The following is a 288,358-nucleotide window of genomic DNA, read 5'->3' as shown; positions in this document are numbered from 1 at the left end:
GACAAATCCGAAATACTATTCTTCGGATGCCCATCAGAACCAGATTGGCAGGGTTGGTGGCCTGCTGACATGTTCCCTCCCACTCAGTCCTCTAAGTGGGCTAAGAACCTGGGGGTTAAAATTGACAACGAGCTCTCGCTCAAATCCCAGGTTTCCACTCTTACGGGAACATGCTTTGGGATACTCAGAATGTTGCGCAAGTTCTTTCCCCTTCTCTCGGAGGAACATCGGAGGATCACTGTTCAGGCACTCATAGGGTCCAGATTGGACTATGCAAATGTCCTATATCTGGGTCTGCCTGAATACCTCCTCCAGCGTTTGCAGGTTACTCAGAACGCTGCTGCTCGTGCAATTTTTGGCCTGCACCGCCGCACCAGTGCCTCCAATCTCCTCGTATCCCTTCACTGGCTTCCGGTGCGGAAGAGGATACTTTTCAAGGCCATGACTCTCGCCCATAAGGCCTTGCATGGCAATGGTGCCAAATATCTTCAGAGGAGGCTGGACTTCTATCGACCTGTACGATCCCTTAGGTCAGAAGCTTTGGCTTTGGCTCGGGTGCCACGCATCAAAAGGGCTCGGCTAGGCGGCCGGTCCTTTAGCTTTCTTGCTCCGCAGCTATGGAATTCCTTACCGGTGTCCTTGCGAAACACCGCTAACCTGCTTGCCTTCAGAAAAGACTTAAAAACCTGGCTGTTCACTGGATAATCTGCCCCCTCTTTAGGCCCCTGCTCTTTCTACTGTTATGTTTTCCAGCTCTTTCTTTGGTCTGGAGCACAAAAGCGCCGGGACACTCCTTTGGAGTAGCCGTTGCGCTATAAAAGTCCCATTTAACATAACATAACATAAAAATTACTGCATCAACCCTGAATGCGCTGATTTTACCTTTTACATTGTGATGTTTTTTGGTTGCGCCTTTTTATACAAAGGTGAAATATTGCTTTGCGATTTGTAATTTCAAAAAAGGGCAGAAATGGTGCTGTTGTATTAATAGAAAAGTGTACTCCGCGCCAATGGTTGGAAATTGAATTTCATGCACCTAAAAGTGGAAAGACTATATGTTCTATTAGTGAACGCCCCATGACCTGGATACTGCTGCCCAATGATGAGTAATGTTATTCTTACAAGCCAGCATTGCAATCACTGTATTTTTGTGAAACTGAAACTTTTAAAAGAAACGCACTGCAACCGGACAAGCAAGGAACTATATCGAGGTCCATTGTTAGTACTGACAAGCTAGTAACATGAGTCTCTAGTTTTCACTGTGCCTTATGGGTGAAGGAAAACATTAAAGGACACAGGAATTGAAAAAATATTAAACAGTCTGTTTTACAGGGAGAAACAATAGGGGTAAGGAAGCGGCGCTGGGACTCGAACCCGGGACCTTGCAATTAAAAGAGCAGTTCTTCCCGTTCGGCCAATTAGCCCTGTCAATTACACTCTTAGAAATGGCCTAAATGTTTTATTTTCCAAATTCCCACTCTTTGCTGCCCACTCACCTTTAAACAGGTACCTAAATAAATCATAAGTGGATCTCACAAATGCCCTATGTACATCCGGTAGCGCAGGAATTGACGCCATTGCACTGCAGCACCAATGGAATACCGTGAGGGTTAAATGAGAGCTCCTGGGGGTGGCATTCGCAGACTGCTTCAGGCAGGTAGCACAGTCCAGGACGGTTGGCAGTCCTGATTGGCTGTTGCAGGTTGCGCAAGCAATTAGGGCAAGAAATAACCGTTGCGCACTTACGGCGGAGTGCAGTGAGGTAGGGTTGGAATTTTGGTCGTTGCTTTGAAAGTTTTATTAAATTCGAGTTTAGAGCTTGTTTTAAGAATGGAAGCGGGGGCTTCCGCCAGGGAGGCATTGCGCGTCTTATGTGACGCTGGTAGGGAAGATTTAATCGTCCCTGGTGGGCTATCAGAGGATTGGGTGGGCCTCGAAAAACAAAGGAGAAAGGCAGCAAGCGGCGTTTCAGATGCTGTAATTGCCTGTAAATCAGGCTCTCCGGTTCCTTCACTCGAGGAAAACTAAGGCGCATTGAAAATTAAGGCAGTAATGAGCCGGCATGCGCCACAAACCTTAGCTGCCAGAAAGGTCCTCGGTGCTTCGAAGGGAGGGAGGGAGGGGCAGGCCAGTGGCGTCACTAGGGGGGTGCGGACCGCACCGGGTGACACCATCACATGGGGTGACACCGTGACACCAAAATGCAAAATATTACTGTCTGTCTATGATTCTATGTCACTCTATGAAATTATTCTTATGCATTGTTTCAGCCCAGCGACAGAAATTTACAAAAATATCTCTGTTCTGAATATAAACACAAAAACGTGTTATAGTTTTGCTTTGCGTCAACCCTACGCCGCATGCTTTGCCTCTGCTTTAGATTAGGAGGAACCCTTCCCCGGCCGCCGGCCAAGATTATTGTCCAATTAGCTATACGACGTCGGCGTCCAAGTCTCCAAGTTTTATTATGTTTTTGGCTCTCAAATGAGGGCCACATAAAATAAACACACAATTATACAACATTAATTACAATAAAATCACAAAAAAGACAGAAAAAAGGTAACACTTCATATTCACTGGTCGAACAGTCGTCTAACATTTCTCTATGTATCATTAATAAATATCTAAAAACCCTTTAAAAAAGTAAAAAATTCTGAAACAGAACATTTCATTTGGCGGACAATAAAGTGCATGGAAAAAAGTTTTTACATTTAAAATTCCTAATTGCAGACAAATAGGTTTTAACCATTTATAGCGCAATGAGCGTAGTGTGGGACAAATAAACAAGACATGATTACGATCCTGTACAGTATTATAACAAAGATTACATATTGGAGATACACCATACCATTTTGCAAAAAGGAGATTTAGTGGGAGCAAATCTTGTCTTAAAAGGTACCATAACCAACGGACTCTGTGGGGGATATTCCAGGTAAGGTATTGTTGTGCCAGCTTTTCGGCGTCCAGACATCGACGACGTTCGAAACGTCACTCACGTGGCACCCGGACCCGCCGTTTTCAACTCGTTACGCGCGTGAAGGGTGTTGTCGAAAGGAGCGCGTTTGATTTCCCTTTACATAAGATGCCCGGAGATCGCCCTGTTCTTTGAAAGAGGAGCTTTGCATGTTGGATACAGTGCGCGCAGACAGGTAACGTGTTTCTGTTTGTCGACTTCTGGACAGAGCCGCAGAGGGCAACCGTGAAGTTCACTCCTCAGAAAGATTACTATGGCAGGAACAGTCGGTACCACTCAAGGCGTCTGTTTAAGCACTGCTGTTTTCTCCATGCAGCCAGTAACTGGTTCTGTAGTAAGGTTCAAAGTATGACTGCCTGTCAGTGGCACAATTTGAGTCGGTGTGTTTTTGCTCCAAAAGTGTGCACTTCTATCTTTGTATTACATTCAGGTTCCCTGTGTTGACCTTGCGTGATTGCCCGTGGGTAACATTTAAATAAAAACAAAGAGAGAAATGCCGGTGGAGCCCATCTTAGATTTCAATCCTTGTGTGCACCATAAGAGTCTTTCGAGAACAGATCATTCTTGAACCTCACATAATAAGTTGCGAGTTATCCGAGTTTATGTAGCATGTAATGCAAATCTAATCTGTGCTGGACTCATTAATGCAAGAAAGCCTAAAAACACCAGGGCACTGTATATAACGGGCCAGGAGATCCGTATATGTCATCTGCATCAGCATACCTGGGTTGGCAAGTACAGAAGGTCAACGGGGTGGAACTGTTAGTTGCAGTGCCATGAGTTTACTGGTATCATATGTGTTCTTCTCCTTTTCTCTCATTTATTTAGACTCTCTGTAGGCTAATTTTTAGTCATTCATTCGGATTCATTGAGGGTTATTTTATTTTATTTTTTTACATTTCTTTATTGACATTTAATCAAGAATCTCCACAAGTTGTATGTACAGAATACAAAGGTAAGTATTTTCATAAAGTGGACAATAGATTATATTGTTACAACCTTATCTCCTGTAACAGTAAAATTTAAAATTTAATGTTAAAATAAAAATAAAAAAGTAACATATTTTCTATCTAGTTCTTACTTCTTAGTTCTTAACTTCTTACAATCTTTTACCTCCGACCTTGATTTCAATTTTTTTTCAATGGCCCTTGTAAATATAGGACCTAAATTTACAAACGTTACTAAGGATTCTGTATGGTCCCGTTATTTGGCACTGGCGGACTCGGAGGAGGTCCATCATGGGGTAAGTCGTGAGGGGGTGACACCATGGGTTACCGCACTGGGTGACACCAACCCTAGTGACGCCGCTGGGGCAGGCAGCACAGACGCGCTGTGTCAAGCTCTTCTATCAATAAGAAGACAAGTTTTAAAGGAGCCATGCCCCTATTTCCTAGTACATCAGATTTAAAAAATAGCTCAACTTCCCCACCTGGTGGACAATTTGAACAGAGTGTAAATAAGGTGATTGAAAAGAAGAGTTGGGGAAAGTGAATAAAGGCATATTTATTTTTGGTAAAAAACAATTTAAATCGACAACCGTATATTCTGAGCCTGCTGCTGAAATGTGTTTATCACCAATAGTTTCCAGTGAGTCTGGTGACAGAATTTTACAGGCTAAGCATACACCATTGCAAAATAACATGGCAAATAAGGTGTGTGCACAGAAAGCTGATGTGTGCCTCAATAAGCCATGGTGTGTGGAGTTAGATATTGAAGAAGAAGTCACAGTTAGGGTACCCACCCATAAGAATACAGATACAGGGAATACTATTAATGAATCGGAAACAGAAGGACAATGGGTATGGATACCTAAGGAAAAAACTAATGAATTTAGATTAGTTAATTTAAGAAACAGACGAGTTCCAGAGGTCACAAAGTCTAGCACTTTGCAGCCCAACGAGGGAGAGATGCTGCCAAACACAATAAAGGGCAGTTGCGAACAGGTCTTTGGCGTCTTGCAACGTAGAAAGACAAGACGGGGAACATTTTCAAGCAAAATTTCACGCTCCGTTGGATTAAAAAAGAGCAACATATTATGCTAAAGCTATTAATTGGAATGTTTATGATGGGGGAATAGGTGATGGGGAGAGTCCGAGTGGTAGCTCGAGGGTAGGAAGAGAGCAAAGTACAGGTGTGGTAGGTGAAAGTTGGGCTGAAGAAGGGTTTGAATCTTTGGAGGAAGGGGAAATAGATAAGGAGGGGGAGCAAACTAAACTGGAGAGGGGGGGATTACTAACAAGAGTCTCCAGAGAATATTTTTCACAGGAAAAAGAAAACACAGGTTTTTATGGCGGACTAATGGCGAAACCTCGAAAGTCGATGAAGAAAAGTACGGCACTCGAGGGGGACACTGCTGAAAGCATAGGTGAGGTTCACAAAGGCTTTTTGAATAAACGTTTACGTGTTGACAAAAATGTAGTAACTGAAGGTGAACATACCTTGGTCAAATCACAGGATACGGATATGAAGGGGGTTAAATAAGGTGAGAATGGTATTGACAAAGTCAAAAGTACAATAAATATTGACAAGGTTAACAAAATAGAGAGTGACGTAGCAAGTGTAGTGAGTTTGAAGTGTTTACCGTATATGGGATTGTCAATGCCCCTAGGTGCTCACTTATACAAGGCCACTAAAGAAAAAATTTGGAAGGGAGAGTTTATAGACGTTTTAAAACTCCTGCATAGAGAAGTACAGTCTAAAGAGGGTTCAAAAGAGGAAGCGTGGAAATTGGCAAGACGGCCCAGAATACCAACAAATATAGATACATGGACTTCGGCTTTCCTTATTTTCACCAGTGTGTATTGCGAAAAGTTCCCCGATAGATCAGTGGCAATATTCAAATACTTAGACACTCTATGAAAAGCTTCTATAGAGTTTGGTGGCTACGCTTGGCTCCATTACGATGAGGAGATTAGAGCGAGATTAGTTTTAATTCCAGATAATCCATCGGGGAAGTAGATAATGAACTTTGGGTTCAATGGATGTACCCTCAACGGCCTACACCCTCCATGCATACAGCAAGTGGTTTGGCGGTTCCCAATCGGACTTTTCAGACCAGACCCACCCTGGGGGGGAGTGGGTAGTTGGAATAGATCACAAACATTTATCTCCGGAACCTGCTGGAACTTTAATAAAGGATATTGTCCAAAAAACCTGTGCAAATACAAACACGAGTGCTCTAGGTGCGGTGGGAAACATGCCATCTTACAATGCTTCGGAGAACAGACCAATTGGGGGGGTTTTACACAAAATAGAGGAAGAGGGTATCCATTTCACTCTGGGAACAAGGGCTTTTACACCAATTAAGGTGGATATCTTATACCATTGGTTAAACTTCTATCACAACAATCATGAAGCAACATTATTGGAATGGGGGTTCAGAGAGGGGTTTAGGCTCGGCTATCAGGGGCCAAGGTGTCGCAGAAATCCCTCAAGTTGTTAGAAATAAGCTGTTTACGGAGATAAGTGAAGGGAGGATGGCTGGTCCTTTTGATTCATGGCCCTTACAAGACCTCATCTTGTCCCTGTTAGGAGTCATTCCCAAGAAAGCAGAAGGGGAATTCAGAATGATTCAACATTTATCATGGCCTCATGGTTTCTCTGTTAATGATTTTATTGCAAAAGAAGATTCCATGGTACAATTTTCCTCAGTAGATAAGGCCTTAAGCATGATAAGACACATGGATGTGGACAACGAAATGGCAAAATGTGATATCAAGTCGGCCTTCCGGCGATTACCAGTTCACCCATGTGATTTCTCATTGCTGGGCATTTAATTTTTCATGGACAAAGCACTCCCAATAGGTTGCGCAATCTCTTGTAGGCTATTCAAATCTTTCAGCACTTTTTGACAGTGGTGCTTTTCTTTTCAAACTGGACATGCAGAAGTGACACACTATCTAGATGACTATTTATTTATGGGAGCTGCGGGTTCCCAGCAGTGTGAAAAAGCAGTGAGAGAATTTGAAATAGTTGCGCGAGACTTGGGGGTACCATTAGCTCCAGAAAAACCTGAAGGTCCTACTCGTTCCTTAACATATATGGGCATTGAGATAGACACACACAAAATGGAAGCTAGACTCCCTCAATAGAAAATTTCGGATTTGAAAAAATTATTAGAGCACGCACAAAAAGCTACAAAATTAACCTTGTCTGAGGTTCAATGTTTACTAGGCCATTTAAATTTCGCTTGCAGAGTGGTAAGAGCAGGCCGATCCTTTTGTAGGCGGCTGGGTTTTTTTATGTCTGGAGTTCACTACCACATCACAGGATCAGGATATCTGCCAGCATGAGAGCTGATTTTGAGGTGTGGTTAATGTTTCTCAAAGAGTTTAATGGTGTCACAATCTGGTCATTAGACGAGGACTTTGCTTGGCAGATGCAACTCTTCTCAGATGCGTCTGGTGCAACTGGATTTGGCTTATTTTGGGAAGGGAAATGGTGTGCAGAACGATGGCCAACGCATTGGATTTCTGATAAAAAAGCATTGCATTCTTGGAATTTTTTCCTCTGATAGTTGCTTTAGCTGTTTGGGGAAAAAAGTTGGCAAACAAAACAGTGGTGTTTCGTGTAGATAATAGAACAGTAGTAGATTTAGTAAACGGTCCGAGAGCCAAGGATAAACAGTTACTGAAGTTGTTACAGAGATCCATGATAGGCTGCTTAATGTTGAACATAGTTTTCAAAGTCAGGCATATATCAGGAGTGGTCAATAACATCGCAGATGCCCTATCTCGTTTTCAGTGGCGGAGATTCTGTGGTATGGCGTCCGGAGCGGATCAGCAGAAGACTCAGGTGCCCAATGAGGTATGGGATTTAGCCAACTGAAAGCTCATCAACTTATCGAGAACTCGCTGGCAGAAAGTACTAAAATAGCATACAGAAGAGCATGGCTAGAGTTCTTAGATTCAGGTGCTGCCTATAGAATTCACAGTAAAGAACGGTTAAGACAACGTAAAGAAGACACAATTAGATTCATTATGTTTAACATAGATAGGAACATTTCTTCTACAACAATAGCAGGGAAATTAGCTGGATTGTCTTTTTATGGTAAATTCTCCTGGGGATATGAACCATCAGCTGGGGAAATGGACAGGAGAATTTTTCAAGGATGGGCAAAAACAAAAAAGAGAAGGCAATTTCTCTGAAGTTATTATATAACATAATGAAATGTTTGCAAAAGATCTGTTTCTCTAATTTTGAATATCATTTATTCAAACTATGTATGATCTGGCTCTTTTTTGGTGCGTTTCGAATTTCTGAATTGTTAGGCACTGCACACAACGATGCCCTAAAGGTTAAAAATGTTTCCATTGTTAAAAATGCGATCTGTATTTTTCTTGAACGTTCCAAAACGGATCAATTAGGTAAGGGTTCCAAAGTAATGCTGCATGGCAATGAAGGAATATTATGTCCCTTGAAAGCTTGGTTGGACTTTCAGAAAGCGGGAGGCGCTACTTCACATTTCGTTTTCAGACATCAGGATGGTTCCCACCTCAAAGCTTCACAATTGTTAATAATCTTGAGAAAGTCGCTAAACAGTCTAGGTGAAAATCCTTTCAATTTTGGTATGCACTCCTTTCGTATTGGGGCAGCTTCTGCAGCGGTCAGGTTGGGGGTTTCCATGAATGATGTAAAGAAACTAGGACGTTGGTCTACGGACTGTTGTTTACGATATATTAGAGATTTAAGTTCCGAAGTGATTGAACTAACATATTAATTGTTTTTCCTTTTTAGGTTTGGTGGTGGGTTTATCATTATCACAAAGCCAAGTTTGGATAATTGGACATTCATTCGTTAAGTGGGCAGCAAAACAAGCGGAGAAAAGACATTTCGGCTGAAATTTGGCTTTTAATTCGGATGAGGTTTCAGTGGTCTGGTTTGGTAAAAGTGGCATGAAGTGGGGTCAACTGATGCCGTTGATGAGTGAATAGTCTTGCAAAACTAAACCAGATGCTATATTGATTCATTTAGGGGAAAATGAACTAGTGCAGCTCTCAGGTTTAGGTTTAATTATAGAAATAAAAGCTGATTTGGAAATATTATCAAAAAGTTTGACCACAGCCAAATTAGTTTTGACAGCATTGATGCCACGCAGAGTCTGGAGGGGGGCGGAGAGATTCACTGCAGTAGAAAGAGCAAGGAGAAAAGTGAACAGAGATTTACATCATTTTTGTTCAATCAATAGATTTTATTGGTTAACACATGTTGAAATCACAAAAGAAGACTATCAATTCTTTCGGCACGATGGGTTGCATCTGTCCTTCCTTGGCAATGAGATTTATATTTTGAATATCAAAGAAATGATTGCAAAAATCCTGAAAGTAAAAGCATGGTGTTGATAATAAGCTGTTTAAAGGTCAGCTGTATTTATATGAATAGTCCCATTTCCGCCCTCCCCTCCCTTTCCTTGTTATCCTCCCTCTTCCCCCCCCCCTCTGCTCTTTTACGTATCTTCTGGTCAGTTAACAAGAGCGTTTATTGTGCAAGTTCATTAGTTTTGCTACCTACATGGTTTAATAATAAATATAGCTAAATGGTACATTGATACATCTGCTCACCTGTCTGCCGACAGTGTGTGTGTTTTCCTTTGAAGGGTTAAAATTCATGAAAAAATGTAAAAATCTTTTCACCTGGTTGGCGACACTGTCTTTTTGGTTATAATGATGGGTGTCAGAACAATAATATTTTCATCCCAGACCATTGGGGGGGGGGGGGGGGGGGGCAGGAAAAACTCCTGAGTCAGGGTTTTTCCAGGTGGCAGAGTTGGATGAGATCAAGACAGGCAGGAAGGGTTGAGGGCAGTAGGAATAGATTCGGACAGAGGGAAACAGGGGAGTCAGGTTGGAGGCAAGAGGTAGGCAGGAGATGTAGATAGGGGTTGGGGAGGCGGATTAGGCAGAACAAGGTTGGGGAAGTTGGTTGTGGGAAACTGTCTACGGGTGGGGGTGATAGTTTGTATTATGTATTAGTGAGGCCTGCATTTTGTACATGAAAATGTTTTGATGAAACTGCTTACCTGTCCAATAAAGCGGCCCTTTACCCCACTTTGGCCGAGGATGTGCTTATTTGCCCGATGGTGCATGGGGCACGAAGGTGCGGACTCGCACTCTTTTGATTGTTTTCCAGAGTTTTGCGCAGCAAAGGAAAACTGCATATGATTCCGGCATCTCAGGTAAACTTGGGCATGCAGGAGCGGTGGGAGGAAAATTGGGTCAGGGATTCATGTATGCTTATCCTCGCCTGGTTTGTTTGTGGCTAAACGTTCAAAAAGGCGAACCTGACCTTCTAAATGAGGGAAGTGGCGCAGATACACTTCGAGAAGCGTTGCTTTTAAACCCCAACTACCAATTTAACTGTACTGGCTTTCGTGGCAACTGGATGGTGTGCTGTCCTCCAATGGGCACACTACCCCCTTGCTGCTCCATGTGCCTGTTCGGGTGGCAGGCCTGCCCTGGCACTGCTACCTAGGCTTTGGGAGAACCACACAGACATCGCATCGAGGCCGGTAAACCCCATTCATGGGTCGGTTTAAATTCAGTGGCGGGCATGGCCTGTCCCTGGTAGGATGTTCTCCACCAGCGCAGGAAGCGGCAGCCCCGGTGCTGATCTTTGATGCTCTCATCTAGTTCTGCACAATGGAGGCCCTCACTCGACCTGCTTGACAAACAACGCCGAGGGGAGTGAACCTGACCCTGCCATTTGCAGAGTCTTGCCTATGACCATTATTTGCTAGGTACACTGTGTAGACCCAGGTCCCAAAGAGACGCCAAGCAGCTCACTCGCACCATCACTGGGGCCTAGAACTAATAAAGCTGCAGATTGCTGGTGCCCTTTGCTTCCTCAAACTGAGGCTGAGTGCTCTGCATCTCCTAAAGGGCCCACTACTATAGAATGGGCAGTGGTGGGCGCGACCCTGTTGTCTGCTCCCTGCTTGAGGAAAGATGGAGTGCCCACGCTCACTGCGATCCACTTCCCTGCATTAACCGTCCTTGGTACTGCATGTTGTTTGTGAGGGGCACATGCGGCAGCGGCATAATGGAAAATGTCACACACAACCAAGCATGTATTAAGGAGCCCCTCATTAATGCCCCATAAAAGAATTGTCATAGGCATCCTCCTTTTGGACCCACAACCCCAGCGTGGGCACAGGGATAGCTGAACCGATCTACATAACAGAACAAGATAGCTGAGAGAAGTGATGCACGAACTGGCCTGTAAGACGCGTCATGGGTTCGATAGCCCACACCTTGATTCTGTTGTGGTAAATTCTAGCTCACTGACCCCCAGTGGGTGCTGCGGAAGTAATTGGAAGGTGCCCCACTTTAGCCGGGTCTCATCCGGATTTCCATGCATTGAGCAGACTGTAAGCAAGGCCTGACATGCCTGGGAAGGTGTTTTTCTCCCTCGAGGGGTAATGCTAGGGCCTGCATTGATGGCAGGCAGTTCTGCTTGCCAATAGTGCTATCCTCTGGGAGAAGCGGTCACTGTGGGAGGAGTAGGCCTCCACTCTGGCAGGCATCCAGGTTTTTGTTTCTTGGCTATGACTTTCAGGTAGCAGAATACTTTAATGCAAGCCCTGGTGAATGCTGTTTTCTCATCCTGCCGGGCCGAACCAGCTGCCCATCCTTCAGAGGTGGATGCATCCACTTTGTTTCAACCGCAGTAGATATCATGAATTGGTGTCGGTTTCCAGATGAGAAGGGAACAACTGTGCAGTACAGCTCCTAAGAGGGGCCGGGGTGCAAATTAGTGCATGTCTTATTGCTCTATACGCTGCAATTCTTCGGCATTCAAATCAAATCAAATCAAGGGATATTTATTAAGCGCACATATCACTACAGAAGTCTCATGGCGCTGGTGGATAACTCTGAAATAAGATAAAATTTGTGCAGTTAGATGTCAAACAGCAATGCCTTAAACCTTCCTACGAAAGCAATTATGATCCATTATAGTACGTAACTGGAGAGGCAATTTATTCCAAAACAGAGAGGCCAGAAGAGAAAGATCTACCTCCGTTAATGGCGGTACAAATTCTGGGAGATAAAAGAAGGGCTGTGTTACTGGATCTCAAAATTCTACCTGGGAGATACCAGCTAAGCTTTTTAGTCCAGAAACCCGGACCTTTTACGTACATGTTCTTATGTGTCAAGCAAAGAATCTTAAATTGAATACGCTTCCTGACAGGCAACCAATGCAGAAGTTTCAGAGTGGGAGCCGATGAAGATCTGGGTGGAAGATTGAGTACCAGCCTAGCTGCAGTATTCTGCACGACCTGAAGCCTTGACAGTAGATTATCATTTATGGCTACAAGTAAGGCATTACCATAGTCCATTCTGCTAACAATTAGTCCCTGAACTAAGGGCCTTCTTGCCTCAATCGGAATCCATTTAAAAACTTTACGCAAATTGCGCATAACACCAAAACAGGTGCTCACTGTCTTGTTTACATGGTCTTTCATGGACAATTTATTGTCCATTTGAAAACCAAGATTGCGCACAGTTGCCGTTGGAGTAGGACAAGGGCCAAGGTTAGAAGGCCACCAATCATGGGACCAAAACTCTTGAGCTCTACCATAAAGCACTATCTCTGTCTTTCCTCCGTTTAGCTGCAGATGATTAGCACACATCCAATTTTCAATGTGAGACATACAGTTTTTAAAACGTAGCCTAGTTTCTGTTGGGTCAGGACCAATAGTGATCAGAATCTGAGTGTCGTCAGCATATGAGACGACGTCAAAACCAAAGGATCTAATCACTACGGCCAGAGGGGTCACATAAAGATTAAAAAGAGTAGGGCCCAAAATAGAACCTTGGGGCACTCCCATCTTTACTGATCTGCTAGAAGAAATGGCATCATCAATCTGGACAATTGTAGTACGATCAGAAAGATAATTTTTTAGCCATTGCAGGGCTTTTCCCCTGACACCAATCTCCCACAGTCGACGTTCAAGAATGCTGTGGGAGATGGTGTCAAATGCTGCAGACAGATCCAACAGAACGAGAATGGAAGACTGCCCTCTATCAGAGCACGTCTGATGTTGTCTGTCACTTCCAACAGGGCTATTTCCCTACTATGGGCTGCCCTGAAACCCGTCTGTGAAGGGTCAAGCAGCCCATAGCTATCAAGATGGTCGACAAGCTGTTTATTGACCAGAAACTCCAGCATCTTACCAAAGTGGGGGAGCAACGATATTGGGCGGTAGTTGGAAAGAAGATTAGGATCCGCAGTAGGTTTTTTTAATATAGGCCTAATTCTGGCAGCTTTCCATATTCTAGGAACTTCAGACCTAGACAATGACTCGTTAAATAAGTCAGTGAGACAAACCAATAGAGCAGGAGCCAGGATGGGAAGAATTCTAGCCGGTAGAGGATCAGTGGGAGAACCAGATTTAATTTTCATAATAGCCTTCAACACTTCATCGGAACTACAAGGAATAAATTCTTCCATAATATGAGGAGGATCAAAGGTAATCGGGGAAATAGGCCCCAAAACACCCACAGTCTGTTGGAAAGAAAAGGAATTGAGAATATCAGTAATCTTATCCTCACAAAATTTAGACAAGGAATCAATCCGCTCCTGGGAGATAGAAGAATGCAACTGGACAGCTGGAGTAGAGAATTCCTTTAAAATTTGGTAAAGCTCCTTTTTAGAATTGGCTGCCTTCTCAATGCGATTTAAGAGAAATGTGTTTTTTTGCCTGTCTAATTTTTCTCATATATTCATGGTGAGAATCTTTGTACATTTTACGGTCAATGGAGTCTTTAGTTTTCCTCCATTTCCGCTTTGCCGCCCTACAAGAGAGCTTTATTGACCTTAACTGAGCCGTAAACCATGGGGCTGCTCGGGTTTCAACTCTAACTTTAGAAAAAGGAGTATCCAACACCTTGGTTATTGTCTTTTCTAAAAGAACTGCTCTATGATCGATAGTTTCCCTAGGGCTAGGTTGAGGCACACTAAAATGGGAAGTAAAAAGAGGTAAAGTAACTTTGCTCCAAGATCTTCGCCAAAAAGATTTCTTCCTAGCCACGGGATTAACAGTGTGGTCAAGAATAACAAATTTTAATAGGCTATGATCCGACCAAAGTAATGGCTGTGGGAGCTCAACCTTATCCTTGTCGGAATTGGTAAATAACAGATCAAGCGTATGTCCGGCCGTATGTGTTGGCCCAGACACCAATTGCACCAATTCCAAAGTACTAGTACTAGAAATGAACTGCTCCGTATCAGATTCAAGTGCTAGTTCCGCATGATAATTAAAATCCCCCAACAGAAGAAAGTGATCTGAGGCAAGTACATGTGGAGCAATTGTCTCCAGCAATTTGTGAGTAAAATCAAATTTAGGGCCAGGGGGTCTATATACTAAAGCACCACGCCAAGTTCCACCTAACAGACCCTCAATTTTAAAAACGCACATTTCCATTAAATTAGTTCAGATAATTTCTAAAGAAATAACCCTCACATCCGAGGTAGCAGCTATGAGTAGGCCGCCACCCCTGTTTAATTCCCTGTCAACTCTAGTTATAGTATACTGTGGAGGAAAAGCAGTGACAACATCAGGGGAAACATACTTATGCAACCACGTTTCAGTAATAAAACAAATGTCGGGACGTTCCGAGTCAATCAGACTCCAGATTTCCACAGCATGTTTGGGAATAGAACGAGCATTAAAATAAAGAGCTTTTAATGATTTAGGGATTTTAGGAGAATTGGTGACACGCAATTCACAGGAGGGGACAAGTGTTTCAGTGCCTGAACTCTTGCAAACGCCATTTAAAATGTAGGATGTTTACATAATGGATAATTGAGGTCTCTCAACTCCTGACTTGAATATTTAATCATATTCATTATGGGAACTCACAGGTACCCAAGATCTCACAAAGTTAAAAGCTTGACAAGGTAAAAACCAAGAAAGAGGGAAAAAACAGCAAAACACAAACCAGAAAACATGGCAGCAGGCAGCGGACGGGCTTGCCTTTGGCGCGCCGCCGGCGCGTCGCTGCGCGCGTCCGCTGCCTGCCCCGCCCTATATGGAGAGCAGAAAAAACAACTAGAGCGCAACCGGCGATTCCATTCAGCAAGCCGGTAACAGGAAATGGAGACTGAACATTGACTGAACATTTCCCTTATTCAGTAGTGTAATTCTAAATTCCACTGCCCGCACTCTGGGGTAAATTGCACAGTGTTGTACCAAAGGATGCAACAGGGTCCGGGTTCAGAAGCCCAGTCAGCATTCCATTCGGAGCCCCAACGTCCCCTTGTCCCACAGTAGGGGCTGGAGGTTGAAAGGAGGGCATCGATGTTGGGCACGGTAGGATAGTTGGTCGTGCACATGACTGAAGAAGGCGTCTTGTTACCTCCAGTTGCTGTTGTGGCATGCACCTGAGTGCATCAGTTTAACACCGATGGGATGCGGCCTCAGACTGCATGCCACAGACCACGTGTGGTGCAAGTATAGAAGGGGGGCGATTTCGCCCTAATCACCCCACCAGCAGACTAGTGAAATTACAATTGAATAGCACAGGTAGTTAGGAAAGAACAGGAGCACTACCCTGGGTCCGACCCCCTGCGTCCCTCCGTTTGGTTGTAAAAAGATAAATTGTACAGATATAAAGGGATAGATGGAGAAAAGGAAACAATTTGCCTGACCAGTGTAAGGTGGGCGCCACAGAGCACATTAAGGCAGGGAAAGGAGGCCTGGGAGGGGCAGCCACCATACTGACCCTTAATATGAGAGCGCGCGGAGGCCAAGCACTTCAGGTGCATCTGCCGTATGGGTGTTAGGGGGCATGGATAACTCTCAGTACTCCTAACAAGACGTGGGAGGGTGTAGCCTTACAGCTAGAGCGGTCCACCTCGAAGCTGGGGAACCGGGTTTGAGTCTCGGCAGGGATGCTCAACTTTCTGTGGTTCTGGGCAAATCACTTAATCTCCCCGTGCCTAACAAAAATGAATGAGTCCATCTGTAACGAAACTGCTGCTCATGTAAAGCGCTCTGATACCCGATACCTACGGGTCGAGTTTGCGCTTTATAGAACTCCAAGAAAAGGGTAGGTTATTACTTAACCCCCTCATACTTCACAAGTGAGTCCTTCTTCACCCTACATTCTCAGTCTTTATGTCTCTTGTACCTTATTTCTCTTCACTGGGTACGTCTTCCTCATTCCTCTTGCTCCTTCACTTCCCCTCAGTTGTTTCTTGCCAGCATTCTTTGATCTTAGCCTCTCCACTCCTCTTCAGCCTTTCTTCTTCCCACCCCCTCCCAGCGCTTCTTTCCCCTTCTCCTCAGCTCCGACTCTTCTGCCTTTAGTACTTTTTATCACATACAGTCTTTTTCAGTCTCGCTGCTTCTCCGTTTCTAAGCTTCACATGCCCTCACCATTCATCTCCCCATTTTGCTTACTTCATCTCCTTAACTGCTTTGAGAAACCCCAGCAAAATCGACACAATGGTTATCTTAGAGGGTTTTCGGAAATCCTGCAATATATTTCTAAATAATGGAAATCATTTGTATCTGTTTATCTAAAGTGTTTGTTGTTTTTATTTTGTTTGGTTAATAAATATGCCTTTTTAGGTAGAGCTTTGGCAGCGCGGAAGCGTTGCTGCAAACAAGACCTGCTGTAATTGATAAAACCACTTTATTCCCGTCTCCTGCCTACAATTGGTTTATTCCAGTATCGATCTTCTTTGCCGTCTCCTGTCTTGTTCCCAGAGCCGATACCTCACTTCCTTTGAAGGCTCAGGAGCACTGGTAAAAAGTACAGTATACTTTGGTTCGCCTTCGTTATGGCCGGTGTGTGAGAACTTTTGTTTTAATCTTTATGGATTCTTTTCTCCAGTTGCTGCTTCTGCCCGTTTTGATTCTCCTGCTTCGAATTAAAAGCCCCCCCCCACCCTACGAGCGCACACAGCCCCTGCAGCAGTCGTCTTTTGCCTGTCACTGCTAAGGTACATGTTTGTTGCTTTCTGCCCTCTTCACGATGCTATGCTTCTTGTTTGGATGGCATTTGCCAATCAGTGTGTAAGCAAGTAATGCAGCTGTAGTGCAGACACCGCCTCCTTCTTTCTGAGCCCGTTCTTTCCTCTACAGCCAGGGGCGTAACACAGGCCCCCGCAGCCCCCACGCTCCAGGGGCCCCCTCACACTGGGTCTTCGGGAATCGCCGAATCGGAGATAAATGGTTAATTATGGTGCTTGGTGCTCAAAACTGTGCGCACACCGCACACACGGTCTGCCTCCTCGGGGCCCCCACCACGCTCCATTCAGGGGCCCCCTCACTCTCGGAGATGGGCAAAACTGAGCGCATGCCGCCACCTCGGGTCCCGCCGGCCCGCCCCCCACGCTCCAGGGGCCCCCGACCCCTCACTCTGGGCTGGCAGAGCCTGGCAGAGCAAGGCAAGCCTCAACAGTGTTGTTCTGAAAATAATAAATTAAATGGTGCTCAAAACTGCGCGCACGCCCACGCCGCCCGCACACACGGTCTGCCTGACTGCCTCCTCCCCACCCCAAGTCCCCATAAATTAAACGTTGGTTGCAATGCATGCCAATGTGACGCCCACTAACTAAGAGAGCCTCGCTCATCATTATGGTGCCATGTGCGTGCGCACGCCCTGCCGGCGCCGGCCTGCCTAAGAAGCGCCTTTTAAAATTTATTTAAAACAATAGTTGGTGAGCATTACGTACGCCCGGGCGGTGCCGGCTCTTCATGTTAATTCAAATGGTGCATGCATGGGCGTGGCGGCGTGCAGAAGTTGTTGTTAATAGTCTGCGCGGTACCGCGATCTTCAGGGTGGGGGCGGGGCTTGTGACTAAATCGTGCCATTGTCATGCGCATTGTAATTTTAAAATGCGCGTGACTTTGGGTGCGGCCGCCGACGTGCCAGGACAGAGGAATTAATTTATAGAAAGAAATAGAGTAAGAGTATAGTACTACTAGCCCCTGCCTGGTGGCTAGTCTCTCGCCAAGTCGCCCGGTCTTCTGCTGCCCGCTCGCCTCCCCCGGAAGCTGCAGGCCAGCCAGGCCTAAGGAGGTGAGAAATTGAATATGCGGGCACTGCAGGGGATAACCTGTCCTGTCCCCTAATACTCACAGGAATAGTGGAAGGGGGAGAGTGGGGGTGCATCTGCCTGGCTGCAGTTCCCTTAATTAATATCTCTTCCTGCAGCTGCAGCAGCAGCATGCACAGCCATGGCAGAGTAGGATAATACAGGTTGCACGCGCACGTACAGCCCGGCGGGCACAGGAAAAGCGCCTCTCCGCTAAAATCGCTCCTCCTTTCATCCTATCTTCCTCGTCGCCATGGCCAGGCCCAAAGCTCACTGGAAGGTGCTCGGCATCCTATTCATACCTGCTCCCGTCCGTAACGTTTCCACTGCCCTGGTGCCGCTCAGCCGAGGTCGGATTGAGTCAAGTGGAGCGCCTCTGCCTCAGAGAGGTGGGTGGTGGGGTCACTGGGGTGGTGGTTAATGGAATCCGGCCGCCGGCCGGGCATGGGGCTCTGCCACTCCATTGCAGATTTATTCTGTTTCACTTTATGTTAGTTATACATTTGCGCCAGGTTGCGCTTTCCCCCTATGCTCAATCTGTCAATCATGCTTAATTGAAGGTCGTACAGCAGGCCCAGTTCTAGAGGGTGGGCCGGGTGGGCCAGGCTCACCCAAAATGAGCCTGGCCCCACCGCCCACCCAAACATGAGCCTTGCCCCTCGCAGTGAATCTGCCAACGATGCACAACAACAATAAAACAAATTCAGATAACTTGTGATTTACGATCCTGCTGCAGAGCAACCATGTGTCTGTTGGTAGTTTTTAAATGCTGATAAACTGAATTTTATGAGAATAGCTCAGTGGGTTACTGTATTTGTCACAGAGATCCTCGTGTTACTTGCAGTTCAGAAGTTACAATCCTAACATAGGACAGTGACCAATGAACTGTCATCAAAGAGCTGCATACAAACTTCGCTTTTTTGTGTTGTGATATAGTTAGAACTTCTCCAGTCTTTCATCATTCTAATGTTACTAAAAGGAGTTTGTTTGGGCAGTTATACATTTTTATCAGTAAAGCCCACCCCCAACCACTGAAGTACTCTTTAGTTTGTGTTTGTGCTTCTCCAGACCAAACCCTCGTAAAATATATTGCCCACCAGTATGGATGACATGCGATTCCTACACCCTGTAATCCTCATTGGCTTATAAAACATTCCCCGTAGACTGATTTATTGTCTCTGTATAATGTGTGCTGTTATGTAAAGCACTGTGACACCCTACACTGATATGAGTAGCGCTATACAACAAATGAAATGGATATGAGAGAGGGGCAACAGAGAGATGAGGGGCACTGGTGGAGGGTGACAGTGAGGGAAGCAGAGGAGGATGTCATGGGGCATGGGGAAACTACAGAGAGATGAGGGCACTAGAGGAGGGTTGCAGTGAGGGAATCCGAGAAGGAGGTCATGGGGTGGGTGGTGGGAGCTATGGAGAGATGAGGGGTGCTGGTGGAAGGTGCCAGTGAGGGAATCTGGGAGGAGGGGGTGGGGGGACTACAGAGAGATGAGGGGCACTGGTGGAGAATGGCAGTGAGGGAAGCCGAGGAGGAGGCTATGAGGAGGAGGGGCTACGGAGAGATGAAGGGCAATGTTGGAGGGTGATAGTTAAGTTATCTACAGAGAAAGAGGTCATTGGTGGTGTGCCAAAAAAGAGCACTAAAGCCGGCCCTGTCATGGCCTTTCTGTTTTCGTTTATTTAATTAACAGTCAGGTGATTAGGACAACTTTGGAGCATACTTTAAAGTGCGTGCTAATTACATTCACTGCTGTATTCAATTTTTTAAGGTTGAAGGTGATTTTACTATTGTTTTCTACTGGGAATAATGAAAGTGGAACTGGATGGTGGCTGATATTGGGCTGGGGCCCACAGTCAGCTGTGAGATAAGGTGCAATGGAGAGGGGTGGTAGAAAAGTGGATAATCAAGCCTGTAAGGGAGCGCGCTGCAGAATCAGGGGTCAGGTGGAGATGAAGAGGGTTTCTGCCTGAAGGCTCGCACAGAGGGAGCCTGAGTAGTGTCACTTGCCTCATACTCCCACCTTAGAAACCTCCTCTTCCCATCAAACGGACATTACATCAAATCAAATCAAAATTTTCTTTATTCGGCCTTCCAGAGAAAGGTCATAAAAGATACAGATAAAATACAAAATATGATGTCACATAAAATCTCAACTTTTTAAAATTCATCACAGACAAGAATGATCACAGTGATTACATTCACAATTTTAAAGTGGCAGATGCATACAAAGTGTCTAAGTAAGGGGCATCGATTTAGTTTTTGGTGTTCAATTTGACAATAAAGTGCAGAAAGATAAAATCAGCCTAAGTTCGATCTATATCTAATAATATTCTGTAAGAAGTTAGAGACAATGTAAACCAGACCTTCCCCCTCCAGTAATTGTAAGAAGAGTAGAGCTGGACGACACGTACGAAAGCCCAAACGTTTTAGTAGGGGGATTAATGATTGTCTCCGCTGATCCATATAATATTTACAAAAAAGAATAGTATGGATTGTAGACTGGGGAGAACACCCGTCACAAGGGCAAGGTGGTAATGTTTTAGCCCAGTTGTTTTTCAGCGGAAAAACCACCAATCGATGGAAAAGGTTCAGCCTAAACCTAACCAAAAGAAACAGTTCATAAGAAGTAATATTATAGGTTAGGTAAGGCTGAATCCCAAATACCGTCTGGACTGTTAGACTATGCCTAACTGTTTGCTTCATAACCTCTGAGTTAAGTCGTAGGTCCTCGAGATGGTTTATACAAAGTTTGTGGAAAACCTTCCTTGTTAACTCCTGAATCAAAGTGGGGTCATGATAATATTTTGCCAACCCTAAGTCAGTCAGAAATTTTTTGACATAGCTTAACCACTTAGATCTATGTGAGTTGTCAAGGGCCTTACAGTCTAAAATAATTTTTAGAGTGAGGACTGTTCTTTCTGATGTCCAGATTCGATGCCACACTAACAAAGGCTGGATTTTCGCGAGGTCTGTCACATACGGGAGACCCAGTTCCAAATGACAGGAAAAGTTTGCGGCTGTAGTTGGTAATGCAAGAAGGTATCTCAAGAAACCATTCTCTACTGCCTGGATGGGGCCCACAGCTGCGTGGCCCCATACACCCGCTCCATATAAGGCCACTGAGATACATTTGGCTTTAAAGATTTTAACCATCTCCATGCTTTTCTCCCGAGTTTCCTAGAGAAATTTGCAAGTGCGGAAGTGGTTCTTACAAATTGAAGTTTTCTCACTTCAACTGCCGGTTTCCAACTTAATTTTTCGTCAATCATGATGCCTAAATATGGATATTTATCAGTAGTCGATAATCTTTCCTTATTCAGGTAGATGGACCTGGTTTTGTTTTTCTTGCCAAGACCCGCCTTCATAACAAATGTTTTCCCAATATTGACTTTAAGGTCCAAGCCAACCATGAAAGATGCATAGCTGCTCAGGGCCCTCTGAAGTTCGTTTGAAGTACGGGCCAATAACACCGCATCATCTGCATACAAAAGAGCTGGGATGCGACGATTGGCTACCGTAGGAAGGTCCTAAGCTCCTATCAGCATCGCCCTCTCTAAACCATTAGTATAAAGGGTAAACAGAAATGGGGCCAGAACACAGCCATGTATGACGCCTTTCTCCACCACGAACGGCGCAGTAAGTTCTCCACTGGTCCCGTATCTTACCCTGGCAGTCGCGTCGGCATAGAGTTCCCTCATAAAGGTGACTGCAGTTCGATCCATCCCTAGATCTAATAAGGGGATGGTGCCTTTGTGAACTGTGGTAGTCTGATTCAAATTTTCAACAAGAAGTCATCAAATCAAAAAAATCGTTTTAAGGTATTGGCCAATACTGAGTAATGAACCTGATTTTCAGCACATTTTTGATTCACCACCCAGATTCGCCTATCAAAGATCCCGCAATCTGAAACAACTTCTGTCTACATCTGTGAATCAGACTACCACAGTTCACAAAGGCACCATCCCCTGTTTGAATTGTGGAAATTGCAACTCCATCATTAAAGGCAACAAGATCTAACATCCTCACAAAGGTTTTCCTATCAACTTGCTGGTTACAGCCACATGTAATAGCCAAAATGTAATTTACTTACTCAAATGCCCTTGTGGGCTTGTGTACGTTGGCAAGACTGAGAGAAAAATACGAATTCGACTCAATGAACACAAGAGTAATATACGTACCCATCATGCTAAATCTCCCATCGCCAACCATTTTGATCTCCTACAACACAATATCTGCCAACTGCGTTTTTTGATTCTGGAACAAGTTCCCATCATAAAAGGACGAGACAACACACAATACCTATTACAACGTGAAGCTTTTTGGATCAACAAACTAGATTCCATCCATCCCAAAGGACTCAATGAACGCTATGATTTGGGTTGTTTTTTTGTAATGTTCTTTGATTCTCAAATGTTTTCCAGTGTTCTGAAAGACACCCATGTACTTCATGTTAAGGGCCCTAAGTCCATGTGACCTGTGATCCTATTACCTTCTGTTTCCTGATGTTTTACATGTACTATACAGTAAATACCATGAATATTGTTCAGTTTTCCTCGCCTCTCCATTACATCTGCCCTTTTTACACATATATGTCCTGTTTTTTTCACACACTACACCAGTGTAGACTGTTCGGTTCTTTCCGTTTTCGGTTTCCTGTTCCACTCTTTCTCTTTTTATCTTTCTTTTCCCCCTTACTCTCACCACTACTTTTGATTACCGTTTTGTTTTCTCAGTCATTCACTATTTTAATACGCGTGGACATTCTCACACGTTCTCTCCTGATGTTTATTTTCATCGCAATATCCATACTTCATTTAAATACACCCGTCTTGGTTTGTTATACACTTTTGTTCTTCAACCTCCAATTTACTCATTTGGTTTATTCATATATTCTTCTGCGTTACGTTTTCCGCTTGCACCTTTTTTTTTTGACCGTCCTCATACACATACGAGTCTTTTGATACTTTACACTAGGCTTCTACCCTCCTTCCTTGATTGGTCATTTATTTACTTCTGACGACACTACTCCAGATACACTCGTAACTTACTGACTCGTTGCTGTAGACTCGCATCAATTTGATTGGCCCTACCGTCTCTTGACGTATTTACCCGCTTCTCATACGGCTGCAGGTATACCAATTAATATACACTTTTTGATTGGCTGTTTTGGCTTTCTGTCACTTTGATTCGTGGCGGCAAGCACGTGACACTGTTTAAATACCACTCGCGTCACACAGCAGATTTACCCGCAAAAAAACGCTGACAGCCTATGAACACAGAGTTACGATTGAATTGGAAGCTCGCATCACGTAAGTGTTTAGTGCTACATTGTATTCCACCTCGAATCTGACACGGGCTTAGTTGTTCTTTTTCCGTTTTCTTGTTTATTAACGCATCTGTGACCTTTTTTACCCGATATTCTATCTTTTCCCCCACATTCACAATCCTGACAGTTCATGCACTCGTTCGTAGATTACCATCTCTCACGTTTCTTTAAACTCACAGTGCGCTGACGCGTAACGTTTTCATTTCTACCCCATTATGTTTAGTACTTGATCTCTTCTCTTATGTATTTTGGTCTTGTTTTCACCGCACTTTTGAGCACCTTTCTTTGTTGCACGTGATTATATCCTTATTTTTATTTAACGGGACTATTCAACACACACAACATACACAACTCTTCTCAAAAAACGGTACCTTCTCTTCATTGCCAGCACCTTTCATATACCATCTTTTTTCATGAACTACTAAACTTCATTTACTTTGAATATATTAACCAAGTTTCCTTTCACAGTTGTTTATTATTGATATATATTGCACTGATTAAAGCTTCTTCCTTGTATCCTCCAATTTTAGTGCTGCCCCTGACGAAGGGCCACACTGGCCCGAAATGCATTGGGCTACATCGAGTTATGACGTTGAATACACTCGTTGTGATGCTGAAATATTATGAATACCTCATCCTCTAAAGGATTTATTGAATGGATTCACCTGAATAAAATTTTCGAATTACAGAATTTACCCTCGCTTGATTAATTTCTCCGTTGGAGTGCAACCCAACTACCAATTATGTGCCATGCTGCTGTCCTACCAAATCTGTGCCGTGCTGCACTACTAAATCTGTGCCGTGCTGCCCTACCAAATCTGTGCCATGCTGCTGTCCTACCAGATCTGTGCCATGCTGCTGTCCTACCAGATCTGTGCCATGTCGCTGTCCAACCAAATCTGTGCCATGCTGCTGTCCTAACAAATCTGTGCCATGCTGCTGGCCTAGCCGAAACAGTCAATGCCGGGTAAGCCTCTTTCTTACCCTGAAATGTCATTTGTTACTAATAATGAAAGTGGGAGTTGTTCTGAGAGGAGATTCCAGAAGGCCAGGAGGATGCTAGAAAGAGCTGGGGTCTCGTCTCTGAGATCTATGAAACGTTTTGGGTGGCCTGGATGGAGCCGGGGTGAGGATGGAAGGGTGAGATGAGGCAAGCCGATTCGCTCGTGCGTTGTCAGGGCAGGAACCTACTAAGGCTTTGTCTCTCCCACTGTCATGTGCAGGGTACCAGTCTGGGTCGGATCTGAGCGACTAGCTGGCCAGGGCTCGGTCTCATTTGAGAGCCATGGAGGTGGTCTTGCGGCATGAGCCGCTGCTCAAATTTAGGATTACTTTGGCCTACCAAGAGTAGGTGAAATCTAGTTATTTTAAAGCTTATGCAGCTTCTGCCAAGCTCGCCTGCCTTGACTGCTTTCCACTTCTCTTCCTCCTTCATGGGGCATACTGGTCAGCAGTAATCGGTGTCCCCATGCAAGACGCTCTGGCTTGCTGAAGAAGTGACTGTTTACATTTTTTGTTGTTGTTTCAACTGTTGTCCTGCCTGGCATTAAATCCTCTTGTTCCAGCCTGAACAGCCGCCTCAGTTCACGTCACAGAGCGCTCAGAAATGGAGGTAGACGTGTATTTACAGTCACTCAGGGCAGCTTGTAAAATTCCGAGCCCAGTTTGCTGCTGCTAGGGCGTGCTTGATGGACTCTGGCATTTGTGTCTGTTCCTTCAGGCTCCCGAGATTTCAGCAAGAGTTTGGCTACTTTCCCTTCCTATACACATTCTGCATAAGTCTGACAGACCAGCCCTTGATGAATTGGGGCATTTAATGTGGTGAGAACAGGGGGCCTCTGCATGCAGACATTCAGGCCAGCGAGGAATCCAGAGTAAGATGGGGTAACACAGGCAAGGTGATACCATGATAGCAGAGAGAGAGGGGGGTGGCGAGAGAGAGAGAGATGGGGGGAGAGAGAGAGGAGGGGTGAGAGAGAGAGGGGGAGAGAGAGAGGAGGGGTGAGAGAGAGAGGGGGAAGAGAGAGAGAGAATAGACATGTTGATTTCTGGGACATATATAGGGTAATGGCATGGACGAACATGAAAGATACAGTATCTGTACAACCAGGATAGCCCCCAACAAGTGCAGGTAGGTGGGAATAGGACAGCATAGGCAAGGCATGACTAGAGAATGCAAGCAGCACAAACCATGGGCCTGAGGCATGATGACACCCGAAAGCCTAGGCATGCTGTGAACAAAAAAAGAGGGCCCCCACTCTGCCTATTCCTTACATTTGAAATTTACATTTAGTGCTGTAGAAGTGTGAAAATGCTTTTCATGAAAAGGAATATAATGTAGGGTTCCCAAAGAAAAATGCCAGCCATGTGTTGTTTAAAGACACTCAAAGACCTCGTCTTGACAGTAAATAGGTTTATCGATAAAAATGTATGTATTCATTTGAAATTGACTTTTCTGTATTTGTTCCCTTTAACCCCTTCCATGCTGCGCAGATTCCGCCGCTGTGCTGACGGAATCTTGCGCGGGCGTGGTCATGACGGAACGGTTCCGTCATGAGCACAGCTCAACCGTGGCTCATGACGGAACCGTTCCGTCATGAGCACCGAAGGGGTTAATTAGCAGTCATGGATCATTCAGGCAGCCCTAGAACACAATTAAAAGTGTTTTCTATTTTATATTTGCTGTTCGAAGTATGTCCAGATAAGTGCTGAAAATACAGCTTTAGGTGACTGCTTATTTTTGTCCTGTGTGGGGCATCAAAATAATGAACAGGCAACCCTAACCATAGGAGTAGACTGGAAGTTTGTTGCAGTATCAGCACATTATTTCCTTCACCCTCGATCCCTATCAGTGCCAGAATAACAATAGTTTAACTTGTACCTGAAACCTTACGCTGCCGTCAATAACATGCTGAGTTACTTCAAGTGTCCGGGAATGAACCCTGCATTCAGACAACTCACTCCTCATTTTCGCCCTTCATTTTTACGCTTACCCTGCACTCACAGCAATCACAATGCACTCACACTGGCCACCATGCACTCACACCATTCACCCGCTCACCCTGCACTCAGTCATTACTCTGCACTCGCAATGCATTTGCGCTGTTCACCCTGTACCTCACCCTGCAGTCACACAAGCACACTACTCACCCTGCACTCATGTCACACTTCACTCACCTGTCCCCCTCACTGCTCAATCTGTAATCTCACTCAAATAAGCCCATTACTAACAATGCATTCTTTCGTCCAAATCTGCACTTGCATATGGTCACCTCACTCACCCTGCAGTCACTCCTATTACCCTACTCTCACACTGTTGCATCACTTACCATGTACTCTTTAATCTATGCCTACTCAGGACCATTAACTTTAAACACTAGGCATAGTATTTTCAGAATGGACGACTCCGTGCAGTAATCACCAAGGTGGGATTATGAACAAAATATACATCATAAAGGGACCTGCAGAGATGAAAAACAAAATAGTGTGCATATCTCTCACCTCTTACGCCATTGCTAAGCGCTGCATCCTATTGCACAATAAGCTGCGTGCACCCCAGTCAGTGGTCCCCATGCACAACATGGAATGGGAACACTTCTAACATAGCATCAAATTCAAAACAAATACAACGCCCTTCCAACCACACACCCTACGCATATAGTAGCTTGCTACTCATGTAGGCAAGCGCTTCAGTGCTCCTCATGGGGGTAGTAAGCCCTCTATAAATATAACAATACAATACATTCAAGACTGCTCCATCCCCTGTCTTCTTGGCTCTGTCCTTTAGCTCCTGCCTCCTTGCAGCTGTCCATTCAGGTCATGCCTTCTTGCATCTGCCTTCAACTCCTGCATTCTTCGCTCTCACCATCCTCATCCAACTGTTGAGTGATTACCTCCTCAATCCCATCCCTTCTGCTATTTCCTTCTTGGTTTTTGTTCTGTTTTTTTTACGGAGTTTTATATAGCACAAACTTGTCCCAAAGGTATTGGGGATCAGAGCGCTCTACATAGCACCAGCTGCGTTACATGAGGACACATTCATTTTTGTTAGGCACGGGGACATTAAGCGATTTGCCCAGAATCACAGGATGTTCAGCGTCATTGCCGAGACACAAACCGATTTTTGAGGTCGACCACCCTAGCCGTTAGGCAAACTCCTCTCCTTTCCTCTCTTGTATCTCTCCCTTGAGTAATCACCTTCTTGCATCCATTCCTCCAGTGCCTGCCTTCAAGTATCCCTTACTCCAACTCTCTACATCAATAGTTGGTATGGTTAAGCTACCGTAGTGTTTAATAATAATGCTTTGTATTTTCCTTCCTTTTAGGCAGAATTGGTGGAACAAAACCCACAATTACAATCTTTGTGGTGTACACAAAATATTCTTACTGCTGCCTTCATATTCGTACACTCTACTACTACATTGACTTTCTACAATTACATTTTAATCAAAGAAATGAGCAAACAGCCAAGAAAGTAATTAAGCGGTGCTCAAAAGCGGCAAATTAAATCAAAACAAGAGCAGTTTAAAGGCAAATTTATGAAAATTGACTCTATGTTTAGGTGTCCAGGTGATCATGGGGCATCATCATCATCTCTTGCATCATTACCAGAAGGCGATGCCGCCGCATCATCAACAGGAGACAAAGCAGCATTGCCACAATCCCAATTGGTCCCACCACATGACAAAACATTACAGAGCTCTGATCAAACCACAGATGTACCTTTTAGCATTGAAGTACCAGTTGTGGCAGCACTGCAGGCAACAACAACTACTATAGGAAATAGAGAAAGTAAAACAGCTTTGTCAGCAGTGCCTCCATCTATTACAGGAGTCAGAGAGATTGCAGGTACAGCAGCTAGGCCTACACTGCTACCAGTGACTGAAGAAAGCTCAGAGACTGAGAATACACCATCAGCAGATGAATCTCTGAGTCTAATATTACAAACAAGCGAACGAAGTGCTGAAATTGTAAGTGCACCAGATGTTTCACTGCTGCTACCAGTAGCTAAAGAAAGTGAAGAACCTACACATGTGCTACTTGTGTCTGAAGTATTGCCAAACATTGAAGAAGAAACTCAAGACATTATGAGTAAGGATGTGGAATTACATTTAGAAGAACTAGAATCAAGCAATACCCAGTTTTGCCAGGATTTGTACCCGAGTGATAGAGGGAACTTTTTAGACAAACCTTGGCATGATACCAAGTTACGAAGGTTTGTCATTAGAAGTGGCCCATGCAAGCCTAGAGGACCCTTCCCACGAGATAATAAAAACAGGTGCTTTTCCACAAAGTACTATTACAAGGAAAATAGGACTGGAGATAAGACTCCAAGACTGTGGTTGTGCTACTCTTTAAAAATGGACAGTGCATACTGTGAACCTTGTTGGCTTTTTGGAGATAGAAAACTTTCATCCTATCAGCAAGCATGGGCTAATGGTATAAAAGATTGGCAAGGCATGTCTCGAAAAATTAAAGAACATGAAATGACGCGCTCACATTTAGCTGCTTGTGCTGTACATGGAAGATGGAGGCAAGACGAGACGATTGATACACAACTAGAATCAGACTACAAAGAGCAGGTGAACTATTACACTTCTGTTGTCAACTTGCAATTTACCTTTCAGAGGACATAGAGAAAAACTGAAAGAAAAAGATGGTGGGAACTTTCTGGCAGTCATTGAACTTTTGGCCAAATATGATCCTCTTTTAAACCATCTGATTACAACAGAGAGTAGAGTTAAATACTTGAGTCCTGCTATTCAAAATGAGCTAATTGAAATGCTTTCGAATAAAGTGCAAAATGAGATGGTAAGTGAAATAAAAAAAAGCACCATTTTACTCTGTTATAATGGACACAACACAGGACATTAAAAAAGAAGACCAATTAAGCCTGGTCATCCGATATGTAACACTGTGCCTTAATACTGATGAAATTCCAACTGAAATCAAAATTAATGAAAGCTTTGTTGGTTTCTATAAAATTACAGACCAAAGTGCTGAGGGGATAGCAACAGAACTTGTAAACCTTATAGAGGACAAAGGCCTAGTGCTTAATAAATGTAGAGGTCAGGGATAGGATGGTGCCAGCACAATGAGTGGTATATATAGTGGAGTGCAAACCAGAATACGACAGAAAGAACCCAATGCAGTCTATGTACACTGTGCTGCTCATAATCTAAATTTAGTGTTGAATGATGCCTGCATGCATTCCTGAAATTACAGAATTTTATGACATTATACAGAAATTATATTTATTTTTCAGCCAAAGCATCAAACGGTGGGAACTTCTTACCATTACAAAAGAGAGCACAACTCATTCAAAGCCAACACTGAAGAGACTCTGTCCAACACGTTGGGCATCCAGACATGATGCTCTCCATGCTCTACGCTATCGGTTTATAAACATCATGAAAGCACTCACTACCATTTTACTGCAGTCTAAAAAGGTTGAGGAGCGCGCAGAAGCTCAGGGTCTTAGGAAGTGCATGGAGACTTTTGAGTTTGTGGTAATGGTTGTAATCCAGTCCAAAGTGCTGGAGACAATAAATATTGTGTCCAAACTGCTTCAGTCTACAGATCTGGACCTTTTACAAGCATCAAATATGTTAAGTAGCGCAGCGAATATGTTTGCCAGTTTCAGAGAACAGTTTGAAGATGTTAAAAGCTCAGCGTCTTCACTTGCAGCCGCATGGGGAATTCAATTGCATTTTACACAAAAACGACCACGACGCAAAAAAAAAGCACTTCGATGAACTCTGTGAAGACCAAAGACTGTGCAATCCTGAAGACAATTTTAAGGTGTCTGTGTTTTATGCTAACATAGATATTGTTGTAAATCAGATACAAACTCGATTTGCGGGTATGAACACCATAATCCAATGCTTTAATTTCATGATGCCTTCAGAAATGCTCAGAGCTAGTGAAGAGGAGTTGTTTGAAGCAGCCATGACCCTGGCAGCTCATTACGAAAAAGACTTGTCCCTAGAGTTTCCACAACAACTCATCGCTTTCAAAGCAGTGTTGAAAGAACAAATACAACTTATCTCAGGTGGCACAATAAAGGATCTGGCTGACCTGTTATTTTTCAGAAACCATGCAATTCTGCCCAGTGTTTTGGATGTTGCAACAGCACTGAAACTTTTTCTAACAATTCCAGTTACTGTAGCCAGTGCAGAAAGGTCCTTTTCAAAGTTAAAATTAATCAAAAACTATCTCCGAAGCACAATGACGCAGGAAAGGCTGTCGGGGCTTGCAACCTTAAGCATTGAGAGTGATTGAGCAAAAAAAATAAATGTGAAAGCTTTAACAGAAGAGTTTGCACGAAGAAAGGCAAAGAGGCAAACATTCTTTCAGTCAAGTACATCTCTCCAATTCAGTGAACCAAGCAGTAGTAGCCTTCAGCCACCAGTCTAATTTGCCAGTCACTCTTCCTGGTGTAAGCAGTCTTCAGCCTTGTGTTCACTCTTTAAGTATTGTTTTCTGCTGTACCAGCCTTCAAACTCTGCAATACATTTCATCAGGCTCCTGCAAGTACTGATCCTACTTCAAGTCTGATTTTCTAAATATATCTGCTTTGAGTTCCATGAGGAAGCAGTAAGTAATATGGTATTCTGCCAGTATATCATACTTTAAATATTGTTTGCTTATATATAGGCTACCTCAATATTCTGAACATACGTTTATAGAGGCAAGAAGAAATGTATTCAGTTTAACCTGACAAATATACACCCCCTTGACACTTTCTTTTGCACAGACAAAAGGGCATTCTTTGAGTAAACAGCTTTGTTTATTTTGCTGCTGAGCTTGTTATTGTTTTGCGGGCCACTTAAATATTTGCGCCTTTATGCACAAACTAAAGGGGCATACTTTGTCGAAACTGGTTTAATGTTTATGCTCCTAAACTTATTGATTTTATCACTCACGTTGAAATATTTGCACCTTTATGCACAAATAAAAGGGGCATTGTTTGACTGGACGGGTTTGATATTTATGCTGCTAAATTGTTATTACTTTACCAGGCACTTTGAAATATTTATGCCTTCATGCACAAACAAAAGGGGAATTAGTCTGACTAAATAGGTTTAATTTATGTATGCTGCTATCTGCTGTACTTGTTACTGTTTTGCCAGTCACTTTGAAATATTTGAGCCTTCAAAAAGGGAATTGTTAGTTTAAACTGGTTTGATTATTGGATGGTGCTGTAGTTATCAGTCACTTTGAAATATGTGTGCCTTTATGCACACACCAAACAGGGAATTGTTTAATTAACCTGGCTTCATTTTTGCATATTGCTAGACTTGTTTTTACCAAGCACTTTGAACATATTTTCACCTTGATGCAAGAAGAAAGTTGGATTGTTTTACAAAACATGCTTGATTTTTGTATATTGCTGGACTGGTGATTGCTTTATTGTGCACTTTGAAAGTATTTGCACTTTTTCTTTTGCTTTACCAATTACAGTTTGTATATAGATTGTCATTAGGTACTTGCTGATAGGGTTTGTTTTTATTCTACATGCAGTGTTATTTATGGTGTTGCATGCACTTGTCTGTAATACGTCTACCTTAAATCTTGTATTTAGCATTGTTTACACTACAGAAATGATAAATCAAAACAGACAAACATCTGCATCAATGTTCTGAAGCATCCAGTTTTCTTCCTCAGCATTGTGTGCCTGCCTGTTTTGCAGTGCTTACTAATAAAGTTATTATGATTGAAATTGCTTCCTCAGTTCACGTTATTATCATTCACAACCCTTGACAGTTGCTAGTGTGTGGCATGCAGATAATTCACCAGTCTACTTCTCTTGACTTTCGCAGTATACTGAGTTATTGCTTGTGTACTTCTCATGTATATTGTCACTTGAGTTTTTATGGAATTGCAGGTTTGGGTTGGTCTTTCAAAGTTTCAAGGTATTGTCAATTCTATTTGAGACCCTTCATAGTTGTTCTTTGTTCTTCAGCCATATTCATTTGCTGAGATAATAGGATCGCTCCTTGGTATTGTTCTGATTACTGCCTCAGTTACATAATCTGCTTTTGACAGTATTGTTACAAATGGCGTAGCTTGTATGCAAAGAGTGTTTCCCACTTTCTCATTAGAACTTAGAGAAAGACAATATGGAGGCATTTCATTTAAATGTTGGAGGTTTCAAACCAAAAATGCCCGATTTCTGGTTGGTAGGGCAAAGTGGTAGATGGTGGGCCGCGCCGCCGGGGGAGGGGGGGGCCCTCCATGTGCTATGCAGGGGGGCCCCCTCAAGTTTCATTACGCCACTGTCTACAGCACTCAGCAAGCTGCAACGGATGGGTATAGTTGAGTCGCCATACAGCATGCCACGCCCACCCTGGCTTCTGGGAGAGGCCTTGTCCAGAGGCCATGCTATTCACATGCACACACAAGGTAAAGATAATCAGTGCAAACATTGAAACATGCATTTCAGCTGTTGCAGAGTTAAAACTGACATTTCCTGTGGCAGCACACAGTTAATTACGTTTATAAAGCGAAAGGAAAGAAATGTACCATTTATATTGCACGAGAGGAGAGGCTTGTCAGGCCAGTGGCCCGAATAATGACTTTTAAGTTGGAAGAAGTGTGAATTAAAGCAAAAATAAACGTTTGCATTGTGATGCTTTCTTGCTGTAACTCCACTAACCCCTACTCCTGGTATCAGGGCTGCTTCACTGACCGCAAACCAAAAAACGTGGCACTGTTTGTAGTTCTTTTGTCCCCCTAAACGTTACTATGCAACATAGTCCAGTTCTGAGGGTGAAGCCAGAGTATGAAGCACGGACCAGTGACCCCTATTAAATGTGAGCTCTTGTGTCTGACACAGATCAGTGCTCCACATCCAGTGTATGTAGCATGAATTAAATGTGTTCTATGCAGCTAAGCACTGGTATATGGTATGTGAGCCTATCTTATGCACCTTCGACCAGGGCCCTGCTTTTTCTTAGCCTGGTTATGCAGCATGGGTGCGAGCGCACATCTTTGTTTGCCTGGTTCTGCAGAATGGGCAGTTGCCCTGTTTTATGAGCTTAGTTATTCACCTTGCATCAAGTCGCTGTGAATGCGATTTTGCACCCTGGGTCACAAGACTGTCCTCTGTGATCCTGGCCACATCGGATTATTCTGCTTGTGCCTCTAAGTCTCACCTTATGTTTCCGCAGAAGCGAGATGGAAGACCTGATGCCGGATCCTAACTTCCGTCACCCACCAAGATCAGCCCAACACAGTCAAAGCCAACGAGGTCAAGGTGGGGAAAACAAAACAAGGAAAGGGAGAAGGAGATGAATCACAAGGACACGTCCTGCACAATGTCTGCATGGGGTTGATTGCATACACCTCCTATGTAAATAAACACACAGTAAGTTATCTTAATTACACATGTCTGGAGGAAGTGTCTTAAAAGGGCATGAAATACTATTTAGTGTTAACGCACCTGGTAAACATCCCTCTTCTAATTCAAATGAAGGGATAGTAAAGCAGGAAACAAATTAGGAATGAGGTGTCTAAGAATAGAAAACATACTAGGCATTAAACATTATGGTAAAAAAAGTTATATATATAATTGCAAAAAAACAATGAGAGGGACTAACCTTAACAAATGTCACTGTAGCACTCCATTAGATCCCAAAAATATACATCCTAGTTAAGACTAGCTAGATAGGATGTAATATGGAAAATTTCCACAAAAAGGTGCTGGGTCAGATAAGAATATAGCGTCTCCTTAAGAAATCAGGAAACAAACATATCTATTTTCTCTTCATAGCCAGCCTCTGTTAAATAAGAGAAACAAAAGAACTACCATTTCTCCATTCTCCGTGGATCAGATAAAACAGATAAGTAACTATGTCCTTCTAAATATGTATAATATCATCATCCTACCATATACCAGATAGACGAGGATTCTTTGGTTAAATGTATTTTTCTTTTCTCATTGTATTCTGTACAGGACGAGAGGCCGAAAAAACTCAGGCGCGAAGAAACAGCTACACAAGCAGGTACCTCTGGCGAGGGAACGTGGAGGCGGAAGGAACCCGGAAGAAGAGATCAACGACCTGGAAGAGGAAGACCCGCGCGTCGGAGGCGGAACATGTCAGAGATGTCCAATCAAGGATCCACAGATTCCCGACTGCAGGACAACAGGACCCGAGCAAGTAAGTCGATAACACAAAGGGAGTATGGGAAATGCTAGGCAGATCTGTGACTGAATGCGAAGCACGTTCTTGTCACAGACTGCCCAATTTATTCACACTTGACTCCACCACGCTCCCTGTCTGCAATAGTAGCGGGTGCGACTGACATTGCCCCTACCCTGCTTTGAAATGTTTTAATAGTTGCAGTAAGGTAAGTTATGGAACAGCTAGATCACTGGTATCCTGGAAAGCCATCACTCTACCCTGATAGTATTTCCAGAGTCATATTTGTTGGAATGAGTGTTTAAAGGGGCTTGGTGCCACAGTCATGCAACTGTAAAGGACAACATTGAATAAGTCAACTGTTAAATGCCAAACTTGTCACTTGCCCAAGCTGGAAAAGAACACACAGGGTATCTTTCGCCTGTCTCTGGATGTCTGAGACGTCTATTTGTGACCTGCACCATCACTTGGCCATGTGAAAGCCACTGCAACCGTGGCTGTGCATTGAGGATCAGTCTAACAAAAATGTTAGAACCCTTGCAGAGATGATATTACCTTTCTCATGCTACCTTGGCAAAAATATTAAAGTATGTCTATGTGCTTATATATAGTGAACCCCTGGTTTTTCCATTTTGTCTCAGCCAATAAGACGTAGCAAGTTACAACCTGAAAAAAAAGGTAGCAACTTGCGACCTGGCAGTATATCCATTTTCCATGGTCTGGAGCACAGTTGTGCCCTGTTCGTTATAATCATGAGTCCATTAAGTTATGTGGTCAGTGCCCCATTCCACATGGCGGTGATCAGTGGCGTGGGCAAACTTGCCTTGCTTTGCTCTTACTAAGCATGGCCTCATGGCTCTGTTTGCACTTGCCAACTGGTATTGGGTGAGTCTGTTGCCCAAGCAGATCCACACCCAGCCACTACTGGCACAATTTCTACTGATCTAGGACTATGAAAATACATGCATATACATACAGTGTTAAAATTTGTTTGCATATGTGGTTAATGATCATATTATTGTACAAGGGCTCCTTCACGCTTAACTAACAGCCGTCTGCAAAAGAGCAATAGGGGAGGGGTTGTAACTCAAATCGGAGTTTGCGCTACAAACGGCATGCAAATCTGGTGCAAAGCCTTGAATTTGGGTTTAATTTTGGAATGCGGAGGTCCAGGCGAGGAGCTCAAAAAGGATGAATGTGCGATAGCAAACTGCACTTACAAAACCCTGTGCTCACATCATTTATTTAGACCTGATCAGCTCTCCCAATAATTAGATCAGTTGCCCTGTTCCTAGCACTTGGTTGTAAGCTCCTATTTGGATTTCTGGTCAGTATGGTAATTTCCTAGACTGTTTTCTAAATAGGAATATTGTAAGTAGAGTTCAGGCTCTACATGGCTGCCTTCATGATGGTTTTGTAAGTGAAATCTGGTATTGATTGCTTTCTGTTTGCAAAGGAAGTGTGACAGTGTCTGGTGAACAGCGGCAGTTTCTTCACTTGTATAGGGCATCCCAGTCCTATTAAAAACCTAAAATAGTGGTGGTAACATGATACTGATGTGTGTTAATTTCTTTTTTCCCAGAGTTTATGAAGTCTATGTGCAGGGATGAGGGCTGACCATCACTGGACAACAGAACTATGAGAAGGAAGCTGGCTATAACGTTTTGCAATGCTGGAAGAGGACTAAAGAAAACTCTGAATCTAGAATCAAATATCGAAGTTGCTGGCTTTCATTAAGCCTTTTTGTTCTTTTTATAGTATTCTGGCATTTTTCTCCCTCTTGAACAGTGTCCTGGACTGTCTTTCTGTTCTCTTGTTCGGTATTCTGGCTTCCATGGGGCCAAATGTGTTTTAGATCAATAAAATTACACATTGAAACATCCCCTTTGATGTTTTTTCGTTTCACCATGATTTTATTTCAGTCTTTTGACACTGGTCACCACGTTAAACAGCTTCAGGTAATGCTCTGTACCTCAAAGTAAGGCAAGTCCCAGTGAGTCGGGAGCATGGGAGTAGCTGCACACGTTGTCAAGCTTATCTGAATGCAAAGTATAACATTCTTGCAGACCACCACTACTTTTGTGTGCATATGGTATTTCTACAGCACAAAGCTAGCCAAAAGGAATTTTTGTGAGATTTATTTCATACAGTGCCCGCATCTCACCGTAGAGTTTCAAAAGTAATCTTTCCAGAGCAGGAGAATATCGATCTGATAATTGGGACCAGATTTATGGATGTTTTGTTTTTGGTTTGCTTAAGTTTTATAATGCTGACGTGACGCAAAATCTTTTCAGGGTTTACAAACCAAAGCAAATTGGTATTTGGCACACCACTCATCCAAAATGGGAAAAGTTTTCACTTTTTTCTAGGCATAGTATTTATTTGTACTGGAAGCGGACCCTTCCTGTACAAAACCTAAGCTAGACTCTCGCAGACACCTTTGCACCATAGTGCAAACGTGTGTCCATGGTGCTCGACTGCCTAATGGGGAAGCGGTGCAAGGGAGAGGGGTAGACATGGAACTGTCCTGCTCTCACCCTGTTAGGCAATGCAGCAAATTTGTGACACTTTAGTAAATCTAGGCCTTACTTTGGAACTCATGGCATTGCAAATAATTCATGGCATTGAGGAGGTGATCCTCTAAATATTTCCCTGCCAGCAAATCCATATTCCTAAACTAATAGTGGGACCCTGCAAGGGAATACTGGCAGTTGGCTAAAGTGCTTGTAACATGGAATTGTCAAGGTGTAATCCAACCCATAATGATTTATTAGTGCTCCACGGCCACTCTAATTGATTCATTAAATCATCTGGGAGCGATCTACACTTGGCCTGCAGTTGGCATAGAATCCCGCAAGCGTATTTCATAATCATCTGAAAGACCTTATGTAGTCATTGTCTAGTAATCCACGCTCATTCTGTAGCTGTCCTAACATAATCCATGCTCATTTTTGAATTATCATTAAATCATCCTAGAGTAATCCACAATCATCCTGAAATTATCATGGGATCATTCCAGAGTAATCAACTTCCGCCCTAAAGCGGTAATGGGATCATCCAGGAATAATCCACAATCATCCTGAAATTGTTGTAGACTCATCCTAGTGTAATCCACAGTCATCCTTAAATTGTCTAGAGCCCATCCTGAAGTAATTCTCACTCATCCTGAAGTTGTCACTTAGTATTCATGGAGTTGTGAAAGGTAATCACTCCCTGCCAGGGGGAGTCATCAGAACACCGTCCTAGAGTAGTTTTTCTAATGACTCTATAGAGTCATCCCATTTAAATATTTTCCCCTATAGGCACACTTCAGGATGGTTTGGGATGACTTCCCCAGATAATGACAGAGTAATTTCTGGTTCCTTCTGATTAATAAAACACCAAAATGGTCACTCCTTCACCTTCGGGAGTTTCAATGTCTCACTCTTCGTTTCTCCTATCTCACTCATACTTTCCCTTACTGCTGCAGCGCTGCACTGGGTGTAAGGCCATCCCTGTGCCCTCATTCTTTTTTCTTAAAGGGGAGAAAAGAGCAGCTGCATTGCTCATGGCTCCCTCTGAACCCTGACTATTTAAAAACGCTCCTCCGAGGTGCAGACACCAACATGTGGAACAAAGACCTGCCTGCGTACCCTGATGCCACCAGTCGCACAACAACACCCACGCTGATTGGCCGAGGTGGCCGGGAGGTGGGTGGAGGTCAACAAGGTCTTGCACTTGATTCCAACAATCTTTATTGAAAACTCAGCATTAACACGAAGACAGGCATACAGCAGCTCAAAATAAGCTAGAAAATAAGTAAGAAGGTACCGATTATTTACAAGAATAGCAGTCAAATGTAAAGCCTTCAGGCTGGAGAAAGAATATTACCTGCTTTAGAGTGCGAGGGTTTTACTATAATAGTAAGGGAATGTGGCCTAAAGCTTTGAGTCTCTGCATCAGCTCAACATCCTGTGATTCTGAGCAAGTCACTTAATCTCCCTGTGCATTAAAAAATAAAATAAATGTGGCCTTGTGTGTTATAAACAGGTTCTCTTCAATGCCTTCGGGAAAGTTGGCACTATACAAACTTGTCTGATAATCAAAGCATGATACTGATTTTACACACTTGTGGCTCTCCTGTATTTTCTAGTAAGTTTGAATCTAAAGGGTTAAATACATTGTGGTGCTTTGTGCGGAGCTCGAGTCTGAACTGACTTTTACCTTAATCTTCAACACCAGGCGGATAAGGTCCTGCAGACAAGCAGTGAAGGCTTGCCTTGGAGGAGGAGATGTACAGCTGGCGCGCCGGTTCGTACAATTCATGGGGATGGTAGAGGAAAAAATGAAGAGATCCGGTGCAAAATAACCAGCTTTTGAACGCAGGCTCACCTACCTAGCCATAAAGCGAGAAAGACACCTTACCCCTACAGTGGATGACATCCTGGCTGAGGTCAGTGGTTCTAAATGGTTCTCGAATATGGATCTACATGCCGGATACCACCAGTTGATGCTGGATCCAGCATCCCGTTTGATCACCACTTTTTCCACTCACGTGGGATTAAGAAGGTACATGAGCCTAAGTTTTGGAATTTCGAGTGCTGCAGAGGTCTTCCAGGACACCATCAGGGAGGTACTTTCCAGCCTCAGCGTGGTGTTCAATGTCAGTGATGTCATTCTGGCAAGATGGCGGACTGACCTGCGGGAGGGCTGCTGTGGCTCCTCACTCCGAGCGCTCCTTTCCTGTCCGAGTGATGTCATGAAGTCTTGGTGATCACAATTCTGCTGAGAGGCTTCTAGCGACACAATATGACACAATATGAGGCTGATTGGTGCTCGTCCCTCGTATAGAGATCATCTGCTCCTTGCGGTCCACCGTTTATCCCTCTGCTGCTCCCGGTCCCGGTTTCATCCCAGCACGTCTCTGATGTCATTCTGGTGCACCCCCCACCCTGGAGGAGCATTCTGCCTGCCTAAAGGCTGTATTACAACGGTTGATGGAAAACGGGCTAACGCTCCACAAAGAAAAGTGTGGCTGTCTAAAAAAAGAGATATCGTTTTTTAGCAACCACTTATCCTAAGAATGGGTGTCACCAGACCCCCTCAAAGTCCAGGATATACAAACAGCCCCACCAATGTAACCAGAGTAAGAGGCTTTAAGGGAATGGTCAATTACTGCTCCGCTGAGGGAGTTGACCAAGTCCAACTTTGCCTGGAACTGGGGACCGGAACAGGAGAGCACTTTTCAGGCCACAAAGCAAGCCCTTTCAGTAGACACGACATTAGTCTATTTCGATCCAGCAAAGGAGTCAGAGTTGTCTGTGAATGCCAGTCCTACTGGATTTGGGGCGGTACTTTCTCAACGGCAGGGCAATGGAGAATGGGCCCCGGTGGCATATGCCAGTCGAGCGCTAACGGCGACGGAACAGAGGTATTCGCACATTGAAAAAGAGGCCATCGCCATCCACTGGGGCCGCCGCAATTGTCATTTATACCTTTATGGACAGCCTTTTACCGTACACATCGATCTCAAGCCTCTTATTCCATTGTTCATGGGGTGGTCAACAAAGCGCCCACCACAGATTGAAAAGGGATTCTTCAGTTACAAGACTATCACTTCACTGTGGTCTTCCGTCCTGGTACTCAAAACCCTGAGGACTATCTCTTGAGGCATGCCAGTCCAGCCACCCAGGTCGAGGAAATGAATGCAAAGGAAGTAGATGAATATGTTCACTGACAGTGGAAAGGTCCAGACCCCTTCCCATATTATTGAAGGTAATCCTGGAAGCCACAAAGAAGGATGCATACCTCTAGCTCTGTGTTTCCGCTGTGAGATCAGGAAAATGGAGTACCCTGCTAGAAAAAACTGTGTATCACACTGCGAAGGCGAGGTCAACACTGTTGTCTCTTCACAATGTGAGGGGTGGGTTGATAATATCCCCAGACAAGGGCCTGATGAGAGGTCCGAGACTGGTGATTCCAGGATGTCTGCAACAGACGGTGGTGGACTTGGCACACTTAGCTTATCAGGGGGTTGACAGAACGAAATCCAGACTAAGGTGCCAGGTGTGGTTTCCCGCTTTGTCAAGTGGCAGGGCCTGCTGACCCGCCGGCACCCATCATTACTGAAGTGATTCCACCTTTTCTCTGGTATCCAGAAAGCGCAGATTTAGGAAGCCACCCGATGGGCGTCATATGCTGGTGGTCATTGACAATTTCTCCAAGTATCCGGATGTTGAAATCCAGACTAAGGTGCCAGGTGTGGTTTCCCGCTTTGTCAAGTGGCAGGGCCTGCTGACCCGCCGGCACCCATCATTACTGAAGTGATTCCACCTTTTCTCTGGTATCCAGAAAGCGCAGATTTAGGAAGCCTCCTGATGGTCGTCATATGCTGGTGGTCATTGACAATTTCTCCAAGTATCCGGATGTTGAAATTATGGAGTCCACCACAGCCTGCCAGACCATTCCTTGTCTTGAGAAAATTATGGCAACCCATGGATTACTAAAAGAACTGCGTATTGATAATGGACCTCCTTTCTCAAGCCCAAAATGTTCTGAGTATTTAAGATCCAGGGGAATCCGTCACCAAAACGCTACACCCCTATGGCCTCAGGCCAACGGAGAGGCGGAGCACTTCATGCACACTCTTAACAAGGCCATCAAGATTGAGGTGGCGAAAAGACAGGAGCTGGATTGTGCTCTATATGGCTTCCTAAGTGAGTATCAGATGATCCCTCACTCTACCACCCAAGTGAGCCCCATGTCCTTGTGCATGAACCGGCCAGTGGGAGATGTGAATCCACACCCCGAAGTTGTGTCCACCAAACAAGGGCTGGTGTTGGAAAGGCTGCAGAAACGCAAGCTGAGAAATGAGGAGGTATCCCGGACGAGTGGAGGGGGATGGAGCTACCTAAAAGAAGGGGATGCTGTTATGGTGAGGAATTGATACCACAAAGGAAAGTTTAGTCTGCCTTTTTAACTTGCACCCTGGACAGTCCAGAAAGTGCAGGGGACCAAGATCACGGCGGTGAAGAATGGAGCGACCGTATCCAGGAATGTGTCCTTTTTCAAGGCCTACCGGAATTCTGGCAGCAGTCAAGCAGGGGGTCTGGCAGTCCCGAGTGAGCCAGAACTGGGGTCAGATGATGAGTTCGGAGCTGGTGGAGGATGTGACAGTCTAGAATCTCCTGGGCGGAAGCTGTCGCCATCTGGAATGGGAGATACCTGTCCGCCGGAGAAGTCGCCATGTGGGACACCTGATAGTGACCCGTCGCCGCACCCAGAAGAATCCCAGGGGCCCGAGGCTGGTGTTCCATGAAGGAGGTGCCAGCTCTGACCTTGTCCAGCCAGATCGTCTTGTTTGAAGAGCTTTGCAACATATTAAACAAACTTTATGAAGTGAACACTTATTTCTAGTTGCATGTTTTTTTTGCACAGCCTAGTGGTATTTAAATGTGTTTTTTTTTCTTGCTGGTTTAGGAGGAGTGTTACGTGGTCCCTGGTGGGCAGGCTAATGTGTTTACCCGCCCGAGGGGTGTTTGTTGTAAGTAGGTTAGGTAGGCAGCAGGACACGTCTTCAGGTTACAAGATAGATTTATTAAGATAGCACAGCAGAGCAATACACCTCGCCAGCTGACCAGACCATCAACTGCCAAGACTGGAACTTTCACATACCAGTTAGAACACTCATAGGTACTATGGGAGGTTGAGAATGTAGAAACACAACGGAGGGACTACTGTCACCAAGTAGCCATAATGAAGTAAGCACAAATATACAACATATCTTCTTCCTTTACAGAGAAAACAAAATCAAAGACTCGAACACATAATAAGAGCTTAAAGCATGGAAAACAACAGAAAGGAAACATAAAACATGTAGAAGGTCAGCGACCTCTTGGACTTCCAGATCACAAAGGCTAAGGGACAGGATATGATGAGGATCATGATGACCATCTTCTCCCCTTCGATTGACGAAAAAACAACAAGAGACAGTCTACTCTCTACAATCCGTCATTGTGGCCAGCAAAAACGGGAAGAGACAGTTTACTTTCTCCGATCAGTCTTTGTCCGCCACGGCTTACCGCTCATAGTTGAAGATAGAAGAGTTCAACAAGTGCCTCCAATGCTCAAAAAGTTCTGGAAGGATGTTCCCTAAGAAAAATTTGAGCCAGTTCTCATACAGTCCAAGATGAAGTTCTGGACCAGTTGTCTCTGTTCCTTTTCTTGGGTTATGGGCCTCTAGATGTGGTTCGGGCCTCTAAGTTACCTTTAAATTTAATTTCTTTGTTGACAAACTGTCTCAGTACTGTGGGCTATAAGACCCGGTTCTAGTCGCGGAACGTTTGTCCCGGTTCAAAGAACCCCCTTGTCACGATTTTCTGTCGTGGTACTGGAACTGTTGTTGTCAAGATTCTCGGTCGTGAACTCTCCCGGTCCTGGACACATTTTTTTCCTATCCCGGTGCTGATTCTGGGACATCCATTGTCCCCCTCTAGATAGGTTGGAACCTTTGTTCTCTCGTTTTTTTTCTTTCTTCTGGGACCTTTGTCCCCTTCCGGTCCTGGGACATCCTTTGTCCTCTCCCGGTTTCTGGTTCTGCCGGTCCTGGGACTAGCTTTGTCCTCTCCCGGTTCCTGGTTCTGCCGGTCCTGGGACTAGCTTTGTCCTCTCCCGGTCCTGGTCCAAGGCTCACTCCCTCAGCCCTTAGTTTTGCCTGGATTGGGGTTTGAGTCACAATAGTTTTCTCCAGGTCAATATTGAAATAGTGATTGCCACGTTCCAATTTTCCCATTTGCATTTCATCTCTTGAAATCTACAGTCTTTCAATACTTTTGAAAGGTGGCATCTCTTCTTATGACTTTTTTTTTTTTTTATATCTGCCTCACTTGCTTTTGAGCTGCTCTCTGTCAACGCTGGAAATAAATGAATTACTCTCTCCAGAAGTTGATGGTGGCTGCTTAACAAGCTTTCCCGATTTAATTTGCGATACAGAATCAATAAGATACTCCTTGGACATCACCATCAAAACAATTTACTGTTCCGGTTCTTAACTTTCATGGTTCTAGATCTGTGTCCTTGTTTTAGAACACTCTCACTTTTACCCCAAATCCTTAATTATTATTATTATTTTTTTTTTTGAGGTTTGTAAAAGAGATCCATATAGTGACCATCGTATTCTTGATTTTATAAAAATGAGCCATGCATAAAATATTTCAAAAGTCCACAATGTGGCACTGTTCTCACAGATTTTACACAGTTACTGTGAAATAAGACCTTACGAGAAAAAAAAAAAAATTTGACACACATCTGATGCGATGTAAATTGAGTGTTCCTTTCAACTACTGTCTCTCACAAAGATGTTAAAAACATTGGAGATGCGGTGAGTTCACAAATCATCTTCCTTTGAAGAAAAAGCACTAAGAACATGACGCATAGAAAACTCAACTACCAGATTGGTGCCTGCTTCACAGTAACGAGATCGGGGACAGACACGACAGCGTGTGAGGAAACCGTGTGGCAATGCTACTCTCACCTTATCACAGCGTGAGTGTGTCCGTTCCTTTCCAAGATATGGCACTCAGGGAAAGGTTAATACTTGTATCGGCCCATGGTGTGTTAGCGCAATTCTGTCCACCCCTTCAACTAAGCCGCTGGTACTCGGCACACGGGACAGATATCTTCCTCTCTTCACTCAATTGTGATCGGTGTTCCCGTAACCAAGGGAACGAGGTAACAAGATGGCTGCCTGACGTCGCGTCGTGACATTTAACCTTGCGTGATGACATGCTGAAAGCACGTCTCTAACCATGGGTGGTAGTCAGGACAACGCCAAGAACGCTGGACATTCAGAGAGTGTGACGATGAAGAGACAGTCATTCCGCTAGTACCCATGGAAATTCTACGACGTCATCAGTATGAGGATGGCAGCAATATGGGAAGGATCTCTCTGAACAACAACGGTAAGGGGGAGACTAGGACACGCCTCACTTTTCTCTTCACCAGTCTCGTTTTTTTCACCACATTGTCCACGCCTGTCACAAGATGTCTTTAAGATAGGTCTCACAGCTTGCCTCAGCCACGCATATCGATTACTGCAATATTCTGTTCCAAACATACGTTGGCTTAAATTAATCCAGTAAATTGCTTTGGGAAGACGCTTGGTTTAAAATATGTCCATTTCAATTATACATACACTTTTCACGCTTGCAACCGCTTTTCTGGCATGTCACGTAGTGTCAATAATCTTTTGACAAGATGAGCTCTTGGCTGCGCTTTAAACAGCAAGTGTCTTTCATACCTGGCAGGTCTTCTTGACTCCGGGTTGACAGCAAATGGAGTAGTTGTGACAGGTTTCTTGATAATTCTTGTTTCTTTTTCCCAGTTTTTCTCGCGTTACTCAGGTTACCAGTTTCTTTCAATGTTTTTTTTGTTGTTGCTGCTATTGGGTGACACGCAGTCTTGGGTTCTTGTGTGAAGTGTTGCTCATGCTGCGCTGTGCTTTCGCCTTGGTCTGGTCAGCCAAATCGTCGCCAAAATGTTGTAAGTAGGTTAGGTAGGCAGCAGGACACGTCTTCAGGTTACAAGATAGATTTATTAAGATAGCACAGCAGAGCAATAGACCTCGCCAGCTGACCAGACCATCAACTGCCAAGACTGGAACTTTCACATACCAGTTAGAAAACTCATAGGTACTATGGGAGGTTGAGAAGGTAGAAACACAACGGAGGGACTACTGACACCAAGTAGCCATAATGAAGTAAGCACAAATATACAACAGTGTTCTTGTAACTCCCCCTCTGTGCGTTCGTCACGATAGTCATGACTGTGATGTAGGGACAACGGTTAATTAAACGGGCTTGGGGGCATTGCCTGGCCGAGTGAAGCGGTACCCACCAAACTGTGTCTGTGTGGTTTAATAATTAGCGCAGGTTCAGGCCTACCTCTGCATAAGTTTTCCTCAGAAAAATATGCACCTCAGATTTGGACTAGACCTATTCTAGTGATGAGAAGGTAGTGACTAAGAGGAAGAGAAATGAAAGCAAGGATGAGCTGCAGAGAAAAGGGTAGTATTACAGAAATAGAACAAGTAATTGGCACATGCAGTTAGGGGCAGAAAGGAAGTCAGTAATAGGCAAGTAACAGCCATAAGTAAATTGCGGGTGATTGGGGCATGATGACAAAGGTATAGAGTAAGGGAGAGTAATGGCTAAATAGTTACAGAGTGAATTGGAGACCGAAAAGTAGATAGAGATGGAGAAAATGGAAGAATTTACTATAAACAGACAGAGAGAAGGGAAAAGTGATTGGTAACTGAATTATTGACAGATGAAGCAAAGGCCTTCTATTAATATACATTATTGTATATATTTTCCAGGAAGGAAAGTGAATGTATGATAAAACGCACTGTTCCTATTTACAAAACAGCAAAGGTAATTTATGATGTGTAAGTTCATTTACCCTACAACCTAACATATACTGAGAGGTACAGAAGGCATTAGTGTTTATATTAGAGAGTTTGCATCTGCTCCCTCTCAACAACTTTATGAAAAACAAATAGAGGATTAACTTGCGTTAGTATTTAACAACTACACCCAATGCCACACTCAGAAAAAAGATTTACAATTAAAAGTGCTTTGTTTTGACAGGGTTTCCTAATGTTGTAAATGTTGCTGTACAATATATAGGAAGCAATTTTACTCTACGTTTTTAGTATAAGACTGTCTATATTTGATGTAAGATATGACCTCACCATGAGTAAACATATTGTGTGTGTGCGTGTGTGCGTTAGAGAAAGAAAGAGATAGTGAGAGAGAGAGACGGAAAGTGCGGGTGTTGTAATAGGACTAAGTGCAAAGTGCAGCTAGTTTACATCTTTTTAGAGATGTATTGATGAACGGAACTAGCATACTAAGAATGGGAAAGGGGCTAGAGCTAACACTTCGAGTTCCGTAGCAGAGGTTGCTTCAACTCATATGTTGGGATGGGAAAGGCACCTGCACTTTATCTACTGATTTCTACATCCGATGTATCAATCCTTCTAGTTATCTTACTCAGTGAGGAATATGTTGTCTGCAAGTTATGCAGCAGACACGCAATCCACAGAGGTATTCTAATGGGGTTATGTGTGTCTATAACATACAAATATATTTCTGGAGTGAGTTTACTGACCCATTGATGGTGATTGGTACTTCTTATTTTCAGATAACACAAACATTTCTAAAGCAGCCCCTCACTCTGTTGGTGAGATTGGAGGGCGGCATGCAGGTTAAAAACAGATCTCTATAGCACAATATTTATTATTATTATTTATTATCTAATTAACCTTAGTACGACTGAAGCATGTGAATGCAGGATATGCACAGATTAATACAGCAGGCACTCAACACACTGAGCTATCTTGTTGACGTGAATGTATTCCCATTGTGCTAAATCACGTTGGAAATTGTAAGCTGAGCGATCACACAGATTTCAAAAGCACATTTTATTTAACATCATTTCAAAACAGCTCGGATACCGTGGCCTAGCCATGGTGTCATTGGCTCAGGTGCAAGGATGGAAATGCCATTGGCCTCCCCACCCAACCCCGGCTCGTTTGATTTGTGAAGTACAGCAATATTTAGTGTACAGATCGGTTATCCCACTGTGCCATGGAGTAGCTGTTAATCTGACTTTTTTGCAACATCCCTGTTTATAACTGTCAAAAAGGCGGAACACTGTTTTCTTTGCTTACATTTTTAATGGTTTTTAAGATCATTAGAACATTAATTTTTTATTGGGTAACATGATGCTTTATACTATGTATTTCGGTGTACTTTTATGGCTCTAACCAGCCAAATAAAGTTGATTTTGACTAGTGTACAATGATCAACTCTGGCACCAGTGCCACTGCACCTGTTGCACAAATGGAAGCAATGCTCCTGCTGTGATATCTAAATATTCTTATTTGCAAAGTATCTCCAGGCATTTCAAAAATAATTCGGCAGGAGTTTTATTTTGCTAACATAAAAAAAATGGTTCATGTGTTTGTGAAGTAATCAGCAAATCAGGCTTTAATGATCTAGAAACAGTTCAAGTGAAGACAATATTAATGCTGATGAAGTTATCAACTATTCATTGTAAATTATCCTAAAGTCATTGGGAACAATGTCCATATTACATCATCACGTGTTCATCCTCAAATCATTAGGAATAATGTCACCCTCAGACATAATTCGATAATCATTTTCAAGTCATTCATCAGTCATCAGACAGAGTTTCTATACTCTGCTGATTACATAAAGACCTTGATGATGTTGAATGATCTGAAAATGACTTCTAAGATTGTTGGATGATCATACAATATCTCTGGGATGACTTCTATAGCAATCCTGTTTGACCTGGATAATCAGCAAATCATACTCTAAACATCAGGAAATTTTGGATGTTTATTTTCAAATCATCAAGAACAATTTGATCTTATGAAGTAATCAATGCTCATTCTTAAATCCCCCTGAAGTCATCAGGAATAGTCACACCTAATGAAGTAATCAGATACTCATTTTTAAGTCATTCTCAAGTCATCAAGCTCAAGTTTCTAAACTCTGATGATGACTTCAAGAGCTTGATGATGTGAAAATGACTTCTAGAGTAGTTGGATGATCATACAATGACTCTGGGATGACTTCTAAAGTAAACCTGTTTAACCTGGGTGGCTGTCTCCACAAAGTGGCCGCCAGCCACATGGCCAGGCCACCACAACAAGAAGCAATAAGCCAAGAGGAACAAAGGGAAGACATGCAGGCCTATGGCAAAAGCACACTATCTGCCTCCACAAAATCGCCGCCAGTCACATGGTCACAACAAGGAGGAGGCCTGGAAAACAAAGAGCTCCAGCAGGCCTATATGAACACAGACTTTACAAAAAAGCCCCTGGCCACATGGGGAGGTTCAGCCAAGGAAAATTCTGGCCCACTATTACAAACGCACACACACACTGGCCAGACAAAGGAGGCATGCAAAATAACACATCTTTAATGCAACAATACCAAAAATGAAAATCCACAGGGCTAAAAGGTTTGCAAGCTACAACCACACACACATCCAACAAAGGCATTTAATTTAACACACATGAAATAAAAGATGAAATACCACAAAAAAAACAAATTTTGTACTTTTAATCCATTGCCATCCATGGCCAAAATGATGTTTACATTCAAACGACACCACAGAAACAGTGGTTTGATGAGTAGCTCTGGGCCTACTGGCTGAGAAATGCCTATTTTTGGCAGACTATCGGGCTACATAATGAACTAAATAAATATTGCAAATTCATTTCAAAACATGGAGAAAAATGTAGTTAACTGTGCAACCTGTTTCCTTTATATAAGAAGAAAAAATACTTACAAAGATACAACTTGGCCCCTACTGAAACTACAGGCCACCCACCACAGTAAATTTATAAAAAACAGTGAAAAGTCAAATAAATCTAGGAGCATGGCCCCAATCAAAGAAACACTAATTTTCCAACTTACTTGTGAAATCTCAAATGCAAAGTCCTCAAATCCAATTATATATATCATGCAGCAGTGATATATTTCCTGCAGCAGACACAAAGAGTGATCCCCTTCCAGCTCCAAATACAAATGAAAAGTGAACAAGAGATGGACAAAGCACTGGAAGTAGCCTGCTGGACAAGAACAGGAAGTTGGAGACACTGGGCCACTTCTAGCCAAAGGTTTTACTCCATACGATCATTTTGAGAAGGTTTCGATACTGCTCGGGGAGAGAACTTCCTCCAGATTGATCTGCATGTTTGGGATCGCGATCTTCCAAAAAACCCCACCGGAACTCCACAGGTGCGCTTGACTGGCGTGTTCGCAATCGCAAACTCTTGCGGGACCATGCGGCCGGCAAGCAAATCTCGTGGCACTCGCGAACGGCTTTGGAAATCTCGTCGGCGATTGCAGGCACTCGGTAAGTCACTCCCACGCGCGCAAAAATGCATTCCGGGCACACAAACACAGAAAAACTCCGCTCCGTTGCGGAGTGCAGAGTTGCCAAAACTCTGCAAACTCCCAGAGCGGAGCCGAGTTTTACGCCCAGGGTTAATACTCAATGGGATTCCTGCATCCCAACGTTGTGATGCGGATACCTTCCAGTGGGCTCCCTTCTTCCTGCTTTGCGTCAGCTGCCTGGGTTCCTCTGGCTCTGAAGTCAAGCAATCAGTTACCTGTGTTCTTGGTTGAGAAAGAAAAAATGAAGAAAATGAAAAATAAATCGTGACCAAAACTATTTAAAGACGCTGGTCTCGCGCAGCGCGAAGAAAAGCAAAAAAGGTAATTCTATTTCCCTAACTTTTAAATCTCTTCATTTGATGTTTATTTAAATATTTAAATAAAACGCTGCTCAATGAACACTTTAGGAACAAATTGAGCAAAAACTTTACGAACTACAACATACTTAACCTGAGTGCCCTCTTGTGGACATTGGACATAATTTTTCAAAGGAACTCATTTCCTAGAAACTCTTTACAATTAAGGAACAAAGGACAGCATCATTCTACAAGACATCTGTCTTAATAAGAGATGACAACGCAAACCGGTGTTATCAATAATTGTTCAGAGAATGTATCTGTATAATTTGATTATTTATATTTGATTTTATGTCTTATACAGTGTGACCAAAAAGGATAGAGAGTTTTAACAAAGCGTTCAAATACAATTTTCTAAAATTATCAAGACCAACAGTATGAATAATGAGACACGCATGCGAACATTATTTACTGTGAGAACAATAGTTAAATAATCTTTTGCAGTCCAGGTTATAATTACTTGTTTTTATTGTTACAGTATACGACAGCTAATTTCATAAACCAAAGATATAGATGAGGCTCTCATTGTATCCAGCGAGAGTGTGATGTCCTGAGAAGCACCACAGAATATTTTCTTTCTTTCTCTCTCCCAGTTCCCCCTTCCCCTTGACACCCATCTCAGCTCAATAGTTACAATAAAGCTTTGTAGCTGAGAGGAGCTTCGAGGGGAATAGGGTTCAATGGTCTCCCTAAAGGAAGGTCTGGATTTCAGGTGAGTGGCTCTAAGCAGTAGGCAAAGCCACAAAATGTATCTTCCTTTCGGAAGACATGGACCGAGAACAGACTGATGTTCATGACATGGTTCAGGCACTAGTAGCAACTATCACGAGTATTGCATTGACTGCTGTGGCGAGTCGGATCTCGCGCCCTTGGCGCTACGAGGCTCCATCTGGGAGCGGGGATGAGTGGTGAGCTTGCTTAAGTGCCCCGGGTACAGCGATCGATGCGGGTGTGCATCGCGCTGTTTGTCACGATCGAAGGATGAGTGTTAGACGTGGCGCTCGGCCGCCTTGTCAGTTTCACTTTCAGCGCGTTAGCGCTTATGCAGGTTCATTGTACACGGTACCGCCCCGCCTTCGACGGGTAAAATTTACATGTTGTGATAGCGCTAAGGCTCCCCTCATATGCCGGTGCGCTGGGAGCCTGTTACTTTTACTTTTTGTTTTAGGTTTCCACGTGCGTAGCCCAATTGGGCTATTTTGGTAGGATTTGGGCTACGCACGTCGTAAATGCCCGTTTTCTGTCGTTTTTGCCATTCGAGGCTGAGTTTCATTAAGAGAGCACTGCTTTACGCCTGGCTGGCTGCAAAAACGACCTGGGCCTGGAGGGAGCACACCTCCTTGGACTGTTTCGTGCTCCTTTGGCTCCACTACGCCCTGGGGGCTGTAATAATTGAGATACAACTTTGGCAGAGGAGCTAGGTAACTGTGCTGTTGTGCTGTGGGTTGCCCCCCCCCCTTTACTCCTCCTTACTGTTGCCTTATGAGCAAGTACGTCTATAAACTTGGCTCCACCATGGAAAATTGGGTGCACTGTGAGGAGGATGACACCTTATACGAGGAGGAAGTAGGTACACCTTCCATCGAAGAAAATATTGTTGAGGCCCTGGACGCTTCCGTGCAGAAGTCAGTCAACAAGGCCCTGGAGAAGGCAGTTCCGGGAACTGTGCAGCAGGCATTGTCGACTGCATTGAAGCCTATTACTAGGCAGTTGGAGAGGTTCGCGAAGCATCATGGCTTCACTACCCCAGCTGGAGTTCCGGCAGAAGGGCCACAGCCAAAGTCCTGGCCTCATTCTGCCTCTTACTCGTCACTTCCGCGTCCTGAGACGGAGAGAGAGAGGGGTCAGGATACCGACTCGGAACCTGGTTCCACCTCATCGGACACCCCAGATGATTCCCCTCCCAAGAAGAAATCTAGGAAGGCTAAGAATGTGGAGACTCCACAGACGGCTCCTACACCTTTCACCTTCAACCCCTCGGATATTGTTCATCCTAGGTCCTCCGATTGGTTGCCAGCCCCGGAGGTGGCAGCGTACCTGCATGAGAACTTGCGCAAAAGTTTTGACAAGGGAGTGCGCAATAGACTGCGGTCTGAATGTCCCCGACCGGATCTTTCGGACAAGGTGGCTGAAACGCCAGAAATATACTCCAGTCTGCTAACTTTCCTTAAAAAGTTTGCCAAAGACCCCAAGAAGGGTATAGATCGCGCCTGGCGAGGGTGCCAAGACAAGCTTCTTGATATGGTCGGTCCCTTGGCCAAGATATTGGAGATGGCTCTAGAGGCGCAGGAATCGGGCACCGCTGTTGATTCCCATGTATTGGCGGGCTGGACCCAGCGGGCAATCTGCCTATTAGGTAATGCCAACTGCGCAATCTCCACGGAGCGCAGGAAGTCCATTCTGATGCGCATGGACTCTAACCATACGGAGTTGGCGGCGGCGGAGCCTGGCCCATTGGCGGACGGAAACCTCTTCGGCGAGCGCTTCGTCAAAGATGTGGCAAAATACGTGGGCACTTTCACGACCCTGGACAAAGCTAAGGCAGGAATCAAACGTGTATTCCAGGCTATACACTGCTAAGGCAGGAATCAAATGTGTATTCCCAAGGTCCTCAGCGAGGAGACTTCGGACGCGGCAGGGGAGAGTGGGACTCTACCCGCGATGGCACCTTCTACCCCACCAGGCAACGCTTCAACAAGCGACGATTTAACAAGGGATCCTATCGGGGAGGATTCCAGAACAAGGAGTCTTCAGGTGAGCGCTCCAGACTTATTTCTTCTACCATTGGGGGGACGTATTCAGCAGTTTTATCACAATTGGGTTCAACTATCACAGGATGCTTGGGTTTTGCAGACAGTTGAGGGATTCCATCTAGAGTTCTTCCAGACTCCTTGTCAGGTTTATCGGCCCAGCCAGCTTTCTTTTTCCCAACTAGAGTGCGATTTCATAGATTCAGAAATAGAAGGATTGCTGCGGAAACACGCGATAGCTCCTTGCGACGAGGGCCCTCGCGGTTTCTGCAGCAATATTTTTCTGGTGCAGAAGAAAGGCGGTGGTTACAGGTTGGTACTCAATTTGAAGGATTTCAACCACTACATGACTTACAAGCACTTCAAGATGGAGGGCATCCATCTGTTGGCAGACCTACTGAAGCAGGGGGACTGGTTGGTCCGTCTAGACCTGAAGGACGCCTATCTGTCCGTTCCCATATGTCGTCCCCATCGCAGATTCCTACAATTTCAATGGCGGAACCGGTGGTACGAATATTTGGTCCTTCCTTTCAGACTTTCCTCAGCACCGTGGTGCTTCACCAAGGTTCTGAAACCTGTCGTAGCCTACCTCAGGGAACAAGGGATTTGCATGATTGTCTACTTAGACGACATTCTCATCATGGGGCAGTCTCAGGCATTGCCGGTTCAACATTTGCGCATGACCATTCGTATCCTGCAGAACCTGGGGTTTGTGATCAACGAACCAAAATCGGTTCTGTGTCCCACGCAGACGATAAATTTTCTGGGGTTCGTCATAAACTCTCAGACGGCCCAGCTCAGTCTTCCAAGTTCCAAACTTCGGGATATCAAGAAGGAACTTCGCTCCTTCCTGACCAAACAAATGGTTTCTCTCAGGGTGATTGCCCGGATAGTGGGACTTCTTGCGTCGTCCATTCAGGCAATATTTCCGGGACCCCTACACTACAGGGCCCTTCAGCGACTCAAAATTCAACACTTGCAGAAGGGTCTTTGATACACGGACGTAGTCCCTCTTTCCCAGGAAGTGAGGGAGGAGATGCAGTGGTGGTTGGCCCATGTAGAAGCGTGGAACGGCAGAGCGATTTTCGGTTCTCTACCAGAAGTGGTCATAGAATCCGACGCCAGCCTTTGGGGTTGGGGAGCGCGCTGCGGAAATATTTCCACAGGGGAACGTTGGTCCCTAGAAGAGTTAAATCTAAACATAAATTGTCTAGAACTCCTCGCAGGATCATTTGCGATCCGGACACTATCTCCCAGGCAGGTCTCATGTTGCATCCTTCTTCGGATGGACAACATATCAGCTGTACGGTACATCAACAAACTGGGGGGCACGAGGTCCTCAATGCTGGTAGAGATAGCGAAGGCCTTTTGGCATTATTGCCTGAGTCATCAGATTTCGGTCATAGCAGAATACATTCCGGGTCAGTCCAATGTAGTGGCGGATTGGAACTCACGCCACCTCAAGGACTACAGCGACTGGCAACTCCTCCCACGGGTAGTCCAGTGGTTGCAGGAGATATGGGGGTTGTGCGAGATCGACCTGTTTGCCTACATGCTGAACCGTCAAATGACGAAGTTTTTCAGCTGGAGGCCGGACCCATTGACGGATGCCTTTGCTCAGGAGTGGACTCAGAACTTGAATTATGCGTTTCCACCCTTCATTCTCATTCCTCGCGTGTTCACTCAGGTGATGCGCCAGAAAGCGGAAGTGATATTAGTGACCCCCTTGTGGAAGTCGCAGCCTTGGTTCCCGCTGTTGCTGGAGGCGAGTTGCGACTTCCCCAGGAGGATCCCATGGTCCTCGACAATGCTCCAGGGCCCTCATGGAGAGAAGCACCCAATGGTTCTATCGGGGCATCTGTCTCTGATGGCCTGGAGACTTTCAGGCAGCATTGGCAAATGCCAGGGTTTTCGGAGCAAGCTTCAGGCTCCATCAACCAAGCGTGGGCCCCCTCTACCAGGAAGCGATATTCTTCAGCCTGGGGATGCTGGGTTCGTTGGTGCATGGGACAGCATGTGGATCCCGTGGGGGCGGAATTACCCTTTATTGTAAACTTCCTGTCAGAAAAAGCGTCGGAAGGTTTAGCGTATCGCTCTGTTACTAACTTACGTTCCGCCATATCGGTGGGCCACTCTCGGATCGAGGGCAAACCTGTTGGAATGCATCCTTTAATATGTAAACTACTAAAGGGTATCAGAGTAGCTAATCCACCCAAACCAAAGTATTCTTCCTTGTGGGATGTCTCGCTGGTTCTGTCACTGTTTAACAGATGGCCCGACAACAATATGTTGTCCAGGAAACAATTATCGGCCAAACTGGCCATGTTGCTATGCCTAGCGGCTTGTAGACGTTCCTTGGATGTTAAGGCTCTTGATATTACAGGTAGAGTATTTACTCCGGAGGGAGTTTCGTTTAATATTACGTCTAGAACTAAAACCATATCACGCAGTGTAGATTATCATGCTTTCCCCGACAATGCTAAACTTTGTGTGGTCCAATGCCTTAAGGCTTATGAATAATGTACCAGGTCTACCAGGCCTGATGGTGTGGTACAATTGTTGATTGCACTGCAGAAACCGTACAAACCTGTTACTGCGGCTACTATAGCCAGATGGTTAAAAAATGTTATGCAGGAGGCGGGTGTAGATACTCAGGTCTTTGGTGCACATTCTGTTCGAGGCGCTATGGCCTCTAAGACCTTCATGTTGGGTTCTACTGTACAAGGTATCATGCATTCTGCAGATTGGTCATCTGCGTCAATATTTGAACAGTTTTATTATAAACCGGTGGGTGACATATCCTCTGTTGTTTTTAATCAGCGTTAAACTAGCATAATACGAAGCCTCCGGTCCTGTAATAGAATAAAAAATTAGCAAGAATACGCGCCAAGAATTCTCAATTCTTTTAAGGACACGTAGGCGAGGATTATCCCACCCGGTTAAAATTACAGTATTGTAATTATTGCCCACCCATTTTGCATATATATTCTGGATATACAGAAGTTACGGGTTGGTCAATCACTGTTTTTTCAGGATGCGAAAAGAAGATGGATTAGTCGTAATCCTGCTTGAAGTAGACGTTCTTCCCAGCTGGTCTGGTCCTTCCACGTTGGAAGCTGTTGTTGAACTTTGTTATAATTATTGGACTCTGTTGTTCGGAGCAAAGAAAGAGGACTGGTTCCGGTATTACTGGCTCTTATGGGGCTCTGCAGGAAGTGATGTGGTGCATGCATCATGGGTAATGTAGTTTGTTTTGCATAAGAAAAGTTTTCATTGGCTGCTGTGAGTAGCAATAAACAAGAAAGAAAAGCATAATCCTCGCCTCCGTGTCCTTAATAGAATTGAAAATTCTTGGCGCGAATGCTAGCTAATTTTTTATTCACATCTCTTTTTGTAATGAATGTCTGTGAAATTACACAAAGATGTGGGGATGAGTAATGTCACATGCCATTTTGGGTGTTGACTGTCTTGGAACATAAAAGGTAGTCTGTGTATACTCCTGAGGAAGTGTTGGCTATGGAATAACAATTCCCATTCTGTTGTGTGCAGTGGAATACACAGTACCTGGGCCTACAACGTGCTCCGACTCTTGCCTGTACAGCGAAGCTCAAATATCCAACACTGTTGGATGAGATGCATAAGGCGCTGGACGCCTGCTCAAAACTGAGCCTCACATGGTTTCGAGACATAGCGGGAGGGTAAATGTTGAGTCTTCCACGCATTTCCGAAGTATGCCAATTTGGACACATGGGGTCCAACCACCGTGCACTCACACAATTGCAAGCCATCATAACTAAGTCTGTCAGGGAGGGCAAGCGGACTTGCCTCCCACATGGGCAGCTTACACAGCCGAAAATTAAAGGCTGTCTGGGATTGCCCCTCATTGGTGGCTACTAACAAGCCACATGCCTCTGATATATAGTTGCATGGAATAGGCTGCTATGGGAGAAGCAATGGAACTTCATGGACCAGTCTGTGGCGGGCAAAAACATCTGGATCTAACTGTGGCTAGCCCATAAGCACTGGCCCTGGGGCTTGTACTCTTTGCCGGTTAGGGCGCCCACGCACAAGGTCTTGGACAGGGTGGCAGTATGGAAGGGGTGGCCCTTTACCCCTCACCGACAAACTACAGTGTGGATAACCCGGACTTGCCCCCGGATCAGGAATCAGCGATATTCCATCGCAGTCAAAAACAGGGCTGCAAAAGCATAGGGTCTATCTTTGATCCAGAAGGGCATGTGCCATATCTGTGGCCCATACAGGATTATGAATTTCCCGCTGCTGCTGTGTATTTATAATGCCAAATAACACACTGGGTCACTGGACTCTACGTTGGTTACGTCATATGCAAAGTGGTCAGTGCGTAAGGAGGACAAACATTCCCTCATATCTGAGCTGTACAAAATGCTCATCACCACTCTGAGTGGTCAGTGCACAAAAGTGCAGGTTTTGTTGGAAATGTAGCTGCGGAGGCCAATCTAAGCCAAGGAATGGGAACGTATCCTGTATTGCGCACACCACACTATGCACAGTGTAGCGGGGGCTGGAACCCCCTACAAGGTTTGCTCTCATTGTTGTCACACACCTGTGCAACTACATGTCTGGTATAACAGCAAGCCAGATTGCTGCTGTCGGGGATGCAGGATGACTGGTACCCTTGTGCACTTACTCTGGCATTGTCCAAAATTGTAGAGATATTGGTGTGAGTCCTTAGATAACATAGATACAGCGTGCGACATAGCAATGCCCGGCGCACCGGAGTACACTTTCCTTGGCCTCTCACATCCGAAAGCCTTCTCACTAACATCCCTCAGGGGTAGGCAAATAGTCCCAGTGTTGCTCGAGGACAGGCCGGTTATCCTAGCACAGTGGGGGACAGTGGCAGTTCCAGGGCTCCTGTTCTGGTTACAACGTCTAAGGAACCTATTAGCTCGGGAGCGCCTGTCTCGGGCTGCAGAGGGAAGGGTGAGAGAGTTTTGCCACTCCGTGTTTCCCCTTTGTGATTTCATTGTCGAGAGATATGAGGGAAGTCACATGCCCAAAGTACTTGCAGGTCTGACGCATACCAACGATGGGGCAATCATCCTCCACCGGTAACCCAGTGGAGTGACGAGGGGGCCCCCTTACACACATATTGTGTAGGCTTACTATCATCTAGGTAGGCTGCAACTATTGCGGAATGTGGGGTTGTGGGAGGGTTATTGGGGGAGGGGTGTCTTTTCGCCCTTTTTCATGATTGTTTCACTTCTCTGTTTTACATGGTTATTCTTTGGAAAATGGAAGACGCTCTTAGTGGCTTGTTTGCTCTTCCGGTATGCGTCCGGCCTCTGGGTAGCGGCTTAAACGCTGTGTAAATGCCCACAATGCTTGCACGTCCGACATCCAGATGTAGCCAGCAAGCTGGGTTGGCCACATTAGCCTGCCTTCCTATAAAAATATGTAACCCTCAAATGGAGTCGGCCGTCATTGTGCAAACCTATCTTCACATTGTATTTTTGTGCTGTGACCAGAGTATTGGCCTGAATGTCCATCATTGCCATATAAATTCCGGGATGTGAGATTTTCATCGCAAACACGATGATATATCCCCCGCGCATTTAAAAGGACATGGCTGGACACACTCCCCAATACGGTATCAGCATCAGGCCAGAAGCAGCCTCTTAGCGTGAAGAAACCCACTGAAAGCTATGAAACATGCCACATACACATTACAGTAAGCATATTGACATTAGCGGGTCCTTAGCGTACAGATTCTGGTCGCTTGTATGCTGCATGATTACATTAGCTGCCCCTTAACATGCAGATTCTGATCGCTTTTCATTAAACTGTATGCATACACATTACAGTAAGCATATTGGCATTAGCGGGTCCTTAGCGTGCTGATTCTGGTCGCATGTATGCTGCATGATTACATTAGCTGCCACTTAGCGTGCAGATTCTGATTGCTTTTAATTAAACTGTATGCATACACATTACAGTAAGCATATTGACATTAGCGGGTCCTTAGCGTGCAGATTCTGGTCGCATGTATGCTGCATGATTACATTAGCTGCCCCTTAGCGTGCAGATTGTGATCGCTTTTCATTAAACTGTATGCATACACATTACAGTAAGCATATTGACGTTAGCGGGCCCTTAGCGTGCAGATTCTGATCGCATGTATGCTGCATGATTACATCAGCGGCCCCATAGCGTTCAGATTGTGATCGCTTTTCATGAAAACGGGCCGCATACCCATTACAGTATCAGCCAGAGTACAGTAGCGGCCCCTTAGCGTGCAGTTTCTTGTCGCTTTGTACAAAAAATTGCCTCTAACACACAGGAAGTGATGTTTGCCTGCTTCCTGTCTCCATGTGTGTGGCATTCACATTCACTTTCTCTTTTGAGCACATTGTGTTGGATTTGGATGAGTGAGGAGGTGTTTTTGGGATTGTGCTGGTGGAGAGTGTAGTTTGGAGTGTTGCTGTGTCCTGTCTAACGTGTTTTTTTTATTATTTCACATTTAAATTTCTTTCTACTGTCTACTGTCCTCAGTCTTGTTGTGTTTTTTGTGTTTTTTTTTTTACTATTGTCATCCTTGGGTTTTCTGTTTTGTATTCTGGGGATGAGAACTGGGGTGTGTGGAGATGCCGGCAGTGGGCAGGTCAGGGCGGATGTCGGAGGAGGCATTGGGGTGCTTCCTGTGGCTGGTGCGGTGCTGCCTGCCTCTGATGCTGGAGAGGGGAGGGCGTATCCTTCAGGGGTATGGTGTGGCGGTGCGCAAGTTGCGGTGGGAGCGTGTGCGGGCGCAGATGCTGCGCTGCTTTAAGGTGACCCGGACCGTGCGGCAGTAGAAGCACTGCTGGCAGGATATCCTGGCGCGGGAGGCGGATCTGCTCGATTACACCGGAGTCCTGCCTGGCCTCCAGGGTGGTAAGTACCAATTCCCTTGTTGTACACAACTAATGTTACGTACATATATGAATGACGTGTGTGAGAAGAAGATAAGATGTCTTAATATTGTCCCAAGACCGTGACACTGTAACAACGTGGTTAATGCAATGCGACTTGCGATAAATACTTGCGCATGATGGCCTTGACCTTGGATTTGCACGACACACTCTTCCCACTACAGTGTGTGCAACAGTACGGAAGGTGTTGGGATAGTCAATCAAAATACACATCATTGATGTGCGCCATGCAGTGCAAGGTGGAGTGACAATTGGCGTTGCAATGACCGCGTAGAGTATCTTTGCCACTGGAAATACCACATAGGAATGGAGATCCCCGGTGTCAAACATCCCAAAACACACATGCTTAATGTGAGCGAATACTCAACAGGAAGGGTTGCAGGGGCATGGCGGTGTTTGCATGTTGAAGTATATCAAGGGGTGTGTCTGTCGAAGAACAATGTTCAGAGTTAGTGCTTGGAGATGGGGAGCAACGTTGCCTGTCAGAGGTGTAGCGGAAGTGTGCCACAGGCCATATCTGCAAGGTAAGAAAAGGAGCAGACTCACAATCAGGTCCCTCTGGGGCAGGGGAACATGGCATAGGCCAGCTGGTTGGATCGTCGGGTCCTTTGATGTGCAATGGAACTAGAGTTGGATGTTAAGGTATGTTTGCCCAGTGTTGTGGATGGCTGTGTGATCCTGGGTGCACATCTTGAATGTGACTCTAGCTTTGATGTGGAGACAGTGGAGTGTGCGCAGGTGGTGGGAGGTGTGACAGGGTCCTGGCAGTGTGATGATCAGTCCTGTGGTTGCATTTGAGATGTCCTGCAGCTTGCGGTTGTGGTTCATGTTAAATATGTCATGGACTGTGTTGCCGTAGTAGGGTGAGCTATTGCACAGGGCATGAGTGAGTGTCTATGTGTGTCTGAGTAGGAGTCATTTGAGTGTCTGACATAAGAGGCAGAGTGTGTAGAAGCACGATGATGAGACCGGATAGATCTTGCAATTATCTTGGACATCGGAGTCCATGATGGATTACATGTCGCGTGCTTTGGCCGTGTTGGGGTGTGGGTCCCCCATGCCATGCGAGGAGCCTGTGTAATTACATGCGTGGATGTTTTGGCGCATGATGGGTACTTTTCGTTTGTTTTTGCTCACTTGTATGCAGCTCTTTGACATTCATCTAGGAAGCTCTGCCATGGATTCACAATACTTTTGTTTGCTGTAGTTGTGTGGGCTGGATGTGTCGAGGAGGAGTTGGCAGTCGTATGCCTATGATACAATGTTGAGTCCATAGCTAATCACGATTGTGGCGTGCGGAGACATGTAGATGTGAAAGATTGTAGGTCTGAATGAGGATCTTTGGGGGACTCCACGGCTGGTTGTTGGAGGCTCCAAGACAACAGAGGGGTGTCTGACCCACACCTATGTACGTTGAGGAAGGAGCGGATCCAGTTGAGGGCCTTGTCTTGGATCCCTTTCTTGTGGAGTCTGCATATTGGTGGCCTTTGTGAGACAGTGCTGAATGCTGCAGCGATCGGTCAAGGATGATGAGTAAAAAGGTTTTTTTGCGCTCCGTGTGGATGAGGTGCCTTGATATTGGGTGAAACAACACATATGTGCAGCACGGCCAGCAGTGATGTTTTGGCTGTGCAGTGTGTGGATGCCATTCAAGGTAGGCCCAGTCATGTGGCCAACATGAAGTCAACACCACAGGGATGTAGCATTGTCTGTCACTGTAACAATTCACATAGTGAATATGCCACGTTTGCTGGGGTTTTATAAAAACACCTATTTGCATTTGTTCTCTCACAGATGGACGCCAACCGATCACCCAGGGGGACATTGACCGTTTACGGGACCCACACGCCACTGGTGAGTAGTGACAAGAAATATTGGCATGTTGCGTGGTCATGAGTGTCTGTGCCAATTGCAGCACGTTGTTGATTAGCAGTATGGGTGTGTATCGCATGTCAATTGCCTATGATGTGCAGAGGTATTCAGCCTTTCCGAACTGTGTGTAATATGGTAGTTTAAAGGAGAACAATGCATCACATTCAGAGTTGTGAGTTTGTCCATCAACAGTCATTGATACATGTGTCAATGTATGTGCCTATTTCAGAGCTAATAATGCATTTACACTGCAGTTGTGATGGCAATAGGCCACTAGCATTTACTCCCATGTTCCTTTGCGCAGCCTAAGCAAGATGTCATACTTACATGCGATAGACATCGTCCAAGGGGCGTGCAGTGGGTGTAGCATTGTGCACAATGAGGCAGTGCAATTATGTCTGTACAAGGTCAGACATCTTGGCACAGTGATACCTAAGGTATGCTGCATAGCACAGAAGCAGAAGTGGCAGGGTGTAGCTCAGATCCAATATTGTCAATGGTGTGTTACACAAACACATTCCATAGATGTGTACGTCAATTGAGAATTGATATTTGTGCACTGCAATTGTGTTGACAGGCTATGTCCGTGTGGACATACCAGGCTGGAATCAGGATCATGTGTACCAACTCATCTGACACAATTGGTGACATCACTTAACACACATTTCATACCCATGCATTAGCTCTGCATCATTTTATGTCACATAGATTAGCTAATCAGGACTGCGGCAACAAGTGCTGTGTGTACACATTAGCCATAACAATTACACAATCCTCATGACCCCAGGGTGCCATTACAATGTGTAATCTATTGTAACAGTTTGCGAAGTTGATGCATGCGTGCTCATCTCTACTATGGAGTGAGATTGGGGGTTACAACACATGCATGACTGGCAGTTGTGGGTCAATGATGTATCCCCCTCGCAGTGGATGACTATCACCAACTGCATAGTAATGGTGGAGTGAGTAAGTGCCGAAGTCCGCATTCATACCCTAAACATGTTTCCATGTGTGCGGCATGATGCAGCATGATTACAAGTGGGAGTAGGGCAGTCCCAGGCCTGTTATTGTGCATGTAGTGTGAGACTACAATAGGTAGTTATTCACACCTGCACACATACCCCCTTGCCTGTCTTGGCACTGACTTGATGTACTGCACACTGTTCCTGGGGGACACACATGGCTGCACATGTGCATTGTAATTCTGATGCAGCTGTCTGTCACAGGGTGGGAGAGGGTTGTGCTGTGCACGTAGGGGTTATGCCTCCCGAATGAAGTCAATTGTACAGGTCACCCACAGCGCGGTTGTCCAATGGTGCCATGTTTGTAGCGTATCCTTAGTTTTCAGTTGTGTCAGTGCATGTACCATGCCATGCACTGTCATGTCAGTCTCAACAGCATGTAGTTATTTAATCCTGCATAAACATTGTGTTTAACAGGTCAGTCCTTGACTTAACATGTTGTTTTTCACTTGTGATACAGATCTCATGTTGTACGGCTACGTATGAGGGGACAGAAAACTGACAGATTTTTTTTTTCTCTCAGACAACATGACACCTGAGGAACAGCACCGGTTCCAAGTCGCCAAGGACCGGTACCTCCATGTGCGGAAGGTACGCAAGGGTTACAGGTTGATGGCAAGGAGGTACCGGGCCGAGAGGAGGGCAGGGACTTGGCCGTCGCTGCCAGAATGCATCACCACTGGCAGCGGCTCTACACCATCCGCCTCAGGTGTCGTCGTGGAATCCCGAGATGTCAATCCCCCTGCTGCCAAAACCGCACCGGTGCCAGGCCAGCATGCGCCGCCACCTGCACCAGCCCCCGCACCAGCACCGACACCAGCACCAGCACCAACACCGGCCCCCATGGACCCTGGACTTGCACAGATCATGTGGATTGTCGAGGGCCACACTGCCCTCCTACAGAATATCCGCCGGGAGTTCCTCTACATGAACAGGCAGATCCACAAGATCAGGGCCCACCTCGGACTGCCCTGAACACTGCCCCTGCTCTCATCCCCCCTTCTCCCTTCCCACACTGTCCCCCTTTTATTATTATGTTGTGTGATGTCCTAGTTGTATGTGTTGTTTAGCATAGTTTTAGTGTAGGCTTAGTTAGGGTTAGTTTTAGACTGGTTTTACTTATTGTATGTTATAGGATTTGGGGATAGGTTTCATTTATCTTTGGGTGGGGGGTTGATGTATTTATTCTTTTTCTGTGTTTGTAAATAGTTAGTTAAGATAGTTTTAGGTAGAATTAATAATTGTACTTAGTTTAGGGCTAGAGTTAGGGACGTAGATTAGTGTAGGTTTTTATTTTATATATATATATCTTTGTATAATAAATCTTGTTAACCATAGATTCCTGCTTGCACTTATATCATGGCTGATGCGGGGGAGTGGGTCTTGTCCCATCGTGTGCAACTTATACCATCACTGGAGTAATCATTGTATGTGTAACTATGGTCGTGACCTGTCACTCAGCAGGATGGATTGAGCCCAGATACCTTAGATGTGAGCACAATGACCTTGCATGTCTGATAGATTAGCAATTATGGTTTACGGCCTACTCTGGTGACAGTTCATTGTGACCTCCAACATCTCACATGTTCCTGGCCATGGCCAATCGATCTCCATTCCATGCAAGCTGTTGGTCATTTGTGGGTCCATTACAGGAAGCGATATTCTTCAGCCTGGGGATGCTGGGTTCGTTGGTGCATGGGACAGCATGTGGATCCCGTGGGGGCGGAATTACCCTTTATTGTAAACTTCCTGTCAGAAAAAGCGTCGGAAGGTTCCGCCATATCGGTGGGCCACTCTCAGATCGAGGGCAAACCTGTCGGAATGCATCCTTTAATATGTAAACTACTAAAGGGTATCAGAGTAGCTAATCCACCCAAACCAAAGTATTCTTCTTTGGGGGATGTCTCGCTGGTTCTGTCACTGTTTAACAGATGGCCCGACAACAATATGTTGTCCAGGAAACAAATATCGGCCAAACTGGCCATGTTGCTATGCCTAGCGGCTTGTAGATGGTCCTCGGATGTTAAGGCTCTTGATATTACAGGTAGAGTATTTACTCCGGAGGGAGTTTCGTTTAATATTACGTCTAGAACTAAAACCATATCACGCAGTGTAGATTATCATGCTTTCCCCGACAATGCTAAACTTTGTGTGGTCCAATGCCTTAAGGCTTATGAAGAATGTACCAGGTCTACCAGGCCTGATGGTGTGGTACAATTGTTGCAGAAACCGTACAAACCTGTTACTGCGGCTGCTATAGCCAGATGGTTAAAAAATGTTATGCAGGAGGCGGGTGTAGATACTCAGGTCTTTGGTGCACATTCTGTTCGAGGCGCTATGGCCTCTAAGACCTTCATGTTGGGTTCTACTGTACAAGATATCATGCATTCTGCAGATTGGTCATCTGCGTCAACATTTAAACAGTTTTATTATAAACCGGTGGGTGACATATCCTCTGTTGTTTTCAATCAGCGTTAAACTAGCATAATACGAAGCCTCCGGTCCTGTAATAGAATAAAAAATTAGCTAGCATTCGCATCAAGAATTTTCATTTCTATTAAGGACACGGAGGCGAGGATTATCCCACCCGGTTAAAATTACAGTATTGTAATTATTGCCCACCCGTTTTGCATATATATTCTGGTTATACAGAAGTTACGGGTTGTTCTATCTCTGTTTTTTCAGGATGCGAAAAGAAGATGGATTAGTTGTAATCCTGCTTGAAGTTGACGTTCTTCCCAGCTAGTCTGGTCCTTCCACGTTGGAAGATGTTGTTGAACTTTGTTATAATTATTGGACTCTGTTGTTCGGAGCAAAGAAAGAGGACTGGTTCCGGTATTACTGGCTCTTATGGGGCTCTGCAGGAAGTGATGTGGTGCATGCATCATGGGAAATGTAGTTTGTTTTGCATAAGAAAAGTTTTCATTGGCTGCTGTGAGTAGCAATAAATAAGAAAGAAAAGCATAATCCTCGCCTCCGTGTCCTTAATAGAATTGAAAATTCTTGGCGCGAATGCTAGCTAATTTTTTATTCACATCTCTTTTTGTAATGAATGTCTGTGAAATTACACAAAGATGTGGGGATGAGTAATGTCACATGCCATTTTGGGTGTTGACTGTCTTGGAACATAAAAGGTAGTCTGTGTATACCCCTGAGGAAGTGTTGGCTATGGAATAACATATCCCATTCTGTTGTGTGCAGTGGAATACACAGTACCTAGGCCTACAACATGCTCCGACTTTTGCCTGTACAGCGAAGCTCAAATATCCAACACTGTTGGATGAGATGCATAAGGCGCTGGACGCCTGCTCAAAACTGAGCCTCACATGGTTTCGAGACATAGCGGGAGGGTAAATGTTGAGTCTTCCACGCATTTCCGAAGTATGCCAATTTGGACACATGGTGTCCCACCACCGTGTACTCACACAATTGCAAGCCATCATAACTAAGTCTGTCTGGGAGGGCAAGCGGACTTGCCTCCCACATGTGCAGCTTACACAGCCGAAAATTAAAGGCTGTCTGGGATTGCCCCTCATTGGTGGCTACTAACAAGCCACATGCCTCTGGTATATAGTTGAATGGAATAGGCTGCTATGGGAGAAGCAATGGAACTTCATGGACCAGTCTGTGGCGGGCAAAAACATCTGGATCTAACTGTGGCTAGCCCATAAGCACTGGCCCTGGGGCTTGTACTCTTTGCCGGTTAGGGCGCCCACCCACAAGGTCTTGGACAGGGTGGCAGTATGGAAGGGGTGGCCCTTTACCCCTCACCGACAAACTACAGCGTGGATAACCCGGACTTGCCCCCAGATCAGGAATCAGCGATATTCCATCGCTGTCAAAAACAGGGCTGCAAAAGCATAGGGTCTATCTTTGATCCAGAAGGGCATGTGCCATATCTGTGGCCCATACAGGATTATGAATTTCCCGCTGCTGCTGTGTATTCATAATGCCAAATAACACACTGGGTCGCTGGACTCTACGTTGGTTACGTCATATGCAAAGTGGTCAGCGCGTAAGGAGGACAAACATTCCCTCATATCTGAGCTGTACGAAATGCTCATCACCACTCTGAGTGGTCAGTGCACAAAAGTGCAGGTTTTGTTGGAAATGTAGCTGCGGAGGCCAATTTAAGCCAAGGAATGGGAACGTATCCTGTATTGCGCACACCACACTATGCACAGTGTAGCGGGGGCTGGAACCCCCTACAAGGTTTGCTCTCATTGTTGTCACACACCTGTGCAACTACATGTCTGGTATAACAGCAAGCCAGATTGCTGCTGTCAGGGATGCAGGATGACTGGTACCCTCGTGTACTTACTCTGGCATTGTCCAAAATTGTAGAGATGGATTGAGGCCAGATACCTTAGATGTGAGCACAATGACCTTGCATGTCTGATAGATTAGCAATTATGGTTTACGGCCTACTCTGGTGACAGTTCATTGTGACCTCCAACATCTCACATGTTCCTGGCCATGGCCAATCGATCTCCATTCCATGCAAGCTGTTGGACATTTGTGGGTCCATTGTTAATGTCACATGGCACAACAGTGTTAGTGAGTCACATGAGTTATATGAGACTGAGTAATGAGTTTGGAATAGAGGTCACTCACAGGTGTATAGGAGTATTAGCACTGTCCGGAATACAGACTTAACTTCGAGTTTCTTGCTTTTGTGACACACTTACTCATTACAGTAATGCCTTGGGACCTGATGATGTTGGTTTGCAGATACACAGCTGTGCTGCACACAAGTGGTGACATGCTGCATTGCTCCCTGTACCAACAGTGCCATAGTCACTCATCCCAGCTGTTACTTTCGCATTGTCTCATAGTGATGACACCCTTGTAATCTTGCCACTGATCCAGACTATATGCTGAGTGCAGTTCAAATGACATCCGTGGGCACATTGGCCAATATGTGTGCACTTCATGGCAGTGCTCAAAAGTTGCTTTGGCATTGTTTTTGCACAGGTAGGGGCTGACTGATGCAATGCACTTTGGCTTCAGTAAGTATTGTGGACTCAACTTCATTGTTGCTTAGTTTGTCGTTCCATGTATGTATGTTAGACCTGTGCCCTTGGGTCTCCTCAGCAATGTGAATCTGTTGTGAACACCTAGAGATGTGACATGCAATGTGCTACATCACAACAATCTTTGGCCAACACGTCCTATGTTTGGCTATATGCCAGGAGACCATGCTTTGCTATCATTCTTGCCAACACTACTTGTGTCCTGCAACAGACTTGTACATGTTGTCACACATGCATATTGTTAGAAAGTGGCTAGGTATATACTGTTCCCAAATAGGTACGGTGTGAACAGAGTCCACAGTCACCAGAGTTTGGGCAGAGGTTAAAGTTAGATATAACCTTACTCTATGAAGTGTTAGCTTGGTCAAGCAGTAAGGCAGTATCAGAGGACAGTGTAAAGCATTTGTTGTACACACTCAGTCAGCAGGTGGTCTCACACACTCAATAACTGAACTCAAGGCCAATGTTTTTGATATAAAAATATATGTTTGTTTTATTTTATAACCAACAATAGGTATCAAAAGATACTTACTCAGATTGCGAGGCCTTAGTTACATACTTTGGCAATGTGCCATTGACTTTGGTAGGTAATAGTTACAAGTTGTTGCAATAGGCAACTCATTTTCAAACACAATAATACATTGAGCTTAATGTGAGTTGGAAGTGATTTGTTAAAGATTACTTCCAGGATAACTTTTGTAAGTCATGGCCTGGATCCTATATTCAGTCCTGTGCGAGGTCTTGGAAACATGTGAGTATATCCATTGTAGTTGCTGTTGTGATTTTCCGGAAATAATTTGCAAGGACTAAACTTGACCCTAGGAAGAAATTTGACAGAGTCACTGGCAATGATTTCCTATGGAAGTAAATAGTGTGATTGGTAAGTACGGTTGTGAGTGCTTTTCAGGGTCAGTGCTGGGCAACAAGATCCAGCATTGGGATCTCTCCTAATAGCAGTTGAGTTTTTCCATTTCTGTTAGTTGGTTGATTTTAAGCAAAAATGTTAACTTTTAGAATCTCCACACTTACAAGGAATTTCTGATGAAACCAATCAATGTTACCCTATGGAATACATTTGGGCTATCGGCTTTTTGGTAAGTACTCGACTGGCAGAGTTAAGGTTCTGGGCACAGACTCAAAGTTCCCCCAGGCTCAGGTTTGTACAGTTGTTACACCCTCTGTGGGACTGTGGCGGACGGGGGCTGAGTGAGTTTGGCACGATGTTATCCTATGGGAGGAAGGGGGGCCTTGGTTGCTGGCTGCTGACTAGCAGGCCACACGGCTGTGGGAGCTGGGCTCCTGGTCACTTGATCAGGGCAAATGTGGGAAGTAGATAGGAGTAGAAGTTACACTGCCAGGGCCACTCAGGCAGGTGGGTGGAGGGTGCCTTTGATCCTTTGTGCGCTCAATGGCTTGCAATGGGAAAGCTTCTGGGCAAACAAAGGCTGCAAGCTCGGGGTCGCAGTTTCTTCATGTGCCCCCACCACTTTGTGAGTTAAATTGGATAGTTGGAGGGTGGGTATGTCCCCTGGAGTCGGGCACAGGGGGCCGCAGTGCGCTGGGTGCTGGGATGACTTTTGGTCTTGGTAAATCTTACCCTCTGTTGATTGTGGTCGGGGTGTCCCTGGTTCTGAGGCTGCAGGCGTCGTCATGAGCGTCGAGTTGAGAGCTTGTTGTCCAGATTCGGGGTCACAGATGCCGGGGGAGACGTCATCGGGGTCTTTGTCCACTCCGACACAGGCCAGGCTTGTCCAGTGCAGAGTGTGCAGGCTTTGCGGTTCCGTGATGATGCCAGGGGTTAGAAACTTGCTTTGAGCAGAGCTACTGCTCATGGGCCTCCCAGATGATCAGAGTCACAAGGTAGCCAGGTCCGCAGGGGTTTGTGAGGTTGCTGGCCACAAGTGGGTCTGGGCTGTGGCAGGAACAGGTTCAAGGGTCGACAGGCCGGTAGGGCTGGGGCCAAAGCAGTTGGTGTCTTCGTCTTCTTAGCAGCTGCACAGCAGTTTCTTTCTTCTTGCTCTTCCTTGCTTTTTCAAAATCTGGCAAAGGAAGCTTCAGGGTGCCTCTAAATACTATGTTTAGTTGCGTTACAGGTAGGTGAAGGGCAGGGACCAATGGGTCCCTGCCCTGGGGTGGATACACACACTATCCTGCCACTCACCTGTGGGAGTGGGCCAGTAGCCTAGTCCTGATTGTGCAGGGCTTCACATCTTCAAGATGGAGAGCGCACAGAGATGGGCTTCACCTCGCCTCCCCCACCTGAGGGTTGGTGTGGGCAGGCTGGAACATACCCTGTCCTTATTTTGTGTTTCCGGCCAGTCTTCCCGCAAGAGTGGGTGTCAGAACGGGTTGTTGGGGGCAGTTTTCTGGGTACAGCCCGTGGCCTGTAGAAGCACACTGAGTCTGCATGCCTTTGAAGGTTCCCCCTGGCCATCCTGGGGGAGGAGACCTAGCAACCCGCCCAGCATGTGCTTTATTGCAGGCCCAGGGGAGCGGGGGCTGTGCACCCTGGGGTCCAGCAACATGTCTGATGTGTGGCAGCCTAGGCAGCCTCCCAACCAGACGTGGATTGTAGGTTAGTTGTCCATGGTTTGACAATTTTGAATGTTAGTGTTTAGGGAAGGAACATAGGCCCTGGGCACCTGATTGGCAGGAGTCCAGGGCACACTCAGTCAAAGTCCATTCAGCAGTTCCTCAACAAGTGGGTGAATACCATGCATGAAAGATTGTACTTTCTCACACATATGTCATACATGTTGTGGGACCAGAATTGGGATTTGCTAGTTGTGCCATCGGATCAATGTTGTCAGTGCAATTTGGGCCGTGTAATCTTGTGGGGCACCCTGTGCCCCTTCTTCACTATCTGACTACGGTTGTCTCATCTTTGCCGTCATTGCAAGTGTTATTTAGTTTGCAACACTGTGCCCCCTTCTGATGGGTTTAGTTGTATTGCTCATTTACATTTCTTGCCCTGTATTTGGACACGTGTTTTTCAAACCGCCTCCGCTCTCCCTTCCCGCCACAGTTTCCCCTGCTGAGCCGCACAGCAACACGCACTTTCGTAACACCCACATGCCAGGCTGATCCGCATACCTCCCCTTCCACTTGCGTACATCCACGCCGGGTCCGCGCAAAGTGCAGGAACATCCTGGGTCCGCGAACGCAACTACACAAGTTGCCACTACGATGCTAGCACACTCAACGCCCTCAACATAGGACGATCACACACCTGCTTCCTGCCCAGAACAGAATGCACACAAGGACACATCTCCAGCCGGAACTGCATTGTCACCAGCATTGAATCTGCAAATCCATCCACTGTGTTGGAAGCCAACTACCTCAGATGCATTGTCCCCAACACCCGCCATAGACGCCAACACACAAGTGAACTCTGGGACCTACTCAACTCAACCTCCCCAGACATGGTCTCCATGACAGTGACCTAATTGTACCCCTCCTCGGAACACCACCACGCCATAGACATCCTGTGCAGCTACAAGATCAACCACAGGGACCACACCAACGGAGTAGGACTAGGAATTGCCATCTTCAAAAGGAACACTCGCAGAGTCTCAAACAACCACGACAACATCCTCATCAACGCCAGACACATGCACATCCAGATCCACAACAATCCAAAACCCACCCTCAGAGTAACCCGTTTCTACATAGCCTCCAGACCCCGAGCACAGTTCTGCATCTCTATCACCAACTTTGTCAGTACACACGCCCTCACATCCACAGACTACATCCTTCATGTAGAGCTGAACTTCCCCTCGTGTACATTGACGGCACCGTATCCACCACCCTGACCGACACCCTGGCCACCCTCAGGCTCATACAACTTGTCACAATACCCACCCACCACAACAGCCACACGCTTGACCACATATTATCCGCAAGCTCCCACGTCTACTCCAACCACCCACCCAACCTCCACTGGAACAACCATCAACGCAGCAAATTCCCATTCCATGAAGACACCACGAGCCACCACACCCAACAGATCCACTGGCACTGCTGGAGCACAGTCACAGAAGTACAGCTAACCAGCAACCTTGCCTGGAGCACAACCACCGACACTGACTCCAGCGCCCAGAACGTCAGACAAGGGATAGGCAACAGCGAAAAACCCACTCGCACAGATTAATACACACTCCAACAGACACACCAGCAAGTAAGCCAGCTGGTTCAATGCAGAACACCAGGCCTCAATGCCGCCCTGCCATGAGCTAGTGAAGAAATTGCTGCGTGAACAGACACTGGACAGCTACGCAACCCACAAAGACGCCACACGCAGACACCATCACCTCATCAGATACGCAATTGAGCCTCCTTCAAAGACCGCATTGCCAACAACGCACACACCAGCTAATTGCTCTTCAGCCTAGTGAAAGAACTCTCCAAAACCAGCTCCAACACCAACACCATCCCACCTTTGCAAGACCTGTGCAACTCCTTTGCTACTTTTGTCCATCGCAAGGGTGCAGCCATCCACGACAGCTACAACGCCACGACTGCCACGAATAGCACAGAAACCTCCATCACCACGGATCCCATACACGCCAAGCCCCTGCTCTCCTGGACCAACGTAAACAACACAAAGGCAATGCACATCTGGTACTACATCCAGTCCGGATCAACGTCAGGCACATGCCCACACCACATCTGGTCCCAAGCCAGCCCCACCATTGCACCCCATTTCCAGATGAGCATCAACATTTCCCTCGTAAAATCAACATTGACGTAGAGCTGGAAGCACTCCGATATCATCTCCTTACTCCACAAACAAAAGACTGACCCCAAGGATCGCCTGAACTTACGTCCCATCTCCCTGCTACCATTCCTGTGAGGTGTCATTGCGAAGACCATCAACAGACAACTGACCCACTAACTCTATGGGAACAGCATTCAGGATCCGTCCCATTTGCGCTTCAGCGGCAACTCCTGCAGCAAACTGGAGACATCTCCACCACCAATGACATAATGCCACGGATGGACAACAGTGGAAGAGCAGCACTCATTGACCAGTACCTGTGATTTGACTTCAACACTGTCTTGCACCCCACATTATGCACACGCATACACGGCAACGAGATCCCAGACAAGGCTCGTGACTGGACAAACTCCTTCCTCTACGGCAAAACCCAGTCCGCCCTCTTCCACCCTTCCTGCTCAGAGTCCACAGTAATCTTCTGCGGATTACCCCAGGGCTCATCCCTCACACAACATTGTTCTACATGTACATGTCACCACTTGCACACGTTACCCAACTGCCCAACCTCAACATCATCTCCTACGAGAACAACAGCTAGCTGATCTTCTCCTTCACCATGGCCACCCTCACTTACACAACCATACACCATGTAGGACTGTAAGACGTTGCTGAGTGGACGAAGGACTGCCAACAGGAAATGAACATCAGAACATCAGACTAGACAGAAATGCTCATCCTCGAATCCACCCCCTACGCATGAGACACCTCCTGGTGTGCGGCTGCCCTGGGAACAGATCCAGCAACAACCAACCACGCATGCACCATGGGGTTCAACATCAACTCTACTCTCTCCATGCCAAAGCCCGAAAATATGCCATCTCGTCCTCCTGCTTCATCACCCTCCAGATGCTTGTCAAGTTCAACAGGTGGATTACCACCAAGACATGGAGTACAGTCACACAGGCACACTGCAGCAGCAAGTTGGAATACGGTAACATCCTCGATGCAAGAGCCTCAACCAGACTCTAATAACAACTTAGACGCATTAAAAAACGCCTCTGCATGCCTGGTCATCAACATCCCTCACCAACAGCACATCACACCCCACCTGTGAGACCTGCACTGGCTCACCGCCAACAAGTGTCTCACCTCCACGCGCAAGAACCACGCACACAAGCCACTCCACAACACCGGACATACATACCTCAACAGACGACTCAGTTTCTGCACCCCAATCCAGCAGGTCCGCTACGCTGACATTGCAATTGCCACAGTCCCCCGCATCTGGACAGCTAACTCCTGCAGGAGATCATTATGCCACCTCAACGCAAAAACCTGGAACACTCTCCCCACCCTCCTGCGGCAGGCACAGCACATGCTGACATTAATGTGACTCCTCAAGAACAGGTTTTCCAAGCAGTGGCAGACTCCCACCCACCCCCGCTCCTTGAGACACTCAGGGGTTAGTGGTGCACTTTAAAGATGTTGTCATAGGAAAATTATCTAGATTGCTTTTGCACATACACGGCCATCTCACTGCCTATCCGTGTCAGGTGACACATGTACATTGATTGAATTAGCCTTGCTGGACCTTCTTGTGAATTCACAGCCCCTTACTTATTGCCTAAGTTAAATACTTGATTGTTCATGGAAACACGCACCTGTGTGATTTAAGTGCATCTATTTACAAAAAAAAGGTTGTGCATTGACCAGAACTTGACCATAGGACATGGGATTGGCAGTCCATTGCGAGCGACAGAGCCAGGGGAGGAAGCGGATTTAGCAGTGCCCGTGCCATTGTCAATGAACAAGAGGAGATTTGCTGTGGGTCAATGTGTGGGTTCACGCTGGGTGTTGATGGACGACGGCAGACAGTGGGAGAGGAAGGGCAGTGAAATGTTGTTGTGTACAAACCGACAGGCCTTTGTACATCACTGCTAGATGGACTTGCGCATCACCATGGTGGCAGTTTCATCCTCAGATTCGTCCGATGATGTGTCGTGTGTCTCATATGTGGGCGGTGGTATGGTGGGAGCAGCACTGTGAGGCACAGACACATCAGGGTGCGGAGCTGAGGATGTGGATGCACAAGCAGCAGATGTCACAAGACCGTGGGGAGGTAAAGCTGTCATGTGGAGAAGCATGGCCTGCCATGTCCGTTCCAGGTGTTGAGCCGTGGCAGTCATCTGTTTGAAGCTCCCTCCACTCCCTGGACTCCATTATCCCTGCCAGTCGGGATAATGCATCAGAGACACTGCTGGAGCTATCCTGCCGGGACAGTGTGTCCACTCTCCGGATCAGGACCCCAGCAATGTCACCCAGGGAGCGTTGGATGTGATTGAGGAAGGTGTGGATGTCTGGCAGCCTCGCAATGTTGTCATGGAGGCGATTCAGACACCCACTGAGCCCCTCAAACTTGGCTGCCAGGCTCTCCAAGCCCACCCGCACAAAGTCCCGTGTCTCCCGTTGGACCTCCAGCACCATGGTTTGAAAGGCCGCATATGTGTTGGCTGGGTCCTGGGAGGCAGCTGTGGTTGGAGGTGCTTGCTGCTGGGTGGTTTGTGCAGGGGATGGGCTGGGCGCAATGCTGGTGGGTAGCCCTGCTACTGGAGTTGGTGTTGCGAAGGAATCGAGGAGATGCTCAAACTCGTCCATTTTGATGGTTGGTGTTTGGGACGAGTCATTGTGGTGGAGTGGGTCGTCCCGCTGTCCAGGAGGTGTTGTCGCTCCCTCTGAAATGTTCATGGGAGATACAGTTTAACAGTGGTATCCATGTATGGGCATGCATTATTTGACTTAAAAATCAGACCTAGGGAGACTGTACATGATAGATATTTTGTACAATATGCATGCTAGTTACTGGATGGTGATTATTTCAGAGACATCACAGATGTGTGTGTGTACTTGTACGTTGTAATATCACAAGTTCCCTAGGTGAGAAATGTGTCTTGACAGTGTCTACACACAAATGCTACCTGTTGTGTCTTGGTTTGTGTTATGTGACTGATGCAGTCTGCAACACCTATTAGGCAATGTTGATTTACTCAGATTAGTATGTGTGTACACTGCATTGTGTGATGGTGGCAACTGCTGCCCTTGTTTAGCTGCCCCTTGTCCCTTTCATGAAATGGGCCTTTGACTTCTGTGTATGGACAATGCAGACATGTGGAAATCTGTGTGGATGGTGTATCCTTGTCAGAGTAGTGACACTTGTGCATAGTAGATCATCAAGTGTCTTGGTCACATCAGGGGTTGTGTGTACATAAGTTTGTGCCAGGGTGTGACATGCTCCCTTGAGGATGAGTTACACACTCCGCAACATCAGTGAGGTGTCCTGCACCATGTGAATCTCTTTGTCCTGCAGGCATGCTATCCATCATGCCCTATCACATGCCTTATCAGTGTGGCTCAAGGAGTTGCAGCTTTGCAGGGGCTTGCACGTGTGCATGTGTTTATTGTGCTATTGGTGATGTGTGATGAGTGCACACTTTTGGAACATTGGCAATGGGAGTCTACTTGGGGGCATGTTATCATGGACGTCCATGGTGTTATCTGCGCTTTAGCAGCAGGAGACTTCCGCTACAAGTGGCAAAGATGTCCTTGGAAATGTGCCGCATAGAATTCCAGGAGAAGCACATGTTCTGGTGTGAACATGGGCTTTGATTAGAATTATCTGCTGCATGTTATCAGGCACATTATCACCGCTTTGGTGTCTGTTTCATGCCGCTGAAGTGGCGATAATTTTAAGAACGTCCTTGATTATATACGCCGTGTTGTTTCTATAAAGCTGCACTGTGTAGGACACATATGCCTCTAAGTCGCTTTGGCTCCTTGCGATTTGTGTTGTGTGCATTGCGCCTGTCATGTTTAATCTTGCTTCCTGCACTTCTTTTGGATTACCCTTTCAGAGTATGGTGCAGCATGTATGGCAAATGTTACTGCTATCTGAGCAGAGAGTGTCCACACCCATTAACCACAGATTTGGTCCCACATGTGGAGTGTGTGTGGCAGTGGTGAGCCGTTTTGTGCATCATACCAGGCGCAAACCTTCTAGACTCTGCATGAGCGGTTTGATTTTCGAACGGGGGACTACATACTCCATGCAGCGATCACAGCGGATATTCGTGCGCATTGTAAAGGGGACCAAGCAGGACCTGAGCTTTCTTTAGGGTACCAATACATATTGACAGCAGCTGTAAAGTTTAAGGCAGTCACATGCCTGTACATGCGCATAGGTCTCGTGAAGCTGCCCCCTTTGGACAAACTGAATTGAAATGGGAGGTAGATGTAGTTCGAGAGATACCGGAAAGGGCTTGTGCTGAGATTGTAGAGTAAGCATGGAGGTGCAGCAGGCACACCCGCTTCCAATGGCTTCTTTTTAATGTTTTACATCGCCTTACCTCACACCGGCAAAAAGTCAATGCATGTTTCTACACTGACTCATAGGAATGCACAAGGGTTCAGGGGGAGGGGGCAAACTTCCCTCACCTGATTTGGGGATGACCACTTTGGGCTACTTATTGTATCGTAGTGATAACAGTATTGAAGGTGTTGACAGACAGGGAGGTAGATCTGTCGTAGGGGGCTTGTATCCTACATTGCTTCCCACACACGGCTCAACGTGTGCTTGCCGCAAGTTTATGGATAGGGGATTATTAGTGGCCATGAGGGGATATTACGATGCACTGGAAGGCAAGTGGGGACACAAGTTTAGATCAATGGGAGTGCAAGTTCACCAAATGGGCAGTGTGTGATGGGATAGTTAGGCTACTACTGGTCAAGGGTACAGTGGGCAAGGGATCACTTGATGCGGCTAGGGCATGGGAACATTTCTTTGGACCATTTGTGGACAAAGACAGCGAGAGCAATGTCAACACTGAGCCAGGTGAGCTGGTACCAGGCTAGTGCCTTTATAGCCCGTAGATGTGACCATTCCACACCATTGTAGACATGCATGATGGGGGAATCTAAAGTGGCAGCCTGTATATTGTGTTTTTAGTGTTTAGCTTCTGGATAACACAGATTACGCACTGCTAAGGCTATCAAGGAGTACAGAGCAACATGGGTAGTGACATGCCTTGAGGGAGTGTGAAATAGACTTTCGTATGGATTAGTGCTGGTGATGTTGGTTTATATGGCCTGTGTTGTAAATTGGTTGGTATGCCCCTTTTTACATGGTTCTTAATTTTCAAGGTAGTAGAGGAGACATGTCATAGTAACAAGCCAAGGATCCTATGCTCAGATAATTGACCACCATAGTGAGGGTAGGGGGACTAGGGGCCATATTATCAGGATCAGCGTTAAAATTATTGCGGCTTTAGCGGCAGGTAACTGCCACTATAGCGGCGGTGTTGGGCTTGATGATCGGCCCTTGTGAATTCCCATAGGAGTCCATGTTCTGGTGTGAACATGGCCTTCTCTGGGAATTCACAGGGGCATATTATCAAGCCTATTGCCGCCACTTTAGTGGCAGTTTCCTGCCGCTAAGGCAGCAATGATTTTAACACTGATCTTGGTAATATGTCCCTAGGTTTGCGCAATTGTTAGATCTGAAGATCTAGCTTTCGCAGACATGAAAATTTGTAAATTTTGCTAGTGAAAATAGTACAAGCCATGCGTTGACGTGGGGCGGGAGAGGGTGGTGGGTATTATGGACAGGGATATGTGTGCATGCAGGTGAGTTGCCTTTGGATGACTGAATGGCTTTCATGGTGCGCCCCGCATTGCATTTTGCAATGGAGAGCACACAACTAAGGGCCTAATTATCTGGGACGGCATTACAGATTATCGGCTCTTGAACGGCAGAGAACTGCCGCGTAAGCGGTGATCATGGCCTTGATAATATGCCCTAGAGAATTCCAATAGAAGTCCATGGTCTGGTGTGACCATGGGCTTGTATTGGAATTCTCCAGGGCATTTTTTAAGGGCCATTATCGCCACTTTAGTGGCAGTTTTCTGCCGCTCAAGCAGCTATTATTTTAACGCCGTCCTTGGTAATATGCCCCATAATCCGTCTTTTTGGTGTGACATTGCATGTGTTGTCGGTATGCAGAGTGACTCATTACTTTCTCATCTTGCTGTACACAGTGCTGCATAGCATGTACAGGCAAGGGGGCATTTTTGTAGTACAGGCATGAGTTTGTCACAATGTCCCCCTTGCCTCATCACCACACTTATCCAAATCTTCTTCAGAAATCCGCAACTCCCATGTGCCAAAATGAGTATGCAGCGCGAATGTGACCGGTCACGTGCACGAGTAAGCATGCCAACAACAGGCTCAGCACACCTGCAACATTGCACATGTGTCTGGCTCGTGTGCAAGGTTGTGTGTGGCCCTCAAAGTCACACTTGTTGGCCACGCACATCCTTGCACACAAGTCAGCCACATGTGCTATTTTGCAGGTGTGCTGTTCTTGCTGTTGGCATGCTTACACGTGCACGTGATCAGTCACATTCACACTGCATACTCATTTTGGCACCTGTGAGTTGCGGCCTTGTGGATATGATTTGGATATAGGTTGTGATGGTGCAAGGGGTGCATTTTATCAGCATTGTGCGTCTCTACTTGATGTGGCATTTTGGTATGTGATGTGGCACTTATTTTGTGGTCTGATGATGTAGCTAGACTGTGTTTTTCTGAGGTTTCAGTGCACATTTCGATGTCAGTGTATCCGTCAAAGTGTGTCTAACAATGTTTATGTGTGTCCATGCCACCATGCACAGGGCTATCCGGGACCTGAACCACAGCAATTGTGGCTATGCAATGCTATTTATTATACATGTGTGCAATTGTGGCCATCCACCCCCGTCCACCTACTCCATAGTTTGTACTCACCCTGTGGTTGTGTCTGTTGACCTGCAGCAGTGTCCCGACCATGCACTCCAACCACCGTCTCCTCAGTGATGACTTGCGCCACCATATCCTCCTGCTCATCCAGCTCCAGCTGCGGCACGGGGCTACCACCTCCGGTGGCCATGGCTGCCCTCCGGTTGGCGGCCATCTTCTCCTTGGTGTTCTTCTTGCTGTTGTTCCAGCGTTTTTTCACCTCCTCCACGGTCCTCCTCTTCCTCTCTCCCACAGCATTGACCTTTGCTGTGATCTCCTCCCAGATCTGTTTCTTCCTGGACAATGGCACTGTCCTCCGGATAAACAGCTCCTGCTGGTGTTCAGCCACCAGGCCATACAGGACCTGATTCTCCTGGAGGCTGAACCTGGGGTTCCTCCTCCTCTTTTCCTTCCCCTGGCTCTCTCCCTGCTCCTCCTGGCTGGCTGTGGGGTTCGCTGTGGTCTCTGCGCTTGGCCTTGCTTCCTCCATGTCTCTGGTCTGGTCTGGTCTCTGGTCAGTGCCTGCTTGGGGGCCTTTTATAGTGCATTTTCCCGCTTGCTGCGTGCAAAATGCAGGCCTGTTATCAATTGTCAGGCTGATTTTGGAGATAAATTGCTTATCTCTACTTTTTGCGGCTTAGTGTGCGTTATTTTATCGCCGGCGCTAAGATTTTATCGCCATCCCTAAGCGCCGGAACGGATTGTTATCGCTGGCTAGAGGTGCCTTGTTAATACTTTGCTACGGCGGTGATAAAAAAAGACTTCGCCGGCGATAATTATCGCTATTTCTTGTTGATATGCCCCTGTGTATATAAAATCCAACTTAAAACTAATGCGGTTCCAGTAGTACATAAAACAAGATCCATTCCTTTACTTATGCAGGAATCATTGAAAAGGGAGCTTGAGGAATTGGAGAGTTAAGGCATCATCAAAGCTTTAAAAAGATCAGAATGGTTGGCTCCAATTGTCATAACGTCAAAAAAGGAAGCAAAGGATATTCGCATGTGTCTGGATTTGAGGAATTCAAATGACAACATTTGGATGGACAGATATCCTCTTAATACAATTAATGAAATGCTGAGTATTGTACATGGTGCAATTTTTTTTTTTTTGGTGCCAGACCCTTCTTCAGCTTACTATCAGGTTGCCCTACATCCGGACTCACAGGTACTTACTGCTTTTACCACTCCTTTTGGCACATACAAGTTCATAAGAATGCCATTTGGTCTTGCTTCTGGTGCTGCAGCATTCCAGAGAATTATGCAGCATGTCCTAAAAGGAGTGGATAAAACCATATGTTTCCAAGATGATATTCCTGTTTATGGGTCCGATGAGGAAGAACACAACAGCAATTTGAAGAGAGTGTGTGGAAAAGTCAAGGAGGCAGGTCTTATCATCAAGAAAAATAAATGTAAAATAGGTTTAGCATCTGTAGACTTTGTAGGTCACACCATTTCCTGTGAAGGGATAAAACCTAAGACAGATTTAATTGAATTGGTTATTTAAGCCCGTTCCTAATAATAAAGAAGAATTCAATTTTTTTTAGGCTTAGTCAAATATATGTCAAAATTTATCAGGAATGTTTCTGATTTAGTACAACCTATTAGAGATCATTTAAAAAAAAAAAAAACACAGTTTGAATGGTTACCGGTTCATACCCTTCCCTTACATTTAATAAAATCAAGAAAGCCATTGCAGCAGCACCTTATTGGCAATTTCAATAGCACCAGAGATACATTTCTTACCACGGATGCAAGTAACAGAGGCCTAGGTGCCACGTTGTCCCAACTGGAAGGACGGAAAGAAAGGATTATAGCTTTTGCCTCTAGGACATTAAAGGAAGCGGAATTCAATTATTCCACTATCAAAAAGGGGGCCCTTTCTTGTTTTTGGGCTACCAATCATTTTAAATATTTTTTGCGGGGTTTACCTTTTGTGTTAAGAACAGGTCACAAACCACTGGTACCACTTTTTTCTACAAAAGACTTTGAGAAAACCACACCCAGATTAAGTAAATGGTTGATACATTTTTAAAGCTTTAATTTCAAGGTGGAGTATGTACCAGGCATCAAAAATCATGTGGCTGATTTTCTTTCTCGTCTTCTTATTGATAAACAGAAGGAAAACTTTGAACAAGATTTTGATGTTTTGCAAGTTGCTATTCCTGCTATTTTAAAAGGGGATTGGGAAAACCACATGTCAGATGGTGTTACCTTAAAGCTGGTCAATGAAAAGATTTACAATGGGTGGAACAGTGTGGAGATCTCCCGGCTGAGATACAACCATACTGGAATGTGAGAGTAGAGCTGTCCATAGATGGTAATAACATTCTTAAATCAGACAAAGTTATTCCCCATTACTTCATCATTGCACCCCTTTTTACTTTCTCACAGGATATCTCCCCAGATCATTACCAGTATCATTACCTCCTCTCTGACTTCCTGCAGCTAATGACAGACTCCAACAGTTAATTGACATTCAAACACAAGCCAAAATCTACTTAGCATTATATAGAAGTTCTATAAAAAGAATAGCTGATAAAAAGAGGAAACCATCCACCAACTTATAAACTAGGAGATCAAGTGTGGTTATCAACAAACAATCTTCAAATAGAAGGGTCTTGTAAGTTATCACAAAGAAACATAGGCCCGTTTACAATCACACAGATTATAAATCCAGTATCAATAAAACTAGATTTACCTGAGGATTATCCTATTCACCCTGTATTTCACGTTTCCCTCCTTGAGGCTTACCATTTAGATACTCAGCAAGAAACTCCACCACCGCCTATAAACCTCAATGGACATCTAGAATATGAGGTAAAACGTATTTTAGACTCAAAACGAATGCAAGGACCATTATACTATCTGATTTCATGGAAAGGATGCGATTTATCAGAAAATTCATGTTCATGCCCCTAGATTAGTACATCAGTTTCATTTGAGTCATCCTAATACACCACGACTGGTAAGGCGTTCTTTGAGAGGGGCGACTGCAATGATGTCACAAATTTCAGCACAAACTTGTACCCCTTCTAGTTTTGGGAAGTCAAAGGATGAATAGATTTTTTATGTTGGACAACTGTTATTTGTATGAGTTAAAATATTTTGGGTTTTTTAAGTTTTTTTCCTGACATTATTGTAACTATGCATTGGCAGAATCTTGCAGCTGAAGGTGTAGCAAGATCCATTTACATATTCTGAAAACGTGTTAGCACTCTCACACGCGCCAACTGCTAAACCTCCTCACCCATCCCATTCAAACTGTCAACTCATCCCTGTTCTCTGCGAGCCTATTGACACGTGTAAAACCCCTTTGAATACGCCGTTGCGGGAATTCAGGTAAGGCTCAGAATGATCTGAGGCCAAGCGTTGACTGTACTGCTTGGCTTGTATCATTAACTGGATTCCTGCATCCCAACGTTGTGATGCGGATACCTTCCGGTGGTCTCCCTTCTTCCTGCTTTGCGTCAGCTGCCTGTCTTTCTCTGGTCCTGAAGTCAAGCAGTCTGTTTCCTGTGCTCTCGGCTGAGACGCCCCTGGGTAGTAGTGCGCTATATAAATATATAAATAGAGAAACAAAAAATAAAGCATATGAAAAGAAAATAGTGAGTAAAACTATTTAGAGGTGCTGGTCTTTCGCAGCACGAAGAAAAGCAAAAAAGGTAATTCCATTTCCCTAACTTTTAAATCTCTTTGTTTGATGTTTGTTTAAATATTTAAATAAAACGATGCTCAATGAACACTTTAGGAACAAATTGAGCAAAAACTTTACGAACTACAAAATCCTTAACCTTGAGTGCCCTCTTGTGGACCGAACTTTTACAAAGGAACTCATATCCTAGAAATTGATTATTCATATTTGATTTTGTCTTGTACAGTGTGACCACAAAGGATAGCGTTTTAACAAAGCGTCCAAAGATGATTTTCTAGAATTATCAAGACATACAGTATGCATAAGGAGGCACGTATGCGAACATTGTTCACTGTGAGAATAATAGTGAAATAATCTTTCACAGTCCAGGTTATAATTACTTGTTTTTATTGTTACAGTATACGACAGCTAATTTCATAAACCAAAGACACAGATGAGGTTCTCAACAAGGTTCTCATTGTATCCTGCAAGAGCGTGATGTCTTGAGAAGCACCGCAGAATATTTTTTCTTTCTCTCTCCCAATTCCCCCTTCCTCTCAGCTCAATAGTTACAAAAAAGCTTTGTAGCTGAGAGGAGCTTCAGGGGGGAGAGGGTTCAATTGTCTCCCTAGAGGAAGGCTTGGATTTCAGGTGAGTGGCTGTGACACTGTGATACTAGTCCCTAGCAGCTCACATTTGTCATTGTGTCACTGAGGCCGCCGCAGTTCTCTCTCTATCCCGTCTTTCTGTCTCTATCTAGCTCCTCCTCACCTGCTGAAAACTGTGACTTTAGGAAACGGGCCTTACCCTCTTTTTCCTCCCCTTTCCGTCATTTGTTCCCCTGTGAAATGGGACCAAAAGAGCTGAAAAAAAAAAAAATATATATATATATATAACCCATTGCTGAAAATGTCCATTTCTGATTTTTTGCAGTCTAAAGTGCAGCCTCGGTACAGAGAAAAAAGTAAGACTTTTTATTTTCCAAATTCTGTCAAAACAAGACAAAGTGGCCAGATAGGATTTATTCACACTAAAATACATTAGTGACACATTACAGAGTTTGCCAGTGAAGTGTTACTTTCGTTTTCTCATCTTTCTTCCAACAGCATTGCTTTCGCCTTAGCTATGTGAGGCGTGTGCAGCTCTGGATCACATGCCAGAGAACGCAGAGAATGAAAGCTGTAAATGTGAGGTCCCAGCATTTTGCAACTGACAAAATAAATATTGCGGTCATCGCACTCCCCTGCTGATTTTGCAATAATTTTGCGGCTCGTGAAATGCTGGAGGGTCTGCATAATAAGTGCTCAGAGAAGCGCCGAGGACATGTAGGATTCTGTGCAGCGGAAGAGCAATTACACCAACCACTTGTGGATCAGGTGAACTAGGTGCACCTTGGGTATACCCTGAAATTAGTGGGGACAAGCAACATTACACGCCCACCAACTGCATCAAAGTGAGTGGTACGGATGGTGGGGAAGAGCTTCAGGCTGGACAATGGTGTTTCCCCGTAACTCGAGGGAGACCCCCATGGGGAGAGGGGCTGGTTGCCAGGGGACAGAGGTATCAGGGAAAGGTGACAATGGCACATCCCTGGCGATACACACAGAGACCATACTACAGGCAATAAAGGAAACCAATAGATCCTTAGAGACTCAAATAACGGCAGTAGTGAGTGAAGTGGGACTTCTGAGAGACAACCACAGGAAACAGACTGGCCAGGTAAAGGAATCGGAAGACCAACTGGGTGCCACCCTGCCGCAAGTGTAAGACTTTAACAAGAGGTGTGCTGCCTTGGAGAAGGAGATGAAACAAATGGGAGATAGATTGGAGGATGCTGAGGGCAGATCCCACCACCACAATGTAAAAATTGTAGGAGTACCGGAGAAATCAGAGGGGCTGAACATTGAATTATTTGAGGAGGAATGGTTGGATAAGACTGCCCTACAAGTGAAACCTTCTTGATTCTTTTCCAGGGAATGGGCACAAAGGATTCCGTCTTACCCACCACTGCCAGAGGCTAATCCTCGCCCAAACATAGCAAGACTGATGAACTTTACGGATAGGGATATCATCATCCAAGTGGCGAGAAAACATGGCCCCAGGTCTATGGAAGGCCACAAAGTACATTTATATTCAGACTATACGAACTTACTCCAGAGACAACGGGGAGCATCTGTACCTGTCAAAAAAGTACTATGCCAAATTGAACTCTGGTACTCACTTCTATCCCCAGTAAAGCTAGGACTGGAACACAAAGGAAGGGCTCAATTCTTCCTAACTGCTCAAGACACCTGGTTGAGGCTTGAAAAGCAAGGTCTATTGTTGGGCCCACCACTGGGGGTGGGGAGAGGCGATGGAGGTTGAAAACCAGCGTTGTCCAGGCAAAAGAACAACAGGAGGAAAACCAGCGTTTTCTACCCCACTAAGGCACAGATGAAAGCAGAGCAGGAACAAACAGTCAAGGAGCTGTAGCAAAGAATGGGAGTTTTCTGCAACAATAGGAAGTAACATACAAGTGTTTTATTTTAATCGTTTTCTCTAAAACCAATTTCAATAAGGATGCAATCTGTTGTTTGTTCCTGACCTCGGCTGGCCTTCACGTCACAATTGAATTTACAGTATTATGCTTTTAGAAAGTCTCAGTAACATGGCAATGTTTTGTTTTAACTGCTTTCTTTAAAAAGCTGATTCATTATTACTGACTTTCGTTACCGTGTGGGATCACAAAGAATTCCGGTGACTCAGTGACATAAGAAGGCTGAACAATTACATCCAGTGGCTTATCAGTCACGAAAACTTACTTTAGCTGAAGTGAATTATACCATCAGTGAAAAAGAACTGCTAGCAATCAAAGATGCTTTTAAGGAATGCAGGCATAACCTCATGGGAGCTCATCACATGGTTACAGTATGCACTGATCATCGAAATTTGAATTTCCTAAAATCTGCCAGAACACTAACACCCAGACAGTTTTGGTGGTCTCTGTATTTTGCAGCTTTTGACTTTGTCATTACCTATAGACCTGGAGTAAAAAACTGAAAGGCTGATGCCTTGTTCCGAACTGATCCTGAAACACCAAAACATGTTCTAGAGCATCAAACAAAATCTACCAAAAAGATAGTTGGGGCCACTCAAAAGGAAACCTTTGAAGAGCATATCAGCAAGTCTATGAAATTGAAAGAAATGGAAAAATGGATATCTGAGGATTCTAAGACGACAATTTGATGTAATATGCCCTATCAAGATGATGCCTTATATTTACCGACTCAAACAAAGCATTATTCGAGTGTCATCCATTCGCAGGCCATAAGGGAATCTCTAAAACTAAAGATCTAGTAAAACAAAAATTTTGGTGGCCAAACATGACTAAAGATATTCAGGAATATGTAACTTCTTGTGAAATATGTGCGCGGGGAAAAATCAGAGAGACAAGCCAAAAAGTTTTTTTTTTTAACAAACATTACCCACTTTTCCTCACCCATGGGATACTGTAAGCTTAAATCTCATTGTAGACCTACACAGCTGATTCAGGAGACCAGGAAGAGATGGGAGCACCTATGGAGGAACAGAGAGGCAGTGCTGGGCCAGGGCCACCTCGTTATGAGGGTGAGGGGCATTTCTGGGGGCAGGATCTGGGGGATGGGCTTAAGGGGCAGGCAATAGGAGGGGGTTGACTCTAGGTACCGGACGAAGGTCCGAGTCCTCAGGAGATAATGCAGCTCAAGAGCAAGGTGGTGCTGTGGGCTAGTCATGTGGGTGAAGGATCAGAGATGCCTGGAGGTGAGGCTGACAGGCGGCTGTTGATGCAAACGGGGCACACGATGGTCGCTAGACATTGGCCTGAAGAGGTGAGGGGTAAGCGCTGGCTTTCCCTACACTGAGGGCGCAGTCTTGCAACACCTACCAAGAGGGATATCCTGGGTTTGAAAGAGACTAATCTATGAGGAAGAGTGGTGACCTAGTGTCGCAGGCTACGTGTGATGTGTAAGGAGGTGAGGATGATGTTGAGTTTGACTATGAGGACACCATTGATGAGTGGGTGGAAGATGAACTGCAGGAAGAAGACAAGGAGGTGGTGGTGCTTGAGACATTAAAAGGCAGAGCGGGGGGGGCGGGGCGTCCACGCGAGCTTTTAGTGCTGCAAAGTATGGCTACAGGCACATAGGAGCCCTGTAAACGGAGCCTTCAGCGTCGGAAGGTGTGCGGCACCTATGGAGATCGCTTTGGCAGCTTGAACGCCGCGGGAAACCTTCTATCTAGGATTGCCGCCCCGGAGCGAGAACAGGCGACCTACAAAATGGCGGCGCGCAGTATGTGCGATCGAGAACGGGAACCTTTCCCGAGCGCTTGAAGACGGACGGCAGGAGAAGCTCCGGCGTGGATCACCGCAACATCTAAGGTAGCATCATACCTTATACCGCTGGTGGGATAGACGTGCTTCTCTGGCAGAATCTGAGCGCCGTTGCCTCTACCCTGCCTGACCCTAAGATGGCGGCTGTCTAGCTCGTAAATGGCGAAAAATTGTGTTTTCCTCGACTGGCGCCCCGATCTTACTAGCGCTCCTCATGTCAGAGGATTTATTTTTGAAGACCTGCCTGTCGTGCTTATACTTTCCCGCTCTGGCACCTACGACGGGCTTCATGAAGACCTGCCTGCACATTCGCTCTCACGCAAAATGGTGACAGTGACGACTGGTAAATCCTCCCTTTCCTAGGGGTGAAACTATTTGGCGCCCAACCTGCCATAAAGAGCAGGCTAATCGCTGCCTCTGCTGGACACACCTGCGCTCGAGTTCGCCCTTGCCGGGCCGGAGAACTTTCAGGGCTCTCTACACGCGTCTGGGCACCAGAGTTCGCCTGTCTCTGGGACCTTCCTTGGCAGGGGTACCCTGCGCTCGCCAGTTGCTGATTGATGTCTGATTTTGGGTGGAGAACTCTAGCATGCCTCTGAAGCGCTCTTCTCTCCAGCGCTGTGACTAGGACTGCGGACATTACCTCATGCCATTCCTCAGCCGCCAAGTTGCCCGTGCTCTCCCTGAGTTGCCTAGCTTGCTTTGAAGGTCTCAGCCTTATGCGGCCTAAGAAATCAAAGGGTAAGCCACCGAATACTCTCTCGGATTTCTTCTCCGCTGCAGAAGATCGGGCAAAGCTTCAAGGCGAAGCAGATACACCGGTGATGGCCCTCACGAAGGCTGATCTCTTGACTATGTTTAGAGACTTTAAATCTGAGCTGCGCAGTGACATTAGTCAGAATATCAAGTCCTCTATAGATCAACTGCGGTCCGACCTGACAGACCGCTTGTCATCCCTTCAACAAGATGTCGACTCCGTGCGCACCAGACTCCAAGACCTCGAAACGCATCACCAGGAGCAGGAACAACTCACTACGGAGCTTCGGGAAGATGTCCGCTCACTTAAAGACCAGCTTCACCAAGCGCAACTCAAGGCTGAGGACCTTGAGAGCAGGGCAAGGAGGGAGAACCTTTGCATAAGGGACCTGGAGGAGGGCACAGACGGACTAGACCTGGAGGCCTTCCTGGTGGGTCTGTTTTCGGAGATCCTCGCCCCCCAGACTCTAACAATAAAACTTGATAGGGCTCACCGAGTGGGAAAGCTACGGCACGGCGAGAAGAAACGAACATGTGATGTCCTAGCAAAGTTTCATTCCTTTAAGGTCAAAGAAGCAGTTCTCCAGGCTGCTGGGACATAAGACTCCGTCACATTTCAGAGCCATGTTGAGGGGTTGGAGCCGAAGATGACGATCTCTGTGGTTGCACATGGATCGTAGCGTGACGGGGAGGACGATCTGGGACTTGATATGGCGCCCTAGATCAGACAGTCCTAAAAATACATACATTAGCACTCCCACATGCACAACACTCAAGGTCTATGTGGCAATATCTGGAATGCTATGATGCTGTAGTGATGTAATAGAACTGCATCATAGCTGGGATTCTAAATGTAACCAGTATCAGACTGTATGCTGAAGGTTGTTGCAGCTATTCTTGTAATTCCAATAAAGTTACTTCAAGCTTATATTGGACTCATTTCACTTGATTACTACAAATTTTGGTGATGAGAAATCGCGCAGAGGGCATCTGAGAAGCACAACCTTCACCTCTGGAACGCCACTAAACCTAAATTAGCACTATTGAAGATACAAAGAAGTTTCTAGTTTCTTTCAATCCAACTCCCAACTGTAAGTGTTTACCTTCTATTATTTATATATGATAGCCATCTTATTTTGACCAATATTCAAATTAGTGCGCGGATAAATTACTTCTACTGTTGAGGCATTCTTTGAATGTGCTGCGTGCGCTAAGGGATGCTGGCTGCTACATCAAAGGCAAGCGTGAGGACAAGCGCTAAGAAAAGATAATTTTCCAAGCGTGTTAAAGAAAGCTTCCTACTACATCAAAGGCAAGCGCGAAAGCAAGTAAACTTGCTGCCATCTCAACAATATTATATTAGACACGCATGGAGTTAATGCGCGAAGACAAGATGATATTTTAATGGCAATCAAGAGTTAAATGAACCCTGCTAAGCGCGTTAAAAGGAAGACAGTGCTTTTTTTGCTGCCGCTTCGTAAATAAGCTGTACGTGCGAGGATTGCTGCCGCTTCGTAAATAAACAATGCGCGTGTGTATCTCAATTAGCAATCAAAGGAACTTTGCTGAGCGAGTGTGAATATTAGCTTTTGAACGCGTCTTAAGCGTTTCTGCCACCTCTAAAATAAATAATGCACGTGAGGATTGTTGCTGGTTCAAGTAAACAATGCGTGGTTAAACCAATTTATAATTGCACGATAAAGGAACCCTGCTGAGCGCATGTACATATTGCTTTTTGAACGCGTCTCAAGCACGAGGAATCCTGCTAGGTCATAAATAAACAATACACGCGCGAAGTCAAGCGTTTTATCTGAAGAATAAATAATTGGGAAAGCGCGTGTGTGTTTAAGCACGAGGAGCGCGAGGAATCCTGCTGGTTTATAAATACACGCGTGAAGTCAAGCAGTTTGTTTGAAAAATAAATAATATCTCCAGAGTCCTTCGTTTTAAACGCTGCAAATAATCAATGAGAGGAAGCAATAAACAAGTCGCTGAATGGGACTTTCACACAAATAAATATGACAGATCTTTCAAAGAGTAAACACAGTTTGGGAGTGTATTACTATTATTTACTGTTCTAAGAAAAGACAAGGCTTACTGACCTTTCATCTGGATTTCCCTCAAAGATACTCGCTGGGTGAATTGTCAACCTGACTGGTGAAAGAAAAAAAGAGATAGAGAAAGGACTATTAAAATATCCTCAAGCTTCCTAAGGAAACAGAGGAAGGACTATTAAAACAACATCAAGTTTCCTCTTAAGAAATAAAAAAGAGACTGTGAAAAACCATCTACTAAGAATCTGAAATTGATTATTTTAACTAATTATTTCAGTCTATTATATTAGTAAATTGTATTGACTAATTATTTTAAATTTTTATTTTAGTTTCTTATTTGAGTTTTAATTGCAGGTATGGGTGATAAATCTATGTCTGCTCCTCATTTTTACCTCTTCCAGGAGAACCTTCTATTCCATGGAAACGTTGGAAAAATATATTTTCTACATATTTATTAGCAATTGGAGGAGACAAATATGGTCCAGTAAGGAGACAAGCTATACTATTGCATCATCTCGGAGTGGAAGGAAGGAGGATATATGATGACTTGCCCGAAATATCTTTGGGAATGGGGGATGGTCAACCAGTGAATATTTATGAAATGTCTTTACAGATGTTAGAGAAACATTTCACTCCAAAAGTGAATATTGTTTTTGAAAGACATACATTTTTTTGCAGAGTACAGAAAAGTGATGAAAAAATTATGTCATATGTAGCGTCCTTACGTGGTTTAGCTGTTACTTGTGAATTTCATGGGTTATGCGATTCCTTAATAAGGGATCAAATTGTAAGATGCACCAACAACAAAAGGATTAGAGAAAAGTTATTATCTAAAAATCCAACGTTAGAACAAGCCATTCAAGTTGCTAGAAGCATGGAGAACAATGACCATTGGATTAAAGAGTTTGATAAAGGAAAGAATACAAGTGAAAGTCCAATGGTGTTTAGTAGGAAGTAAGTCCCTACGGAAGTCAAAGAAGTAAAGAAGGACATTTTCAAAAAAGTAACTAATAAAAGTAATGATAGTGTAGCCATAAAAGTTGGAGAAAGACGACCCGTTATTTGTTATAGGTGTGGTTGCCCTGGCCATGTGAGTTCAAGTTTTGCTTGTGGAGCGAGGAATGCTACGTGTAGAGCTTGTGGGAAAAAAGGTCACCTAGCAAAAGCATGTAGATCAAAAGGTAGTAATCAAATGACTAGTGTCAAGGAAGCAGAAAACAACGATGAAGAGGGTAATGAATTGTCTCTAACCGTAGATGGAGTGGACTTACATATGTCTCAAGGGGAGAAAACTCTAGAAAAGTGTGATTCTGTTTTGGTGGAGAATGTGGATAGCAATTGTATAAATTTAAAAAGAGAGTACAGAAAAGTTGGAGAAACCACATTGTGAGATAAGATTAGGAAAGGGAAAAGTAAGATTGTTGGCAGATTCTGGCAGTCTGTTTACTCTTGTTTCAAAGGAAACTTTCCAAGGAAATATGGGGGGAAAAATGAAGGAACTACTGGAAGCTGATGTAAGAGCAGTTGGGTATGGTGGATCTAAAATTAATATTTTAGGTATGCAATGGATGAATATTATCTTTAAGAATAACGGAGTTTATGGAAGAGTATATGTAACACAGGAGGGGTCAGATCTACTATGGTGGCGACACCAGAAAGATCTGAAAATTATACTCAATCCTAATGCTGTAGAAAAAGTTATGGTGGTTGAACCAAATGTAGAAAATGTGTCAGAAAATGTTGTACAGGACAAGGGATGGGGAAAGGCACTAATGGAGAAATATTCTCGATTTTTTTCTGATGATTTAGGGATGTTGAAAGGGTTTGCTCATCGCATTATTCTAAAGAAAAATGCTAAAGCCATAGTACATATAGTCAGAGCAATACCGCATATGATGAAAGAACTACTTCGTAAGGAATTAGAGAAATTGTTGGAAGCAAAGGCCATTGAGCCGATAGAATCATCGGAGTGGTTATCTCGTTGCTCCAAAGGATGATAATAAAATCCATCTATGCATCGACTTGAGAGATCTTAATAGAAACATCTGGGTGGATAGACAACCCTTACCGTACATTGGTGAAATGTTGTGTATGATGGGTGGGGGTGTGTTTTTAGTGTATTAGACATGTCCTCAGCCTATCATCAGATAAATTTACATCCGGAATCACGTCATTTAACCTCATTTGAGACGCCATTAGGTGCATTTAGGTATTGTAGAATGCCTTTTGGATTAGCATCGGCTTCTGATGTATTTCAGCGAGTCATGCAGGAGATGTTCAAAGGAATGGAAAGAGTATTGTGTTTTCAAGACGATATAATGATTGTAGGGAGGTGTTTTGATGAGCATGACAAACTTATAGAAGAGGTTCTAGAAAGGATTTCTAAATGTGGGTTGACAATCAAAAAAGAGACAATCAAAAAAGAAAAATGTCCTTTGAGGTTAAGTGAAGTTAACTATTTGGGCCATCGAATATCAGCAAATGGAATCAAACCAAAAAGTAGTATTGTGAAAGCTGTCAAAGACGCACCTTGTCCAACTAATAAAGACGAGTTGAAGTCCTTTTTAGGCCTCGCAGAGTACTGTTCAAAATTTGTTCCAAAGTTTGCAGATTTAGTAGAACCAATGAGACTTTTGTTAAAAAAAGGGGCTGTATTTGAGTGGGATTCTGAATGTGACAATGCATTTAAAAAAGTGAAAATGTGCCTTTCCAGTGCTCCGTCATTAGGTCACTTTGATACTAAAAAGAAATCCGTATTGGTCACAGATGCGAGCAATGTTGGGATAGGAGGTGTATTGTTACAAGTGTCTGATGGATACGAAAAAATTATTGGATTTGCCTCACGCAGATTACAAGGGGCAGAGAAAAGGTAGTCTACTATAGAAAAAGAAGCCCTGGCATGTTGTTGGGGGATGGCACATTTTAGGTACTACTTATGGGGGATACCTTTTGTGGTCAAGACTGATCATAAACCTTTGGTCCATATTTTCAAGGGTGGATGTGGACTAGACGGGAGTGTGACTCCTCGCATATCTAGATGGTTACTGTCTGTGTTGGATTATAACTTTGTAGTTGAGTATGTACGGGGAAAGAAAAATGTCATTGCTGACTGTCTTTCCAGGATGCCAATTGTGGATGACTCTTGTGTAGAAATTTTAGAGGATCAAGTTGTAAATATTGATAGTGAATTTGCTATCAGTCAGAAGGAATGGATGGAAGCAATAAACACAGATAATGAGTATAAGAAGCTGAAGGAGCTCATTATGAAGTGCTGGGATAGTTCTATTGTGGTGGAATCGCATAAGAACTATTTATCAGTAAAAGATGAGCTTAGTGTGCAAGGCGACAAAGTTTTGAGAAGGAACATGATAGTTCCTCCTGTGCTATTGAGGGGAAAGTTGCTGAGGATTGTACATGAGGGACACCTAGGTAGAAGTCTGACTAAGAGAAGATTGAGGGAATCTTTCTGGTGGCCAGAATTGGATAGGAATGTTGAGGAATTGGTGAAAGATTGCTATGCATGTAGCAATAGTGATAAAGTGAAAATTTTAAGAGAACCACCTTTGAAATGTGTAGATTTACCAATGAGACCATGGGAGAAATTGGCACTAGATGTGTTAGGTCCAATTGAAAAATTAGGTAGTAATATTAGATTTTTGATTGTACTTGCGGATTATCACAGCAAGTGGTTTACGGTTAAATCCATGGGACAGGTCTCAACTGCTAATGTGATAAAATTTCTCAAAGAAGTCTTCTTCGAAGAAGGTGTACCAAAAACACTGGTGACAGACAATGGAGTTCAGTTGATCTCTTCTGAAATGAGTAATTTTCTTGACAGTCTTGGAATCTCTCATGATAGAGTTGCTTATTTCCGTCCACAGGCAAATGGTCTTGTCGAGAGAGTTAATCGTATTGTCATGGAGTGTATCCAACTTTCACTTTCCAATGGTTTATCTCGGAAGGATGAGTTACGGAGAAGGATGTGGGCCCACAGGATTACGCCACATTCAGTGACAGGGATTTCTCCTTTTATTGCTTTAAAGGGTAGAGAACCAGGCACTAAGGAATCTCCCATGTGGTTGAAAGAAAAGAATCAGGTTTGGGTCGATTGAGATAAGATGAAGACAAGGGTTGTTGAGTGTCAGCAACGCAATAAAAGAGCTTTTGACATTAGAAAAGGTGTTAAGGAGTTAATATTTGTGGAAGGTGATTGGGTTGTGATAAAGAGATTTGGATTTGTGAAGAAGGGTGAGAGTAAGTTTTCTCAACCACATAAAGTAATATCTGTCAAAGGTTCTGTGGCCTAGTTGGATGATGGGAAGAGTTGGAGTTTTGGAAACTTATGTAAAGTCTCTCATTTATGAAAAATTGAGTAATGTGTGTAATGTATATCATTAATGAGATTTTTAGTTCTTTAAATTGTGATATACAAAATTGTTAATTGTTTTATTATTAATGTTTACATTACACAGTTTGACATGTTTATAAATTGTTCTTCTTTCTATTCTTTGTGTTCTGTAAGGGGGGAGATATGTGGCAATATCTGGAATGCTATGATGCTGTAGTGATGTAATAGAACTGCATCATAGCTGGGATTCTAAATGTAACCAGTATCAGACTGTATGCTGAAGGTTGTTGCAGCTATTCTTGTAATTCCAATAAAGTCACTTCAAGCTTATATTGGACTCATTTCACTTGATTACTACAGTCTGGGACTCTGTCTCCAATGACGACAGATGGACTTCATTCCCCTCCCCCTTCACGCTGATCCATTTCAACCCCGCGTTTCCCCCGGCTCTTCATGAGGGTCCCTTTGACGCGTGGAGGAAGGGTGGTTGCTTGGCGCTGACACACCTATTTCATAATTTTGATCCTCTTGCCTTTGATAGTTGCAAACGGGAATAGGAACTAGGGCCCACGGAAAGATACCACTACACTCAGCTGATGCATTGGGCCCTTACTCCGCCAGTGAGAGAGGCTGCTACCCGACCCCTTACACAGTTTGAAACCTTCCTCACCAAGACCTCCTCTATGAAAGGGGTTATTACATTTATACAATTTTCTGCTTAAAACAACTCTGACACCGCGCCCACGATACATGCACATGTGGGAGGATATGATACAGCGTCCCATTTCTGAGGAGGAGTGGACGCACGTATGGCCTGACATTACCCATTTTAATCACTCCACGGAACTTAGGGAGGCCCACTGGAAAACCATGATGGATTGGTATTTACACCCCACCAAGTTACACCGGATCTATCCCGCCTCTTCTGATAGGTGTTGGCGGGGTTGTGGGCTGCTAGGAGACTTCCAACACATATGGTGGGATTGCCCGTCCATTCGCCCCTTTTGGGAGGAAATTCTGGCACACATAAAAGACATGCTGGGATATCCCATCCCCACTACTATGGCCAACATCCTTTTGGGGCTACGTGATCCCTCCCTAGAACATCAGACCCGAGCCGAAAAAATGATCATGTGGCTATGTATTGGAGCAGCTAAGATTCCCCTGGCGGCTGCTTGGAAGAGAAAGGAGGCGCCGGCTGTTTCCCTTTGGCATTCCCGCCTTTGGAAATTGCTCAGTCTGGAGCATATGTCTGACATTTTTAGAGATAACTACAAGAACTTTAAGTTTAAATGTGGCCCCCTGGTCGCCTTCCTTTCATGGGGCCTTCCCTCCACTGTCTGTCCTGCCTCCATAAAAGCCCTACACCTCTTTCAATTTTGAGTATAATGCCGCTGTAGTGTGATTTTTTCCATGTATGAATGTTACCGCCACCACGGGGAGGGTGGGGGGTGAGACTAAGGGTGGGATGTTTTGGGTTTTCTTTTTCTCTCACGTTTTTTCCTTTTTTACATCTGAGGTACAGTGGTACTGACCTACTGCTCATTTAGTGTCTTATAGGCCCTATTAAACAGGTGATGAGCTGTTGTTGTAAAGGCAGCTACTATTCCCTGCCCACTGTTACGCTCGATTTCCCTCAGAAAGACCACCTTCAAGTTTCACAATATTTAGAATCTGTACTCTGGTTTTAGAGCACTTTGTAAAGAAGAAGCTTGATTTATATTGGTCACTGTATTTCTTTGGCCTTTACCTTGTTACTGCACTACTTGGCTCCCCTGAGCGGGATGCGACACTGCTACTATCTCAGATGTATGTTGTAAAACGTTAATAAAAACATTTTTGAAAAAAAAAGGCAGAGCGGGATGATGCAACAGAATGTTCAGTTGATGTTTTTCATAGGTGAAGAGCTGACAAAGGAGACACCACTGGAAAGCAGGGCAGTGCGAGCGGCGGACATCGGGGATGTTGGCAGATTTCCATCAGGTAATAAAGAGTGATGGTCTGTGTGGGATGCCAATGAAAGAGGAAGGGAGCAAAGAACTGTAAATCGGTGGGTGTTGGGGATGGGGTCATTAAGTTGTGGAAGTACAAGCAAAAGCAGCACTGAAGATGCCAGCTATACCTAAGGCGGCTGAGTGTACGGAGGCAAAGATGAGAAGGCTAAGGAAGGAACACGGTTCAGACAGAAGAGGCAAATGTGACAGACGTCATTGGGGGAGATGAGTGCAAGGAAGGTGGGGCAAATAGGAAAATGCTTCCCTACATTGGATTGGTGATGCCCCTGGGAACACACATATCGAATAAAACAAAGAACTGAATATGGAAACATGAGTATGCGGATGATTTTAAGTTACTACAACGACATTCAAGCTAAGGAAGAGGTCAAAGGAGAAGGAATGGAAACTGGCAAGGGGGCCCAGGGTGCCCATTAATATCGAGAACTGGACTTCAGCCTTTAATCTATGTCAGTATCTATTGTGAAAAACATGCAGGCATGGCTATTGCGCTATTGAAGTACATAGATATTACCCAGAAAGCACAAATGCATTTTGGGAGCTATGCGTGGCTCAGTTATGATGAGGAATTCACGACAGGAGTGAGTATTAACTCAGACAAGCCCTGGGGGGATGTGGATTCAGGACTGTGGATGCAATGGATGTCATCGACCCGCTCTCAGTCTCTACGCATACGGCAAGTGGTCTTCCAATCAAATAAGGGCCCTTTGAACCCCGTCCCACTCAACAGGGGGCGGGGTGTGTGCCAAAACCAGCTGGTACCAATGTTAGGGCATGTGGGAATTTGAATAAAGGTTTCTGCTTGAGACACTCATGCAAGTGCAAGAATAAAGTGTGGGTGAAGACACCCAATTAATCGGTGCTTCACGTTGACCAGCCTCGCGGAGCAGTGGAGGGCATCCAGAGGGAGGGGGCATCAGAATCCTCCTGAGGGATAGTTCTATGCCAGTTAAGGCTGGAGGTTTGCTCCCTTGGCTCGTTGTGTGGAATGGGTTTTCAGGGAAGGTCTTCAGGTTGGTTACCGGGGCCCTAGGGGTCATAGGTGAGCTAACAATTTGCGATCAGCCAAAGCAGTTTCGGAGGTAGTATCAGCAAAATTGCAGAAGGAAGTTGAGGAAGGGAGGATCATAGGTCCATTCTATGACTGGCCCCTAGAAGATTTGATCATATCCCGGATGGGGGTGGAGCCTAAGAAGGTAGAGGGGGAAATTCAGGATGATACACCACTTGTCATGGCTGGAGGGAACCTCTGTCAATGATTTTGTTGCCATGGAATTGGTGTATGCGTTGGTTGATGACACCATTCGGTCAGTGGGACAATGTGGACAAGGGGCGGAACTGACAAAGGGTAACATAAAATCAGATTTTCAGCTTTTAGGCATGCAATTTGGGTGTGCAATTTACGTGGACAGAGCATTGCCCCTGGGCTGTGCCAGTTCATGTGCTTTATTTGAGGCTTTTAGCACCAATTTGCAGCGTGTGTTTACTAAGAGCAATGGGCGTGGTGAAGTATCCCATTACGTGGATGATTTTTTGTTGTTGTTGGCAGAAGGGTGTCAAATGATTGTCATCAGGCTCCGAGACATTTCAAGATATTAGCTGGCTAACTGGGCCTTCCACTGGCTCTGGAGAAGACCCTGAAGCTAGTCTCTCAAAAATCAAGACTGGTCAAAGGTATTGTTCACATGAACGAAGGTGATGCTTCACACATGTTATGGACTTGTCCTCAGCCCAGAGAGAGAAGGAATTAGGGAATTAATTATCCAGTGGATATTAAGTTAGTGACTTTCGAGGTGTTGTTTCTTGTGGCAATAAGTTTTGCCCAAAGCATTTGTGAGTTGGCGGCCTTTTATTTGTATTTACTTTGTTTATCTTAAAAGTTTTATATAGCGTTAGCTTGAACCGTAGGTATCAGAGCGCTTTACATACATACTGTAAGGAAATAAAAACAGACGGAAATTGCATTACATAGTAGGCAGGCAGTAAGGAAGCCAACCAGGGATACAACAAATACAGCATGGAAGATAAGATGGCCTTGATGACTAGAGAACCGTTTTTGTCCTTTGCGGGGGGGGATCTGTTGTTCTTCGATTGGATTCCTCTTACATGCCTCAGGTGGCATCCCAGTTTCACATGCATCAGGAGGTCATACTCCCAGCTCTGTCTGCTATGCCAGGCTCTTCTGTGGATGACCAGTGGTCTTTGTTGGACGTATATAGGTCATTGTTTGTCTCTCTGGGCAAGACTAGGACTTTTAGAAAGACTGGCCCTTTGTTTGTTTCTTTTTCTGCTTCTTTCCAAGTGGAGAAGGCTTCTTCTTTCTCCATCCAGAAGGTGGCTCAAGCAGTTGATTTCCCTGGCTTACTCTTTTTCAGGGTCTCTGCCTCCTGCTGATGTCCATCCATTGGGTCGCTGCTACCTGGTCAGAGTGGAAAGGGGTGTCCATATCGGAGATTTGTAAGGCAGCTAAGTAGGCATCCTCCAATACCTTTTTGAAGCGTTACAGGTTTCAAAACGTCTTTTGTGATGATAAGAATTTGGTATGGGAGTTTTACGTGCCGTTGTTTCAAGAATGGCCCTAATACCGGTGTAAATAAATCATTGTGGGGTGCTGCAATTGTACTCTTGGTATCTTTGTGTTTTAATTTGTTTTTCTATAGGAATGCAGGGTTGATTAGCTTGGGTATTCTCACTTGTGATGAAGAGGACGAGGACAAGGGGGACCTGGGGGTAATGTCCTATTTCTGACCGGTAATCTTAATTACTCCTGGTCCTGTTTTCCTCGTCTCATTCATCATGCTCCTCCCTCCCTCCCGTCCTTTATATGGCGTGGGCTGGTAGTCAGGAGGAATGGTTGCTTAAGTATCCCCCAGTGGGAGGGGATAGGGCAGAATGTTCCTGTATTTCTGTTTTTTTTTTCTGAGTGGTGAGATTGTTATCTCACTGGTGATGAATGGGACGAGGACAACAGGACCTGGAGGTATGAAGGTTACCAGTAAGTAATAGGACATTTCCCAGTTATCTATAATGGAATTTATATTGCATCTCCTATCCGTGAAGAGGTATTGAGGGACTGATACATCAAAATCAAACCTGCACACACACATTGGTCTCCCTTGTCACTGAATCACTCCTTTTCAGTCACACTAAGGTCAGTTTTAGGCTACATCCTGATGAGCAATTTCATATACAAATTTGCCTAACTGACTAGAAGCCCTTAGGAAGGATGGGCCCCATTGATTATCTGCAAAAGCTGCTGCTTTTTTTTTAAACCCACCTGCAGCAGTACACCAGAAAGAATGTATGGGTGCAATATAGGCCTGCATAGTAAAGCCATGAGCTTGTTGGGCGTGTATTCTGCTTCCCCGGGCTAATCATGTCAGTATTGAGGGAGCATGATGCAGTGGTTTAAAATGTGCATACACACACACCCAGCTTAGCTTTGCTAAGGCCGTACTGATTGCTGCTAAACTTTGCTTTTAATCTCAATTCTCTTGGTGAAGTTATTGCTTGCCCGCCTGTCAGAGATGGGGGCTGTTCCCTTCCTTGTGTAGCATGGGTTCCATCTCTTTCTATCCTGATTGCCATGGTAATCTTTTGATTGGTCACTGAATGAGTAGATGTTGTTCTGTAGTAGGGGATCTCTGTGTATAGTCATAATCTTGTGGAAATGTGGATTTCCCTGATCAGTTATGTCCCCTATCTTGGACCCCAACGGTTCTATATGGTTCTATATGCATGTTACAAGTACATGTATGTTTCCTCCAGTTCCAGTTTCGAAGACGCAAACACATGTGCGTCCACCGTTAACATGTCCTCTGTCAGATCCGCCATGAATGGGCTGGATATTCGATTCCTAAGTATGAAAGGCCACCGACTTTATATGGCTAAGTTACTCCATTTTTACAGTTCAGGCAAGTAGGCCCGATTCTGTCCTCAAAGCCTTTCCCTGCTCTCTGCCTCTGACAGCTTCAGCTTGAGCTTGCATCTGTGACCATGAACTTTGTCTCATTCTCTGCGCGGCCCACGAAGCCTGACATCAGCCTATTCTCTGCCAAGAGCTGTATTTCACCTTCGAATTATCTGCTTCCCCCTCAGCCGATGCATTCCTGCCTAGTAGTTTAAGTAAACATTCCTCCAGTTACCAAGCAAAAGGCCCGGTTTCTCTGCCCTCATGCAAGTAATTCATAGCCCTGTCACCATGGAATATTCCCATCCCCTTGCATCTCATATAGACACTTAGACGCTTGTACACGCACACACAGTCAGTATAGAATAGATTCTGTCCGAGAGCCCTTCCCTTGTGGATAACACAGTTCTTTAAACATAGGATATTAGATATGATTTGGGATTAGGTTGACATAACCCCAGACTTTTGTCTCCACATGTAGAGCTAAATGTCAAGTCCCCTTCACCCTCTAGTTGCACGTCTATCACACGTCATGCTGCTGCGCGCGCATCTCTGCCAAGTATTTCTGCTGACATTGCGAAATCATCTCCAGGTATCCACCCACACATGACAATTTACCCCTTATCATCAAGTGGACGCCCACATGGACGCCCACCTTCACGCCTACTTACACGCCCACATGCTCTTATCTCATTCTCTCTTGCTCTCTTGCTTACGTACAATTGAGAAATGTATATATACTGTACTCTGTGAATAATGTTTTGAGAATATCGAGAATACTTTTCAGCCCCGTCCAGATCCTTTTTGGTGATGGAGATATTCTCCCTTTGACTCGAGTTATTGGAATAAAGCCCTTTATGAATCTGATACCACAGACTCAGCCTCTTGCTTTATGCATGATCTTATTGTTAATATTTAAAAGTCTGAGAGCGTGATATTTTATTTACCACAGAATGGCGCCCGAACAGTTTAATCTCTTTCCCCACACGCCGGAGATGAAGGTCCTGTTTTGCCCCCTTCCATAGCCGTGATGGACTTCAAGCGTGCACGTCGCGGGTTTTTCCCGCCAACTCCCTCAGGCCACCGAAGGGGACAGACTGCGACAAGGCATCCATACGAGGCGGTGAGGAACGCAGATTGTCTACCCAGAGCCCACCTGCGAGAGAGCTGCGTCTGAGGTATACAGAGGCCCACCAGGTTTTCAAAGTCCCGATGTCCAGAGGGTCCGATGTCCGCAGTCGTCGAGTCCAGTCCATTCTCTGAGGCCTTCCGTTTCAAGGAGCTACTCGGTGAGTACCATCGCCGGGGAGGCGTGTTGACGCGCACATAGGTTGTGCCGGTCAAGACGGATTTGGGTACACAAATCCGGTCTGCACTGTTTAGCAGTGTATATGTACTGTTTAGCAGTATATCAAGTATTCCGAAGTATTCAGTTATTGTCAAGAATTCAGCGTGGTGATTAGTTAGGCAGACTGTCATCATTGTCGGTCGTTGTTAAAATGTTTAATGTTTAATGTTTAAAGTGTTCAAATATTGTGGTATGAATGATTGTTCATTGTTCACTGTTCATTATTGTGTTTTTTTCGTATTAAGTGAGTTCAAGAGTAAGTATCAGATCAGTTGTCAATATGCCGCTCTTCTCGAAGTTAAGACAGATTACTACCAGAAAAGGGGTGCTTGAAGAAGCAGTTCCTATTCCTCCTAGGGACACTACAGGACATTTTATTTTTCACAAGCATGGCTTAGACGCCATATTATTCCTTGATCTATGGGTGGACTACACCAAAGAGTTACCAGAAAGTCAGAGATGGCCCGTAGCTGGGACCTGGGATGCCGAATGTATCATGAAAGTCGAAGAAGAGTTGTGGAAGAGGAAAGCTAGACAGTCACAGAAAGACGCTGTTGAATTATGGCGTAAAGAATAGCATAGACGCACAGAGTAAGCGCTCAGAAAAGAAGAGAAAAGTATGGAGGATTCAGACAAAGCCCGAGAAAACGTGTTAGTTGAGGAAGGTATCTGAGTAAAAGCAGAACAAGTAGATGGACAACGAAACACTCTTATGAAAGAGAAAATGTAGACCAGCTTGGAAGGATGCCATTGAGTTTTTGGCGCAAGGCGTCACATAGAAGGTCAGAGTAAGTGTTTCACGAAGCAGAGAGGAGTGGACTGGAGTCTGGAAAAGCCAAGGATGAGATGTTACAGGAGGAATTTGAGCTGGTAAAATGAGCGCAGGCTGACAGAAAAAGAAATACTGACGTTGCTGGTATTTATCCCGTCCTTTCAGAGGACCTAGCAAGAGTGGCCCCAGTAAAAAGACCAGTTATAATACATATATTAATTACATAGTAGCCCAAAGGTTCTTGAGCCCCCCACCAAATGAACAGCGCATAGCTGGTGTTTACATGGTCCAACATTTGACTACATTGTCAATAGGAAATTGAGGGGGGTGCAGCTAGAGAAGGAGCAACTCCTGTGATTTGATGACACCCCTAATGTACAAAGTGTTAACGAAAAATAATTAGTGACAAGTTTAGCTTGGAAAAAGAATTGTGGGTATTTCGAATTTGCAAATTTTTCATGAATACAGGTTTGTGTTCTTGATGGTCCAGTGAGCCAATGTGCTGGGTCAAGTCGGTAAGATTATGACCCCCTGAGTGCAAATTGTATGTAAAAATAATTTTTCAATTGAGCGAATTATTGCAGTTTTTATGGAATTGAGTAGTCTTTTTGTCTTTGACAGCTTCAGAGTGAGGAGAAGGTGGGGGCCGTGTAGAGCAGAATGTGATACAGAAATCGGAGACAGATTCTGACCTTGTAGCCAGTGTAGGTGGGGGCCGATGAGAGGAGCAGAACAGGGCACTGCTTAGAAGGCTTCTCTGACATCGCATCTGTGTAATGCCTGCAGCTGGAGAGCCTTGGGGCCAGGAGTAGGAAAAACAAAAAAAAAGATGGCTGGCAGCCCAGGCTCAGGCCGCGCTGAGGGGCTATTTTTAACTTCTCTGATAAGACAGGGCAGCTGAGAAATGTAAGTCGAGAAAGATTCCCTTGTTCTATTCTGTGCAAAACAAGTGCCCCGAGGAAATGTCTATGGAGAAGATTTGTTTTATTTTTTAGCAATTGTTATATTGCTTCTGGTCAGAAAGTAAAATGTTGCTCTTGCTTGGAATTTTAAGGGCTATGTGCCTATATAAAAACGATTTTCAAATTCAGACATTTTTGAATTGTGGCCACAAGCTGCCACCAGTTGCATTGGATAAATGATCCAGTGGTTACGGGTCTGTGAGGAAAGATGTGAGATGCATCTTCGACTAGGACATGAGGGTACATTGTGTACAAAGAAGCATAGCACATTTTTATAAAAAAAAAAAAAAAAAAAAAAAAAAAAAAAAAGAGACAGGTTCGTGTGTTCGTCATTTTTTGATTATTGTTGCTGATCCTGTGTGTCAGACTTGACGCGGTCATCATTGGGATGACCCACTGCCAGATGGGGTTGTATAGGGCAGGTAAATAAGTTATTGATTATAAGCCTGACAAATTAAGCAGGCCAGAATGTTCGCATCTGAGCTGTAGGTACTGTAATTACGCATCGCTGCTCATTTATATATGTTAGTGTAATTATCCATGCTTTCTGTGCCCGGTATACTGATGGCTTGGCACAATTACTAAATTTCACAGACATGATATTACCATTATCATGCTGTCAAAATAGCAGACAACACGTTATCAGTGTATGTCTAATTGGTGTTGGAGATGAATGAAACAAAAGAAAAAGGCTATGCAAGACTAAAATATTTTTCACATAACTGTCTTTCTCTTATAGACAGACAGCCTCGGTCATATGTTTCCAGATTGGACATTAAGGAACAATTATGATCTGTGCACTCGCATTTTAACTCTTGAAAGGCCTGTTTTAAATAAGGACTGCCACCACAGAGTGACAAATAAGGCCCGGTATTTAGGGTAATGAGAAAATATCTGACAGGATTTCCTTTTTAAAGTTTGCTTTAGTAAGCTCATTCTTGTGAGTGGTGGCCCCAAAAGTTGACTTGTTTTTGAATTAGGCTATTTATTGTATAGGTGGAAATTATTGCACATTGACTGATTTCTTTAGCAGATAAATTATTAATTATCAACATTAACAACTGTTCTTAAACTTGGTTTTCCGAATATTTAGGTAATTTAGCATTCCTATTAGGGCCTCCTAGCATTAATATTGACTTCAGGTTGGTGTAGGTTCATGTAATAGGGACATTTGCATATGAGATGTCATTTGGCTAGCTTATGAGCTAACACAATGAGGTTTGTACATTAATTTGAAGGATTTCTCGCCGTTTCACATACGCTGTGTATCTCCTATAATTTTGCTTACGCCCAGTAGCTACACACAGGGATTAATAGTATTGTCAAGACACAGGGTGGCCCCTGAGGAGGTTCGCTTCCCGCTAGCCCCTTAAGAAATTAAGCCCCTTAGAAATTAGCCCCCTTAGAAATTAAGCCAAGGAAATAGGTATGGTGTTTTCCCCTTTTTCTCATGTTTTATTGTGATCTTTCAGGGGAATTAGTCCAAGCCCCTAATACAGCTTCTACTAAAGTCCTCCCTTGGACACAAGAACACACTGTGGCATTTGAAGAATTAAAGAGAGCTTTATGTCAAGCACCAGTTTTAGCAAACCCTGATTACAACAAATCGTTTATGTTTTTGTGACAGAGCGGGATGGAACAGCACTATCTGTCCTAACACAAGATCATGCAGGAAAACACGAGCCCTGTGCTTATCTTTCTAGTACATTAGACCCAGTAGCACAGGCTTTGCCTGCGTGCCTAAATCAGTTGCAGTAACGGCCTTAGCCATAAGACAAAGTGACTCGATAGTGCTGGGCCACCCTCTGACAGTACAAGTACCACACGCAGTAGAGGTTCTCTTGAACCGGACACAAACACAACACCTGACTGTAGCTAGACTGACAGATTATGAGCTGACGTTATTTCAACCACACATAGAGATCAGACGATGCAACATACTGAATCCCGCTACCCTTTTGCCCTCCAGTACAGAAAGCGTTTCACCACACAACTATGTTGAAGTAATACATACCGTGACTAAACCAAGACAAGACTTGACAGATGTTGCACTCCCAGACCCCGAGCTAACACTATATGTTGACGGCTCATGCATGAGGACAGGGGCGGGAGAATTAGTGGCAGCATATGCAGTGACTGCTGATACTGTAATAATAGAGACTAAAAGAATAGACATATTGTCAGCACAAGCAGCAGAGCTCATCGCCCTGACACAAGCGTGCATAAGAGCTAAGCACCTGAGAGTAAACATTTACACCGATTTTGTGGAGAGAAAGAGGTTTCTTGACCTCTCATGGGGCCAAGATACAGCATGGCCCCCTTATTCAAGCCCTACTGGAAGCAATACATTTACCAACAGCCATAGCTATCCTAAAATGTAAAGCACATACTAGAGCCACAGATACCATTTCCCAAGGCAATGATCTGGCAGACCGAACTGCTAAACAGACAGCTCAGACCCCACTAGACATGACAAAATCACAGATACTATCACTGTCCAAAGCCATGACAGTTAGGGATCCTTCCAAGGATGTACAAGACATACAGACACATGCTACTATGGACGAATTAAAGAAATGGTCGGAACAAGGAGGGGTGCTGACTGATCAGGGTTGGATGAATAAGGGCAAATCCACATGGTTTCTTCCTGATTCGATGGTACAAGTGATTATAAATACCGCACATAGTCCTGCACGCTTAGGAGAGAAAGCAATGATAGATAGCTTACAGAATATATGGTTCAACAAGCACCTGCGTGCAGCAGCGAAACAAAAGGTCAGAACATGTATGATCTGTTGCCAATTCAATGCAGGTAAAGGCATTCCGATGGAACAAGGTGGATTCCATCCACCTGACCACCCTTTTGAAGTGCTCCAAATGGATTATATCCAAATAAACAGATGTAGAGGTTACAAATATGTCCTGGTACTAATGAAGCAGGTGTCCCTTCTGTTAGGGTATACCTGGAAATTCCATTGTGTGCGACATCCTGAAGCAGCAGGCCTTGTAGAAAGACATAATCAGACATTAAAAATTTGCGCAGACAAAGGTATAGACTGGATGGTAGCCCTGCCGGTTGCCCTCTTTTACATGCGAATTGTAGCTCATTCTAGAACAGGCTTATCTCCCTATGAAGTGGTCTTTGGTAGACCACCAAAATATGTGGGCACTACAATGCCTAAAAGATTACTTATGTTGACAGTAACATGCTGACAGATTACCTGGCTTCCTTGATGTCTGCACTACTCTCTTGTTGTTCGCAGGTTGCTGCCGCCTTGCCTGACAACACCCAGGTCAAAGAATACTCCATCGCTCCTGGATGAAGTGCTCTGGACCACGGGGACGACCACGGGGACGGCCGTTAAAGTCAAAGTGCACCTTCACCACTCTTTTACAAAGGAAAAAAAAACTTTGAACTTGGATTTTGAACAACATTTTCTAGAGGAGAATGCCCAGAAGTTTCCACAAAGCTAAACCTTGATTCAAAAAGTCAGAACCCGTTTGATCAATTAAGTCCACTAGGTGGTGAAGCGGTTGAACATGTATTCTGGCTCGCATAAGATCTTGGACAATAACATAAAGCAGAAATAAGAGAGTTAGATAAGAAGCAAATAGATGTATAGTGACTGTAATTTTTCAATATCTTAAGAGCATCACGATAATATGTATCAGCTTAATACTACATGCTATTTTTCCTCCTATTGCCTCACTCTTATACTCCTCCACTAATGATACCATAAAGCACACATTTAGTGATCTGCCATCCTATGAGCTATCATATCGACTTGCCTTACGCAACAATACCTTTATTCAGATGCTGCACCATTCACATCAGACTAGCAATGCTACAGACTGCTGGGTCTGTGGCCGACTCCCCCCCCTATCAGAACTATAAGGGAGTTTTGCCCCTTTATTCTCTATCCGTTCACACACAATGGCTCCTGTGGAGCATGGTTTAGTTTGATTAATTCCCTAGATTCGAATTCCGCAGTTTATCAAGACAACTGGGTATGGGGAAACCTGAATTTAGTTTTTGCTTAAAGTCTGCTACCCTAACAAGGAGGGACTTCCCAAAAGAACAGGAACTGATCTAAGAAATGAAGTATATGGATTAGGTAATTTTACACTTAACCTCATGATCCTGAACGTTGAATCTGAAGCTACACCAATCTTGCCCGCCATGTCCGTATTCCCAGTAAAAGAGGAATTATGTATAAGAAAGAATGGCTCCATACACATGGGCCATAGTAAATGCACCACTGTAATAAAATTCAGTGATCAAGGCAAGTCTACATTTAGAGCTTCTCGTCATTCCTACTTTATATGTGGCCAGACCGCATATATACGCCTACCTCTAGATTGGGACGGTACCTGTTACATAGCATTCCTCCTACCACCTGTTTTCCTAGCTCCTCCTGATTATCATAGAAATACTCATTTAGTACACAATAGACAGCAGAGAGATCTCCCAATTGTCAATTACACTGAAACAGCATGGGAAAAATACACAGATTTCAATAAAGGTTTCTTTCCCTATATAGGTACAGTTACCAATAGTAAGCTGATACGTAGATTAACCAGAACCCTTGAAGCAGTAGTGAACGAAACTATTTCCGCCTTAGGCAATTTAACAGAAGAGCAGTCTGCTATGCGGATTGTTGTGCTTCAAAATAGTCTTGTCCTTGACGTTATCCTGGCCGATAGGGGCGGAGCTTGTAGGGTCATCGGATCAAGCCATTGCATTTTTCATACCAGAAAATTCGCCATCTGTATATAAAGCCATAACTCGCCTTCATAAGATTGTAAGCCAGATACACCAGAATCCAGGCACCTGGACTTGGTCCGGTTGGTTTTGGAGTGTATTATCCACCTTTGGATGGAGGGTCCTATCCTTCCTAGGTATTGGCCTTCTCATACTATTCAGTTGCTGTCTATGCCTGCAATGTGGACCAGCGATTTGTGGTCTGTGTGCCACATCGTGTATTCCACATCAAGGTTTTCGCTCAAGATCCCGGAAGAAGAAAGAAGAAGAAATGATGCTCCATGAGCAAATCGATGGATTAATGAAGATTGATGTTTCTTGACGGGCAAGTAGGGGACAAGGAGGGAATGTGGAAATGTGGATTTCCCTGATCAGTTATGTCCCCTATCTTGGACCCCAACGGTTCTATATGGTTCTATATGCATGTTACAAGTACATGTATGTTTCCTCCAGTTCCAGTTTCGAAGACGCAAACACATGTGCGTCCACCGTTAACATGTCCTCTGTCAGATCCGCCATGAATGGGCTGGATATTCGATTCCTAAGTATGAAAGGCCACCGACTTTATATGGCTAAGTTACTCCATTTTTACAGTTCAGGCAAGTAGGCCCGATTCTGTCCTCAAAGCCTTTCCCTGCTCTCTGCCTCTGACAGCTTCAGCTTGAGCTTGCATCTGTGACCATGAACTTTGTCTCATTCTCTGCGCGGCCCACGAAGCCTGACATCAGCCTATTCTCTGCCAAGAGCTGTATTTCACCTTCGAATTATCTGCTTCCCCCTCAGCCGATGCATTCCTGCCTAGTAGTTTAAGTAAACATTCCTCCAGTTACCAAGCAAAAGGCCCGGTTTCTCTGCCCTCATGCAAGTAATTCATAGCCCTGTCACCATGGAATATTCCCATCCCCTTGCATCTCATATAGACACTTAGACGCTTGTACACGCACACACAGTCAGTATAGAATAGATTCTGTCCGAGAGCCCTTCCCTTGTGGATAACACAGTTCTTTAAACATAGGATATTAGATATGATTTGGGATTAGGTTGACATAACCCCAGACTTTTGTCTCCACATGTAGAGCTAAATGTCAAGTCCCCTTCACCCTCTAGTTGCACGTCTATCACACGTCATGCTGCTGCGCGCGCATCTCTGCCAAGTATTTCTGCTGACATTGCGAAATCATCTCCAGGTATCCACCCACACATGACAATTTACCCCTTATCATCAAGTGGACGCCCACATGGACGCCCACCTTCACGCCTACTTACACGCCCACATGCTCTTATCTCATTCTCTCTTGCTCTCTTGCTTACGTACAATTGAGAAATGTATATATACTGTACTCTGTGAATAATGTTTTGAGAATATCGAGAATACTTTTCAGCCCCGTCCAGATCCTTTTTGGTGATGGAGATATTCTCCCTTTGACTCGAGTTATTGGAATAAAGCCCTTTATGAATCTGATACCACAGACTCAGCCTCTTGCTTTATGCATGATCTTATTGTTAATATTTAAAAGTCTGAGAGCGTGATATTTTATTTACCACAATCTAGTGAATAGTCCCGCCCATGTGCGTGGACCCCGGAGCAATACAAATAATCTCTTAAGTTGTCAAGCCATGCAGACCTGCATCTACACTTAAAAGAGGATTCAAAGACAGATAATGCAGCCTATATCCACAGGCTACACTGTCCAGTACTTCAACTAGAAAATTCCACCAACATCCACAAACAGCACTGCCTGCCCAGCTGTTTCCACAGAGAAAAACCTGCCTCTACCAGCAAAAGCCTCTGGAATGATAGAGAGGGAGGAATGGACAGACAAGCCCCATAGGCTGCCATTATGTGGCTCAGAACAGGATACTGTGCCTTTAAGAAAACTTTCCAGAACTTTTCCAGTATCCCAGAATGCACAGCAGGTCCCTTTTTCTTTCAGTTCTTTTTTCCGGCTCCTGCTAGCAGGACTCTGGAGCATTGAGCTCTCCCTTTTCAAGGGTTTATTTGGATTTGTTCACTTTTCAAGTGCTTATTAAGTACCTTGTTGCCTTCCTTCTTGTGTGTGCTCTGTGTTGTCAACATGCCTGGCTTGTTTGACAAGTGCCCAGAGTGCGAGAGAAAGAAGGCCAAGTCGGACCCACACAGGGTGTGCATCGTCTGCCTTCCCCAGTCCCATGTTCCAGAGGAGTGTGACATTTGCCAATCTTTCTCAGCCAGGACCCTGAGAGAAAGGATTAAGATCAGGCTCCAAGGCCTGGAGGACAGAAGGCTGAGGGCACAAGGTGGGTCAGGACGGGCTGATTCTGCCCATGCTGAGGCCCCTGGGGGGCTCCCCAGGGGCAGGAAGCCCAGCAAACGTCCCCATTCTCCGTCGATTGAGTCGACTACGGCGTCGAGGGGGATGGCTGCAGTCTGTTCACCATCTCCCCAGAGCTCTGGGGAGAAACGGCGTCGACGCTCGACGTCGAGGGAGCTGAGCAGACCGCCGTCGACGACATCATCTTCGTCGACGCCGTCGACTTCTCAGTCGAGTCATCGGCGTCGAGAACAGTCCCGGCGTAGGCGCTCACCGTCAAGGTGAGGTCGCCGTTCACCGTCGGCAAAGAGGAGAAGGTCACCGTCGAGGGGATCCCCCGACGTCGAGGACCTGTCACAGGCGTTCATCGACACCGAGGCAGCGCAGGAGGAGTCCGGATGCCAGGAGTCCCTCGGGGTCACAAAGGAAGAGAACGGAGTCACCGGGCTCGGTGTACTCAGTGGTGTATACACCTCCTAAGCCTAGGTCGCCACCCTTTCCTCCTTTGCCAAGGGAGCCCTCACCACGGATCCCTACGCCACCGCCTCCACCATCTCCCCCTCCTCCTCCTCCTCCTCCTCATACCATTCCGCCTCACACACCGTCGGGCCCACCTGTGACCCCGCCACTGTCGGTGTCGTTGCCTAGGTATCCGACGCCGCCGAAGAGAACTCCGAGGCCGCGGCACCAGGTTGAGCCACCGTCGACTGCGCCTGCAAGGCCGGCTGAGCGGCCGAAGCCAAACAGATCGCGCTCCCGCTCCGGACGGAGAGGAAGATCACGGAGCCGCAGAGCCAGATCCCGCACCCAATCGTCTGCCAGGGACTACTCGCCGACGCTGTCGGACTCGCCAGGGACGGGAGTATCGCCTGTCGACGATATAGTCTCCTTCCAGGAGGTGCTACTGAGGGGTGCGGCTAAGCTAGGGATCACGGTGACGGTGCCAACACCTACGACGTCCGTGATCTTCGAGAAGCTGCACAAGAAGCACCTGCCTCGCCCCCTGCTGCCACTAGTGCCGGGATTGGTGGAGCCCGCTACGGAGTTGTTCCTCACTCCGGCGGTGACAAAACCAGCCCCCTCAAGGCTCCTGAAGAAGTATCAGGCGCCGGAATCGGACCCGACCTTTCTGAGGATGGACCCGAAACCGGACTCGGTCATTGTGACGGCGGCAAGGAAGCAGCATGCTACCACTCCTTCCTCGACAGTGCCGCCTGATAAGGATAGCCGTTGGCTAGTCTCGGCGGGCAGAAAGGTCTGTGGGACGGCTTCTACCACCATGAAGGCGGCAAGTGCCGGGGCTCTGTTGGGGCGCTACGACCGTGCCCTATGGGAGTCTCTCCAGCAGTACGCGGAGCTGCTGCCTCGCGACAAGAAGGAAGACTTTCTAGAGACTTTGCGTGAGGGGATGCTGGTGTCAAATCAGATTATCAGCGCGGCGGCGGATGTGTCTCTGTTAGCGGCACATGGATATTGTCATGGCATCAACCAACGGCGTCACGCTTGGCTTCGCCTTACCTCACTCAAACCGGAGGCACAACAAAGAGTGGCCAACCTGCCTTTCTCGGGGGAAACCCTGTTCGGCAAGCATGTGGACGACGAAATGGCCCGCATGAAGACGGAGGCAGAGACCCTGACGGCTGTCGGATTAGAGAAGCCTGAGAAGAAAAAGCGCCCGTTCCAGAGACGGTTCGGGGCTGCAGGCAGAGGGCGTGGGCAGGCCTCGGGACAGCAGCAACAACAGCAGCAGCAGTTCCGGAAACCCTTCCAGGAGCGCCAGAAGGGTAGAGGAGGCCAGCAGTCCGCTACAGCAACCAAGGGCCCGGCTGGGTCTCGGCCCTGAGCGATTAATTCCCCTGCAACCGTTACCCACTCCAGTGGGGGGGAAGCGTTCAATCTTTTCTGGCAGAGTGGAGAAAAATTACTCAGGACAAGTGGGTGCTGAATATTGTTTGCAATGGATACAGTCTTCGGTTCATCAGCCCGCCTCCAGCGATTCCGCCGGTAAGCTCACAGTATCAACTGCGAGAGCTCCAGGCGGAGGCAGACATCCTGTTGAGGAAAAAGGCGGTGGAAGACGTACCTCTGTCTCAAAGGGGAAGAGGTCTGTACTCTCGGTTCTTCCTGGTTCGCAAGAAGGACAAGAACGAGTTCAGGCCCATTCTGGATTTGCGTCAAGCAAACAAATGGATTTGCAGAGAGAAATTCCGCATGCTATCGTTGCATCAGATTTACCCTCAGCTGCAACGGGGAGACTGGCTCTGTGCCTTAGACCTACAGGATGCGTACTTCCATGTGCCCATTGCACAGAAAGTTCCTGGGCTAAAGTCTGCGCCCAGGACCTTCTCGAAGTGCATGGCAGTGGTAGCTGCACACCTGCGGAGGAACAAGGTGTTTGTCTACCCGTACCTGGACGATTGGTTGATCAAGACCTTCTCCTTCTCGGAAGCACAAGCGCACTTCCAGAAGACGTGCGTTCTCTTAAACAAGCTGGGGTTGCACGTCAACATGTCCAAGTCTGTCCCGACTCCGGTCCAGTGCATACAGTACTTGGTGGCCTCCATGTATACGCTGTCGGCAAGCGTGTCTCCTTCGGAGGAGAGACGGTTATCACTCCTTCGTAAGGCTCAGGCTCTTATGACCGCTCCATCGACGACAGTGAGGAAGGTGTCTTCGCTGCTGGGATCGATGACCTCATGTATCTTCCTCACGCCTCACGCACGGCTGCACATGAGACCACTGCAGGAGTGCTTGGAGGATCAGTGAGATCAGAGGACAGGTTCTTGGGACGACAAGATACGGCTGTCTCTGCATGCTCTTCAGTCGCTGAAGTGGTGGTGTTCGGCAGAAAATCTCCTCAGGGGGGTTCCCTTCCACAAGGACATTCCCACGAAGAGTATCGTGACGGATGCGTCTCTCCAAGGCTGGGGAGCGCATTCCGGAGACTTACAGATACAAGGAAAGTGGTCCCGGTTGGAGTCGACGTACCACATCAATTTCCTGGAACTCAGAGCCGTTTACTTGGCATTGAAGGCCTTCCATCCGTCCATCCAGACCAACTCGCTGCTTGTACAGACGGACAATACAACCACGATGTATTACCTCAACAAGCAGGGGGGGTCGAGATCACGCACTCTGGCGCAGTCGATCTGGCACTGGCTTCTGGCCCGAGGACTGACGATTACGGCCACGCATCTGCCAGGTGTGCAGAATGTTCAGGCATACGCACTGAGCAGACTGATTCAGGAAAACCACGAATGGGTCATAAACTACGAAGTACTAGGGGACGTCTTCGCAAGGTGGGGGACTCCAGACGTAGATCTGTTCGCCACCGCCAAAAACAGCAAATGCCGAGACTTCGCATCCAGGTACTACCAGCGGGGGACGCTGGTGAATGCGCTATGGATCGACTGGTCGAACAGCTTTCTGTACGCTTTTCCACCCATTCCCCTGATTCCGGCGGTGCTCATGAAGCTGTCCCAGTCCGGGGCGCGGATGATCCTGATTGCCCCGGAATGGCCCAGACAGTGGTGGTTCACGGAACTGCTTCACCGGTCTCTCCTTCCTCACATACGGCTGCCGTGCAGGCCGGACCTTCTCACGAAGTTCGGGGGGCAGTTGGTGCACCCCAACCTCTCGTCTTTGAGTTTGGCGGCATGGCTCCTGAGACAGTGCAATATGGCCATTTGAATCTACCAGCAGATTGTATGGATATACTGAAGGAGGCTAAGCGACCTTCCACTAGGACGTCCTATGCTTACAAGTGGAAGAGATTCTGCATCTGGTGCAAGTCAAAGCACTTTGACCCGACGACATGTAAGGAAGATGTCATCCTTCCGTACCTTTTGCATTTGGCGCAGTCTGGCCTTAATTTCCATTCCATTAAGCTTCATCTCGCTGCTTTGACTGCTTACAGGAAATGCCCTTCAAAGACTTCCTTCTTTCAGATCCCTGTGATCAAGGATTTTTTGGAAGGCTTGAAGAAAGTGTTCCCTCCTGTCAGACTTCCCTCGCCTTCATGGGAATTGAATGTGCTGTTGTCCAGATTGATGAAGGAGCCTTTTGAACCTATTCACAAGGCTTCGTTGCAGCACCTGTCTTGGAAGGCGGCATTCCTAGTGGCCATTACATCGGCCCGCAGGGTGAGTGAACTTCAGGCGTTGTGTTGCCAAGAACCTTATAGGGTATTTCATGCTGCTAAGGTTGTTATGCGTACTCACCATAAATTTCTTCCTAAGGTTATATCTGATTTTCATGTCAACCAGACCATAACTTTACCTACGTTTTTTCAGAATCCCTCGACTCCAGCGGAAAGGTCTCTACATTCCCTGGACGTTAGGAGGGTGTTGAAGTTTTATCTTGATAAGACCAAAGATATTCGTAGGTCAGACCAATTGTTTATCAATTATGGATCAGTCAGGACCGGTCTTGCTACCTCCAAACAGTCCATCTCTCGGTGGATTGTGTCCTGTATACAATTGTGTTACCAAAAGGCTAATAAGACCTTAGGGGGTAAACCTAAGGCTCATTCCACCAGGGGCAAAGCTGCCACGACTGCTTTGCTGCGTAATGTTCCGACTGCAGAAATCTGCAAGGCGGCCACTTGGAGGTCAGTCCATACCTTTGCTGAGCATTACTGTCTGGACACGGATGCCAGGGCAGATGCTCAGGTTGGGCAGGCTTCGCTGCGAAATTTGTTCGCACAGTAGTGGTATTATTTTGTAGTCTTCTCCACTGCCGTTTTGGTGTGGGGATGGGCTTGCCATTCTATTCACTAGATTATGACTATACACAGAGATCCCCTACTACAGAAGGAGTAGTTTCTTTTCTGTAACTCCAGTTCTGTAGTAGGGGTATCTCTGTTATAGTCATAAGCGCCCGCCCTCCTCCCCGGTGGAGAGATAAATGTTAATGTAAGGAATGCTACAGGTCTGGCGTGTTACGCCTTCAAAAAGAACTGAAAGTAAAAGGGACCTGCTGTGCATTCTGGGATACTGGAAAAGTTCTGGAAAGTTTTCTTAAAGGCACAGTATCCTGTTCTGAGCCACATAATGGCAGCCTATGGGGCTTGTCTGTCCATTCCTCCCTCTCTATCATTCCAGAGGCTTTTGCTGGTAGAGGCAGGTTTTTCTCTGTGGAAAAAGCTGGGCAGGCAGTGCTGTTGGTGGTTGTTGGTGGAATTTTCTAGTTGAAGTGCTGGACAGTGTAGCCTGTGGATATAGGCTGCATTATCTGTCTTTGAATCCTCTCTTAAGTGTAGATGCAGGTCTGCATGGCTTGACAATTTAAGAGATTATTTTTATTGCTCCGGGGTCCACGCACATGGGCGGGACTATTCACTAGATTATGACTATAACAGAGATACCCGTACTACAGAACTGGAGTTACAGAAAAGAAACTACTCCTTATCCCCCATGTAGGCTGTGGGTTTGTATTCTGGTCTATATGGAAAGTATGGGCTTTCAATAGTGTTGATGATACCTTTCTCAGAAAAAAACATACTGGTCATTTATGTTTCACAATACTGGAAGTAACAAAAATATGTGTACAATTCTCAGCATTCATTTATAATGTGATGCACCCCTCTATTTATTTAATAATCATTTGGAAGTGCTAACGAGCTACCAAACACATTGTGATTTTGTTTAACGAGTTTGCTGCTTTACATTCATATTTCTCAAGGACAATTCCAGATTTTGCTGCTTTTCCCATTTTTTTTATCGGCATATACATAAAAAAACTGACCAGACTGATAAAATATTACTTACGTGTGTAGTGAGAGTTTTAGATGGATACTCCTATCCTGTTACAACAATCGTGCAGTGCAGGTGTGCAACGTGCATTGGACTAAAAGGGCTCAAGACCCCGCCCGCTACCCCTCCCCCTGTCATCTTCTTTAGACTGGATTGCCAAGGTTCAGTTGACTGCATGCACGATCGAGGGACCCGGGGGCGCAGCCTTGTCTTCCCCTGGGACACTTTGTGATAGGAAATGGAGCCAGATAGGATATAGGTAGGGACAGGGGAAGGGGAGGGTGTTAGGGAAAGTTAATAAGGAGTCAGGTGAGTCAGAGACAGCCTCTTCCCGCCTCCTCCACACCACGGGTAGTGGTTTATTATGAGAGTTTTGGGGTGAAGCATTCATGCAAGATGAGTGTGGGCACAGACAAAAGCCGGGCAATAGGGGGTCCCATGCACCTCTGGGAGGAAAAGCAAGCCAACTTGCTCAGGTCTGGGTCGGATTAAGCCGCCTGACTGTCATGGTCTCAGCCACTGCAAGACCCTCTATGCCCTTATAATTTGGTTGGGCATTTCACCCCTTTCTTTCCCTTCCCCAGGTTGAATATTTATTTTATGGAGTGGTTTACTGTGTGTGCCTTCCCTTGCGACATAGTAGGAACTATTGGCCTTGGCATCAAAAGACTAAACTCAATAGTCAATAGTCTGCTTGTTAAAAATCCATTAGAGCGCCCCATAATCCTGGCCACAGTGACAGGTGCACCTATTAATCAAATTCATGAGGAGAAAATATAAAGACTAATTGCTCTGCTCATGCTGAACGTTCCATGACCCCCCCGCCCCCCGGAGACCGCAACAGGTGCACTTGCTAATCAAACTCATGTGGAGTAACTGACAATAATTAGCACATGTCAAGGCACACTGTACATTCCAGCAACCTTTTAGAAACAAGCCTCCGGCTTCTATAAAAAGGCGGCTGCACCCCGGTTTCCTGCTTGGCCTATTTTATCTCCACTAATCTGCTTCCCTTTGCCGGGCCATCCTCCTTCCCTGCTTCAGAATGCAGCTGCTTCCCGAATCTGTACTGGCCCGGTGGCCCTTCCAGTATCGAACTTCCTCAAGGAAGAAGAAATACAACAAAATGAAACAAGCTGGCATCAGGTATGTTTCTAAGAATTGTTCTCATTTCTTGTGCTTTTGAGTTCAGTAGCGGTAAATTCTAGTAAGAAAATGATCCTTTTTTTCAAGTCGCAAAAAACTCATTCACAGACAGGGCTCTGTCAGGAGTAAACCTCAGTGGTGTTAAAACTCAGTGCACCCCAGGAGTGTAAGTTGGGCGAAAACCAGTTTGGCTCATGTACTACGATTGGGGCACCTAGGTTTAGCGCTTGATGAGTGGGTGTTAAAAGATTTCTTACACCTACAATGACAAATGAATAGGTTAAAACAGAAAATGCATCACTTAAAGATGAATTGCAAAGACATTAGGGTCCGTTTACCCAATGGAGGGAAGCCAGACCTAAAGAATACCGCATGTACTGACCCCTTCAACATTTGGAGAACCCTTTCACAAGATCGCCTCCCTTTCCTCGGATCAGAACTTACATGTAAAAGTCACTACACCAAGTCCGGTGCCTGTACCACCCCCAGAACGCTTTCATGGTGACAATGCTAAATTTGCGGCCTACATGAGCCAATTCCCGTTACATTTCCTATACAAACCGACGGTTTTCATGAATGACGCAGCCAAAGTAGCCTTTATGATCTCTCATCTAGGGTGAGTTGCAGCCAATTTCCTTTGTAGAAAATAATGATCCTATTCTGTATCATTTCCCTGCCTTTAAGGCAGCAATGATTAGACGTTTTGCAAGTCATGTATTTATTAAATTCAGTGACAACGAATGGCTGAATCCACAGCAGGGTTCTAAAGATCTGCTGACTGATGGGAATACATTCAACTGTCTCGTAGCAGAGACCCGCTAGCCAGAAGAAAAAAGAACGTCTTTGCTTTATCGAGGTCCAAGGGACAATTTGAAAGACTCACTTTTAGACCTATCTGATGATTGTGCAGTATTTATTGACCTAGTGTTCAAATTAGATCAACGTTTAGGAGAACTAAAGGGAGCCAAGTTTCATAATGATGCAAGAGTAGTCATCCTTAAAACTGGAAAATGAAAAAGAGAAAATAAAATCCCAGATGCAGTGCCACTGCAGATCGGAGGGATAAAAGGCCCCTGTGTAATGAAGAAAAAGAACACCTCCATAGGTGTGGGTTACTGTGTGTGCCTTCCCTGGTGGCCCAGTGAGAACTATCATCCTTGGCAATCAGTTGACTAAACTCAATAGTCTGCTTGCTAAAATTCCATTAGAACGCTCTATAACCTTGGTAACAGTGACAGGCACACCTATTAATCATATTCACAAGGAGAAACTGTCAAGACTAATTGCTCAGCTCATGCTGAACATTCCATGACTCCAACGGCCGGCATAGGTGCTCTTGCTAATTAAACTGATGTGGAGTAATTGCCAATAATTAGCACGTGTCAAGACGCACTGTACATTCCAGCAACTTCGGTTGCCTTCTAGACACGGGCAGCAGGCTTCTATTTAAAGGCAGCCTCCAGCCCTGTTTCCTGCTTGGCCTCTTTGATCTGCACTCATCTGCTTGACTTCACCGAGCCCCTTCCTTCCACTGTTCTGTCTATCCTCCGTTCTCCACTTCAGACGGCAGCTGCCAACTGAATCTGTCCTGATCCAGTGGCCCCTTCTGTATTGGATTTATTCAGGGGGAAAAAAAACAACAAAAATAAACAAGCTGGCTGTCAGGACCATTCCCAAGATACTTAGACTTAGGGCTAAAACTATTAATGCAACCCTTTTTCAAGGAAATCCTTACACTACAAAAGGGGTTAAATAAAAAGACTGGAGAATAAAGTGGAGTAAGAGGAACTCCAACATGGCTGCCAAAATGCACATTTAAGAACCCCAGTGTAGTGTTGCTAGGGTTTCTCTCAGAAGCTCAGAGTGGAATGTTCGTGGTGCAAGAATTCCACTCTGCGCACTTCACTGAGGCAATTTATCTGGTAGGAAGAATTATTTGAAGCTACATCGAGTTAGCCAGTTTAGTAAAGGTAGAAACATCTTGTGTGGGCATCGTTTGGTTTCCTTTGCATTTAGAGATTATCTATGTTGTGCTGCAGGAGACTCGTGCACTTTTAGAGAGTCTCCTGTTTTGATTGTGGGCAGTTCCTAGTTTCCTACAATTATCTGTACTGTTTTTTTTTGCAATGGAGCAGTGTCTGAGTTGTGACTCAGCAGCTGCCAAACACAAATAGCATTCCCTCCACAGAGTAACTTGAGTTAAGAAAAAACAAAACTATTTGGCAGGCTTGAGTTAAGCATTTGTTTCTAATAGGCACCTGCCTATTTCCAAATATCATTTTGTATTAGGTATGTTACCAGTGATCTGAAGTGTTTGTTTAAATAAATCTCCAATATTTCCTGAATGGAGATATGTGTCTCCGCTCCGCAGACGTCAAAAGGAGAAGGAAGCTGATATTTTCTGAACAGAGATTAGTGTCTCCGCTGTGCAGCTGTCTATAGGAGTTCCTGTGCTTTTTGAGCTCTTCGTGAAGCCAAAGGAGAGCAGTGTTTCCAGTCATTTTATTCTCCTAACTCTTTGCTGGTGCATCATGTCTACAGCTCCTTGCTACAAGCTAAGTCTATCTGTTACATTTAATGTAGAAGAACAACAGTATTAAAAAATTTGCTTGGGTAAATAAAAAACGAATAACCAAATAAGAAGTGACTTACAGATTGTCCAAAAATAAAAATCTCTCTTGTTTTACTTAATTCCTAAAATAAAGGAGAGAAAAAGAAGATATCATCTGCTAAGCTTGCACAGATTTTAAGAAATACATATATTACCGTAGAAGAGGGGCACTAACCTTATCAACTCTGGGTCCATTATTATACACATATGCAAAAGCTTGGGTTAGGTTAAAATAATAGTTAGAAAAATCTGAAAAATCACAACAACAAAGGAATGCATAGAGACTACAAAAGCCTGCCAGAACAGTGGAGTAAACAGCCCGAAGGACGGAGACCAGAGAGGAACTAACAATCTCTTCTTATCCCCATCCCCTTTATCCCCTTGTTATTCTTCAGCCAACTAGCATAAGTGATTTGGTGGAGTGGATTGAGATGGGCATTGGGAACTGTGGTCATTCTGCTTCTGTGAAGGATTTCGGGCTCCTGACCGAGTGAAGTGCCCATGTTGGTCATTCAACCGAGCAGAATGGTGGAGAGTTTAGATTAAAAAAGGTTTGGGAGGAATTTTAGAGGCAATAGAAAAAGAGTTATTGGCCGTCAGATACAAAAACAAAAACCTTAAAAATGGATTAGGAGTGTCTAGAAGAGAAGCCTCAGATTTAGGAAATAAATTGAGTAATTCAGGAAGAAAGTTTTAGGTTCCCTCAATCGGAGGAGGAGGGTCAGATTCAGCATCTAGTCAAGCATCTAGGATTCACACACATGTAGCACATTCCTTGTCTCTTGACATTCCACTGGTGCCTTCTCAAATTTTTTGTGGAGATCAAAGGAAGGTGCATTTTTTTTTTTAACCCAATGTTCCTTGCATTTTATGTGCCAACCTTTGATCTTTTCAGATGCACAATCTTGAGTGGCTATCATTTTATCGTACCTTAGTGGTAATGCAGCATCCTGGTCTATGCCACATGTTACTGGAGACGATCCAATTCCATTTAATTTTGAGGACTTCAAAAGAGAATTTCTTCAGATATTTTATAGATGAAGGATTTCACAAGCCACAGATAATGAACTATTAGAGCTAAGGCAGGGAAATACAGAGCTTTCGGCCTATCTCGCACAGTTCAATCAGGTCCAATAGTTAGTCATACGGAACCAACTGAACTTATATCTGTTGAAAGGCATAAGGAAATCATACAGTTCAATCATATTGATGCCCCACAATTCCAGCTGATATCAGAGTTATCTTGGTTAACCAAGCACAATCCTACAATTGATTGGAGTGCCAGGACAATAATAAATAACCCGAAATTCTGGAAAGAGAATTGTTTTGGTAAGGAAGAGTCATGCCAAGAAAATGAGCCAGCCTTGTCATTGTGTTTTGGAGGGGCTTCAATATGTGTGATCCAAACTGAAGAGATTCCTTCAGAATATCCAGATTTCTCTGATGTTATAAATTAAACTGAAGCTGAGAGATTACCGCCCATAGAAGTTATGGTTGTACAATAGAATTCGAATCTGGCTCGAATCTACCTTGTAGTCGAGTTTCCACATTAACTGAGAAAGAGAATGAACATCTAACTGAGTATTTACTAAAGTACTTGGCTAATGGATTTATTTGAACATCGCAGTCTCCTCTCCACTTTTTTGTTCCGAAGAAAGAGGGTAATTTAAGATTTTGTATTCATTATAGAGCAATCAACAAAATCACTATGAAGAATCGATACCCTCGTCCCTTAATCTCGGTGCTCCTAGATCAGGTAAAGTAGGCGAAAATATACACAAAACTAGTGAGAAGCCTACCATTTGATAAGAATAAAGGAAGGAGATGAGTGGAAGACTGCGTTTAGAACCAAATATGTCTTAACAAGAACCAGGTGATGCTGTATGGATTATGTAACGCACCCGCTGCTTTCCAGCATTTTATCAATGATGTGCTAATGGAGTTTATAGACCAGTGCGCATTAGTCTATATACATGACATACAAAAATATTCTGATTCTAAAGAAGATCACAGGAAACAAGTAATTGCGGCCTTGTAAAATTGAGAGAAAATAATATGTTTGTGAAATTAGAGAAGTGTGCCTTTAAAACAAATTCAGTTGTCTTTTTAAGGATTTGTGCGATTTCCCACAGGACTAACGATGGTTGAACAAAAGACTAAGGCTGCAGTTGATTGGACATATACGAAGACAGTAAAAGAAGTTCAGAGCTTAATTGGCTTCACAAATATTTAATCGAAGATTCAGCCAAGATTTTTCATAGAAGATCATTCTATTGACACGTCTACTAAAGAAAGGAGTTACTGTTGCAGGGATTCTGCTTATACACAGAACTATGCGTAGAACCCTAGGACCTCAGTGAATTGTGGTGTACCAGAAACTCACCTCAGAACCCAGAACCCAGTATCCGGCTAGCATAAGAGTCCCATTCGTTATCTGAGATTTGGCTTGGCGATCCCAATGAAAAGACAACCCAGAACAAGCTACTCAGTGTACTCTCAGGAATGGTGGGAATCGGAAATACCTGTTCGTATATTATTCTCACATCAGTCCACAACAAGAATCAAATGAGACACGGTGAAAATAAAAAGAGTTTATTTTTATAGACCACGTGTCCTAAGATGCAGTACTTTGGCTAATACAAGCAGACAAATGATTATAATCAAAAACATCAGCATCGTTACAATACCATAGAATATAAAAGGAGTGATCATGTTATAAATGACAGTGGATACTACCACCTTCCCTTTACTAAGAAGCTAATATTATTATTATGCTAATAGAAGGTCTCTTAGGCTTGCATGGGGGACCCCATACCTCAAAGATCAGCTTAGTGAGATCACATCACTGGATCAACTGAAGTCTTCTCGCAGGAAGGCTCGTCTTCGGTCTGAATATTAAACATGATGTCTGCAATATTAAAAGCACCAACTTTCAGGTATTCGCAGCTGCCCGTGTGTTATGGCTAAATAGTGGGTCGATCAACCTAGAGTGGAAAACATGCATTGTCTAACAACCCAGACTGTTTGTTACACCATGTACAGACCAAGGTCGCTGCGCAGAGCTCGGGATGGTAACAACAGATTGCTTTCGTGAGAGGCAAAGCGCGAGTCAGCAGTTTGTTTAAACAATAACATGTAGACGCAGTGTCGTGTGCAAAAGCAGCAAGATGGCTTTCTAACATCTAACGTGGTTATGCTAACTTAACAATGTATGTACGTATTAAGGGAGTCCTTACTACATTACCTTTCAGTGGTCTGAAGAAGTAGAGGAGGCCTCTGTGTCATTAAAGAATGATTTTACTAGCTCTCTGATAATAATACATGCAGATCCAACTGAGCCATTCTATGTTAAAACAGATGCCTCTGATTCAGCTATAGGAGGGGTCCTGTCTCAGCGACATAAGAAGGCTGAACAATTAAATCCAGTGGCTTATCGGTCAAGAAAACTTACTTTAGCTGAAGTAAATTATACCATCACTGAAAAAGAACTGCTAGCAATCAAAGATGCTTTAAAGGAATGCATGCATTACCTCATGGTAGCTCATCAAATGGTTACAGTATGCACTGACCATTGAAATTTGAAGTTCCTAAAATCCAACAGAACACTAATATCCAGACAGTTTCAGTGGTCTCTGTATTTTGTAGATTTTGATTTTGTTATTACTTAGAGACCTGGAGTAAAAAACGGAAAGGCTGATGCTGAGGACTCAGTCTCTATGCATACGGCAAGTGGTCTTCCAATCAAATAAGGGCCCTTTCAACCCCGTCCCACTCAACAGGTGCCGGGGTATGTGCCAAAACCAACTGGTACCAATGTTGAGGCATGTGGGAATTTGAATAAAGGTTTCTCCTTGAGACACTCATGCAAGTGCAAGAATGAATGTTTGAAGTATGGTGCTTCACGCTGACTAGCCTCGCGGAGCAGTGGAGGGCATCCAGAGGGAGGGGACATCAGAATCCTCCTGAGGGATAGTGCTCCTATGCCAGTTAAGGTTGGAAGCTTGCTCCCTTGTCTCGTTGTGTGGAATGAGGTTTCAGGGAAGGTTGATGACGCCATTCGGTTGGTGAGACAATGTGGACAAGGGGCGGAGCTGTCAAAGGATGACATAAAATCAGCTTTTTTGATTTAGGCATGCAATTTGGGTGTGCCATTTACATGGACAGAGCATTGCCCATGAGCTGGGCCAGTTCATGTGCTTTGTTTGAGGCTTTTAGCACCGTTTTGTAGTGTGTGTTTACTAAGAGCAATAGGCAACGCTTACAAAGCTTCACTATTAATGCTTCTTTGCATTTCCCTTCATGATATGTACATTTTTAAACAGTTAGTGAAAAGGAGAATATCATGTCTCTTTTAAACTTATGGCGTCTATCATTATTTTCTTTGGCTGTTATTTCTACATTAATCATTCACATTTGGGGCCTACTAAAAAAGCACTGAAAATACTGACTTCTTTCCAGCACGCGGTTTTTTAGCAATTTCATCTCCCCTTTTTTTAGTTTTACACAGTTCATTTTTACACTATTTTTTTATTAATCCAAACAATGAGAAGTTTGATACAAGCAGGTTTTATTTCGCAAAACCCTGCTCCATCGATACCCCCTTTGATGGTGATTTAAGCATCATAAAAACCAAAAAATCTGATTGTCATCAGATTATACTACCTAGAAAGCAGTAGTTTTCTTCTGTTTCAACCTAACCCCATCTATGTCTTTTACTATTTCATAGTAATTTTCTCTTCTGTCTTCCAACTCTATTTCTTCGCTCTCTCTCTTCCTTGCTCTTCGTTTAGTCTCTAAAAGCAGAAAAACAGTTAGCTACTGGAGAGAAACCCTTAACAAGTTTCTCCCAAGCACCGTCAACCTTCAGTGCAGTGAAATCTTCCCGTAAATGCATGATATTTGTAATATATCCCTCTAGGTTCTTACTTTTGTCAGGGATATATGTTCAACACTGTTGAATTTTCAACTTGCAACAGACTCCGCCCTCTTTTGCCAATAATACGTCAAGAGCGAGCCGATTTTGTAAATCCATAGTTCTCATAGCCACCATTTTCGTATCAATCTTTAAGAACCCACCCGCAGTGTGTTGATACACTATCAACCACCGTGGACAATTTTCTAATTTTATGTGAATTCAGGATCATTCCAACTGAAGGTATCAATGCTCCACAAATATCACCCACAATTTCTACAGAACTAATTCCCTTTTTACTCCATATTAGTCCACTCATCTTTACACTGGTTCCATGACTTTTATCCATATGATACATTTTTGGAAAGACAAGTCCCATATAACAATACCCATACCAACGTGCAGGTAACCTATAATAGGAATCCTTACCACACACATAATATATACTAGAAAAGACAGGATCTCTACCACCTTTTATTCCCCAACCCGCTGTGATCAGGCCAGTATGGTCACAGTCACTAGAACCAATGAAGTAATTATTATAGTCAGTTTTTTGTCTAAGTAAGCAAAGTATCTCCCTATGGTGCCAATCCAGAGTCAATGCAGCATATGTCTCAACCTTTTTGTAATTACCTTCTCTAAAATCTCAAGGAGGTATATGGGACTTTTGCTCAGCAGCCTTTCTCTTAAAATTCTGTCTCCTATCTTCCACTAGATTTATGAATTCAATCTCTTCCTTTCACAAACTACAGGTTAAATTATTACGATGTGCATACACAGTATCTATAGTTTTAGTAGTATGGAAAAATTCTCAGCATATTCATATTCTTTCTAATAGGTACTTCGGAAAAGACTAAATCATAATTTGAAAAGAAATACTGCAAGCAACCTTTTTCATAGAACAAACTTGTGTTATATCCTGAGTGAAACTCATCTTGCGTACCTGACTCAATCACTACAAGTTTTTGGCGACGATCTTCAAAAGAACCTGCCTCTGTCACCTCTTCAAACCTCAATCAACTTTAAGGTACATATCAATTCAAGTTAATCTAAGGCAGCTGGCATCCCTGACCCCACCAGTGACCTCTACATCGGTCGCCCACAGCAGTCTGCCAGTTGTTTGTGTTCCTGCGCATCTGGGGAAGTGCTATTTCAAGAGCTGCCCTTTCAGTTTTGGCGTCCACTCCCCATCATCTCTATGCATCATCTGCTGTGCCTTCTGTGAGTGTTAGCCTGCCATTCAAGTGCAGACACTGTCTGGTTAAGGAGTGCACGATCGCGAGCACACGTAGTGCAATCGCTCTGCAGTCGGACATTTGGTCATTTCAAATTGGTGCCAGTGGATGTTTACATTATGGAACCGGCAGTGCTCAGCGGCCCATATGGTGAGGCACATTTTGTCCGTCATTGTTGTACATTTTGAGACGCCTGGGAAATTGGCGTTTGAAAACCGCCTCTTCAATTTCGAAATTAAACTAAGCACGTGCTTCCTTTGTGCGTGCGGCCTTACCTGCATCTTCAAGACTGCGTTGTTCTGTGTCCTCTGCTGCTTCTTCATGGTGCATGCTCACACGCACCGTGAACCATCCGGCAGGGTGTCTGCAACGTGACTCCATCTTGTGATGGATGGTGCTATTCTCCTCTCGTTCGAGTTTTGCCAACCACGTTTTGAAAGACCCTGTTTACCGCCACTTCTCCTGTCTACCACTTCACCGGTGACGCGCACACCTGTTAAGATTTCATGTATTCTGGCAATAGACGTCTCTGTACACACATCACGGTTTTCCCGACTTTCAGCAATATGTCGACGAGTCACTACTTAAATGATGTCATTTGACATAGGATGAACTGTAAGTAATTTCTAAGGTAAATCTACGTAAATCAAAGTACTCTTTCTTTCCGTGCCTGCAACCCACATTTTGCAAGCTTCAGCTGTTTCCTGAAACGGTGACGACTTCATTTATTTTAACCTATTGTTTTCTTGGGACAGTGCATCTTTTCTAGTGTTTTTTAGTACTCACAATTAGCTAAGTATTCATTTGTTATATGCCTTGCTTGTCTACAGGGCTCATTTACTGTTTGCTTTTACATGTATGCACAGCGTTTCCTTAATACAAGAACAGGTCATGGGTTCCCACCCACTTGTTCTTTCACACATTGCCGCACACTGGTATGTTGCATAGGTTACAGTGGCGGTGCGTCCACTGGGGGCGTTGCCTCCTTGCCCTTACCCGCGCCTGCAGCTCCCTCGGTGTCTCTGAACTTAGTTTACTTAAGTTCAGAGACGCCGAGGGAGAACTGACAATGCATGTCAGTCCGTATGACGTCGGACTGTGGGCGGTCTGGCGTCATGTTGACTGACATGCATTGTCAGACCAGCCAGGGACAGGCAGCACTAGTGCGCATGAGTGGGCAAGGTGAGCTCATTTTTAGCCCGTGCCCAGTCATGCGCACTTGTGTTTTCACGGACTTGCGCATGCCCATTAGGAGCCCCTCGGTCTCCTAATGGGCAGGTGGCGGGCGAAGAGTAAGCTGTGCCCTCAGCCAATCCTGGCGCTGCAGCAGTGCCAGGATTGGCTGAGGGGTTGCCACTCCAGTGCTGACGTGCTGTTCCTGTTTGAAGAGGGCAGAGGCGCCAACGCGGACCAGGAGCAGAGGCAGTCAGGTAAGTTTTCGTCTTAATTTTAATTGTATTCTCCCGTGCGACCCCCCCGCACGCGACCACCCCCCCCCCCCCGCGACTGCCTCCTCGCTCGAAGAATGTTTTTGCGTGCATTGGAAAATAAAATGCATACTGCGCGCGCTGGTCTGTATTTACAAACGTGGTCTTTTTAAACCATCCTGCTTTCGTTTTTTAATGATATAAGCAATGGGCATTAGGTCTCACACAGCGCTATAGATAGATAGTTCATGATGTTCAACCGATTGTGAGATGTGCTCTGTCGTAAGTCACGACTTGAGTCCAGTTCTCCCGCTGCTGGCAGCTGCCTCCCCCCTCCTTTGTTCCCCCTCTTCCCTCTCTGTCTCACTCCTCCTCATGTAGTAAAAACCGGTCGGAGACTTCAAGAAACAGGTATTACCTTCTCTTTCCTCCTTTCGTTTATTTGCTTCCTTGTGAAATGGATCCAAAAAAGAAAAACACTTGCTGGAAACGTAGTCTTTTGCTGACATTTTTCAATTTCTAATTGCAGCCTCAGGGTAGAGAGAAATAAAACATTCAAAATATGAAAAATAACTAACTAACTAAAGCAAGGTGGCCATATTGATTTATTCACACCTAAACACATATGTGCCACATTACTGTGTTTGCCAGTGAAGCCCTACTTTTGTTGCCTCCTCGCTCTTTGAACAACCATGTTTTCCCTGGGTGGGAAAGCACACTATTCCTGGAGGTACTGAAATACCTGCTTGTTGGGTGCGTGCATGGGAAAACAAAATGCATACTGCGGCACTGTATTCACAAACGTGGTCTTTTTAAACCATCTGCTTTCGTTTTGTAATGATAAAAGCAATGGGCATTAGGTCAGCTTCGTTACTCTCACACGTTCCTTTCTGCACCCTTGTTCCCTTATGTCACTGTTTCCTTCTCTTTCTATTCCCCGGTTAACTGACTTTTCTCTCTTGCTCTGGGGGTGAAGGCCGATGATGAGAAACACGCCCCGGACCGGACGCCAGACCTTAAAAGAGTGGCAGCGCTAAGCGCCCACCACCTGCAATCACCGGTACATATTAGGCGCTATAGTAGAGTCTAGAGATAGTTCATCCGATTCTTGTGTGAGATGTGCTCTGTCGTAACTACTTGTCATTTGCTATGACGGGGGAATGGAGGTGCGGAGACAGAGAAAGAGACGAGGGAGGAAGGGATACTGAGATGTAGGGAGGGATAGCAAGCAAGATGGATGTGACAGCAACAAGATAGGAAGAGATAGCAAGATAGAAAGAGGAAGCAAGATAGGGAGAGAGGAGAGCATGGGGGGTTGCGAGACAATGGAAGGGGCAGCAAGAGACAGTCACCGGGCAGTGTCAGCAGCACCCAGCCAGTGACAGAGGAGGGGAGATGCTGAGATAGCGAAAGAGATAAGGTAGGAAGGGATACTTAGATGATGGGAAAGTGAGAGTGTCACTGGAAGAGAGTGATGCCGATAGAGCAGCGTGCAGCCACTTACAGGAGAAGCTGGTGAATTCTGGCACCCGCCAAGTCGAACACCAGCAGCACCCACCTCAAGTGCATCCTGCTCAACACCCGCTCCGTCCACAGACACGCCATCAAACTCTGGAACCTTCTAGACGCCACAGCCCCTGACGTTGCCTTCCTCACGGAGACCTGGTTGAACGCCTCTTCAGCTCCCGACATCGCCATCGCTATCCCAGAGGGCTACAAGATCGTCCGGAGGGACCGAAACGCCAACCAGATGGGAGGAGGCATCGCCATCATCCACAGGAACACCATCCGTCTCACGACCAGCACCGACAACACCCTGACCAGCGCCGAACACCTGCATTTCCAGATCCACACCAACCCGAACACCACCCTCAGAGGCACCCTGATCTACCGACCCCCTGGACCACGCACACAATTCAGCGAGGACATCGCCGACTTCGTCAGCCCGCATGCCCTCCCCTCCGCCGACTACATCCTCCTGGGAGACCTCAACTTCCATCTGGAGAACAACAACGACCGCAACACCAGCACCCTGCTCGACAACCTCGCCAACCTGGGACTCAAGCAACTGGTGTCCACCCCCACCCACCTCGCTGGACACACACTCGACGCAGTCTTCTCTTCCAGCACAGACATCGACTTCAGCCACGCCACAGAGCTTCAATGGACGGACCATAGCTGCGTCCACTTCACCTTCAAGAGAACGACGACCCACCAACACCAGCAACAGGCCGCCCGCAGAAGCTGGAACAAGATCACAGCAGACCAGCTCGCCACCTCCCTGAGCCAGCACCCTCCTGCCAGCTCAGCGAACCCCAGCCAGGCCGCCGACAACCTCACGAAGTGGATCAGCAACTGCGCGGACGAACTCGCCCCACTGAGGACCCCGCCTAGCAGACCCGGCAGCAAGAAGGCCCCATGGTTCACCGACGAACTCAAGAGCTCCAAGAAGAACTGCCGAGCCCTCGAGAAAGTCTGGAGAAGGGAACCGACACCGGACAACAGGACCTCCCTCAAGCTTGCCACCCGGAAACACCACCAGCTGATCCGCGCCGCCAAGAAAACAGCATTCAAGGAGCGGTTGGACAACAACGCACACAACTGCAAGGAACTCTTCAACATCGTGAAAGAGCTTTCCAACCCCAGCGCAGGAAACAACGACATCACCCCATCGCAAGACCTCTGCAACTCCCTCGCTTCATACTTCCACAACAAGATCACGGACATACACAACAGCTTCAACAACCATCCAACGCACACCATGACCGAACAACCACCCCCCACCACCACCCTCCACGCCTGGACCCCGATCAGCACCGAAGACACCATCCGCACGATGAACTCCATCCACTCCGGATCACCGACCGACCCCTGCCCTCACCACGTCTTCAACAAGGCCGACGCTGTCATCGCACCCCACCTGCGAGACATCATCAACACATCCTTCAACACCACCATCTTCCCTGAGAGCTGGAAACACGCCGAACTCAGCGCTCTACTCAAGAAACCAACAGCGGACCCCACCGACCTCAAGAATTACCGCCCCATCTCGCTCCTCCCGTTTCCAGCCAAAGTCATCGAGAAGACCGTCAACAAGCAGATGGCCGCCTTCCTCGAGACGAACGGATCCCTCGACCCCTCACAGTCCGGCTTCCGAGCCAATCACAGCACCGAGACCGCCCTCATCGCCGCCACCGATGACATCCGAGCCCTGATGGACAATGGAGAAACAGCGGCCCTCATCCTCCTAGACCTCTCCGCGGCATTCGACACAGTCTGCCACCGCACCCTAGTACGGCGCCTCAGCAACATCAGAATCCAGGACAAGGCGCTGGAATGGATCATCTCCTTCCTCGACGGAAGAACACAGAGAGTCCGCCTACCACCGTACAAGTCAGAGGCCTCCGAAGTCATCTGCGGCGTCCCCCAAGGATCATCTCTGAGCCCCACCCTCTTCAACGTCTACATGAGCCCCCTCGCGGCCATCGTACGCAAACACAACCTCAGCATAATCTCCTACGCCGACGACACCCAACTGATCCTCTCCCTGACCAACGACCCCGCTGCCGCCAGAGCCAACCTGCACGAAGGGATGAAAGAGGTAGCCGAGTGGATGACGACCAGCCGCCTGAAACTGAACTCGGACAAGACGGAGGTCCTCATCCTGGGCTCCTCACCCTCCGCCTGGGACGACTCCTGGTGGCATCCCGCCCTGGGCACCGCACCCAAACCGACAGACCATGCACGCAACCTGGGCTTCATCCTGGACTCCTCCCTCTCCATGACCAGGCAAGTCAACAACATCTCCTCGGCGTGCTTCAACATCCTACGCATGCTACGGAAGATCTTCTGGTGGATCCCCACCGAGACCAGGAAGACCGTCACCCAGGCCCTCGTCACCAGCCGACTGGACTACGGCAACGCCCTCTACGCCGGTACCACCGCAAAGCTCCAGAAGAGACTCCAGCGGATCCAGAACGCCTCAGCCAGACTCATCCTCGACATCCCACGAACCAGCCACATCTCCGGACATCTGAGAGACCTTCACTGGCTCCCCGTCAACAAAAGAATCACCTTCCGCCTCCTCACCCACGCACACAAAGCCCTACACGACCAAGGCCCGAGCTACCTCAACAGCCGAGTCAACTTCTACGCTCCCAAACGCCACCTCCGTTCAGCCAACCACGCCCTCGCCGCCGTCCCCCGCATCCGAAGAGCGACTACAGGAGGAAGGTCCTTCTCCTACCTGGCCGCAAAGACCTGGAACTCCCTCCCGACCGACCTGCGCCTGACCCAAGACCACCTCTCCTTCAGGAAGAAGCTGAAGACCTGGCTGTTCGAGCAGTAGCGCCCCCCCCCCCCCTTGAGACCCTACGGGTATGTAGCGCGCTTTATAAGTGTCACTGATTGATTGATTGATTGATTGATTGATTGATTGGGAGAGAGATAGGTAAAGAGAAAAGTGACTGTACACAGTGGCACTTTCACAATTGCTTTATTAACCTTCCTGCTTTCTCAAATTTGCTTGAAAATGCACCATTTTTCTTCTCTTTTTTCAAACTTTTCACGGGAAGAGAATTGCAACGAACCCCCCCTTATGGTGGTTCGGGCTTGCTTGCTACGCTCGCTCGCAACGGTGTAGTTTACCAATCATTTTACGCTTCACCACTTTCAAATGTCACCAGCTGCCCCTGATAGGTCACGGTCCTTTGACGAGTTCCTTGGGTTGTTTTTCCCTTTGTTATGGTGCACATTGTCTTCACCTTTACACACGGTGAATAGCATGGGTCTCACTCCATTGCTACAGTTACAGTGCACAATGTTTTTACCTCCACATGAGGTGTGTCGCACGGGTTCCAGTCCTGTTGCTACAGCGCACTACTGGTGCACAACGTTTTACCTCCACTCGAGGTGTCTTGCATGGTTTGTATTCATTTGCTCAATGCACATTGCCTGTATCTCTCCACGGGGTGCGTCTTTATGCGAGGGTTTCTGTCCTTTTCGCATCATAATATGGGTTCCTACCCGTTACCCTACATGTGCACAATTTTAGTCTGTCTTCCTTCTTGGAGCTATGCGAGTGTTTTAGTCCCTTTCGCATTATCATATGGGTCCCTACCCATATCTGTTTTTATCATATGGGTCCCTACCCATATCTGTTTTTTGACATATGTGTTTTTTATCTCTTGTCTTTTTAAGGGTTGCATTTGGGTTATAGTCCTCCCAACCTTCACACATGGTTTGTTATTATATTATTGAACTCTCTACATTGTTGTCTTTATATTTTTCATTTTTTATTGATGATGGGGTTCCTCTTGAGGGAGGATTATCCTTATACTTTTCCTCATCTTCCTTGTTTTCATTTCTTGTTTCTGTTCTATTGGTGATATTTCTCCTGGTGTCTCGTGTGGATTCTGAGCTTTTCTCTGCTTTTCTGTCGTGTTTTCTTGCTCTGTTGGTTTTTCATTATTCAGCCTCCTTACATTCTTGTTCTGGGCAGTGGGTGTGTTCTGGGGCAGTCATTCGTGCTGTTTCTCCTCTTCTCTGACTATGTTGTTTTCTTGCCTTTTTTTGTGTATAGAAGGGAGGATGGTTCTTATGTTCGCATTTTCCTCTCTTCTTTGCTTTTCTCATCCTTTTCGGTTGCTCTCTTCTTTCTTTGGTTCGTGGTTCTTATTTCCTTGCTGTTTCTCCTCTTAATCTTTCTTTTTCTCTCATTGTTGTTCTTTTGTACATTTGGGAGAAAGGGGGATATGTTATATCCTTAGTGGTTGTTCTTTTGTATATTTGGGAGAAAAGGGGAAATGTTATATCCTGAGTTGTTGTTCTTTTTTATATTTGGGAGAAAGGGGATATGTTATATATTGAGTTCAATGCTATTCAAGCCATGCCTGTAGAATCTCACTGTGATGACATGTTATAGAATGTTGTGGATCAAAAAGTCACAGTTGGCTGGGCTGAGCAGCATGCTGGCTGATCCTGGTGGGGTCGGGATCTGGTCTATTTTACCATCTTGAATAAAACTACCTGAAACTCATCTTGCGTACCTGACTCAATCACTACAACTTGTTTGTACAATACACAAGACTCCATATGTTAAAGGAAAGTGATGATAGGTCACCCCCTCAGACGACGGTAATTGCATACACACATGACAATTTCTTGCATCCATAATATCCACATACTTTTAACGAAAAATCATTAATGGAATTATCTTGGTGTAATAAATTATCACCTGTTAATTTCTTAATGTTAGTTTGTGGATCTTCTTTAAGATTTTCTACATTTATTTTTTCACTCACCAAATTATTAGTAATATTATTCATAATAGAAAATATGGCACAACAACACTTAATGTTAACCAAGCAAACATCATTAGTAAGACACTCATAAAGCAAGCATTAATACATCTTCATTTAAGACCTTGATTTTGATATCCAGTCTCAATTTGCCCTCGCCATTTTCTAGAAAAATCAAAAACAAGAGAAAATATTATTTTTTTTAAAGAAACTAGGATGTATAAGATGTATATAATGTAAAAATGTATAGAGTACCCAAGCATATCTTTACACCTTCTTGCTTCTCCCCTCTTTTTTAAATAAAAAGAAATCTACAGCCTTTAGCTGAGTTCCAGCTTAATTTTTCTCTGCGCTTTCAGAACAGTTTTTCAATCTTCTGCACCCCAATTTTTGACACAGTTCATTTAGGGTGGATCATAACAGTTTTTGTCACTTGATTCTAGAAGAGTCTTTTCCTTACAATGATCTGTAAAATCAACTGCTTCAGCCACCACAAATGTCCATTCAGGTGCTGAGTACTTCTTGTTCGGAAATCTTGCTCTTTTTGTATCTTCTTCTGAGTCACTTTGTTCTGTTTGGCTCGATACTTTTCTTATTGTATTTGGAACCTTTTCATTCAGAGAGTATTTCAGGCTTTTCATTCCCTTTGGCCATATGTCTCCTTTTCTAGCCTTTTTCACTTGCATAGAGTCACCAGATTCAAGACTCAATTCAAAACTTCTTTTGTTTGCTGCCTTTCTCGTTATTGCTCTTGAATCAAAATCTCTTCTGCATCGGCATTGACAACAGTCTTACGGGACCCAGTAGCTGGAGCCCACTTTATATGACTCTGTTCAGACTCTCTTCGATTTGCAGTCTGATCTTAATTTTTGATCACGTTCATTCGTTTCTGCTCTTTCAATTGGACTTGGGACTCTTCTTGTGTGACTTCCATGGATACAACTTGGTAAGCCACTACATTTTACGGCTGTCGTCACCAATATCACTTGATGTAGCCCATGCCAACGTGGTTCCAAACAACACTCCCTCACGTGTTTCTTCACGAAGACCCACTCTCCCGGACTCAGATCATGCGCTTGTTCTTGCTGTGTTGTACTTGCAACTTCTCCAACCTGATGCAACACAGAACGCACTAGATCATCAGTTATATTCATCAGCTGATTTTCTGTCTCATTGCTCTGCCCATAATTACTTCATGATGCGATAATCCAGTCATTTTTATCAGGGATACTTCTCAGACTCATCCGAACTAAAGGTAAAGCATCTGGCCATTTTAGTGCTGTGGAGGCACACACCTTTGAAAGTCTTGGCTTAATTGTACCATTTATTTGCTCAACCACACCTGAGGCTTCTGGTTGATAGGCACAATGTAATTTTTGCTTAATTTGTCATGCTGTACAAATCATCCAAATTATTTCATTAATACAGTGTGTACCTCTATCAGTTTCCAAAGAGACTGTAAATCCAAATCATAGAATTATCTCTCTTAGTAGCAATTTAATAACAGTAAGATTATCATTTCGTCTTGTTGAGTAAGCTTCCACCCAACGAGAAAACAGACAGACCTCTACCAACACATATTTCAATCCATTACATGGAGGAAGTTTCTGTGAAGTCTGCCTGCAGTCTAGTAAATGGACCTGCTGCTTTTCCAATTTGACCCCAACTGACAACAGTTTTTCGACCTGCATTTTGCTGCTGGCAAGTTATGCACCCCTGGCAAAGACTTTCTGCAATGATTCTGAACTTTGGGTTTACCATGTTTGCTTCAATAACCTAATCATTGCGTCTCTCCCTACATGTGTTAGACCATGGTACATTCTTGACATTTGTGACAACAGGCTGTCTGGCATTATTGGTCTTCCAGCAGGGTAAACCTACACTTCATCTTCAGCCCTATGTGAACAACCTGCCTTGATCCAAATGTCTTTTTCTTTCTCACTAGCTTCTTCCTGCAATTGCCTAATTTCTTCCCATGTCTCCACAGAAGAAAACCTCAGATGACAATTTGTATCAGAGTTCTGCGTATCTTTGTTAATCGAAATTGAATATTGAGCACAAAATTGTGCAACTTGGTCTGAATATCGATTTCAATTTTTACATAATCATTTCCAGATTTGTGTGCTGAACATTTCACAACTTCAATTTCTTTGGGCAATTGTAGTGCAACTAACAATTCCCTAATGTAATTACCATTTCGTATTGGTGAACCAGACGATGTCAAAAATCCACGTTGAAACCACAATTGTTCAAAATCATGGACAACTCCAAAACCATATTGACTACCAGTGAATATGGTTATTCTCAGATTTTTGCCAATTATGCATGGTCTGGTAAATGTTATTAGCTCAGAAATTTGAGCTGAACTTACTCCTTTCAAGCATGAAGCTTCCAGAACAATGGCCACAGTGCAGCCTGCATATGAAGCACATAAGGTACCTTTATCATCTCTCAAGCAAGATCCATCCACAAACATTACACAATCTGATTCAGACAATGGTGTGTCTTTTATACCAGACCTTTGTTTTGTACACAGTTCTGTCACATCCAGACAATCATGATCAGCTTCATCCACCACTTCCCCACAACTTGGACTTGGTAACAAAGCAGCTGGATTTAAATTTGTGCATCTAGTCAAAGTCAAGTTTTCCGCTCCCAGAATCACTCGCTCATATCTTGTCAACCGACTACTTGTAAGATGCTGTATTCAAGTTCGAGACAACAAGATCTAAACAGAATGTGGCACATACAGTCTCAACAAATGTCCCATTACAATAGATTTATTATGATTCAAACTCACACAAGTAGCAGCAAATGCTTTCAAACGTCCAGGTAAGGCTGCTGCCACTGAATCTAATGTTGCTGAAAAATATGCCAAAGGACGACGCACCGTTCCATGTATTTGAGTTAAAACTAAAAGTGCACAACTGTCTTTCTCGCAGCAAAACAAAGCAAAGCCCTTGCTGTAATCTGGCATTGCTAATGCAGGTGCTCGACAAAGGCTGTCTCGCAACTCCGATTTATTTCATTATTAAAGTGTGTACCTCTATCAGTTTCCAAAGAGACTGGAAATACAAATCGTGGAATTATCTCTCTCAGTTGCAATTTAGCAACAGTTAGAATATCATATCGTCCTGAACTGCCCAATCCAACACCGCCCCCTTCATTGCGATCCTTCCTCAAGCTGAGTAAAGATCGCACAGGTCTCCTCTTGAGTAACATCAATTCTGGGTATCCACTAGATCCCGCCCCTCCTCACATCCTATTCCAGGGGAGAGATCCTATACTGCACGACATGGCCGACCTCATCTCATTATCTCTAGAAAAAGGCCTTGTACCCAAAGAATGGAAGCATGCTATAGTTAAGCATCTGCTCAAGAAACCTCTATCGGACCCTACAATTATGGGAATCTTCCGTCCCATTCTACTCCTACCCATCCTGGGTAAAATTACTGAGAAACACGTCAATAGCTCCATCTCTCAGTTCTTAGAGGAAAATGACATCCTGCACCAGTCTCAGATAGGGTTTCGCTCGAACACAATACTTAGTCTGCACTGCTAGTGATCACCGAGAAACTAAAAATGATACTCGACCAAGGCAGAGCCGCCGCAATTTTGGTTCTAGATCTAAGTGGCTTTCGATACCGTAGACCACAAGATCCTAATTCAGAGGTTCGAAGTGATGGGGATGAAGGACAAAGCCAATCAACGGATGGCCTCGTTTCTGAGGGAGAGATCCTTACGGTGTATAGAAGCAGGCATCCTCTCAGATATCTTTAAGGCACCCTGCAGAGTACCCCAGGTCTTGTCATTGAGCCCAACACTTTTCAACATTTATCTGAGCCCTCTAGCACACATGGTACAGGAATTTGGCCTAACAATTTCTATCATACGCTGATGACACTCAGCTGGTGGTCTCTGTGTCAGAAGATCTGAACTCGAACCATCTGCAGCTAGTTCCATGCTTGGAAAAAATAGCAAAATGGATGGCCAACTTTAGCCTAAAACTGAATGGGGACAAAATTGAGCTTATGTTTCTATGCAATGGCCCTGGGCACCCTTCAGCTGGCCAGGGAATTGCCCCCCTCCTCCAAAAACCACTATAAAAAAACTTGGGGATGTGGTTAGAACAAAACCTATCCATGGAAACACAACCCAAAAAATTATCAGCTATCTGTTTTGGTATGCTACGGATGATCCGTAAAATCATGAACCTAATCCCAGAAAAAGCTAGAAAGACAGTGGTACAGGCCCTTGTGGTCTCGCAACTGGACTACGGCAACTCTCTGTACCTGGGCTCTCCCAAATATGCTACAGAAACGCTGCAGGTGGTCCAAAAAGCCACAGCCAGAATGCTTCTCTTAAGATCCCCAGACACAAATAGGTGAGATCATCTCTGAAGAAGCGGTATGGTTACCAATACAATCCAGGGTCAAATTCAAAGCCCTCTGCATAGTCCACAAAGGCATGTAGGGGAGAGGTCTAGTCATGATACAATCCTTGGTCTCCCTATACATCCCCAGCAGGTCCCTCAGGTCATCATCCGGGTTTCTTATGAACACCCCAAAGATAGGGAAATCAAGATGAGGTGGAAGAGCCTTTTCACACCAGGTCCCAAAACTCTGGAATTCAATGACCTCAGAACTAAGACTGGTAAAAAATGAACAGTGTTTCAGAAAAAAAACTAAAAACCTGGCTGTTTCCATGAGTCCTCACAATCTGACTGCTCTTCTCGGCAGCACTGGGAAGCCCTTTGTATAGCCATGCACTTTATGAATCCCATAAATAAATAAATATTTCCACAAATGCCCTCATGCATTCTTCATCAATTGGATCGGTCACATGTTTATGTGTCAATCTCTGTAATGGCTTGGCTGTCTGTGAAAAGTCACGGATCCATTGTCTGCAGTATCCAACCATACCCAAAAACATTTGAATCTCGTTCAGTGTGGATTTATTTGCAAGATCACAGTTATTTGATCTTGTGATACTTTCCTGTCTCCTTTCTCAATTTTGTGGTCCATATATCAAACTTCTTTTTGACAGGATTGCAGCTTTGCTGGTGTCACTTTATACCCACCTACTGCCAAATGGTTCAGTGAAGCAATAGTGTCTGTCACACATGCTTCTCTAGTCCTTGATGCAACAAGCAAATCATCTTTATTTTGCACCAAAACTGAGTCTTCTGGCATTACTAGTGACTCTAAGCAGTTCTTCTGATTGAAGATTGAGGAACTCTCTGTATTTCCTTGAGGAACTTGGCACCATGCCGAAACAGGGTCTCCAAACCGGAACACAAACAAATATTGACTATCCAGATGTAAGGGTATCGAGAAAAATGCTTGACACGTTCAATCACAGTAAACCACTCCGCATCACAAGGAATCTGGCAAAGAATCACTGCAAGGTTTGGCACTATCGGGCAACATGGTATCACTAATTTATTATCCTTCCTCAAACCTTGAACTATTCTGTACTGACCACTCGGTTTCTTAATTTCCACAATAGGTGAATTACAATGACTCCCTAGTATCTCTCTCAAAATACCTTGTTCAATCATCTGTTCGATTACAGGTGTTACTCCTGAAATGGTCTTAGGACTTATTTTGTAGTGGGGCGTTTTTGGAAATTCTGCACCTTGTTTGACTGAAATCTGAATAGGATCAACTCCTTTCATTAATCCAATGTCTTTCCCTGGAAAAACCCACACATCAGTCAACACTGTGCCTCTCAGTTCAACAGGCAAATCCTTCCCTGTAAATAAAGGATACAAACCATTCACTTCTGTCCCTTGCCTCGCCATCATCATTTTGAACACAAGATCCTCATCCTGCGTATAAAATGCTATACCATCTGGTGTACAAAAGATGTTGCAATTCATTTTGCAAAGCAAATCTCTACCTAGCAGGTTAACTGGACTTGTATCACACACCACAAAACGATGCAAGTCTTGAAAATCTCCAATGTGTACCTACATTGGTTTTGTCACTGGAGTTCCGATTAATTGATTTGAAACACCTACAACTTGGATAGTATCTCCCGAGAGGGGTGTAGGCTAGGGATTTCCACAGTTCTCAAGGTGGAACGGGTAGCACCAGTGTCTACAAGGAATGTAATCACATTAGCTTCGACTTCTCCATCCACAAAGGACCACACTGATCTACCTCTAAAGACGGGCCGAGCACACACTGCTCCTCCTTCCTCCTCAGGCACCGTCATTGAGATGTTTCTGAATATCTCTCCTGGCCCTGCAACCAGTATTGTGAAGCCATTTGCACATTTTGATTAGCTGATTCACCCACATTCGCACTATATCTTGTATCTGAGCATTCACATTCTCGTTCTGCATCAGCGCTTGTGGTATTTGAACCAGTGTAACCACCTACTGTGGTTGATTTCTGTTCACCTCAACTTGCATTTGTTGATTAAAATCCTGATTCATTTAATTATTCCCTAAGAAAGCCTTACACTCACGTTTCCAATGTCCCAACTTGCCGCACGCATAACAAAGATATTTCTTTTTCATCTCTTCTTCATTACCTCTAACCCTACCTCTTCCTTGAGTAGAAACACCACCATTTACCATGACACCTCCTATGTTTGAAATGTGACCATTCTGAATATTCTGATTCTGACCTTTTCATTAGAAACCTGTTTGATAGAAGTCTACAAAATGACCACCTTTCTGTGCTGCTTTCGTCTGAGCCCACAATAATTTCTATTTTAACTTGTGTCTTGTCTCCATATCATCACTACAATACTTTGCATACCGCAGTATCTCATCTATGCTTTTGTTTTGCCAACAAATCAAATGCTGCAGGATCATATTACGAATATGCGGTTTCAATCCAACCACAAACCTATCTTTATCTTTATCAGTTCATCTTCTCAAAACCACTATACTGTTTAAATACCCGTAGACGCGTTTCATAATAAGCATGCACTGTTTGTTTTGTTTCTTGAGTTATCTATTTTTACCCAATATGTTTCTTTTGGTGAAATCTTTCCCTTCAAATAGGTAATGACCTGAATATATTTTTTCATCACTTCATCTGATGGTGCTCCAGTCTTTGCATCTCTCGGATATTCTTCTTTTGACCAATCTACCGCAATTTTACACTCCACCCATAAAATCAGCTGGAACCACATTTTTTTAAACAGATTTTTATATAGCGCAAACTTGACCCGAAGTTATTGGGTATCAGATCATGTTACACAAGCACCAGTTGCGTTACATGAGGACACATTCATTTTTGTTAGGCTCGGGGAGATTAAGTGATTTGCCCAGAATCAAAGGATGTTGCGCGTCCTTGCTGAGACTCAAACCCGGATCCCCAGATTTGAAGTCCACCGCACTAGCCGTTAGGCCAACTCCTCTCCCCCAATGTCAAACAAACCATCTAAGTCCTTCCACAAAACCTTTGAAACCTTTACAAACCTTGTTTGCACCACTCAACTGGCTTTTCTCTTAATCTGGGAAATTCATCTGTAAAAAGACAGTTTATCCTGCCTTGGCAAAGGAACGTGAACATATCCGCCTCCTGGTGCCTCTCTCATTGGATATATCATTTAGTCATTATTGTCAGATCTGTCAGGTAGTCAATTGGAGTACCACTAACCTGAATCTTTAACCAGTGGGGGCGATGTGTGAAGCTAAGTCTCCAATTACCCTTTGTGATACCTCTCAAGAGCATACATCAAAGCTATCCTGAAAAGGCACCACTCAGGGGAAAAGGGGAATGGGATAACACAAGAAAAAGCTGCTGAAGCTAGCAAGAAAGGCTTCATCCGCAGCGTTCCTTTTAGCGTGGAAAAGTGCTCTCTGGAACATCTCCTAGTTAAGGGTTTTCCCTGTAGCAGGATAGAAAAGAGAAATAACATTCAGCGTTGTAGTATTCTACTAACTCTCATAGTTACGTACTCACATAAGCTACAGAAGGAAACAAAAAGGTCACCATACATGCCACACGACTTGCAGTCCGTCATGATCTTGGCAGTGACATCCTGAAGAGAATGGATTATGAATAAACAAAAACTTTCTTCAGTAGTGAATTCTGTAGCAATCACACAATGAATCCATTTGAAAAGTAAATCTTATCTCCGGTTGCCCAGAGTTCTGCAATGCTTGAAATTCTGAGGAAGAATGAATTATCTCATGGGGAAGGCATACATCTCGATTACTGCTCTCTTGCTGTGGCCCCCTCTGTAGTGTAAATGAAGAAGCCCAATACTCTGCACTCCTCCCACCTTCCATCTGTAGAAGGAATGGATTTACGGGCGGAGAGGTGCCTACTTCTGGCGTTGTAAGAAGAAAATAAAATGGCTTCTGCCGCTTCTTCGCAGAAAAGCAAGAAATAATTGAATGAGAAAACGGCTCCTGCCGCTTCCTGGCACACACGCTATGCAATGAAAATATAGAACAGTGATGCAATGAAAAGCACTGCGGCTCCTGTCGCTTACTGGAAAAGGCTTTCCCAACAAGAGAAAATGCGGGTGAGGTACAAAGAACAGAAGATAATGGATATCCTGCAGGGGTTGATGTCCGGAGTTGCAGAGGTCTCTGAAAGAAATTAGCTTCCTGCTAATTTCCAAAGTACGTGCCTAAGGGGAAAGATAGCACACCTATACTCTTGAAACCTGTAATTGGCACGAGTGTCTCAGATAGGATTGAAGAGGCAAGCAGCCTGCTTGCTCCTGGGGGCATGAACAACTCACTGGTGAACAGGAAAATTGTCAAGCAACTTCCCCTTCCTGGGCAGATCTTATATAGCCTGATTACAGGTGTGTCATTTTCCTTCTTGATACACTGTTCCCAGGGTGTAATATGCTGCTCAGCCAGGATGTGTGTGTATGTTGGAATGTTGGAATTAGAATGTTGGAATGATTTGAGTCAGTTGGTCTATGGGCTGAGCAGCGTACAGGCTGCTCCTGGTGGGGCTTGCTATTTATATACTTTCATACCTGTAACTTCAATCTTCAATAAACATACTTGAAGTTACCAACCAGAACGGACATTTCATCATTCATATTTCTACTTATTACAATTGGTACCAGGAGTGGGGTTATTTCTATTCCCCACAATTGACGACGTTTGGAAAGACCTTGCTCTTCATCCCTCAAGTAACTTCAAGATCAAGAAATTTCGAGATAAAGGAAATCCTCAAAAAAAAAAAAAAAAAAAAAAAAGCAGCTTAAGCTTACTTGCACCGAGAGCCCCACCAGTGACCTCCCACCGGTCGCCCACAACGCGAGAGTGCAAGTCCCTGCTTGGTGTTCCTTTCTACTGGCAGCCATTCCTCCGACATCGTTGGCCCAGTCTAAAAGCCTGCATTCAAATTAAGTGTGCCAGTCCCTGACTGTGTTCAGCGTCGCGCTTCTTTCTGCCTGTCTCTACTTGCCAGTGAGACCACTACCTGTTCAATGTGGAAAAGCGTCAGGGACTACTGAAATTTCCTGCTCACAGACCCTGCGTTGCTGCCTTCCTTCAGCCTTCAGAGAGCTGTGTGACACGGTTTATTTGCCCAGCGGATTTGTCAAGGAGAGAAATGTAAACGGAGAAGTGACCTTATTGTCTGCATCTGCGGGAGAGAATGGTTTTTGAGGCCTGTTTACGTTTAATTTAATTGCCTGCATTTTCATTTGAAAAACGTCTTGTGACAGCTCATTTTCAGCGTGGACAAGTTGAGAACACTGGCTCTGCTGCTTCGTGTTCCTGGGTGAGGCACTTTTTATATATTATTTATTAAGGCAAATATCAGCAATTAATTTGCCTCTGTTAATGGAGCTCGAGCTGCGTTTAGTGTGCGCATGCTGTGGTGACAGTTTAACCGCTTTCACAGCGCGCGCAGCTTACCTGATCCTGCTCCTGCGATGCCTCTTCATTGTCTCCTGTGACGTTTCTTTTCACCGCGCCTACACAGGAATCTTTGAAGCATTTTTCCGCCGTGAGCCATCCGGTGCGACGTCACCTCTACGTCCCGCCATCTTGTATTTGGCACACCATCTCTTCACGGATGCCATTCAAGTCATCTTTGCCAACCACGTGTTTTTGTTCTTGTGCTTCTTTCAATAAAGTAACTTGATAAGACGTCACTCCGCCTTTTCATCGGCACTTCAGTGAATCCTTCGTTACTTGGTGATTTGTGCTAACACGAGGCTATGGATTACGATGTACTTGAAGGTCTGTTCTTCAGTGAAATGGATTTTAAGAAAAGAATATCGCTCCGTTCTTGTTTCCATGGTCATTTCTTCCTGACAGTTTTATATCAGTTAATTGCATTGTGGGGATAGTCACAGTAATTTCATTTGGTTGCAGTTTTAATTACGACCCCAACAGCACTTTCTAATTAATAACGTGAAATATGCATATGTCTCGGCAAAGTAGTTTCTGATTTAATGTAGTGGAAGCCATCTTTGTATTTTTACTTTGGTTAAAGCGCCATCTACTGGGCATGTTAATTAATAGCTAAGTGGTATTGCGTTCAAGCATTTAATTTAAAAGGGATAACATTTTATTATTGGTTTGCCTTTCGAATGTAATTCATTTTATTCATTGTGATAATACATATTTTGTTTACGCTAATGTCCAATTTTTATTTAATTGTTTGCATTCGCACCTTCGTGTGAATATTTGTATGTGGAATTTTATTCACTGTTTCTGTTTAGAGTTACAGGTGTAACATGTATTTGATTGTTTCCACATCTCGTGCACATTTGTTTTCATATTGCATTTACTTTGTTGTATGTGGTACTACCACATCTCGTGCACATTTGTTTTCATATTGCATTTACTTTGTTGTATGTGGTACTACCACATCTTGTGCACATTCCTATAAATTGTTTTGCGTTATTTCGAGTGGTACTACCACATCTAGTGCACATTTTTACAAATTGTATTTACCCTGTTTATGTGGTACTACCACATCTAGTTCACATTTTTTATAAATTGCCTTGTTGCATCTCGTGCACATATTTAAAAATGTTTTGTCTTGTTTCATGTGGTACTACCACATTTCGTGCACATTTTTAAAAATTGCATTTACCTTATTTAATGTGGTACATCCACATCTTATTCATTGGTTTGACTGTTTATGTGGTGTGTCCCCACATCTATTTCATGTGGTGTGTCCCCATATCTATTTATGTGGTATATCCACATCTTATGCACACGTTCTGCTGTGTTATGTGGTGTCCCACATCTTTTTATTGTGGTCATTCCACATATGTACTCGCAAATTGTTTTATTGCGTCACGTTGTGCGTTTTGCTCTACTTGTTTTCTTCTTCACGCTTTTGATTGTACTTTTGTACTTCCTTCGTGTCGGCCCGGCCAGCTTTCATGATCTTGGTACTTGAGTCACTTATTGTTTTGTTGTGGGTGTGTATCGGTTGTTGTTCATGGGAGAAAGGGAGACGGGTGGTTGAGTTGTTTTTCGTGCCTCTTGTGATCCTCATTGTTCCCTCCCACTCACTATTTTCTCATTGTTTTGGTTGTGGGTGTGTATCGGTTGTTTTCATGGTAGAAAGGGAGATGGGTGGTTGAGTCGTCTTTCGTGCCTCCTGTTATCCTTATTGTTTCTTCCAACTTACTATTTTCTCTTGGCGTTTTCTTTCAATTTTCATATCTTGCCATGTTTTCGCCTAAGTCTTTTACTGTGATTTTTTGTTATACCTTTTTAGAGTTTCTCCCTTTTCATTGTTAAGAGGGGAGATGTTCTTTTCATTGTTAAGAGGGGAGATGTTGTAATATGCTGCTCAGCCAGGATGTGTGTGTATGTTGGAATGTTGGAATTAGAATGTTGGAATGGTTTGAGTCAGTTGGTCTATGGGCTGAGCAGCGTACAGGCTGCTCCTGGTGGGGCTTGCTATTTATATACTTTCATACCTGTAACTTCAATCTTCAATAAACATACTTGAAGTTACCAACCAGAACGGACATTTCATCATTCATATTTCTACTTATTACACAGGGTTTCTGGGAGGTGTCGTTTTTAGCGTTAAACAACATTCTCCCACCAGTCACACAGTTATACACAAGAGGCGGCAAGAAGGAGTCTGTCCCAAGCTTGCATATACTACCATGACAATTATTGTCTCTGTACCTGTCTCTCTCACTTTTAACATAGATAAAACCCCTTGATTTGCAGCAATTTCCTCTCTCTTTTTAGCCCGTCTACCTCTCCATCGTTCGGGTTCACCCCATTGTCTCAATGTAATCACCTCTTTGATTTGCAAAAGTTTTCCTGAAGCATTTAAACTCTCCAAATACTTATTACTTAAATCCATTCTATATGTCTTCGGTAAAGCCTTTGATTTCTCTATGTCAACACCATAGGTCTGTCCGACTTCAGCAAATCCATCATGTAGACTCTTCGCTCTCATTGTAATATTCTTACACCAAAACAATAACTTTTCTTCCTGATATTTACTCAATCTTTTAGGACTAATCATACCTACAATTATTTCTTGCAAATCAGCTTTTAATCTACTCACATCCATACTCATTGCCTTTAATAGAACACCATCCCTTTAAATCATTCATCCAACTCTTCTTGAGATGGCCCTATTGAACCTCTTGATGTCAGTGTCATCCCTTTCGCATTCGGCACTGGTCTCCTTAGTTTTATTTGCACATTACGCTTTGGAGTTTTTTCTGTTCTTTCTGAAATATCAATCAATGATTCCTCTAAATCATTCATCCAACTCTTCTTGAGATGGCCCTATTGAACCTCTTGATGTCAGTGTCATCCCTTTCTCATTGGGCACTAGTCTCCCTGGCTCTATTTGCACATTACGCTTTGGAGTTTCCACTGTTCTTTCTGAAATATCAATCAATGATCCTGTCTCACTTGCACCAGCACCACCATTAGTGCTATTATTATTAACAGGTACTGTCAATACATTCACTTGTGAAATATTACGGTCCTCATTATACAATACAACTATGAGACCAATAGTCACAGGAAGTAATAAAGCTTCTGCATTCAAATTCAATTGAGTAATCTTTTTTGTCAAATCATCTTTCACCTAGCTCACTATATTTGTATTTTTCACTTGAGAAGGCTGTGGAACTTCTATCTGAACCAATGGAGCACTTAGTATAATTCTTTCTGATATGGTGGAGGTCTATTCAGCAATAATTTGTCCAACAACTCATCATCATTTTCATTAGTATCAGGACCTGTTTCCACAACATTTTTCTTTTTCTCTTTACATTTTCCTCCTACCTGATGCTCTACTACAACAGGATATAACCCCTCGCTTACTGCTATCACATGTGTTCTCTACTTCTTCATTTGTGCATCTTCTCACAATATTTTTGTATTTTTTCTCAGACCTGTCCCTATTTCTGTTATATGCCTCATGTTCTCATTCCTCAAGCGCTTCATACTGCATAGGTCTAGGATTTGGACTTCACTCATTCATGTGATGTCTCAAATTTTCAGAAATCCTCATCTTGAAAGTACCATACTCTGAAAATATCATATTCCCATTACCCTCTGTATACTTCACCCAATTCTCCAGCCATGTACACGTGTGATATCCTCGTTTTAAGGACATAAAAGAAGCAGGGGTACCCTCAGGTGGAACAGGTATTCCCTCTCTAATTGATATAGGCTCATCCTTCCAAAAAAAATAGTCTTCAACAATTTCAATAACTTCATTTTGCTTTATTTGCTACTCTAAAAACCAAGCAGAACAGAGAAAAACTCTTCCATATTTCCACAAACACTATTCATTCATGCTGACCAATACCAGCGAGACTCACACCAACGAACCAATAAAAGCACAACATTCTTTTGTGACGATTCACACTAGCTGACCAATGCCAGCGCGGCTCTCTGTGTCGTCAGGGTAACTCATACGACTGACCCTCCCTTTGCAAAAATAATCAGCAGTAATTACTTAAAAGATAAACAAGATTAGAACGACATATAGACAAACCTGCTTGTCTGCTCCACTAAAAGAAAGAATAGAATCAACCACTCGAATAATTCTTTTGCTACCAGCTGAATATTGACCAGCGCTATTCCATCCTCAATCAAGTGAACATTCTTGGGACTTCTTCAGCTGCGCTTTCTAAAGGTACCCAAATAAATCTTCACTATACTAACTTCAAGGATCCCTGTGCAATCTAACAACACAACTATTGTTTAATATCGTACTAACAGCAGACAACGCAATACCGTTTTAAGACGTGCCCCTTAGGCTAATATCATCCCGGGATCTTAGGCCGCTTCGGACCCGTCTCTCTTAAGGTCAATGACAGACCACAACATATAACAGGAATACGAAATATTAATAACCAAAATTAATAATTCTGTCCTAATCAATTGCCAATTTAATCAATATACCAAAACCTGATGCAGTGGAAGGAGGCTTTTTCAAATTTTTACCATTAGGGCACAAATGAATACCTTGTAGTCTCCTTCATGCTGCGGGAGTTTGAAACAGTTACAAAATTTCTATTGTCTATAATGGTCCTCTTTCCCTCCGATGAATCTTGTATAGTTGACAGGGATTGGCAAAGGATTGACAGAATTCTAACAATGAGTACCTAAATAAGGTAATAATTCATTCAATATAACCAAAATTACATTAATAAAGACACTCAGATTACATATCCATATGATTTTATGTAAATCCTTCAATAGAACTCCACTCCTGAGGCGGAAGCCGGGAGTTAGCACGTTTCATTTTAAAATTATTGTTCACTGTTTTTAACAACTGCTAAATCCACCTGTTTGCAGCGCACCGGACTAAGACCGTTCAGCCGATTCAGGGCTGACACGGCATCCTGTTGCTAGGGCAACGCCGCCTCACAGCAGCGGACACACCCACTCACGTGACCAATCACGTGACCACGCCCACCAGCTCTATTTGAGCGCGCGCTGACTGAGATCGCGCGTTCAATAGAACTCCACTCCTGAGGCGGAAGCCGGGAGTTAGCACGTTTCATTTTAAAATTATTGTTCACTGCTTTTAACAACTGCTAAATCCACCTGTTTGCAGCGCACCGGACTAAGACCGTTCAGCCGATTCAGGGCTGACACGGCATCCTGTTGCTAGGGCAACGCCGCCTCACAGCAGCGGACACACCCACTCACGTGACCATTCACGTGACCACGCCCACCAGCTCTATTTGAGCGCGCGCTGACTGAGATCGCGCGTTCAATAGAACTCCACTCCTGAGGCGGAAGCCGGGAGTTAGCACGTTTCATTTTAAAATTATTGTTCACTGCTTTTAACAACTGCTAAATCCACCTGTTTGCAGCGCACCGGACTAAGACCGTTCAGCCGATTCAGGGCTGACACGGCATCCTGTTGCTAGGGCAACGCCGCCTCACAGCAGCGGACACACCCACTCACGTGACCAATCACGTGACCACGCCCACCAGCTCTATTTGAGCGCGCGCTGACTGAGATCGCGAGTTCAATAGAACTCCACTCCTGAGGCGGAAGCCGGGAGTTAGCACGTTTCATTTTAAAATTATTGTTCACTGCTTTTAACAACTGCTAAATCCACCTGTTTGCAGCGCACCGGACTAAGACCGTTCAGCCGATTCAGGGCTGACACGGCATCCTGTTGCTAGGGCAACGCCGCCTCACAGCAGCGGACACACCCACTCACGTGACCAATCACGTGACCACGCCCACCAGCTCTATTTGAGCGCGCGCTGACTGAGATCGCGCGTTCAATAGAACTCCACTCCTGAGGCGGAAGCCGGGAGTTAGCACGTTTCATTTTAAAATTATTGTTCACTGCTTTTAACAACTGCTAAATCCACCTGTTTGCAGCGCACCGGACTAAGACCGTTCAGCCGATTCAGGGTTGACACGGCATCCTGTTGCTAGGGCAACGCCGCCTCACAGCAGCGGACACACCCACTCACGTGACCATTCACGTGACAACGCCCACCAGCTCTATTTGAGCGCGCGCTGACTGAGATCGCGCGTTCAATAGAACTCCACTCCTGAGGCGGAAGCCGGGAGTTAGCACGTTTCATTTTAAAATTATTGTTCACTACTTTTAACAACTGCTAAATCCACCTGTTTGCAGCGCACCGGACTAAGACCGTTCAGCCGATTCAGGGCTGACACGGCATCCTGTTGCTAGGGCAACGCCGCCTCACAGCAGCGGACACACCCACTCACGTGACCAATCACGTGACCACGCCCACCAGCTCTATTTGAGCGCGCGCTGACTGAGATTGCGCGTTCAATAGAACTCCACTCCTGAGGCGGAAGCCGGGAGTTAGCACGTTTCATTTTAAAATTATTGTTCACTGCTTTTAACAACTGCTAAATCCACCTGTTTGCAGCGCACCGGACTAAGACCGTTCAGCCGATTCAGGGCTGACACGGCATCCTGTTGCTAGGGCAACGCCGCCTCACAGCAGCGGACACACCCACTCACGTGACCAATCACGTGACCACGCCCACTTCCTATGCCAGCCTCGCAATCATAAAAATGTGATGTAACCGGAAGCGCAGCGGACGAGCGCAGCGGGCGCGACGAATGCGCGCCAAAGGCGCGCATAAGGCAAGCTCGTCTGCGCTCGTCTGCGCTCGTCCGCGCCGAGGACGGGCCAACGGCCACCCCTCCTGCAACTCCAGCACCTCGGCCTCTTACACCTACGGTGAGATTAACTTATTCCACCGACGAATTACGACAACAGAGACACCTAGCGGATCAACCGCATAAACTCCCTCATGTAAGATACTCCAATCATATCGTAGGCCCACTACCTTGTCCAACTTGTACCAAATGTCCCGGCAAACCTTCATTAAACAACTTACCTTTAATACAAGCAGCACTAATAAACGCCAGATCCCTTCCCAAATATAAATTAGAAATCGCCGACCTGATCGATGCGCAAAAACTTGACCTACTGTTTATCACCGAGACATGGGGCGATGAGACCTCAGGACCTGATTTTGCAGAAGCCACTCCCAGCAACTACAATGTTTGCAGACTTGACAGACCAATAAAAAGAGGTGGCGGCATTGCCATAATCTATAAAAGCCACCTCAAACTTACGACTAAACCACACATATGTTCAGAATATGAGTCTCTTACATTCACCCTAGGCTTATCGGCAAAATCATCCTTCAAGGGAATGTTGATTTACCGCCCGCCAGGCTCAAGAGCTAAGTTCTTAGCTAACATAGGTCTAATCGAAACAGTTGCTGATGTCCCTCATTTCACGCTACTAGGCGATTTCAATTTTCATCTCGAGACTTCAAATAACCATGATTCCACGCAACTTATTACAGACCTTGAAGCTGCAGGCCTAAGACAACTTATTAATTCTCCCACCCATCAAGCTGGTCACACACTAGACGGAATATTTACAAATAGTCCCCATATAAACATCACCCAGATAATCCCTTTGATCTGGACAGACCATTCTGCTATTTGCTTCACAGTACAAACTAATTCCATTAAATCAAATTCCGTTGTACCAGCTCGTTCAACATTCAGAGACTGGAAAAACATTGATTTATCACAATTAGCAGAGATGATACAGGATAAATTTGACCCCACTGAGCTTGATCCTATCAAAGCATCTTCTAACTACTTGACCAACATAAACATGGCCTGTAACAAACTAGCCCCCCCTAAAACATCACACCGAAATAGAACTACACCTTCAGCCCCATGGTTCACTGAAGCTCTACGCATGCAGAAACAATTCTGCAGGAACCTTGAAAGACAATGGCGTCGCAACTATAGCCCGGCAGACAAATCCAACTACAAAAATGCCCTCACTATTTACAAAAGAGCGATAACCGCCGAGAAAAGTCATCACTTCATCACTCAGATTAATCAGGCAAAAAACTCGTCAGGAGAACTATTCAGGGTAGTCACCACCCTATCCAACCCCCCGACGCCGCCCTTAGAGGCTTCTCAACCACTGACTGATGCCTTGGCCAGGTTCTTCGAGGAAAAAGTTAGTTCCATCTTCCAGACTTTTTCACGATCCACCCCCCTACCCTCAGCGAGTCTTTCTATTACTAGCATTCCATCTACTCTACTGTCTTTCAACCCCGTAGATAAAGACCATATTCAACGTCTAGTAGCCAGTACTAAATCCGGCTCCCCCCTTGACCCATGTCCCCCTTCCATTCTTAACCGCATACCGGAAGCAATTTCCCCTTCACTATTCACCATATGCAACGCAATGTTCGCAACAGGAATATATCCTTCAGTCTGGAAAGAAGCGATCATAAGGCCACTACTGAAAAAACCTACGCTTGACCCTCTTCTCCCAGCAAGCTACAGACCTATCGCTTGTCTCCCATTTCCAGCAAAGATTTTTGAAAAGTCCATGAACTTGCAGCTGTCAAAATACATCAATGACAACAACTTGCTAGATGACACACAGTTCGGCTTTAGGCAGGGACATGGGACAGAGACGGCACTACTGAAAGCCGCGGACGAAATAAGAACAGCCATGGACAAGGGAGGAGCAGCTGTCTTGATACTCCTAGATCTCTCCGCTGCATTTGACACGGTCGATCATATTACCTTGATCGACCGTGTCGCAGCTCTGGGAATAGGAGGAACAGCTAAAGACCTGATTGCTTCGTTCCTCGCCAATCGGCCGCAGATTGTCAAAATGGGCAATTTCACCTCCCGTACCTTCTCTCTCCCCTGTGGCGTTCCACAGGGCTCCTCGCTAAGTCCGACGTTTTTTAATATCTATGTATCGGACTTGGCGAGGGTGATAAAATCCTATGGCATTGCCCTGACAACTTACGCCGATGACACGCAACTAGTGCTATCGGTGTACAATAACGGAGCTAGCGTGTCAGCCAACTTTCAGGAGGGCATGAAGGCAATAGGCTCCTGGATGTCATCAAACTGCCTCAAGCTTAACTCCGACAAAACGGAGGTGATGACATTCGGGAGCTTGAAACCAGCATGGTCCCCACAATGGTGGCCACCGGAGCTGGGAGTCCCCCCCAAACCGGTGACTAAGGTTCGCAACCTGGGAGTCATATTCGACAACAAACTGACCTTCCACCATCACGCAAATGCCGTTGTATCATCTGCATTTCATACACTCAAAAAGATCAAGAAACTTCTTCCATACCTACCACAGTCAGCCGGTAAAACACTTATCAGTACTTTAGTGTTTTCAAAAACGGACTACTGTAACTCTTTGTTTCTTAACGCGCAAGAAGGAGTCCTCAACAAATTCCAAACCGTTCAAAACGCGGCCGCAAGAATCTTACTTTCTATCCCCAAATTCACATCAGTATCCCATCACATCAAAGAGCTCCACTGGCTACCCATCAGGAGCCGAATAAAATTCAAGGCTCTTTGCATAGCCTACAAGACCCTGAACTACCCAGGGCCTAAGTTCCTAAAAATAGCTCTTCATCCACTGGAGCATCGCAGAACACTTCGATCCTCTACATCCTTTCTGCTGTCTGTCCCTCGGACAAAAAAAGCCACTTGGGGAGATAGGTGCTTCACTACAGCCACTGCTAAATTATGGAACACCCTCCCATTGCATATAAAAACTGCCCCCACCCTCATTAAGTTCCGAAAGAGCCTCAAGACGTGGCTTTTCTCCTCTGTTTAAATCCCCTTAAAGAGTAAGGAGTTCTCTGATCGCCAGCGCCGAGACACCTGCATAGGTATTTGCGCGCTTTAAAAATAGCAAAAAATAAAATAAATAAATAAAATAAATGAATGTGAATGCTCATCAAGCACAATACAGCTCGAATCATAGGTCACAACACAAGAGAAAATAACATTATAGTAATTCATATAACATCCCAAAACCAAGTGGATAGGTGAAGAGACATAGGAGTAAATAACATTTGCAAATTTAATGCAAGTTTAGAATATCATACGAACCCATAGCACAAAATGCTAGCAGTCGGAAAAGTTACTCACCCGCCGGAAGAGTAAGCTGGGGCACCCTTAAGAAGGTATGAGAGGAAAGTCAAGGAGTCAGGATTCAGCAGAACAACGACCAGCCAAATAAGTAAGGAAACAGCAACACAATTGTTATATCTGTATTTGTATTGCTGTTTTAATTATATGTTGCCCTTTTAACTGGGTTGCGTATTTTCATTTATGGCACATGCATACAGTTACTGTGACATCATATGGAATGCAGTTTCCAGGGTTGTTTGGCTGAACTGCTGATGGAGATGTACTGTGCTCTTCCCACAATAAACTGGATTTAATCTTCTGCCTGGATTCATTGTCTGTAGCCTGGAACCTTACACTGGCGGCGAGGGACTACGTACCTGCTACATTCAAGAGTACAGGAGCGGTACTTTACAATTTGGGATCTATTTATGCACTCGTGATACCTGGATTGAACCAAGATTGGAACCTGATGGTAATAACCTAAATAACATTTACCATCGTTTTCCTGCCGTTTTTCTACGGGACTTTGGAGCGATTTTATGGAATTTTGTACATTTTTAACCTTTTCTGAATAATGTAATCATTCGAATACCTGGTTGAGTGGTTACGGCTAATGCGCGCTCTCTGGTGTTCTCGTGCCTGCTGGCTGCATCTCCGTCGGAACTCTCACACTCGTCATCTCTCTGACGCATGCTAAAAGGAATTCCATTGGTTAAGATACAGCGCGTCTTTCGTCATCGCGCTACAAGACGCAAGGGAGAAGCAGATTGGTCAGAGTGCGTTTCCGTGGATACGCACCACGATAATATTAAAAGCATCGGGTGTCATCACTCCTTTTTTGGTGTGTGTTTCCGTGGATACACACCACAATAATTTGATTCAACGATAACGCACGCAGAAAGACATGATTTAAATATTATTCAAGCGGAAAGCATTGATTTTGGACATCGCGTACGAAGACTGTGTGGGTGCATTTCGCTGATTTGCACAGCTTCTATCTTTTCAATTACTACAGGTATTTCTGTCTCAGTACACATCGCTGATGTGCACAGCTTTTTACCATCTTAGACAAAACTGAGCGCATATGTATACCTGTATATGTTTATGCCCTTCAATAATTTTTGTATTTTTTTGAAGCTATCAAACCATAGTAATATAGCGTACAACACATTATATTTTAATTTGTTTATTTTAGTTGTATTCATATTTGGAAAATATGCAGGTCGATCCACCTACAACATTTTTACAATCAAAAGGTGACCCTCCCATTCCATGGTGTAGGTGGAAAGAAGAATTTTTAACATATATGAAAGCAATTGATGGTGATAGAATGGGTAATGAGAGAAAAAAAAGTTTTTTTTTACATTGTTTAGGTTCAGAGGGGCAAGCTGTTTTTAGAACATTACCTGTTGCTCTGGGAGAGTTTAGTAGTTTTGAAGAGGCACTTATGCGTATGGAGACTAGATTTAAACCTACGACCAGTATAGCATTGAATAGGTATACATTTTATACTAGAGCTCAAAAAGAATCTGAAACATTTGACGACTTCTTACCTGGGCTTAGGAGTCTCGTTGTGTCTTGCAATTTCGGTCATCTTGCTGATGAGATGATCAGAGATCAGATCATTGTAAATGTAAGAAGTAAGAAAACGCAAGAGCAGTTATGGATTTTAGGTAATCCGAATTTGCACGACACTATAGCTACGGCAAAGGCCTTTGAACAATCTGGTAGATGGAGGAAAACTATTGATGATGTTAACTCTAAAGGAGACGGTAATAAATGTACAGACGAGGTTTGTGTTGTTGAAAAAAACGTCTATGGCTAAGACGCATCAACCAATAGTTAGGGACATCAGAAATGTGGTATGTTTTAGATGTGGACGTACCAGTCATGTTGCGTCTTTTAAGTTTTGTCCTGCCATAGGAAAAGAATGTATAAAGTGCGGTAGGATAGGACATTTTGCTAAAGCATGCAGAGATGACCGGAGAAGAACAATTGATACTAGGAAAAGTGTAATTTGTCTGGGCAGTGACGTTTCTATTGTCAGGGGTTTTGACCACCCTGAAGGAAGCCAAGAGGGTGATAAAGGAGTTGTTGTCTCTATTATTGATGTGTGCTCTTTGGGCGATAGCCTAAGTTCACCCAAATGTCAAGTTAAATTCTTTAAATGAGATTCCAGAACTTATGGCAGATTTGGGGTCACCCTGGAGTATTATTACCAAGCTTTACTTCAATGAGAAATTTGGTAACATCATGTCTGTTGAGGATTTATTGCCCCCTGACATTATAGCCCAAAGTTTTGATGGATGAGTAATTGATCTTGAAGGTTATGTTGCTTCTGAAGTAGAATTTAAAGGGAGGTCTGCTTTTATAAAAATGTATGTTGCTGAAAAAGGTGTCAACGTGTTGGGTTGGCGTGATCAATGGAAACTAGGGATCATTCTCAATCCCCGTAACAAGGAGCCGGTTATGGTTATTGAGGGAGGTGTTGAAAAGGATGTTGTGTATGAAGGTAGTCCGTTTGATTTGATTGGGAAAGAATTCCCTGAAGTTTTCACAGATTCATTAGGGAAACTCAAGGGTTTCACGCATGAGATTAAACTTAAGAAAGGAGCATCTCCTGTTAAGCAAAAACTCAGAAATGTTCCCATCAATGTTAGAGATGAACTAGGGATACTTCTGAAGAGTATGTTGGAGGAAGGAGTTATTGAGGAGGTGGAATCGTCTGAGTGGGTTTCTCGAATGTTTTGGCACGGAAATCTGATAAGTCTTTGAGATTATGTGTGGACCTTTGTGCACTTAATGCAAATATCCTAATTGATTGTCATCCTTTGCCAAATATCAATGAAATGGTGTGCATGTTAGGAGGGGCTACTGTATTTTCCACTTTGGACCTTAGGTCAGCATATCACCAAATTGAATTGACCAAAGAATCTTGTCAATTGACAGCTTTCATTACGCCTCAAGGTCTGTTCCAATTCAAGAGGATGCCATTTGGATTAGCATCTGCGGCATCTGTGTTTCAGAGGTCAATGTGTTATCTTTTCAGACACATGGATTCATGTGTGAAGTGTTTCCAAGATGATATTTTGATTTACTCGCCTGATCAAGCGTCTCATCTGGAGCATCTAAAGAAAGTGTGTAAGACTTTCAAAGATTTTGGTCTCACTTTGAAGAGGAACAAATACAAGTTATTCCAAAAATCGGTGGAATATTTAGGTCATACCCTCTCGAAGGAAGGTGTTATTCCAAAAAAGTCACTTGTTGATGCGATTCTCAAAGCCCCATTCCCGGATTCTAAAGAGAAACTCCTTTCGTTCTCAGGACTGTGTGAGTACTATAGCAAATTCATAAAAAACTTTACTTCCAAAATGGAACCTTTAAGAGAGTTGACAAGGAAGAACATTGAATTTGTCTGGGGAAAAAGGCAACAAGAGGCTTTTGAGAACATTAAGTCAGAAATGATCGCTGCTCCCACACTCAAACCTTTTTGTGTTGGGAAAACGTGTGTTCTTACCGTGGATGCCAGCTTATACGGACTTGGTTGTGTGTTGTCTCAATGTGCCGGCAAAGATGAGTGGAATGTGGCGTTCGCCTCTCGGACATTAAATGAAACAGAGAGACGTTATGCAATGATTGAAAAAGAATTACTAGCATGTGTTTGGGGGGTGGAGCATTTTAGGAACTACATCTGGGGAGCACGATTTATCTTGAAGACTGACCATAAGCCATTGGTTCCCATATTGTCTCCTGGCGGGGGTCTGAATGCCACTGCCAGAATATCCAGATTAATGACGAGGTTGCAAGAGTATAGTTTCTCAGTGGAATAAGTTAATGTCACTGCTGACTGTTTATCACACCTTCCTTGTGACGCATGTGATAATACTGAGGTGGAAGAAATTGTTGCTAGTATTCCTGATGTTTTATCAGGAAAATTCAGTTCTATTACAGAAGAAGCATGGGTAAGGGCCATGGTGGATGATAATCTTTTACAACAAGTCATAGAGTATAATAAGGTTGGTTGGCCTCTGAAGAAAAACATTACTGATGAGTTGTTCCCATATTGGAAGGTTTCGGACGAAATTTTGGTGGAAGATAATTTCATTTTCAGACAAGGGAAGTGTATTCCTCCAGTGTCTTTGCGTGATTCAATTTTGTCATTGAGTCACGAAAGCCATTTGGGGATGTCGTCTATGAAGAGACTTATAAGATCTATATTTTGGTGGCCTAGTATAGACAAATTTGTTGATAAGATGGTGAGAGAGTGTCCGGAGTGTATGTGCAGTGAGAAATCTCTCAAGTGCAATCCTGCTCCTCTTATTCCTGTTAAGTGGCCTGATCATCCGTGGCAACAACTTGGAATAGACATTGCTGGTCCATTTAATTTTTTACCACAAGATTGCAGGTTTGCTACAGTAATGGTTGATCACCACTCTAAATGGCCAGAGGTGAAACTAGTACCACATGTTACTACCAGTAGTGTTATCCTTTTTTAAAGGAAGTCTTTGCCAGGGAGGGGAGCCCCAAAGTACTTATATCGGACAATGGCGTGCAGTTTAAATCTCATGAGATGTTGGAGTTCTTAAAATTGCATAATATTCATCACGCCACCACATCTCTTTAAGAGCCTCAAGGCAATGGTCAGGTTGAAAGGTTCAATAGAGTACTTAAGCAAGATATCATCTGGGCACGTGATTTTGGTACCGATTGGAAAGACAAATTGAGGGAGAAGATGTGGTTGTATCGCATAACTCCACACTCAACAACAGAAGTCTCACCATTCCGTTTACTCAGGGGTAGAGAACCTCCATCAAAATTGTGTCCTTGTTGGTTTAAGAAAATTGTTGGAGTTCAATCCTCAAAGTTGGACAAAGAAATCTTGGCCAGTAGAATTGAGGAAAAACAACAGAAAAGTAAAAACTTGTATGACCTTCGCATGAGAGTTAAGGTACCACAATTTGTTGTTGGGGAGTTTGTAAGGATACGCAAACCTGGTATACTTTCTAAAGGTTGTAGTAAATAAGTAAGCCTGTTAAAATTGTTAAAGTTAATCGCAATAGCGTGGTCACTCAAGATGGTCAAGTTTGGAATGTAAGACGTGTCTCCAAATGTACATTACTTCATCCCAGTTGATGTTAAGGGGGAAGGTGTGTTATATCTGTATTAGTATTGCTGTTTTAATTATATGTTGCCCTTTTAACTGGGTTGTGTATTTTCATTTATGGCACATGCCTACAGTTACTGCGACATCATATGGAATGCAGTTTCCAGGGTTGTTTGGCTGAACTGCTGCTGGAGATGTACTGTGCTCTTCCCACAATAAACTGGATTTAATCTTCTGCCTGGATTCATTGTCTGTAGCCTGGAACCTTACAACAGTTCTCTCCTCTCACAAAGTCAGAATATTTCTCTCCATCCTGTCATAACTATAAATTCTAACACTAGTAATTATACCCTAATTCACTAAAGATCCAACCCCTCCATGTATCAAAACCCCAAAATCCTCAAATCCCATTGGACTAGGCCAGGGGACGTCTGATCACTCCACTTCCAGTATACTTAACTTCAACAATTCCTTTGTTTTTAGAGAACTTTCATCATTGTCCTCCAGCAGAGGAAACTCCGATAATCTCTACCGCAGCTTGCACATTTCCCCCCCTCGCTAATGTTTCAAACTCGTAGCACAAGTGTCCGCATACTCCGGTCGGCAATGAAATTCCATTAATAATGTTCATTACTTCCTCTATACAGCCTTGGCCATCCTCAGGAACTCACGAAGGACAAAATACATCCCTTTGCAGCCTATGTTTTAGACAGCAAATTAAACCTAAAAAGACTCTTGAGACCTTCTCTGCAGAACAGTAAAATGTGTTCTAGGAAAAACAAATACACACGTGATTATCATTGTCACTACAAAGCTTAGCTATTAATGCTTCTTTGCATTTCTCTTCAAATTATATACATTTTCAAACCATTAGTGAAAAGGAAAATATCACGTCTCTTTTAAACCTATGGCTTCTATCATTATTTTCTTTGGCGGTTATTTCTGCATTAATCATTCCCATTTGCGGACACCAAGAAAAGCACTGAAAAAACAGATTTCTTTCCAGCACACATTTTCGCAATTTTATCTCCCCTTTTTTTTAGTTTTACACCGTTCATTTTCAAACAATTTTGTTAATAATCCACACAATGAGAAGGTTGATCCGAGCAGGTTTTATTTCGCAAAACCCTGCTCCATCACAGCATTAAATACAAACTCTAGCAATAACAAACATTATAATTTATTGCCAGTAAAGCTATAGACGTATAGTACAATAATACATAGGTGCTTGAAGTGGGGTGTTGCAGCAACCTCAAAATAACCATGCTGGCATTCAGAGGGTGAATGAGATGCCTTTACATTTTGATTCTGTGTTTCACATTTGGTGTATGTTCAAAGAGGCCAAATGTCAGTCTATGTGGTCTGTCAATTAACTGTTTATTCCTTTAACATGGAGACTGGTGTTTGTTTGTCTGACTGCAAATTAAGTGAGAAGATTTTGTAAAGTGAACTATGTCACAATATTGCTGGGATATGAGTGTTGTGATACTAAAGCCTGTAGACTGTAATTTTTTTTTATTGCACAGCAAAATTTAAATGACTAAATGAAATGTACAAAAAACTTAATACAAGCCAACAGTCAGGAAGTACATTTAAATTTATTTTTAACCTCTTCAATGCCCGTGACGAGCTGGACTCGTCATGGGCCGCGGTGGCGCTGTGCCCATGACGAGTCCAGCTCGTCACAAACCCCGCCCGCTAATGCAACGGCCGGCACAGGGCGGGGAAAGGGGCGGGCACCGAAGGGGTTAAAGTATGATGAAAACAAAGATTTTAAAATAATCAAAACAATTCAGGGGACTTTACTTGGTGACGCACAAATGATACATAATGTGAAACTCAATTTCCACAACTGTATAGCTGTCTCTGGAAATATAGTGCCTATTTGAGTGGAAAAGGTACTGTCTGTAAATGACAGGGCGCTACCAAACCATGCTTTAGTAATATAATGTGTTTCATAATGCACCCTGGGCTACACACCACACCCGTATCACTCTCCAGCTGAATAGGTGTGGATTATCTGCTACACTTATTCTTAGCATGTCACTTGGATTTTTCACAATCCCTAGAACTGCAGTGACACAGCACTGACAGCAGCACCCCCCCCACTCTGAGAATTCTTCCAGCACCACTCCTTGAGTGCAAATAAAGGGAACACATACAACCATTTCCAGAATCATTGAGTTGTTAAATTACTACAGAGTACTACTTCAAGCATCTCTCAATGAAATAATCTTGGAATTAGTTTTTAAAAACTCTTATGTCCTTGCCCTGTGTAGGATAGAGGGTTCTGTGCGGGTCTTACCAGGTTCCTCATCTTTGACCCCCAAGTGACCAACAGATTTTTGCAAGACAGGCTCAAACTATTGAACAACTGTGTCATAAATAGATAATGCCATCATATCTGCAAATCTTACTCGAATGGCTAACTTTACAATAAATCTCCCCATGGGTGAACGCATGCTGATATGATCTCCTGAAGTCAGTAACAATTCTCCTCTCCACTGAGTCGGCATTTGTGCAACAAAGGACAGTGGAACTGCACCTGCTGCACTATTGACAGCGACACCCTTGACAACTTGAAACTTGGTTTGCGTTCATTAAAGCTAGTTCAAGAAGGATATACTTTGCTTAGCCTCACATAAAAGTGTAGCTTCCAACAGCAATGCATTCTTGGGTACATGTTTGTGCTTTCCCATAAATGTGTGTGGGCTTCTCAGTCACAATGTGTTAGCAGTGTCTGCTCAAGGCATCTTCCTTCGTTTATATGTTTAACACAGACTTTTTTGTAAAGAGCTTACTCACTGGAAAAGGCATTCAAACAAACAGATTTCTCCCTACAAAATAAGCGAATATCTGTAATCGGGCAGATTTGATGATGAAATGAAATTCTGCATATCTTATCCACAGATGTTGCACCTTTGAAAATGCTGGGGTTTACACATGTCGGTAGAGGGTCATATGACACAAATTACAATTCAGCCTTGTGTAATAAGGTGAGAGCTCTATTGGAAACAACTTATGAGAGGCTACTTTTTATTTGAGTAGGCAAGCTTTACAATAATAGCTCTGCCATTCTGAAAAACCTAAACGTATGAACTAATGCAAAATAATCTACTTGCCTCACCCACATAAAAGTGTATTTCTTCAACACACAAAAAGTGTTTCACCTCAGTATAGATCTGATTACAGCACTGCACCAAGAGGCATACATGAAAAGTGAGAGTTTTTAAATATGAACTTAAAAAACCTTCCTGCCCCGCTATAATGATGATGCTTTTAATGATGTAAGAGGCAAGCCAGTTGTCACGTGCACCCTCGATATGGCCTAGATTCTTATTAGAGATACAGCAACGTCATATTATCCTTTGAATCAAACAGATAGGAGGCTTTTGTACAGCACACATCCTGAACTCACATATTTGAAAGTTCTCTCATATATGATGATGGAAAAAAATCTACGCTCTGTGAGCTAAACTATTTCCTTACGATTACACAATTTGGTGAAGTAAGGAAGCTGTGTAATCGATCTAAAATGTTCTGATTTCATGCTGCGCAGTTCAGCCACTACATGGTTATCTCTTTATCACAGAACAAAAATGCTTTGTTTTTAAATCTTGGCGCATGATGTTAGAGCGTGCTACATTCCATTGCACAAACCTAGACTACGGTCACAAGTGCACTTCACAACAAACTTAAAAGTAGTTGTGCATTTCTTTTTCCAGGGAGATTAAATAATTTGCCCTAGATCCAAACGATGCTGTTCAAAGGCAGGGTTTCAACCCCTGGCTCCCCGTGTCCTGGAGTCGGTTGCTCTAGCAACTAAGCCAGATCTCCTCCTGTCAAGGCTTGGCTCACTTGGGCTTGAGGTCCCAAGAGGAGGAACTCTAGCTGAACCAGAGGCTTCATAACTCTGCGCAACAGGAATACGTTCAAGGTCGATAGAAACAGAACTAATTCATCCTGGACACATGCCTGGCACCGCTCATCTGCCAACTGCCAGCTTGATTTCATTGCAGTTTACAGACACAATACTAACATGCAGCAAACCACAGACCTGTAGGGACACAACCCAGGAGACGCATACTCTAATATATGAGGTCCAGCGTTTTATCATGCTTGCCCCCCTCCAATATGAAATGGATGTTCTCCTTCAGTGTGCCATCACAAGCATGTTCCCACAGGTGCCCCTTATCCCAAGAATTGCCTCCAGTGGGTCAGCACCAGCATTTATCCACCAGTAAAGCAGATGTCAATAATCAGCTCTGGCATGCTAGCGACAGTCCAAGCATTGCCTCTAATATGCCAATTACTTTGTCAAATGTATTATGCTAAGAATTTCCTTCGGTGTTCCAGGGACAACGGCAGACTCTTAAGCACAACCCATACTCACTCATGCCCACTAACACTTGTTCTCAGTCTCAATCACTCTTCTCACTGATTCTCACTTGTTCTTTCACTTTCTCGCACTAACTAGCTCACACTGACTCGTTTGCACTCACTCATACTTCTGTTTATTCTGGGGCTCTCATTTAGCATGTGGTAAATAATTTCCTGAGGGCGATCAGCAGAAATGTGACATGTGGCTAAGTCAATTTGCCTAGGTTTTTTCGAGGGGTTGAATTCTGCTTGGGCGATGTAGATTTTTCCCAGAAAGATTTATAGGGAAATTTGTAAAACATTATGGGGCCTATGCATCAACAATGCCATTTGCGATTCCTTATTAGCGAAAAATAAGGAATCGCTAATAAGGAATAGCAAAAGGCTATGCATGTAGGAATCGCTATTCAAATAGCGATTCCTTAATATTCCTTATTACCGAATCGGTAATACCGAATCGGTAATAAGGAATACCTACCCATTCATTCCTATGGGCTTGGAGGCCCATAGGAATGAATGTAAAGCCAGTCTGTATTAGCGATTCGGTATTACCGAATCGCTAATAGCGGGAGCACTTTCAAGGGTGCCAGGGTGTCAAAAGGACACCCTGTTGCACCCCTGAAAATGATATGTGCACATATGTTGCACACACACATGCTCTAAGGGCATGTGTGTGCGCAACATGAAACTTTGAAAAATGCACAAAAGTGCATTTTTCAAAGTTTTTGCAAATTACCATGCAGTTCATCTTCATGGTAATTTGCTCCCCCTATTAGCGAAATCGCTAATTTTTTAACTTTGATGCATTGCATTTAAGGAATCTCACTTTGGGATTCCTTAAATGCAATCGCTATTTAAGGAATCGGTATTTAAGGAATCCCTATTTAAAGAATCGCTATTTAAGGATTCCTTAAATAGCGATTTCTGCTTTTGGGTTGATGCATTGGGATTGGGTATTTTTTCCTTAATACCGGGAGCTATTACCGAATCGGTATTTTACCGACTGGATTTTGGGTTGATGCATAAGGGTGTATGTATTTTATGAAGCATGTTGGCAGGGGAAAATTCAAAACAAATGATTACATTTTATAGTGGACAGGACACTCTCTATGGTGTGGGTTTTAGAACTGATGAGAACACATGGGCAGTGTAGTCATAACGCCTGCTATTAAGAGTTTGTGTTGGAGTGACCCGTTTGCAAGATATTGCACATCATCCCAAATATTAAAAATTCAATGTGTTGTAGTGTGTTAAATAATACTTAACAGGGTATATTTTATTGATAGAACACACTGACATTTCATGGTGAATACCCTTTTTGTGCTAGCTCCTTAGTAACAGCTTGGTGCCTTCCTGAATCAGGCTGGTTCAATTGCCATTTTTACAGGACCTGCTTGATGTTGGATGCTAACAACAACTATTTTATTATTTGATATGCCACAGATTTATAGTAATTTTACCCAACTGATTGGACCTTTTTTGTCTTGGGAGGAAGTAAAAGTGGCATCAGCATTCAAACCTGTAACTTGCCAGTCACACATCCCAACATCAGGTATATTAAACTACTACAGGCCACATGTACCAAACATTTTTTATGTTCGCAAACGGGGCGATTCTCAGAATCAGCCCGTTTGCAAATGCAAAGAATGCTTTTCACATGTAACAAACACTATTTTGCGATTCGGTAACCTGTTACCGAATCGCAAAATGGGTTTCCGATTTGGTATTTGGAAGGGGCGTGTTTAGGGTGCCCCTTCCAAACACTGAATTGTAACGGTATGTATGAATGTTTTGTGACTGTGTATGCAGCCGCAAAATATTCGCAATGTACCACCAACTTCAAGTTGGTGGTAACGCATTAACAAATGTGAAGGGGTCCCCAAAGGACCCCTTCCCCCTTTGAAATGGTGGCGAAAACGTTTTTAAAAAAAAAGTTTTATTGACGAATACAAAGAAAAATGACACAAATTGTGACAATAATAAGACACATTGAGATAAAACAAAGCAGTAAGGACTGTAGATAAAAAAATAAAAAAGAAACAGTCAATATACAATCTGATACAGGAGGACATGGAAGGGAGGGGGGTCCACTACTTTGAAGCCTCTGTTGAGGAAATAAAACAGTTGTGATAGGAAGGCATGTGTGTATGTCTTTGAAGATAAGTACCATGATAATAGCATTTATGGCGGGGTGGTATTACTACTGACGGACATTAAACCGCGCCTGGGGCAGGCATGGTCTTTCTGCTCCCGGGTGCTGCATGAAGGGGGCGAAGAAGAAGCTGTGGAAGTATCGGGAATCTGTTGCAGGTAAGTGCGATAGACACACCATATATCTTTAGGTCTTGATGTTTGAGGCTGAAGTGTGGCATAGATATCAGTTTGCAGGCTACAATAAGCGAAGTGCGTGCCCACGCCTCTTTTGTGGGTCTAGTCTTGGCCCCCCAATGCACTGCTATTTCTCTTTTAGCGAGCATCAGGGTAATTGCTACGAATCTCCGGTAGCAGAGTTTAATGTGTGCGACTAAGCCTAACGGGCCAAGCCGAAGGGAAGGGATAAGAGGAGCACCAATAATTTTCGCTATCTCTTGAAATATCTCTATCTAGTACGGCAATACCTGGGGGCATGTCCAGGCCATGTGAGCAAAGTCAGCATCCCGTGCTCAGCATTTGGGACCGTTGGACGACTTGGGGGGGGGAGGGGGGTCAAATTTGGTCGATTGATGTAGATCCTATGTATAAATTTAAAATGGGGGAGCTTGTGCCTATGATTATGTGAGATTTTCTGGATTTGGTCGAGACAGAAAGCCCATTCCGTATCGGTCAGTGAGTGTCCCGAATCTTCCTCCCAGCGCTTCCGGACCCCCCTACCGCGTACCTGCTTTGAGCGCTACACAAGCTTTATATAATTTGGTAACTAAGTGTGTTTCCTCTTTGTCTGTAATAAGCAAAGTAAGTGGTGTAAACCTTTGTTACGAGCAGACAGTGGTCTTATGGAACAACGCCTGCTCTTAAATGAAAACAAAACTTTCAATTTTTGTTTTTTAAAAGCAACCCGTTTTCCCTTAAGCAATTAGGTAATCACTATTCTTAATCTCGATACATTTGGCCCCTAAGTATTTTTGCGGAATGCTCCTTCCTTTGGTCTCACACATGCATATATTTTGCCGTGAGGGCAGAAGTCTTTCAATTGAACCCTGTAAACTGTAGTCTTCTAATTCGATATCAAGGGGGTTTTGAACAGTTGTTTAGGACTGATTTGCATTGGACATTTCCATATTATGAGAACTTCCTGTGAATTGTTTGGTGTTTAAACATTCTGGAAGTGTATTGGATGTTCATTCTACAGAAGGGCAGGCTACTTCTAGATGATGTCATTAAAGAGTTTGGGGTAATTTAGAGGAAGAAACTGGGCGCTTAATTCTCATTTCTTGGCTTTTGTTGTTGCTTTATTGGAGAAAAGTACCACCTTCTATTTTTCCCCCTTTTTTGTAAAGATCTGTATTTTATGCATATTTCACCAAACATCGTTATTCACATACAACAGGATGGTGGACACCAGAGGGTTTGACCCACAAAATGTGGGACGGCAAAACAGGGGATTTTTTGACTCAGAGGTTAGCTACAAAAGACCCTTTGACAGTTCCGTGTTAGATGAAGAGCCTGACCTGCTATACTCAGGCTATACGCCAGAAGAACATTCACCATTGATTGATTCTTGTTCTGTTACTTATGCAACCACCGGCACTCCAAAGGCTCCAGGTCTATGTCTGAAACAGTCAATGGGTTCATACATTTTATATATACGAGAAAACAGATGTCTTAATTCTCAGCACTGGTTCACCATCAAAACCAGATGAGTTATACTACCAACTTTTACACTGTTCTTGGACACCGAAGACATCAGATATACGTGTACGACAGTTCAAGAAGGTAACCCACCACGTCACTTTCAACATGAATGACTGAAAATCTATTGTCTATGGCTTGCCTACAGTGCTAAGCTTGAAGGCCATTATGCAAGAGGTTTATACTCTTTGCCTGTAAAGAAGTTTGAAGAGGTTCTCATCATGCTGTGGGGAAATCTGTGTATCTTTCTATTTTGTCAAGGGATGAAACACTTAACTGATTTTAGTTCCCATGCTTCCTCTCAGTATCATCACATAAGAGTATAACAGCAGTAGCTAACTTCTCGTCTGTTTCTGAGGGGAAGTCTGTTGCCTTTACAAGTACGAACAAGAGCAACTGGGGAGAAAAAAAACAATTTTGGAGAACAGAAAATGACTTGTGCTGATAGTGGAATCAGTACTGCATTGTGTCAAACAAGGTTCAGCTCTGAGAACACACACAGTGGACAACAATTACATCAAAAGAACCTGGGGAGAATGATGGCAATTTCCATGCTGCTTTGCGCCCAAGGCTAACGGCGGATGATGAAGTTCTTGCATGAACATGTCCTTCCAATGAAGCCTACAGTAGGAAGATTCAGAATTAGATTATCTCTGCTTGCAACATTCTTATGAGAAATATAGTGCTGGAAACGCAAACAATGCCAGGTTTTTGCCATTTTAGCAGATGGAACAACTGACAGTACCACTATAGACCAACGTGTTCTAGTAATTCGTTTTATAGAAGATACATCTGTGTATGAAGAAATCCATGGCTTCAAAGAGCTACAGGCTGAAACATGGGTTGGAACTGGAAAGACAATTCTCACTTCTTTAGAAACATATGGTCTATGTTTATCGTATGAGTGGACAAACATGTGATTACTGTGCTGCAATGAAAAGTACAGTTAAAGGTGCACACCCAATAGATTTAGAGCATGTAACACAGGCATTTTATGTACATTGTGGATGTCATTTATTGAACTTTGTGATTGGACACTCATGTCGCGTACATGACATTCCTAACCGTCTTTCAACACTTAAAGTGAAAATGTTTTACAAGAATCTGCACGAGAATTTGCAAAAAGGATGGCTGCTCTAAGACAAAATGTGCTACTCTGCCACATACAAAAAAGAAACTGTTACTGCAAACAAGACCTCAATCTCTCAGTTACAGAGCAGAGTCACTATACTGAGCTGAAACACTGGGCACTACCAGCTGGAAAATAGACTTGCGGCTACTGGAGACCTTTCTTGCCATAGAAAAATGTGTACGGCAAGTGGGTGGGCCTCACAGCAACAAATTTCTCTTCCCACTCCCGACTTCGACTTCTACTGCTCGCACCACAAGACCTTGTCATGTAGACATTTGGGAACAGAGTCTTGGGATGACTTACTTCAGAGCAGTCGCGCAAGGTTTCAGGAGATATACCTAGATTTAGCCATTCAATGGAGATGAGAGACACACACTACAAAGCCCTTTTCGACTGGTATTTATTTCCTATAAAACTTAAAAAGACCTACCCAAACAGATCTGAATTATGTTGGGTTGGGGGCTGTGGATTATTGGGGGCCTTCAAATATATTTGGTTAGATTGCCCCATCATTACACCCTGCCGGTCTGAGATATTAGCCCAAATTAAGGAAGTCTTGGGACATCCCCTTCCGGATACTACAGAGTTTGCTCTCCTTGGGCTCCATGATGAGAACCTCAAACACCAGACCTCTAGTGATTGCTCCATCATGTGTCTATGCTTGGAAGCAGCTAGGACAACCCTAGCTGAGGAATGCTCGTTGTTGCAATTGAATTCACGCCTCTGGCAGGCTCTAACCAATAAGATGATGGCTTACATGCTCCTAGAAAATAAGACTTTTTTTAATACATTTTGGGCCCCTTGGTTCAATTTCTTTCCACTGGTCTACCATTAATAATTTGTGTTACATGCACTTAAGCGCTCCATCTTTTCCAGACCCGAAATACAATGGAGCTGCTAACCGTCTTCTGAGCATAGGGACCATGACATGCTATCTTTTCCAGCCAAATGGCCACACCACCACTCATGCTAGGTATTTGCGGATTTTTGTGGGGAGGTGGAGTTAAATGGGCAAATGGCTTTTAATGTATTAGTATAGAAATAAATAAAAAATCCCTTTTATCTTTAAGTGCCTTTAGCCCATTTTTTAGAGATGTGCCATTGCTCCTGATTCTTCTGGTCATCTAGTGCTCCTAGTACTGGTCCCAGTGGCCTTGTTTTATTGTTCCCCTTTCTGATCCTTCGGTGCTGCTGTTAGACTTGGCATCTTTTGGTGTGTTTCCCCTGAGTTTTTGCTTTCTGACCTCCCGGTTTTGACTGGCGTAACGTTTCTGCGCACTTTTCGCACTGCTGATCAATGGTAAAGTGCAGGTGCTCCGGTGGTAAAATGTGTATGGAATGATGTTTTTACGGTTGGATATTTGATTTGCGTGTCAGTCCCTAGTAAAGTGCACTACGGGTGCCGGGACCGGTGAATCAAACGCAACTCGTGGGCCTGCAGCACGGATTGTGCCTCCCACGTACGTAGCCCGGAAAAAGGTATAAAGAGATGAAGTTTGGAATGCCTGAACTCGGAATCTAAAGATGCAACTTTTAGCGAAGGTGCTTTTTCCATTCTAAGTTCATAAAGGCCACTTTTAGAAAGTGGGTATTATTTTGCTCAGTCATCCTGTGTGCCTTTGCTGGAATGTGGATTGCCTGTCTGGGTTTTGGACGACAGATGGCTAGGAAGCAGGGTGGCTCCCGATAGTCTAGGTAGGTCAGGAAGGGGCTGAATAGACCTGGGCTGCGATGGGGGAGATTTCCTTGGACCTCAAAGGGCCAGGTCTGTCTCTGACAATGCAGTCTCCACCTCCTGCCAGGAAATCACACCATAGAAGGCATGACTGGTTCTGGCCGGGCACAGACACCCTCTGCCTGTAAGATCAAAGGATTTTCAGATACATATACTGGGTCCCAGACTCATGAACTTTAGAACTCATCTGGATTAAGAAGACCGCCAAGAAGAAGAGGAGCCTGAGACGCTGCGAAAAGGAACAACTGCTTGGCTGGGTGCTTTGCTGGGCTGATCTGCAGTGGCTGCTTCTGTCTAGGGCAGTGAAAGGCCTGGATTGGACTTTCTGCAACCCGAATTGTGAGCCTCTCCAAGGGCTTGAGGTAGAGCTTGCCCCTTGATCACAAAGTCTAAGGAACAACAAAGACTTCAAGTTCTTCTGCCCGCAGCACTGGGGACTGTGTGTTTTGTGCTGTAGCAGAGGAAAACCCAACCGACGACGTCTACGACGCCGCTGACGACTCCGTGTCCCGAAGGCACCGCAGAGGGCACCGCCACAACGCTTCACCGCAACCTTGGTCTCACCGGCGACGCCTGTTGATGCCGCCACTGAGCCGCTGCTTGCACAGCGACCTGTGGGCACCACACTGCGCACCGCCTCGCTTCACGCCGAAGCTCTGGCACCGCAGAGAGCACTGCCGCAATGGTGCACCGCGACCTTGGCCTCACCGACGACACCTGTTGACACCGCCACTGAGCCGCTGCTCGCACCGCGACCTGTGGGCACCGCACACCGCACCGCCTTGCTTCACGAGGATGCCTTGGCCTGCCCGACGCCGCCGGTCCATGCCACTGCTTGCACTGTGGTTCGAGGGCACCGCTCGTAAGTCACACGAAGCACCGCCCACATCCCTCACCGCAGCCTTGGACCACCGACGCCGGCACCATCGACTCCCGTTCGTCACCCGACGACAGAGCTTCAGCAACGACGACGACGCTGCTTGCACAGTGACCTGCTAGCACACCGTGGCGAGCACCGCCTTCATCTCGTACTGCGACACTGGTCTCACGGCCGACGCCATCTGACGCCGCCACCGAGCCGCTGCTCACACCGCAACCTTGGGGCACCGCACCACTGCATTTTGCACCGCAGCCCCAGACGCCGGCCAACGCCGGCCGACGCCAGCGCTCCAGATTTCACCAGGGAGGAGCTCGACCTGCAACACGAGTGACTTCAAGGGCCTCAACGCCCTGCATCTCGCACAGGTACTGTTTTCGGGTCTCCCCGACGCCGTAGCTGGCCCGCGACCATCCAGAACTGCTGGACTTGTTGTTCGCGCGCCGTGATAGCCCGGACAGAGCTATCGACATCAAGGACTTGTGTTAGAAACTTATTTTGATAACTGCAGATTTTTAAGTATAGTATTGTGGATTTTTATCGTATTTGGTCTTATCTTAAAGTATATAAAAATATTGGCTATTTTTCTAAACTGGTGTGGTGTCCTTTTGTAGTGCATACACTGTATTACTGTTGGTTATGTGCAAACACTTTACACACTGCCTCTAAGATAAGCCTGGCTGCTCGTGCCAAGCTACCAAGGGGGTGAGAGCAGGGGTTATTTTAGAAGTGCAACTCCCTTATCCTGACTTTAGTGGTGGTTTTTGCCTGGCTTTGGCCCACGCCCTAGCCTACTAAAAATCCCATTTCTATCAGCTGCTGTTTCCTATGCTTGGTCTTTATAGTTCTGCTCTCCTCCTGAATCAATGCCCACTAGTCCTGATCCTCTTACCCTCTGCCCTCCTACATCAGGTTTTTCTAAGCCTAACTCATCAGGACCTTGTCGCTCTACCCATCCTAATCCTGTTCACACTGACCCTCTTCCTATTCTTGTTCCTGGCCCTCTAGCTCTTCCTAGTTCCTGTCCTTTTGATACTGGTGCCCTGGTCCAAATGTCCGCAGTCCTAATCCCGAGATTTCTGGTCCTGTTCAGTGCAGTTCTGGTCCTCCTGGCCTTGGTCTTTCTAGTTTTCTAGGTTCTGTATTAAGTTGTCCTGGTCCTTCTTGGCAAGCAACTCTTGTTCCACTTTTGTTCCGGTCATGATAATAGCTGCCCCCAGCAGAGTTCTCCTGGCTTTGTTCATCCTGGTCTTGGCCATCCTTTTCCTTCTCACCCTGGTCCTTTTTGCTCTCATAACCCTAGGCCCCTTGTTTCTGAGTCTACTATCCCTTTTACTTCTGTCTATTGCCGGTTCTGATGCTTTCAGCCTTCTAGGTCCCGGTCCAGATGACCATCCTCGTTTGCTACCTTTGGTTGTCCTGACTCTGATTTTGCTTGGTCATTGTGCACCACTCTGTATTTAAACCTGATATCCCAGGCCCTGTTCTTGGACCCACTGAACGAGATACTTCTTGTCCACATAGAGCTGCTAGCCTTGGACCTCCTGGCCCGTTCGTTCTAATTCTGGTCATCATGCCTAGCTCTGGTCCTCCTGGTGCCTATCTTTCTACTCCTGGGCTTACATTCCTTACACTAGCCCTGATATGAACATATCAAATAAACCATCAGCTTTCCCCTTCCCTTACATCAATTCAGACCTACTTCCCCACAGCAGCAGTCAGTTGTGCAATGATGCAAGAGCCAAGATTAATTGGTGCAGCAAACTACAAAATTTAATCCGTTTGTCTTCAAAGCATGAGGTATAAAACAAGCCCTCTATTAAATGTCCATACACATCCTGCTGTGCATTATCAGTACAGTAAAGTAATATCAAATGAGAACAATCCACAACTTTTCATGCACAGAAAGATCGAACTTTGAGACTCAACGCAATAAAACCAAGAATGTAGGCGAGTGACTCTTCAAAACTGATTTGAGTTTGGGATCACCAGTGGAAACGCTGCTGCCATCAGGCACTGTCAAAAAGCTCTTTTTCAGCAAATTGTGTATGATAAATTTCCCGAAATCAGTAGGTGGTGCGTAGGGTTACTGCCACACCTCATAGTAATTTTTATTTTATTTCAGAATGCAACAAAGAGGAAACAATTGCTAGACCCCAAATATTTTTCCTCTGCAAATGATGAGTGTTAGGTTGACTTGTCGATTATGGTACTCGAGTCGTCTCATGTCTTTTTCACCACTAAGAGGGTCTGAAGAGGCAGAGCTGACTCTGCAACTCAGCACCCTAATCCCAGTTAATAGTTTTGCTGTTATTACCTTTTATGTTCACCGCTTACTACGCAAATTTGTTCTTTTTACTCCTTCTTATGGCCCTCTTCCTTGAGAATACAGCCCAACACTGCTATTGCAGTGTGTTCAACAAAGGCACCTACTCCGGGTCTCCATATTATTGTAGCTCAAGAGGCGGTTTTACTATGGTATTTTTGTTTAGGATAGTTAAAAGCAAAGCCCAAGGATGCCCAAATATTAACAATCCCCTCCCTACAAAAAACAAAAAAAAAAACAGCTGACCTATTACCTTTCCAACCATATGTTTTAGGAGAGCGACATTTTTTAGCTTTGCTAAAGGTTGTTCCTTCATTGCATACAGAAGCGTTCAAAAAGCTGCAAATGCAAACAAACAAAAAAATAGCAACCCACTGCTTCTGAACTTCTACAGGACTTTGGAAGGAAGAATGATGAGGAAAAATCACAAAAACATGTGTGACTTGTATTCAGGCAGGACTAGCTTACAGGCCCAAAGTAGGAGTCTTTAACGCCTTATTGCATATAATCTACTTTGACCCGTTTCAAAGTGTGAATTCTATTACAGGACCGGAGGCTTTGGATTAGGGTTCTCTTTCGTTTTATTGCTACTCACAGCAGACAATGAAAAAACGTTTTATTAAACAAACTAAACTAAACTTCCATGATGCCTCTTGTTACATCATATCCTGTTTGACCCTATAAGTCACCACTTCCTCTTCCTGAGCCTCCTTCTTTGCTGCTCACGCAAAGATAAGTGCTGACATTATTATATATGTGATTTATGTTTGCTTATGCACGCGATGCAATAATGATATAATGCGATGTGTGTTCTATTGGTTTGGCTGCTTTGTCGCCTATCGCTGGGAGCAGAGATACTGCGCTGTCTTCGGTGGCATTTTAATTGATTTCACCGCCGGAGGCCTCCCTCGTAGCCGGGTGCAGTAGAGAGCCAGCAACACTCCGACATACGTAGCCCAATTGGACTACTTTTGGGGCGTTTTTGGGCTACGCATGTCGGGCGCGCCCTTGCTTGATCAAATAGCCTGGAGATTTCACACGGAGCAGTTCTTGGATTCCCCTGACCGGCTGCAATAGTAGACTGGCCCTGAAGTGAGCACACTGCCCCTGTATTTTGGAAATTGCCTCTTACGCCCTGGTGAGCTGTAATAAGCTGGACTACAGCATTGCTGAGGAGCTAGGTACCTTTACTTATAAGTCTTGTGTGCATGTGGGTTGGCTCCCCCCTGACTCCTCCAATATTACTTACATTGCACTACAGTAAATATAGAGACCTTTAAGGCTGTGCTATGGAAGAGTTGTTGAGATATGAGGAGGATGAGGTCTACCCTGAGGAGCAACAGGAAAGTCTCCTGAAAGATAACATTGTTGACGCTCTAGATGCCTCCGTCCAACAGTCTGTCAACAGGGCCATAGAGAAGACAGTCCCTAGCACTGTTCAGCAACCCTTGGCAGCTGCCTTAAACCATTACCAAGCAACTAGAGTGCTTTGCGAAGCGGCTTGGATTTCAAACCCCTTCTGATCCTCAAACTGATGACAGCACAGACGAGCCTTAGTCAGGGCCATGGTCACATGTGGACGCGCTCGCAAGTTTATCCAAGGCTAATGCTCCTGATCATGGGTATTCCAACCCCTCTAATACTGGCGGTGGTAAAGCGAAACGCAAGGAGAAAGTGCACACAGACACTGACACCACGGGCAAAGATACGACTGATGAGGAGGCTCCTCCCAAGAAAAGATCCAGGAAGGCCGTAGATAATACACATGATAATCCTAACACTCCATTCGTGTTCAGTCCGGTGGATATTGTACACCCTCGCTCGTCCGATTGGGCCCCAGAGGTGGCAGGAAGGGATTCGACAAAGAAGTGCGCAATAGACTGCATTCCGAGTGCCCTCGGCCGGACATTTCAGATAAGGTGGCGGAGACGCCTGATATCGACGCCAGTCTCCTCACCTTCCTTAAGAAAGTTGCGAAAGATCCCAAAAAAGGGATCGACCATACCTGGCGGGTCTGCCAGGACAAACTCTTAGACGTAGCAGGGCCCTTAGACAAGATCCTTGAGATGGCCTTAGTAGCAAATCAATCGGCCATGCCTGTGGATCCAGATGTGTTAAGAAGGGTGGACGCAGAGAGCGATATGTCTATTAGGGAACCCCAATTGCGCCATCTCTACGGAGAGATGCAAATCCTTGCTGATGAGGATGGACTCAAATTTAACGGAGCTAGCAGTGGCCAAACCTGGCCTTTTAGCGGAGTGGAAACCTCTTTGGAGACAGATTTGTCAAGGATGTCTCTTAATATGTGGGCATATTTACCTCTTTGCACAAAGGCCAATATGGGAACAAAAGGGTCTTCCAAGCAGGCCTTTTTAACAGGGCCAGGCGAGGCAGAGGAAGCTCGCCAGGCTGCCAGTATTATCAAGGTCCTCCCAGAGGAGACTGCGGACGTGGTCGTGGAGATTGGGACTCCACCAGAGGGGGTACCTTCTACCCCATGAGACAAAGATTTAACAGACGGCGTTTCAACAGGGGCGGACACCGAGCCTGGTTTTAAGCCCGAAATTCTGCAGGTAAGTCCTCCTCCAATGTCCCATTTACCTTTGGGGTCTCGGACACAGTTTTTCACTCACAATTGGAGAATGTTATTACACGATACATGGATTTTACAGATCCTTCAGGGATTCCAACTAGATTTTTATCAGACTCCATTCCAAGACACTCAACCGAGGCAACTCCGTTTTTCCCAACAAGAGTGTGCCTTTATAGATGCAGAAATAGAAGAATTTCTGCAGAAACACACGATTGCCTATTGCGACAGCGGGCCTCGCGGTTTCTGCAGAAATGTCTTTTGATACAGAAGAAAGGTGGTGGTCACAGGTTAGTATTAAACCTCAGGGAATGCAACCAATTCATGACATACAAACACTTCAAGATGAAAGGCATCCATCTCTTGGCAGATTTACTAAAGAAAGGAGATTGGCTGGTCAGACTAGACTTGAAAGATGCCTACCTGACGATACCTATCTTTCCTCCTCATCGTTGGTTCCTGCAATTTCGATGGCGGAACAGATGATTGAGTATTTGGCCCTTCCTTTTGGGCTTTTCTCAGCTCCCTGGTGCTTCATCAAGGTAATGAAACAAGTGATTGCTCACTTACGAGAACAGGGCATCCGCATGATTGTATATCTGGACGATATACTCATCATGGCACAGACACAATCCTTAGCCACGCAACATTTACAGATAACCATGTCCCTTCTTCAAAATCTGGGTTTTGTGATCAACGAACCCAAGTCATCCCTTTGTCCATCTCCGACGGTGGATTTTCTAGGATTTGTCATAAATTCCCAGACAGCTCCACTAAGTCTTCCGCGCTCCAAATTGAGGGATCTCAAGAAGGAGCTCACAACGGTATTATCAAAACAGACATTTTCTCTAAGGACAATTGCCAGAATAGTGGGACTATTAGCATCCTCCATTCAGGCAATCTTTCCGGGTCCACTTCATTACTGGGCCCTTCAGAGACTGAAGATCCAACATCTTCGGAAGGGTCTGTCTTACACAGATCTGGTGTTTCTCTCTTAAGACGTACGAGAAGAGATACAATGGTGGTTGGGCCATGTAGAGGCGTAGAACGTCAGAGCCATTTTCGACTCCCAACCGGAGGTCGCTACAGAGTCAGACACCAGTTGTTAGGACTGGGGAGCACGTTGCGGAGATATCTCTACAGGAGGAAGGTGCTCCTTGTGGGAGTTAGATCTCCACGTCAATTGCCTGGAGATGCTGGCGGGATCGTTTGCGATACGGACTCTCTCTCCCAAACAGGTCTCTTGTTGCATCCTGCTCAGGATGGACAATATCTCAGCAGTGAGATATATCAACAAGTTGGGAGGTGCGAGATCGTCACTACTAGTGGAGATAGCGAAGGACTTTTGACACTATTGCCTGAGTCATCAGATCTCAGTCATTGCGAAATACATTCCGGGACAGTCGAACACTGTGGCAGACTGGAATTCCAGATACCTCCAGGACTAAAGCGATTGGCAAGCCCAACCTCAAATATTTCAATGGTTGCAGGCGATATGGGGCCCTTGTCAGATAGACCTTTTCACGTCCAGAATGAATCGACAGTTGCAGATGTTTTTCAGCTGGAGGCCGGATCCGTTAGCGAAAGCGACGGACGCCCTTTCTCAGGACTGGTTAATGGGCCTGAACTATGCCTTCCCTTCGTTCATTCCGATTCCCAGAGTGGTGCCGTAGGTAACACGTCAACTAGCGGAGGTGATTTTAGTAACACCCTTATGGAAGTCGCAGCCTTGGTTCCCAGTGCTCTTAGAAATGAGCTGCGACTTGCCCAGAATGATTCTGTGGTCCGCGACGATGCTCCAGGGCCCTCATGGAGAAATGCACCCAATGGTAACATCGCAACAGGTGTCCCTGATGGCATGGAGGCTTTCGGGCAACAATGGGAAATGCCTGGCTTTTCGGACACGCTTTTGGTGTTCATTAAACAAGCCTGGGCTCCCTCCACAAGGAAAAGATACTCTTCAGCCTGGAAAGGCTGGGTTCGCTGGTGCGTGGAACGACACGTGGATCCTGTGGGGGCAGACTTACCCCATGTTATAAATTTCTTGTCAGACAAGGTGTCGGAGGGATTGGCCTATCGTTCAGTCAATAACTTTAGGTCAGCTATTTCTGCGGGACATACTTAAATAGATGGCAAACCAGTGGGTATGCACCCATTAGCTAATTAGCTAATCAGCTAATAGTCTGTTATCTAGAAAACAGTTGACATCTAAACTGGCTTTGTTGTTATGTTTATCTGCCTGCAGACGTTCGTTGGACGTCAGAGCTTTGGATCTTACAGGTAGAGTATTTACTCCGGAAGGGGTCCATTTTAACATTACTGGCAGGACAAAAACACTATCAAGAAGTATTGAATATCATGCTTTTCCCAGTAATACAAAGTTATGTATGGTTCAGTGCCTTAAGGCCTATGAAGCGTGTACTCAGTCCTTACGGCAAAATGGTTCAACACAATTATTGATTGCGCAACAGAAACTTATAAACCAGTGTCAGCGGCTACGATAGCCAGGTGGTTAAAGTCAATTATGCAAGAAGCTGGTATTGATATACAATTGTATGGGGCACATTCTGTTTGTGGTGCCATGGCATCCAAAACCTTCATGCTGGGTTCAACTATTCAAGATATTATGCGATCTGCTGATTGGTCATCAGAGTCTACGTTTAAACAATTTTACTATAAACCGTTGGGTGATATAGCTACAGTTGTGTTTGATAAGCATTAAACGAACATAATCCGAAGCCTCCGGTCCTGTAATGAAATTAAAAATTTGCTAGCGTTCGCGCCAAGGATTTTCAATTTAATTAAGGACACGGAGGCGAGGATTACCCCACCGGTTATTTTACAATGTCTGTAATATATGCCCACGTATGTACTTTATACTCTGTTTAGCAGAAGTTACGGGTTACGGGTTTTAAGTTCCAGTTTGGTTATGGTTCTTCCATGCTGGAGGATGACAGTTTGTACTTGATTTAAAGTTATATGGACTAAAATTTGAGCAAAGAAAGAGGTTCAGGAAGAGGACGTGGTGACTCTTATAGGGTCAAACAGGATGTGATTTAACAAGAAGCATCCTGGGAAGTGTAGTTTATTTGTGTAATAAAAGTTTTTACATTGGCTGCTGTGAGTAGCAATAAAACGAAAGAGAAGCATAATCCTCACCTCCGTGTCCTTAACAAAATTAAAAATTGTTGGCGCGAATGCTAGCAATTTTTTTATCCTCCAGCAGGCATGCAACAGAATTTGAAACCTGAGGAAAATGTGTTTTTGTATAGAGTATACCACAGCTTCCAAGTAATTAGTTATATGCAAACCTTGTGCAACCAAAGATTCTACAAAATGAGATTTATTTTTATATATATCTGTTATAAATTGTATTAAGCGTGAAATTTGAACAGTGTTTGATATGAGCAGTGAGTATACAAACTTTACAGTGAAGTATCTGACAAACTTAACAATTCACAAAAAAAATCAACAATTGAGAAAACATTCAAGAGTCATATCAAATATAATACACATCACAGACTTTATATAATCTAAAAGATTTACTATTTTGTCATAATTGAGAAGAGGTGTAAGCAGCCTTCTCATCTGTTTTGTCTTCAGAAACAGGTTGTTTTTATTTTTTCTCCCCCCCTGGTCAAAAGATAACCAAGTAAACATCATATTTGATTTCATCATCATTAACTCATCCAACGACTCTTCTTTTGTTGGGAAGCGAAGCTTGTGTTCCTTTATAGATAAGCTTCTGGTTCAGGACAGCTTGTTTGAAAGTAATTTTAACTTCAAGTAGTCACTGGATTTTTCACATACGTGGTCACATTTCGGGCCCTATGAATAAGTCTATGGTACCACAGATAGGGGGCTTTTGTTTTTACTAGGATCGAGAGACAGCAGGGCACCCATAAAACATTGAGGGCAGCCCAACATTTCTTACCATTATTTTAGATGCACTTTTCTGAAGCAAAGACAATTTGTGAAATATATATTGTTGGAAACACATCAAGGTTTATTGATGAAGAACCTCTGAGGAACAAGGAGTAATTGTTTAGCTGTTTAAAGAACCAACCAACAATGCACCAAGGGATTAGTCCGGTGCTTAAGATTGGCATGTTTAGCAGTTTTTTGTGTATTTGGACAGAAGACACACCAGGGCGGCACATCTCTACTACTTCACAGTGGATTCCCAAATTGTGTTAACTGCAGGAATTGCAAAAGAACAGTGGAAAAAATAGCAGCAACGGGTCAGATGAAGTTATCTTTACATTTACAGTCTTGCCATTGTATTGCAACATTTATTGGTTTTTTTTCTCCAAACATACAATGGACTCTTTCATTTTAACTTTCAAGGTGACTTCCCTCAAAGTTATGTGGCGTTGCTGTAGCACCTCCATAACCATGGTTCCAGTGCCACTGCTCTGTTGGAAACCTAAGCACTAGACCAGAATTATAATGTGGTGTAATTTACAGAACAGTTTGTGAAATAAATTGAATACTTAAAAGTAATTTCAAAGCTTTTCACAGCATGCTTCTTCAGGAAATAAAGTAAGAAGGTAAGCAATGGTACAGTTAGAACAATGGTATTTCTTGAGATCAGCTATAAACAGACCTCCAGTATAATAAAAACATAAGTATGTACAAAACCCTTATTTGATCAAAAAGCAGTCTATTCATTACCAGTATGAATACTCAAATATTTGACAGAAATTGAACCCTGTAAGTTCTTTGTTCGATATAATTGAAACTGTTTCATAGTCTAAGCCTTGCTACAATCCCAAAACTGACTTGAGCCCTGGCAAAAACTGAAAAGATATTATCAGAGCTCTGATACGAGAATGCTAGCAGAATTTGTCAACTTCCTGATTTCCAGAAGAACTAACTTTTCCTGCACACCTCTCACAATTTGCAATCTTATTCAACAAACAATACTTCTGCTGCAAGACGACCTCTCTGTGTGTCCTCTAACCAAAGACACATGTATATGTTCCCTAATGGCTGTGCTCAGTGAGTGCAGTCCCAACTTAGTGATTTGTATCAAATATTACAAGTAGATTATTATCCACAGCAAGTAGATTTCGGGATCATCCCTTCACTTAGAAAAGTAGATTATTACATTTCTCACCCCTGAATACCTGAAGGCACAATTGTAAAAGCTTTTCAGAATTACACTACATTGCAAAGTGCCAAAATGATCTAGATTTTCCTTCTGCAAATTAAATCTTGGCTTTGGATAAATTGAAAAAGAAAGCAAGTTCACTTTATTTCTTAAGAGACAATAATGGGATCAAGTTAAGAGTGCTGATATTATAAACCTTGTACAACACAGAGGTGTGCAATATAATTTTCAAGCTCATTTGAGTATACTCTCTACAGCATTGCGTTCACTCCCTCTGTACAGGGGGAGTTACAATTCATTTGAAGAAATCGTCATAATATTACAACAGGCCCTGCTTTATCTGTCATCATATCATTCCATGAATATCACAAAGACAGAAACTTTGGTTTTTATTGCATATTTTTCTCTTCATTAGTCTGCATTGCTTTTTATGGAGACATAAAGCAACCACATTCACACAGCAGCATGGAAAGCAGGTGAGTCCAGGGAGCTTCTGTCTTCTTCATACCCCGCTACTTCCCTTCCAGCGTTACAGAAAAAATATGGATACTTCTTCAGGTTTTCTTTTACACTGAAATTAATTGGTATCCAATATCCCTTGTGCATCACAGTGCTTATAACGTATCAGCCACATCACATTGACGAACTTCGCACGGAACAAAGCTGTTTGTGATTGCGGAACATGTTGGAGAGATCTCCTTTTGATTATGCCCAGATTACTAGGTGAAAACCTATAAAAGAAGGTTGCTGGAGGACTGAGATTTACATGAGTGCAGGGAATATTTCAGTTCCATAAAATACTAAAACATTTTTTAACAAAAGTGATGTGCAGTTGCATGAGTGATTACTATGAAGAAATATGTGAAGGTGTTTTTTGCGATTAAATTGCTGGCCTGCTGAGGGCAGCATGTGTCACTGTAGGCCAATCTGCCATCTACATGTTTTGCAAATGTTTTTTTTCAGGTAAGGTTCTTTCTGTAGAAACATAATTGGATTTCACGATGAGAAAAGCTGGTGTCACTAAGGAGTGAAGCAGTGCTGAAGCAAAGGCTGGTTGATGATTTTGTATCTGATAACAGGAGTGGCCTTCAGGCTGGAACACACCGTCGTTGGACCGGTGCATGTTCCACTGGCAGTGGCGGCTCAGACTCATCCTGGAAGGCCTTCTGCAGAGCCCCTGGGATGAACCGCTTTAGCCGCCATCTTTTGATGCTCCCCACCAAGTAATAGATCACAGGGTTAAGGCTGCTGTTGATGCAGAAGCACAAGACGGCTATTGCAAAGCTTCGCCACGTAGCCTTCAGGAAGACAACCAGCTTGGCTGGAACAGTTAAGAGGAGAAAGGCAAGGACTGTGATGAAGAGGAGGATGTAGAGTTTCGGGAGCTGCTGACCTCTCTGTCTCCTGCAAATTTTGATGAGCATGGTCAGGCTGGACAGAAGCATCAGGGGAATGCAAATTAACACATCCAAGACACAGTGACCTATGAACATCCCTAAACAGGCACGGTACGAGTACCCACAAAATAAATGCCACAACACAACAACAAAGCAAGACACGACCCAGACTGCTGCGCAGACAGTCCTAGACTGGTGCTTGGGGCGGCGTCGGTGGTACCAAACAGGGCACCAAAAGGACAGGCACCACTCCACACTCATGGCTGTAAGGAGACATTGGCTGGTCAGGAATCCAAACATGTAGAGCGCCTGAAGAACTTCATAGGGCATGCGGCCTGTGCGCACTCCATGTAGACTCAGTACGAAAATCATAGCTACGATAGAAAAGGCAAAAAAGAAGACAAACTGAACAACAGCCAAGTTGAGGATGTAGACACTCAATGGGTTTCTTTTGATCCGAAAACCCAAGAACCAGAGGACGGTCCCATTTGTGATAAGCCCAAATAGAGAGAAGACCACGTAGGAGCAGTAGATTGCCTTGGCAAATGGGAGTAGCTCCACATATTTCAAGTCTACTTCTGGTGACTGGTCAGATTCAGGAGATGCTGTCATTCCGGCACTGCTTAAGGTGCTCACCAGAAGCTCCTCTATGCCAGGTGTTGGTGCTCTGTCCAACCTGTCAATAATGAGAGAAAATGACAGACGTCACCCCAGTTCGGAAAACATCCTTAACAATGACATCTTTACCACAAATTCCTTTACAACAAAGGATTTAATATGAAACAGTCTTTATCATGACTGTTTTTACAACACAATTCTTTACCACGAGTATGCCTTTACAATTTTGTTGTAAAGCTATAAATGATGAAACCAAACTGGTGGTAAAAAATGTACATGTCAATGTAAGTATTTTTTAGGTAAGTATTGTGTTTTTTATACATACCTATATATAAAGGTTTAGGGCAAGGGTAATATTCGGGTGTAGGGTGGGTATGGGTTTTTGGATGGCAAAACTGGTTTTAGGGTGGATATAGGTTTTTGGGTGAAAAGGGTACTTTTAGGGTTTGTATAGGTTCTTGGGCGGCAAGGGTAATTTTTGGGCTTTGAGTGGGTATGGGGTTTTGGGTGGCAAGGGTAATTTAAGGGTTTCAGGTGGGTATGGGGTTTTGGGTGGCATGGGTAATTTTAGAGTTTAAGGTGGGTATAGGTTTTCGGGCTGCCAGGGTAATTTTAGGGTTTAGGGAGGGTGTGAGTTTTTGGGAGGCCAGTGTAATTTTAGAGTTTAGGGAGGGTATGAGGTTTTGGGTGGCAAGGCTAATTTTAGGGTTTAGGTTGGTTATGGTTTTTTGGGTGGCCAGGGTAATTTTAGGGTGGGTATGGGTGTTAGGGTGATTTTAGGATGGGTATGGATTTTTGGGTGACAATGGTCATTTTAGGGTTTAGTGGTATGGGTGACAAGGGTAATATAAGGGTTCAGGGTGGGTATGGGTTTTGGGTGGCAAGGCTATTTTTTCGATTTTAGGGTGGTTATGGGTTTTTATGTGGTAAGGGGGATTTCTAGGGTTGAAGAACATACATATAGTTATATCTATACACATACACAATCAAACACACAGGATGTATGAGGTTTAGACCTCCATTTCTAAACAAGCATTTGCAATGCAATAGGTCTCGCAATTGCGAGATTTTGAGCTATTGGCATTGTAAATGACAATGCCTTTTATTGATGTGTTTAAAAAACCTTCATTAATGAAAGGCATTGTCATTTACAATACCGATAGGTCAATGATTATAAAATGCAAGACCTGTTGTATTGCACATGCTTGTTTTCAAGCGCCCCATAAAGCATTTTCACGCAAATAGAGGCCACGGCCCTTTGTTTGGATGAGGGGCGTGTAAAGAAAGGTCCGCTGCCGCTGTTAAAGGAAGGGTCACTGTGATCTGTACTGGGAATATTTCCCGAGCTATGGAGTTGCAGAAATGTTTTGCAAATACAGAAAAAAAATCTGATTATACTGCATTTAACTTTTCTGGTTACTTATTTTAGATTCTAAAATGTGCTTCTGGGTAAAAAAACATTACATGGATTGGGGGGTGAGGGGGGTTGGTTGAAGGTGATCTAATGTGTCATGTAAGTGTCAGTGAAAACATGGGACACCGCATAGTGTCAACTATATTTAAAGATGTACTCCCTGAAAAAACATTAAAACAATTCACTACCAAATCCCTTATTACAAAATGTCACCAAAACTAGTCAAAAAAAGAGAGCTGTTGAACCAAGATTGTTCCTCTTCAGTGTCCTGGTCTAATGGCAGTGTCATTTATGATTTCCATAGAGAGAGTGACACAGACTTCTCTCAGCGATGTTATAAACACCACATACTCCCCGTGTCCTGTCTGAATTATACCCAACTATCCAGGCCCTCTACACAAATTATTTTATTTGATCACTTTTGTCTTAGTTGTTGTTAATTAACCTATTCACGGAAAAAAAGCTTAGTGAATCACTAATCTTTTTTCTGCAAGTAAGTGTTTTTTCTCCTGAGAACAAGTAACAAAGCAGAAGGACAACCTAGAGAAAATGTGCCCCGAATTATACCCAGAACTTCAAGTTTAATTCACAGATAAGGCACGAATAAGGCACAACTACCCATCAAACAAGCATTTGCAATGCATTAGGTCTCGCATTTACGCGAGTTTGAGCTATTGACATTGCAAATAACAATGCCTATTGGCATTGTCATTTACAATGCCAATAGCTTTAACTCGTGTAACTGCGAGACCTATTGCATTGCAAATGCTTGTTATCTTTACGCCCACTGCTGTCAGTAGGAACAAGTATTTATGGCAAAACAACCCCGGCACTGTGCAGCTCTGTGCACTCAACCCCCACGCACTTTATCCTACCCCATGTCGCACCTCCCCCCATGTGATTGAATATAAGCCTAAAGCCCAGGTCACATTGTTTCAGGAAAGCAGGGCATTGTGAAACATAAGTGAACGCACACAGAAAATAAAATCTAAAAGCGGCTGCCGTTGCTCAAGGGCAACGTCCCGAGAGTGGTGTTTGCGAATCAAATGAAAGTGAAAGTGCACACGGCATGCAGAAAGTGTAAGTGTGTTAGCATGTGGTGAAAAGCAATCAATGCTTAGGTTGGGGCTCCTGCTCCTAGATTAACAAAAGATGGTGACGCAGATAATGATCAAAGTCCTTCCTGCCGGACTGTTAAACGAATTGCTTGAGGGAATGTTTCCCACAAGGAAACAAATCATGGCAGCTGTCTGCTGTTTCCCACTCCCAGGACTAAGCAAACTACTTTGAAACGCACTCTTTATTTTATATATAGAACTTTCGTTGTAGTTGTGCGCTTTTGAGCACTCGTGTGACTTTTCATTCCTGTGTCACTAGTGCACACGACCCTGCCCTCTGCCGATTTTCTGAAAGAGCACTTGGTGGGTGAGTGGGCGTTTGGAGTGCCAAAGGGTCCGTGCGGGAGTGAGGTGGGAGGGCACTGCGGGCATCGCTGGAGGTGGGAGGGCACTGCGGGCATTGGTAGAGGTGGGAGGGCACTGTGGGCATCGCTAAAGGTGGGAGGGAATCGCTAGAGGTGGGAGGGAGGTGGGGGGGCACTGTGGTCATCGCTGGAGGTGGGAGGGCACTGCGAGCATCACTGGAGGTGGGATGGCGATGCAGGCATCGCTAGAGGTGGGATGGCACTGCCGGCATCACTGGAGGTGGGATGGCACTGTGGGCATCGCTGGAAGTGGGAGGGCACTGCGGGCATCGCTGGAGGTGGGAGGGCACTGCAGACATCGCTGGAGGTGGGAGGGCACTGCAGACATTGCTGGAGGTCGGAGGGCACTGTGGGCATCGCTAGAGCTGGGAGGGCATGGCTGGAGGTGGGAGGGAGGTGGGGGCACTGCGGGCATCGCTGGAGGTGGGAGGGAGGTGGGGGGGCACTGCGGGCATCGCTGGAGGTGGGAGGGAGGTGGGGGGCACTGCGGGCATCGCTGCACTTTGAGGGTCGGGCTTCTTCGAGACGGGCAGGGCTCCTAGGCCACGAAGGCACAGAGGCCTGCGCAGAAGGCAGGCCTGGATCGGGATGAAGCCATCCTGTGCCAGGCAGAGCCAGCGGGTTTAATTAGCTCGGGGGCTGCCCCAGTGCCATCACCTCGAGCCCCGCGCACAGAACTTGCTCAGTTGCTAGGGCAACTATGCGCTTTAAACAAGTGGTCTCTGAATGGCTGTTGTTATTGAGTGCTTTTACATGTTTAATTATAAAACTCAGATGATCGACTTGAAAGACCCAGTCCTGTGTGCCCCGATCATAAAAGGAGGTTGGTTCTGTGCAGAGGTGCAAGTCCTGCCCTCTCAGTCCAACTGTCATCATTGTGTGGGGACTTTGACACCTAGAGACGGAGCTGCTTTGATCTTAGGGGGTGGGAGGGTGTCTCCGCATGGGGCATGACATGGATAATGGATAAAAGGCAGAGAGGGAGGGCGGCGGAGGGCCAGCCGCCCCCCAGAGAGAGATTGCCGGAGGCACCGAGAATGAGAGACGGGCGGCTGGGATGTGCGGGGAGGGAGCGCCCCTCCGGGGACGAATGGGGGAGGCTAATGGGGGGTGGAGGCGTGGATTGAGCTGGGGCCTGAGGGCAGGGCAAACACCCTTTGTGGGTGAGGGGGGCGGGGTGCTTCCATGCAGGTCTCAGCAAGTCTACGCAGGGTGGGCGGGGGGAGGGGGGGAGAGATTAAGGAAGGGGTACTGAGGCTGCTTCATCTGTACCAGTGCTTTCCAGAGCTTTAGATGGGTTAGAAGGGTGCTTCTATAGAGCGAAGACCCCAGATACACAGCATTGAGGGGAATGTCTCCTCCAGAAACGCTGTGGCTGGACGTAGGCGAATGTGGCACTTCTGCGCCAAGGGGCCGAAGTGTGTGGCAGCGCAAGTCACACCAAGCACTGAAGCCGGTGGTACAGTCAGACACTATGGCTCAGAACGATACAGCGTCCGCAGACACACTTTGCCAGAGCATTGTCGAGTGTAACACCCAAATGCTACCACTCCATAACCCTGAACACAGTGACACTGTAATTCACGCACCACCAGACATTTTGCGCCACGGCAAAATGTAGAGTGTGGCGCTGCAAGACACGCAGGTGGCATGACACTTAAGAGCGTGGAGCCGCTGAGCCGTCTGCACACTGTAGATAGAGCCTGGCTGGCACTCGGGGACCCACCAGGCCCTGGCATTAAATGTATGCGGCTTGCATGCTATCTGCATCAGGGCATTGCTGAGTGCAGCGCTGCCAGACACTTCCTGATGCAATTTGACCGTGTGCCACCCGCAAGCCATCTGCATTGAAACGGTTCTGAGTACCGCACTGCAAGAAAATGCACTGTTTTCTTAGAGCACTCAAGTAGGGAGAACTGTCCTTCAGTCAGGGCACAAGTCCTAAAAAAAGAAGTGGGGGGGACGCTGACGTCATGAAAGGTGGCTTGCCCCATCAGCATGCACTGTGTCAAAGCGGCCGTGCGGCCCGCGAAAGTGAAAGCAAACGAGTGCTTTGAGGCCTCCAAATGGTGAGCGCGCCCGGCCGACGCACATGCACTGTATTTGGAGGCCTGAAAGCACTCGTTTTCACTTCCAAAACTCGCTTACTATAAGTCTCGCCAGAGCAGCGCTAAAGCGCTGTCTCAGGCGAGACCTAAAAAGCGTTGCATTTGAGCCATGAGATAATTACCATCTGGCACAAGGTTAGCCAACTCACCCACACACACAAATCTTATTTGCAAGGCCCATAAGCAATGGTAGTGCTATGCTACCCAGCCACTAAAAGTGTAACAGCTCTACTGAGAGGTACAAGTACTCTCCACTAAAGTGAGGCAGTCTTGCGCAAAGTGTTGGTATTTTGTGGATGAACATTCAGCAGGCACGCTGAAAAGTGCTTGTACTGTCCCATTAAACGTAGATTGGGCCTATTGTACTAAAAATAACGTTCTTCTAAAGGTTGAGCAAACTTCCTTTGAAGTACACCTAAAACCACATCACATGTGTATGTGGCACTACTCGCGCCTGGTCTGTGGTGTTGCATACATGTTGCACTCCTCGCGCCTGGTCTGTGGTGTTATATGCATGTGCATGTCGCACTCCTTGCGCCAGGTCTGTGGTGTTAAATGCATGTTGCACTACTCGAGCCTGGTCTTTGGTGTTGCATGCATGTTGCACTCCTCGCAGCTGGTCTGTGGTATTACATGCATGTGCATGTCGCACTCCTCGCGCCTGGTCTTTTGTGTTACATGCTACACGTGCAGGGCCAGCAGCTGAGGGGCTGTGGAGCCCGTGCTGGCGGCCGCCCTTCCCGCCTTTTACCGCTTGTGTCTGCGCAGACGCAGTGCCCAGAGCCTGGAGCAGGAGGAGACAGGGCGGGATTCAGACGCACGCAATTGGTTGGCTGGGAGGGCAGGGGAGGCCTGTGATTGGATCCTTCAAACAGGGAGAGCAGAGTTCAGTCAGAGAGTCCCGGAGAGGAAGAGACATGGAAGAGAGAGACTTCAATACCAATGAGGGACAGAAGAGGGAGAAGAAGGACAGTGAGGGACAGAGGAGAGAGAAGAAGGGCAGTGTGGGACAGAGAAAAAGGACAGTGACGGACAGAGGAGGGAGAAGAAGGACACTGAGGGATAGAGGTGAGAGAGAAGGACAGTGAGGGACAGAAGAGGGAGGAGAAGGACAGTGAGTGACAGAGGAGAGGGAGAGAGAAGGACAGTGAGGGACAGAGAACAAGGACAGTGAGGGACAAAGGAGGGAATACAAGGACAGTGAGGGACAGAGGAAAGAGAAGTATGTCAGTGAGGGACAGAGGAGAAACACAGTGAGAGACAGAGGAGGTAAAAGAAGGTCAGTGAGGGACAGAGGAGAAGGACAGTGGAGGGAGAAGAAGGACAGTGAGGGACAGAGGAGGGAAAAGAGAGACAGTGAGGGACAGAGGAGAGAGAAGGACAATGAGGAAAGGAGAAGAAGGACAGTGAGGGACAGAGGAGGGAGAAGGACAGTGAAGGGTAAAGGATGGAGAAGAAGGTCAGTGAGGGACAGAGGAGGGAGAAGGACAGTGAAGGGTAGAGAAGGGAGAAGAAGGACAGTGAGGGACAGAGGAGGGTGAAGGACAGTGTGGGACAGAGGAGAAGGACAGTGAGAGACAGAGGAGGGAAAGAGGACAGCGTGGAACAGTGTTGGACAGTGAGGGGCAGAGTGAGGTAGAAGAAGGACAGTGAGGGACAGAGGAGGGAGAACAAGGACAGTGAGGGACAGAGGAGGGAGAAGGACAGTGAGGGACAGAAGAGGGGAGAAGGAGGACAGTGAGGGGCAGAGGAGCGAAGAAGGACAGTGAGGAACGGAGGGGTGGACAGTGAGGAACAGAGTTGGACAGTGAGGAACAGAGTGAGGTAGAAGATGGACAGTGAGGGATAGAGAGAGGTGACCGGCTGTCCTTGGAGGGGCTGCTGGGGGCCCTCTGGGGAAGCGGAGGTTCTGAACCCCACAGGTCACTCACCCCCCCACCCCCCCCAAAAGAGGGCAGAGCTCCCAGAAGAAGAGGTGGGCCTGGAAGAGGCCTTGAGTCAGGTAGGGAGCCTTGAGATAAGAGGCCCATGTGGTAAAAATAAGGGCCTGTGTGATGAGGGCGGGGCGACCTCAGCCCCACAGGCTGAAGGGCGGGGGGGTGCTCCTGCCCCTCTGGTGGAAGGCCTTGTGGGCCCCGTGTGATGGGGGGGGGGGGAATTACCCCGGCCCCACATGCCATAGGGCGTCTTCCTGCCCCTCTGGTGTAAGGCCTGCTGGTGACGTGTGGTAAAAGCTGGCAGGGGCCCTGTGTGGCAAAAACTCGAGTGAGGAAACAGTAAAGCCTGTGTGGCACGGGTGCCCTGGCCACAGCCCTCAATCCCACTGGGTAACAAGGCCTCGAGCCCTAACCTGCCCCCAGACCCCACGGAGACCCTTCTGAAGGAAGGGCCATGGACGGAGCCGTTAGAGCTCAGCACTTCCACCATCACCCTGTGTTTGTGCGCGTCTATATCCCCGGCCCTTAGACCTTATTATAACCGGCGGCCCTGCTGGCTGCGGAAGGAAGTGTTTTATTCCCCACTCTCTGCACTCTGGGATACATGCTTTTCGCTAAGGATGGAGTTTCCGGTGGTAAACCCCCCTTGCGGTGGCACATCTGTGTGGTAAAGTCACTTGCTTAAGATCCTACATCACCAGAGGATGTGAAACGGCCCGAGGTAAAAAGTGCAAATATCATGTGGTAAATGTGGTAAAATGTGGTGGGTGCCGCACCCCCTGCTGTAAAAAAAAATCCAAATATGATGTGGTAAATGTGGTCAAATATCTTGGTGTTGCACCCCCTGCTGTAAAGGATGTAAATATCATGTGGTAAATGTGGTAAAATGTGGCGGTGCTGCACCCCCTGTTGTAAAGGATGCAAATATTATGTGGTAAATGGTGGCGAGTGCCGCACGCCCTGCTGTAAAGGATGCAAATATCATGTGGTAAACAATGGCTTCTGCCCTCCTTTGTAAACTTGTTGATTCTCTGCGGAGATGTTTCTGCACGGGACGCTCAGCGTTCACTCTCATGGCTTGCTATTGTCTGGGAAAGTGATATACGGCAAACGGAGGCAAACATTTGTCAGAAGGTTTTATGGCAAAGGAAGAGAACCATTTGTCACACTCAGTGGGAGCTTCAGGGGCCAGACTGCTTTCTTTAAAAAACGCACACCTCTGTGTAATTAAAAAAACTGCCCATAAAACACACAGATGCAGAGAAGACTTACGATAGATCTCTGACAACGCAGCCCCCATGGATGCCCTGAGACTATCAAGTACAGGCAGCTTCGGTCCCCTTTGCCACGCCATTGGACGAAAAGGCTTGGCACCGTTTAATTAATTCAGTCAATAAGCAGCGCTGGCCACTGGGGAGGGCTCTCCCGGAGAGTGCCCTCAGCCCTGGCTGGAAGCCAGAGGCGAAGCTGAGGAAAGCTTCACGCGGTGCGTTCTCCAAAGGACAAGTCCGGCTTGGGTGAGTTAACTGTTAATGGATCTGGTGAATGCCGATGCATCGATTGCATCACCTGACCAACTTGAACTCTGTGAATTCTAGCGGAGACATGGTTGGTTACTTGTGTACTTTGTAAAAATATTTTAACCGTGAAAACTGCAAAGAGTATGTTGTACAGAAGTTCTTAGGGAATATGTTCGCGCTGCAGAAAAAACAAGCATCGATCTCTTATCTTTATGGGGCCATGTGTTTCTAATTAGAAATTAGATAAGAAAGTGCTTTGCGACAGTAGCATATGGCCATGTCTGAATTGGGGTGGCAGAGTGAGCTAAAGAATGATGATGGATTAAACCCATATCAGTTGACTGGGGGTGAGTGTTTGCAATGTTCAACACTCCGTCCATCATCCCCTTTGGTTTTGCTTTGTTCACCCTAGGTTGGCAGGGAATGCCCAGACGTGGGTCCCTTGCTCACTTTGCCACTGGATTCAAGCTAGCCTGGCTGATGACGGCTGATTGGCCAGAAACAGGTCCCAGGATGCTTGTTTCCGGTCCAGGGAAGACATGGCTTGACAGTTCGGGCTGGACTGTTCCCACGAGGCACAGGGTCAGACTGATTTGCATATGGCCATGTCTGAACTGGGGTGGCGGAGTGAGCTAAAGAATGATGATGGATTAAACCCAGATCAGTGGACTGGGGCTGAGTGCTTGCAATGTTCAACACTCCGTCCATCATTCCCCTTTGGTTTTGCTTTGTGCGCCCTAAGTTGGCAGGGTATGCCCAGACGTGGGTCCCTTGCTCACTTTGCCACTGGATTCAAGCTAGCCTGGCTGATGACGGCTGATTATCCAGAAACCGGTCCCAGGATGCTTGTGTCCGGTCCAGGGAAGATATGGCTTGGCAGTTCGGGCTGGACTGTTCCCATGTGGCACAGGGTCAGACTGATTTGCATATGGCCATGTCTGAACTGGGGTGGCGGAGTGAGCTAAAGAATGCTGATGGATTAAACCCAGATCAGTGGACTGGGGGTGAGTGCTCGTCCATCATCCCCTTTGGTTTGGCTTTGTTTGCCCTAAGTTGGCAGGGTATGCCCAGACGTGGGTCCCTTGCTCACTTTGCCACTGGATTCAAGCTAGCCTGGCTGATGACGGCTGATTAGCCAGAAACTGGTCCCAAGATGCTTGTTTCCGGTCCAGGGAAGACCAGGCTTGGCAGTTCGGGCTGGACTGTTCCCATGAGGCACAGGGTCAGACTGATTTACATATGGCCATGTCTGAACTAGGGTGGCGGAGTGAGCTAAAGTATGATGATGAATTAAACCCAGATCAGTTGACTGGGGGTGAGTGCTTGCACTGTTCAACACTCTGTCCATCATCCCCTTTGGTTTTGCTTTGTGACAGTAGCAAAGCAGGCAATACAGTCCGGATCGGAGGCGAAAGGGCGTCAACAAAAAACCCTCATTTCCAATGGCAGGCCACGGTTTAGCATAAACAGTGACGCCAGCCAATGGAAATGAGGGGCGGGGCTTCAGGCCCTCTTCTCAAACTCCTTGTTGACAATAAATCTCGCCGAGCGAGCTGCGCATGCGTGCGCTGCAACGCTAGGCGAGACCTAAAAAGGATTTAGATATCTTTACCTTGAAGTTTAGATGGTAAGCAGTATTTAAAATAGAAACACACACACAGGGTTAGAAATAATACTTGGTACGGTACCACAAGGTAACATTATGTGATGTAAAGATAACTATGTGTTTACCACTATATAACTTACTGCAATGTACCAACATGCGATTTAACAACTGATATCTCAAATTGATATATTTATATACGTGTCATGGATTCCAGAGGTTACACCTTTTGCACGTAGGACAGACATTCTCAGTTTCGTACTGTTATGAGGACACCACTTGTGTCCTTTAGACATTTTCCTATACATACCCTACGCTAGGCAGTAAAGTTCCGAATTGCCATCTGAATGAAGTTCAATTCACTCAGCCGCCTCTACGCTTTCACCAGCAGAGTCTTTATATCACATATAGTGATACCCAATAAACGCAAAGTATATGTAACTCAACAAAGGCACTTCAAGAAGCATTCACAATCCACGCATGAACAGGACACTGGGATTTATTTTTATTCTGGGATGTCAGTTTTGAACACATTACACAAGCGATTGTATGGAAACACTTCACTCATGAGAGCATATGATGTTATGAGCAACAATGAAATGAATGATTCTTAACTGCTATAATTAACATGCAACTTTCAAACCCAAGTGGATTCACTCAACATTATATTAAAATTAATTTGGCAATTATATATTCTTTCATGTTGCAAATCAAAAACAGTGACCATGCAAAAGTTAACTATTGATTGAAACTTTTTAACAACAATTCCTTAGATGAAGGTTGCGCTCAAACGCACGAGTACGGCTGCACTAAACAAGGCCGCTCTGTTCTTGCATTGTAACTAGTTTCTTTCATCTTAAAGGCAACATCAACAGTAGAACCAATAACATTCCAAAGGAAAAATCAAAGCTACATCAAAAATATTACATTTCCTGAATCCCACTAATTAGGAAGATTGTGTGCTAGTTTTTATACATATTTGAAAATGTAAATTTGTTTCTGTTGTCTTATTTGATCTTATTAGAACTTGGTCTTCAGTGTGATTGTGCCCTGGCCGTTGATACAGCCTGTGTACTGCTGGGGAAGAAGAGCTTGTCTGCTAGAAAAGCTACGGCGATAGTTAAAAAGGACAACACAATCCCTAACTCCACTCTGAGGGGAGTAGGACCTACCAATGCCCCTTCAACAGATGACGGTGCAGGGATCATTGACAGGTAGAGATTTTCTGCTTCAGTAGCAAAACGATACTCAAGGTAAGTTACAGTTTGCGCCATGGTTTTAGGATAGGGCATTACTGAGACTGTTTGTGTAGTTTTCAATAACAATAAATATTATTCATTAATTACTCATTAGACGTCCTATAATTTCAAACAAAAATTTGATACTAATTTATTTAAAAACATTATTATTGTACACTATGATTTTATCATTTAGTAAGGCTCAACACAGAGTTCCGATGCATGAACAATGCTGCAGTTCCCGGTATAGCGGTGTGTACATAGAAGTGGTCCTTCTGTGCATAGGTGCTACCCTAGCGAGAGGTAGCTTTTGTTGTGTTGCGCCATGCAATATGGAATGACAACAATCATCTGATTGTTATTAAAAAACAAGAGTTAGCCTTAAGTACTTAGGGACCTGGGGTATATTGTATTTATCGAGTTATGGGGTCCCTGATCAGATATCATATCGGGAAGGGTTTGTATAAAATAGCTTTAAATAAATTATCATTAAAAAAATATCATTTGAGCAAACATTATGTTACAATTGAGAACAAGAACTTCAGTTATGACGCCATGTAATTCTCAATAAAAAATACTTACGATTGTAAGTTGACATACAGTGCAGGCTCCACATTTGTAGTGTTCCGTGGTAAAATATGTAAATAAATAACACAATGTAACCGAATTGAACAAGAAAAAATAAAGCCAACACAGTTCAGAAAGATATACAAGACTACACAGTAGAAAAGAACATACCAATACCACACTGACCATATCTATACTAAAGGAAATTACTTCTACATTAAACATACTCAGCCTTGGGGCCGTTTCAACAAAACAAACGAAATCTGATGTTTCAGAAAAAGTTAGAAGACTCCAGTGACTGTTAGCACGTTTTGAAAAGCGCACAAAACGTTTAGATCCTCTAAAAGGAACAAGTGGTGCTTCAATTTCAATGGAGAGAAGCCAGGGGAGATCACAAAGACGAGGGAGAAGAACAGGTCTGACATGCTAAAACAATTCACAAGGGACAGAACAAACATGATCAGGCATCTAGGACCCTGTGATCGCTGCCGACTGAAGCAGTGATGACACACCAAGCCAGAGACGGGGAGGAGGAGTTCTGGGCAAGATAAAAGCATTGCAGCAGGCGTGCGAACAAGCAGCCTACTAGAAAGCATGTAAAATAAAGGTGTTAAACTCTACCCTGTGTCGTCTCTCCTCCAAGCTGGACAGGACAACTGGCAATGAGGGGTGCACCCACTCACAAAGCAGTCAACCAGCCCTGAGGGTTCACCTACAAGTGCACTCATCGGAGCCCCAGCACCTCATTGCACATGGTGCGGCCAATCACCACTATCTATCAGCATATCCTGACTCCTGCAGCACATCACAAGGCCTCCTAAGGTATCCCAGCACCCCCAGTGCTCACTGACATGCAGGCCCTTTTCCCAGCCTTCTACCTTGAGCCTCCATCTCAGGAGTGGCCATTTTGAATTGGGATAGTGCCTGGTAGTTTCCTGTCTTGAGCCAGCATCCAACTGATAGCAGCATTCTCCACTGAGTGGCAGACGCAGTGACTGTCCGCATACCCTCCATCTGCACTGCAAGCGCAAGGTGCGTTCCACACTTCCAGCTACCATGTACACTGACAGACCACCGAGGTATGATGCTGCTGCATTCCTGAAGTCACCGCCCCCTTTTGACTTGTCCAAAAAGGGCATCATTGGAGCACGGTGGGCTGACTGCCTCGAGAAGTTTGACAACTTCATTGAAACTCTGGAAGAACCGAATGAAGCCAAGGTAATTCGCATCCTCAAGGACATTGCAGGAGATGCCATCAATAAGGCCCTAAAAAATACTATATACCTAAAAAAGAGGCGAACACATATTAGAAAGTGAAAGCCAAACTCGACAAGAAATTCGATCCTGCCACCATCGTGGACTATGAATGTTACGTGTTCAGCAAACCTCGCCGGCAAACGGAAGTCAATCTACAACCTTGCCTAGAAAAACTCCTCAAGCACTGCCAGTTCAATGAATTTTGCAATGAGGAAGCCATGAGCCTCAGAATCATAGATGGCTGCCAATCAGAAGCCTTCAGAAGATGAATGCTCAGACAAACCCACTCTCTTGCCAAGATGCTGGTCGCAGCCCTTGTAAAGGAGCGCGCTGACAAGCAACCTGCAGCTATGGAAGCAGTCGCGATTTCTGAAGAGACTGTGATGGCTATAGAGAGCAGCCACAGAACACACAAAGATAAGCACAAGCCACTACGTCTGGAAGCTGCAAAAGGAATATGCTACTTACCAGTATGCATCTGTTCTTGGCATGTAAAGCTGCGGAGCCACACACTTAGGATAGTAGATCGCCATCTGGTGTTGGGCTCGGATGCTTGCAGGTTGTTGTCTTCGGAAGAAGTCCTTGGTCACGAGACAGGTGACTCCTCCCTTGGACTACAGTACTACAGATTGGTTTTTTCCGCCATTAGGTTCAAATTTAACTTTTCCAACTCCGCTTGGAAATCTCAAATACAAGCTTTTCGAAGCGAAAAAACTTCTACAACTACATCGAAGCACCTTCACTCGATATCGAATTGATTGTCTTGATTCCGGACGTCGAAGCGGGCTGCTGGGCCTATCCACGCCGTGAGGCCTACGACTCCTGGAAAGGTCGCATTTAAAAACTGCCCCCAGTGTGGAGCAACATTTCCGCACAGTGACCATCACAAAGTCTGCAACCTGTGCCTATCACCGGAACACGACGAAGCCAGCTGTCCAGCCTGCGCAGCATTTCGATACAAAAAGACCATTCGGATCGAAGAGCTCGATGCCATATCATGGCACACAGACCAGCCCCGGAACCAGTAAACATCTTCGATGAGGGTCCCGATGTCCCGGAAGAGGATTCCGAGGAACTTCAAATCATCTCAGAAGCAGACGACTCAGACGACCCCATTACTCCGGGGCAACGCGTGAGTATCACTGCCCCTGCCCCAACCCCTCTAAAACCAAAGGCATTGGTCAAGACTTCGCCAGCTGGCCTCAGTCGAGACCGAAAACATCCTTCAGAAGCCCCGCCTCCGGGCTCGGCTCCGAAGAAACATAAGCCTTCCGGTGGCTCTGGCCTGAGTAAGCCGCATGTCATTGTACCCCCGGCACCTTCGGCACCGAAGACAAAAGACCTCTCGGCACCGAAATCGGATCCGACACCTTTGGCACCGAAAACATTGAGGTCCATAGATAAACCGGCACCGAAAGTTCCAAAGCCGAAAGACTCAACTTCGGCACCGAAACCTTCATCGGCACCGAAACCACCGGCTAAGGACTATAATACACCTCCTAAAGCCAAAGACTCCACCGATCAACCAAAACCTCGATCGGAACCGAAAAAATCGGCGCCAAAATCTGTTCCTGAAGAACAAGAACTTTTCCATCCAGATCCAACACAAAAAATGATCTATATTAATCCAAAGACTGGACAAGTCACTGCAGTGCTATGTAAGAAACGGAAACTGGACACAACACCTGCCCCAGTTCCTATAAAAAAGAAGGACTCAGGAACATCACCTATTCCTCCTTCCTCTCCCATATGACCTTCTACCCCACCCCACCCTTACCGCTACCATCTCAACCACATACACCACCTCCACAGGATGATAATGATGACCTAGGGGGAGGGGGGGATCCTTATAATACTAATGATCCGTTCACGGATCCAGATACCGCACCATTGGATGATTGGGCATACCCTCTACTAGATATACCTGACCCTACACCATATCCCTCCAAAACATCACCTCCAGATGACCACCTGGGGTTTGGACAACTAGTAAACAGAGCAGCACTTTACCATGCACTTTGATGCACCCAAGGAAGACTTCCTCTTAGACACTTTTGAACAGTCTCAGAAGTCGGAACAAATTTTACCTATGCTTAAAGGGGTGATAAAACACGCCACAGAAGTATTTAAAGACCCCGTCCGTGCCAGGGTGCTTAACCCAAGAATTGAGAAAAAATATAGACCTGCCCCAGAAGATCCTTGTTACATCAAAGGGCAGCTCCCACTGGATTCTTTGGTCGTTTCCAACGCAAGGAAACGCGCCAACTCCCAAACCCGGAAGATACACCACCCCCTGACAAAGAATCCAAACTATTAGAAGCCTCTGGCAAAGGAGTAGCAGCACAAGCTGCTAATCATTGGCATATTGCCAACACCCAAGCCCTATTAGCACGCTATGATAGGGCTCACTACGATCAGTTGGAGAATCTGCTACAACACCTGCCAGACCAATACAAGACCCAGGCAAATTACCTTATACAAGAGGGAAAACTTATCTCAAATGCGTCAATTAAATGCGCACTTGACACGGCAGACACCGCCTCTCGAGCACTAAACACATGTATAATCCTTAGACGCCATGCCTGGCTCCGCATTTCAGGCTTTAAGCTAGAAGTACAAAGTACCATACTTAGCCGACCATTTAACCAAGAACAGCTGTTTGGACCAGCAGTTGACACTGTACTTGAAAAAATGAAAAAAGACACCGAGACTGCTAAGTCCATGATAGCATTGCAGTCTCCACAACCACGCAGCTCTTGACATGTTCCTGATGAGATGTGAACACGAGTTCTCCGCACTGCGGGCCGGGACCGTTGTAACAGCTTATGAAGACTGCGCGGGACTCACATCATTGGCATATTTTATGAGGAAGATAAACAGATCTGCTAGACACACTGCCCTATACTTTTTCAGTCGGCATGTAATGGAAGACGTAGCTCGTCTTTGGAAGAAGGGCCAAGAGGCGGAAATGCCACACTCCTATTTTATTCACTTTAAATCATTGGGAATTGTAGGAAAGTCACCATATTCTTCAAATGCGGTTGGTTATTTGTACAACTTAATCCATAGCACATGCTCTTATATTGTGGTAAATATTTAAATTACCTGTACTATTTTTATGCGGTAAAGTCTAGTAAGAATAACTTAGTCAAAATAAGAGGCAGAATCCGTGGTATTAGAGGTTCTGAAAAGGACTTTATTCCTTACAAAGGAATTATGGTTCGAACCAGGCAATCTTATTCCATCACCACGAAGGTTCAGGAAGGGATAGGCAATACATTATTGACAAGTAACAATATATATATGAAAAGCATTGCATTAAGACAGATGCAGGAGGCGTAACAGCTGATAATACAGATAAGAATACACATACGTAATGAAAATAGGCGTAAATACAGGCGTATACTAGAAACGTCATTTAAAATGATGTCACAAGTGGGTGGATCCATAAGAGAATCCTGCAGTGTCAGCAGAAATATTTGGCAGAGATGCGCGCGCAGCCGCATGACGTGTGATTGACGTGCAACTAGAGGGTGAAGGGGAATTGACATTTAGCTCTACATATGGAGACAGAAGTCTGGGGGGTCAGGTCAACCTAATCCCAAATCGTATCTAATATCTTTGTTTAAGGAACTGTTTTATCCAAAAGGAAAGGTCTCTCGGACGGAATCTATTCTATACTGACTGTTAGTGCATGTACAAGCGTCTATGTGTCTACATGAGATGCGAGGGGGCAGGAATCTTCCATGGTAACAGGAGCTATGGATTACTTGCATAGAGATAGCGAGGCCGAGCCTTTTGCTCGGTAGCTGGAAGGATGTTTACCTAAACTACTAGACAGGAATGCATTGGATGAGGAGCGGAGCAGATAACTTGAAGGCTGAATACAGTTTTTGGCAGGCAACAGGCCGCGTCAGGCACCGCTAGCCGCGCAGGGAGTAAGACAAAGTTCATGGACACGGATACAGGTCCAGGCTGGAGCATTTCAGAGGCAGAAGCAGGAAAAGGCTTGATGACAGAATTCAGGGCCTACTCGCCTGAACTGTAAAACGTGAAAAGTGAACCATATAAAGTCGGTGGCCAATCATACTTAGGAATGGACTATTTGACCCATTCATGGCGGATCTGAAAGAGGACATGTTGGCGTTGGACGCACATGTATTTGCGTCTTCATAGCTTGGAACTGGAGGGAACATACATGTACTTGTAGCATGTACATGGAGTCGTTGGGGTCTAAGATAGGGGACATAACTGATCATAAAATTCATATTTCCTCATTCCCTCCTTGTCCCCTACGGACCCTTATGAAATATCCATTTTCATCAATCCATCAATCTGTTCATATAGCATCATTTGTTCTTCTTTCTTCTTCCGGGATCTCGAATGAAAATTTGAAGGCGGGATACACGATGTGGCACACAGACCACAAATCGCTGGCCCACATTGTAGACACAAGCAGCAACTGAATAGTATGAGAAAGCCAATACCTAGGAAGGATAGGATCCTCCATCCCCAGGCTGACAACACGCTCCAGAACCAACCGGACCAAGTCCAGGTGCCTGGATTCTGGTGTATCTGGCTTACGATCTTATGAAGTCGAGTTATGGCTTTATATACTGACGGCGCGTTTTCTGGTATGAAAACACAGCAACTTGATCCGATGACCCTACAAGCTCCGCCCCTATCGGCCAGGATGACGTCAAGGACAAGACGATTTTGAAGAACAACAATCCGCATCGCAGACTGCTCCTCTGTTAAGTTGCCTAAGGCGGAAGTAGTTTCATTCACTACTGCTTCAAGGGTTCTAGTTAATCTACGTATCAACTTACTATTAGTGACTGTACCTATGTAGGGAAAGAAACCTTTATTGAAATCTGTGTATTGCTCCCATGCTGTTTCGGTGTAGTCGACAATCGGGAGATCTCTCTGCTGTCTATTGTGTACTAAATGGGTATTCCTATGGTAATCAGGCGGGGCTAGAAAAACAGGTGGTAGAAGGAATGCAATGTAACAGGTACCATCCCAATCTAGGGGTAGGCGTATGTATGCGGTGTGACCACAGATGAAGTAGGAGTGACGAGAAGCTCTAAATGTAGACTTGCCTTTATCATTGAATTCTATTACAGTGGTACATTTACTATGGCCCATGTGTATTGAACCGTTCTTTCTTACACATAATTCGCCTCTAACTGGAAATACTGACATAGCGGGCAAGATTGGTGTAGCTTCGGATTCAACATTCAGGATCATGAGATTAAGTGTAAAGTTACCTAGTCCATATACTTCATTTTCTAGATCAGTTCCTGTTCTTTTGGGAAGTCCCTCCTTGTTAGGGTAGCAGACTTTAAGTAAAACTAGGTTCAGGTTTCCCCAAACCCAGTTGTCTTGATAAACTACTGAATTTGAATCTAGGGAATTAATCAAACTAAACCATGCTCCACAGGAGCCATTGTGTGTGAATGGATACGGAAAGAGGGGCAGAACTCCCCTATATTTCTGATAGGGAGGGAGTCGGCCACATATCCAACAATTTGTAGCATTGCTGGTCTGATGAGAATGATGTAACATACTAATGAATGTGTTGTTGCGCAGCGCAAATCTATAGGACAACTCATGCGGGGGTAATTCGCTAAAAGAATGTTCGGCAGTAGCATTGGAAGCACGCTTGGAAATAGGGTAATACATGTGTAATAATATACTGGCAATGATAATCAGAAGACTTAGAAAAAACATAATTAACAATGTCACTATGCAGTGACTACGGAGTGATTTACAGTACGCATGTTTCTTGAGCTATTTCTGTCTATTTCTCTCTCTATTTCGGTATAGAGGATAAATGTCATAGACAAATTCAACCGATTCACCTTGGAGAGGACTTAAACAATCAAATTGTCTGACTTGCTAGACCTTAGTTTCAGTTTATAGTTTTCTTTTTCTGTCTTGTCAACCAGGGGGAGTTTTGAGTCAGTCTGTGAGGGAATGCAGGGCTGATAATTCAAGTCGGATGATAGTCCATGAAATTTTTTGATATGGCTCGAGTGCAACCACCCTTTACGTCCCTCAATCTTCACAGCTGTCCTTGTGGTCAATAAGACGAGTTTAGGCGACTGCCAGCGAGGCTCCAGCGGGTTCCTTCTGTCGAAGTTCCTTACAAGTACAATATCTCCCGGAACCACGTCATGGGGCTTCACCTCAGTGTTATCGGGAAAAGCTGCAGCTACCTGTGAACGACAAGATTGTAGTGCAGACATCAAGGAAGCCAGGTAATCTGTCAGCATATTACAATCAACATCAGTTATTTTACGAGGTATAGGCGTCCCCCACATATTTGGTGGTCTACCGAAGATCACCTCATACGGGGATAGCCCTGTTCGAGAGTGTGCTACCATTCTCATGTAAAAGAGCGCAACCGGTAAAGCTACTATCCAGTCGACACCTTTTTCTCTACATACTTTGGACAGTCTAATTTTCAGAGTTTGATTATGTCGCTCCACGAGACCTGCTGCCTCGGGATGTCGGACACAGTGGAATTTCCATTGGTAGCCTAACAGAAGTGAAACATGTTTCATTAGCTCGGATGAGAACGGCTGGCCATTATCTGAGTACACGATACGGGGCAAACCATACCGTGGGAAGAATTCTCGAACTAACTGTTTGGCAGTAGTCGGGGCAGTGTAATCCGAGACGGGATACGCCTCTGTCCACAGGGAAAGAGCGCATACAACTACGAGGACATATTTGAATCCTCGACATCGTTCCATCTGGATATAATCCATCTGGAGGACTTCAAAAGGGTGATCGGGGGGTTGAAATCCACCCTGTTCTACAGGTACGCCTTTTCCTGGATTGAACTGACAACAAATCATGCAGGTACGTACTTTCTGTTTAGCTGCTGCTCGCAAGTGTTTATTGAACCAAATGTGTTGAATGCTGTCTAGCATAGCTTTCTCTCCTAGGTGCGCTGGACTATGTATTGTGTTAATGATGACCTGAACCATTGAGTCGGGGAGAAACCATATAGATTTTCCCTTCGTCATCCATCCTTGATCCGTTTGGATCCCTCCTAATTCAGTCCATCTCTTTATTTCTTCTGGTGTAGCATGTGTCTGTATGTCAATTACATCAAGGGCGGGATCCTTAACTGTCATGCAGTGTGTTGGTGTCGGAACTATTGTCTTTGTCGTGTCAGTTGGATGAGTCTGATTCTGAGCAGTCTGTTTAGCTGTTCTGTCAGCTAGGTCGTTACCCTGAGAAATAATGTCAGTCACTTTTGTATGGGCTTTACACTTCATAATCGATATTGCAGTCGGCAGATGTATTGCATCTAACAGAGCTTGAATAAGGGGACCGTGCTGAATGTGGGCACCGTGAGAAGTTAAATAACCTCTCTCTCGCCAAAGTACGCCGAAGTCATGGACGACTCCGAATGCATAACGTGAATCTGTGTATATGTTGACTTTCTTATTTTTGGCTTGAATACAGGCTTGTGTCAGAGCGATGAGCTCTGCTGCTTGAGCTGACAAGGTATTGATACAATTTGTTTCAATAATTTCAGTATCTGTTGTGACTGCATAAGCGGCCACTAACTCTCCTGTATTTGTTCTCATGCATGAACCATCTACATACAATGTCAGGTCTGGATCTGATAATGGAATATCTGTCAAGTCTTGTCTGGGTTTCGTCGTAATAGTAATAACTTCAATACAATCATGTGCCAATGGGTCTGTTCCACTTAATGGCAAAAGTGTGGCAGGATTTAATGTACTACAACGTCTGATTTCTATGTGTGGCTGGAACAATGTCAATTCATAGCCCGTCAGTCTTGCTATAGTCAAGTGTTGTGTTTGGGTCCGGTTCAAGAGAACCTCTACTGCGTGTGGTACTTGTACTGTCAATTGATGTCCTAACACTATGGCATCGCTCTGTCTGATTGCTAAAGCTGTTGCTGCGACTGATTTCAGGCACGCAGGAAGAGCCTGAGCTACGGGATCTAATGTACTAGAAAAATAAGCACATGGCTTGTGTGATCCTGCTTGTTCCTGCGTGAGTACTGACAAAGCAGTACCTTCACATTCTGTATCAAAAAGTGTAAAACGTTTGCTGTAACATGGCGTTGCTAAAACAGGTGCTTGGCATAAAGCTTTCTTTAAGCTTTCAAAAGCTTGTGTATGTTCCTGAGTCCAAGGGAGGACAGTCGATGTCGCTGCCTCCTGTGTTGTCAACTGAATGAGTGGTTTCGCTAGAAATGCATATTGAGGGATCCACTGCCTACAGTACGAAGTGAGGCCTATGAATGCCCGTACCTCCTTTTGTGTCTTGGGTGGCGGCATGTTAACAATTAACTGGATACGGTCGGGTGTAAGCTGTCTTCCCCCCTTGGACAGCAAGTGCCCAAGGTACACAACTTGCTGGACACAGAATTGCAGCTTTGAAAGGGACACTTTGTGCCCCTTGTCGGCTAAGAAATGTAAAACCGTCAGTGATGCTTTTTCACATTCAGGTTCGCTTCGGGCGGTGATCAGCAGATCATCGACGTATTGAAGCAGAGCAGTGTTAGCTGGCATGTGGATACTGTCAAGTTCTCTTTTCAATGCCTGGCTATAGATGCTGGGGCTTTCTGTGAATCCTTGAGGTGCGCGTGCGAATTTAAAACTTCGTCCATTTAAACTGAATCCGAACAAATATTGGCTTTCCGGATCGATTGGGACGCTAAAGAAAGCGTTCTTGAGATCAATTACAGTAAAGAACGTTGCTTCTGAATCTATGGCTGTTAGCAATGAAGAGATATCTGGGACCACGGGGTATTGTGGTACAATGCATTTATTTAATTCTCGCAGATCAATAACTAATCGGTATACTGGTGGTGCTTTTGGATCTGTTCGTTTAAGAATCGGAATTGTCGGGGAATTACATACATTGGAGTCGGTTTCCACGACCACTCCTTGTGCAAGGAGCTCGTCAATGATTTGCAGCAAAGCCACTACAGCATCTGGTGGTAATTTATATTGTCGCATTCGTGGTAGTACTACTCCTGTTTTGAGTGTGACTCGATATGGTGTAATGTGCATACAACCTACATCAGTGGGGCCTTGTGCCCATAAATGTGTAGGTAGATTCTGTAACCGGTGATCCATGTCTCTAGACACGTAGTGACCTTTAAAGTCACGCAAAAATAGTCGTACTCCTTCCGGAGAACAACATATTACAGCTCCTAGAGCCTTCAATGTTTTTATACCTAACAAGTTTTCTGGACATGATTTAGTAAGCAATAGATCTGTAGTCTGTGTTAGTGGACCGACTGTGAATGCAAGTGGTTGCGATACTTCGTTAATAGTGGGCTTTCCTGAAAAACCAAGGGAAATATTTTGTGAGCCTGAGAGGGGTGCCCCTGGGACTTCGCTGTGACTGATAGTGGTTCTGCTTGCCCCTGTATCGAGTAGAAACTTTCTGTCTTTCCCTAATACTTGACTCTGTACATAAGGACCCTCTTGATCTACAGGAACCTCAATAAGGGGTAGGCCAACTTCCCTCTCTAGGCTATTTCATGTGTAGCGCTGATACTCTGGATAGTCATTTTGTGCATACTGGTACATCTGTTGTGTCGTGTTTTGTGTTGCAGCAATAGGCTGTGGCTGTTGTTGTTGTTGTGGTTGTGGTACGGTCTGCTGTACAGCTGGCATAGGCTGTATATTCTGAGGTACTTGTGGTTGGATCTGATCCTGTCTAGGCGGACGTGGTCTCTCTTTCGTTATACCCGTAGAGATATTATGTTTCAGAACTGCGCAATCATGTATATAATGACCTGGCTGTTTACAATAGTTGCATGTCCCTCTAACAGGACCCGCTGAATCATTGGACTGTGTCGTACCCTTTTTATGACCGTCAGCTGGAACTGACTGAGCAACAAGCATTTTCATTTTCGTGTCTTTCATACGTCTTAGTTCATGTTCTTGTTCTTCTCTAATTCTATTGTGATGATATTGTAACATTTGTAACATCTGTGACGGTGTGTTACCTTGCCAAGTACTCTCGAATTTCAGCACTCTACTCTTAACTTGGGGCAGAGAATTTTCAACTAATTTTGTCACAAACAGATGTGGATATGACTCACTACTTGCTTTTATGCCACTATTAATACCAAAACATTTTTCAAATCGGGAATAGAAATCACTAGTGTCTTCATCTTGTTTTTGTTTACAGGCTGAGATTGCACCCCAGTCTTCCTTTTTCGTAGTTAATAAACGTGGTAGTACCTGCACTAATAATCCTGGTAATGCTGTAGTCCTTTCCCCAAGCCCTGAACCTGCAGCTCGGGCCTTTTCTTCGTTTTCTAATGCTGTCCAATCTATCTTTTGGTCTCCCACCTCCCATTCCTTTTCTTTGAGTTTCTCGTAAATACCGGCGGGTAATAGGACTTTTAATATTTTCATAATGTCCGGGTAAGTATACTCTCCCATGAGTAACATGTCTTTTATCTCACGGTGGAAACCTGCTGGGTCTTTGTCATGGCTAGGTACTACTTTCTTCATTTCTAATAATTCAATTTTAGTTATGGGCGCGTACACAAACACGCGTTTAAAAATATTGTCCTCACCTCTGATTGGGTGTACTTCGCGTAAGGGATTCTGTCTGTCTATGTGATACGTTTTTCTTTCCAACTTGGGGGGAACTGAAACATGTTCTGGGCATACGAAGACAATGTACTGGTGTCGATATTCTAGAATTTCTTTAATCAAATCAGTACCTGAACCTCTCCATTTATTCGTGAGTAATTCTATCAGTATATCAGGTAGGGGACCAGGATCGGAGTGTTGGCTTCTATACAATATAACGAGGTGTTGTATCATGTATATACCAGCTAAACGCTGTTCGTCTGGGGTAAGGTTCAAAAACGTGTGTGCTAGCGCATCATCACTGTATTTTTCAGAACTGTCAGCCCATTGTACTGCTGACCTGGCTAATTCTTGTTCATCCATAGAATCGAACATATGATACCCCCTTCGGTCTCGGAGTAATTTATCAGCAGCCTGGAATAAGTGTTCAGGGGACTTCGTATTTAGCATAGGGGTTTGAAAATGTCTGTTGCATTCTGGACGTATCGGACGTATTGGATCATTAAAGTATCTGGTATTACTACAAGGTCTTCCCCTACCTACATAAGCTATCGTTTCTAATTGTACTGTGGGCATTTCTGATTCTTCCTCCTCTTCTCCCTCTGATTCAGTTTTGTCTGCCTCCAATCTGGCTTTATGTATTCGTTCTACTTCTTTGCGGATTTTCCGGCACATAGCTACTATACATGTCTGTTTATCATGTTTTCCCTCTGATATATTCTGACCCCATCTGGTAAGTACTTGCATTTCATCCTGATCTACCTCGGACCTATCTCTGTCTCTGATCAAGCAGTTTATGAAGAAGCGTGATATGAATTTTATGGTAATCCATGGCTTCGTCAATACTTTCAGGGCCTTGCCCTGTTTGGACCAAGCGATATATATTGTCTAGATGATTAATCATTCCTGGTAGTGTCGTTAAATACATTGAAGCTCGTTGTATACGTAGTGATGATAGCAGCATTCTGTCATTTTTACCGGGCACTGGATCATATCTACAATCTACAAGATGTTCCTTAAACATGTCGGACGTTGCTATTTGGGGTGTACGTTGGTTTGCTAAATCTCTAAGAGACGATTTGCTTCGTGATGGTGGCGTGGCAAAAATTGCTGCCGCACCTCCTGTCGCACCTTCTGAGGTGCTAGGCACAAAAGGATTTGTGGGGTGTAAGGTAGAAACTGTGGATGCAGGAAAAGTGGTGGAAACAAATGGACCTGTTGGAATATGCGGAGGAGTTTGTGGTTGCGGAGTTGGGGGCGGATGTTCTCGGGGTAGAGCACCATCGACAGGTGGCGTGTGTGGTGGAACATTAACATATTCCGGAGCTACATCGTCTAAATAGGAGGAAAGGAAAATATCTTTTGCGGTCTTGGGATGTGCTTTAATCGGGAGTAATGGGGGTGGCAAATCTTTCGGTATTTCCGGGGTGGCCTTAGGTAGACCTTCGGCTAAAAGAGGATACATACCATTCATAAGAGCATTTCGTTGTCTGTCTACTTGTTCTGTTTTTACTCGGATACCTTCCTCAACTAATACATTTTCTCGGCCTTTATTTGAGTTCTCCCTACTTTTCTCTTCCAGTCTGAGCGCTTTCTCTGTGCGCCTATGCGATTCTTTACGCCATAACTCAATAGCATCTTTCTGTGACTGTCTGGCTTTCTTTTTCCATAATTCTTCTTCTACTCTCATGATGCAATCTGCATCCCATGTCCCAGCTGCGGGCCACCTCTGACTTTCTGCTAGATTCTTGGTGTAGTCCACCCATAAGTCAAGATATAATACGGCATCTAGGCCATGTTTATGATACATAAAATACCCTGGAGTGTCCCTAGGTGGAATGGGAACAGCTTCTTCGAGTACTCCTTTTCTAGTTTTGAGCTGTCTTAATTTTGAAAAGAACGGCATCTTTAAACCTTCCTACTTGATTCTTACTCAAACTGGACTTGAACACAATTAATACAATAAACACAATAATGAACACTCATTCATACCACAATTATAAAACACAGTAAAACATTTAACATTTAACGAACAATGATAATTAGAAGAAAACTAGTTACTGACATAATACTAATACTAGATAATACTGAATTATATACATGAACATACTGGATATACTGCTAAACAGTACAGATACACTGCTAAAACAGTGCAGACCGGATCTGTGTACCCAAACCCGTCGGGACCGGCACAAATTAATGTGCACGTCTAACTGCCTCCCCAGCAACGGTACTCACCGGGTAGCACGGAACGGAAGGCCTCGGAACTGAACTGAACTGGACCGGACTGGACTCGACTGGACTCGGAACTTCGGAACCTGGTGGGCCTCTGTATACCTCGGATCTTGCTCTCTCAGCTAGGCTCTGGTCGGGATACTTCGCACTTCTCACCGCCTCGTCTGGGTGTTGATCGCAGCCTCAGTCACCCCTGCTTGGCCGGAGGGAGATACAGGAAATCCTGCGGGTACGCGTTTTTGTCCGTCCAGCTGTGGCAGGAGACCGGGCCTGCAACGCACCTCCGGCGCGTGAGATGAGAAAGTGTCCCTATTCGGGCGCCAATTTATGTGGTAAATATTTAAATTACCTGTACTATTTTTATGCGGTAAAGTCTAGTAAGAATAACTTAGTCAAAATAAGAGGCAGAATCCGTGGTATTAGAGGTTCTGAAAAGGACTTTATTCCTTACAAAGGAATTATGGTTCGAACCAGGCAATCTTATTCCATCACCACGAAGGTTCAGGAAGGGATAGGCAATACATTATTGACAAGTAACAATATATATATGAAAAGCATTGCATTAAGACAGATGCAGGAGGCGTAACAGCTGATAATACAGATAAGAATACACATACGTAATGAAAATAGGCGTAAATACAGGCGTATACTAGAAACGTCATTTAAAATGATGTCACAAGTGGGTGGATCCATAAGAGAATCCTGCAGTGTCAGCAGAAATATTTGGCAGAGATGCGCGCGCAGCCGCATGACGTGTGATTGACGTGTGATTGACGTGCAACTAGAGGGTGAAGGGGAATTGACATTTAGCTCTACATATGGAGACAGAAGTCTGGGGGGTCAGGTCAACCTAATCCCAAATCGTATCTAATATCTTTGTTTAAGGAACTGTTTTATCCAAAAGGAAAGGTCTCTCGGACGGAATCTATTCGATACTGACTGTTAGTGCATGTACAAGCGTCTATGTGTCTACATGAGATGCGAGGGGGCAGGAATCTTCCATGGTAACAGGAGCTATGGATTACTTGCATAGAGATAGCGAGGCCGAGCCTTTTGCTCGGTAGCTGGAAGGATGTTTACCTAAACTACTAGACAGGAATGCATTGGATGAGGAGCGGAGCAGATAACTTGAAGGCTGAATACAGTTTTTGGCAGGCAACAGGCCGCGTCAGGCACCGCTAGCCGCGCAGGGAGTAAGACAAAGTTCATGGACACGGATGCAGGTCCAGGCTGGAGCATTTCAGAGGCAGAAGCAGGAAAAGGCTTGATGACAGAATTCAGGGCCTACTCGCCTGAACTGTAAAACGTGAAAAGTGAACCATATAAAGTCGGTGGCCAATCATACTTAGGAATGGACTATTTGACCCATTCATGGCGGATCTGAAAGAGGACATGTTGGCGTTGGACGCACATGTATTTGCGTCTTCATAGCTGGAACTGGAGGGAACATACATGTACTTGTAGCATGTACATGGAGTCGTTGGGGTCTAAGATAGGGGACATAACTGATCATAAAATTCATATTTCCTCAATATGGGGGACCAAAGATCTTTGAATGCTGTTGTGATTGCAGACAGCGCCCCAGAAGACATGTCGGTGTTGGGAGGATTTCTGGGGGATACTTTCCATGGAAGAGGGAATTACCATCGGCATGCTTTTAAGGATGACGCAGACTACAAAAATCATCTAGCTTCCAAGGAGGTTGAAGAGGATTTTGAAGATGCTGGATCTGTATCTGACAATCATGTGATGTCCCCTGAGTTTGAGGGAAAAGGAGGCACAGAACCAGAAGATGTTTATAATAGAATGCTATCTGTAAATCACCAACTAACAGAGTCTATGAAGGACAGATACCGCCTGATGGCCTCAAGTGTGGTTCCTCGAAAGGACACATTCGCTGAATTTCTGTCTAGGGTATACAAGTCCCGACCTTAATTGTTCTTTTCTTCCCACACAACCGATAAAATACCTCATTCTTTATCTGCCTGTTGTTGTTTCATTGTTGAAAAAAAAAAAAAAACCAAGAGTTAGCCGTAAGTACTTAGGGACCTGGGGTATATTGTATTTATCGAGTTATGGGGTCCCTAATCAGATATCATATCGGGAAGGGTTTGTATAAAATAGCTTTAATTAAATTATCATTAAAAAAATATCATTTGAGCAAACATTATGTTACAATTGAGAACAAGAACTTCAGTTATGACGCCATGTAATTCTCAATAAAAAATACTTACAATTGTAAGTTGACATACAGTGCAGGCTCCACATTTGTAGTGTTCCGTGGTAAAATATGTAAATAAATAACACAATGTAACCGAATTGAACAAGAAAAAATAAAGCCAACACAGTTCAGAAAGATATACAAAACTACACAGTAGAACCATCACAAAGTCTGCAACCTGTGCCTATCACCGGAACACGACGCAGCCAGCTGTCCAGCCTGCGCAGCATTTCGATACAAAAAGACCTTTCGGATCGAAGAGCTCGATGCCATATCATGGCACACAGACCAGCCCCGGAACCAGTAAACATCTTCGATGAGGGTCCCGATGTCCCGGAAGAGGATTCCGAGGAACTTCAAATCATCTCAGAAGCAGACGACCCCATTACTCCGGGGCAACGCGTGAGTATCACTGCCCCTGCCCCAACCCCTCCAAAACCAAAGGCATTGGTCAAGACTTCGCCAGCTGGCCTCAGTCGAGACCGAAAACATCCTTCAGAAGCCCTGCCTCCGGGCTCGGCTCCGAAGAAACATAAGCCTTCGGGTGGCTCGGGCCCGACTAAGCCACATGTCATTGTACCCCCGGCACCTTCGGCACCGAAGACAAAAGACCTCTCGGCACCAAAATCGGATCCGACACCTTCGGCACCGAAAACATTGAGGTCCATAGATAAACCGGCACCGAAAGTTCCAAAGCCGAAAGATTCAACTTCGGCACCGAAACCTTCATCGGCACCGAAACCACTGGCTACGGACTATAATACACCTCCTAAAGCCAAAGACTCCACCGATCAACCAAAACCTCGATCGGAACCGAAAAAAATCGGCGCCAAAATCTGTTCCTGAAGAACAAGAACTTTTCCATCCAGATCCAACACAAAAAAGGATCTATATTAATCCAAAGACTGGACAAGTCACTGCAGTGCTATGTAAGAAACGGAAACTGGACACAACACCTGCCCCAGTTCCTATAAAAAAGAAGGACTCGGCAACATCACCTATTCCTCCTTCCTCTCCCATACGACCTTCTACCCCACCCCACCCTTACCGCTACCATCTCCACCACATACACCACCTCCACAGGATGATAATGATGACCTAGGGGGAGGGGGGGATCCTTATAATACTAATGATCCGTTCACGGATCCAGATATCGCACCATTGGATGATTGGGCATACCCTCTACTAGATATACCTGACCCTACACCATATCCCTCCAAAACATCACCTCCAGATGACCACCTGGGGTTTGGACAACTAGTAAACAGAGCAGCACTTTACCATGGCGTCACCATGCACTCTGATGCACCCGAGGAAGACTTCCTCTTAGACACTTTTGAACAGTCTCAGAAGTCGGTACAAATTTTACCTATGCTTAAAGGGGTGATAAAACACGCCACAGAAGTATTTAAAGACCCCGTCCGTGCCAGGGTGCTTAACCCACCAAGAATTGAGAAAAAATATAGAATTGCCCCAGAAGATCCTTGTTACATCAAAGGGCAGCTCCCACTGGATTCTTTGGTCGTTTCCAACGCAAGGAAACGCGCCAACTCCCAAAACACGGGAAATACACCACCCCCTGACAAAGAATACAAACTATTAGAAGCCTCGGGCAAACGAGTAGCAGCACAAGCTGCTAATCATTGGCATATTGCCAACACCCAAGCCCTATTAGCACGCTACGATAGGGCTCACTACGATCAGTTGGAGAATCTGCTACAACACCTGCCAGACCAATACAAGACCCAGGCAAATTAATTTATACAAGAGGGAAAACTTATCTCAAATGCGTCATTTAAATGCGTACTTGACACGGCAGACACCGCCTCTCGAGCACTAAACACAAGTATAATCCTTAGACGCCATGCCTGGCTCCGCATTTCAGGCTTTAAGCTAGAAGTACAAAGTACCATACTTAGTCAACCATTTAACCAAGAACAGCTGTTTGGACCAGCAGTTGACACTGCACTTGAAAAAATGAAAAAAGACACAGAGACTGCTAAGTCCATGGGAGCATTGCAGTCTCCAAAACCACGCGGCTCCTTTCGACGCTCCTTCTACAGAGGAGCTTCCAAGAATATGGGAGCAGACACCTCCTCTACGTTCAAAACCTCTACACAAACATCCCCCAGTAGAGGATATTTTAGAGGAGGATATAGAGGAAACAACACCAAGGGACGAGGTCGAGGCAATACCAACACTCTTACCTCCCCCGCCACAAAACAGTGACTTTCCTCAACTCCCCCCAGACCATTCCACTCCAGTCGGGGGAAGACTCAAACAGTTCCTACCTATCTGGAACTCCATCACAACAGACAAATGGGTAAGACAAATTATCCAGTATGGTTACTGCCTGGAACTCACCACTACCCCTCCACACATACCACCCAAGCAGCGTTCCATGTCACCAGACCATCTTACGCTCCTCAAACAAAGCACCCAACTGCAGCAGACGCAGGGGACAAGCCTGATGCTATGATAAATCAGGTGACAGAACTCCGCCATTAACTGCGGACTCTCACCACAGCGCCCAAAGGCCAGCTGCCCACCTCACCCTCCCCTCAATCCACTGCATCCGTAGTCAGTGATAGCAAGGAACATGGCTACCTCATGATGATGTCTACACGCCACTCCGTGGCCCGGTGACCCAGCGTTACACTTGCTCAGAATGGCCGCACGATGAACTTCATCATCAACAGTGGTGCTTCAGTCAATGTCATCAAAGGGTAAAGCCTAGCTGACCTCCAAGGTTGTGTGCAACTCACTGAGACTCGACAAAAAATCTATGTGTGGGCAGAGGACACACCATTATGCTGCATATGGAAGTTCACAGCATCCCTCACCTACATGGGCCCGCCACTTTCAACATCCGGTGCCTGTTCCCAAAGTCCTCTGTCCACCCACTGCCACCAGTTTGGGACTCTTTCATGTACACTCAGAGACTGAGATTATCCACCAGGTAAATCTGCCAATGGCCACCCACAATTGTCCACCTGAATTTAAACGCAGTCCAACCTTTCATAATCAACAGTGGAGAGTCCATCAATATGATGTTTGACGCCCTCACTGACCTTGACCCAATCCCGAAGGTTTCGCAGTTGCCCATCAAAGTCTACATGCGGGATGCATTCAAACCTCTTCACAGCCATAGCTCATTCAACGCGAACATAGCACACAGCACAAACTCCATTACAGCGCCTATTCGTGTGCTGCAAGTTGTCCGGTGCTTACCTCCTCTGCTACGCCACAGCAGCTGCAATGGGTCTCCTCTCCATCAACTACAACCCTGAGAAAGACCCAGGCATCACTCATTTCCCAGCTCTTCTCAGTGGCCTCAGCAAGCTGAAAGATGTCCATGTCCACATTCACATCGATGAGGGTTCACCCAGTGGCACAGAGACACAGGAGAATTGCGTTCCACCAGCAAGAGGCGGTGGAGAAACAGCAGAAACCTCATCAGCTTCTATATTAAACAAGCGTTTGCATAGCCAATAGGTCTCGCTTTTGGGACCTTATAAGTATTTAGTTATGCAGCACAATATCCTTGGTGCAACAACATCAACCGTTGCATTGCTAAACACTTATAAGGTCCCAAAGGCGAGACCTATTGGCTATGCCAATGCTTGTTTTCTTTAAAGTGAGGGTCTGTGTGCCCTGAAGGTAAATAGGGTTCAACGCCAAAGGACCAGTTACACTCAGGTGCAGAACTTTACTTGAGTAAAAACTAAAAGGGAATCCTCAGGCAATCTAAGAGCTTTCCTGTCACGGAATTTGTAGTTGAGAGTCAATAGGGCAGAAACTGAAGCCGACACAGCAGAGATCTAAACACCCTGACTTGTTTGTCCGTGTTTTTAAAGAGTATTAATATTAATGCGACAGATGTAAAACACACAAGGGAGAGAGAGTGGAATGAACCTTACCAGTGGCGGTGCGTCCATTGGGGGCGTTGCCCCACTAAGCTGGACGACCGTCACAACAATACAATTCACATTCAATTATAATAATAATTCCAGCCAAATATATATTTGCAAATGCCAGCGCACTGACTGAGTGACTGAGCGTGCGCCGCGCACTCAGTCGCAGTCTGTGGGTGTGTGGGGGCGGGGCTGACGTGGAAATAGCGCAGCAGACAGCAGCGGTGCGCATGTCAAGTTTTGGGCTAGTCATTTTGATGACTGGCCCGAACATGCGCACACGTGTGTGTAGTACTTATACCATCGACTGACTCACAGTGGCGACTGGGACCCAAGGGTGCTTCTCATAACGCAGCCCCCGGGTCTCATTATGGGCAGGGAGTAACCCTGCTCTTAAGCCAATCCTGGCGCTGCTGGCGCAGTGTTGTGTCACATTTAAAATGCTAACAGTATGTCATTTACAGAATCGGCCCAGTCTTAGATTCCCTCATCATCATGATGAATGCTGCCTGTGCAGTGCCAGTGCCACCTTCTGTCTACACACACTACACAGTCTAGTGTGGTAGCCTCCCTTCTTCGTGTTTTTCCACTGCCAGGTGACTCGTCGAATCACACGACTGTGCATATCTCGCAATAATTTGTTTCCCGCGCATTCAGATTCGCCACTGACGAAAGGCACAATATAGTCAGGATCAAAAAATAGAAGCTGCGCTAAGACCACCGCCTATAATAATTAACTGGTATTCGGAACTTCGGTATTTGAATGTACTTTCGTTTGCGATAATGAAAAAAAGGATGATCGGTAAAATAAAATCACACAATTTGGTGAATGCAGGATATCTAGTTCCACTTTGTGCAAATCAGCCACTACATGGGTATCTATTTGTGTCTCGATTTGACCTCAAATGCAGTGGCGGACGGTGACATTTGAAAGTGGTGAGGCGTAAAATGATTGTCATACTTCAGCATAGCGAGCGAGCCCGAATAACTATACGGGGGTTTCCGGGGGGTTCTCCCCCCGAGAAAATTTTGAAAAAAGAGTGGAAAAATGGTGCATTTTCAAGCAAATTTGAGAAAGCAGAAAGGTTAATAAAGCAATTAAGAAAGTGCAGTTATTACAGTAATAAAGAGATCATGTCATATAACATAGGTAGCTGCTTATTCAGTATAACCACAGAGCTTCATAACAGACTTTGAGATATAATGCATTTGTGAGTACCTCACAGGTGTTTTTTATTTAACAAACAACTAAACAGGTGGTCGCAAACTAGCAGCATTCAACATATGTTTACTTTTTGTATCTAAAATCAGCACGCCTGTCTTTAAGAGCAGCAAACTTTTCAATAACTTAAACGTTAAAGTCTGAGATATTTTGAACTAACTTGCTCTCTATAGAGAGCATTGCCCAAGCATTTAGTCTTTCCTCAAGCATGGTGTTCCTTAGGAATGTCTTAATCCTCTTTAAGGCGGAAAAAGATCGTTCGACCTCTGCTGTTGTCATAGGAGTGGCTATGACAATTTTAAGTAAAGCCACTGTCTCTGTAAATGTCTTTTCCATATTAAGTTTATGAATTAAAGCCAGCAAAGACCTGGCATCTCTGGCCTTTCGGTACACAGGCATTGAGTACAGTACAGTCAACTCAGTTTTGAAGTCCTCTTGGTTGAGCATAGAATAAGCTTCCACAGCCTCATGCAGAGCATGCTCAGGGAAGGATTCACCATATTTTGCAAAGTTTTCACTTTCCAATAATGCGGCACTCACCAAATGTTTTGTGAAAGCAAACCGTTCTTGTGCATGCACAATTACAATGTCACATATCTCCTTTGCATTTCGGACCAGAGTGGTGATGTTTTTCCTGTGGTTTGAAAAAGTTGAAGCCTCTGGCAGTTTGCTGTCTAAATTGTCAACCTCATTTCTCACTATGCTTATGCGCTCGACAAACATAGCGGTTTTTCTTTTCACAGAGACAGTATCGATCTCTCGTGCTTGTAACTGATTGTATAAATTTTCGACAGCTGACATTATGTCTTGAAATAACAACAGAAAGAACTGAAACTCTCTATCTTCTAGTGTTCTAGAAAAGCCACGGGTTTCACTTGGAGTTCTGAAATCAAAGGTTTCATTGGCTTCTATGGTTTCAAAACATTTCACAAGGTCCTCCCTATATTGATATATTAGTTGGACTGTACGTATGTTAAAGTTCCAACAAGTTGAGGATCCCCTTGGAACCCTTTTGTCCACAATCTCCTGAAGTGCTTCCGTTCTTTTTGGGGAACGTGAGAAGAATGCTGCCATGCCTCCTACATCCTGAAAGAAAATTTTTGTCTCGGAGATCTTTGATACTGCCTGCTGCATAATAAGATTAAGTTGGTGGGCATAACAGTGCACGTAATGAGCATAAGGGTACACATCTCTAATTCTTTTCTGTACTCCACCAAGGCTTCCACTCATTACGGACGCACCATCATAGCTTTGTGCAATAAGTTTTTTTTTTTTGGTGCACCTCTGGAAAAATGAAGTTCAGTTGACGCAGTATAGCTGCAGTAATGGTTTCTGCAGTAGAGTCTCTTAAATGAGTGAAACCATAGAACCTCTCCACAACATTATTGTCATTGTCCAGGTACCGAAAGACTAATACGGACTGTTTGTGTGGCCACATCAGTGGTGTCATCAGCCTGAATAGCCACAAAGTCTGTGTTTTGCAACTCTTGGACAATATGGCTTCTCATAATTTCGAGCATACACTCAAGGAGTTCATTTTGTATAGTTTTAGAGGTGCCCTTAAAGACTGTAGCAGTTGCTAAATGTGCTTCCATTTCCTTGTCTATGCTTGCTATTAAATCCACAAGGCCTTTGAATATTCCTGGATTTGTGGAACCTTCTGATTCATCATGGCCTCGCAATTCCAGTTCGAAAGCACCACAGAAACAAATGCAATCAATTATTTTTGATAGTATGTGCCTATTCCTATCAACTGCTTCATTGTGTTTCTGTATTGTTTGGCGGTTTTCACTGTTTATGTGCTGCTCAATCGGTGTGTCTCCCAACATTCCCAGTCTTGTCACGTTTTCCATATGCTTTCTTGTGTGTGCATGCTTCTTGATTTTTTCAGACAGATGCTTCAAGTCTATCACTCCTTCTCTTGTCCAAGGAAAATCCCCATTAAACAGCAAGCAGGGGAAGCAGAACAGTTTGTTTCTTGACGGACACCCTGTAAGCCAATCAGCTTTTGTGTACCAGGTGTTTGAGAATGTACGTGTGTAAGATTTTCCTCTGTCCTGGGTAACTTGTTGTAGTTGTAGGTCGGGCCGATCAGGTCCTAATCTCTTTATATGTAGTTTCTCTTCTAGTGGCCGTGCATGGAATGACCCTGTAATTAATTGTTCTACCGTATTCATCATGTCGATGCTGTCCTTACCAATATGAAAGAAGCCTGTCAATAGTCAAAGTACAACGTATAAGATTTGGTGCAATAATATCAAATTTCAGTATAAATACATCTATCATGTGCATTATCGCAATATATCTCCAAAGCTCTCCTTTGGACAACAGGATTGCTAAAAATACAGCCTTACTGCCTGCTGCCACTGTGTGCCATAGTGGTTGCTGAAGACACTGCAAAAGACACTGTTTGAGGGCCTTGAACAAGGCAAGGAAGGAATAGATAGTGCCTTTAACAACCGTTATTGCCCAAAGCACAGAGCTAAGGCTCAGTATTGGTAAATGCTATCCACTGAGAGAACAATCTTCAGAATGTGCACCCACCCCAACAACCATCTAGAGTGACCAGTGACCACAAACATAGCCCTGGAGGAGGCTATACGCGGTAACGCGCCCGACAAATTTTTTTCCTTGCTTGAGTCAGGCTCGAGTCTGAAGCCTGGCTCCGGCTCAGCTCAAAGTTCTCTTGTCACTTCTGCCTGCTGCCCTCGCTCTTCTACCCTCTGGCACAAAGAGGTAAAACAACTCATTAACATTTGAGCAGTGGCGGTGCGTCCATTGGGGCGTTGCCCCACTAAGCTGGACGACCGTCACAACAATACAATTCAAATTCGATTATAATAATTATTCCAGCCAAATATATATTTGCAAATGCCAGCGCACTGACTGAGTGACTGAGCGCGCGCCGCGCACTCAGTCGCAGTGTGTGGGGGCAGGGCTGACGTGGAAATAGCGCAGCAGACAGCAGCGGTGCGCATGTCAAGTTTTGGGCTAGTCATTTTGATGACTGGCCCGAACATGCGAACACTTGTGTGTAGTACTTATACCATCGACTGACTCACAGTGGCGACTAGCACCCGAGGGTGCTTCTCATAACGCAGCCCCCGGGTCTCATTATGGGCAGGGAGTAACCCTGCTCTTAAGCCAATCCTGGCGCTGCTAATGCAGCGCCAGGTTTGGCTGACAGTCTAACACCGCGCAGCGCCACAGCCTGCAGTGCAGCAGCATGGTCATGACTCATGGTGCCATGCGTATGGCCAATCACACTGCGGCTATGTGAAGCCATGCAGTAGTGATTGGCCATTCCTCAGTCTCTCTACGCTGTCGGCGCACCACGTCAGTGCCTGCCACACGAGACGACACGAGTCAGAGAGAGTCACGACGAACACGAGTCACTGTCGGACTCGTCCTACTACCTGCCTCTCACACACAGACGAGACCTTGTGCCGCCGGTGTGTGTCTATACAGTGCAGCCAGTCAGTCAGTCGAGTGAGTCAGAGCAGAGCTACTACTCAGTCAGTCAGTCTTCGTCGTTTCCTTCCCATTATCCCATAATGTAAGTTTTTATCTGTGTGTATTACCTAGTGACTGTCCAAGTGGCTTGCAAATTAATGTGAGAGTGTCAGGGGCCAGGCCCAGGGCTCAAGCAAGGAAAAAAATGTGTCGGGCGCGTTACCGCGTATAGCCTCCTCCGACCGTCTGTGACCGTTTGGATGATTATTTTTCATCAAGAAGAGGTCGGAATCAAAATATTGTTTCGCTCCAATTTTTTTCCAGGCCGATCTTATCCCTGCTGTTGTACAAAAAGAAAAGCAGGAAATGCAAATGTGAATGAAAAAAAAACCTCGTCTCCATTCAATCCTAGATTCATTTATGAAGCTAGTGTCATTGTTTTTTTTAATGCCGCACAATGCACCCTGAGCCATGTTCTCTACTATTTTGCTTCCAAATTGTATTCGCTGCCATTTGTGTTGTGTTACATTTAAAATGCTAACAGTATGTCATTTACAGAATCGGCCCAGTCTTAGATTCCCTCATCATCATGATGAATGCTGCTTGTGCAGTGCCAGTGCCACCTTCTGTCTACACACACTACACAGTCTAGTGTGGTAGCCTCCCTTCTTCGTGTTTTTCCACTGCCAGGTGACTCGTCGAATCACACGACTGTGCATATCTCGCAATAATTTGTTTCCCGCGCATTCAGATTCGCCACTGACGAAAGGCACAATATAGTCAGGATCAAAAAATAGAAGCTGCGCTAAGACCACCGCCTATAATAATTAACTGGTATTCGGAACTTCGGTATTTGAATGTACTTTTGTTTGCGATAATGAAGAAAAAGGATGATCGGTAAAATAAAATCACACAATTTGGTGAATGCAGGGTTTCTAGTTCCACTTTGTGCAAATCAGCCACTACATGGGTATCTATTTGTGTCTCGATTTGACCTCAAATGTTAATGAGTTGTTTTACCTCTTTGTGCCAGAGGGTAGAAGAGCGAGGGCAGCAGGCAGAAGTGACAAGAGAACTTTGAGCTGAGCCGGAGCCAGGCTTCAGACTCGAGCCTGACTCGAGCATTCAGCGGCTCGACCACCTTTAGTAATGTCATGTCACAGCCTCTTATCTGATACTAGACACACACACACACGTGTTAATCCTCACTTTAGATTATCACTTCCCCAATACACTCACTCAACCCTCTTCACTAGGGCTTAAAATTAATTGTACTCAACCCCTCTATCTTAACGCTATTTTTACATATCTAAATGACTTTCCTATTAAGAGCATTTAACATCACAACCATTTAATAACCTCGTTTTTAATGTGTAATTAACACACATTTTAGTGCAATCCGGCACAATGCACCCTGAGCCATGTTCTCTACTATTTTGCTTCCAAATTGTATTCGCTGCCATTTGTGTCACATTTAAAATGCTAACAGTAAGTATGTCATTTACAGAATCAGGAGTTTGCTCCGGACAAATAATTTGACTTATTCCTACACTACTTCCAGTAAGTCTTCGTTCCTATTGTCCCATAATGTAAGTTTTTTAATTTGAACACAAACAGTGATCAGTGTGAGAGTGTCAGGGAGGGGCGCAGAGGCTAGCAAGGAAAATTGTCCGCGTTACCGCGTATAAGCCTCCTCCGACCATTTAAACGGTATATTATTAATTAAATTGCATTTGCATTGCAAGATTCAAGAATCGTTTTTAAAAGACGAATGATTCTCCAGTGGGCCACCCTATTTATTTGATAAGATAACACAGCGCTGCAGGCTGCAGCGCACACCACACACCAGAGTCTTAGATTCCCTCATGAATGCTGCCTGTGCAGTGCCACCCTTCTGTCTACAGTACAGTTTACTGTCTGATGTTGTTGCACCAAGGATATTGTTAATGTTTTTCCTAGCGAGAGATCAGAGTTTTGTGCAATGGAAGTTTTGACTCATGGAAAGGTAGCGCAGAACTTCAGAAGGTTAACTTCAGAAGGTTAATGTGCCTGCTGCAAAGAACATGTACCTGATGCAGATCACAAAATGCACATGATGTAAATAGGTCAGTGAGTCACTGCATTTGTCAGAGAGATCATTTTGTTACTTGCAGTTTGTAAGTTGTAATCCTAACATACAACAGTGAGCTATTATTAACTGTCATCTAAGAGCTGCATGCAAACTGCAAGCAGGTAAAAATTGTAGCGTTATGTCTTCCCCCCTCCCCCCAGTCTTTGTTTGATTACCCTAATGTTTCAAAAATAAATTGTTATATTTTTATTTTCAGCACCTGGTAAAGCCTGAAACATTAACTGACCACTACCTAATTTTTGGGCAATTTTTGGACAGAGAACAAGAGGACCCAACCTCCTTTGCTGCTCTTTCATCCCGTCTACGACCCAGCAAACAACAGTGTTCAAGGTAAGGAAACTGATGATATATTTTTTTAGATTGGAATTAGGGCTATGTTTGTGGTCACTGGTCACTCTAGATGGTGGTTGGGGTGGGTGCGGATTCTGAAGATTGTTCTCTCAGTGGATAGCATTTACTAATACTGAGCCTCAGCCCTGTGCTTTGGGCAATAACGGTTGTTAAAGGCACTATCTATTCCTTCCTTGCCTTGTTCAAGGCCCTCAAACAGTGTCTTTTGCAGTGCCTTCAGCAACCACTATGGCGCACAGAGGCAGCAGGCAGTAAGGCTGTATTTTTAGCAGTCCTGTTGTCCAAAGGGGAGCTTTGGAGATATATTGCGATAATGCACATGATAGACGTATTTATACTGAAATTTGATATTATTGCACCAATTCTTATACGTTGTACTTTGACTATTGACAGGCTTCTTTCATATTGGTAAGGACAGCATCGACATGATGAATAAGGTAGAACAATTAATTACACGGTCATTCCATGCATGGCCACTAGAAGAGAAACTACATATAAAGAGATTAGGACCTGATCGGCCCGACCTACAACTACAACAAGTTACCCAGGACAGAGGAAAATCTTACACACGTACATTCTCAAACACCTGGTACACAAAAGCTGATTGGCTTACAGGGTGTCCGTCAAGAAACAAACTGTTCTGCTTCCCCTGCTTGCTGTTTAATGGTGATTTTCCTTGGACAAGAGAAGGAGTGATAGACTTGAAGCATCTGTCTGAAAAAATCAAGAAGCATGCACACACAAGAAAGCATATGGAAAACGTGACAAGACTGGGAATGTTGGGAGACACACCGATTGAGCAGCACATAAACAGTGCATACCGCCAAACAATACAGAAACACAATGAAGCAGTTGATAGGAATAGGCACATACTATCAAAAATAATTGATTGCATTTGTTTCTGTGGTGCTTTCGAACTGGCATTGCGAGGCCATGATGAATCAGAAGGTTCCACATTTTCAGGAATATTCAAAGGCCTTGTGGATTTAATAGCAAGCATAGACAAGGAAATGGAAGCACATTTAGCAACTGCTACAGTCTTTAAGGGCACCTCTAAAACTATACAAAATGAACTCCTTGAGTGTATGCTCGAAATTATGAGAAGCCATATTGTCCAAGAGTTGCAAAACACAGACTTTGTGGCTATTCAGGCTGATGACACCACTGATGTGGCCACACAAACACAGTCCGTATTAGTCTTTTGGTACCTGGACAATGACAATAATGTTGTGGAGAGGTTCTATGGTTTCACTCATTTAAGAGACTCTACTGCAGAAACCATTACTGCAGCTATACTGCGTCAACGGAACTTCATTTTTCCAGAGGTGCACCAAAAAAAAGAACTTATTGTACAAAGCTATGATGGTGCGTCCGTAATGAGTGGAAGCCTTGGTGGAGTACAGAAAAGAATTAGAGATGTGTACCCTTATGCACATTACGTGCACTGTTACGCCCACCAACTTAATCTTATTATGCAGCAGGCAGTATCAAAGATCTCCGAGACACGAATTTTCTTTCAGGATGTAGGAGGCATGGCAGCATTCTTCTCACGTTCCCCAAAAAGAACGGAAGCACTTCAGGAGATTGTGGACAAAAGGGTTCCAAGGGGATCCTCAACTCGTTGGAACTTTAACATACGTACAGTCCAACTAATATATCAATATAGGGAGGACCTTGTGAAATGTTTTGAAACCATAGAAGCCAATGAAACCTTTGATTTCAAAACTCACAGTGAAGCCCGTGGCTTTGCTAGAACACTAGAAGATAGAGAGTTTCAGTTCTTTCTGTTTTTATTTCAAGACATAATGTCAGCTGTCGAAAATGTATACAATCAGTTACAAGCACGAGAGATCGATACTGTCTCTGTGAAAAGAAAAACCGCTATGTTTGTCGAGCGCATAAGCATAGTGAGAAATGAGGTTGACAATTTAGACAGCAAACTGCCAGAGGCTTCAACTTTTTCAACCACAGGAAAAACATCACCACTCTGGTCCGAAATGCAAAGGAGATATGTGACATTGTAATTGTGCATGCACAAGAACGGTTTGCTTTCACAAAACATTTGGTGAGTGCCGCATTATTGGAAAGTCAAAACTTTGCAAAATATGGTGAATCCTTCCCTGAGCATGCTCTGCATGAGGCTGTGGAAGCTTATCCTATGCTCAACCAAGAGGACTTCAAAACTGAGTTGACTGTACTTTACTCAATGCCTGTGTACCGAAAGGCCAGAGATGCCAGGGCTTTGCTGGCTTTAATTCATAAACTTAATATGGAAAAGACATTTACAGAGACAGTGGCTTTACTTAAAATTGTCATAGCCACTCCTATGACAACAGCAGAGGCACAACGATCTTTTTCCGCCTTAAAGAGGATTAAGACATTCCTAAGGAACACCACGCTTGAGGAAAGACTAAATGCTTTGGCAATGCTCTCTATAGAGAGCAAGTTAGTTCAAAATATCTCAGACTTTAACGTTCAAGTTATTGAAAAGTTTGCTGCTCTTAAAGACAGGCGTGCTGATTTTAGATACAAAAAGTAAACATATGTTGAATGCTGCTAGTTTGCGACCACCTGTTTAGTTGGTTGTTAAATAAAAAACACCTGTGAGGTACTCAGAAATGCATTATATCTCAAAGTCTGTTATGAAGCTCTGTGGTTATACTGAATAAGCAGCTACCTATGTTATATGACATGATCTCTTTATTACTGTAATAACTGCACTTTCTTAATTGCTTTATTAACCTTTCTGCTTTCGCAAATACTCGCCGACGCTACTTCATGGACCGCAATGCCTTGGGGTAACACGCTGGTAGGACGAGCAGAGTGTGGCCAATCGGACTTTTGTTTGTATTCAGGCTCCCTTGAGCCGGTGGGGCTGACGAGCCCATGGATCAGCACCTGCGCGCCATGAGTGGTACTTTACCTGAGAATACTTTTTTGGCAGCCTGCGCAGCAACCCTACACATATACCTACTCCCTGCTGACGAGAGGCAACTACCTCGAAACACGTGTCCAGGGATGGCTAACGCGTCACTTACTTTCACTTAAAACTTTGGCACAGGCGTACTCGCCGACGCTACTTCATGGACCACAATGCCTTGGGGTAACACGCTGGTAGGAAGAGCAGAGTGCGGCCAATCGGGGGGGCGCTAGGTGGCGCACGTCCGGAATGGCCGCCACGTTGTGAGGCTCCCGCAGTCCAGCTCTGTAATCAGATAATTATCCCGGTTCCGAGGCGGCGGACGCTCGAGAAATAGAGCGCATCGACGACAGGAGCCCATGGGGGAGCGCAGTGCAGCGCCGGAGAGGCTCGCTGGCATGTGAGGCGGAGCCGCGGCGGAGCGGGGAGCGGTGCTGGCCGGCGATCGAGGCAGTGGAGAGGCGGGGCGAGGCACCAGAGAGACGCGGCTTATACGCGAGAGGCAGGCCGTGCTGCGAGACAGCGGACAGACTGGGGGCCTTGTGGTGAGTCCTGGCATGCGCGGCGGCTCTCTGCTGTCGGCCGCCGTGGGACGGAGGTGGGCTGCGGTGCAACTGGGAGCTCACCGGCCCAGTGACACCCCCTCCGGTGTTGGAGATCAGCGCGCGTGCCAGATTGCACGCATTTCGCGGGCGTAACGGCCCGAAGCATGAAGTGAGGCCTCAGGGCGGGCACCGGATCGTGACCCCAGCGCCCGGGGTGCACTACAAGCTGGCTGTCTGTGCCCAGGAGTCGGCGTTTGGAGAGGAGGGGAGCCCCTGCGGTGTGGGGGACGCCTGGCTTTCTGGACCTGTGCTCCGCCGCTGGTGGGGACGGGCGCGGTGACACGGGCTGGGGAGCAGCTGAGTGAAGGGTGCCGCCGCCACAGAGACTGTTGATGTGGAGGACTTCGCTGCGGCTCTGGAGTTCGCCTGTGACTGCGGTGGACTGATGAGGAGGGTGTTGGCCTCGCCGGTGGATGTCTCTTGCCAACCGCTGTGATATATTGCTTGGCGCGCAGGTTGAGGGGGGACGGCGTTGAGAGCCGCCGCGCGGTGGCCTACTAGATCAGTGGGACAGAGGTTGAAGGCCCCACCTCCCCTTGCGGACAGATATATGCGCTAAGAGAACTGCGTAGAGTGACCTGTGACTTGCGGCCCGGAGCAGTGTGGGGCGGACCTGCGCAGCAGTGTGACAAGGAGGGGGTGGTAGTGGTGTCTGCTGCCTACTTCACGCTGGTGCCAGCCGCGGCATTGGAAGTCGAGGTGTTCGGCGGTGAGGGGAGTGGTTACGAGATGGGGAAGCCGGACGCACGTCAATCCCGACTGCAGTTTGAAGGCAAGAAACTCGCAAAGCAGCAGTCGCCGGTACGGGAAAATACGGTGGAAGACTCACAGTCGGATCCTAGGTCACAACCGGGAAAGGATCTTCACTCAATACTACTGGAAATGTGGCAGGGATTTGCGACCATTGCGGATAAGGTGGACACGATCAGCAACCGCATGGACGCGATAGCCCGCATGATAGAGGGGCATGAAACACGCCTCAAGGAAGCGGAGCACCGCATTTCCGAAGTGGAAGACACCCCGACTCAGGTACAGAAAACGACGGCGCAAATGGACAAGCTTCTCAAAGTCATAGCGGCCAAGTGCGAGGACATTCGGGCGCGCAGTAGGCGCAATAATATCCGCGTTTTAGGGATACCCGAAAGTACGAATACCGGGAAGATGGAAGACTACGTTGAGAAGTTACTGACAGCAGTGGTGGGGCCTAGCCTTCTGTCTACCCACTTCATAGTGGAAAGGGCTCATCGGTCGCTGGGCCCGAGACCGGCCCCTGGTAATCCACCCAGACCCATAATTGCGCGCTTGCTGAACTATAGGGACAGAGATACTGCCTTGAGGGTGGCCAGAGAGAAGCAACAGCTGTCCTATGAAGGGATATCTTTTACTATGTACCCGGACTTCACGCTCAATGTGCAGGAGGAACGCAGAAAGTTCATGGCGGTGAAGCAAAAGCTGCGGCTAGCCCAGATCGACTATGCATTATTGTATCCGGCTCGCCTGCGCTTTACGCATCAGGGAACTCAAACCTTTTTTACAAAGCCTCAGCAGGTAGAAGAGTTTCTAAAGCGGCTCCATAAGTTGCGACGACAGGCGGGGTCGCAGGAAGAGTCCCCTTAATCCTATCTGTGGTTGGTACAGTGCTCGTTGGCTCTACATGCGGCTCGCTGCCATTTGATGTTGTCTCAAGGAAGGTCACCACAACCCAGTTTGAGCTTAGACACGGTGCTGTTGGGGCGCTCACTGAACGGAGAAGCAGATGGGTTTTTCGAGAACACGCGTCGCAGGAACTATCGAACTATGTTACAGCTGGACGCCCTCGAACTCTCTCCAGGGACGGGCTGACGGCTGTGTCCACTTGGACTGAGAGGAGGTTTCCGTGAGCCACCTGGATGCATCCCCCAATTGGGAGATCCCCTTTGTTGTTTTGTAGTTGGGTTTTGCTCCTTACCATTTGCATTTTGAGTGCTAACTGGGACACTCTAGAGTGTGTGGTTCTGGTGCAGGAGCGGTGGGGGGTGGGGAACTTATTGCTGACATGTTTGGGATGTTACAGTGGGTGGGGGAGGGTTGGGAGGGGGAACGTATAGTTTGCGGAGAGTCAGAAATGTGGTGGCTGGGTGGTACTATGTTTGAGCCATATGTGGGATTGCCACTGTACAGGTATATACAATGTGTTAGGTGGATGGTGGGGCACGAGCGTAATGACACAGGAGGATAGAGATGTACTGAATGTGATGTCGTGGAATGTCAGGGGCTTAGGGGATCCGAGAAAACGGAGGCAGGTTCTGGCCTATCTGGACCGGCAGCATATACAAACAGCTTTGCTGCAGGAAACTCATAATAATCCGAAAGCGGTTAATACCTTTGCTAGTAAATGGGCAGACTGCCGATTATTTTCATCATACTCCTCCTATGCTCGAGGCACTGCCATTTTATTTAAAAAACGGACACCTTTCGAGATGGCGGGAGTAGAGGTGGATCCGCAGGGTCGGTTTGTTATCACATGGGGCAGGCTGGGGAGGGATTCAGTCACGATTGTGAACTGTTATGGGCCTAATACCGATAGCCCTGAGTTTTTTACTGTACTATGGGGCAAGATACTGAATGCCGGCTCTACCCATATCCTCTGGGGTGGTGATTTTAATGTGGCTCTAAACCCGCTTTATGACAGATCTAATGCGGCCGCACACCATTACACGCAGGCCCAGGAGGTGCTTAGTGGGATCATTGCTGAGGGCGAGCTCATAGATGGTTGGAGATATACTCATCCACAGGGAAAAGAGGGAACGCATTTTACATCCTATAGAGGGACCTGGGCAAGGATAGACTACTGTCTGCTGTCTAGGGGACTGGGGCCGTCCATTTGCAGAGTGTCGCACTTAGCCAGGACATTCTCAGACCACTGTCCGGTGAAATTAGGGATCACTCAGCGGGGTATGGTAGCCCCAGGCCACGGTGGAGATTGCAGCCCACAGCATTGTTGGATATGGTATTTCAGACAGAATTGGGAGAGGAGATTCAGGATTTCTTCATCCGGAACAAAGGATCAGTGGATAGCGCTGAGCTGATATGGGAAGCTTTCAAAGTGACGGTCAGGGGCTTCTGCATGTCAAAAAGCTTTGGGGTGTTGCGGGACCTGCAGAATACTCGCGCAAGCTAGAACGGGAACTGCAAGAATTGGAGAGGCAGATGGGGAGAGGAGAGGCGGGCTCAGTGCAGGCGCAGTTTCGGGACAAACTGACTGATTATGAGGGCGTGGCACTTAGAGAGTCTAAATTTGGAGACAAGTACTGGACAGCTCGCAAATACAGGGAGGGGGAGAGGCCGGGCAGGGCACTAGCTGAAGTTACGAGGAGCCCACGCTTCAATACCTACATTCTAGAAATACAAGGACCTGGGGAGCTGCTGAAGCGTGACACAACAGCCATTTTAGACACGTTCATCGCACACTACGGAACTTTATACACATCCCAGCAGCAGGGGGTGCCGGAGCTGGATGACTTTGTGGGGGATATAGCGTTGGCTTGGCTGAGTGACGCACACAGAGAATTTTTTATGCACCCATTGGAGGTGGATGAAATTAGGGATGCCATTATGCAACTGCAGAACGGGAAGGCCCCGGGTTCGGATGGTCTACCAGCAGAATTTTATAAACAATACGTTGATATCATGGCGCCAGTGTTGAAAGAGATTTATGACGAATCCTTGGAGGTGGGTGTCCTCCCCCCCTCGATGAGGGAAGCGATAGTTACGTCTCTGCAGAAACCTGGCAAGCCCCCTGAGTCCTGTGACTCTTATCGTCCTTTATCGTTATTAAACTGCGATACCAAAATCTTAGCGAAAATGCTAGCTAACCGAATGGCACTACTAATGGAGAAGTTAGTACTCCCGGACCAATCAGGGTTTGTGCCGGGTAGGAATACCTCCCATAACCTTAGGACTTTATTCTCCTTAATGCAGACGGTAGACCCGGAGTTTCCTCTGGCTGCAGTGTTTTTGGATGCTACCAAGGCATTCGATTCTGTAGAGTGGGACTATTTATTTGGGGTCCTACAGAAAATGGGATTCCCGCTTGTTTATTTATCCTGGATCAAGTTACTATATACCTGCCCTACTGCCAAGATCTTAATAAATGGGCAGATGTCCCAGCCAATTGCAATCTCGAGGGGCACTTGTCAGGGATGCCCCCTATCCCCCCTGTTGTTTGCCATAGCTGTGGAGCCGCTGGCATCCAGATTACGCCAAGTTCATCAAGATAAGGCATTTCGGTGCTGCATGTGGCAGCTACTAATTTCGTTGTATGCTGACGACATGACACTATATATCAGGGACCCAGAGCGGAATACGAATGCTGTTTTACGTGAGTTAATCCGGTTTGGTAGACTTTCAGGCATCAATATCAATTGGGGAAAGTCGCAATTCTTTCCTCTCACACCGGCGGTGTCTAGATTTCCTTTAGATTTTCCGTTGGACTGGTGCGATAGTGATTTGCGATATCTGGGCATACAGATCACCAGAGATAAAGAGGAAACAATACGGGCTAATTATGGTACGGCTATCACGCGACTAGCGGCCAGCGTTACACGCTGGATCTCGCTGCCGCTCTCGCTAGCGGGGAGGGCTTCCCTCATTAAAATGATTGTATTACCGCAGTTACTTTACCTTTTCCTCAACATACCGTATCATCCCGGGCAGCATTTCTTTAAAGTGTTGCGCTCAGAGTTGATTCGACTAGTGTGTTGAGGGAAGCAGCCACGACTTAAATGGACGACTTTAATACGACCGTATGATCAGGGGGGCTTTGATATCCCCGATTTCAAACTCTATTTCCTGAGCGAGCAGGCGCATTATGCCTATTACTGGATATATCCCCCCAGATATATGCCGCAAATAGCGGTGGAAGACTGGCTGGCAGACCCGATCCCACTGAGTGGCTTGATACATGGGGCTGCGCGGTCCCGTGCGACACCACCAACTACTATCACAAGCACGGTGGATGCTTGGAATAAGATAGCGGATTTGTTGGATGTGCCGGTACTGTATTCCCCCAGACTGCCGCTGACATATCATCCCAAGTTGACCTTGCTGCAGGAGAAGGGGCTTTTGGAGTTATGTCGGCAAGTCCGGGTCTCCACATGGGGAGACCTGTTTCACGCTGGGGAATTTCGCACATTAGAACACTTTTCGCAAGGGGTGCAATGCACAACATTGGATGTGTTCCTGTATGTCCGCCTAAGACAGGGTATGCGTTCGATTGTTCCGGACTTCCCGCAGGAACCCCCAAGTCTGGTTCCGCTGCACAACCTGCTCACCTCCAAAGATGGAAGATATCTAGTATCTACTTTATACACTGCTATACGGTCTAACAGAGACGGGGACACCTGCCCGGCGCGAGTACAGTGGGGCGAGGAGCTTGGGGAGGAACTCACTGACGAACAGTGGCAATATTGCTGCTCGCAGACGGCGCGGATATCAGCGAGCTGTAGGCTGCGAGTCATACACTATAAATACCTGCACCGTCTTTATTACACACCACTTAAGAAGCACAAATTTAAATTAGCCGCAACTGACAGATGTGAGCGATGTCATCAATCGGAAGCAGGGTTCCTGCACTTAGCGTGGGAATGCCCGAAAATACATGAGTACTGGGAACACGTGTTAGAGGCCCTAGAGAAGATGACGGGTGGGGAAATCGAGAAAAGTCTGCTGACGGCACTGTTAGGATACACGGCAAAAGTACCTAGCGCCGACAGGAAATTTCTGGCAACGTCATTGCTGCTAGCTAAACGGAGGGTGGCATGTAAATGGGGTAGGGGCAGGGCCCCGAAATTTAAAGAGTGGTTGGCAGACCTAACATATTGTCAAGAACAGTCTGCTATCTATGCCGAGATGGTACCAACTGCCTCCAAACCTAGAGATATATGGCAACCGCTGCGGGGATACCTACTCATGCACGACTCGGTAGATGGGAATGCTACTCCGCAGGCAACGGCGTAGGGACGGACAGGGCTGTTGTGCAGGAGGGTTCGCTGGCAAAGATCACAACTTGGTGGATCTGTGGGTCCGGCTGGCCGAATATATTCTTGAATACTGACACCGGGGGGTTGGATTGCTTGTCTCCGATTGCAATGTGCCTAGTAAACTACCCCTAGCCCACGCAGAATGTTATGACAGTACGATATGTGTTGTATATGCTTTCTTTTTTGTATTGGTATGGCTTAAAAGAATTACTAAATTGCGGATGGCGCCGATGGGGGTGCCAAGCGACAGAAACCACTGGAATGTACTATGGCTCTTCGCACATTGTAATGCTATACGCTGCTGTATGCTATGTTAAAATCATAAATAAATAAAAAAAATTAAAAAAAAGAGTGCGGCCAATCGGACTTTTGTTTGTATTCAGGCTCCCTTGAGCCGGTGGGGCTGACGAGCCCATGGATCAGCACCTGCGCGCCATGAGTGGTACTTTACCTGAGAATACTTTTTTGGCAGGCTACGCAGCAACCCTACACATATACCTACTCCCTGCTGACGAGAGGCAACTACCTCGAAACACGTGTCCAGGGATGGCTAACGCGACACTTACTTTCACTTAAAACTTTGGCACAGGCGTACTCGCTGACGCTACTTCATGGACCACAATGCCTTGGGGTAACACGCTGGTAGGACGAGCAGAGTGCGGCCAATCGGACTTTTGCTTTCTCAAATTTGCTTGAAAATGCACCCTTTTTCCACTCTTTTTTCAAAATTTTCTCGGGGGAAGAAACACCCCGAACCCCCCTTAGGTTGTTCGGGCTCGCTCGCTCGCTACGCTCGCTCGCTATGGTGACGTATGACAATCATTTTACGCCTCATCACTTACAAATGTTACCATCCGCCACTGAACCTTACTAACCCGTTGTTTAACATTAATCAGTTTAAAAACAGATTTGTGAATTTAGAAAGACAATACAATACTCGCCGGTGCAGGAATAACGTTAAATTCTGTCAATTATGGTATCCGCCTCAGGTTGGACTGTTACTGCTAAAGGTTAAAGGTCCCCCGCGAATGTCGTGCATCTATGAGTCTTCGTTCACTCTCGCGAGAGGGGGCACATAGTCAGTGACTGAGGGTCCTGTCCTCTGCACCTCTGCAGGCGTAGGATGGGGCACTGGTCCCCACTGAAGCGAGAGCGGGCACATACACATCATACCTATAGTGAGATGCCTCCAATCCCTGATCAGAGACAGACGAGGCGGAGCTCGGCCAGAAAGGTGTAAGTCTGAGGCACGTTTCCCTCTACCACGAGCTGAGGCGCTCCTATTAAAAGCATGCATCTTCAAAGCGCACTACTTACCCGCTAACAGCACCCACGTGTCTACTTTACTTCACCTCCACTGTGCGCCCATCGGAGCACCGAGAGAGTTCTCCTGGCTGCAAAGAGCCCCCCTTCAGCAAACGCGCCACCCGGGCTGAAATCCCGGCTCAGCAGTGGGCACCGCACACTGTGTGCTCTGGGCTCCAGTGGCCGCCGTGGAATTTAAGTAAGATACTAGTGTCAGTCTCAGGCAGTGCGCCTCAGAAGAGTGTTACTAACCGGACAGAAAAGTATAACTGCGCCTAGCATGGGGTCAGTCAGCTGCCTGCCCTGGTAGTTGACGTTCTGCGGTGACCTTTTCACGAGCCGCGCGATGGACTTGTAATAATACAGCGCCCGGCTCACTCCGCTCGCGCCCGGCTCTATGTGTGCCCCTCGGCCTGTCTTGCACCCCAATCAATGCCTGATGCTGTTTGCAGGGGGGCTGTTAATCTGCGAATTTTAGTGTGTTGATTTTGCTCGCAAGAAAGGGACACTCATAGTCGTTGAAATGTCACTCATAATTGCAGTTCTAGTGGACACCGTAGCTCGTATTATTTTAGTGCATCCATAACAATGAAGACTCAGGGATATGCTAGATGCAAGTCAAATAAAAAACAAGCGGGGAGAGCTCTTTGAGGTTTCCACTCTTCCGCTCCAAATTCACAAGCTATGTATGTGCCTAAGCAAGGCGCTTGGGAGAGCGAGGCTGACCAGGGAGTGGGAAAAGGGAGGGGGTAGTGCAAGCAGAGGAGCCAGAGTACAGCAATAAAAAGACAGATGGCAGCTGTGCACGTGCACGCTCTCGTGAACGCAAGCTGTAGGCAAGCAAAAGCCTCTGGTGACACTTTTAAAAGCCACTTACTAAATGTCTCGAAGAGACAGCATGCGCTGTCTCAGGCGAGACCTAAAAAAACGTCCAAGGGAGTCTCTTATCACGGTGGTCCATTGAAAAGGACATGAAAGGAGATGTCTGAAGCTGCGTTGACATGCACAAGTCGAAGAAGGCAATAGAACGATAATGCTTACCCTGGTCCGCACTTCGCAGTTATGACCACCCAGATCAATGGAGCAAAGCTCTTCTTCAAGCTTGACCTCAACAAAGGCTACCATCAGATCAAACTGGAGCAACAGTGCCGTTATATCACAAATTTTGCCACACTCCTGGGCCTCTTACGCTACAAGAGAGTGAACTTCGGTATCTTGTCAGCTTCTGAAATCCTCCAGGAGGACATTTGCCGCTTTATTTAGCCAGTACCCAACTCGTTAAACAACAGTGAGATAAACTAGTCTTTGAGCCCACGTGCCAGGGGCATATTGTAGCACTGGAAAAGATCTGCCACCTGCTATGAGAGGCTGGGGTCACTCTAAATGCTGACAAATGTGAGTTCCAAAGAACCAAACTGAAATTCTTTGGGCACATGTTCTCGGTAGGCCCTTCCTTTTGCACTTTCCTCAGCTCCATGGTGTTTCACCAAAGTAATGAAGCCGGTGATAGTTCACTTACAAGAACAGGGTATTCGCATGATAGTCTATCTGGACGATATACTTATCATGGCTCAGACTCCATCCTTAGCCAATCATCATTTGCAAATGACTATATCCCTTCTGCAGAACTTGGGATTGTGATCAACGAACCCCAGTCGTCCCTTTGCCCCTCTCAAGACAATGGATTTTCTGGGTTTAGTCATAAGACTCACAGACAGCTGAGACTCCCCAAATCAAAATTAAAGGATTTCAAGAAGTAGCTCACATCGGTACTGCCCAGTCAGTCAGTCTCCCTCAGGACAATTGCCAGAATAGTGGGGTTACTAGCCTCATCCATACAGGCGATCTTCCCGGGCCCTCTTCATTACCGGGCCCTTCCCAGACTAAAAATCCAGCACCTTCGGAAGGGTCTGTCTTATACAGATCTGGTTCCGTTGCCTCAGGAAGTACAGGAGGTGATGCAATAGTGTTTGGGACACGTAGAAGCGTGGAATGGCAGAGTTATCTTCGGCTCACAAACGGATGTGTAAGTTGCTTAAAGGAATCAGAGTGGCCAACCCCCCTAAACCTAAGTATTCCTGTTTGGGATGTGTCACGAGTCATTTCTCTATTTGACAAATGGCCGGCTAATGCCTTATTATCCGGGAAGCAGTTGTCAGCAAAACTAGCTATGCTTTTGTGTTTATCAGCATGCAGACACTCTTCTGATGTAAGTATTTACTCCGGAAGGTGTTTCATCTAATATTTCTGGCAGGACAAAGACATTATCACGTAGTATCGAATATAATGCTTTTCCCACTAATGCAAAACTATGTGTGGTGCAGTGTCTTAAAGAAGTTTCAACACAATTATTGATTGCCTTACAAAAAACATCAAAGCCAATGTCAGTGGCTACGATAGCCAGGTGGTTGAAGTCAGTCATACAGGAGGCTGGTATTGATACTCAGACTTTTGGGGCACATTCTGTACGAGGTGCCATGGCAGCAAAAACTTTTATGGTGGGATCAACTATTCAAGACATTATGAGATTGGCTGATTGGTCATCAGAGTCTACTTTTAAGCAATTTTATAATGAACAGGTGGGTGATATAACTAAGGTAGTATTTGATAAGCGTTAAACCAAAGCCTACGGTCCTATAAGGACACGGAGGCGAGGTTATCCCACCCGGTTGTATTTCAATATGTATTGTAACAAGTACCCACCCGTATGTAACATTATTTTTGATCAACAGAGATTACGGGTTGTTCTGTATCATTTATTTCAGGTTACTAAAAGAATGCCGAATAAGAAAATCTTCTGGTTCAAGAAGTTGGACGAAGTCCCGGATTTTAGTTAAATTCTTCCACGTGGAGGATAATGTTTGTGGATTTTTGAAATAATGTTCACCGCAAGTTACCCACAGCTTTTCACTCATTGGACAGGCCCAGCAGACAATCAAATTTTTTACCTGCTCCAGGATTGCTTGTGGATTCAAATGGATCCAAGTGCCTCAGTCTCTGAAACCCGCTCTAGTGACTCTGAGTAATTACGATAATTTATTAACAGGCAGCTGAAATTATCTGCACGAGGGCCTCTCACATCCTGTTTGGTACAGTGGGGTCCCACAGTGCACTTCCTTTTCTAGTTTTGCAGCAGTTTTAAGATTTATATGTTTCCCTCGTCTTCATTGCTTGATTTTGCTTGCAAGAAAGTGTCACTCATAGTCTTTGAATGTCACTCATAATTACTCTGAAATTGTGAAAATGTTACACATGTGCAATCTGAAACGTAGGCAGATATGCTAGACTGCTCTCCCTGAGAGTCTGCAAAGGTACATCAAACTGCTCCTGTATGCTACATGTGCTCGCAAAGCATTCTGCGGCTGGTGTACTGGGAGTCAAAGCATTGTAAGCACACACAAAGCAGTCCAGGAAGTCAAAGGCCCTGCAGAGAAGCACATTCAAAAAGCCCGCCATAACCCAATGGCAAGGCTGAAAGAACAGACACTATGGTGCGTCATAACACAGAGCAAATACGAAGCAAACGCTCAAGGCAGTGACAGCCAGGTACAGAACCAGAAACTTACTTACCAGCTCAAGCGATTAAAGCGCCATATGACCTCAAAATCTGGCAAGACGACCAGCGTCACACAAAGGAGTATTGTGTGGAAAGGTTACCAGTCCCACTGTAGAACAAATGCTGCTTGAACAGCACATACTCTCAATAGTATCGTAAGGAAGCGCAAAGTATACTTCAAGCCAAAGAAGGAGAGTCTGGCTATAGTATGAGCCTGCAAACATTTTCATGTGTTTCTGTATGGAAACGTTTCACCATCGTCACAGATCATCAAGCATTACTCATCATCTAGGGAATCCCGAAAGCCAAAATGCCTCCACACATTCGACTGCAACAGTATGACTATATGATTGTACACAGGCCAGGGGAAGATCAAAACCCTGTAGATTACTTTCCACAAGTGCCGCTACATCGCCACAGTTTGACATCCAAAGCAGATGAAGAGTATCTCAACTTCGTCCTACGGTCCAGCACGTCAGCTTTATCCATTGAACAGATTATTTCTGCTACCAACGCAGATGAAAAGATGCTCACTCTTAAAGACAATATTGCAACATATGCTTCTAAGAAAAACATTCAACCCTTTGCCAATGTTGAATTCCATAAGTTCAAAAAAGTACAAGATGAGTTATCCATCACTCGAGGTCTCATATTGAGAGGCTCAAGATTCATCTTACCCGAGAGCCTAAGACAGCAAGTCATTAAGCTGGCCCTTGAAGGGCATCGTGGCATTGCAACCACCAAAAGAGCTTGAAGAGACTGAGTGTGGTTAACTCGCCTAGATGAACAAGGTGAAAAAGAGCCGAAAACATGTCACCTTTGTAACTGTCTAACCCCAAGGTGACACAGCATCCATTCACAATGTCTGACCTTCCTGCGCATGCCTAGGAGAGAGATGCACTTGAGTTCTTTGGGCCTCTGGGAAATAGACATTGTCTCACGGTAGTCATTGATAAATAGTTGCGTTCTCCTTTAGTGGAAGACTTATCATCAACAACCCATGACAAAGTCATTGAGCGGCTTGATGACATTTTTGTAGCGTGGGGCATCCTCACTAATCTCAAATCTGACAATTTTTCTGCCTTTCAATTGCAAAGAAGTCAAGAAATGTCTTGTTTGACTCAATGTTAAGCATCAAAAGAGTACACCTCTCTGGCCCCAAGCCAATGGCATTGTTGAATGATTTATGGGCATCCTTAAGAGGGTAATTCAGCAAGCATCAATGGAGGGAATGGATCTAAACCAAGCCATCTGTCAGGCCCTTCATGCCTAACGAACAACCCCTCATTCCACCGCTGGTGAGAGACCTGCCACCTTGCTATTTGAGAGAGCCATCAGAACCGAAGTATGACAATGGACATCCGACCAATCGATGAGTGCTGAAAGGTTTGAGTCACAGACACTTCTCAAAAGTGCAAAATTAAAACATATGCAGATCAGCGTTGACGCACCCAGGAAACAGTCTTCGATAAAGGGGACTGGGTACTGGTGAAAAAGACATGGTAGCGGAAAACAGACACTCCATTTTATGTTGACCCTCTTTGGGTTGTAACGTGCAAAGGACATATGCTGATAGCACATCGTCCCACAAAGTCCATTAGCCGGGACTTGTCACACTTCCATTACCTGCCTCAATGTTCGTCGGCTCCTGAGATTGCGAGGGAGACAAACCCACCTGAATGTCCAGGTCAACCATCTGAACTCAGATCACCGGTAAATATTCAAGGCACCTCTCAACTACCCCATTCTACTCAATCTGGCTGGCTAGTGGAAGTGGCTCTCTGGCTCATCGACGAAATATGATGTTAATGTTATTTGTACTTTTTATTTAATAAAGAGGGAGCTGTAGTGTCTTAGGTGTTATGTGTGCTAAGACCCTAGTGGTTTGGGGCGGAACCTAACCCGGAATTATGTAACCTAATGGAAGGTGTTAAGGTGTGGTTATCAAAGGTATGACTCGATGTGTGCAGTGTGTGATTGTATGTCAAGGAATAAAGATGTTAGTTACAGAGCTCCATGTGTGGCGTAGTCATGTGCATGCTTCCAGGCAGGGCACGACGCTACAGTGAGGGTATCTGGGAAAGTAGCCTTTTTGGCAAAAGTGAACCTAGAGTCAGCTTTCAGGCTACTGTCAGTCCATCCGTACAGCTTTCCCTTCTTAAGATTCCAGTTTAACAACACATTTTATTATGAGAGATGCATGACCATGGATTGCTCGCTATTATGCACAATATTTCAAAAGTTCAATTCTTTCTTGGAGTGGGTAACAGATCAGGCTAAATCCCCAGGAGGAAAAGTCCACTACTTGAACAATTTTCTTTTTGTGGGCAAAAGCGACACCATAGACTGTAGTGCCATACTTGCGGCATTTTCAATGTAGTTCATATTCCTAAGAATCATGCTTGATACCAAAAAAGGACTGTCTTGGCTGCTACAGGACAAGTTGAAGTCCATTCTACAAAGCCATTCAGGTAGTTCTGTCGAATGAAAAGGCCACATTGAAGGCATTCCTTTTGCAGACTATGTTATTCCAGTGGGTAGAGTGTTTGTGAGGCACCGTTCTCGAGCACCTATGGGTACAACGCTGAAACACCATTACATCAGACTAGGTGCAGGCCTGAGGGAGGAGTTGCAAATATGGATGCCATTCTTAGCAACTTCCAATGGGTCCTGTTTATGGCAGTCCCCATGAACATGTAGATAACACGCATAGCTGTTTGGGATGCCTAAGGTAGACAGGGCTTTGGAGCCTGCTGGAAAGTGCTTGGTGTGCTAAAACAATGGGCCACTTCCTGGCATCACACAACAGACGAAGGGGCATATTCTCAAGGACTTATTGCCAATTTATCTGCACTTTAGCGCCGCAAAAGTGGCGCTAGATTCATCACCCAATTCCCAAGCTGTCGCTAACTGCTGATATCGCCAGTTTTCCAGCGATAGCTGCCGCAAAAAACATTGCCAAGGATGAGTGCGACAACTAACACTAATGATATGCAGAGTAGGCGTTCCCGTGCAAAAACACACGAAAACACCACTTTGCGATATTCTCTACGACCAGCCAGATTGCGATGCGATCCAAAAACAAGCAATAAGGCGCGTTAGCAGCAGGGATTTCACAACTGCCTTTTACTGGTGTTAATCAGGACAACAACCTGCAGTATGAAAGGGAGCCCAGCCCAGAGCCACATCTGAAAACCAACACATGTCATGGAGCTACTGATCATGCAGCTCGGAGACCCAAGAGGGCAAAAACACCCACCACCACCACCCCCAGGTCCCCCCCCCCCCCCCGAATCCTTCCAGACTACCACCAAGGCAGCGCAGAACAAGACAGCTGACCTTCCGAAAACGGCATGGCCCCTCAGCCACACAATTGCAGAATGTGGGGAGAGGTGGGAACCAAGTATGTGTGAAGGAGGCAAGTCACCCATAAATAAGAATGTACACAATGCCAAGTGTGGCGGTGATGTGCTGGACAGACTTCAGTATGCAGAGCACAGACATGTCCATCTGGACATATACTGCTGGTGTATGTAGTGATGTGGACAGTGGATGCAACCATATTACCTCAGGCAGTGGGTAAGACCTCGGTCATGTAGCTTAGTCGTCCCGCCCTGTAAGCGTAAGCAGAGTGGGCTGGTCCGGCATACGCCAGTCCAGCGTAGGAGTGTGAATAAATAAGCCGCGGCTCTGGGCATGGTTCTCTTCCAGGATGGCCAACGCGTCTGCCAGGGCGGCGCCCCTCACCCTGCAACGAGTCCGGCGCCGTGACGACCAGCCTCCTCAGCCAATCGCTGGCTTTCGCGACACAGACCCCCAGCGGCACAGCACCACGGAGTTATGTATCTGCTGACTACTGCCTTTGTCCTACACTGCGGGTCAGCAGGTCCCCCAATTCAAATTGAGTCTTGATTTATTGATGGCGCAGTCCAGTAGTCAACTGACATTGCTTCCAGTGCGGCCCGCCCGGACAATGCATCATCGCAGGCTGTGCACCCTCTGAGCGCTTCAGGTGCCAATAACTCTGTGCTGCTCAAGTCAACGCCACGTGGCTGTGGGACCTTGCTGACTGCTGCCTTCGGCCTACACTGCGGACAGCAGTGCACACACACATCAAATCCAATCCTGACCTGCAAGGACACGCCATCATCGCTGGCTGCGCACACGCTGAGCTCATCAGGTGCCACTAGCTCTGTGCAGCTCAAGTCAACACCACGTGGCTGTGGGCCCTTGCTGACCGCTGCCTCCGGCCTACACTGTGGACAGCAGTGCACACACATATCAAATCCAATCCTGACCTGCAATGACACGCCACCATCGCTGGCTGCACAACTGCCGCCACCATCAGGACCACCTCCAACTAACAACTGCCAGAGTCGGAGGAGTCTTACAGCCAGCCTATCAAAGTAGCTCACACCTGTCTTGGATGCCATCATCAGCTTAATTCCCTGCTCAGCTCTTCAGGTGCCATTAACTCAGTGCACCACAACTCATGGACCCTTTATGATTTAGTTTTGTGCTGTGGACAGCTGATGCAACAATGTCACCTAAGGCAGTGGGGAAGACCTGGGACAATGATGATTAAGATGAGGCAGGTGCACAACACCCCACTGAAGCTACAGCGGGAATATCCCGAAGGGACACAATCATTAACAATTTCTTCACATGAGCACGCTCAGCTCTGGTGCCCCTACCTCAGTGCAGCTCAAGTCATCGCCACGTGGCGGTAGGACCGTGCCAGGCGCAGTGCATCCGGTGTCACTAAATTAGTGCACCACAAGCCATGGATCCTTTATGATTGAGTCTTATGTGTGTGATTTCAGATCTGGTGCCCCAACCTCAGTGCACTGCAAGTCATAAAAAGGGTCCGTAGCCAGTTCCACTGGTATCTAAGTGTGTCCGTGTGGTCATTATGTATGCATGATGGCCCCGGGCCATACCACATTACATTGTGCTGTGGACAACGGACGCAACCATGTCACCTCAGGTAGTGGGTAAGACATTGGACATGTAGCTTTGTTACCCCCCCTGTAAGCGGAGTGGGCTGGGCCGGCGTATGCCAGTCCAGCGCAGGGGTGTGAAGAATTTGCCTGGGGCTCTGGTCGTGGTTCAGTTCTGTCCTGGACAAGGAAGTAACAAATGTGTGTGTCTCTGTTGTAGTGTCTGTATTGCCGCAGCATGAGCCAAATGCCTAGCCCTAATCACAGTGCGAGTTTAGCCAGGCATGAACTCTACATCTGTGTCTGCCCTATCCTTACCATAGGCCTACACTCACATGGCCGCCCACCTTCAACGGCCAACATCACAGTGTCGTTGTCAGGCTTGTGGACATGCGCAGACAGGCATGACAATGGTGTGCTGTAGGAGTGCAAGTGATGGAACCGCGCAGTGCACACAAGTAAATAGGCTCGGGGAGAGGGAGGAGCAGCTGTGAGGCAACGTAGCACACAGTGATGCCGCTCATTTGCCACATGCAAGACACGTCAAACATGAATCCCAAAGTCGCACACATCCCACCCCACCCCCAATAAACCACGTCACATTTTCTGAATGCAAGCAGATGACAAACTAACATTAGGGATAATAGCTCCTTTGTCTGAACTATCAGGCGGAAGCACATCTGCACCTCCCACTTCGGAATGCATGTGCCAGGCACCCACTGACATATACTGTAGCAACTGATGACGTCTCCCACACTCCGCACAGCCCGACGAAAGACCAACGTACACCCCCCACACACAGAAGTCCTTGCTCGAAGTTATCTTGCATGGAATGGCCTTCACACTTACTCCCACACCATCCCAGGCGTACAACCGTTGCACACTAAAACAACTCATTGATCCGGGCTGTGGCATTTCATCCACAGAGCTGGCGCAAGTCAGAACAATGCTGCTTCAACAAGAGCCACTAACGCAATGGCAGAACATCCCGGACACATGCACAACCCCTGTCACGTGGAACTGTACCGTGCACGTATGCTGCATTTACTGGGGGCACTGCCATTGGCAGTGCTGCAGATAAGTTACCGGCTAAGCAGCCGCCTTGCCAACGTCACCTGGGTTCAGCCTGTGTTGCATTGTCGATCATGCATATTTGAGTGGTCCATGGATGTCTGCCGATCCAACAGGATGGTCGCTGAACTGGATTTTGATGTGTGTGCGCCCCCTGTTGGCCCACGACCAGGAGTGTCACTGTGATACCCGTTTATGTGATGCCTTGATACTTGGCATACATGCTGGCAGCTGGGCCTGGGAGATTGCACAACTCCTCGTGTGCAGTGACCACATTGAACCACTCCCCAATTGGGCTGCAGTGCTAATTGGTGAAAGGGGGTGGACACAGTACATCTGTCCGGACCTCCTAATGAATCGCCTTGCCGTCCTGTTTGATGAAGTCGACAACTACCTCATGTTGGAAATGATAGCCTACGAAGCTGCCATCACTTTCATGGACGAGTAACTACGTACCTGCAGCCACAACAGATTGGAACCCATTGCACATGTCCCAATTGCATCTTGGAGATCTGGTCACATATCCCACAACAACAGTGGACATGGCTGCATTCGCCTGGACTCTGAACACATGAGCGGACAACAACGTGGGTAACACACACCTGTGAAAGGTGAGGCACTACCCCGGAGTGGACAGCGGCGCTTAGCAATGTTCCTCATTCTCACATACTGCTGCATTGGTCTGCGCGTTGAGGCACTTATCTTGCCCGTACTGACACGCATATGCTAATAAAGTCTACCCACCTTCACTTGTATTCAACTGTAATGAGTGTTGATTTGAATGACAATGTGTGTCTCACTGCCTATCTGGGTCAAGGTCATACATGCGCATTGATAGCATTACCCAGGGAGTACCTTTTTGTGGAATCACTGTCCCTACATTAACCCATACTTTCATACTGGATTGATCATAGCCATGACACATCTGTGTAAATTAGAATGTTTTATTCACATTCAGTGGAGTGTTGAAGCTGGACCAGTACAGGGCCATGCAAACCCCACTTTACATTGTTGCCTAGTGGAGGGCCAGCCAGAGTCCTTTAGGGATTGACAAGTTCACTCGGAAGTGGAAGACTTCAGTCTGCAGTGTGATTGCTGTGTCATTGGTAACCAAACAAAATATGGCAGTCCATGTCGAGGTCCAAGGGGAGTGTTGCTGAGTGTATCGGGGGACAGTGGAAGGTGTTATTCCAGGGCATGATGCAGAGGGCAGAACCAAGCTGAAACCGGCCATATGGCGGAGATGAATGCTACCACTTCATTCTTATCACAAAGTCAGATTCATCATCATCTTCGTCCTCTGATGTGTCAGGTGCCTCACATGTGGGTGGACACAGGCTGCTGCACCCCAGCCCCTCCTGCCGCCCAGCGGAGATTCCCCGCCCCTGCGCAACCAGGCCTCACTGCTCACCTTCCGCCACCGGCGTGTCTCCAAGAGGGTCCACCACGTACCGCTGGGAGCCCCAAGCCCAGGGCCCGCTACCATGGCACCCTCCACATCATGCAGCCCCGCTCTGCGGGCCACCAGGTCACACACTTGATTCTGGGTCTTGATTTCGCTATGTCGGAGAACATATTAGTGCACCCAGCCTCATTGCAGGATACACAACCGCTCAGCCCTAGAGGTGCCACTAACTCTGTGAACCGCGAGGCGACGCCGTGTGGTGGTAGGCCCGCACTGCCTGCTAGCTCAGGCCTACACTGCGGTCCAGAAGGGCTTACACTAATGCCACCATTCCGGACCACCTGGATGACGCATCATCGCAGGCTGCACACCCGCTCAGCACTTTAGGTGCCCCTACCTGAAAGATACCGTCCCATGGCAGTGTGCCTGCGCCTGCCGCAGTGTATCCTGTGCCACCAAGTCTGTGCACTGCAAGCCATGAACCCTTTATGATTGAGTCGCATGGTACGGACACCATCATGTCACCCCCGGCACCGGGCAATGTGCTGCTGGCACTGGGCTCTAGGCACTCAGGCAGAAATGATACCCACAAGGAGACACCCAGTTGGAGAGTGGAAATGGCATCCAGCTCATGCGCCAGACCCTTTTTATTGGCAGGGTCACATGTCCTGTCACGCCGGTGCTGAATGGGTGTGGTGTGGGTGTAAACCAGCCGTGAGGGAGTGGCTGTGGCATGCTGACAACTAGACCTGTGAGCAGCAGATCCTTACAGGGAAGACCCGGGACATGTAACGTTGTCGCCCCCCTCTGTGAGCGTAAGCAGAGTGGGCTGGCCTGGCGTATACCAGTCCAGCGTAAGGGTGTGAACAATGACCCCGGGGCTCTGGGCGTGCTTCCGTTTTGGGCTGGACAAGGAAGTGACTAATGCGTGTGTCTCCGTTCTAGTGTCAGCGTCACCTGGAACGCAATCGGCAATGTGTCACCCTGTGACCCAAGTCTCACAACATGAGCAACATGGATGTAAGGGGGAATCATTGACCCTACATTCATTCATACCTCCACACTTGCAAGATCATAGACATGACACATCATCGGTGTGACAATTAATGTTTAATGCACATTCAATGGAGTGTCGTAGCTGGAGCAGTACAGGGCCATGCAAACCCCACTTTACATTGTTAGCCTGTGGAGGGCCAGCCAGAGTCCTTCAGGGAATGACAAGTACATCAGAAGAGGAGGATTTCAGTCCGCAGTCAGATAGCTGTGTCATTGGTAATCAAACAGAATATGGCAGTCCATGTCGAGGTCCAAGGTGAGTGTCGCAGAGTGCATCGGGGGACAGTGATGCAGAGGGCAGAACCAAGCAGAAACAGGCCATATGGCGGAGATGAATGCTACTGCTTCCTTCTGACCACGAGTTTAGATTCATCTGCATCTTCGTCCTCTGCTGTTGCATGTGCCTCACATGTGGGTGTTGTTGTTTTGTCTGCATCACTGTGTGGCAGTGACACATCAGGGGCCAGAGGTGGAATGTCTGCCGCACTGTGAGGCACTGACACTTCAGGGGCGGAGATGTGGATGGATTAGTAGCAGCAGCATTCATCCGCGCCAGGCCTTGTGGTGGCAATGCCATGACGAGGATCTGCAGGGCATGGAGATTCACAGCTACATCTCGCTGGTATGCAGCCGTGGCAAACATTCTTTCCGCCTGCATCTGCTCCAAGCTCTCCATCATTCTCCTTATGTGTCCCAACTTGCGACTGACATCGCTGGAGCCACTCTGACTAGACAGTTGTGCTTGGCTCAGAGTCATGTCTCCAGTGATGTCGCCATGGATTGTTGGGGAGCATGGAGTGGACTGTGGGTGTCTGTTAGGGACTGTAAGTCGTCCCTGATGGGACTTAAACACCCACGTATGGCATTTAGTTTGGCTGCCATGAGGTCGAACCCCACCCGCAGCTGATCAGCCATCTTCTCCTGGCACCCTAACACACGACGTTGGAATGCCATGTGTTGGTCGTGGGGGTCCTGGAAGACAGTCGTGGTGGTGGGTGCTTCCTGCTGTGTGGTCTGTGCAGGGGGTGGGGTCTCCTCAATGCAGCTGGGCTGAGCCGGCTCCTGGAGGTGGGGTGCCAAAGCTGTCCATGGGCTGTTGGAGGGCGTCTGTGCCGATGTTGGGGAGGTCCTCTTCATCATTAGTGCTGAGTTGTTGGGTCTGCTCTGCAGGAGGTGTTGATTCTCCCTCTGCAATGTGAAGGGGAGATGCAGATAGACATTGTATTCACATGTATGTTCACACATTGTAAAAGTTTACTAACAGACTGCATGACAATGTACATTGTGACTGTGAGGAGATGCCAATTTGATGCGGGATAGTTGACATCTCTACACCATCACGGATGTGAGGTTGTACTTGTACATTATCATCTCACAGTTTCCTGCTAAGCCAAATGCGAATGACCATTTTCTACACACAAGCGGCAGCAGTTGTGTCCTCAGTTCTGTTGTGAAAGTGTTGCCGTTTGTACCACATTGTTGCCAATGTTGAGGTGCTCTGGCTGTTTTGTGTGTGTGCTGCATTGTGGGTGAGTTGCCCCTTCAGCTCTGATTTGGCTGGCCCTTTTCCCTTTCAGGCGGTGTGCCTTTCTCTTCTGTGCTTATACAGTGCTGAGATGTTGCAGACTTGGGTAAATTAGGCTCTTGGTCGGAGTTGTGACTCTTTGGCATGGTTTGTCCGTAGATGTGCTATACTTAATTGAGCATGTGAGCCATTGTGCCCATCTCCCCCGTCCCCCAGTCCCTGTTCGTTACTCACCCTATTGCTGTTGGCTCAGTTCATGTGCAGTGTCCGGTCCCCCAACTCCTGCCACCGTCTCCCCAATGATGACTCGGCACACCATTTCCTTCATCTCATCCAGCTCCTGGTGTGTCGCTGGACTCCCACCTCCAGTCTGCATTGCTACTTTCAGGTTGGCTGCGAGTTTCAGCTTGGTTTTGCGCTTCACATCAGTCCAGCGCTTCTTGCTGTCGTCCACTTTCCTTCTCTTCACTCCGACTGCATTCACCTTGGCCAAGATGGACTGCCATATTGTATTTTTAGTTGCCAATAACACAGTGGAGGTGATGAACAGTTGGTGGTGGTGTTCTATCACCTCCGTAATGAGGATCCCGTTTTCCTGCAGACAGAAACACAGGTTCCTCTTCTTCTTCCCCTTCCCTGAACCCGAGGTCCCAGGCTGGTCCTCCGTGGGGCTTGTGGGGTTCTGGTTGTCCTCTGTACTTGCTCCGGCTACCTCCATGGTGCTTCGCAGTCGTTTGTGTTTTGTTTGTGTTTTTGTTGCCGCTTTTCTAGTGATTTTTCCAGCCCGTGTGGGACTTGCAGGCCTGGCACTGCTTATCGCTGAATTTTTTAATCACAGTTGGGCCCATCGCAACTTTTTTCACGTTTCGATTTTCATCGCCATCCCGGAAATGTTATCGCGGACATTTGACGCGTTATCGGGAAACTATCGCATGTTACCTCCGTGTTGTGAATACGAAGTTAGCACAGAGTTATTTTCCCGCGATAGATGGCAAAAGAAAAAATTGCGCTAACCTATTTTGGTGATGATTATCGCACGTTCTTGAGAATATCCCCCTAAGAATGTAACAGTCCTGGAGCTACTCCCCGTCTTAGTTGCCCTGTACATTCGGCCCAACAGATTGTGTATCCATCGGCTCATCATTTGGTCTAATCAATGCTTCATCTGGAGCGATAGGCGCTATATAAATGCAATTACAACATGGCAGTAATACAAAAAATATATTAACAATCTGCATCATGTCCCATTGTCCTGGGCTTACTGATGAATCTAACCCTGCGTGGCTTGCAGTTGAACTCTCAAATCAAGGTTAGGCATGTGAAGGGTGTTAAAAACAAGACTGCTGATGCCCTCTCGCTCCCAGATGGACAGATTCAGAACAGAGAAGCCAGAGGAAGACACTCACACCACCCTGTTCTATCCAAAACTGTAGATGTTGGTGTGACGGAGAAGAGGTTCAAGGGCATAGCGGAGATGGCTGTCATTACCAGCAGTGTTATAAAAATGTTTTAGCACTGGTACTATAAATACCAACCGAGCCCTACAGCTTTGGTGAGGGTAGGGTTAAATTGTCTATCATTTGGGGCAACGACATGGGGAAATCAAGTTTGTGAGTCACAGAACACCAGACAGCCATAGATTACCACCACAGACACCAAGGAATTCTGGATCACAGAATGTTTTCTACTGCGCCAAACAGTGAAAGGCTGGGCTAGAACAGAACCCAGGAATGGCAACAACTGAACCCCCATTGAGCTTACCACGCTACAGCACATTTCAGATCATAAGTAGGCAAATCACAGCACCCAATATGAGACTATCCTCTTATAAGTGGCATTTGTAATTTTTTTGGGCATTCCGAGGATCTGTCACTGGTTTGCTCAAATGAGGAAAGCAGTTCCTGAAACCTCAGTATAAATGACACTAGAACTAATAATCTTTGCATCAATTTTATAGTACGTCAATTAAAAAGTGCCCAACAAGGACCGGATGACAGTTATTGCCCTGTAACACTGCTAGCTTCCTACCTGGAGGTGTGGGGAAATGAGGATGGGTACTGGTTTACCCACAAGGAGGGGTCCACGTTTATCATGTAGCAGTTCAAGAGTATACAAGCCATTGTACAGGCAAAGGATGAGCTTACTGGGCAAAAACAATTCTTGATCAGGGCAGCAACTACAGCATTTGGAGAAGGCTTGTCAGAGGACAACATAGGAAAAATTGGAAGGTGGGAATCCTACTACTTTAAATGCTATATTTGTCTACAAGGGTAAGCGGTTTATCAGAGTATCTAAAGCTTTCATCTGGAACTCTGTCAAGCATATGTGTTAACCAAACTGATGTTTGACTTTGATGTTGTTTGTTTCAATTGTTCAAGTTTGAAAGGGACTGTCCCCTAACATTGATCTTCATTGTGGGTTACATTGGTAACAGTAAATCAAAACAAAAAACAGATTTGTTGTAACTTTCACCAGCTTACTTTCTTTGCTTCCAGTTACCAAGAGGTTAACGGTGATGGGGCACTCGCTTGCATCCAGAGCATCTCAGCACGCCCTTATGATTGACAATGGAAAACAGGATTTTGGCTGGAAAGGAGTACGGTGGCTGCGCAGGCCAGGCATACCGTGCGACATGTTGAAGGGATTTATCAAGTTACAGTTAGGACGCTCCCCAGAGCATGATTTTTTTAGTAATGCACCTGGATGGCAACAATTTCCCTGTTGAAGACAGGGTGCACAGCTGCAGAGGATGAGATGCTTCCTGGTAGTTTAGAACAGATTACTTGAGGCCACAGAGTAATTATGGTCCGACATTATCCCTGGACAGTATTTTCATGGGGCAAAATCACAAGTAAGAGAAGATGAGTCCAAAAGAAAGTTGAGTGGAGTTATGATTACATTCTTAAACAGTGTGGGTTTGTGGTATGTGAGGCCTAGCCGTATTACCTTGAGGAACCCATGGGTTGTAAACAGACTTTGGAATAGTAAAATGCTGGTATTGGGCCTTTTCTGGCCACAGAAGCCACTAGGAAGACATAGAAAAAGTTACAAACTGATCTACTGCATCCGCAAGCTCAGCCGTCAGCCTGGGCAGAATGGGGGCACCCAGGAACCCAAGCCATACATTGAGTCACAGTGACATGGCTGATAAATTAATGGGAGAAGTGATGAGGCAAGGGATACATGTGGGCAGTGAATGTTTAGCTGTAAGGGTAGGTGTGGGAGGATAGCCCTGTTTAAAGTGAAGGTGAGTAAAGCATGCCGACTGAAGGTCGAAGGCCACCCTTAGGGCCTGACTGCCTGAAGCACGGCTACCGGAGAGAACGTGCCTGATGGCAAATGAAACAGGGTGTATGCTTAAGGGTGACTATTAAAACACAGCCACCAGAAGTGTCTGCTCACTCGGTGTGTCGATCTAAAGCACAGCTTCGGCAAGTGGACAGCCACCCGACAAGCCTGATAGACTGAAGGTAACGAAGCATGACTGGCATGCAATTATCATCACTGACGCACGACCACTGGAAGTGAAGAATCACTCAGTGTGCCCGATTGAATGAATGAGGCACAGCTACCAGAAGTGGATGGCCACCCTGTACGCCTGAATAGCTGAAGGCATATGAAATTTGTCTGTGTGAAAACTATGACCTCAGTTTCTGCTGGGTTTGTCATGAAACATTAAGCACGGCTACTGTTCTGTCACAACTTCACGACTAGCTGGTTCGCCTGACTGGGAGAAGAGTTTGATGGCACTAGTACAGTGGACAGCTCGTAGGCAAGGAAGTGCCCAGCAAGGATCGGTCATGGAAAGAAAATACTTGAAATTTATCTATGATTTAAATGGTAAAGCAAAGTAAATTCGAGAGGATTGCTTGTAACTTAAAGGAGCCAATAAACCGGTGCCTTTACTATTCCAAAAAAGTGTGGTCTACTTTATTGGGGTGTGGGTGGGTGACTCCCACATGGGTACCACAGTTACGCTTCCATCCTTCCTGGTGTCAGGGGTAGTGTACACACAAAAAGCAGCTAAGGATTGTCCAAAGTATAAAGCACTCGCTTGTGTAAAGGTTGGGGACCCTGAACGCGAGGCTGCAGTCACAAAATGGGAGATGCAGGCGGGCTGATAATGAGTATGCGAGGGCTTAGAGATGATGCCGGGTGTAACTATGATCAGCGCGGCCACCCTTGAAATCCACTTACAGGCCTGTGCGCGAAGCGCGGTGTCAATAAAGCTGGAAGCCCAACATTGAATGCACAAGCCCAAGAGCGGCCTGGCCTCCTGGGAGCTCATTGTGGCCTGGTGCTTTGGTGGTGAACTGAGGAGGTGCTTTTTGGGAGAGCAGTGAGATGGGGTGAGCCGGGCTGAGCAGCACCAGTAGTGGACCCCGCTTGGACATCACAGGAAGGCATACTACAGAGGCTCAAATGCAGAAAGCCGGCCTTGTGCACTGATTAACAGTTGAGGCATCAGGGGGTGGCTGATGGAGAAGCGCTGAATGTGATTGCCAACACGAAGGAGAAGGGTGGCACCATATCTCTGCGGAGGAGGCCCCCCATGCAATACAGAGTGCCCCGCCCTTGGAGGTCTGGAATATAATTGGGCTGCTCAAGCCCTGGAGACCAGGGGAGGCACAAGCAACCAAGCCACAATGGACAGCATAGCAGGTATGGTGCAGTGGCCAGAGCAGCTGACTCAGGAGCACAGACCCATGGGTTAAATCCCCTGCGCGGCCGCTCAGCTCAGCATCATGCGACTCTGGGCAATTGCTCAATTAATCTCCCCGACAGCCCCCTGTGCCTGGATACCCTTAGGGGTAATAAGTCACGCTTTACAAATCTGGAATTATAATTATAAAGGATGAGTTGCTCCAACTATGACCCCACGACTTCTTCAGACATACCCATACAAAACACAGGGCGTACTACTTGGGATTTCATGCCTCGCATACTGCCAAGCACAGGGGAGGGAGGGGGCGCGAAATGCAATATATATGAAACCCAATTTCCCATACACAGCCTTTTACCTTATTGATTTCCTTGAGAAACTAGCAGAAATAGCCCAGGGTGATATTGTTCTGACGGGGACTTCAATTTGGTGTGGGAGTCGGGCTGCCCACTCGGAGGCTTTCTCCAAAAGACTGAAAAGGGCACTGGCCGAGTTGGGCTTAAGGGGTGTATGGTGGGAACAACACCCAACCATAACAGCTTCCGCCTTTTACTTCCATATACACTGCAAACACTTATGGATCAACTACATACTGCTGAGAAATTTCCTAATAGGGTTGAACCACAATGCGGATATTGGACAGATCTGTGTCAGATCATGCGCCAATCACTCTCTAGCTAAACCTCGGGAGTGAAAGCCCAGGTGAAACTAGAAACTCCACCCATAACTACATAAACACCCAGTCACCAAACATGAACTAGGAAAACAAATTTAATGGCAGGACTGGAGGCTCAGATTATGCTTCTCAATTTCTTTACTACTCAAACAACAGCCAATGAGAAAGAAGTAAACATTACAATAAACTACATTTCCCATGAGGCTTTGAACCACGCCTCCTTCATCAACCAATAATAACAGAGGTTAGCATACAAAATAACGAGGCACCATCTTGACAACCTCTTTCTTTGCTGCTCCGCAGTCAAGATAAGTGCCTCGTTATTTTATAGAACTGTCTTTTTTATGGAATTACGGTTTTCATGTCTTTTATAATTAATTATGCCGTTTTGATTGCGGATACGACTGTAATCGTCATGTCAGGCTCGCGCTGCGTGCGATGGGCGATAAAACTTTAATTACCCCTTCTTCCTTCAGCGTGTGTTGCGCTTCCCTCCTTTATATTGTATTTCATTTTTCCCCATTTATGTTGCCGGTCTACTCGCTGAAGCGAGCGGTGTGCTCTTGAGACACCGGCACGCCTCTCGCGCTATGGGCGGTATCTGGACCCCACGTGGGAGGGAGGTCGCACATAGGAGCCCGGCCGGGCTGCTTGCGACGTACCTCTCGGGAGCCTGCTCACGCGTTTGCAGGACTCCCACACGCACGCTGGCCGACACCTTTACTCTGAACTTAAATAACAGGAGGAGGCAGCAAGACAGAGAATGAGCCGGTACCGGGCCTGAAATTAATTGCTTCTTAGCGCGTTTGTGTAGCGCTTTGGACATTTAACCTTTTCCTGCAACTGGGATTGCAACTTATACATATTTTTAGAAACCCTGGGTTGAAATACACAGTGGGAGTTCATACCCTCACTAGCCCTACTCTTCCAGGAAGTGGTACCCCTCCTTTTTCTTGGCCTCAGTGTCCCAGCACATACTTCCACTTTACACCCTTTCCCAGGGCTGGGTTTGGGTTCTATAATTTGGCTTCCCACTGGGGATTTGGATTGAATATTTCATATTCTACAAAGATGACAGACTGCGAAGTCTATGAGGAGGTGGTTGCTGCGTATGGTCCTGCAGAGGACGAAGATTTTTACTATGATGACTCTATGGAGGCTCTCATAGATAAGAGACTAGACTGAGTTGGATAAGGTCCTCTCCTCCGCCTTACACAGTTAGTTGGTAGTACTCCTACTCCCTCTGGCACTCCTACTTCCTCCCCCTTCCTCCACCGAGCCACCTGGTCTCCCCTGGCCACATGTTCAGGTCTATTCCAAGTTATGAAAGTCTAAAGAACAGGACTACGACGCAAACCAAGACCCTTCCCCCTCTGTCCCTGCTCCCCTTACGGACACCGACACAAATACAGATTCCTCTTAAGAATCACATCCCCACAAACGTGCAAAGAAGCGCAAGCATTCCTCCTCGCCTGCCCAACCTTTCTCTTTTGACCCTTCGTATATAGTCCACCCCCGCTCTTCAGACTGGGCTCCCGTCCCGGCAGTGGCAAAATATATGCAGGCCCACCTGCGTAAGAGCTTCGATAAAGAAGTGAGAGCCTACCTCAGATCTGAATGTCCCCGTCCTGGCCTGGCTCACAAAATTGCCCTCACACCTGAAGTATAATAAAGATCCCAAAAAGGGCACAGATCGCGCCCTTAGAGCTTGCCAGGGCAAGCTGCTAGATGTTTCAGGTCCCCTGGCCAAGATTCTGATACTAGCACTTCAAGCACAGGAGACTGGGGCCGCTATTCACCCAGAGGTCCTGGCAGGGTGGACCCAGCGAGCGATTTGCCTCCTCGGCAACGCCAATTGCGCGCTTTCGTCTGAGAGGCGCAAGTCAGTTCTTTTACGAATCGACCCGCAATTGGTTGAATTGGCTGCTGCCGAACGAGGCCCTCTGGCTTAGGGTCAGCTCTTCGGAGACCGCTTTGTCAAAGACATAGCGAAATTCGTCAACATTTTCGCATCTTTGGACAAATCGCTGTCCTCGCTCAAGAGGGTTTTCCACCCACTCTCTAGCTGGGCCGGTCGTGGCAGGGGACGCTTGGCCGGCTGCTACAACATCCCAAGTCCCCAGTGTGGCTTCGCCCCACGACGAAGAGGTTATACCCAGGAACCGAATCAAGCAGGCCTCTTCTCCGCTGGATGCCGAAGCTTCCGAGGCCGGTATAACAGGGGAGTCAACAGGGTTTTTAAGAATTTGGATGCCCAGTCATCAGGCATGTCCACTGATTTTTCCAACGATCCCCCTCGGGGGCCGACTGTTGCATTTTGTGACGAATTGGGCAAAGTTAACAACAGATGCGTGGATCATCCACACGGTTCAGGGTTATCAAATAGTATTAAAAGATTACCCTTGTCAATCTGCTCCTCCTTTTCCTCTCCTTTTTTCCCTACAAGAGCAAGCTTTTATCGACTCAGAGCTTCAGGAACTTTTGGCAAAGCAGGCTATTGCCGTGGGACCCTTCATTCCAGACGGGTTTTGCAGCAACGTCTTCTTGGTGCAAAAGAAGGGAGGAGGTAGGAGATTAGTTTTAAATCTCAGGGAGTTCAACCCTTTTGTGGTGTACAGACACATCAAGATGGAGGGCATCCATCTTCTGAGAGATCTTTTAGAGAAAGACTGGATGGTCCGTTTAGTTCTAAAGGACGCTTACCTCACGGTTCCCATTTGCCCCTCCCATCTGAAATTTCGTCAATTCCCATGGAAAGGGCAATGGTACTGGTATCTTTCAATTCCTTTCGGCCTGTCCTCAGCCCCTTGGGTGTTTACCAAACTACTGAAGCCGGTGGTCACTCGTCTGCGAGAGATGGGAGTTCGCATGATCGTTTATCTAGACAACGTTACTTCTCGCTCAAGACCAAAATCTTCTGCTCACACATTTATGGTGGACAACCTCTCTGTTGCAGGAGTTAGGGTTTGTGATAAATCTCAAGAAATCAATGACCACTCTGGCGCAACAAATGGATATCCTGGGGTTTCAAATAGATTCAGTCAACGCCCAGTTACTCCTCCCTATGTCCAAGAGAAAATTGATAAAGAGAGAGATTCGCTCCACCTTGTCGAAACAGATGGTCTAGTTAAGATCCTTAGTGAGGATTGTGGGCCTACTGGCGTCATCGATTCAGGCCATCTTCCCAGGGCCCCTCCACTACAGGGCGTTGCAGCGACTCAAGATCTTTTATCCTCAGAAGCGATATTCTTACGATCACATGATTCCCCTGTCTCCAGATGCTCAGGAGGAGCTTCATTGGTGGTTGGAGCACATGGAAGCGTGGAATGGCAAGGCCATTTTCGGAACCTCTCCAGACTTCATCATAGACTCAGATGCCAGCCGATGGGACTGGGGAGCAAGATGTGGAAACTTTGCCACAGGCAGGCGATGGTCCACCGAAGAGTTAATGTTACACATCAACTGTCTGGAGTTGTTAGTCGGCTCCTTTGCCATAAAGTCGATCTCCCCTCTGAAGAGCAATTGTTGCATCCTTCTCCGGATGGACAATGTTTCAGCGGTGCGATACATTAATCGCCTGGGAGGGACGAAATCCCGAATGTTGGCCAACATTGCAAGAGAATTTTGGCACTTTTGCCTAGATCAGAAGATCAGTGTGATAGCGGAATATCTGCCCGGCAAATACATTCAGATAGCAGACTGGAATTCCAGGTTTCTGAGAGACGTCAGAGACTGGAGACTCCATTCTTCGCTTTTTATAGAGATCATGAGTATGCAAGGTCCTTGCATGATAGACCTCTTTGCTTCCCGCCTCAATACTCACCTCCCACACTTTTTCAGCTGGAGACCGGACCCGATGGCAATGGGAACGGATGCGTTCCTTCAACATTGAGGTCTCAGAGGAGCTATGCTTTTCCTCCCTTCGCACTATTTCCGAGAGTGGCGGCCCAGGTCCGTCGACAGAAAACGTCATTAGTGTTGGTCACACCATTATGGAAGACTCAATAGTGGTTTCCAACACTTTTGGAGTTATCAGTGGACTTACCGTTGCAACTACCTGTGTTTCCGATGCTACTCCAGGACCCAGTGGGATCTCCTCATCCTCTGGTCCTACAGAATCAGTTATCCCTCATGGTTTGGACAATCTCAGGAGACACAAACGAATTGAGGGCCTTTCACCAGCGGCTGCCGGGTTTATACAACAGGCTTGGGCTCCATCCACCCGCAAACGATATTCTGCATCATGGAAGCGATGGATGGGTTGGTGCATTCAACGACAGGTGGATCCCGTGGGATCTGATGTGAAGGAAGTATTAATTTGTTTATCTGAATGTGTTGAATCAGGTCTGTCTTATAGGTCTGTTAACCCCTTCAGCTCTGCGCGGATTACCGCGCTGTGCTGAAGGTTCGTTGCGTGGGCGGGGCCGTGACGGAGCGGTTCCGTCATCCGCACAGCGCGACCGATGCGCATGACGGAACCGCTCCTTCATGCGCATCGAAAGGGTTAATAACTTCAGGTCAGCTCTCTCTGCTGGGCACAATCACCTCAATGGAAAACCTGTGGGATTGCATCCACTGGTGAGTAAGTTATTGAAGGGCACCAGAGTAGCTCGTCCGCCCCGTCCCAGATACACTACGCTATGGGATGTTTCTTGAGTTCTGTCTTTATTAGAATCTTGGCCAGATAAAGATTTATCGTTAAAACAATTATCTGCTAAACTTACTATGTTATTGTGTTTGATTTCCAGTAGAAGAGTTTCTGATGTTCATGCTTCAGACTTGGCAGGAAGGATTTTCTCTCCCCAGGGTGTTGCTTTCCTCATCTCTAGGAGGACTAAGACGATGTCACGTTCGGTTGAGTATCCTGCTTTTCCTCATAATGACAAATTATGTGTGTTAAAATGTTTGACGATATATGAGGAACGTACACTAATTCATAGATCAGACCCTTTGGGTCAATTGCTCTTGGCAATCCAGAAACCATTTCGTCCAGTTTCAGCAGCCACCTTGGCTCGTTGGGTCAGGTGGGTGATGGCTGAAACAGGGATTGACATTACTGTTTCTGGTGCGCATTCCACCAGAGGCGCTATGGCCTCTAAGGCTTATATTTTGGGGTCTCGTTTAGAAGATATTTCAAAAGCTGCAGATTGGTCTTCGGACTCTATGTTTAAAGTATTTTATTATAAACCTATTACTCAAGTTTCTTCTGTTGTGGTTGGTCAGCTTTGAGCCAGAATAATCCGAGCCTCCGGTCCTGCCATAGAATACCAACTTTTCCAGCTATCGTAACAAGAATGTTAGATTCTATTAAGAACACGGAGGCGAGGATTATCCCACCAGTTGGGACAGGTAAGAATTACAACTGTCATGCTATAGGATGATTAATAATGTGATGTTATTTTCCCACCCTGAGATATCAAATCTTTCTTGGTTCCCTATTTTTCAAACTTGTTTCTGTTTTCAGGAACGGATTCCAAACAGAATTGACTCTACGAAACGTCATGGTATGGATTCCCTAGCTGTTAGAGGATGACTGTCGCATCTGGGACCTGTTGAGAATTGCTCTCCGTTGGGAGCCTAATCTGCTGTTGTTGCTCTTCATTGAGAGCCAGGGCTATTGTTTGTTTTCGGACACTTAAAGAACTGTTTTTGCAAAGAAAGAGGTAGTCAAGATGGTGCCTCGTTATTTTGTATGCTAACCTCTGTTATTATTGGTTGATGAAGGAGGCATGGTTCAAAGCCTCATGGGATATGTAGTTTATTGTAATGTTTACTTTTTTCTCATTGGCTGCTGTTTGAGTAGTAAAGAAATTGAGAAGCACAATCCTCGCCTCCGTGTCTTTAATAGAATCTAAAATTCTTGTCGCGACAGCTGGAAGATTTTGTATTGAGGAGTACTTTGAACATGATAAAGGAGGCGGAGGGAACTGCCAGACCTTTGGGAGAGAGGGAACATCTTCATAGCTGTTATCAGAGACTGATTTATAGCGGTAGCTGCAGTACGCAAGCACCGCTGTACCTTGGAAGTGAGAAAAATATGGGTGAAATTCATGACTTGGAAGCAGAGAGCTATGGCACCGCAGTGCTAGAGTATTCTCGAAGGCCAGAGGCCAGCTATCAGTATATAATACAAACAAAACGGAGATTTCGCTGTTCCATCTTAGAAATTGCTCCTACATGGCAGGATACATAGTCGGCATCCCTCTTGCCAGATTCCTACGTTGTAAATTAGAGAGAGGAAGTAAGAGAAATCACAACCTCTTTGGGCACAAAGATAGTGAACAGTCTGGGAAAGGTAGCTGAATTCAGCACTTATGGAGACTTTTCTGCAGGGAGCTCCCCTTCCCATACTAAGGAGCGAATGATTTTCCAAGGAGCTCAAGCAAGTCATTAAAACCTTATAGCCGAGTAAAACCAATTATACAAAATATTTGCTCCCAGGCTGATTCCTAAACTTACAGCTCCATTCAACCTCTGTGCCACTGTAGGAGCAGTCACTCCGATGATGAGTAAAGCTTTCATCATGCTGATAAAGACGCTAAACATTGTGCTTTGAATCACCCAATACCCCTGCTGAATGCTGATGCAACACGCCATACCCGTCTTAATGACGTGCGCTCCACATTAATACACCCGGACCAGAGCAGTTTCATTTAGGGCTGACAGGCTCATGATAACATATGGGCGACTATCCACTTGGTCGAGAAGGTCACCCTCAAAAAACATACCAGCTGTACTGCTCTCGCTTGATGCCGAGAAGGCCTTTGACCAGGTGGGCTGGAATTTCCTGAGAACCGTGCTTCAGAAGTTGGGCATTGGCCCCACATTCTAACGGATGGTACTCTCCAACTATGACAACTCCCGTGCCAGGGTGGCCCCTTAGTGGGCACCTCTTTAGGCCTTTTCATCTTTTTCAGGTGAACAAGACAGGGTTGCCCCCTGTCTCCTCTCCTTTTTACCCTCTATATAGAGCCCTTAGCATGCTTAATGCAACAGATCCCGACAGTTACGGGGATTATATTTGGACAACAGGAATTTAAGACGTCCTTTTGACACTAGGTTATCCACACACTTCACTCCCAGTTGTACTGACTATACTTGAAGACTTCCAACGAGCCGCTGGCTATAACGTTAATCTTGATAAATAAGAAATCCTGAATTTGACTCTTGAGATGGAGGAGGTGGCCAATTGGTCTCTTAGCTTTCCCTTTTGGTGGGCCAGGTACGCCATTAAATATCTCAGACAACTTACGTGCAAGGTCTAAGAGCTGTCCAAGGCCAATTACCCTTCCCGTCTCTCGACTATTACCAAAGATCTATATTCCTGGGGAGCCTAATGCTGTCCTGGTTTGGTAGAATTAATGCCATCAAAATGCATATACTTCCATGTCTCTTATACTTATTTCAAGCACTTCCAATATGGCCTGAATCTTCATACCTAAAGCGCATCCAGCGCAAATTGATGACCTTTAATTGGGAGGGGGGGGGGGGGGGGAAGAGCTCCACGACTCTCCCAAAAATGTATGATTCAGCCTCGGAAGACAGGAGGATTGGGAACTCCTAGTATTCTCCATGATTACGCAGGTACGCAAAAGCGATTGGTGGTGATTTGTTCCACCTTGCTCTCTAAGAACAATTGTAGGCAGATAGACCACACCATAGTTTGTAGATCCCTGTGAGATCTGGTGTAGTTGGAGAAACGTCACAGGCCTCCTAACACTCATCTCAGCACCCCTCTTGAAACAATGTTAAGAACATGGGATACATATGTGACAGCGCAGGGCCTGGTATCTCACCCGTCGCAGTATACACAGATGCATTCCAACCCGGCCTTCCTGCCCATTCTTGACGGCTGCTCCTTCCTTCTCTGGCGACACGGACGCTGTAAAATGATTGCCAACATGTTATGATTCCGTTACGCCTAAAACCTTCCAGCAATGTAGAGCAGCGTACAACCTTCCCCAATCAGAGCGACTGCGGTATTCGCAGATCTGGCACTGGGTCGTGCATCCCAAACTTCACGCAGAAGCCGCTAGAGCCAAAACCACCTTTGAAGTCCAATTCCCCAATCTGATTGGCACATCGAGCACTATTTCTGCACTATATCAACTTCTCCTGGAACAGGAGACTCCACAGACATGGCAGCTTAATATTAAATGGTAACAAGTACTGGGGATGTCTGGGCCTAAATTCTGGAATAAACTGCACTGGGACATACACGCCCCATCGGCCTCCATTAATGGAAGGGAAATACACTATAAAGTCGGTTTTGGCTGGCAACATGTACCAAATGTACCACAATACTTCGCCCAGGCGCTGGAGGGCCTGTGGTGAACTCGGGAAAGTGCTTCACATATGGGGGGACTGTCCATTAATTAGGCCCTTCTAGGGAAAGGTTTCTGCACTACTTCAGAAGGTTTTGACTTTTCTCATCCGAGCTGCTTCAGAGGTGATGCTCCTAGGCTTGAAACACCCTATCCTGACTCGCTTAACTAAAGACGAATGGCACATGTGCCAACAGTGATTGAGCGCAGCAAAGCTCAAAATACCACACCAATGGAAAAAGGCAGAAACACCACCTATTACACAATGGCACCAACGTCTCTGGGCAACGCTAGCTATAGAGTGCCTAAAGAGCACTATCCTGGGGTCTCATTTAGCACTCGAACTAAAATGGACGCCCTTGTTTGGGTGCTTGAGTGAGGGGATACCCAGCTTGGCCCTTCCCCATGTTGGAGGGCGCTAGACCGATTTCATTCACAGGGAGAAGAGAGATCCCAGTGGTCAGTTGTACACTGTATTTGCAGGGGTACAGCCCTCGAAAGTTCAACGGCCTGCTCCACAAGTTCTTCCCGCGGGCATCCATCGGCCTCAATGCCCAGAGATAAGTCACGTTATCCGGATTCGCTAGGGTGGGATGATTGTGGGTTGAAAGAAACCCATCTTCTGAGTTTTTGTAGTGTCCTCTGTAAGGATGTGCGAAGGTTGAGATACCCTATGCCTACTATTGTAGTGTGTGAGTGAGGGTTGTAAGATACCCAGTGTGTATCAGTGGTAAATTATGTAGTATCCTGCTGCAAGGATAAGCTTGGGTTGTGTAAAACCCTTTTACTACTGTATTTGTGTGTGTGGATGAAAGAGACCCTTTTAGATGTTCACAAGAAACCCTAAGTTGGTATGCGTGGGGGTTGAAAGATACCTGTTGCTTACTTTTTGGACTAGGGTCGGAATATACCCATTATGTTTATTATTTCTAAGGGGGAAAATGTGTTATATCTTGAATTAGGTATGATAAATTTTCTCCCTAGTTCCCTGCTCCTCGGTGAGTGAGTGGGAGTGTGTACCTAGGCTACCTGCCTACAGAGGATCTTTCTTTGATTGAAACACGTATCCCGTGCCATCATTTAAACAAGTGTCTCCATCCTCCTCGCTACTGTAAACTCTGACCTTTAGTGACTTACTGTGAGCGGTTTTTAATTTATCAGCGAAACTCGATTGATGTCTAGCTCAGGCTCTACTGATTGATTGTTGTTGTGGGGGACACAGGGTGGTCACTGATGCAAAGCCAGTTTGTGGCTGCTTCCACTTACGTTCTCAGTCCTCTTGTGCCCTCTCTTGTGGTGGCACCATGGGGCAGCAGCAGCAATGACCTCAATATAGCGCTTGTCATGCCACAGGACAAAATGGCTTCCCAACCCCTTCTCCTTTCTTTCACAGCGGGTACTCCTAACCCCCTCCCCAAACCTCATGGGCATGAAAAGCAGATGAAGTAATAGGTGCTAGATGCCAGGGGCTACTGTCGCACAAGCGGCAGATCAGTTTATTAACTGTGAGATGAAAACAAGTGTGTGTACTTTTGTAGTAAAGAGGAAGTGCAATAGACTGAAGCTGTTATTTCTGTGCTAGTGAGTGATAGAGAGCTTTGTGCAGAGACTCCCTCTGTTATCACCCCTTTGTTCCTTCCTGTGTTTTTTTTAACTCAAGTGATTAAAAATGCAGACATTTTCGTCTCCACCCTCCTTATCTTTCTTTGTGAAACATAAGTAATAGATGTGCAAAGTTTCTTCTTTTTTCACTTCTAACATTTTGCTAAGATCCCAATTTTTGTCCTTTGTGAAGCACATAAAGGGGGCCTTGGTTTAGTCACTTTGACAAAATTTTACTCTGCACGGCAATGTCATTTACATTGCAAAAAACACAAGAAAAGATTCACTCTCATTGAACTCAGCCAAGCTGGAATGTGTGTGAAGAAAAAAATTTCTTTTTTTTTTGTAACCAATGGAAAGATCTCTATATAAAACTTTACAAGGTTTGCACTTGCGGGTCATCTGTGTGAAAATCATGGCTTTTGTGAATTCAGGATGTATGTGTCTTAGCTGAACGCACCCCAAACGAAACAATGTTCTTTTCTGTGCCATGGTAAGGACAAATCCCAGCTAATGCGGGGGCATTAGAGGCAGGATAGTTAAATCCAGCTAAGGTCCTGTGTGCAACTATTGTTGTACAGCCTTGCACAAAATTGTGCTTTCACCCCCACATCTTCCTGAATAGGTGGGGAACGGGGCAAGGCACGAAGAGATGGGCAGAGCAAGCCAAGGAAGCAGCGAGGGAAGCGGTGCCTGGCAGCAAGGGAAACAGCTTGCTGATCATAGGCTAGCAGCTTTCGAAGGAGCCAATCAGGGCTCATGATGAACGCAATTTAGCAATCATTTGAAGTGGGTGCATACTGCATGCAGAAATACTTATGTTTGTTGGTCCAACAAGAAGAAGAAATGAGAATCTGGGGAGAAAGCGCTACAAACACAGCTTCATCGGGTCCTGTAGTAATGGGTTTGTGCAGTATAGGGAAGGGCTATGTTCTGTGTTCATTACCCTGTTTGGGATCCATAATGGTTTAAGCCAGGTGACATCACTGGTACAAATTAAAGGTCCTCCCCGAGGTGCGTGCAGGCAGTGGTGACTGACCTATATATCTGTCTGTGTGATCTATGCTTTGCCCTTGACACCGCATTATGGTGACAAGGGATTTAAGATGGCCCACGCCACGTTGTTGACCACTGGCCCCAATGGACAGGAGAGGAGGCTGAAGGATCATGATGAGCTACACCCGCCAGCATCCACCACGCTGGAGATCCAGAGCGCAGAAGGGCTGCGCGGAACCCTGCAGCGCACCGACATCCTTTCACCAGCCTGACATAGCAGCATCCAGGGTGTGAGACCCACAGAGTCTCAACAGATCTCCCACTACGTACAGAGAGGCACGCGGCAGAGATCAGCATCTACGGTGATGCCCGTATCTCAGCTGGGGACGTATCCTCATACGCCTGGGAAAAACCACAGAAAAACTGTCCGTTTTCCTGGCCTCCCACACAACATGATTGCTGTGAGTTACTTGAAGACCAAATATCGACTTGGGCATCTTCATCTGAGTGGGTCCAGCAGTGCACTGGGAAATTGGAAGTGCAGCAGAGAACTCTTGTCGCAGGACGCAGGTGCAGGGACAAGGGATAAGGCGAGCACTCCATGGAGTCGATTCCCACAGCTGAACCTTTTGCTGTTGCAGGACCACCACCAGCACAACATTTAAAGGGGAAGATGTGGGTTGAGAGACTTGTATTTTGCAGTCACAGCATTGGAATACAACAGGGAATGCCCCTACTACTTCACCTGACAGGGGGAAGAGTATATACAAGCTGTCGCACAACCTACTATTTATGTATGACACTCTTGTGATTGACTTCGACCCCCCCCCCCCCCGCGTGATGAAATGAAAGAGAACGGTGCAATTCATACAGCGCGGGCCCATTAGCTAAACTGTGTGAGCAGATAATGCAGGAACCCAACAATTCAATGCCGAACATTTTACCCGCAGGGCGCTCCAAAGAACAATTGAAGGCAAGGGTGTAACACATGGAAGTAGCCATCCACCGGCCTATTTGGCTCAAACCGTCAAGTTCCCTAGAGCTGCAACTAAGCCCTAAGGAGGGAGCCAAACCCCACCTAACCTCGCAGATGTTCTGGAGGGTCCTTGTCATTTTAAGGTTTTCCGGGCTACTGGCATGAAGTGTTCAGACTGTGGGAAAATGAACCTCTATGCAAAAATGTGCCAGTTATCGTGACCATAGCAAAACCTTCCAAAGGCAGCAGTAAATGTTGTGCATCTTCGGTGGGTGACCCGAGGACTATGACATAAGACGATGATGAGGGAGAAGGCACTATGGGCCTCATGTAGGTAGCCAAATACCGGTCGGTAACGGCCGATTTTCGGTAAATATGCCGTTACCGACCGGTATTCAGACAAGTGAGATGTAGGAGTCCAAAAACCACTGTTCGGTAAATATGAGGCGGTAAATACCGAGTCATAGTTACCGAATACATAATTAACGAATCGGTAAATATGAAGTGGTAAATATGAAGTGGAAAAAATTAAAATGACATGTAGGAGCACTCGGTAATTAAGAAATCCAAGAAAATCGGTAAATAAGAGTCGGTAATTAACACGGATTGAAAGCAGGTGGTAACCAACAACAGTGCAGCTAAGCAATCCCAAAATGCAACAGCGTGGACACCGTGGCAGCCATGTACGTCATTGCAAGGCGCCTACGGCTACAGGCAGCAGGACTGAGGGTTTGGCGACGGAAGGAACGCATCCACAGACAGCGCATCACACTATTCCAGCTGACTGATGCAGAGATACATGACAGGTACAGGCTACACCCCGAAACCATCATGGACTCAATCAGGGACCCGCACCCACTCCTGGACCAGCCAATAAGAAGGGCGCACGCCATACCCCCACATGTGCAGGTGCTCTGCAGCCCACATCTGCTGGCATCCGGCATTTCTCAGGTGGTGACAGCTGCGGTGGGTGGTGTATCCCAGAGTTGCCTGTCCCGTTCCTTCAGGAATTTCTACCACCATTATATTGGCTGCATTGATGGGACACACATCCCACTCTGTCCACCAGCTGACACAGAGCACATCTACAGGATCAGGAAGTCCACCCACTCCATCAATGTGCACACCGAATGGAATGATGTTGTGAATGGTCCCGTGGGTGGCAGAACCAAAAGGTGCGCGCATGCTATTGACAACGAGGTCTGCAAGTTGTCGCACAGTGAGGCGGCTTCCAGACTGAGAGCTATTGACCAACCACACATGGAGAAGGCCTAAGCCGTTATAGATATTAGCTCTAGCACTCTCACTTCTAGGATTCATACATGAGACAATAGGCACATGCAAGTACACGGCGCATGCAATGTACAAGGCCCGATTTTGGCGTGCGTCCTACGAGGTATCCCAGTGCCTGTGATTACACCTTCTTTCACTGCGCTTGCAAACGGTATTCATTTAATTATGATTAATGAAGTGTGCTGCGGGATGTGAGTGGTAATCCCGTACATAACTGTCTCGCATGAAGTTGTCTGCTGCTATACTGTTCTTATTCCACCCCCGCATGGGCGGCGGGATGTTTCCATCTGGCCTTCGATTCCAACCTTGAAAGCAGAGTGCAACAAGTTGAGCAGAATAGAGCGCCATTGTCCTACAAAGAGGTGCCTTTGACTTCCTCTCGTGAAATATTTGTCCTTCACGTTGCTACAACGCGCACTGAGGAACAGGCGCCTCTGAATACTGACCTCCCCCTGCATTTCTGCTCTTTGATCCAAAGTATTATCAATGCCTCGTCCACGACCGGCCTGGCTCAATATTTTTTTTAACATGTGGGGCTCGGGTCTCGTGACCTCTTTCCAAGCTATTTTTGGTGTAATTCCGGCATTTGTTCATTCACTGTTCTCGAGCATCTTTGGAGGTGTTCCGCTGCTACTGGCGCTGGTGGCAGGTGTGCTGCTTTTACTCTTCATACTCCGGAATGCCTGCTCCTTCTGTGCCACACGAGCACCTGTCCCGTCTGCATCTTCTTCGTGATAGGATGCTTGACTTCTATGGTACTTTGCCATTAGCGACTTTGAGCCTGGCTTATGGATTATCCTTCAGGTATTCCTACTTCACCTGCGTACAACCTGTATTACACTGCCTGGATTGTCCCTTTGAATGGCCCCTGGATTTGTGCTTGACCAACATGGTGTCTCCGGTGCCGGATTTCGATCGACTGATGCGGCCCTTAGTGTCTCACGAGTTGGCCTGTTCTGGTGTCCGGATCATGGCGTGTGGAGCGGCGCATGGTATCCTGGGTAATTGGGACATCTCAGCGGCAGCCTACGACTTCTTGTCCATGAGCTATTTGGAGGAACATTCCGGGTGCCCTCTGATTGTGCTGGAGGCTCCGTTGGTTGGAGAACACGTATGTTCCTTTTCTTTACTCAATTGGATGGCTGAAACTTTTAGTGGCCCTGGAAACGATTGCTTGTTGGAAGCCGTGGCCACATATGCTGCCTATACATTCATGGATTAACTGGATTGTCGTCCATTGCGCCTGTGCTACTGGACAGCACCCTGGCGCAACATTTATTTCTTTCATTTCTCGTTTTTCTCTTCCTGATGGTCTGCTTGAGTTTTTAGGTCTCGCCTGATTCAGCGCTTGCGCTGATCTGGCCGAGACATTTTGTAAACAGGCTTTTTCAAAGTGCTGCCTGGCCTAAAGCTACAGTGCACGTGAACGTGCACGCGCGCCCTCCGTTGCACGCGATCGTAACGCGCGCCCTCCGTTGCACGCGATCGTAATAGAGATTGTGGGCTTGTTCGATTCACTCGCTCCCTAGATAAGACTCAGCCCCAAGTCTTTAGTGTTGCCACCTGCCCCATTGTTAGATTAGTAGGAGTCGGTTTGCAGTGATGTAACGGTGGGAATTTTCTTCAGTTGTCAAAACGGTTCAACAGCACAGCCATATATGTCGAGTCCTGACCTCCTGACATCTTTAACGTGATGAGGTAGGAAGGGAGTCACTTATCAGAGTCTTCCTTCCTTTGCTTGCGTAGAGTGCCTAATTTACAAAATGCGTCACCTTGGTGGTGATGTGTGTCCCTTCTTTCCTTGTCTTACTGTCCTCGGTGACCTTGTTTTTCATGACCTGCTGGTGACCCGGAAGGAAGAAGCACTTGCAAATAAACTTGGCACATTTCGCCTGAAGAAGTACTACTTCCTGTATCCTCACCCTACTGCATCTGTCTTCCGGCTGTCGCGATTAAAGAGCTGGGACCAGTAGACACGATCACGGCCTCCGTACAATGAGAGCTGCTCTACACGCGACGTGGTGTAAGTGAATTAGTTAAGCACTTCCGCGATGGGATCACTAGAAAATAAGTCAAGATCTCATGAGACAGAAGAGGGAACTCTGGAGTTAATACACTTTTAATAACGTGCATTATATGTGGCTTTAATGTTATAGTTTTTGAGAAGTGGAGGGGAGAGCAATGGCCCTGACCTGTTGCCATCAATCACCGAACAAGCCATTGGCAGTGTTGAGTACATCCCTAGGAGCAGCACGGTGAGAGAGACCCATAGGCATGTGCCGAGAGCGAAAGACAGGAAGTGCCTCGTGAATCATCAGCCCAGCATTCAAGTGGAGTGGAGGCGTTTGTGCACGGGGTAGATGTTGACTTCAGGAGCTCTACAGATCAGTTGCACAATGTTACTTTTGTAAAACAGCATTGAGGATTGTAACACGACACAAAACCATTGAATCACTAATACCGTCCACAAGTAACCAGATAACGAACACCGAAACACAAGTATCATACGCATATTAGACCCAGACGTAATGAGCTGCTTCTATGATGCTCATACCAGTTCAAGTTGTATGCTAATGTAAATCGATGAGCGGAAGGTATGTATATGGCTTTTCCTAAAACACATTTTGAAACTGTGTAGAACATCTATCCACTATTGAGTGCAATGTGTGTGGTTGAGGGGACCTCAGCCAGTTATTTAAGATTTGTGCATTGAACGTCTTCAGCAGACCATATAACCTTACTATACTTCAATGATTTTCTCAGGGTTGTCTGCGGCCTTTTACACCCTTGAGCATGATATCTTACTGCATAGGCAAGAATTAGTTGAATTGGATTTGTGGTGCCCCTGGCAAAGGGCTGAAGTTGTTACCCAATGTTCGTGGAGCTTGCCTTTTCACATTTCCCCTTTTTTTGTGGAACGTCCTCTTTTTAGGTCTCGCATGATTCAGCGCTTGCACATTGAACGTCCTCAGCAGACCATATAACCTTACTATACTTCAATGATTTTCTCAGGGTTGTCTGCGGCCTTTTACACCCTTGAGCATGATATCTTACTGCATAGGCAAGAATTAGTTGAATTGGATTTGTGGTGCCCCTGGCAAAGGGCTGAAGTTGTTACCCAATGTTCGTGGAGCTTGCCTTTTCACATTTCCCCTTTTTTTGTGGAACGTCCTCTTTTTAGGTCTCGCATGATTCAGCGCTTGCACTGATCTGGCCGAGACATTTTGTAAACAGGCTTTTTCAAAGTGCTGCCTGGCCTAAAGCTACAGTGCACGTGAACGTGCACGCGCGCCCTCCGTTGCACGCGATCGTAACGCGCGCCCTCCGTTGCACGCGATCGTAATAGAGATTGTGGGCTTGTTCGATTCACTCGCTCCCTAGATAAGACTCAGCCCCAAGTCTTTAGTGTTGCCACCTGCCCCATTGTTAGATTAGTAGGAGTCGGTTTGCAGTGATGTAACAGTGGAAATTTTCTTCAGTTGTCAAAACGGTTCAACAGCACAGCCATATATGTCGAGTCCTGACCTCCTGACATCTTTAACGTGATGAGGTAGGAAGGGAGTCACTTATCAGAGTCTTCCTTCCTTTGCTTGCGTAGAGTGCCTAATTTACAAAATGCGTCACCTTGGTGGTGATGTGTGTCCCTTCTTTCCTTGTCTTACTGTCCTCGGTGACCTTGTTTTTCATGACCTGCTGGTGACCCGGAAGGAAGAAGCACTTGCAAATAAACTTGGCACATTTCGCCTGAAGAAGTACTACTCCCTGTATCCTCACCCTACTGCATCTGTCTTCCGGCTGTCGCGATTAAAGAGCTGGGACCAGTAGACACGATCACGGCCTCCGTACAATGAGAGCTGCTCTACACGTGACGTGGTGTAAGTGAATTAGTTAAGCACTTCCGCGATGGGATCACTAGAAAATAAGTCAAGATCTCATGAGACAGAAGAGGGAACTCTGGAGTTAATACACTTTTAATAACGTGCATTATATGTGGCTTTAATGTTATAGTTTTTGAGAAGTGGAGGGGAGAGCAATGGCCCTGACCTGTTGCCATCAATCACCGAACAAGCCATTGGCAGTGTTGAGTACATCCCTAGGAGCAGCACGGTGAGAGAGACCCATAGGCATGTGCCGAGAGCGAAAGACAGGAAGTGCCTCGTGAATCATCAGCCCAGCATTCAAGTGGAGTGGAGGCGTTTGTGCACGGGGTAGATGTTGACTTCAGGAGCTCTACAGATCAGTTGCACAATGTTACTTTTGGAAAACAGCATTGAGGATTGTAACACGACACAAAACCATTGAATCACTAATACCGTCCACAAGTAACCAGATAACGAACACCGAAACACAAGTATCATACGCATATTAGACCCAGACGTAATGAGCTGCTTCTATGATGCTCATACCAGTTCAAGTTGTATGCTAATGTAAATCGATGAGCGGAAGGTATGTATATGGCTTTTCCTAAAACACATTTTGAAACTGTGTAGAACATCTATCCACTATTGAGTGCAATGTGTGTGGTTGAGGGGACCTCAGCCAGTTATTTAAGATTTGTGCATTGAACGTCCTCAGCAGACCATATAACCTTACTATACTTCAATGATTTTCTCAGGGTTGTCTGCGGCCTTTTACACCCTTGAGCATGATATCTTACTGCATAGGCAAGAATTAGTTGAATTGGATTTGTGGTGCCCCTGGCAAAGGGCTGAAGTTGTTACCCAATGTTCGTGGAGCTTGCCTTTTCACATTTCCCCTTTTTTTGTGGAACGTCCTCTTTTTAGGTCTCGCATGATTCAGCGCTTGCACATTGAACGTCCTCAGCAGACCATATAACCTTACTATACTTCAATGATTTTCTCAGGGTTGTCTGCGGCCTTTTACACCCTTGAGCATGATATCTTACTGCATAGGCAAGAATTAGTTGAATTGGATTTGTGGTGCCCCTGGCAAAGGGCTGAAGTTGTTACCCAATGTTCGTGGAGCTTGCCTTTTCACATTTCCCCTTTTTTTGTGGAACGTCCTCTTTTTAGGTCTCGCATGATTCAGCGCTTGCACTGATCTGGCCGAGACATTTTGTAAACAGGCTTTTTCAAAGTGCTGCCTGGCCTAAAGCTACAGTGCACGTGAACGTGCACGCGCGCCCTCCGTTGCACGCGATCGTTTTCTTTCACTTTCGCGGCTGCGTTGCCAAAGCTTGTCAATATTGATCTGGAGGCAGAGCACGCTGTGCAAAAAACGCGGGGCAGCATTTAAAAGCTGGCAGGGAACCAGCTTCATGCCAGTAGTGTGAAAAACAGCTTCTTCTAGTGCACAACTACCAGAAACCGTCAGAGTGACTTTATAATCTCGCCGGCATTCCAGCACCCCCCTCTCCTAATACAACGAAGAATGAATGTGTATTTTTTCGTTCCTTCGCTATGCCGTACTTTATAATCATTTTTGTGCGATCTCTTAGTCTTCGTAGTTGGGCTTGTTCGATTCACTCGCTCCCTACATAAGACTCAGTCCCAACTTTTCTGCCCGACCACTTTGAATTGTTGCTGGCCCTATACCTTCATCCCACCCCTCCCTGTCTATACTTTAAACATGAGCAGGCACACTCGGCCGGGTGACTCATTTAACTGTTGTTACACGATTGTAGGAAACGTACTTGCAGGGCCACTTTGATTTAAAATGCAACCTGGTACCCCATTTTAAAAATAATGTACTTTTATTGATATTTACAATGCACATATTTTGAAAGCATATACGTGTTTATATTCCTCTCTTCTTATTTGTAATAGCCAGGATACCTTTATTGAAGTATATTTCACACAACACATGGCACTTCCTTTATTTTCAGTGTCGAAGCCACATTCCACCAACACATTTTCTTTATAAACAAACACTCGTATTTTCACCATCTGCAGTTTGATTTGACTACCTATATTTATTGCTCCATCTCACACAATTCTACTCCATGCCATTCCATGCCTTACAATTCCACACCACTCAATTCCACATCCCCCAATTACATGCCACACAATTCCACGCTACACAAATCCACACCACACAATTCCACACCACAACACACAGTTCCACTACACGCCCAAAAATTATACACCACACAATACCATGTCTCACAGTTCCACGCCACATGATTTCACTCTACGCATCCCAATTTCACTCCACTGCACATAATTCGACTCCACGCCACATAATTCCCTTGCATGCCACAGAACTTCACTGAATGCCACATTATTCCACTCCATCCATGCCACATAATTCAAATCCTCTATACATAATTACGCTTTATTATATGCCACATAATTTTACACCACTCAATGCAACACAATTCCACGCCATGCTACACAATTCTATGTCACATAATTCTACTCCACATCACATAATGCCACTCCACATCATGCCACATAATTTGACAGAACACCACATAATTCAACAAAGTGTAACATAATTCCACTCCTCCCTACATGACTCCACTCCACACAATGGCATTCCACTCCACACAATTCCACACCACACCATATAATCCTACTCCACGCCATGCCAACTAATTCCACACCACATCCATTAATTCCACACCATGCCACATAATTTAACTCCAGGTAACATAATTCATTTCCATACAATTGAAGTCTATGCCACACCACGCCAATCAATTCCTCATCTCACAATTCAGCGCCATGCCACACAGTTCCAAGCCACTCAACATACTTTCATGCCACATAATTTCACCCCACACATCATAATTTCACTCTGCATATTTCCACTCTACTTGACACCACGTAATTCTACTCCCCTCTACATTTGCAGAACAAGCATTTGCAATGCAATAGGTCTCGCATTTACGCAAGTTTGAGCTATTCACATTACAAATAACAATGCCTTTTATTTTTGTTTTATTTTTTAAAACTTAAATAAAAGGCAGTGTCATTTACAATGCCAATAGCTTAAACTCGCGTAAATGCGAGACCTATTGCATTGCAAATGCTTGTTTACTATACTTGCATTGTGTTTTTTGGAATTGTATGCTGCAATTAATTGGACTGTAGGACTTTGGCGCTGCATTGGTTACGCCCTGTTCTGCTCTGACGAAACTGAACTCTGCGTCCTCTCTTTTCTTGCCTATTACATATTGCTTCGCTCAAGGGGGCGTGTAGTGAGTTCTCCCTGAATACGTACATGCATTGTTCAGTTGACATAACCACGTTGAATGTTATGTAGCCATATTTGTGTGTTTGCACACGACACTGCGTTTACATGTTCTTTCTTGAATAAACTGCTGACTCGAGACTTCCTTCAGACGAGTGCATTCTGTTGTTCCCATCCCAGTCTCTGCGCAGCGACCTTGGTCTGTACATGCTGTGACACACAGTCTGGAATGTTACACAATGCATGTTTTCCACTCTAGGTTGTTCGACCCACGATTTAGCCATGGCACACGCGCAGCTGCACATACCTGACAGTTGGTGCTTTTCATAGCTCAGACATCATGTTTATTATTCAGACCGAAGTCGAGCCTTCCTGCGAGGAGACTCCTGATGCTCCTGTGATGTGATTTCACTAAGCTGATCTTTGTGGTATGGGGTCCCCTATTCAAGCCTGTGAGACCTTCTGTAATGACATGATTGTGATATTGGCTACTTAGTTAAGGGTAGGTGGTAGTATCCTCGGTATTTTCCGATTCGCTAAATACCACCTCGGTATTTACCGATTCGGTGGATTCCACCTCGGTATTTACCGATTCGGTGGATACCACCTCGGTATTTTCCGATTCGGTGAACTCCGATTCGTATTTACCGACTGTTACCGAATCGGTAACTGTTACCGAATTTTTACCTACATGTAACTTACCGGTTCTAATTTACCGATTCGGTACGGCTCGGTATTTATGAACCGGTAAAATTTATTTACCTACATGAGGCCCTATACGTGGTGCCCACTGTTGACCTGTTCAGAACAAGTGCAAGATTCGCCCCCCAGTGATGAGTACTGGTAGGGGGCCGACCTGTGACTGCCATCACTGACACAGGGGCATCCATCAATGTTATGGCCCAAGCAAGACCATTATGCAAAGACCAATCCTAAGGCCTACTAATGTGAAGGTGCACGCCTTCAGACTTCCAAACCCTCTTCTGCTTGCTGGGGTGTTTATGGCAGGCATAACGCACAATAACCTGACGACCCTGTTAAAGTATGACACCAAGGGGGGGAGCAGGTATGTTGCTGAGCAGTTAAACAGCCGAAAACTTGCAAATAATTCACTTTACACTCAATATGCATGCTACTGGGATGGACTGTCTGCTAGAGGATTTCAAGAAGACTTCTGAAGGATCGACTGTCTGAAAGGAAGGATTGTGAAGCTCCCTGTAGATGAACTTGTGCAACCAGTGGCACTGTGCCATCACAATAGAAGCTTTTCACCTGAGGCACAAGGTAGAAGATGAACTCCCAAAACTAGAAGAAGCTGATATTCAGTGGGTGGAAGGGTCTACACCCTCTGTGTATCACCCACCATGGTGACCCACAAACCCAAGCAACCAGGGGAATACTAGAGATCAGTCTCCTGAACCCGCCAATCAAATGGGAGAGGCACATGACCATGACAATTGATGGCTTGGTGAGATCACTCTGTCTTGTTGGTTTTAAAAAATTAACCACTGGTCATGATATCACCAGAACTAGCTGGACCCAAGGTTCAGATACATCATCACCTTTTCTACACACCTGGGCCTCAGCAAATATGAAAGATTGAACTTTGAGGTCTCCAGAGGCTTTTCCTGGGCTGGTGTTCCACCGCGAGTATCTTATTCAGGCATCTGCTTGGAGTCATAAGAAAATGCCAGGAACAAGCAGATACAGTGAGAAGAACTTGGTGACACACTTGTTCAGGACTGGGGATGTGCGACTGAAGGTTGAAGGGTCTGGGCAGATGGAGAAGCGATAGTGTGGGAGGTTACCTTCAGCAGGGGGCTGACAGGGTGTGAGACAAGTCTAACAGTAGTGCTTTCATCCTGCACGTGTGGTGGTGGAGTTTTGTGGTCAGAGATGAAGTGCAGTGGCACAGATTTTGAGTGTATATGTTAGAAGAAAAGGGGGTACTTTGAGTCAGAAATGACGCACATTGTCACATATTGTGTCTGTCTGTGTCAGAAAAATAGGGAACGATGATTAGAAATGATGTGCACTGGTACAGTCGTGTTTGCATACTCTAAAAAAGCAGGGGTGATGTACAGATAGGAGGGTGCCTTGTCACATAGTGTGTGTTTGGGTTGGATGGGAAGGTCCACAACATGGTAAACAGCCGTGTACCCCTGTCCTGAGTGCCACACTGCACATGAACTGGTATCCGGACTTTGTTTTGCCCTGGCATCTTGCATCAAGCAATGCAAGAGGATAACCACTCATGTAACCGTGAGACACCAGGTGCCGACATCATTGAAGCATGTGATCAGATTTCCACTGAAAAGGGAGTTATCCCTATCTTTCATCTTTCCCACCACCAGCTAAATAGTAATGAAATATCCCTTTTGAATAAAGGACTGTCCTATGTGATTACAGAAACTCTGATTTCTTTAAAAAACAGACAGAACTTCCTAAATTTTGTAGAACACTGAGATTTAAATATTTTTTCAGGACAAAGAGATTGGAAGCATGGGCCAGATATCCATTTTACGCCCTAAATCATCATTTATACCTGCCAAAAATGTGAAGCCCCAGAGATTCCTTGCATTTGAAAAGTCTGTACTCGAGTACACCAATAATGTGAAAACAGTTCAGACCTGTACCCCCTACAATATCTCTCTGCTTGAAGACAATCATTAGTCAGTCTTAAAAAGGAGGAATCCATCAGTATTAAAGCAGCAGATAAAGGGAGAGGTATCGTGATCCAGGTACAAACCCAGTATGAGGCGGAAATAACCAGACAATTGAATAACCCTCGCCATTACAAAAAACCCTCTGGGAATCCACTGGCAGAAATCAAGCAGCAGATACAGGAACTAACCACGAAAGGCCTGGAGGAAGGTTTCCATTCTCTAAATTGGAATTTCTCAGCAAAAAATGCCCTAGAACCCCAGTCCTGTATACCCTGCACAAAATTCACAAAAATATTACCAAGCGCCCAGGAAGGCCGATTTTGTCAGGCTGGGGATCAATTTTAGAACCAATTGGGGAATACGTAAATGCTTTCAAGGAATTTGTCACTGTCCTTGACACATATGTTAGGGACAGCACATACATGATCAAACTCATTGAAGGATCGGAATACAACCCTGTAGAAGATATTCTAGTAACACTAGATATAGAATCTTTGAACACAAACATGCCACAAAATGACAGCATTGAGGTGATAAGAGTCCTTGACTCACGCCCGGCTCCATGTCGTGTTCCCACGGCATTTATCATGGATCTCCTAGAAACTGCACTGACTACCAACTAAATCATCAAACAAGCGTTATTCGACTTTGCTAGTCATAAAAGCATTACAGATGAAAAAGTTTAAAAACAACAAAGATAGAAAGTTAAAATCAAGCTAAAACATTTCGGTTAAAACGTTTGTGCAAATACGCAATCAAGGTCATCATTATGTCAGACATAACATACCATTGCAAAATTAAAACCATCAAATGCAAAGAAAAGTATCTCAAGATACTTGAGCGATGTAACCGGCCTCTCATGTCTTAATATGCCCAAAATGCCTGCAAAGGTTTTTAACTTTTCATCATGCTCAATTGCTCGCCCTGATTTGGTTTCAGCGTATGAGCCACATCCACCTCAAAAATGTAGCCACCGGAATTGCGCACCCTAGTGATGGGTCAGAGCAAAGGATTCGCAGGGCAGTGCTATGTGATCTTGTGCCCAAGTTCTTGCAAAGCTGGGCCAGCCAAGCTTTTCGTGTGCCAGCATAAGCTGGGCAAGTGTAGAGCACATGCGAATATTATTCTATATGTGTGACGCATGCATGACATTTGTTGTCCCCGGTGGGAGACCATTTAGATGAGAACCACTTCAAGGGCAGGGATCCAGATCTGAATTGAAACTAGAGTTTTCGATCCAAGGGCTTTTTAATAATGTCCCAATAGGGCTCAAAACTTGGGATGGCTTTATCTGAGAAAGAGCTCCGAAAGTGAGGTTGGCTCATGATGCCGGAAATCTTCAGATGCAACCATTTCCCAATACATTTCTTTGAGGCTATTTTTCGACAGGAACGTTGAGGTAGAAGAGTTGTTCCACAAGTGTGATAGACCCATTTTATTAATTAAACTTCTCAGATCCCACAGCCACTTGATATTATGAAAACAGTCCGAGTTAATAATATCCCTTAGGCCCTCTGTGTATTCTGCCAACTCCTGCGTACACCATAATCTACGCCAGAATAGAATTAGGCGTAGTCTAGCTAAATCTGACAAAGCTTTCCTGCCTAGGTCATTCCTTAAGGGGAGTAAGTGTACTCTGAGGCAAACTAGTGATCGTGCGTATAAACGCATTCTCGGCTGGAGTTAGCTGGGTCACATTCTCTAAGCCCCACAGCTCTGCCCCATAAATGACGGAACTCACCACTTTGCTGTTGTAGATTTGGAGTACCGGGCTTAGGGGCTTTGCTAGAGAAGATGTAAATTCTTTTCTAAGGGTACCAGCTAACTGCTGATGCTTTAACATCATAGCTTCAATATGAGGCTTCCACCTCATGTCCTTTTGCAGCTTGATGCCCAGATAAACAAGAGCATCAACCTGCTCCAGGGGAACAAGCCCATCCATCATCATTTTCCCTCTGAACCATCTTATGTTGGTTAAATGCCATGAATTTTGTCTTGGCTGCTTTGATTTTAAGACCCCTCAGCAGGCAGAACTCTTCATAGCGGTGGAAGGCACGCTGCAATCCACTTGGTGTTTTAGAGATTATCAGCGTGTCTATGGTCCATGCTGCAGCCTCCGACTTCCCAGGCAGCGCTTGGCTGCAGTATGACATGAAGTTTAGGCAAATCAAGGAAGTCAGGCCCGAAATGGCATGGGACCAGAGAGAAATAAACATTTGGCACGCTGAAACATGGCACCGGCTGCTGCCAAGCCACCACAGTCCTTTCGGTTTGACGAAGGGACGGGGGACATGAAGCAGGCTTGCTGGCAGTATAACAAGGTAGAATGTAAATTTAAGCACGTATGATTCTTCTGTGGGACCCAGGGTCACCCAGAGAGCAAGTGTTTCAGGAAGCTTGGAAAGGCATGAGATCAGCACCCAAAAGCCGCTAGCTTCAGTCAGCTTGACTAAGTGCCCACTCCCATCCGTTTGCATGTGCTTGTTTATCTTCTTGGCAGGTATAGTTCTCGGCAGGATGCTCAGCTGTTGAATCCTGGCTTCAAATATGGATTCTGCATTCCATCAACTGCCTCTCCTTTATTAGTACCCCCCAACAACCAGTTGGCGGTACTACGAAACCATGAGATCTCTAGAGAGAGAGTCATGAAGGAGGTTCGTGCAGGAAGGATTACGGGTCCATTTAGTTCACTCCCACGCCAAGACCTAGATAGAGTGTTCGCCGCTGGGGTCAGTTCTAAGAAAGAAACAGGAATGTTCCGCCTTATTCATAACCTAACCTTCCCGCCAGGATCCTCAGTCAACGAGAGGCTGGATCTGGGTCTTTGTGCGGTGCGGTACACCACCTTTGACACAGCAATCCACAAGTTGTAGAGGCTAGGTAAGGGTGCCTTGATGGCCTTCAGATTCTTTCCAGTATATCCAGAGGACGCTCATTTGCTGGGTTTTACATCTAAGGGGTGTTTCTTTGTTGACCTCTGCATGCGAATGGGGTGTTCTATGCCTGTTTGGTCTTCGAGACCTTCAGTTGTTTCCTGGAGTGGGTTGTGAAAGATCTGGTGTCTACCCAGGGTGTGGTGCACTACTTGGACGAATTTCTCTTTTTGGGCCTGCCAGGCTCCCCAGCGTGTGGGAAGGCCCTGCTGGGCTTCCGACAGTTGGTGCAGTCTTTAGGGGTTCCCTTGGTGGAGGATAAGACTGAGGGCCCTGCTACTTGCCTTGCTTTCCTGGGTATTGAGATAGATATGGTAGCCAGAGTGTGTAGGCTCCCACTGGAGAAGGTTTCAGCATTCAGGGCTTCCATTGATGCACGCCTAGCTGCCAGGAAGGCTACCTTTCATCAATTGCAGGTTTTAGTGGGGCAGCAACATTTTGCGCTGAGAGTGATTACCATGGGCAGGCCTTCTCTAGGAACATCGCCAGGGCAATGGCTGGGTTTACAGGCAAAGCACCACCACACTAGATTTTCCTCTGAGGTCAATGAAGATCTGCTCACTTAGAAGGGGTTCTTGGCCTATTTTAATGGTACCCTGCTCTGGCAGAAACCAGTACAATCCAATGCGGAGGTTGAGCTCTTTACAGGTGCAGCAGGCAGCATAGGGTTTGGTGCACAAGATGGTGCATGAAGCATAGGCCAATGGAATGGGTGTCCTCAGGGCTGACGCCCAATGTGACGTTCCTGGAGCTATTCCCAATCATTAGTATGTCAGCGGTGTTAGTGATTAATAAATAACCAGACTGCAAGATGCCCCTTTGTGCTTCGCTTGCTGAAGGAACTTGTTTGCTGCTGCCTCATGCAAAATGTGTATTTTACGACAACGCAGTCGCTGATGCTTTAATCCTGCTCTAAGTTGACAGAATTCCAAGCGCGATGGCCACAGGCAGACAGGAGGATGGCGGGATTCCCAGAGGAATTGTGGAAGCTGGGTTCCCCATTCCCCCGATCTGATAGCGGTTTCCCTGGCCCCCAAGACAAAGCGCATTTATGAGAATGCATGGCTAAAGTATATAGCATTTTTGAGTTCATCTGGCATGTATCAGCGATTTACACCGCATGGGGTACTGCAATTTTGGGTTAGGCAAAAGGGGATGGGGAAATTGTTGTCAATGGTACGTAGACAGTTATCAGTTATTGCCTTCTTCGCCAGGTTGGAAGGGGTGGCTGACCCGACCAAGGATCCTAGGGTGCGACAGACCATGAAGGGTTGGGAGCGTCTAGCCCCGGTGGCTGACGACAGCAGGAGGCCTATTGATGTTGATAGATTGGCCCGTATTTTGGAGACCTTACCCCGGGTTTGCCTGTTCAGCCTAGCTTACTCGCTCGCCTTCTTTGGGGCATTCAGAATCTCTGAGCTGTTAGCTTTATCAAAAGGGAACTCAGGAGCAGGGATTGATGAGTCGGATGTACTGGTATCGGAGGACATACTCCAGGTCAGAAGAGGAGATCCAAGACAGACCCTTTGGGGAAGGGGGTGTGGGTGTGTTTGCATACGGCTCCGGTGGCCCCCTATTGCCTAGTAGGCATTCCTACAGATACGGCTGGAGGGTCGGGGCTCTAGACTGTTGCTGCATGCAAATGTCGCCCCGCTAACTAGGTTTCAGTTCACACGCATATGTCATCGCTCCCTGATTCCGCTGGGTGAGGATCCATCTCAGTTCACTGCTCATTCATTCCGCTTCGGGGCGGCCACTACCGCAGCTGCAATTCGTCTGCTACCTGAGGCGGTCAGAAGGGTGGGTAGGTGGAAGCCGTCGTGCTTCGAGTTTAATGTGAGACCCCACATGGCTTAGGTAGGGAGGCTGGTAGCGCCACTGCGCCTCCTCCTCTCCATGGGTTTTGTCACTCGTCCTCCACCTTTCTTTTTCTCTCTTTCTCTCTCTACAGTTGTGTGGCAATCGCAGACGCAGGCATGCTGGTGTGGTCATTCATTTGTGCACCGGGCAACGCAGAATTTCCACGGATCAGACTTAGAGAGGGTGCAGTTGGCAGCGGGCTTCAGGCATCACTGGGTGGGGATTGGTGGACTGCGACTAATGGATCTTGGTAATCACTTGCAAAGGGCCATCCAAAGTGGTAAAGTTCCCAACCTGGACGTTCTTATTATTCATGCAGGAGGTAATTACATGATCCCTTGTGAACGTAGGGGAGTGAAGGAGGCTTTATTTTCGTTGCTGTCTAGAGTACGGAACTTGTTGACGGCTACTATCATTCTTTGTTTGGAGGTAATACCACAACAGGTATGGCCAGGGGGTGCTCCTGTTCAGGTGGTTAATGATTCTGTTAAGAAATTGAACCATGCAGTCACAAAAATATTGGCTGGCTCATCTTTGCGCACGATCAGGCACAGGTTGATCCAGGTATCTAATGCTGAGCTTTTCCACGAGGATGGGGTGCACTTGTCTTTCAATCGCCCGGAGATATTTGGCCATTGACGAGGTAAGGTGCAGTCAAACTACGGAAGGGGGAGGGCGAGTGCGCCAGTGAGCTCCTCGCCCTGTGGCAGGGTCCTTGGCAGGAAAAGTAGCGGTAGATACAGAGATGTCGATTTCTTGGTATAGACTGGCTAACCCTTGGACAGGAGGAGCATTCAGTGGGGCCCTCGGCTGGCGGGAGGAGGGACTGACCTGCTGGTGGTCCTGGACTCTCCAGCCCTACCTGTGATACCGGTGTTAAAAGTATCTTTGGGGGTGCACCTGTGATCAGGAACCCCGGTGGGACCAATGCGTAATTCGGGCCCCTGGTGTGGTAGTTACCTCTGTGATGGAGGTTGGACAATGTGATATGTCTATGCTGTCGGATGCCCTTGAGGTGGTACTCAGGGGCCGGTGCAAGTTGGGGCCTGCTGGCACAGCGAGCACGGGGTGTTCAACACAATGTCTGTGTGTGGTTGGTTAATGCAAACTCCATATGAATGTAAATACAGTTGCACCTATGTAACCTGCCTAATATCTTTAAATATCTTTGCATCTTTTCTCCATCATGAGAATGTCTTTGATGTTCAACAAATGTTGATTGTCGATTATGTGGTGTAAATGATCAAATGAATAAATGATGATCACGTTGATGTTAATAAAGGACTACGCTGCGGATCTACAGTAGTCAGTGTTTGGACGTTAACAGGATTGGGGGGGAATCGCACGATATATGCACACTATGAACACAAAACATTCATGCCTCCTCCCACCATGGGCACAATACCAATAGTGAACTAAGAGGCAAGTCCGTTGTCGTGAGGAACCCTCTGGGTGGTCTGGGTTATTATACCCTGAACAACCTTATAGTTTATTAAATCAAACACAATAAGTGCTGTACATCGTATATCTTAACCATATGTATTTAAATGTACTCTTAAAATGTCATACTAAAGAAAAAGGAGGCAAAGTAAAATTAGACAAATTGCCCAGGATCACACAGTTTTGCCAAATGAAGAAGCTGGGATTGATCTCCGGCTTTCTGCTTTCACATTGTGCAATTTTAATTTAATAATCAAGCTACTTCCTTTTTACAAATGACTCTCCCAGGGTAGCTATAGCAACCAGAAAAGGCTTACCCCAAGGTGATGCAGCAAGTAAGATACAGCACAACTGAGAATTGCCAAATGTATTTTCTTCTAAAAACTAAAGGCCAAATTTAGAGGCCAGTATGGAATGAAAGCCTCAAAATAATTCCATGATTCACAGTGCACGCCATGTATATGATTTGCTTCCCTTACGCCCACTTTAACCCCCTCACACAGCCCCACGCCCACCGTGCTGCCATCAATGTGGCCTTCGGGCACACCACAGACCATACTTTATGGCACCTGGGAAAATGCTTGTGAGTACCCATGCTCCATGCTGCGTGATTAATGTTCTTTTTTACCCCAAAGATAACCAAGCGGTTGGACAGTGAGTTATTGTGCCTGCTGGTTGACTGTAGAGGTCTGCACTCTATCCCTGAGAAGTCTGACCGCTCGCCCTTACAACCCCACGTCACCTGTGAAAAGGTTTGCACATGGCCCAGTTTGCAGAGCTGTAGTGGGAAGGACCCCAGGAGAATAGTGGAAAACAACCTCTACACCACAATTGGGACCCAGTAGCCCCGGTCAGCGCGTGGCCCCCAAACCGGGGGCGGTGTTAGAAAAGGAGGTGGCCCTATTGCTAGGGATGTGCTTTGGGACGGCTGGCTTTGTAAACCCCCCTACCCTGAAGCCAGAGGTGAACAAACCAACTAATTAACAGGGAGAGCCGAGCCAGGACCGAGCAAAGAGTCGGGCTCAGGTCTTCGAGCCCGTGCACGAGCCGAGCCCTGAAAATATATGTTCATCTGACAATAAACATCATGTAAACACGGTAAAGTCTCTTCAAAATTCAAAAAAAGTGCATTTCTTTAAAATGTGAAAGCTTAGCCATAAATAGGGCAAATTATTGCTCTGAACTGAGGAGGACTCATTAAAAGTGATAGTTTTGTACAACTGGAAGTCTTAACACGTATATCTCAAAGTGCTTTTATACACGATAAAGAAGAAAAAAGACTTTTGGTTAAATAAAATATTTGCACAAGATCACACAATTAAAGCGAGGAAGCCGCGATTTATCCAGGGTTTTTTGTTTCATTTTGTGTGAATCGGGAAATAATTGTGTATTTATTATTTTAAGACTTTGTGTTTTTTACCTCTTAAAGCAGTTTGTATATTAATGTGAACTCGAAAGCCAAGCGCTTTACATGAGCGCCAGTTACATTACACAAGGTCACATGCATTATGTATGGGCGTGCCCAGGATCACAGGATATTGAGCCGACGCCGATACTCGGACCTGGTTCCCCACTTACAGAGTCTGTAGCTCTGGCGTAATGCCACATACTAGGTAGCGGGAAAGATGCGGGCAGAAGCCACGTGAGAGCTCGGCTCCTCCTGGGCTCGAGGTTCCACCAGGACCTCGAGCCAGAGCCAGGCTTCAGGGTAGAGCCTGGCTCGAGTTTTCAAAGGCTCACCCACTTCTACCTGAAGGTGTTTAGTAAACCCACAGGTGAGGTACTGCGTCTTCAGTTGTACCAGCTGGGAGAAATCCCACAATAAATCAAGAAAGCAATGACCTAAAAAGGAAAGAGGGCGAAATTAATCAGAAACAGGTAAACGAGTGGAGAAGAGAGCCAGGGTGATGCCGCAACAGGAGAAGCACAGAGAGAGAGAGAGAGAGAGTCCTAGCCTCCTGGGGTAGATCCCACCCCCTTACTCCTGGGTGAGATGCTGTGAGCAGGACCCCACCCTCCAGGAGATTTCTCACCCAGGGCTAAGAGGGGTCAACGGCCGGAGAGAAGCCAGGAGGGCTCAGCTGTGGCGTAACGAATGAACCCCTGCCCCCACATCCATGTGCCCCACATAGTCACAGTCCGGAGGCTGAATGGGGCCCGCAGAAGGGTGGCTCGGTGTCTGTTCTGCTTACGGCCCAGATGCCCCCGCCTGGCACGTGCATGCCCCATGGGCACCTTCAGTGAGGAGCACCCTCTAACCCGTGAATGAAGCGCCCCATCCCGCGCACTTACTGTGGCAGGGAGCGCCTCTCCCGCAGCTCTGCCCAGCCCATGCTGCCCGCCTCCGCGATGTGCCCAGGGTCTGCGTGCGAGGGTAGCCTGCCTGACAGTGAGTCAGGGGCAGCGCCGAGCTCAGCAGACACTTTCCCACAGCTGGACCTCTTCTCACGCCCACTCTCTCCTCAACTCACTTCCTGCCCCTCTCTTCCCTCTGTCCAGAGCTGCGCTCCCGCCCTTTGGGGGCCCCCCTCTGCTGAGATCAGAGGGATGGGCAAAAACCCCTCCTCGCCCCGTCTCTGCGAGGGAAGGTCTGGTCCGGACCCAGCCTGGCCCTGTGGGAGGCTCCTGGGGAGAAGGGGCGCAGATCCACCCGCAGCCCCCACTCCGGGCCGGGTCTTGCAGTCTCTGGCTGGGTCTGAGCTGGAAACAAACAGAGCTGGGAAGGATGCTCAGAGCACACACGAGGCGGGGGACGCGCTGAGGGGCGGGGCCCCAGGAAAAGTTGTAAACACTGATGTTGGAGCAGCCCCTTATAGCACAGCACCAGCCGAGCCAGATCACCTCGGTGGGCACGCCCCCTGCTAGGCTTCACCAGATAACCTCGGTAGGCACGCCCCCTGCTAGGCTTCAACAGACCAAGCGCTGCTTCACTGGCTTTTAGGGGTGTTCTTAGGGGGACTGGAAGGGGCATACAAGGGGCATACCATTATGTCCGATGTGCCAATCCGCCTTCTAAGAGTTCTGCTGAAGTAATAAAGGGATGCTCAGAGTAGCAATGTGATTAGCTGCTGAGACGTGCTTGCATTGTTCTTTAATTACATTTATATAGCGCTTCGCAGCCCTAGCGAGGCGCCTCGGTGCATTAGCAGATGGTAGCAGGGCACACCCTGGACTGCTTGGTTGAGAGAGCACACCGTCTGAATGTTCTGGGCTCGTGTAGGGTTACCACGGGGGCTGCTCTTATGTGTTCTTGATTTGTTAGGGCAAGGACATGGTGCCCACACAGGGCACCGCCTCCACCCCCCCCCGTGCCTAGGGCAGAGCCCAGTGCAAAACCTCCCCCAGTGCACAGACAGTGCACCACCTCCCCCGGCGCACAGGCTGTGGACCACCTCCCCCGCTGCCAAGTGCAGACAGTGCACCACCTCCCCAATGCCCAAACAGAGCACCACCTCCCTCGGTGCCCACACAGAGCACCACCTCCCCGGTGCCCACACAGAGCACCACCTCCCCCGCAGTCTAGTGCACAGACAGCACCTCCTCCCCCAGTGCACAGGCAGTGGACCACCTCCCCCACTGCCAAGTGCACAGACAGTACCCCAGATCCCCCGGTGCCCACACAGAGCACCACCGTCCCCGGTGCGCAGTGCATGGTGCACCACCTTCCCCGGTGCCCAGTGCACAGACAGTGGAGCAACACCCCCGCTGCCACCACCTCCCCCGGTGCCTAGTGGACAGAGTGCACCACCTCCCCTGGTGCACCGACAGTGCACCACCTCCCGAGGTGCCCAGTGCATAGACAGTGCACCACCTCCCCGGTGCCCACACAGAGCACCACCTCCCTCAGTGCACTGAGCCCAGTGCACCACCTCCCTCGGTGCCCACACAGAGCACCACCTTCCCCGGTGCCCACACAGAGCACCACCTCCCCCGCTGCCTAGTGCATAGACAGTGCACCACCTCCCCCAGTGCACCACCTTCCCCGGTGCCCACACAGAGCACCACCTCCCCCGGTGCCCGGTGCACAGACAGTGACCCACCTCCCCCGGTGCCCAGTACATAGACAGTGCACCACCTCCCCCGGTGCCCAGTGCAAAGACAGTGCACCACCTCCCCAGTTCCCACACAGAGCACCACCTCCCCCGCTGTCTAGTGCGCAGACAGTGCACCAACTCCCAGGGTGCCCACACAGAGCACCACCACCCCCGCTGCCTAGTGCACAGACAGTGCACCACCTCCCCCGGGTGCCCAGTGCAGACAATGCACCACCTCCCCGGTGCCCACACAGGGCACAACCTCCCCTGGTGCCTTGTGCACAAACAGTGACCCACCTCCCCCGGTGTCCACACAGAGCACCACCTCCCCCGGTGCCTAGTGCACAGACAGTGCACCACCTCCCCCGGTGCCCAGTGCATAGACAGTGCACCACCTCCCCGGTGCCTAGTGGACAGAGTGCACCATATCCCCCGGTGCCCAGTGCATAAACAGTGCACCACCTCCCCTGGTGCCCACACAGAGCACCACCTTCCCTGCAGCCCAGTGCACAGACAGTGCACCACCTCCCCCGGTGCACAGACAGTGGACTACCTCCCCCGCTGCCAAGTGCACAGACAGTACACCACCTCCCCCGGTGCCCACACAGAGCACCACCTTCCCCGGTGCGCAGTGCATAGTGCACCACCTTCCCTGGTGCCCAGTGCACAGACAGTGGACCAACACCCCCGCTGTCACCACCTCCCCCGGTGCCTAGCGGACAGAGTGCACCACCTCCCCTGGTGCACAGACAGTGCACCACCTCCCGAGGTGCCCAGTGCATAGACAGTGCACCACCTCCCCAATGCCCAAACTGAGCACCACCTCCCTCAGTGCACTGAGCCCAGTGCACAACCTCCCTCGGTGCCAACACAGAGCACCACCTTCCCCGGTGCCCACACAGAGCACCACCTCCCCCGCTGCCTAGTGCACAGACAGTGCACCACCTCCCCCGGTGCCCAGTGCAGACAGTGAACCACCTTCCCCGGTGCCCACACAGAGCACCACCTCCCCCAGTGCCCAGACAGTGACCCACCTCCCCCGGTGTCCAGTACATAGACAGTGCACCACCTCCCCGGTGCCCAGTGCATAGACAGTGCACCACCTCCCCAGTTCCCACACAGAGCACCACCTCCCCCGCTGTCTAGTGTGCAGACAGTGCACCAACTCCCAGGGTGCCCACACAGTGCACCACCTGCCCCGCTGCCTAGTGCACAAATAGTGCGCCAACTCCCCCGGGTGCCCAGTGCAGACAATGCACCACCTCCCCCGGTGCCCACACAGAGCACAACCTCCCCTGGTGCCTAGTGCACAAACAGTGACCCACCTCCCCCGTTGTCCACACAGAGCACCACCTCCCCGGTGCCTAGTGCACAGACAGTGCACCACATCCCCCGGTGCCCAGTGCATAGACAGTGCACCACCTCCCTGGTGCCTAGTGGACAGAGTGCACCATATCCCCCGGTGCCCAGTGCATAAACAGTGCACCACCTCCCCTGGTGCCCACACAGAGCACTACCTCCCCCGGTGCACAGACAGTGGACCACCTCCCCCGCAGCCAAGTGCACAGACAGTACACCACCTCCCCCGGTGCCCACACAGAGCACCACCTTCCCTGGTGCACAGTACATAGTGCACAACCTTCGCCGGTGCACAGTGCACAGACAGTGGATCAACACCCCAGCTGCCACCACCTCCCCCGGTGCCTAGTGGCAGAGTGCACCACCTCCCCTGGTGCATAGACAGTGCACCACCTCCCGAGGTGCCCAGTGCATAGACAGGGCACCACCTCCCCAGTGCCCACACAGTGCACAACCTCCATCGGTGCCCAGACAGAGCACCACCTTCCCCGGTGCCCACACAGAGCACCACCTTCCCCGCTGCCCAGTGCACAGACAGTGGACCACCTCCCCCGGTGCCAAGTCCAGACAGTGCACCGCCTTCCCCGGTGCCCAGTGCATAGACAGTGCACCACCTCCTCAGTTCCCACACAGAGCACCACCTCCCCCGCTGTCTAGTGCGCAGACAGTGCACCAACTCCCCCGGTGCCCACACAGAGCACCACCTCCCCCGGTGCCCACACAGAGCACCACCTCCCCCGCTGCCTAGTACACAGTGCACCACCTCCCCAGGGTGCCTAGTGCACAGACAGTGACCCACCTCCCCCGGTGCCCACACAGAGCACCACCTCCCCCGTTGCCTAGTGCACAGACAGTAACCCACCTCCCCCGGTGTCCACACTGAGCACCACTTCCCCCGGTGCCTAGTGCACAGACAGTGCACCACCTCCCCTGGTGCCCAGTGCATAGACAGTGCACCACCTCCCCTGGTGCCCACACAGAGCACCACCTCCCCTGCAGCCCAGTGCACAGACAGTGGACCACCTCTCCCGGTGCCCAGTGCATAGACAGTACACCACCTCCCCTCCCCCAGTGCCCAGACAGTGGACCACCTCCCCCGGTGCCCAGTGCATAGACAGTGCACCACCTCCCCTGGTGCCTAGTGGACAGAGTGCACCACATCCCCCAGTGCCCAGTGCATAGACAGTGCACCACCTCCCCCGGTGCCCACACAGAGCACCACCTCCCCTGCTACCCAGTGCACAGACAGTGCACCACCTCCCCTGGTGCCCACACAGTGCACCACCTCCCACGGTGACCAGTGCACACAGTCCACACCTCCCCTGCTGCCCAGTGCACAGACAGTGCACCATCTCCTCCACTGCTCAGTGCACAGACAGTGCACCACCTCCCCTGATGGACAGTGCACCTCCACCCCCGGTGTCCACTGTACAGACAGAGCACCACCTCCCCCGGTGCCCAGTGCCCAGACAGTGCACCACCTCCCCCGGTGCCCAGTGCACAGAGCCCAGTGCACCACCTCCCCCAGTGCCTAGTGCACAGCCAGTGCACCACCTCCACAGTGCCCACACAGTGCACCACCTCCCCCGATGCCCAGTGCACAGACAGTGCACCACCTCCGCACGGCAAACCTCTGCTCTGACACCAGCCTCCAGAAATTTCAGATAACAAAAAGTGTATTTCTTTAATATCTGCACCAGAAGCATTTCACTTTAGTGTACAAGACTGTCTAGTGCACTGAAGTGACACACGTGAGCTACGGATTATAAATAAACACACTTTTCTTTAATGGATAGACTGGTGAATGGTATTACTGCATTCAGGGCACTAGTGGGGTGGGACTGGCTGGTAAAAACTGACCTTGAAACCGGTCCCATCAGATCTTGTGTTCATAACGTCCTTAACTTAATAGACACATCCATGCAAGCGGAGCAGTCAGACCCTGCCGACACTGCACCTCTTTTACTTCAACTGTCATTCCGTAAGAGAACCGGATGTTTTCAGATGTTTTTTGCAGTTTTTTAAGCACACGAGCATAGGGCACACTGTGAATTGAGTCTCCTCGATGTGTCAAAACAATACCCGAAGCAAGTACTATAACTCCACACA

General features: G+C 45.8%; 1 protein-coding gene across 1 annotated transcript; it reads right to left on the bottom strand.

Moving 5' to 3' along the window:
• Positions 1-178,801: 178,801 nt before the first annotated feature.
• LOC146839446 (mas-related G protein-coupled receptor member H-like) lies at positions 178,802-283,346 on the bottom strand. Its single transcript, XM_085651500.1, has 2 exons — positions 283,149-283,346; positions 178,802-182,660 (listed from the first exon to the last, which is right to left on the bottom strand). Exons 1-2 carry the CDS (start codon positions 283,187-283,189, stop codon positions 181,676-181,678), a joined length of 1,026 nt encoding a protein of 341 aa, XP_085507626.1. The 5' UTR covers positions 283,190-283,346; the 3' UTR covers positions 178,802-181,675.
• Between the last annotated feature and the right edge of the window lie 5,012 nt (positions 283,347-288,358).

Source organism: Triturus cristatus, chromosome 4_1 (assembly GCF_964204655.1).
Source record: "Triturus cristatus chromosome 4_1, aTriCri1.1, whole genome shotgun sequence".
Taxonomy (NCBI): Eukaryota; Metazoa; Chordata; class Amphibia; order Caudata; family Salamandridae; genus Triturus; species Triturus cristatus.
This window is presented reverse-complemented; position numbering and strand designations above follow the sequence as displayed.

What these genes read in the sequence shown, in the direction of transcription:
- LOC146839446 (XM_085651500.1), bottom strand. Translation starts at nt 283,189, where the DNA reads ATGGGCTGGGCAGAGCTGCGGGAGAGGCGCTCCCTGCCACA. An exon ending in GAGAGGCGCTCCCTGCCACA is followed by an intron (nt 182,661 to 283,148) that starts GTAAGTGCGCGG and finishes CATTATTGACAG; the next exon opens with GTTGGACAGAGCACCAACAC.